General features: G+C 41.1%; 5 protein-coding genes across 15 annotated transcripts in view; 1 reads left to right on the plus strand and 4 right to left on the minus strand.

Moving 5' to 3' along the window:
* ZC3H13 (zinc finger CCCH-type containing 13) overlaps window positions 1-14,888 on the minus strand; it is a 90,919-nt gene extending 76,031 nt beyond the window's left edge. For 5 of the 7 annotated variants that reach the window (XM_035003358.1, XM_035003357.1, XM_035003356.1 and 2 more), the window contains exons 1-4: window positions 14,541-14,888; window positions 8,757-8,882; window positions 8,336-8,445; window positions 5,613-5,724 (exon numbers count right to left, since the gene is read on the minus strand). In XM_035003358.1, coding sequence (XP_034859249.1) covers window positions 5,613-5,724; window positions 8,336-8,445; window positions 8,757-8,873 — 339 coding nt within the window. In that variant the 5' untranslated portion in view covers window positions 8,874-8,882; window positions 14,541-14,888. The remainder of the gene's footprint in view (window positions 1-5,612; window positions 5,725-8,335; window positions 8,446-8,756; window positions 8,883-14,540) is intronic. The other 2 variants (XM_035003355.1, XM_035003362.1) reach the window with 2 other exon arrangements.
* An 875-nt stretch (window positions 14,889-15,763) lies between these two features.
* Window positions 15,764-65,733, minus strand: CPB2 (carboxypeptidase B2). The gene is made up of 11 exons (XM_035002961.1): window positions 65,614-65,733; window positions 49,119-49,194; window positions 46,661-46,785; window positions 44,818-44,926; window positions 42,961-43,062; window positions 40,630-40,734; window positions 33,053-33,163; window positions 29,936-30,029; window positions 23,859-24,061; window positions 19,848-19,935; window positions 15,764-16,058 (listed from the first exon to the last, which is right to left on the minus strand). Exons 1-11 carry the CDS (start codon window positions 65,685-65,687, stop codon window positions 15,874-15,876), a joined length of 1,272 nt encoding a protein of 423 aa, XP_034858852.1. The 5' UTR covers window positions 65,688-65,733; the 3' UTR covers window positions 15,764-15,873.
* A 14,788-nt stretch (window positions 65,734-80,521) lies between these two features.
* LCP1 (lymphocyte cytosolic protein 1) lies at window positions 80,522-164,320 on the minus strand. 2 transcript variants are annotated; one of them, XM_035003364.1, is made up of 17 exons: window positions 136,049-136,152; window positions 134,247-134,359; window positions 113,381-113,467; window positions 112,647-112,810; window positions 112,349-112,478; window positions 110,263-110,395; window positions 107,930-108,011; window positions 105,941-106,106; window positions 104,457-104,599; window positions 101,113-101,208; window positions 98,721-98,916; window positions 96,380-96,458; window positions 95,498-95,612; window positions 94,443-94,576; window positions 88,017-88,140; window positions 84,977-85,101; window positions 80,522-82,235 (listed from the first exon to the last, which is right to left on the minus strand). In XM_035003364.1, exons 3-17 carry the CDS (start codon window positions 113,442-113,444, stop codon window positions 82,103-82,105), a joined length of 1,884 nt encoding a protein of 627 aa, XP_034859255.1. In that variant the 5' UTR covers window positions 113,445-113,467; window positions 134,247-134,359; window positions 136,049-136,152; the 3' UTR covers window positions 80,522-82,102. The 2 variants fall into 2 exon arrangements, with proteins under 2 accessions (XP_034859255.1, XP_034859254.1); XM_035003363.1 differs by lacking the exons at window positions 134,247-134,359; window positions 136,049-136,152 and adding an exon at window positions 164,302-164,320.
* A 1,286-nt stretch (window positions 164,321-165,606) lies between these two features.
* Window positions 165,607-208,412, plus strand: LRRC63 (leucine rich repeat containing 63). Its single transcript, XM_035003805.1, has 9 exons — window positions 165,607-165,691; window positions 174,322-175,005; window positions 175,479-175,547; window positions 178,720-178,880; window positions 194,369-194,467; window positions 194,710-194,846; window positions 197,709-197,792; window positions 202,719-202,958; window positions 208,169-208,412. Exons 1-9 carry the CDS (start codon window positions 165,607-165,609, stop codon window positions 208,410-208,412), a joined length of 1,803 nt encoding a protein of 600 aa, XP_034859696.1.
* A 37,738-nt stretch (window positions 208,413-246,150) lies between these two features.
* Window positions 246,151-283,936, minus strand: RUBCNL (rubicon like autophagy enhancer). 4 transcript variants are annotated; one of them, XM_035003366.1, is made up of 15 exons: window positions 283,828-283,936; window positions 277,425-277,560; window positions 270,293-270,889; window positions 266,960-267,042; window positions 266,260-266,470; window positions 262,882-262,983; window positions 262,344-262,404; window positions 261,767-261,899; window positions 260,460-260,605; window positions 258,835-258,899; window positions 252,474-252,712; window positions 251,448-251,509; window positions 248,927-249,080; window positions 248,300-248,390; window positions 246,151-247,101 (listed from the first exon to the last, which is right to left on the minus strand). In XM_035003366.1, the coding sequence occupies exons 3-15, from the start codon at window positions 270,795-270,797 to the stop codon at window positions 246,989-246,991; spliced, it is 1,965 nt and encodes a 654-aa protein (XP_034859257.1). In that variant the 5' UTR covers window positions 270,798-270,889; window positions 277,425-277,560; window positions 283,828-283,936; the 3' UTR covers window positions 246,151-246,988. The 4 variants fall into 4 exon arrangements, with proteins under 4 accessions (XP_034859257.1, XP_034859258.1, XP_034859259.1 ...); XM_035003367.1 differs by lacking the exon at window positions 283,828-283,936 and adding an exon at window positions 280,798-281,199; XM_035003368.1 differs by lacking the exon at window positions 283,828-283,936 and having other exon boundaries at window positions 246,151-246,452; window positions 277,425-277,807.
* Between the last annotated feature and the right edge of the window lie 4,422 nt (window positions 283,937-288,358).

Genomic DNA, 288,358 nt, shown 5'->3' on the forward strand with positions numbered 1-288,358 from the left:
AACATTTAAGGAAGAAATTACAGCAATTCTCTGGTCTTTTTCAGAAAATAGAAGGAGAGAGAATACATCCTGACTCATTCTATGAAGCCAGCATAAATACCTAAATACCTAATACAAAAACAAGACAAAGACATTACAATTTTCTTGTAATGACACAGATGTCTCAAGAACATAGATGTAAAAATCCTGAAAATATTAGCAAATCAAGTCCATCAATATATAAAAGAATTGCACAACACAACCAAATGGGATTTATACCAAGTATGCAAAAGTTGGTTCAACATTTGAAGTCAATTAATGTAATCCATCACAGCAACAGACTAGTGAAGAAAAATCATATGATCATATCCATGGACATGGATATCCAGTAAAAGCATCTGACAAAATCCAACACCCATTAGTGATAAAAACTCTTAGCAAACTAGAAATAGAGGGGAATGTCCTCAACTAGATAAACTAAAACTTAGGAACTAAATATACTCATACCATACAATCCGACAGTGGCATTCCTTTGTATCTACCCAAATGAATTGAAAACTTGTGTCTACACAAAACCTGCACAAGGACGTTTATAGCAGATTCGTAACTGCCAAAACTTGGAAGCTACCAAGATGTCCAAAAATTAGTAAGAGTAGTTACCTATAGAGAACAGGGTAGAGCAATCAAGAGATAAAAGGTAGACTTTTCAGAATGTAACCTGTTTTGGAGATTTAACTTTGCAGCGATGTAAATGTTTTATGATTAAAAAACAAAGTGAAGGGGTGCCTGGGTGGCTCTCAGGGTCATGAGTTCAAGCCCCATGAAAAAAAAAAAAGGAAAGAAACCCTAAAACAAAAATCAAAATTAAATAAAACAACCCAACTATTGTAACAAATTTGATTTTATATCCCTAATAGATTTCACAGGTATCTCCCTAATGAGATATACCCTAAGAACTACAAAGAAACCTTAAACTGTTCTCTGTGATCTTATTATTAATGATATTATTGTTAACTGTTATTCTGGAACTGTTAAACATAAGATAAAGCAATTGAATGTCAACAGGGACTAATAAAATATTAGTGTGCATACAATTACTAAAAATAGTGCTAAAAATTAGTTGTCTATGATATGAGCCTACTATACAAAAGGGGCCACAATCCAACTCGTTCTCTTCCCCATCTTAATGTCATGGAAAGCTTAGTTAGGCTTAACATGTCCCCTCCACTCATTCTTTTGGTCATCAAATCCTATTGACTCTACCTCAAGATTCTGAGTTAAATTTAATTCCACTGTGTTAAATTTGGTTTGGATTGTCCAGAGCAGCCCTTTACAACACAAATATAACACATATGTAATTTGGGATGTTATTGTTTCTATATTAAAAGGAAAAAGAAACAGGGAAAATTAAAATTCTGGTAACATATTTTACCTAACCCAGTATATCCAAAATATTGCCATTTCCAACACATAACATAAAAATTATTAATGAGCTATTTGGCTTTTATTTTACATATTAAGTCTTTGAAATTCAGTATGTATTTTACACTTACAGTACATCTCAATTCAGACTAGCCACATTTCAATTGTTTAACAGCCTCACTGGAGCACAGACCCTAGGCCACCAGGGGTTCTCAATACTGGCTACACATCAGGATCACTTTTCATTTATTCAGTAAGTGAACTTACTAATTCCAGGGTCTGGAGGTGAATCTATGAACAAGAAGAGATTCCTGGCATACAAATCTCTTTTCTCTTGCCAAACCCTGACTGATACATTAAGACTATTCACAATGTGATCTACCTAATCTACCTCTTCAACCCTCACCTCAAATTCACATGCTGTAATTTCTATACGTTAGGCACAGAGAGTCACAGTTTCTCAAACACACTAGTCCTTTAAAACTCTTTACTGTTGCTGTGTTGGTTTTCTCCTCTTTCTAAACTTTCACTACCCTGTCTTTCCCCCCACCTACCCTTCCAACACTCAGTGCAAATGTCATTTCCCTCTGTAAAATGTTCTCTGGTTCCCCAGGCAGTTATTTATTCCTTTCACTGTGTGTTTTGCTCATCTCTCTCTGTCATGCTATCATACTCTACAGAATTACAATTTATCTATTTATGAATTTGTCTCCCGACAAGATCATGGGTTATCAACCTCAAAACTCAAACACACTGGAGCTGAATTCAGTGGCAGAGAAGGGGTAGAATTACAGTTAGTTTGTATCTTAACTTAGCTACGCTATGTTATTTAACCTGTAGCTGCCCCTACCTAAACTAAATCTGACTTTCCCACAGAAATTCATTACATAAAGATCAACAGATGTCTGTGTTGCAGTAGGAATGTTTCACAGAAATGATGAGCATTTGTTATCCTAGACCAGATAGATCACTCAAAATAATTAATACCCTGGTATCCTAGCTTATTAACAGTTTTCTCTAAGTTTGGATAGGGAATTTCCTAAAACCTGATCACTCTTCTCACTACTACCCTTAGGTATGCATGACACTCAGCACCTTTGAGGGCTTTCTCATCTAGGCAAAGTGAGAAACAGGCTTCAAATTTCTTGATGAAATGCCAGCTCTGCTGTCTACTAAATTCATATGCTGAACATATAAACCTTTATGATCAGCAACACACTTAGATTTAGATATCTGTTAACAACCTAAATCTCTAATGCTGATATTCATCTCCTACTAAGAGCCTAACACCAATTTATATTGAGAGGAAAGGCCAAGAGCTACTCTAATACCATACATACCATTTATTAAACAGTCATCATGGATTAGCCACTCACGTTACTTATTTTACATATATTTTCTTCACAGCAACACACTGATAGAGCTATGGCCTCCATTTAGATAAGGAAACTGACTGCAGAGTTAAAAAACAATTCCTAAAATAATGTCTTCAGAATATGAATTCTAGATGTTTGCCTTTTAAACTACAGTCCATTTAATGGTATGCTAGATAGAGCCAGTTCACACTGACTCACAAGAGCCGACTGTTAAATTTTTAGGAACTGTGCATGCCATTGTTAAACACAGCTATGATTAAAAATTAAATGCTATAAGCCAACAATTACAAATAAAAACAAAGGTAACTGTTACTCAAAACTCACTTCCTAAATATTTCAGTACATTTTACTCTTGAGGTTAATTGCATTTATTTTATGTGAGTGTGTGTACATATATGTGTGTATGTGTGAAAAATACTATATAATGGTGTGAAAATGAGTATCTCTTCCAACTCTGTATTCAGCAATACCACTTTGCTAGCTTGAAACTGACTAGGATGGGAGCATTTATGCCAAAGAAATTGGCAAATCCTACAAAGCATGGCTTTTTTTTCCCTGAGTGGTTGTTAAACATTACCAGTAAATCATGGAGTTCATTCCTTATTCTGAGTAATCGGTTATTTCAAAATACAATACACATGCTCAGCCCCTACCCAGAAATTCTAATTCAGTAGATCAGGGGTAGAGTATCAGCATGTACTTCGCAAAAGACTCTCTCTCCTCCAAAAGAATTCTGATATGTACATGCCTCTAGTTGAGAATTACTGAGACTTCTAAAGCAGTATTATGTATCATCAGACATTAGAAAAATTCATACTTAAAAGTGTATTACTTTAGGTTCCTGAATTTAAGTCTCTACAAACTATAATGTAAAACTGTAATGCAGCTTTTTTATCAAGGATCAGAAACAGTCATAAAGTAGCTTCTATGTAGCTTAAATTATCAGAAAGGTTTCTCTTTAAACAATTTGATAATTTTAATAAAAAGATTATAATATGAGACAACTAAGATATCCACATGAAATGAAAAAGAATAAGGCTGGACCATAAATAAAAATTAACTCAAAATGGATCAAAGCTAAAGCTAAAGCTCAAAGATTCTTTGAAGAAAACAAGGCATGTATCTTTGTGACCCTGAATTAGGCAATGGTTTCTTAGATAAGACACCTAAAACACAAACAACAACAAAAACAGATAAATCGGATTTCATCAAAATAAAAACATTTGTGCTTTAAAGGGCATCATCAAGAACATAAAATGATAACCTACAGAATGGGAAAATTTTTGCAAATCATAAGTAAGGATTTGTATCTGAAATATATAGAGAGTTGTTACAAATCAACAATAAAAAGACAACCCAAATTAAAAATTAGGAAAGATCTGAAAAGACACGTCTCTAGAGAAGATAAGCAGATGGCCAATAAGCACATCTTATTGTTCAATATCACTGATGTTCAATATCATTAGCCATCAGGGAAATGCAAAAACTATAATGAGATTACCACTTCACACCCATTAAGATGGCTCTAATCAAAGAGTTCAATAATAGCAAATGCTGACAAAGATGTAGAGAACTGAAATCTCACACACTGCTGGCAAGAATGTAAAATGGTATAGTTGCTTTGGAAAACAACATAGCAGTTTCTCAAAAAATAAACTCAGGTTAGTATATGACTCAGCAATTCTACTTTTAGATATAAACCCAAGAGAAATGAAAATATATGTCACTCAAAAAACTGTTTATGGATGTTTATACATAAAAGCCAAAAGGTGGAAACAACCCAGATGTTCATCAATTAATGAATGGATAAACAAAACATGATATATTAATACAATGGACTATTATTTGGCAAAAACAAGGAATAAAATATCGATACATCCTATAATCTTTCATGAACCTTGAAAACACTATAGTAGGTGAAAGACACAAGTCAAAATCAAAGCCACCTTTTACATGACTCCACTTAAATGAAACATCCAGAACAGTCAAATCTACAGTTACAGTAAGTGGTACAGTGGTTGCCTAGGACTGTTGGTCAGTTGGATGATACAGGTATTACCATTAAAAGGTATGCGGGGTTTTTTTCTTTCTTTTTTTTATGATAATGAGAATGCTCTAAAATTGATTGTGGTGATGGCTGCATGACTCTGGGAACATACAAAAAACCACCAAAGTGTACGCTTTAAATGGACGAATTGTATGGTACGTGGATTATATCCCAATAAATCTGTTACAAACACGTATACATAAATTTCTTTAAAAAAATTAGCTCAGGACAAGATTTCCATATCTGAAACACTGATGTTTTCTTTTATTCAATAAGCTACATCATAAAACATATTTCTCTTTTGGCTTCATTGCCAGGAAATTCACCATTAAATTTTGTAGTCACATGAGCTTTCCTTCACCTAAGTTCTCTAGTTCAGTTTGTCACCACATGCCTTGCTTTCATTGTTTTAATTTCTAAGTGTTCTACTGTAACCCACTTCAATCTTTCTTGGAAATAAGCAGGATATGATGGCTGGCTGAATTCTGAAAATTTAAGAATACTTTTAGAAAAAAAAAAAAAGGAATACTCTTAGATACTAATGATGCCCACCAAGATACAGAAATCTTATGTTCAGCTTGAGCTCTGCTAACCAATTCCCTTCATCTTAACTACCATCAAGAACTGATTCAGACAATTAATGAGTTTTCCCAGAGGACTTTTTTCTTTAAATTACATTATCCATATAAAACATTATAATGTGGTATTACACATCTACCATAGATTTAGCACATAAGATAATAAATCACTACTGAAATTTAACTTTGTTTCGGGAAATTCATTCCTACCCTAACAGGTGAGGATGACTCCTCTGTATTTCGTTTCTGGGACTCAGTGTCCACATCTTGGCGCTTGTTCTTCATTCTTTCTCTAAGATCCCCTGTAGGTCTTTCTGGTGACCTTGGAACCAAAAAACAAAAACAAAACAAAAAACAAAACAAAACAACAAAAATCTATATTTATATAACATATATAAGAATGTATTTACAGAAATACCTCACAAATCTCAATAAAATTTTTCTGTCCATGGCTCCTAATGTTCAGAAAAACAATCTGCTTCAGCTTAAATATTAATATATAAAAAATATGAGCATCACTTACAAGTTTTCTCCCCATGACAATCAGAAATGTATACAATAAAATTCCATGGGGTGGCAGGTACTGGTGACATGAATAAGAAACTGTATGTGAGCCAAGAAAAAGGAATTTATAATTAACAGCTTAATTTGTTTTTCTAAAAATCACATAAAGGTATTAGTTATATTTGAAAGTAAAAAGCAGGAAGATAAAGTTTTAAACCACAATGTTGTAAAATTAATCAAGAGGCAACAGTATTATCATGCATACATGTATGTGGCTGGATGCAACATCAACAACAGAATTACCCATCTTAAGAATCATGGGACACAGAGGAGTTTTGTGTTATTCTTGTATCTTTTCTTAAAATTTGAAATGATTTCAGAATAGAAAATAGTTAAAGGATTTAAAGCAAGATTTAGGCAGTGGATTTCTTTTTAATTAAGGAAAATCATACATATTTATATTCAACACTCTTAAGCATTCATAATTCATACTGAAAATGTGACAAATGGCTATCCAATTATTTTTACACCATATTAAGTGAGAAAACAAAGCAGACATGGAAAACACACTGCCTCTAAAGAATATTCCTAGAGGACCTTTTAAAAAGGGCAAAGAAGTTAAGGAGTGGTAGTTCCTCACTGGCCACCAAAAATACTGTACACAATATTTTTTTTAAGGATATAAACAAATCACATAAACATTTACATCTATTTCAAGTAATAGTTACCAATCAAATCAGTTCTTTTATCTATCAGTACAAGTCACATGATTAATGAAGAAATAATTTCAGTTAATTCACTTTAAAGGATCTCATTAATATCTGTATGTACATTTTATAGGACTATATTAAATGTTTTAATAGTTAAATCTAACCTTGAAAGTGGAACTTATTAAAAACCAGTACTTAAATGCTTTAAATTATAATTATGATGTAAATGTACATCTTATGTGCCCTGGTCTCCTTTATATAATAAAACAATTTATTAAGAACTTATTTCTACCCTAAGCAGTGCCTAACAGAGTGCTCTACATATAATGAATGCTCAATAAATGACTTAAATATTTTGTGACTAAGCATTTCTGAAATACACTGCTTTTCTTTCCATCTTTCAATCACATTATGAACTGTATTTTCTTCCCTATCAAAAAAGGAAAAAAAGACAAATCCAAAGGGGGTTATCAAATGGAAAAACATGCACAAAATAACAACAACAAAAAGCCTTTATTCTAAGTCTAGTAATGACACTATTTCTTCCCATTTTAGACAAATTTCTCTGCCCACTTTCCTCAAAATTACCTCTTATATAAAAATTTTGTGTCAGTTAACAATAAATTTCACAGATGAATTAAAACATTATTAAAAGTGTGGTAATAATATGAACAAAACATTAAAATTATTGAAACACTTTACCTAGGTATAAATTTATACAGATAATTAAACTTATGTTTAAGAACTGGTTTTCCTACATTAACAGAAGGCACAGGTGACAATCTAAATACAAATAAAACGGAGTATTCAGCATCACAAGTAAACTAAAATGTACGTCTAAGTGAACAGGAAGTCAGTTAAGGGTCTGAATTTTAAAGTCTATTAAGCTTCAAAATCTATACATACACACACACAAAATCACCCATTTAAAAAAAATCTACAAATGCTAATAACGTTCAGTTTCTATACTATTGCTGTAACCAAAGCAATCAGCACACCCAATTTTAGGGCTTGGTTAACTATTTGTTTACCAATCAAGTTTAAACTGTTTTTGTGACAACCTTTACATATGTTACATATTTAAATATCATAACATAATCATCATGAACTGAACTGAAAGAAAAATTAAAGGTCTTTATTAGGAAAGTTTCATTTAGCTTTGCCTTTATTAAAGGCAAAAAGATGTCCTAAATAGGTAGTAGTACCATTATCTACGTATAAGTACATGCTTTCATTTACATTAATACATTGTGATAAGGGATTTGGCAAATGCATTTAATGTACAGAGCTTGCAGTAGACTGTCTTATGTCATTAATATTTGAATTCAGAACATCTTAAAAAGCTAAAATTATATCCTTGTTAAATTTTAATTTTTTAAGAGTTAAAAAGTCTTTCCTTAGTGGAAGTAAATCCATGAAATTCTGCTATCATAAACCATTTTAGTACATAACTGGGGTTAGGGGAAGTCATACATATATTATTAAAAAAATCTACTGGCAAAAACAGTACATACTGCGCAAATAACTTTAAAGCATACGTTTTATTAATCTTGAAATTAACAACTAAAAAGATCTTGTTGATCTTTGACTATTGATAAGACCACCACCAAAAGAGAAAAATCTAATCAAATATATGCTTGCATTTCAGATTTTTATACTAGATAAATTACAAAAGCCATCTCCTAATAGTATATGAACAATTCAAAGTTCTTAATTTACCTTCTATAATTGCTGCTATAACCTTTACCACGGGGTGAAGGGCCATGTACGAATCTACATGTGTTTCCATAGAGGCAGTTGCCAGTCTTCAGCCAGTTACGGCACTGTGTCTAAGAGACAGATATTACTATGTAAATTTCATATTTATTTCTGGAAAAAAGATGCTAGTGGGACAAAATTAAAATAAATGCTACCAAAATTCCAGCTACCCTGAGATAAATTATTCATTCCCCAAACAATAAAAACATCAGGAAAAAAACCCATAAAAATTATTACTCTTTTCACTCTTTCATGAAACTCAGTTCTAAAAATTTACTGAACATTCCTATAACACAACAACCTGTTCACCTTTATGATACAAATCAGTATTCAAGAACAGGATTATAAGATAACCCCTGTGACTGAGCTAGTGACAACTCACCTCTGCTGTACTGCCAGTGCTGGGTCCAAGCCTCTCAAATACACTGGGTCTTCGGGATGTGCTATCAGATATGGTCTTGGTATTTTCCACTGTGACCTTCCTTCTAATTTTTGACATTTTGTACTACTTCAACCAAAAAAGAGAGAGGCAAAACTGTAAAATTCTTCAGTTGTAAATTAACTGAGCCCATAACTTACACGTAGATAAAGCTGTAGATAACACTGTAAAATTATGGGGAATTTTTCTCAGAAGAAAAAAGGCATAGGAGAGGTCACAGGTAAATAGAAGGTATCTTCTAAGGCACAGCACATTAATGAACTTACAACAATGCTGAAATCTGTTGGCTAGAATTTTTACTCTTCTGCAGAGTGAAGGAATAAAATTCTACTCGCACAATTTTCATAGTATGTTCATCCGCAGAAAACTACTATAAAATGTTTAGTTTCTAAGTTCCTTATAAAAATTTAAAAATTTAGTTACCTATCTTTTAAGGAAAAGCTGTGCTATCATTCTCCATAAGGTAGTTAACTGGAAAAGAAAGCCATGTCAAAGAGAATAGGAAAATAAAATCACGTGAGAATTTTATTGATAGTGGAAATTATGCTTTATACAGTTTGTGACATTAGGTATATTCTAAAAATCAGCTTGGGAGAAAAACGCAAACTATTTAAATATTTTCTCCAATTTAACAGAGCTTGAAAAAGAACAGTCTAATCAAGGACATTTATTTTCAATAATATAAAGAAAATTCAATGTTGATAAAATGACTTTCTTTCAAAATAGGACAGGCAACAGAACTAGAAGTCAAGATGTTTCTATAATTTATACTACACTGACATAAAAGTCAAAGATGCTAAAAGTGATGAACAGGCTACCTTACCATTATTAGAAACAAGAAAGACAAATTGTAAAAATATTTTACAAAAGTAACACTTAAACCATAACAAAACAAATCTAAGTAAATAATCAGGTGATTCAATTGGAAATGAAAACATCAGATAACAGTATTATGATATATGTTAGAAAAAACATTAAATTCTAGATCTAGAAAAAATTAGCACATCACTGTGGGAACTGGGTAGGAACTGCCTAAGGGGGGGGCGGAACTAAACCATATCACATTTCATATAATCCAATTAGTTGAAATCTTATCAATAGTCAAAAGTTACTAGAATGAATGATAGCTAAAGAAGTGAAAGGTCCATTTGGTATGGAACTGGTCTCCATAAAATTCACAAATTCAAGAGGCTCTTTAATGTGGTTTCAAAATAAAGACGTATCACTTGAAAGGAAATTAAGTCTTGACAGTACCAAATCAAAAGCTTAAAAATATTGTAAACAATATTTGGTTTAGTTAGATACTTCTATTCAGGTCGTATTTTTAAAAGAATCCTAAGAGTAAGGACAACATTTGACAAATGAACAAAGATAATGAACCAAAAGGAAAATAGGAAATGATACCATATGGTAGTTTTAAATTGGAAAAAAAAAAAAGTGTTCTTATTCTTTAATATAAAATACAACCATTTTAGTAATTAATTTTTAGTGATTCATAGAAGTTGGAAAGTAACTTTACAAATTTTTAAAGATTAGTGTAGAGCGGCACATTAATGAGTAAGAGTTTGTTGCAACATAAAACCACATATGTATCAACTGCTCTCCAAATAAGGAACTATACAGCCAACCCCACATACAACAGTTAGTATTATAAGATAATTTTTATTTCATTCTCAGCCCAAATAATGAATTTACAAAGTAAAATTTGGTAAAATTTCATGTCTATTTGATTTACTGAAAAGTTCTTTATAGAATGGAAGGCCAAGATAAATGGAACTGAGAAAAGATCTAGAAAATGTAGAGCTTTGTTTAACTGAGAAAACCACTATTTTACAATTTATGTCTGAGCAGGAGTCAATAAAAAGTGAGTATGTCACAAAAAAATAGGGAAAGTTTAGAACAAAAACAAATGCTCAAAGTCTCATGTTACTATATTAATATAGAGATGTACACTGTAATCTTCATTCACTAATTCAATATTTAAAATATTAATAAACTTAAAATTGAATGAGTTCTAAAAGTTCCTTAGTAGCTCTTATTAGTATTTAGAACTTGGAAAACAGGTACACCATCCGCCCATGCTGCCTCAAGAAGACTAACCCTAACCTTACATATTTCCCTCTGCTATCAACGGAAATATTTCTGCTCCTCAAACTCCTATATAGCCGCAGCATGCTGCCACTCCTAACACCCCTCCTCCAAAAAAATTAATGGTAGTGCTTTCCATAATTAGGGGAACAGCTATTTATTATTATACCTGAAACACTGGTCATCTAGCATCTCCTTTCTTGTTTTTCTGAGGGCTCCAGGTATTAACTGTTTCTCTTTCTGCTTTATAATCTGTTGCTTGAATCAGAACTCCACTACTCCCCTGACCTACCACTGAAAACCATGACTTCTCTCCAATCCTAGATCACTAACATAAACTTTGAAGATTTCAAAAGGTTTGGACTACTATGTCAAAGACAAACTAGTGAGGGCTTATGATGGAATCTTATACCCCTCCTTGTATGTATCCCTGCCACTAAAGCACCTTCCCACAGAGACAAAGTTGCTTGTACATGGGACATGAAGAACTACTCAAGATTCACCCACACAGTTATTATCACTGGAACTTTACTTTTAGCTACTGTCGAGTCTTCCAACTTAGGGGAAAAACAGCAAAGTAAAAGTCATATTCTCAGCATCCAACAGTGTCAGGCTTCCTCCTAAAACTGCACTGACTTTGAGTACCAGGTCTATGTTAGAGGGAGGTCATAGACAGGAAAAAAAATCTGAGGCAAAAGGGAAAAAGTAGTATTTGAAGTTTTCTAATTGAAAGGAAGAGGAATTCTTCTGATCATCTATCTAGGAACTTCTATCAGTAGTTAGCAATAAGTTTTCAAAATATTACTGAAATATTCACGATTGACATAGATAAAATATGCTTATAAAGAACACAAAATATAATATTTTAAATGCTATTTGCCTAAATATATACATATAATCTACAATACACCAAAAAGGCATTTACTCATATACATTAATTTATTAATTTAAAAGTATGTTACCAATTAAAATGACTTAATTAGAATTTTCTATCTAAAAATTTGGGTCCTCAAAGGCAAATAAATACTACAATCTAATAAAATATAGATTTGACTGAGAGGGGATAAAACCTTTTTCAATTAATATCTGAACAGGCTTCAATAAGCAAATGCTTCAAAGTATGTGAGAAGAGTTAGAAACCATAAAATAAAAATGTAAATATTAAAGTCTTCCCTATTTCAGAGACTTTAAATCTTTTCCCTCCAGTTTTGTTTTCAAATTAATCTTTGATTTCAAGTTGTCATTACACTTTTACCCACATCTTCATGTCTTTCCCAAACACCAACATTATCAAAGCCCAAGTGACACCAGTGAAAGTCTTTGGAATTATTTTCCTATTTCTCACCTCCATTTGCAGAGTAAATAAATATCAAGGTTTTTATGATATATTTTCAATTGAAAAACAGGGGATACAGAGTTTGAATCTATTAAAATACAACAAAAGAGGGTCTTAATAAATGGGAACAGTCCCTTCTCCCCCCAAAACTCACAAATATAATGCACTCAAAGCTCCACCCTATAAATATGGCTAAGACAGGGGAAACATACAAATGATCAATGATTCCTGAAGCCTAATTACTATAATCTTGTCAATAAAACATATATCAATTCTAGTATCCTCATTTAAAACCATAATTACATCTTTTTGAGGCCTCATCTTCCCCTAGGACAAATGAAAGCATTTATCATTTTAATCTGGATAAGTTGCAGCATAATATTAGGAAACTGTCAAGTAAACAATTAAAAATACATAAACGTACTAACTGGTAGAATAAATTCTTATCCACTTAAGTTCTAAAATTAAAAGGTTTATATTAAAAATAAGGTCTCTTCCTATTTATATTTCATATATTTGAAAGAAAAAAGTTTATTTGATGCATAGTCTGGGAGAATTTTAAAAAAAATAACTTTCTAAAACAATCTTGCACGTTGCTTACAGATAGACTAAAACAATTCCAGAGTTAATTCCAAACAATTAACAGAACTAAATTGACTATACCACTATGAGCAAGGCAATACTGTAGCACCGTGTAGAAAAAATAATTTGTTAAAAAGACTATGCACAGAAAATAGCCAATGCTAGCAACTACTATAAAGTGAAATAAACAGAACTGCAACATGCACACTACCAAAAAAGAATAAAGACACTTTAAATAGCAACACCAGTTAACTTTCAACTGTTACTAAGTATCTACAAAAAATAGCTCCAACTCTACATGAAATGGAGAATGGGGTTGGGGGAGGTGGGGAAGACTAACATCCACTAAAAAACAATTCCCCAAATAAATGTCAATTAAACAATTTTGCTTTCTATATTTAACTGCCAATGCATACTGTAATACCAATTAACACTGACAAGTTATTAAAATTCTAATAACTTGTACAGAAGTGAAAATAGCATCCACTTGATGAATTTTAGTATTAATTTACCGATATGAAAATTGGATTTGCATATCTTAAATATGCAATCAATATTCATTTTGAATCAGCAAAAATTAGGAAGTCAGTAAGAGGCATGCATTTGATAAAACTGGATCCTACCAGATCCACACAGTAAAAGTCTAATAAGTTTCACGGTGCAACTGTTTTAGAGACACAAATTGCTACATACCTGCATCAACATTCTTAGTAGTCTCTTGTTTAAACTGTCATTTTATAATCTATTTCATTAAGAAATTGGAAAGTATTTGAAAATCTACAGATTATGTCCACAAAACTCTTAAAAATATTGTCACTTAGGTACTAAAGCCAGTAATTTCAAATATCACAAAACTAGACTCCGCTAACTGGCATCATATATATACACATGCATGGATTGTACTCCATAAACATTTAGGTTAACTGCAACAGTATCATGGACTTTGAAAAGTTGAGCTGTGGAGATATTTTCCAAACTTTTAAAATTATTTCTCCAAAAAACCCCCAAAATCTGAAGGGATAGTATACGCCTATAATTTTCAGAGTAGTTCAAATTATCTGAAAACTTCACAATATAACCGAATAGCTTAAGACACTACGCTCCACAAACAAGATCCTACCAATATCGTTCAAGTAGTATCAACTCTGAATAATTTGCAGCCACATAAATTATTTTAACCTGTTCAGAAAGAGATAATGCCAAACAGCAGACCCTCTCCTTTCACTCCACCTTCCCCAGTTTCTGAGAGATAGTTGCCAAAAGTAACTACCCAGGGAACTTCCAGGACCCAAGTGGTTAAATTATCACTGCCGGGAAATAAGCAAAACCAAATACAACCAACAGCAAGATAATTTTTCCTACAGGTCTGGAATGCGTAAAGGGAGCCTCTAAATATAAGACCATATTCCTGCCCCCGTCCAGCGCATACAAATGCGAATACTGCGCCAGGGTTCCCAAGCCTTTTTGGTAGGGACCCAGCACAGTCTTTTGTCTGAATCCACCCGTCCTTTTAAACAAACTCGCCGGAATCAGGACAAGAGCTAGAAACGAAGCCTGAGCCCAGGGAGCTATTGCAGAGTTAAGGGTGGGATGCTCAAGGAGAGCTCAAAATCCTGGCGTGACCCAAAAAGGGATGGAGGACAACCCGGGGCCTTCCCATTCCGGGTCCGTCCAAAGCCTTTCCCCCGATACCCACACCAATGCACAGAATTCAAGCTTACCTCCTCCCCGAGCTCCTGTCGCAAGCTCAGTCAGGAGGCGCTACCGCCGCCACCGCTCCGAGGAGCGGGGGAGGCGACTCTCTGTCCCCGCGCCTGGCCCCGGGAAGACGACGACGAGAAGGAGGTGCGCGCGCGGCTCCCGGGAACCGGCCCTTCGCTAGCGAGAGGAGCCGGGGGCAGCTGAGAAGCAGAACCCGCCCGCCGCTTCGCCAGGGTCAAGTGAGACTGAGATGTAGGACGAAAATGAAGGAAGAGAGACTGGAGAGCAAGAAAGGCAACGAAAACACTAACAGGCCGATAGGAGGACCGACTCAAAATGCCGCCGGAAGTCAAGTGTTTGCCCTGATCCCGAGTGGACCGAAGCAGCTTCCGGCCGCCAGATTAGTCGTCAGCGCGCAGGCACCGCCCCTCCGGAGACACGCCCCTGGGCGTAACGTCGGCTCGTAGGAGTGCAGTGGAAGTCCTCAAATCGGTGCTTTGTTGAAGGGACCTTTGGAGTGGAATCTCTGAGCCAGGGAGAGCCAAAATTTCCAATAAAAAGTGAATTTAAGAGACAGAGTTTACGGGGCGCCTGGGTGGCTCAGCCCTTAAGTGTCTGCCTTCGGCTCAGGTCATGATCCCAGCGTCCTGGGATCGAGCCCCGCATCGGGCTCCCTGCTCCGCGAGAAGCCTTCTTCTCCCTCTCCCACTCCCCCTGCTCGTGTTCCCTCTCTCTTGTCAAATAAATAAAATCTTAAAAAAAAAAAAAAAAAAGAAAGAGTTTACTTCTTTTATTACATGATTTCTTACAATAAACAGCTGTTGTAAATGCCATATCTGTTGTTGAAAATAACTACAGCCGTTCATTCATTTGCTCAAAAATGTTTACTGAGCAGTGACAGGTGATACTTGTCCTGTTTTTGACTCCTCCGCTTTCTGGGCCATCGCTTATTACCGTGGAACAAAGCATACACGGCTGTGTTTTTAAAGGCGCAAGCAGTTCACTGAAAATTTGGAGCAGAAATCTTTAACGTACTTCTAACCACCTTTCCTTTTGTGGTCCAATGATCTGCAAGAAACTAGTTATTAAAATTGCTTGAGGTGGGTAGTCAAACACCCTGAATCAAAATCCGTATCTAGCCTCTTACAAATTTTTTTAAAAAGGAAAAAGAAATGTGAGCCTTTCTCTGCCTTAATTTTAAGGTAACATTTATTTTGTTCGTTGACAAAAGCAAGGAATAGGAAAACCTTTTCTCAAAACTACTGATCAAATTTTAGAAGAACGGGTACAATGATTTGGTCCTGTTGGAACCAGTAAACTAAATACGGGAGAAGAGTGAAAAAATTAACGGCATTAAACATTCTTGATGACATGCCCAACTATTTTAGAGAGAGCGGCGAAAGCTTCTGTACAAGTGGGCTTGATGTAACGCTCTGGCAGCAAGAATCCGTATCTGCCTTTATCTCGAAGTTCAATTGTAAACGAATATTTTACGCCCAAGTCATAGATCCAGTCATCTGAACCTCCAGGAGCTAGGTCTACAAGAAGAAAAAAGAAATTACTTTTTGAAATACAGATGTTTCAAGTTAACTAACAAAATGGATTTTCCCCCCTAAAAATAGCTCTGCTTTTTTCTGATTATTAAGTAATCTAAGTTGCTGGTAGAAAATGGAGATTGAAGAAAAACAGGTTAAGGAAGAAAATAAAAATTACCCATATCTCTGCCAAAGAGTAATAATCACCAGTAACATTTTAGTGTTATTTTTTTCCTCAGTGCATGCTTTAACATCCTTAAATTTTTCCTACAGAAATAAGATCATCGTATACATGCAGTTTTGTGATATTTCTAAACATAATCTATCTGACCAGCTTTATGTATCAATAACTTCAAATCTACGTTATCATTTTTCATGATCTCATAGCACTACATTGTAAAGCTGGATATAATTAAGTTCAATATTTACTTGGAGACATTTAGAATTGTTTTTCTAATTTCTAATCAATATAAGCAACTTGACAATGTCCTTTCTTGTTTTTACTAATTGCTTGTTTCTCTAGAATATTCTTCCCTAGAAGTAGATTCACTAGCCTAGGAGTATCTACTTTTTACAATTATGCTACATGTTCCCAAATAACCTTCAAAATAATTGAACCAATTCCCCCAAGTGGGAATTTGCCCACTTCCCCCTCCCATACAATGCACAGGAATTATGCATTTCTGGCAGTTTTATGGGTGAAAAATAATATTGAATCATCTTATTTTGTTTATTTGATTACCACTGAGCTGAACATTTTATTTGGTATATTTATTGTCCATCTTTATATTTTTTATCAGTTGTCTTTGCTCATTTTTCTACTCAATTGATTTTATAGATTGTTTATAACAGCAACATTAGTGTAAATTCGAATTTGCCTTGTGTAATATTTGCATTTTTTTCTTATTTGGTTATTTAGCTTTCAACTTGGTTTATGGCAGTGTTTATATTAAAATATTTTATCTATCTAGGATTTATTTTAGAGAAATATATGTTAGTAAATCAATTAATTTCTTTTTCTGAGTAAGTTGTCAGGTTTTCCAATCCTATTAATTGAATAGCTAACATTCCTAGAAATGCCTCCTTTATGAGAAATAAGATGCCCTTATATATTTAAGTGTCTTTCTGTTCTCACTATTCCGTCCTGTTAATCTGTCTTTTCCCAACTCAGCTCCACAATCTTAATTACTATATGTTTATAATGTACCTTAATACCTGGTTGGAGCAAATTCTCTCTTATTAGTCTCATTTTTCAGAATTTTACAAGCTCTTCTACCAAATCCATTCTTTCAAAAGAAATTCAAAGTCATTTAACTGTTCATTGGGATTGCATTAAATATACAGATTAATTTAGCACGACTGACACATTTTTGTTTTGCTTTCCTACTCAAAAACATGGTAGGTTCCTCCTTTTATTTATCTTCTTTTATGTATACCAGTAAAATTTTCTAGGTTTTTCATATAAATATATTGATTTGTATGTGTACCCACACACATACATTTAACAATGAATCCACATATATGTATCTGTATGTATATGTGTGTGCAATGTGTATATATGTACATATAGAGGGGCAGTAGGATCTTTTTTTCATTTTATTTTCTACCTGATTATTTTTGGTATATAAGAGAGCTTTAGATTTCTGTATATTTAGTTCATATTCAGCCACCTTCAACTTTTGATTGTTACTAATATTTTTGGTTGATTTCTACTGTTTTCCAGGTAGACAATCATATAATATGTGAAGTGATCATTTTTGCCTCTTTCTAATGCCTATACTTAAATGAACTACAAAGGTGTTTACCAAAGCATTGTTTATAATACTAAAAATATTCATCAGCAGTGGATTAATGAGTTATTCAGCAAATACTTCTGACAACCACTATCAATATTTGGCATTTCTTCTTCCAGCCATTTTCTCATGTTTATGAACACATTCTCATAGATGTATACTGACTGACTGAATGAATGTGTAGAGATGGACTAATTTCATCACACCAGAAAGTTGCTTTGTAAGCTCTCTAGCCCTGAGACACCTGTGGTTATGCTTTGGGGAGCAATGGTAGAGAAGAGGAGGAGAATCAAGAAAGCTCTGAATTGTGAAAGGAAGCTGTAGGGTCCCTCACTGACAGAGCGAGGACCTGGGTCAGCAAAGGCAGCAGTGGGCCAGTGATACCAAGAGACAGAGATACCATGTGGACCAATCTGGCTCCGCTTTGTTCTGAGACATTTTGGGGTTGTTGAGGTGGAAGAGGAAGATTCTGGACTTTCTACTAATAGGGCATCTGGTGCTCAAGCAATTTATTGAAAATAATATGAATGTGATTATTAAGATGAGTGTGTTTTTATATTCCTGTAGATCATACCCGTTAAAGAAAATTTTGGGGCTTTGAATATTGTCTCAGGGCCTTCTCACAGCCCATTTTCTCTTCCTGGTTTTCCTCGTATATCACTGTTTGGCAGACACTTATCAGGTAGGTCTCCCAGAAGTGTCACCTACAGAGAGAGACCCTCCTAGGCCACTCTAGCTAAGTAGCCTCTCTCTCCTGCAGTCATTCTCAAACCCTTAAGCCTCTTTTATTTTCTTCATTTCTCAATGGGATTATATTTGACTATTTCATTGTTTACATCAGAGATTTGCAAACTTTTTCTCCAAAGGACTAGGTAGTAAGTATTTTAGGCTTTGTGGGCCACAAAGTATGTCACAACTACTTGACTCTACTATCGTGAAAGCTATCATAAACAATACATAAATAAATGGGTGTGGCTGTGTTCAAATAAAACTTTATTTTTGAATACTGAAATTTGAATTTCATATAATTTTAACATGTCACAAAATCTTTTTTTTAAACCTTTTAAAAAATGGAAAAACTGGGGTGTCTGGGTGCCTCAGTCAGTTAAGTGCCAGACTTTTGATTGCTGCTTAGTCATGATCTAAAGGTTATGAGATCCAGCCCCTCATCGGGCTCCACGCTAGGCATGGTGACTACTTGGGATTCTCTCTCTCCCTCTGCCCCCCCCCCCACTTGCTCTCTCTGTCTCTCAAATAAACAAATAAAAAAATCTTTTAAAAATGGAAAAACTATTCTTATCTCACAGGCTATACAAAAACAAGCAGTGGGCTGAATTTGGCCTATGGGTCATAGTTTGCTGACACCTGGTTACATGTTTATTTTCTGTTCCTCTTTTTTCCATCTCCTCCTCCAACTTCAAAAGAAAAAAATCATTGTCTGATCCTAAAAAGAGTCCCTCGATAAATATCTGCCAGCAGAAATTAAATTTGAAAATATTTCTTAAGAGTTTGCCACATACAAGCTGTTATCAGTGTTATACAAACAAAAGACACTTAACTATATAGTGTGCTTTAGTGGGCACAGCCTGTTACTATAAAGCATTAATGTAAAAATGTTCCCTAGATTTGTATAGTGTTCAACCTGCACAACTTTTCATGGGAACCCTGGACATCTTATACATTCTTTTGGCCCTTTATGACCTTTCCTGCTTCACTCAACCAGTGTGATGCCAATTCTATAATCTCTGCTCTATAACAATGAACATGATTTCTTAAATATCATTTTGGCTTCTTTTGAGGGTATTCATTTATTAATATAACCTTGTTCGGTGCTCTCATAGCTATTATGCTTCCATTTCTAATTGTTGTAATCCAACTATTTTACATGTGACCTTGTTTAAAGATTCCATTTAGAAAAATTAAACCCATACAGAAAAACCAAACACACAGATTTCTTTAGTACCTCACAATTCTCCAGATCTTAAGAAGAAATACTTACATAAAGTTTCTGAGCCACTGCCATGAGTGTATCTGATATTTTCATTAATATTCTCAATAGCACGGGCTGCTTCACTGGCCACTAGGGACTGAAATCAATAGAATATGGAATTTCAGTTAATGTGCAGCTTTGAAGCTGGACAGGTAGAAGTTTCTTAATAAAACAATCATATGTTAATTGAATCAAACTGTGTATAGGAAGAAATAGAAAGTAGAATGGTGGTTGCCAGGGCCTTGGGGTGTGAATGCAATGCAGAGATGTTGGTCATGGGATATAAATTTCCAGTTATAAGATGAATAAGTTCTGGGGATCTAACACAGCATAGTGGCTATAATTAAGGACACTATTTTATATACATGAAAGTTGCTGAGAGAGTAGATTTTAAATGTTCTCACCACAAAAGAAATGGTTGCAATTATGTGATGGCTGTGTTAACTAACTTTATTGTGGTAATCATTTCACAATGTGTATCAATTCATCACATTGTACACCTTAAACTTATACAGTGTTATACATCAATTATAGCTCAATAGAGCTAGAAGAAAACTGTGCATATGAAAAATCTACACAGTAAGAATAAATAAACTTTAACAAATATTTTTTTGCTTTACGGAAATCACAATTGGGTGGCTTTAAACACAGACTCTTCCAATACATTGAAAATTTTATTTAACTTGAAGGAAAAATAATTCTCACATGCTTTTTGGTCTTCAGGAATTCACTTATCATGTAAAATGAAGTACAACTGTATTTCAAAAGCAAACAGCCTGGGGTTACCCTATTCCTACACAAAATTATCACCGAACTTTATTTTTTTAGAGAATTAAATTAAATTAAATTATTTATTGGGGGGGGGAAGGAGCAGAGGGAGAGGGAGAATCTTGGAGCAGACTCAGCGCTGAGCGCAGAGCCTGACAATGGGCTCAATATGACAACCCTGAGATCATGACCTGAGCCCAAATCAAGAGTTGGACACTTAACCGACTGAGCCACCCAGGCACCCCAAAATTATCACCAAACTTTAAATGTGACTTCTCAAAATACTACATATACCTAATGCGTAGATCATTTCCTTCTCACAGACTATTGTCTTCATGTGTAAAATGTCTAATAACTCCTAAAGACTCATCAGGTAAAAAGGATCATGTGCCAGTATGGGATAGGCTAATAAATAAAACCCTTATTCTACTACATTTGGTTCTAGCTTATCCAGATATTTTATGAGGTTGATGCTAGTACTCATTGACACTCTCTTAAATAACTTAGAGGAATATCAGCGCATATTATGTTGCGGCATTCCTTTGTTAAAAAAATTTTTAATGGAACTCCATTGTCTACAGAATGAAATACAAATTCATTCTGACATACAAACAAACTGACCACATCTACTTTCTGATGATGTCACCCGCCACTTTCACACCCCCACACCTGAACATACTTCCTGTGGGGAACACATTTCCTCAGCTTTCAATGTCCTCCCTTCCCTGTCTGTCTCTAGAATTCCTATATTTCAATTTCTGGCTGGAAATGGATCTGTTCTTTGATGTCAATAGCGCTTTATTATTATTATTTTTTTTTCTTTACAATATGTCACCACTTAATAGATGATAAATCCCTCAAGAACAAGGACTTTATCCCCTGGCTTTTCTAGCATTTCCTTCTGAATCAGTTAATGTGACCACCCCCTGCTATCCTAGTCAGAATTGAGTTCTACCATCTGTGCCACTTATTTAGTAGTTACTGCACTTAGGATACAGCTGTTTGTAACATTTGCTAATGACTGAGCTCCCTAACCATATCATGTTCTCTTAAAGGGCAGGGTCCCACCTAATGCTTCTTTTAATGTCCACCAAAAACAATATTTTACACAAAATAACTCAACAACTGCTGGTGATAACAGTAATCCAAAAATAAGGGAAATCAGACCAATTTTATTTCCAAATCAGGATAAATAGCCTCTCATTTCTTCAAGGATAACACCAATAAAGGAGCTTTCCTTAAAAGTTTTCTCTTGAGAAGAAGAAAGAATTGCAAGTATCAGATGTGTTTATGTTCTAAATGAGCTATTTTCAGAAAATGCAAATAACCTTATATTTGTCATCAGCAACTGCTAGCCCCTAATGTGGCTATAGTTTATTCTTGTAAGAGAACCAGGACATACACATCAACACCAAAACAACAAAAACAAAATCAAAACAAAACGCAAATCCACAAATAATCTAACTAAAAAATAGGCAGGGAACCTGAATAGACATTTTGCTAAAGAAGGCATACAGGCAGCGAACAGATACATGAAAAGATGCTCAACGTCACCAAACATTAGGGAAATGCAAATCAAAACCATAATGAGATATCTCCTTACACCTGTCAGAAAGGCTATTATCAAAAATACAAGAAATAACAAGTGTTGGTATGGATGTGGTCAAAATGAAACTCTTGTGCACTGTCTGGTAGGAATGTAAATTGGTGTGACTGCTATGGAAAACAGTAAGGGGGATTCCTCAAATAAATTAAAAATAAAAATATGTGATCCAGTAATTCCACCACTGGGTGTTTACCCAAAGCAAATGAAAACACTCATTTGAAAAGATATATGACTCCTCTGTTTATTGCAGCATTATTTACAATAGCCAAGTTATGGAAACAACTTAAGTATCTGTTGATAGACGAATGGATAAAGAAGATGTGGGGTGTACATATATGCAATGAAATATTATTCAGCCATATAATAGAATGAGAATAGAAATCTTGTCATTTTCAACAACATGGATGACCCATGGATGGGTCAGAGGGTATTAAGCTAAGTGAAATAAGTTAGAGAAAGACAAATACCATGTGATTTCACTTATATGTGGAATCTAAAAAACAAAGCAGATGAACAAACAAACAAAAGTACAGAAACAGAATCATAAATACAGAGAAGAAACTGGTGGCTGCCAGAGGAGGGGGGAGGCATTGGGAGGATGGATGAAATATGTGAAGGGAATTAAGAGGTGCAAACTTCCAGTTATAAAATAAATAAGTCATGGAATAAAAAGTACAGCATAGGGAATATAGTCATAATATTGTAATTATGCTGTATGGTGACAGATGGTAACTACACTTACTGTGATGAGCATAATGTATAGAACCGTGGAATCACTATGTTGTACACCTGAAACGAATGTAACATTGTATGCCAACTATACTTCAATAAGAAAAAACAAACAAATAAAAATTAAAATAAAAGGAGAGAGAAAGGAAAAAAAGACAACCAGAACAAAAGGAGTTAGTAAGAAACAAACCACTACATAAAGATCAGACCTTGGCCAAGAGTCAGACAGTCACTATAACCCTTCCATTGTCTGGAAAGCATCTGGGGTAAGAATGTGGCCCATCCTAGCTATAATACATGAGGAACTCTTACATTCTTTGTCATCAACCCAAACGTAGAACAACTGGGACCAAAAAGCAGTGAGGGGTTAGCAGGTTATATGAGTCCTCTTCGAACTTCCTGTATCTTCTACTACATTCCAAAATGTTGACACTGGAGGTGCTTTTAATAGGACCAAACCTCTGGGGGTTAGGGAGGTGAGTGTGTACACAATTCCCGATGTTGGTATTAGATTGATGAGTGTTGTACCAGGACTTGATCTATGTCAGGCTGTTGTAGAAAGCTAGTTACCACAAAGCAGACCCACAATTCCAGAGACTCTTGTCCTTGCTTTTATGGTTTTATATGTAGTTCGGCTCCATGTGGAATGGTTCAAACCTGACCTTCAAGCAATATGTCTGACATTTTCTTAGGGACCCATCTGCTGGACTAAAGTTCACGTCCACAGGGTAGGACCTGTTCTTTACATTCCCTCAGTGAACCCTGACTCAGGATGACTCCCAGCAGAGTGAGACCAAAATATAAACCATCTTTGCCTCTGTCCTCCAAAGGAGAAATTTTTTCCCACAGTTTTTTATTCTTGAGCTAGGTATTATTTTATTTCTGAAATGCCAATGAAAAAATTAAGTAGCACTTACCAGTTCCTCATGGTCTTTGCTTTTGCTTCGATTATAGGAATATGGAAACAGTATCTGCTGGGAGTATGAATGCATACTGATGTAAGCCTTAATGTGGTTGATGTTTTTTCTCAAGAAATTAGCCATTGCCTTCACTTCTGGTTCTGATTCAGGGTAAAGGCCACAGTAGGTTTCTGAGCATGAGAAACTTGATGCACCTTCCCCTGAAGTGAAATTGATAGAGTGGGATTAGAAGAGATGCATATGCTATTGTAATTTGTGATTTCCCTGACAGTGCCTTTTCTGAATATCTGTGGTGCAACATTTTTAGAGAAATGGATTAGACAGAACTCTGTAAAGAACATATTTATATTTCTTTTGAAGTAAATATTTTTTTAAAGATTTATTTATTTATTTATTTATTTATTTGAGAGAGCCAGAATGAGAGACTACGTGAGATGGGGGGAGGGTCAGAGGGAGAAGCAGACCCCCTGCTGAGCAGGGAGCCGGATGTGGGACTCGATTCCGGGACTCCAGGATCATGACCTGAGCCGAAGGCAGTCGCTTAACCAACTGAGCCACCCAGGCTCCCCTGAAGTAAGTATTTTTATGCCCTCATAGCAAACACCCCAACAGTTGCTGTCTGGGGGCAGCCATCTTGTACCCTTTGTGAAAGGAAATCTCAGAGACGTCAGCCAGTCCTGCCTCCAAACTTGTGGCTATATGAGAGAAAAAAACCACATTTTTTTAGAAACCCCATTTTCTTTAATCCTTTGTGAGTTTGGTTTTTCTGGTATTTGTAGTTTAAAAGTTACTAATCAATATAGCCCATAAAAGAAAAGTCTCATTTGGGAATTCAGAATATGGAAGTCTGCCTTCAGTGCTACTTCTAACTTGCTAAATAAATAAGTCCTTAAACAAAATAAAATGGTGATATTGGGTGCCAGCATAATATTTATTCATACTTTTGAGAGATTATAGTATACATCACTTCAGATGGTAGTTTTCTTCCTTAATGCGCCGGGGTGGAGCCCCAGGGAGCCATCTCTGACCCCAAACGTTATTCCCTCCTGGAAACAGTTGATTAATCCTGAGCTGGATCCTTAACTTGTGTTCTGTCAATCTGAATCCCTCCACTGATAACTTGAAATTGAGATGAAGATTCTGGTGTCAGTCTAGCTGCTCTCCAGGACAAAGAAGACAATACCAGTAACATCACCTGCTGACACGAATTCTAAGATTTACACGCAATATCTCACTTAATCCTCATGCAACCCTATGAAGGAAATACTGCTATTTCAGGAGATGCGAAGCGAACATTCTCAGTAGTAATGGCCCTTTATAGTAAGAGGCTAAGCAGCGTAGGCATATTATTAGTCGTCCAATCACTTGATTCTAATCCTGGCGCTGCCATTTAATAGATATGGCCTTAGATAAAATGTTGTAAACCTATCTATACCTTGATTTTTTTATCTGCTAAATGGGAAAATTATATATTTAATGAGGATTCAATGAGCTAATGCATATGAAGTGCTTCGCATGGTGCCTTGTCTAGACTAAGTGTTCAGTGACTACTGTTTCTCCCCTTTGTAGTCGTCGTCGTCGTCATCATCATCATCATCATCATCCGGGTTGGAATAAAAAAGAATCCAGTGTGCTTCACAGTGATGAATGGGGAGAGAAAGGAGTCACGGAGCCCACTGCAGTGCTGAGGCCCAGTTCCAGGCTGTTTCTGAGGCTCAGCTGCATCCTTGTCCTCAGGTCCCATGGGCTACTCCATTAACCTTCCAGGCTTGCCTGCCTTACTTAAGCTTGCTCTGCTTTCTTCCTTTTATTTACAATAGAAACAACCTTAATGTTTGTGAAACATTCTTTTCCCTACAAGAAAATGTTGTGCTAAACATCCAAGGCTTTTCCAAGTACTTCATTTGTATTAATTTTTAACCAATAATGTGATCAGATGACCCATTTTCATAGTTCTGTCCCCTTTGATTTCTCCTGCCCTTTTCCCTCTGATATATAGTTCTAGAGAACAGAGATTATATGTTAGGAGTAGAGACAGGGGAGGACATGAAAGAAATGAAGGAGGAGGTGGTGCCCTAACGTGAATCCTCAGACCAGAGCTCTTCCATAGATACATGAAGGAAGTCACAGGATTGATTTTTCAGTCAATCATTAAAAAAAAAAGAAAGAAAGAAACAGGTGAACCTATATTAATAATACACTTTATTTAACCCAATATGTACAAAGTACTACCCTTTCAAATGTAATCAATATAAAAATTATTCATGACCTGTTTTATGTTACTTTTCTTAGGCCAAGTCTTTGAAATCTGGTGTGTATTTTACCCTCACTGCACATCTCAATTCAGACAAGCCACATTTCAAGGGCTCAGCCACCACTCGTTACTACTGTAATAGACACAGCACAGTCGCAGAATTCTTGTTCTGTGACTGCCATTCTGGAGATTTCAAGTATTTTGGTAGGAAGACTCGTGGAGAGTCAGGAAACTCGAGTCTGAGATCTGCTTTGCCATGAAACAGGCATGTTCATCTGGACAAGCTACTTCATCTCTCTCAGCTGAAGGCACTCTTTTTGTACCAAGAGACACTTGGTCTACCGGGTCCCTTCAAGCTCAAGCATTCTCTGATCTATAGGCCTAGTATAAGAAAATTCATAAAGGCAGAAAGTAGAGTAGAAACTACCAGGGGCTGCAGGAGAGGGGGGAATGAGAAGACGTTGCTTAATGGTCACAGAGTTTCTGTTTGAGATGATGAGAAGTTTTGGAAATGGATATTAGTGATGGTTTCCCAGACTGTGAATGTACTTAATGCCTGAATGTACTGAACTGTACACTTAAAAATGGTTAAAATGACAAATTTTATGTTATATATATTTTAGCACCATAAAAATGATGAAAAGACACTATGGTCTCATAGGAAAAGAAATAAAGGATTTTCTACTGTACACTGATTATAAACACTTCGTAGTTTAACAGTTTAGAAAATAAGTGGATCTCTCTCGGGAAGTTTGAGACCAGACGTCCTCACAAAATGTTCCCTGTTATAGACTGAATTCTGCGCCCCGCCCCGCCAGTTCATATGTTTAAGCCCTAACGCACAATGTACTAGGTTTGGAGATAGGGCCTTTAAGGAGGTCATTAAGGTTTAAGGAAGTCATAAAGGTGGGACCCGATCTAATATGGCTGGTGTCTTTTTTTTTTTTTAAAGATTTTATTTATTTATTTGAGACAGAGAGAATGAGAGAGACAGAGAGCACATGAGAGGGGGGAGGGTCAGAGGGAGAAGCAGACTCCCCGCCAAGCAGGGAGCCCGATGCGGGACTCGATCCAGGGACTCCAGGATCATGACCTGAGCCGAAGGCAGTCGCTCAACCAACTGAGCCACCCAGGCGCCCTGGCTGGTGTCCTTTTAAGAAGAGAGAGAGAAACACCAGGGATGTGCACACAGGAAAAAGGCCATGTGAGAACACAGTGAAAAGGTGACCATCTGCAAGCCAAGGAGAGAGGCCTCCGGAAAAACCCACCCAACTGACACCTTCATCTTAGACTTCCAGCCTTCAGCTCTGCAAGAAATAAATTTCCCTTGTTGAAGCCACTCAGCCTGTGATATTTTGTTATGGCCGCCTGAGTGGTCCAAGGCAACCTCACCCCCATTCTCTGTCTCTAACCCCCCCCCACACACACACGCATATGCACATGCACACAATTTTAATACAGAGGAAGGGGAAAATGAACATGAAATAAACAGCCTTGATATGCCAATTCTTGTTAATAAGTAAGGTGCTCTTTTAGATTCTTAAAAAAGTATCATAAGGGCGCCTGGGTGGCTCAGTTGGTTAAGCGACTGCCTTCGGCTCAGGTCATGATCCTGGAGTCCCGGGATCGAGTCCCGCATCGGGCTCCCTGCTCGGCAGGGAGTCTGCTTCTCCCTCTGATCCTCCCCCTCTCATGCTCTCTGTCTCCCATTCTCTCTCTCAGATAAATAAATAAAATCTTAAAAAAAAAAAAAAAGTATCATAAAGGCATGTTCTAGGTGCAGGAACCAGGAGGAGATAAGATTTAATTCTTTCTCACTGGCTTGCTTACATAGTACAAGAGATACTGGGGCACTGGACAAAAAAAAGAATTCTTGCAATTACTTTTTATTTTATTTGGCACTCTCTTTTGTCTATATGCTTGCTGCTTCTGTTTCTGTTTTTAACTCTTGTGACAGGTAATAATATAGTGCCATGCCTCAGAGGGCCTACCATATGTCTTGAGGGCAAAAACAGAATATATTTGCCATCTTGATTATTCAAATTGGGTGGTACTGACTTCACCATAAAAAAATATTAAGTAAAACAGAGCACCGAAAGAGCATGAGGATAAAATAAGAAATTCCAGATGGGAACTTATAATAGAGGGGTGATTTTCCAAGAAGAATTGCAATAACTTTGGAGTCAGTCAGCCTGGCTTTGTATCCCAGCTCTGCCACTTCCTAGGTCTGTGCTCTTAAGCATGGGATTGACCTTTTACATCTGGAATTCTCCATCCAGGATACATAGATAATGAAACCTAGGGGGAGACATATATAAACAGCTCAGCACTTAGTAACCATCAGCTCTATTCAGACCTATTTCATATTTATTGCTTCTCCTCTGACTCCCTGCCCAGTTATCACTGCTGTGGCAGTCTTTGGGCTGCAGTGGACACTTTTATTGGACAATCTTAAGAATGGCTCTCACGGAGAAACCACTAAGTAATTCCCTTAGTCACAAAAGGAGTGAGCCCGAGGCAGGATTAACTGCCCTTTCCTCTGCTTGCTTATTACATCTGCAGCTCTCTTAGAACAACTCATTCATTCCTTTATGCATTTAATTAACTTCTGGGAACTCTGCATGTGCCAGGCATTGCACTAGATAATGGGTAATGGTCCCTTCCCTCACGGAGTTTCTAACCTAGAGAAGGAAGGAATTAAGGAAATAAGGTAAGTACTCTGTTGTGAGGTTTTCATGTGGATTCTGAGATAATGATGAAATGTTCAAAATCACAAAACTTCCCTTCTTGTTTTTAAAAGGGAATAGGTACAATCACGTACATAGCATTGTGTAAGGCAAAGGAGTGGTTAGAAGTGGGGTTTTGGGGCTTCAATCGCTTTCAATATCTTGTAGTCCCCACAAAGCCATGTGTACCCACTTCCAAAAATGAAGATGATTCAGGGCGCCTGGGTGGCTCAGTTGGTTAAGCGGCTGCCTTCGGCTCTGGTCGTGATCCTGGAGTCCCAGGGTCGAGTCCCGCATCGGGCTCCCTGCTCGGCGGGGAGCCTGCTTCTCCCTCTGGCCCTCCCCCCTCTCATGTACTCTCTCTCATTCTCGCTCTCTCAAATAAATAAATAAATAAATCTTTAAAAAAAAAATGAAGATGATTCAAGATCATTATTAGGTTTAGTTTTGTTTTGTAGCTCGTTCTTAAATGTAGCAACTATGAAATACGGTGGGGGAAAGGCAAACCACCACCTACCTCCCTGAAAGTAGACAATATTCTTGAATGCCTAAATCAATGTCCGCTGAGTACTTTAACTCATTCAAAACAATTAATGATAAGCTCCCACTATGCTAGACATAAGTTTATGACATTCATAAAAGAAAAAATCATGTTAAGTAAATAGTGAAACCCAAAGAAAATGTTTTTGAATGCTGTTCGAAGTGAATATTTTCTTATGCAATTAAGGAGAGGTACCCACCCCCAATCCTACTTTGAAACCCTAATGATGAATGTTATTTGTTCATTGAAGTAGGACTTTTAACAGTCACTTCCTTACTATTCTAGAAAAGTAGAATTTTAGAATTCTGAAACTAGAAGGACCTTAAGGAACTGGTCCAATTTCCTTTTTTTTTTTTTAAAGATGAAATGGCGGGGCAGAGAGATTAAGGTGAGCCGTGCACATTCACAGCATCACATTTAACTAAAACATTTATTAAATTATATCCTGATTCAGATAGGCCTCCTCTCTAATTACTTTGAATTGTGAGCCTTTTTTAATGAATATCCCTTTTTAAATGAATAAACATTGCTAGAAATGAAGCAAATAACCTACCACACCAGTGTTTGGAAGCAAAGTTCCTGTTCAGGTCTGTTCCGATGCAACGATTATTTTCATGAAAGGACCGGTTCTTTCTCCACATTCGATTCTAAATAAACAAAATACTGATAACTAGGATGGCCATGTTCCTAGTTCAAGCAGAGACACGACTTCTAAAGCCTAAGTGGTCAGGGTTGTGTGTCTCTCCCGAAAACCCATCACTCCACCTGTCATGATTTTTTTCTTTTAAAGATTTTATTTATGTGACAGAGAGAGACAGTGAGAGAGGGAACACAAGCAGGCGGAGTGGGAGAGGGAGAAGCAGGCTTCCTGCTGAGCAGGGAGCCCGATACTGGGTTGGATCCCAGGGTCCTGTGGGATCATGACCTGAGCCGAAGGCAGACACTTAATGACTGAGCCACCCAGGCGCCCCCACCTGTCACGATCTTCACAGCATTCCTTTCTCACAGCCCTTGTCTCCATCCAGGTCTCAATTACATTCCCTCAAAACTATTTCAGTCTGAACCAAATCAAATGGTAATATTTGATCAGTTTTGACCTATATCACAAATTTCATTTGGTTTGGTAGGCTGCTTATTGGTTTTCTTTAATCTTATTTGGTCTAATTTTAATTCCTTCTGAGAAAAGTAAAATAACTTTGTGTTTCAACTAAAATTAAAACTATGAGTCATGAGTTTCAGTGCTCCCTTTAGACTGAATTCAACTCTCTCATTTAAGAGCTTCAAGAGGTGGAGCTGTGAAGACACCTGTAGCCTGATGGTTCCTTTGATCATACCAATTCAATCCTCATTTGTAAACATAAAGCAAAATTCCCCCATTGGATTCTTGGGGCAAACTGAGAAATTTGACCATGTAAACAGTTGCACAGACATCATTTAAATCCTGGGGTTGGGATGATGTGGTAACTTTCTCCCTGCTCTCACCAACTCTCTGGAAAGCTTCCCAGTCTGCTTCCAACCCCTGGCCTGTGGTTTGGTAGCAAGAATTGCCCTGGAGAAATTAGGTTCTCAAACTGCAGGGACTAATTGGCAGTGTTAAGATACAAAGGACAGTGGGGGAGTAGCAAATATCTAAAGGGTGGCTGAATTCTACCATGATTCAGTGAAAGAATAAATTTATTGTAATACCAACAACCTGTGAATGTGATTGTTTATTTATTTATTTATTTATCTATCTATCTATTTATTTATTTATTTATTTATTTATTTATTTATTTATTTGAGAGGGAGGGGAGAGAGAGAGAATCTCAAGCAGATTCCCCACTGAGCATGGAGCTGGATATGGCGCTTGATTTCAGGACCCTGAGATCATGACCTGAGCCGAGATCATGACTTGAGCCGAAATCAAGAGTCCAAGGCTTAACCAACTGAACCAACCAGGTGCCCCAGTATGATCATTTACTGAACCCAGATTTATGTTAGGAACTATGCTAGGGATTTCTCATTTATTTAGCTCAGGATTTGCCCACTCCTCCCTACAAATTTATATTCACAGTATTCCTTTCACTTGGGATGACTTTTTCAGCCAATCTTCTTCACCATTCCCATTTCTTTTGCAAAAATTACCTCCTCCATAAAACAACTTTGTTTAATCCTGTATGTTTCCAATCACTCTGATTATTCTCCTCGGTGTTTACACGTGCTGCTCAAGGAGGCTTTTCTGAACTTATATATGCTCAATTATGTTTTATGTGCTCCTCATTACATTAGGAAGGACATCACTTACATTGCTTGAGTAATTTTCCTGAATCATGATGTTGATGGGTTAGAAATAACCATTGATAATGGTTTCCAGTATAGATTAGATTGACCAGGAAACTTACTCATATTTAGACGCTCATCACTAAATTAAAGGGTCCTAAGGCTTAAATTCACATATCAGTTAGAATGCAATTCTACCAGAATGCAAGTGCAGTTAGGATGCTTTTCTAAATCTTGCAATTTATGATTTTAAATCAAAATGCTATGCAAAGGATTCCTAGTAAGGATGGATGGATCCAGGCATTGTGTATTGATGGCAGCTAAAATCACAAAAGGAGATACAATCAGACATTATGCAGAATACGGAATCACAATGAAGTAGTCCTGCCAAAAACAGTCAAACCTGAATCTGGTTTATCCTCTACAATCCAAATTTCAAGTTTTAGAAAGCAGAGGACAGAGGAATGTAAAATTTAAACATGGCAATGCAATTAGCAAATCCAGACAATGGGAAACCTTTTCTTCAATGAATAAATTGCAAAGAAAAAACTGAGAGAGAGAGAATGAGAAGGATGGCAGGAGAATCTATGGATTAAAATAGAATTAAAAGATATCTAAACCAATCACAATATATTGGCTTTAACTGGATCCTGAATCAAAGAAAAAAAATTTTTTTAAGTTATGAAGCAATTACAAATGTAAATATCGAATGGACATTTTATGATATTAAGTATCGTTAATTCTTAGGTACAGTTGTACCATGTTGTTTTTTTTTTTTTTTAAGATCTCTTTCAGAGATGCATCCTGAAATACTTATTGATGAAATGATATGGTGTCTGAGATTTGCTTCAAAATAATATAATAAGATAGAATTGGTTTGGAGATATATGTGAGAAAACATTGGCCATGAGTTGATTATTTTATTTTTTTAAAGATTTATTTATTTATTTATTTATTTATTTATTTATTTATTTATTTTAGAGAGAGAGAGCACGCAACACAGGAGGAGGAGCAGAGGGAGAGTCTTAAGCAGACTCCATGCTGAGTGCAGAACCTGATACTTGGCTCGATCTCATGACCCTGAGATCGGAACCTGAGCCAAAACCAAGAGCTGACCCCTTAACCAACTACACCACCCAGGTGCCCCTGGCCATGAACTAATTACTGATGAAGTTGTGTGATGGGCACAAAGGAGTTTACTGTGCAAGGATTTCCATTCATATGTTTGAGCCTTTCCATAATAAGAATTTAATTATATGTATACATAATATAATAAAATAAAATTAAAAAATAATTATATGTATATTTAAACAAAACCATTGTGCCAAGATCCACCATTCTTTGAATAATTCAGCCTGTGCATCCTGTACCCCCAAATAGGGTATGCTTTGTTTTCTTCGCCTTCACCTACCTTTTTCCATGTGAAGTCATAACCATCCACATTAACTACTGGCATCACATAGAAATCCACATGCCTCAGAAGATTGGTGTATGGTGTTTCTTTCCCATATGATTGAGTTACCTACAAATTAAACCAAGTATGTTTAATAATATCTTTTAAGTCCTTCTAAACTTAGTCTGTTTCTTTTATGTGTTTTATTTTTTTAAGAAGTCATTTGGAATGTTTAGATTAGTGTATTTAACTTTCAGGAAGAGTATTAATTCCTTGAAAAGTCTGAATTGAGGGCACTATCCTGTCAAATGGTGGCCAATGCCTTGGACATGAGACAAATGGTCTTCTTATTTAATGAAGGCAGAAAATAGAACCATATATTTTCTAAAATTTTCTTCAAGAAACAAAAAAAATTCTTTACTAAAGCAATACAGCTCACGTCAGAGATTTAAAGAAACAAAACCTAGATACAATTCCACTCCTTTTTCAATAACACATACCGATCAGAGTTTAAACTAACCTTGTCTTATGCCCAGATATGACTAGGTAGTTTCTACATTGTCCTTATTACCCAGGGAACTAAATTTTTAATTTTAATTCTTTCAACAAATCTATGAAACATACATTCCAACCTTCACTCATCCCTTCTGTTTGGAGTCCTGCTTTTTGGATAAGAAATTCCAGAGCTAATGTGGATCATCTGTCAGAGCCCAACAAGAATTTTTTGTGGAGCCCAATGTGGGGCTTGAACTCACAACCTTGAGATCAAGACCTGAGCTGATATCAAGAGTCAGACACTTAACTGACTGAGTCACCCAGGTGCCCCTCTTTTCTTTAACAGCTTTATTAAGATACAATTAACATAAAAAGAAATTCACCATTTTGAAATGTATAACTCAGTGATTTTTTTTTAAAGTATATTCACAGAGTTGTGCAACCATCACCACTATCTGACTTCAAAACATCTTCATCAGCCCTCCCCCCACCAAAAAATCCTTACCCATTAGGAGTTATTCCCCTTCTACCTATCTCTACACTCACCCCTGACACTTACCAACTTTCTGTCTCTGTGGATTTACCCATTCTAGATATTTTATTTAAATGGAATCATAATATATGTGGCCTTTTATATCTGGCTTCTATCACTTAGCATAATGTTTGCAAGATTCATCCATTTTGTAGCATGAGTCAGTACTTCATTCCTTTTCATTGCTGAATGATATTCAATTATAAGGATATACCACATTATTCTGTCTACTCATAAATTGATGGGCATATTTTTTGACTATTATGAATAACGATGCCATGAACATTTGTAAACAAATGTGTCTACTTTTCTTGGGTGTATACCTAGTAGTGGAATTGCTGAATCATATGGTAATTCTATACTTAACCTTTCAAGGAATTGCCAAACTGTAAAATCGTGGCTGAATTATTTTACAATCCCAACAGCAATGGATGAGGGTTCCAATTTTTTCACATCTTTACCAACACTTGTTATTACCTTTTTAAATTTTAGCCACCCTAGTGGATCTGAAGTGGTATCTCATTGTGGTTTTGATTTGCAAATATTTCCCTAATGACTGATGATACTGAACATCTTTTGATGTGCTTATTGGTCATTTGTATATCTTCTCTGGAGACTTGTCTTTTCAGATATTTTGCCCAATTCAAAATTGGATTGTCATTTTATTGTTTATTTGTAGAAGTTCTTTATATATTTTGAATGAAAATCCCTTATCATATAAATTTCCCCCCACTCTGTGGGTTGTCTTTTCACTTTCCTGATGACATCCTTTGAAAAGCACTGAGACTGTTAATTTTGGTAAAGCTCTATTTATCTCTTTTTTCGTTTGTTGCTTGTGCTTTTGGTGTCATATCTAACAAATAATTACCTAAAGTCACAAAGATTTACTACTTCTAAATTTTCTTCTGAGAACTTTATAGTTTTAGCTTTTAAATTTAGGACTCTGACCCATTTTGAGTTAATATTTATACATGGTATGAGGTAGGGGTCCAAGTTCATTCTTTTGCATGTGGATATCTAGTTATTTCAGCAAAAGATGTCTTTCTTAATCCTTCACAAGGACACCATCTGGACTAGTGGTGGGCTTATTTGGGTGCATTTAAAGAAGATGAGGGCCCAGAATAAGTGGGAATTGGTGATCTGAAGAGAAATAACAGGATGAAACCAGGACCTCAGTGGTGAGGCTTAGAAAAAAGAAAGACAGGGGAAATTGCATATTAAGGGGACTTCTCAATGCCTATCTATAAGAGGAGACATGGACCCAAATGGGAGGGTGACCTGAATGGATCAGCTAGGTAATTTTATAGCATCCTCAGGACTTCGGGTATTTTCCTGATGGGCTAAGGGTAAGATTGGGTACTTGGTAACTGGGCAAACCTGTATTCTTTTCCAGGCATTGTGCTGATTAAGGGCAGAGATACATAGATACAGAGAAATGTAAGAAATGTTCTCAATTAACTTTGTGAATAATGTTATTACTCATTAAAACATTTTCAGATTTGATATTTATCCAGTAATTTGTATTTCAAAAGCATACAATCTAGATATATAATCATATCATTGAAGAAATACAACTTCTAAAATTCTATAAGCCTTATAATTCTGACTTGGTATATCACCTGTGTTTTAAAGACATGATTTTTTTAAATAACATTTTCAACCAAACTTGAACATGCTTATGAATCTAATAATTCTTTACCCATTAATTTGTGATTTGTGTATCATGGGGCTCTCCAAGCATGTGTTATCCACTGAGTTTTCATGGTAGTTTGTAAATATGTTTACAGTCATGGTTTTATATCACTCTTAATCAGGTAGGTAGCTGAAGAAATTATGCCTGACACACAAATGACAACAAATAAATATTTGTTGAAGGAATGATTTACCAACAAGTAACATCGTTGAAATCACTGTCCTAGTAATAAAAACAAGAGAAGAAAGATGAGAATAGAGGGAGGACTGCACAGGAGTGAGAGATTAGGGGGTGGGAAATAATGGTTTGTCTGATTCCTAGCAGCTCGGCCTGTGGCAGATGATTACTCACCAATCTTTTCCTGGGGTACACCAAAGCTTTGTCTTTGGCCCTAAACAATAACAACAATACCTACCAACAAATTAACCAGTAGCCATTTGACAGAATAAATTAGTACAAAAAGGCATATAAGATGCTATGAACAGAAGATTTTAAAATAAACCATTACTCCCGCTACCACTAGAAATACAGCAAAGAGCTGTAAGTCCCAGTTGTTCTACAATGGCAATAAAGCATTTGGCACAATGGTAGGTACTCTCTGGACCCCAGAGTTGTATTTGAGCCTAATTTGAGCATTAATTTAAATTTTAAATATAACGAGAGGATGTTGAATGCTGGTTCTATGAACCAAATAATATACTGAGTTATGGGTAACAACAACAAAAACTGACTTTAGAGATGGTCTTTGTCCCTAACAAACTGATAAAAGTGTCAAGTTGGAAAGGAAAGAACAACAATTCAATGTTACAAGTATGATAATAAAATCAGGAGATACAAGGTAGCTTAGAAGGAGGACAGTTAATTCTGTGGGGTGTTTGGGGTTAGAACTCCTGAAGAGCACATCACGGGGACAAGACATTCAGGATATGGGTGAATGGTTGATGAGCAGGTGTGAGGAAGGACAGAAGTAGAAAGAGGAAATTAAGTGGTCAGATTGTTAAGTGGTTCCTCCTATGGTTCCTGGTTACTCTCCTTGGCCATATTCTGGATCTAAAGGTCAGGGAGAGAATTATTTTTGAGATCCAGAGGACAGCCACGGGGGAAATACACTAAAATAGAGTTGAGGTTAGGTTTGGTGATGTAGAGTTCAAGTTGCTGAGATGATTCTGTAGATGGACCTCACATATGGGAATTGAATTCACTCAGAATAAGGGCAAGAAGAATTGGAGAGGAATAAAGAACCGTGAGCCAGGTTCCAGGGAATTATCTGGAGATCATTAGATGACAGTAAAAAGAAAAGACAAGGGTGGTTCAACCAGATCAGATCAGGAATTTGGAGAAACGGGCAAACAGCAGTACAGGTTTCCCGCGCTATCCGAAAGCAGAGCATGCCTATGAAAGATTTCCATAAGCCAAAATGGCATAAAGTGAAAAGTATCCCCACTTCCCAAACACTTTTACATTAGTACCTGTTTGGGCTAACTGAAAGAAATCTGAAGGACATTTTTTTTTTTTTTTTGCTTTAATAAAGAAAACCATTCCCATACGAATGTAGGTCTTTCATAAAAGTGAAGTGGCATCATGCCAACTTTTGGAAAGTAGGGGATACCTGTACTAGGACAGGAGAACATTGATCCACTACTCTGGTCCCTCAGCATGTGGAGATATGGAAGAGCAGCCCCTCTCCTTGATGGAGCTTCTATGAAGCAGTGTTCTTCACAAGTCACGTGTCAGCTAAGGTGAGGGGCAGCAGAAGGAATTCTGTGGAGGCCCTGAGGTTGCAGGGTACCAACTCTGTGTGCAGCTACATGAGAATTCTCTGGGTCAGAGGTTCAGAGGGAGGTTGGCACTGAGAAAAGCCAGTTGGCAGACAAAGTCCTGAGCTAGGTGTGATGCCCAATACATGTCCCTTGGGCTCCAGTGATGTGCCATACCCTGTGCTGAGTTTGGTCCTAGTGATGCAGTCATGCACAAGCCAGGCTCAGCCCCTGCCTTTGTACTAGTAGAAGGGATCTAAATTTGGCCTCTACCAGATGAATGAGAGGCATAGAAAGAAATGACTGGCCTCAGGGTCCCCAAAGTGTAGAGCAATGCGTTTCCTTAAGCTGAGACTGCACCATACTGAGTTGGAGAAGAGAGTGAGAATTGTGAGATAGAAATATGTATATATGTTGGTCTCTACCCCACAGCCCTTCTGGTTCCTGGAACAGACCTTGTAATTTCCTAAATGATAAGAGCAATAAGGACCATCTTTTGGTCTAGTATTTGGTCTTTGACCTAGGTTCCTGACACAGGGCTTTTAAATCCCTTGGAATCTCCTGGGTGATTGATGTGTCTTTTGTTCTCTCAGGTGACCCTTGGTGGGCTCCTGGAAGAATACTGCTCAACAGAAAGACCAAGCCAGGAACTTGGAACTCCTAGCCCAACCCTATCCTCCAGGAAGGGGAGAGGGGTTAGAAATTGAGTTAATGATCCATCATGCCTACATGATGAAGGCGCTTTAAAAATCCCAAAGGTATGGGGTTCAGGGAGCTTCTGGGTTAGTGAACATGTGGAGGTGCTGGGAGAGTGGCTCATCTGAAGAGGGTTTGGGGAGCTCCACGCCTCTTCCCACATACCTTGCCTTAGGCATCTTTTCCACTTGAATGTTCAACTCTATCATTTATCATATCCGTTTCATAATAAACTGGTAAATAGTAAGTGAACCATTTCTCTGAGTTCTGTGAGCTGCTCTAGCAAATTAATCAAACCTAAGGAGATGGTCCTGGTAACCTTTGATTTGTAGCTGCTTAGTCAGAAGCACAGATAACAGCCTGGACTTTCAACCAGCATCTGAAGCGTGAGGTGGGCAGTCTTGTGGGACTGAGCCCTCACCCAGGGGGATCTGACTCAATCTCCATGTAGATAGTGTCAGAATTGAGTTAAATTGTAGGACACACAACAGGTGTCACAGAATTGCGTGGGGTGGGGAAAGTGCCCATGTATCTGGTGTCAGAAGTGTTGTGTGTGTGGTTGTTGTTCAAGAGGAAAGGAGAAACACAGGGATGGTGTAGGTTTTCTTTACAGAGACTTAAAAGCTAAGACTTCAATTCATCTTTGGGTTCTTTACTTTTTATTTTTTTTAAAGATTTTATTTATTTATTTGAGAGAGAGAATGAGATAGAGAGAGAGAGCATGAGAGGGGGGAGGGTCAGAGGGAGAAGCAGACTCCCTGCTGAGCAGGGAGCCCGACGCAGGACTCATCCCGAGACTCCAGGATCATGACCTGAGCCGAAGGCAGTCGCTTAACCAACTGAGCCACCCAGACGCCCTGGGTTCTTTACTTTTTAAATATAAAATCTACCCACACAAAATTTTTAAAGCTAAATCTTTTATTTTTCCTTCTACAGTTGTTTGAATCATTATGAAAGATGATCTAAATTAGTTGTAGGCAGGCAAGGCTAGAGCTCCTGAAATGTGCATTAAAAAGAGTTTACTGACTGTGTTGCTTTGGGTTACAAAAATCAGATTCACGTTGTTGGGGCAAAATATTTGACAGTAAGGTTTTTGATCTGTATCTTGTTTCCCTTAGTATCTCCAGAGTCTGGAAACTCATAGGCAATTTATAAATATTTGTGGAATAAGTAATTGAAACTTGCAAAGATTCAGCAAGGGGGCAGGGTAGAGGTGAACATGTGTAATAGGAGAGAAGACGTGTCAGTGTGAGAAGGATAGCAAGTAAGGACAACTTCACCAATAGGAATTAGAGTCAATATGAATTAGAATTTCTTTCTGGCCCTTTCCAGGTTCAGTGTTGGAATGAAAAAAAAGTGTTCTTTCTTGCTTGCTTTGCACCTTTCTTTCTCCACTAACTGGTACTCCATTCATTACCTAAAATGAATAAAACTACCCAACTTCAGGAAGGATCCTTAAATGGCTGGGCTGTGTTAAGGATCTAGTCAGTTGAGAACTATCCTCATTTGGTCAAGGTAGTACTGATGGTGGGCTGGGAACTTTGCAGAAGGCTCAGGGGTGCTGCAGCTCCCATCGGGGGGGAAGAGCACACGGCAAGGCAGGAGAAGGTAGGTAGAAATGTTGTATTTGACAAGACCCAGCAAAGACAACAACGTTTTTACCTTTGATGTACTTGTTTTGTTAATCTATGTGATCAGATCAATCTAGGTGACTATCTTTTAATTTTTAAAAACAAATCTATTTTGTATAGTTGCATACCTGTGAATAGAGGGACAAGAACCATCAACAGAAGGACACATATTTTAAGTTACTCTTCCAGTGGTAAAGGCTCTTTGTATAAATCAATAGAGAGAACATTTATGCCCATTTTATAGGAACTGAAGCATAATTTTTTATGCTTTCATTTATGATAGAGGTTTATAGTCATTATAATTTTGATTTTTATGCCAGACTCTTGGTCTTATATATGGATATATGGATTTTTTGCTGCCAAGGCCTTCTTCAGGAACAAAAATCCCCCATTATAACATATGAGAAAATATGATCTGCTCTGTAATGTACTTCATGTGCAATTTCCATGGGCAGACCATGGCCCTTAGTAAACACAATACAACTGTAAAATATTTCTTGATTATTTTCCAGTGTTTAGCCTTAGCCAGAAATGTAGGAAGGAAAAGGTGGACAATCTTTAGGGTAATTTAAATGCTTGAAGTTATGGTTCTCAAACTTAATATGCACAAAATCACCCGGGTAGCTTGTGAAAATTGTAGATTACCAGACCTTACCACCAGAGAGTTTAAGTTGAGAATTCTAGAATGTGACCTGGGAAAATGCATTTAATAAACAGTCCAGTTGATTCTGCGCATGTTGTCTTAGGCCACGCACTGAGAAACTCCAGTTTAAGAGAATGTAAATACTTACACGGTCTATGAACCACAAGCAGAAAGCAGGAGAGATCCATTCTCTGGCATGAATGCCACAGTCGATCCATATGGCATTTTTGGCTGTTTGTTCTTTCCTAGAAACCTGTCCAAAGAAAACCCACAACAATAACAAGAAGCTTCAGGATAATCCTTCCATTTATGTAGTGCTTATATTTAATTCTTGCAACAAATCTGTGAAACACGCATTATTCTCTACATTCCTTTGAGGGTTTTCAAGGGACATTAAAAGCTGGTGAGATTAAAAGATACTAGTTAAAGTCACATAGCGGGTGAGAATCAGGATTGACATTTGCACTCAGGACCTTTGATTTAGAGCCCTCTTTGTTCTTCCACAATTGCTTAGTCATACCAGAGTTGCACGTGGAAGTGTAGAAATAAAGACCAGAGCACTAGTACTTCAGCTGTATCTTGACACCTTCTGTGAGGTAAATAGGTATGTGTGGCGTGGGCAGCTTTCTGTAGGAGACTGGAACAAAGCAAGTTTTGGGGAAGGGAAGCCAGTGGTGCTGAAGATCAACTTGGACTCCCTCACCGTTTTTCCCAGGGTGCATACTTTTTACGTATAGACTATTTCCTCATTGCCCACAGAAAAAAGCACACATTTAAGTTCACACAAACTTTTTGCCACCAGGTGTGGGGACAGAGGCCTTGTTTTGATTCATTGTATGGGGAGCTAGTGCAAGCTGCCAATTCTGGAATAAGAGCTCCTAATCTGTCCTCAGTGATAGACTTTGGTGCCTTCAGAAGTGTCCTCAAAAACACCTCCACACAAAATGAATCCTGGTTCATTTGCTTTTAAAAATTAGTTTCAACACAATTAGGGTATGGAAGGGAGGGAGAAGAGTATTATAAAATTAAACAAATATGTGGAGTTGAAATTCCAAAACAAGAAAAGGAGAGAGTTAGATTTTTATTGCCATTCACCAGCACTCAGGGAAGTTTGTTCTTAACCAACCTGGAGCTAGAGATAATCCAGTAAGAAAGCAAGGGAGAAAATCAAAGGGCATTGGCGTCAAAGAGTAAAATAGTACACAGAGGAGAACTATGTGGCTGATTTAATTTACTCAATTTAAAAGAAAATCTTGAGTTGTCTGGACTAGTTGCCTGACTCAATTTTCTGTCTAATGGTGCCAAGCAAACTCTCTTGGTACCGGTCCTGACACTGGGAAGATGAAGGAACCCCAGAGACTCCCATCGTGTGCATGTTCTTGGTCAAGTAAGACTGGAACTAAGGCACACAGGAAACATGATCTTCTAATGTGTAAATCTGGGTCCCAGAAACACAGGTTCTGAAGAGCACATACATTACGGCCAAAAGCAAACGGCATGGGTAGGTAGACCACAAATGCATGGATCCAATTTGATGGACCAACTCAGCTGTCAAGAAGACCTGATGTTTCATCTACCTTGAGTTTGCACTGCAGGTTCTTGTCAAAACAAATGAAAACCCAGGAACCCCGACTCGAAATCTTATCTTTGGCTGACTAAAGAGGCTCACCTCTCACAATTTAGATAGATAATGTTGGGAAACTATACGTAAATTAAATGTTATTAAGTCAAAGGTATTTTTCTGATGCTTACTTTTTTCCTAGAACTTCTTTCTAATTATTTGGGTGGGGGGCAGGGGGAACTGCTAAAAAAAAATGCAGAATTAGAAATTAACAGCAGGAATTAGTATGGTTTCATGGCTCCCAAAAATTCTTTCTTTGGCCGTATTCACAGACCTTTACTAAGGCAAATTTATTCAACTAAAAATAAATAACCAAATGGACAGGGATTGGAACAGAAGCTATCATATCAACCCTACTGCCAAGGCCCCCAACATTGCCCTGGTTCCTATCTTACCCTGGGTTTGACTGTTCAGCTCTTTCTTTGCTTCCAAAAATTACAGCAGTATCAGTGTTTGTCTAACAAAAGATTCCTCTTCATTCTCCTCCCTGCCAGGTAAGCCAGTCAGAGGTGGTGGTGGTGAGAGTAAATAAAGTACTTGAAAAATAATCCAGATGGCTCTGCTCCTTTTATGAAGGTAGCCACCAAAGCTTAGGAAGGTTAAATAGCTTATCTATGTCCCACAGACAGAGTAAATTCTAAAAATAGGGTTTTCACTGTTACACCAACACTGCATTAGTAAAGGAAAGAATGTAAGGGTAATAACCAATCCCCAAATAGCTGGATATTAAAATTGAGGAACACTTGTAATACAAATATTTCCATAGCTCAAAGAAAAAAATCCAAGTTATAATAACAGCAGTGGAGAATTAATACATTCTCTAAAGTTGAGAGATCAGTGACTCTCCCCACAACACACCTTTAAAACATAAAGTGGGTACTTCTCGTATGAGGATCCAATGTGGATTTTTTCAACCATTTCAGGATAGTTCTTAGTTATGGCTTCCATCCAAAAGTAGATCTATCAAAAGAGAAACCAGCAGTCAGTCACAGAGCAAGTTCAAAGCATTTCCCTGGCTAAAGAAAGTAGAAAATTTCTTCAGGGCAAGGCAATCCCTTTAAAACCTTTGTACAAAGAAAGAATAAGGAACCAAAGCAAGCTGGGGCTGGGTGTTTCTTCTGCTGTTTAGGAAAATCAGTAAAATTAAAGTTTTCAAAAGTATCAAGGTTTAGAGAAGGGGTAGAAGAGTACTAAGAAACTTACGACAAAGCAGGAAAAGTTAATCTTTAGAGTAGATCTCCTGAAAGTTATTTTTAAAAGCTCATCATATCGAATCCCTGCCTCCATGTATGAAATCCTCTTTACCATTCATTCCTGAGTTCACTTTTCTATGGGACTTTTTTTTTTTTTTTTTTAATATTCACTTTTCAAGAGTAACCTAAGGAAATCCTGGGCACTATCTTTGCACAGGATAAATAGCAGTGCCATTGTTTCCCACTAGAGACCTGTGTACTCACAACAAGATGTGTAAAATGAGAGGAGGCAAAGGGGAGGACAATCTGGAGGGAAAACATTTTCTCCGAGAAGTGTGATTCAGGACCATTCTCCTGGCTGGAAGTCTAGTGGTACTGGTGATTCTGTCAAGATTACAGTGGGAGGACAAAACAAAACCTCCTGGCCCTGACTTTAGGCTAGTGGCCACTTCAAAGCAGGGTTTGAATGTGGGAGGGAAGAGGTCTCGGCAGAATAGAGACAAGGGAAGAGAGATAAAGGAGGGGGGTGCAGTTTTAAGCTTCCCCATCAATCAGCCAAGCACATTGATTCTAGAAGGAGACTGAGTTCTGGTTTAACTGGAAAGGAACAGATGTTTTTGAAGATTAAATAGAAAATTGATTCTTATTTCTTAAGTCTTAGATGTCTTAAAAACATGGATATGGTCCTTAATAGTTTCTGGGCACCTAGCCAAAGATGATAAAAATACTTATATTAAGCAATAGAGCAGCATACTCCTATGAAAGGAAAAAAGGTATCGAGGGATTTTTATTACTTGGAGCGTACTACATAAAAAGAAAGTCCTCCAAAGAGTTTACCCTTTCAACTAACAAATATGGGGATATGGTTCTTAGAGTATTACATGAAAGCTCACACCAATCAACTGAGCCCCAGCATCTTTCTCAGGTTCCCTCTAGAAAAATTGGAACCTGTAAGAACTGATAGAAAAAAAATCAACTTTTTGATTAAAGTACAGGTGCTGAAAGAATAAAATACAGGTGGTGGTATTATTATTATTATTAGTTTAAATAAATTCCTCCTAAGGGGAATAAAATGCACTTGTTTACAGTGCACTAAATGTAAGTGTATAAATTCCTTTAATTCAGTGAGATAATGTTGCCATTATTCAGTAAGAGTACAATCAGGGTAATGGTCCAAAGAGACATGATTAATTGGATTGTTAATTTTTTTGTAGCAGTTTCAATAAAAAGGGCCCTATTTTTTATTTCTTGTTATTCCTTAGCATGCAGTATTACTGCTAACAGTTAGAGATACTCTTAGCTGTGGACAAACAGCCTGCTTAGAAGCAGTTTACTAAATATGATGCAATCTTCTCAGGGCAGATATCTACAAGAGGGTAAGTTACCACCATATAATCAACCTAATCATGATTTTTTTTTATCCTCTTCCGCTAATTATGTTTCTTTAATAATATCCCATGGTTGAAATGGCAATGCTAATTAAATGAAAATAGTAATTTTGGAGAGAAATGTAATGGCTTACTTCATTTAGTGGGTGATACCGTTCATAGTATGAGGAGGAAGTCCGGGGGGTGACCGTGTCATTGAGAGTTTGCTGTTGGATAAGATCTTTCACTTCTTCCACCAAGATTCTGGGGACAAAACAGAGGGAGAGCTGATTTCCAAACAGGACTCTTATTTTCCCATGGCCCATTGCAGGCACAACAACAGGTGAGCATGGGGAAAAATCATGGAGAAATCGAACAAGCAAAAGTTCATCAAGGTGCAAACAATAACCCAGAACATTGTAGTAAGCTGAAATTCACAAACCTTCTTGGGAGACCCCACATGGGTGCTGGAGAGAAAGTGGCTCCTACATGGTATGTTTTCAGGGCCTCCAAAAGCTCACCCTTTCCCCACCATTACCAACATTCCTTGATTGTGATTCATCAGTGTCTTTAATGTATAGATTAATGGACAACTTTCTTAAATCCAGAGTAACTTTGTATTATTCTGGTTTTAGTTAAGGACCAAGGAGAAGCGGAAAGCCTTTTCTTTTTGTTTTTCATTGTGACAACCGTTGATCTATACCAGATGTTCTGCATAGCCAAAGAAGATCAGATCTCTAGAGAAACAGAAGCACAGGGAAAGGGAAGGTACTGGAAAGTCATCTTGTTTAATTCTCTTCAGAAGTACCCCCTTGTTAACTAGGCAAACATTGTAACTGAATTAAGCTGTTCCTTCACTCGGGATGAACAGTTTGAAAGTTAGCTATCATTTTAATATCATTTTCCTTTTTCTTTAAGGCCAACAGATAAAAGCCAAGGCTTTGACATCAGAAGAGTCTGAGTTCAACTCTTAGCTCTGCTATGTTCTATGTGGTATGATCTTGCAAAATTCCTTTGTGAATATGAAACATTTTTCCATCTTTATAATGAGGATAGTATCTCTCTCACAGAGTTAAATTAAGAGTTAAATGAAGCAATGTATATAAAGGCTCAGCACAGTCCCTGGAAGGCAGTAAACACCTATAACATATTATTAATAATTATTACAGTGGGGGCGCCCGGGTGGCTCAGTTGGTTAAGCGACTGCCTTCGGCTCAGATCATGATCCCAGGGTCCTGGGATTGAGCCCCGCATCAGGCTCCCTGCTCCTAGGTAGGCCTGCTTCTCCCTCTCCCACTCCCCCTGCTTGTGTTCCCTCTCTCGCTGTCTTTCTCTGTCAATTAAATAAATAAATAAAATATTTTTACAAAATAATTATTATAGCACATTATCCAAAGGCTGCCCATTGATAACACAGAAGAGAGCATGGCCTCCAGGAAGTCCTAGGGTAGCTTATGGAAGACCCGCTCTTGGGCAGTGGATGCAGGAAGGAGACATTGGATAGGAGAATCCAAGAGGAAGGGACATGGAGTCTGAACAGAAATTGCCTCTGATACAGTGTTTCGTTTAGGGCCAGACATTCAAGAATGTTCACTGACCTTGTGAAGCAAGGAAGGAAGCCAAATCCCCTTTAGCGCTGTTTTTTCAAGAGATACCACAAAACCTACTAAGGTGAATGACAATTTTGCTCCCCAGGTCTAGGCACAGAGTAGAAAAACTACAAGAAGGAAGGAATAAGGAGAAACTCTAAGAGGCTCCTCAGATCGCTGAGTCTGAGGCATTTTCAGATAAGGGACCTAGATCTTGAGAGATTAAACCACTTGTCCAAGGTCACAGAGCTAGCCACTGGGGCCTCATCACCAGTCCACTTTAGAAATTTCCATGTTGCCATGTTCAACGTAAGTGTTCATTTTTCCGGGAAGCAATTATACCGTCTGCTAGCAAAATACATCATAGGTGTTTATAATGGCTACTCAATAAATATTGAATGATGCCTACCTGAATTGAATTGTGCTGTCATGTAAATGGGCTTTCACATTGTTTACATCAGACTCACTCACAAAAAAATGGACTTCCTTCTGCTTCTTAATAAATTCAGCTGTTACTGGCTGCCAGAGGACAATCTGCATTTTCAAGGGGCAAAAAATGAAAACAAAAATGGTTGTTTACGTCATTCTCATCTGTAGCGAAAGCCATAAGAATGTGTCCCTAGGAGAAATGAAAAAGACATTTCCTGGCCGCTGGTAACCAGTCACTATTCACACACGTGGCAGTGTAAACATTTATCTTGCAGGGGGCTTGTTTTATTCTTCTCTGTAACCCCAGTTGCTAGAGAGGGCCTGGGACATATAGGGCACTCAATAAATATTTGGTGAGACAAGAATAAATGAGTGAATGAATATATTTTTGACCCAACTATAAAGCTGGCTCTGTATGTCAGATGTGTAAAGGAGAAATGCGCTTCTGTCTAGAAAGTTATTTAAGTGTTGATTTTCTTTAAAAAAATTCCATGTCCTTGATATTATTATCCTTCAGTATTCCTTTTCTTTAATCTAATTATGGACTTTGGGCAATGCCTTTCAATAATACTTACACTTTTTTCTGTTTTACTGGGCTTTTTCCAAGCACTTTCACACCCATTTCCTTTGACCATTATAATTATACTTTGCTATGGGCTAGCAGGTGTTATTATTTCCATTGTTATTATTTCATTGGAAATAATGAAGAAATTAATGCTCATAGCCAACTTGTCTAAAATCATACATGTAGGAAGTGGCAGAACAAGAACTCTGATGCTTCCTCTGGTGGTATGTCCCCTGGCCGTGGTATGGTGGTCATGAAAACGCACCGCTCAGTTCTGTTGAGAGGAGCACAGTTGAGTGCCCTTCCCAGCCCCTGTACCTCTTGGTCCACTGGAGACTGAGGCCAAGCTGCCCTAGGGCTGCAGCCAGCCACTGATTGAGCACCGAGGGCATATTCTTGTAGGCCCATTTCTGCAAGATCTGGGTTTCCTCTTCCAGGTAGCTTTGGCCTAAGGATGCACCACTGGTCCAGCCAAACCTTCATCAGAACTACCCTAGAGAACCTCCATTTCTGCACAAGCGTCAGAGCTGCGTCATGGTCTGAAAGTGCCCCCCTACCATCTTTAGCTTCCTCCTCTTCATCCATCACAAGCATTCCCCTCCTAGTCCATCCCTGGCATCTTTGTTTTTTTTTAAGATCTTATTTATTTATTTATTTATCTGAGAAAGAGAGAGAGAGATGGTGAGAATAGGAACATAAGCAGAGGGAGTATGAGAGGGAGAAGCAGGCTTCCTGCTGGGCAGGGAGCCCGGTGCAGAGCTCGATTCCAGGACCCTGGGATCATGACTTGAGCTGAAGGCAGATGCTTAACGACTGAGCCACCCAGGCACCCCCTTCCCTGGCATCTTTAATCTGGTTTTGATGTCTGCTTCTTGGAGAACCTTAACTGACAAATAGGGAGACATCAATTTTCTACCATGACATTTTGTAACTCTTGTCAGCTTTCTACACATTAAGCATTCTGGGGAGATGGGTCCCAGGCATGAAGATTTTAATAAATGTTCCCTTGTGGTTTGATACTTATTCCTTTTACAAACCATTGTTTTATAAACAAAGTTCTATTGGACTTCTGTTATCACAACATCTTTGTAAGTACACACTTTAATTCCCAAAGTACAATTATTATGAAATTGGCTGAAAAGCCAATAGCACAAATGAAGAAGTTTTGATTTTAGCAACCAGCAAAATCATGTGATGATGGGAAGGGCGAAATGGCTATAAGAAGAGGGGTTTAAGGGCACCTGCATGGCTCAGTTGGCTAAGGTCTGACTCTTGACTTTGGCTCAGGTCATGATCTCAGGGTCGTGAGATCGAGCCTTGTGTCACGCTCCTGGCTGGGCATGGAGCCTGCTTAAGATTCTCTCTCTCTCTCTTTTTCTGCCCCTCCCCCCTGCTCGCTCTCTATTTCAAAAAAAAAAGGGGGGGTTATACCAACTATATGTAATTCAGACAACATATGAGAGAACATCGTACACAAAAGTCACACCTAGTGAGGCTAACATACAGTTGATCCTTGAAGAATGTGGGGGTTAGGAGTGCCGACTCCCATGCGGTTGAAAATCTGCATATAACTTTTGATTTCCCCAAAACTTAACTACTAACAGCCCACTGTTAACTGGATCCTTACTGATAACATAAACAGTTGATGAACATGTATTTCATGTGCTCTATGTATTATATACTGTATTCTTATAATTAAACTAGGGAAAAGAAAATGTTATTAAGAAAATCATAAGGAAAATACATTTACAGTACTATACTGTATTTCTCAGAAAAAACAAACAAACAAACAATCTGTGTGTAAGTGGATCCCCACAGTTCAAATCAGTGTTATTCAAGGGTCGCCTGTAAAGATAAATGAAGGAGAATTTACCTCGTATGTTGTAGTAAGATTCTGCAGAATCTGAACTTGCCTGGAGGTTCTAGGAAGAGCAGATAAAACCTGGCCACTGGGAAAAAATAACACAGAATTTTGATGTTAAATAAAAAAGTGAAAATGAGATAAATTATACTGGGAGGGGCTTCTAGGTAATTGTGAAAAGGAAACAAACTTTAAATGGTAAAAGAGGATCTTGCTACAGACTAAGTGTTAAAAAGAGAACATGCACTTTCTCGTTCTTTCTGCTCCTGAGCACCTGCCAAATCAATAACTCTGTTGAATGGGAGTACTTACTTCTTTCTTCTCCTTTGTGTGCGTGTGCATACCTGGGTGGTTTTAATTTTAAAAATTAAATATTTGATGCATAAGGGAATATTTATATTAACATTCACTGATTACATAATAAGATGAATGCCTGGGAACCCATTATGCCACTTAAGAAATCTGTTATTGGATGTCCTTGAAGCTCCTTGTGTCCTTGTCCCCACTCTGTCTCCCCGCCACATCCCAAAGGTATCCACTACCTTAAATTTTCATTTTGCTCATTCCCTTACTTTTCCTCAATAGTATGGATTCTTAAATACATGCTTGGATTCTTTAATGTGTAGATTCTTAAGATACCCTTAGATCTGCTTGATTTAACTCTATAAAAATGGTGTACTATATATATATCTTCCTGTATCTTATTTTTCTCACTCAACATTGTATTTTCAAGTTTATCATCTGTGTTGAAAAATGTAGCCATAGTCCCCATGTGTTGGAATTTGCCTACAAGTGGAATTGCTATTTCTTGGGGGTACACATATTTTAATTTCAAAGAATAGTACCAAATTATTTCTCAAACTTTTTACACCAGTCTATATTTTCACCAGTAGTGGAAATGATTTCCTATAGCTCCTCCTCCTTGGTAACCCTTTATGCTGCCTGACGTTTTAATTTTTCCAATTGAATGGTTGAATTGAAATGGAATCTTTAATGTAATTTTAATTTTAATTTTCTGACTTACTAATGAAGTGCAATTATTTCCATTCAATTATTTTTTGTGACAATCTACTAGTAGAATTTCTTTTTATAATCTAGATACTAACCCTTTGGCAGTTAAATGTATTGAAAATATCTTGTACCAGTTTGTTTCTCTTTTCGCTCTCTGTACAATGTATTTTTAGCCATCATTTCCTTCTAGGTTTGTGCTTTACTGTGTGTTAAGAACTCTTTCCCAATCCCTAGGTCTTAAAGATATTCTCTTATATTTCTTTTGCCTTTCTTCTTTTTCTAATTTGAATTCCAGTATAGTTAACATACAGTGTTGTATTAGTTTCAAGCATATAATATAATGATTCAACAATTCTATACATTACTTAGTGCTCATCATGATAAATGTACTCTTAATTCACTTCACCTCTTTCATCCATTCCCTCCCCCCACCTCTGCTCTGATAACCATCAGTTTATTCTCTATAGTTAAGAGTCTGATTCTTGTTTTTTTTCTCTCTCTTTTCTTCCTTTGTTCATTTGCTTGTTTAGTTTCTACATATGAGTGAAATCTATGGTATTTGTCTTTCTGTTTGACTTATTTCACTTAGCATTATACTCTTTAGATCCATCCATGTTGTTGCAGATGGCAAGATTGTATTCTTTTTTATGGCTAGATAATATTCCATTGTATATATATATATATACTACATATTCTTTATCCATTTATCTGTTGAGGGACACTTGGGCTGCTTCCATAATTTAGCTATTGTAAATAATGCTGCAATAAACATAAGGGTGGGTACATCTTTTCGAATTAGTGTTTTAGTATTCTTTGGGTAAATACATAGTGGAATTACTGGATCATATGATAATTTTATTTTTAACTTTTTGAGGAACCTCTATACTGTTTTCCACAGTGGCTGCACCAGTTTGCATTCTCACCAATAGCACATGAGGGTTCTTTTTTACCATATCCTCGCCAACACTTGTTGTTTTCTGTGTTTTTTGTTTTAACCACTGACAGGTGTGAGGTGGTATCTCACTGTGGTTTTGATTTGTATTTCCCTGATGATGAGTGATGTTGAGCATTTTTTCATGTGTCTGTTGGCCACCTGTATTCTTTGGAGAAATGTCTGTTCATGTCTTTATGCCCATTTTTAATTGGATTATTTGGGGGTTTCTTTGGGTTTCTATTTTTTTGATGTTGAGTTGTATAAGTTCTTTATATATTCTGATAGTAACCTTTTATCAGATATGTCATTTACAAATATCTTCTCCCATTCCCTAGGCTGTCTTTTAGTTTTGTCTTTTGTCTTTCTTATTTAAGTTTTTAAATCTATTTGAAAATTATTTGTTTGTGTGCGGTGTAAAGAAGGACTTGAGTTCCTTTTTTTCTTCTTAGCGTCATTTGTTAATCATTAATACTTTCCCCAGGGATCAGCTATGCCAATTCTGTCATGTATAAGTTTTCATACTCTTCGGCAGAGACAATGCTGGTTCATCACATCATTTTTTGTTTCTGGGGATACACAAAAAATGCATTTCCCAGCCTTCCCTGTGGTTGTATTGAGACCACGTGCTTGAGTTCTCAACAACGGAAATGTGGGAGGGAGGGGTGTGCCACAGTTAAGAGCAGGTGGGAGTCTTTATGTGCTATGTGGTCTCTTACCCTGGGGCTAGAAGCAAAGAACCCCAAGGAATTGTAATAGGGAAGCAGCCCAGATCTTCAAGTTGGAGGAAAGGACCAGGGAGAGCCGGATGGCTTCATTAATTGATGATATACGTGACAAAGAAACCTGTGTTGTGGCAAGTAAAGCTATTTCAGGGTGCATTAGTTATATAGCATAATCAAGGATTACCCTTACTGATGTGGTGTGGTCTATTTCTTGGATCTCTTTTAAGTTCCATGGATTTACTTGTCTATCTTTGGGCTGATACCATTCATCCATGTGATTGTAGCTTCATATTAAATCTTAACAACCTATAGGACAAGCTCCTGTTTCCCCTCTCCCTTGTCTAGTTCTTTTTAGAGATTTTCTTGGTTTGACATTTTGCTTTTCCAAATAAATTTTAAAAATCAGAGAGGAAAAATGAAACAAGACAAAACCAGAGAGGGAGACAAACCATAAGAGACTCTTAATCTTAGGAAACAAACTGAGGGTTGCTGGAGGGGAGGGGGGTGGGAAGATGGGGATGGGTGATGGACACTGGGGAGGCTAGGTGTTGTGGTGAGCGTTGGGTGTTATGTAAGACTGATGAATCACAGACCTGTACCTCTGAAACAAATAATACATTATATGTTAATTAATTGGATTTGAATTTTTAAAAAAATCAGCTTGTTGTGTTCCATGAAAAAAGTTTGGATTTTGATTAGTATTATTATAAATCAATAATTTGGGAGAATTGACATTCTCCTGATTCTGAGTCTCCTTATCATTAATACAATAGATTTGCCTACCAGTTTAGGCATTCTTTTTTTTTTTTTTTAAGATTTTATTTATTTATTTGAGAGAGAGAATGAGAGAGAGCACATGAGGGGGGAGGGTCAGAGGGAGAAGCAGACTCCCTGCCGAGCAGGGAGCCGGATGCAGGACTTGATCCAGGACTCCAAGATCATGACCTGAGTCGAAGGCAGTTGCTTAACCAACTGAGCCACCCAGGCGCCCAGTTTAGGCATTCTTTAATAACCGTCAAAAATATTTTATAATTTTATCCATAAAAATATTACATATGGGCATCGATGCCTGTGATCTCTAGGTTTACTAAAGGCTAGGTTTATTTGGGCAGTATTAGAAAAAAATACCAATTCGGGATACTCTCAAGAATTTTAATAGGGCCAAAACAAAGTTGGTGACCTAAAGGCTTGTTGGTGATGGGGAGTTTCTACATGAAGTTAGTGAAAAATGAGATTTGTCTTCTCTTAGGAAAACGGGCAGCTCTCTCCAGCCTAATGTGTATTGTTCGTGTTCGTCCTGACCGTTCACCAAACAGCTAGTCACGGAGAACGCGGGCAGGTCACGGCCCTCCAGAAACGGTTTCTGCATTGTGTATGGTTTGGTTTCTTTTACTCACCTGCTTGAACACTTGAATAAACCATTCTCCAGTTTAAAAAATATATATATATTGCATATTTTTATTATATTTATTCTAGCAAATTTTTTTCTTTCATAAATAGTGATTTTTAGTATTCCATCTCTTCATTCTTTCTTGTTGAGGCATAGAAATGAAATAAATTTTTAGATATTAATTTTCTATCCAGATCCCTTGGTAGTTTCAACCATTTTAATGTAGATATTTTGGGTTTTTTTCTTTGCGAGAAATCATTACAATTGTACATACTAAATTTTGCTTCTTTCATTTCAAAGCTTGTAGAATTTTTTTTTCTTGCCTGACTGTATTGACCAGGACCTGCAGTACAGTGTTGAATGGAAGTGGAAATAAAATGCATGATGCATAATTTTTAAGAAAATGTTATAATGTTTCACCATTAGAATGCTTGTGGCAGGGTTTTATAGGTGCCTTTTATCAGGGTAAAGAAGTTTCCTTCTACTCTCTGCTATGAGTTTTTATAAGGAATGGATGTGGATTTTATCCTATGTTTTTATGAGGTGAGCACAGTGTTTTCTAGTTTCATCTCTTAATGTGATGAATTACATCAATAGATTCTTAATTTTAAGTAGACACCTGGTTTAATTTGTTTTCTCACCTTTGCTTTGTAATATTTCTTTCTACCTTATAATGCTTGCTGGGGCCATAAGGGATGCTCAGCAATTCTTGCAAAGCCAAGATTTGGATTGACTTTATTTTTACATACCACCTAATCAGAAAGGAAAGAATTTCTTAAAAATTATTCTCATTCTTGCAGCTCTCTATCCATTTTGCAGGTAAGGGAGATTTGGATAAATAGAGAATGGAGGCAGTGAGGTGAGGAATTGCAGATATATGTGGAATCTGTTAACAACAATGGCATTCTCAAATTTCTAGTATGCCTCGAAGTAACGATTTTATTTACATTAACATTAAGCTATATTGGTGGCATTTGCCAGACGGGGCCCATTTTTTAACTTAAAGAAGTTTTTCTTTTATTTTTAGACAGATATTATCCTTGAAATGTGGGTTAAATATTTTTTTTGATCACAAAGAAAATGTTTTGCTCTTTTTTTTTTTTAAAGATTTTATTTATTTATTTGACAGAGAGAGACACAGCGAGAGAGGGAATACAAGCAGGGGGAGTGGAAGAGGGAGAAGCAGGCTTCCCGCTGAGCAGGGAGCCCGATGTGGGGCTCGATCCCAGGACCCTGGGATCATGACCTGAGCCGAAGGCAGACGCTCAACGACCGAGCCACCCAGGCGCCCCTGTTTTGCTCTTTCTTTATTTAAAACTAATCTTAGCAGGCGCCTGGGTGGCTCAGTTAGTTAAGTGTCTGCCTTGGGCTCAGGTCATGATCTTGGGGTCTTGGGACCGAGCCCCACATTGGGCTCCCTGCTCAGTGGGGAGTCTGCTTCTCCTTCTCCTACTGCCCCTCTCCTCTGCTCATGCTGTCTCTCTCTCTCTCAAATAAATAAATAAAATCATTTAAAAATTAAAAAAAATAAAACTAGTCTTAGACTTTGGGGTGCCTGGGTGGCTCAGTTGGTTGAGTGTCTGACTCTTGATTTCATCTCAGGTCATGATCTCAGGGTTGTGGGATCCATCCCCACATTGGGGTCTACACTGGTCATGGAGCCTGCTTGAGATTCTCTCTCTCCCTCTCTCAAAAACAAAACCAAAACCAAAACAAAACAAAACAAAACTAATCTTAGATTTTGCTCTTAGTCAAGATGGAGAAACAAGGACTAGGTTTACTCTCCTGCCAGAAATAAATAAAAAACTGGACTCTCTCTCTCTCTATATATATATATGTATATATATGCACTTAAAAATTGAATATCAGCAACATGATGACTAGATACAACATTGTATCCTAGATTAGATCCTGAAACAGAAAAAGAACATTAGTGGAAAAACTGATGAAATCCAAACAAAGTCTGGAGTTTAGATAATAGTCATAGTGTTAACAATGTTGGATTTTTAGTTTTGACAAATATAACATGGTAATGTAAGATGCTAACAGTAAGGGAAACTGAGGAACTCTCTGTAATATCTTGTAACTTTTCTGTAAATCTAAAATTATTCCAAATGAAATTTTTATTAAAAAAATGTAACAAGAGCTCTGGAAGTGCAAAAGAGGCTATGACAACTTATGCTTGTCATTATTAGCAAAGGCATTATGGAAGAGATGATTGGGTAAGTTAGAGTGTGGAAAGACCCTGTGGCAGGAGACAAAAAGGCACTGTTGGGGAAATAGCAAGCTGTTCCTTGTTGCCAAGTGTAGGATGGGATAGTAGCTAGACAGAAATTAATTGGAAAACTTATTTTGATCCTCCTCTAGAGAAGGCTTTGAATGCACATTGAGAAATCTGGTCTTTATCTTGTAGGCAATTAGGAGTTAAGAAAAGGACATCACTTGTGATTTATAAGAATAACTTTGACAGCAGAATGGAGGGTGGTTTTATTTTAGAAATCCTAATTAAAAGATTTAGATTCTGGAAATAAGTCTACGGAGACTTGATTTTCAGAAGAGGGAAAGACCAGCTCACAGAAAAAAGAGACTAGGAAATTTTATGTCAATCCCTGGTACAGTGTTAGTGTACATTATTCAACCAGTGCTTGAAGAAATATATTAAAGGGTAGGTACTGCGATCATTCATAGTAACCTGGAAACCACATGAATGCTTCTCAGTAACAGAATTGTTGAATGATGGTGATGTCTGCACATTCTGGAATGTTTTGTAGTCCTAAAGAATGAGTTAGATTTATAACAGTTAACATGACATTCTAAGAGAAAGAAACAAGATATGGAGAAGTCTATAAAATATCCCATTTTTGTGAAAAAAAATACATTAGAAAGAAAAAGGAAAATTACATGTGTTAAAAGCAGGAGAAAAGTGATGAATGAATAAGCAGCACATAGTTAACATTGATTTGGATAGTGGGGGATGGCCATTGAAAGACTGGGTAGGTGAGAGAAGTGGGGGGAGGTGATAAGATTGTTTTTTAAAAGAAAGGACTCTACAGTTCCAATAGAAGATCTGATATTTGACAAATATAAAATTATACAAGGGTGTATATAAATGTATAGAGAAACACAGGAAAGAATGATCACCAAAATGTTAATGATGTTTTCTCAGGGTGATGAAATCTCGGTGTTTTTTCTCCCCAATTTTATGCCTTTCCGTATAACTAATTAACCAAAAAAAGCTCTTATTTTATTTAATCGGGGGGGAAACTATTAAAATGTTACTCTAACTGTGAAAAAAACCACTGCCAAGCTTCTTATACTGCTGATGACCCTTTTGCTAGAACATTCCTTGTTGTTTTTAAATGTTCTCTGAGCCCATCAGGGGAGTATAGTGGGTTTTCTAGTCTTTCATAGTATTTTCATTCTAGCATGTCCTGTTCTAAAAATTTTTTTTATTTTTTCTTTCACCATCTGCCATAATAGCTCTGGCATTTCTAGTTCACTAAATGTAGGCCACTGTTTTCTCCAAGCTTCCAAAAAAAAAAAAAAAAAAAATCCTAGCAGCAATTAGCACCACCTCCCAAGGATCTAACTAGAATGTCAAATCCTGTATCTTGGGTGAGTGTACCTCTTTGGAGATATAATCCCTCTCCTTTATTAACATACTCAGCACTTGTGCCACCAGATTATGTCATGACTTAACCCTAGCTACCAGTTACGAGGGTAGGAGGAGAGGTGGGAGTAGATTCTGAGGGCTGAAAGTAAGAGATGACATTACAGAACTGAGCTCTCCCATAGCAATGGGGGTGGCGAAATCGTTATACAATAGAAGCCAGGTGGCAGTGTTTAACCATCCTTGACAAGTTGGGCCCAGAAGAACATGATCCACAGAAAGCTATAGAGTTAGTTAAAAGAACATAGAGTTCTCAGGGGCAAGATAAATGGCAGCCAACAAAAGCATTGTTCAATCTTTACAATCGAAATAAATCAAGGATGAATATGAGAGAAGCTAAGGCCAGCTATCCCAATTAAGAGTCACAATCCATTGCCCAGTTTCCAGATGTAGGTTCTTAGACCCAGAATTTCTTTCCTGAAGTGGGGAGGCGAGGCCCCCAAGGAAAGACCCTGCAACAGTATAGAAAGGGTATACGATCATTACTTCCTCTGTCCCTTCCCAAAGCAACCTATGAAAATGTACTCAGGAACTCTGCACACTGGAGAAAGGGGAATACTCGATCATTCTGAGGTCTTTTGGATGCAGGGTCCAAGCTGACACTGACACCTGGAGATCTGGAGTGCTAGTCTAGGTCCAGCTCTTGGTGGAGGCACTGGGTCTATGGACCCACCAATGATCATATCCCTGGTCCCCAAATGTAAAACTGAGATGGACATACTTGGTAATTGGTAGAACCCCCACATCAGTTCCTTGCCTGTAAAGTAAGAGCTATCATAGTGGGAAAAGCCAAAAGATGAAGCCCTCACCCTCAGCCAGGAGAAGGAAAAAAGTCCCAAACAAACCAAGAAGCATTCTGGGGGAAATGGCAGATATTAGTGCCACCCTTAAAGACCTAAAGATGCAAGGGTGGTGGTTTCTACAAATCCACTTTAAATTCATTAGTCTGGCTTTCACAAAAACCAGATGGGTCCATAGTGGACAGCTAATAATGAGCAAGGTGGGGATACCAAGGCAGGCTCATTACTGAAAGATGGTGGGGAGGGGCTCTTCGGATGGATGACATTAGCTCAAGAACCGTCTTATCAACTTTGCAAAAACTTTCTTAGAACTGCACTACAATCTAAGACCTTCTGTGTTCCATCTTCCTTCCTTCCTTTTTTCCTCCACAGGGATTAAATCAGCATTGCAGTTTTATGTCTCTCCCAAGAGCCTCTTCTTGTCCCCTCCTCATTTCTTCCTCTCAAGCATTTTTCTCAATACATCTCTTGTATGTCTAATTCTAACTTGGTGTCTGCTTCTTGGAGGACTAGGGAAGTGGGAAGAAAGTGTGGAGATCTTTGTATCACATTGTAACCCCTAACAGAGAGCACCCACCAAACAACAGGCACTAGCTAACTATATAAACAAAATGATTAGGCAGTTGATGTGAGCCAGCCTCTGTCAACAGTCACCCCAATGCTGGCACAAAGGGCGCGTGAACAGAATAGCCATGATGGCGAGGATGGGAAGTTTTGCATGGCCCAACAGGATGGGTTCTTACTCACCAAGATTGATAGAGCAACTGTTGCTGCCAAATGTCCAACTTGACAGCAATAGAAACCGAAACCAAGCCCTTTAATCAGCACCATTCCACGAAGAGACCAAGCAACCACTTGGGGAGAAGTTGCCTACTTTGGTCCCCTTCCACTCCGGGTCTGGATTTGCCTCTTTGACCTGCAGGGTCTCAACTAATGTTACCATAGCAGGACTTATATAATGTTTGATCCACACAGGATCCCACCTAACACTGTATCCGATTAAGGAATCCACTTTACAACAATGGAGGTGCAGAATGGGCACCTCCATGGGATCCACTGGACATATCACATACCACATCACCCAGAAGCAGCTAGCCACATATAGCAATTAGAATGGATTATCTGAGGTGCTAGCTTGGAAAGGGGCAACGTCTTCCAGGATGCAGTTTTAAACCAATAATCATTATATGGTGTGGTGTCTCCACAAGTTAGAATACAGGGTTCCCGGAACCAAGCTGAAGTGGCTTTATTCACCACCATTCCAGGTGAATTAGGGGAATTTGTACTTGCAATCTACAAATACGGCTCTATAAATTTAAAAGTTCTGGTTCCCAGAAGAGGAACAACTCCCACAGGGGTCATGGCAAGAGTCTTATTAAGCTGACTGCTGTTGCAGTTACCCAGTCATTTCAGTCTCCTTGTCCCAAAAGATTATCAGGAAGGAGAGGAGTTATGCTGGAAGGGGTAAGTGACCTTGATCATCAGAAGGATATTGAGGGCTGCATTCACATACAGTTACGCTGGCAGGGAAGAACACATTTGGTACGTAGATGATAAACTTAGGCATCTGTAATACTCCCTCGTCCAATTTTGATGTATATGGACAAATGCAACAGTCATGGCCCAAAAGGACATGGTGATTGGAGGCTCTGACCCTTGAAGGTCGAGGGGCTGGGTCATCTCACCAGGTAAGTCACCTAGACCACGGTAAGCCCTGGTGAGAGGGAAGCAGAATGGATTGTAGAAAAGAAAAAAGATGAGTATTGGTTATTGTCTCAAGACGAGGTATAGCTGTGGTGGGCTGCAGTTAATCCCACTAATGTTCCTCTTGTGTGTTTCCTCCAGCAAAAGAGAGCAACCAGAATCCAGAGGAGCTGCTCCCAAAGCTTATTTTGGAAGCAGATTGATCTGAGTGGCACAAGGGCTGGACTATAGGAGACGCCATGTTGTGCTGTGCAGGTCCCCACGCAGGAAGGAACTCTCGTTTCCCCAGCTTCTGCAGGTGTTGGCTGCGGTCACTCGAGTCCGTTTCTAGGACTTTTCCTTGACTGAAGAAGGACATGTTGCCAAGGTCATGCCCCCTCCCAGGTATAGTCCACCTCCACTGACTAATAAGTATGGGTTATATACTATATATATATATATATATATATATATATATATATATATATATGCCCTTGCCCCAGCGTGGGACAACTTTGCACGGACAACTCAGCTTTAGGGATCCCAGGGCTTCATGTGACTGTGTCATTTTTCAGTTTCTCCTCATCCAGTTCTCTTTCCTTCATTCCTGCAGAAATGTTTGTCCCAAGATCGCTACATACAAATCTCTATCTCAGAGCCTGCTTCCTGGGGAAACTAACCCACAACAGATACAGGGGTCTACTATGTGGGATAAAACATGTGAAGTGCACTATGAGTTTGTATTCTCTAAGAATACAAAGTCAGAAGTTATTGGGGGCTGAGGTCATCAGAGAATGGAGACACTTTGAGCTGGACTTCTGAGATGGGCAAGATATGGTAAATATAGGGATATTAGACTGAGATAGGTAGAAGTTTGGCAGATGAATTAGAGAAGAAATGGCATAAGTACTGTACATAAGTGGAAAAGCGAAAGCAGAGCTGAAGGAATGGCAAGTGATCCGCATGGGCAGGAATATAGGGCTTCTGTTGGGATGTACCAGGAAATAAAAGCAGGATGAATGGGCAGGATGGGATCTGACCACTGAGAGTCTTAAAAGCTGGGGTCAGGATTGTGGCCCTTATTTATAAGGTCGTTGGGCCCCATTTGGGGTATTTGAGCCAAAGAGTGAAAAACTCAAAGCTCTCTTTTGATGTGAAGTATAAAGAAGTGGAGACTCATATAAGTAAATCATAATTTGAGAGTGAACTCTGTTCACTCTTAAGCTAACTGTGTTAGCTTAAGCTAACAATGAAATGGGATGCCTTTTACCCAGCAATGCGCTCTCCATTATTCCAACAGGCTACATTTCAATCCCACGTAAGGGAAGTGTTGTGTTGACTAGAAGGTAAGGGCATTTTTCTAATGTATTTGACAAAAGTTAGTCAACAGAAAAGAGAAAAAAAGAAAAAGTAAAGGTAAAAAATGTGTTATCCCAATGGGCCTCTTTCTTAAGGAGAAAAAAATTTAAGGAACTATAGAAAAATAAATCAGGAAGTGTGGAGGACTAAAATGATGAGGGTAAAACTGCACCATAAAATATATTAATGTGTCCAGGTTCCAACTGTGGTGAGCCAGACTCTTCCTGTCTCCACCCGTTTGGCCCAAGCGCCAACACAATAGAATTAGGAAATGGGATGAGGGTCAGTCAGGTCACCTTATGTAGAGCTTACATAGTTTCTGAAAATCAGTTTCCTGACTCAGCGCCCCCTTACTTCATCAGAAAGAGGCTCTGAAGGCTGGTCAGAGTGGAGAAAGGGAGAAGATTTGTGACAATATTTCTTTGCAGGAAGTTGTTGCAGTCTTGTCAGTACCCTTTCTCCCAAAGAGGATGAAGTTTGGAGGTGTTACTTCCCTCATCTCCAGCTAGTAGGGGGCACTTTCAAGGGGTAATGGGAAAGTCTGAACATGTTTCCTCAAGTTTAGGGACACGGGGACTGGTGCCTGGCTTGCTCCCAAGCCAGCTAAACATGCATGTGGCTGGTCTCCAGTTGGTTGGACAGTGATTAAAATCAAAAGAAGAAATACTTCATGGGCAAGTAGTTATAACTCAGATGCCGCCTACAGGGGCAAGAACGTGGGGGTGAAGGCAAGATTCCTAGGGGTGAAACATGGAGTCACAAATGGCCACCTAGTGAGAGAAGCATCTATCCCTGGTCTGGAGAATTCCTCAGCAAAGGAATCTGAAAAATTCCTAAGAAGTTAAAACCCAAGAAAAGGGCAAATGAGAAAAAGAGTCAGGGGTGTGTATGGAGAGGGGGTGAGGAGTTGTTTTCCTATAGAAACTGACATTTGAATAATACCTTGAATGGACCCAATATTCTAGTTTCTACATCGAGATTGTTTGCATGTTAACACGACCCCAAAATTATCAGTTACTTAAGAGTGGACTAAAAAGGGTGCCTGGGTGGCTCAGTCGTTAAGCGTCTGCCTTCGGCTCAGGTCATGATCCCAGTGTCCTGGGATCGAGTCCCACATCAGGCTCCCTGCTTGGCAGGAAGCCTGCTTCTCCCTCTCCCACTCCCCCTGCTTGTGTTCCTGCTCTAGCTATCTCTCTCTCTGTCAGTAAATAAATAAAAATCTTTAAAATAATAAAAAAAAAAGAGTGGACTAAAAAGTCAGTATTTGCACACTTTCCATGTAGGGGCAAAGAAAGATTACTCCACCACATGGAACATAATAGGGCAAAGGGAGATGAGAAAATAAAGAAATGTTTTGATTGCATCTCTGAAGTGATACAGTTAGAGGATTTAACCGATAGCCAATTGAAGATTTAAAAAAAAAATAGTCTTGCACCAAATATCGAGTGAAAAGTGTAAGCACAGTGAAATAACAGGTCATGTTACACAAAAAATAAACTGAATTTCCAAGAGGACAAGTAAATTGTCCAAGGCTGCATAACTAGTAAGTCACAGCTCTGGGGCTATCTCCAGATCCCAACATTTTAATACTTGACAGCATTTCCTCTGTTGCTTCCCCTCTAAGAATATGATTATTCTCATCAAGCTCTGTCCCCTGCTATGGTTTACAGAAGAAGGTTCACATTTGCCGTAGTTCTGAAAGATTATTTTTGAATTTGAAAAGCTGGTGAGATGCCTCTGAACAATGGAACAGCGCTCGAGGCTGCAATTTTGTTTTATGCATTACAGTGTTTTAAGGCCGCCAGTCCCCTGTTCTTTAAGATGAAAATAATATATCAGGGGGAGCTAAGGGAAAGAGAATAAACTGGTCTCCAGGTGGCAGATCGTGTATGAAGTTGACAGAAGGAACAAGTCCTGTGGTCTATTAATAATTCAGAAGCCCTCGCTCCTCAACCATTCTCCACTCTCCCAATTCTTTTTCCTTCTTCCCTTTGTACTCCCCCCCGCCCCCCCCCCCCCCCCCCACCCCCCCCACCCCCACCTTCCCTGTTTCAAATAAATCGCCTCCGCTGACAGGCTGCTCCTAGGTCATCAGAGCACAATACATTTAATGTCTCTGTTTACAAGGTTCTTGCTAGGATTTTATTTTTGCCCTTTACGGTGTTTGGCCTTTAACAGCACGTGACCTCGGAGACATGCTTTGGTTTTTGTTTGTTTGTTTGGCTGCTTTTCTCTTTGGCATATGGTATTAATGCCTTTAAAACTTTTCTCGTTCTCGTTCTGGGGCATTTCGCTGATGAGATGTATCAAAATGCACCTACAAATCAGCCAGTAAGAGATTGCCTGAATACAAAGTGTTATTAGGAAAATGATCATGACAAGAAAACAATAACAGAGAACAGCTTTAGGGAAAAGCCAGACTGTAAGCTCTTTTTAGAAGGGGTTGTATTCTTGCCCCCAGAAATAATTCATCAAAGTCTCTCGCCCTGAATGAAATTAGATTTCCGTTTTAGCTTCAGTAATAGGCTCTTCCTGGAAAAGCAGAGCTCAGAAACAGTTGGGAAAAATATATATATATATTTTTTTACTCACAGAAAGAAGAGTTTGGAATGTTCTTTCTGGTGGAGGGATGGGAGAGAGGAATCAGATATGTATCTGCCCACAAAGCTGCAGCTCGCCCTTCCTCAATACACACAGACAATATTTTCAATACCATGTGATTGGTTAAAATATAGTCATATTCTTATTCCTCTCTTCAAGCATAGATATCGATCAGACTCCAAAGTATATGCTGAAGCAAGAAATAGTAAGAAAAGCCGTGCCTGAAGGAATATCTTCATTCATTTCTTTGCTATTTTTTTGCCTAAGTCCTTTATTTGTGTAATATTTAGTTCCACTAAACTGTTATATGCTTTCTCATTTTGAAGCGACATGGTAAAGCTTTGGAAGTACCTTACTAATGATTGTCTTATCTAGGGGTTCAGTTCATGATATGATCCAGGCGGTGGCACGTGCGTGAGCCGCCATGCTCTGCGGCCGCCGGCTGCCAAGGGGCAGGCCCCACGCCACCAAAGACCCACTGCAGGTGAGGACCCTGACGCTGAACTTCCAGCCCATCCCTTTCCCAGGCTGCATTCTGGACCACCTGTCTTCTCTGCAGGCTCACTGTTTCTAAATCTGACCTCCATCAGATTAGCTTTCGTCCTAATTTCTAGATTTTTAGTGGCAATGCTATTCAGTGAAATGAGTTGAAATGAGGCGAACATGGGTTCGAATCCAAACTCTACACTTATTTTGATTTGGGTCAAATGATTTATCCTTCCTAGGGCTCAGTTTCCTTCTCTGTAAGGTGTCGCCATCAAGATTCCTAGGGTGTGGGATTGCAGGCATTTAATGAGATAACATTTCTAAGCGCCGGGCCCAGTGCATGAGACAACACTGGTACTATACAGCCATGTGTCCCTTCCTTTTCCCCTCCCGGTGGATGATAACTGCCGCTGTCTACAGTACCCACCTGACATGCTCATACCAGTTTTCCTCTTTCCCTCTCCCCCACCTTTAATTAAAGCCAATCACCAAGTTATGGGATATTAGAACTGGCAAGGACCTTAGAAATTATAGTCATCTTATTTATTGATAACGCATAGAGATATAAGTCACCAATTATTCCAGCAATTTGACTGCCATGTCGAATCAGTAACAATCATTATTTGGTGATGGACTTTGTTGCATGACACTTGACAATCATATTGAACAAAAAAGAATCAGTGATGATGTATAAACACAGCGTCAGGCTCTCAAATCAAGCTCTGTTTTCTTAAATGCTGTCCCATGGTTCTTTCTGACTCAGAATAATATTTTTTTTTACTGATTTTATTTATTTATTTGAGAGAGAGAGCACAAAGAGGGGAGGGGAGGCAGGAGCAGAGGGAGACGAAGAAGCTGGCTCCCCGCTGAGCAGGAACCTCCACACAGGGCACCGTTCCCAGGACCCCAGGATCATGACCTGAGCCGAAGGCAGACTCTTAACAGACTGAGCCACCCAGGTGCCCCAAGGTAAGTATTTTTGACAGAATTTTCCTGTCCCTGGTACGTTTTTTCTCTCTTTACTATTTACTAAATGGGGAGAGGCATTTGTCTTGAGACAAATTGAGATAATGGGAGAAGAGAAGAGAAGAATCACAGAAGCAAAACACAGGGGAAAAAAAAAGATAATTCCAAAGGAAATAATATCAATTTTAAAAGTCTACGAGTTCACTACTTAATACATTACAATTTACATGTAGCCTGGGACTATTTGCCATATATTATATGTGTTAGAACACAAGTTCATTTGTACTCTTCTAAGTGGTTTATAGTAGAAAATCTCCAGGGAATCATTCAACTAAGCAAAGTAAGAATTAAACACGTTCATATATGCGTTCTTCCTGTCATATCCCTTGTGAATACCCATGCCCAACCTAAACCTCCTGTTTCATACCTTTACCTTCCTCTCCTTCCTGTGTTCCATGTACAAGAGGAAAATATTCATAGTTACCCATAGTTACATTATTCATGGTTAATACAAATTACCTAGTTAATATATTTTGTGTGTGAAGACAAAAAAAAGTAAGTCATGTGATGTGTTAGAGTGTAAATAATTATTTTTATAAAAGCTTCTATTTTCTTAATCTCCCTAGCCACTGGATATACATATCATCCAGGTTTCTCTCAGTAATAAAAGTAGAGCCAGAAAAGACAAAAAAAGACCCTAGATCTAGTGAGATCCTTATTACACTAAAATGTACTGTTTGTCAGGGCAACATGGAAAGTTTCTGAAAGAGCTGACCTTCAAACTTCTAACATTTTGCCCCCCAGGTTAGTGCACTGACTAGATTCCATGTGGGGCAAACAAGTGAGGAAAACGGCCCCCCACCATTTAAGATTCTATTGGGTTACCTCTGAAAAGCGAAGACATGCTGCTCACACAAGAGGAAGATGGCTACAAGAACTCCAAAGCTATAAAGCTTCATCCCAACAGCAATTTGCTGAAAAACAAAGAGAAGGACCCAGATGGCTGGTTACATAAGAGCCTTCTTTACACACTGGTTAAAATATAACGGCATGTTCCCTCTCATTTCTGTGATCAATTGACTTAGCTTCTATTTCCACCTTTAAAAGATAAAGTATGATGAGAGTCATTCTTACTTTCTACTATCTAGGAAATATTTAACTGCTCAGGGAAGATGAGGCCAAGACTAAAAGTATAGTGAAGTTGCAGAAATGTGTCTTTTTTTTTTTTTTTTAAGAAAAATAGCCCTAGAGTATTGACTAATGGCTCGTAACCCATGCTGAGGGAGGTCTCCAGTGGAGTACTAAAGAGATCTTCCCTTGTCTCTGTCTTTTTCAACATTTTCAACTTAGATGAAGACATAGAAGGTGAGTTTCTCAACTTTGTGGCTCTTACAAGGCTGAGAAGGAGAGCTTGTATAGAGGATTATAGATTCTCCATTTAAATAAATTTTTCCTTGGTCATATGGAGTGATGGGCCCACCTGTAAGAGAATAGGAATGTTATATCCTAGAGAGTTCTCTGAGCAATAAAAAATCAGGTTGCTTTGAATCATGTTTATTTAGGAAAGGTCACCATAAGGCCGTTATCTCAATCAAAGCTCATTACATGTCATTCTGAAGGTAGCATCTTACTTATAATATTTTGTCTGGCATGAGGCTACATCTTACCTCTGTAAGTGGTTGAAGCCCAGGTATTATCCTCAAATTCCCACTGGTCAATGCATTAGAATGTTCTTGAGGTCAGGGCAGGCAAATTTGAAAAATAAAACAACCTTCCCACAATGGACTTCTGAGAAGGAAAGGATTGAGATTTCAAACTTCTCTCTCTGAGATTCAAAGCTATTGAGACATATTTAATGGATTAAGGTGACTTCACTGGAACTACCTCTTGTATAAGAAGAAAGGAGAAAAAGAATATACATGTATATCTGATCACTTTTAGAGAAAGATGTATAGGAAGAATAGACCAGAAATCCATCTGACTGTGGTTACCTACAGCAGGTGGGTAGAAAGCTGATTGGAAAAGATGCAGGAATAAGAACAGTGTAGAAGAGATGGGAGGAGGGACGCTTTTTTGAGTAAACATCTTTGAATACTTCAGAATTAGAAAATACTACAGAATTTTAGAACTACGTCATTTTTTCACTTACTCAAAACAAACAAGTAAATAAACTGAATACAAGGAAAAACACATGAACTGAAATGTGTTTGTAATGAGTGACATAACTACACTGAAAGGGAGAGAGGAAAACCTAACCCAAGGACTTTCACCTTGTTTTTTTAAAACACAAAAAGTAACTTTAAAATACAGTCAGTGGGGGCATCTGGGTGGTTCAGTCATTAAGCGTCTGCCTTCGGCTCAGGTCATGATCCCAGGGTCCTGGGATCGAGTCCCACATCGGGCTCCCTTCTCTGCAGGAAGCCTGCTTCTCCCTCTCCCATTCCCCCTGCTTGTGTTCCCTCTCTAGCTGTCTCTCTCTCTCTCTGTCAATTAAATAAATGAAATCTTTAAAAAAATAAAAATGAAAATAAAATACAGTCAATGGTGGACGTTTACTGACAAATTTTATCAATTTTTGTCCTCCCTATTGAGTTGTATCCTATGTCTCCACTCCGGGTTTACACTTCTTCTTGCTGAAGCAATCTTTGAAAAGTTGCTTTAGTGAAGATCTATTGGTGGTAGATTCTATTGTGCTCTGTCTGACGAGAACTTCATCCTGCCCTCGCTTTCAAAGACCAGTTTAGCCAAATGTCACATTCTAGTGTGACAGTTTTTCCATTGTCCTTTGGCATCTACTGTGGTAAGGTAGGAATCTGCTGTCAGGTCTTGTTTCCCTGCAAAATAATCCCTGCAAAAAATCCCTTCACACACAAAGCTGTTCTTTCTAATGATGACTTTTAAGGGATTAGGGATTATCTTTATCTTTAATACTCTTCAGATCCATTACTCTTGTCTAGATGTGAAATTATTTTTTGTTATCTAGCTTGGTACACGGAATGTCATTTTGATCTGAGGATTTTAGATATTTCTTCAACTTGGGAAAACCATTTTATTATTTCTCCAGCTACTATCTGCTAGTGCTTTTTAGGGGCTCCCTTTGGAGTTCCTTGATCTACCCTCCATGTCTTGTCTTTTCATGTTTTTAAAAATCATGGTCTGTGTCTCCGTATGCTGAATTGTGGGCGAGAGTTTCTCAGTACCACCTTCAAATTCACAAATTCATTCCTTGTGTCTAGTTTAGACTACATAGTCAACTGACCTGTGTTTTTTTAAAATTTCAATAACTTTATGAATCTTTTCCAACTTTTACAATTGCTTTTTTTCACATTTATCCATTTTGCTTTTATTTTTTTAAAGATTTTATTTATTTCTTAGAGAGAGAGAGAGAGATCATAAGTGGGGGGAGAATCAGAGGGAGAGGGAGAAGGAGAGGAAGACTCCCTGCTGAGTGCAGAGCCTGTGGTGAAACTCAATCCCAGGACCCTGAGATCATGACCTGAGCCGAAGTCAGCTGCTTAATCGACTGAGCCATCCAGGTGCCCCCATTCTGCTTTTATAAATATAATTTTAAAGCATTTTGTTGTTTACTTTTTAATAGATATGTTCCTTCAGAGCTCTTGCTGAGAATCCTTAGAATACCTATTTTAATGTCTGTGTTAGATTTGCTCTAAAGGATTAATTGTATTTGAGATGAATTCATACTCTGAGTATTGATTTTGTTGACTGCCTCTCTTAGCATTTGATTTCTTCTGTGATTTGGAACCTTAGTTTGCAGGCTCATTTTGAAGTCCTTTGTTTTCCTTTCCTGCTTTTCTCCTTCTATGGTTACTCTTCTCCATTCTGCACATGCATCCAAGCAGCCCCTGGGTTTCCAGTCCAGAACACCGTCTTAAACTGGTTTTTGGAGTTTCTACATCATGATAATATCATGGTTTTCAAAGATCTAGTCACCAGTCAGGAAGACTTAACTTAGGTATTGGCTTAGTCACTCCTGGCTTAGTTACTCCTCTGTCTCCTACAAACCAGCAGATACTTATAAACCAGGCCTAGGCAGCAGTGGGCACTATCTTTTAAAAATTGAGATACATACATTGAAATGCACAGATTTAAGTGTTTAAGGAGATTAGTCTTGAAAAATACATATACTTGAGTAACCCACACCTCTATCAAGTATAGAAAATTTCCATCATTCCAGAAAGTTCTTTCATATCCCTCCCAATCAATTTCCCCTCTATTCTAGCAGCCTCTGTTCTGATTTTATCACCATAGATTAATTTTGCTTGTTTTAGAACTACATGGAATCATATATCGTCCTAGTCAGTTCAGGGTGTTGCTGCCAGAATACCATAGACTGAATGGCTTAAACAGCAAACATTTGTGTCTTACAGTTCTGGGTTTGGGCTTTGCTGTTATTTTCATTAGATTTTATTTACCACAGTCTCAAATTACTTAAAAACAGGAGCAATTCCTTCTCTTTAGCAGGGATTGGGGTCTGATTGCCTCAGGATTTGCCCTCAACTCTCCTCTCTGCCCTCAGCCTTCAGCAGCATAGGAGAGAGCTCTCAGATCTCCTGCCTCTCGCCCAGTAGCAGGTAGCCACTCTGCACTTTTTATAATGTTTACACCTAAAGTAAAACGATTTATAAAAGCTAAAAATAGGAGGTATGTAGAATGAGACATCAACAAAACAGAAACAAAAGCTAGTGTGGAGCAATAAAAAGTAATGAGCTATCAAGCCACAGAAAGACATGGAGGAAATTTAAAAGCATGTTGCTAAGTGGAAGAAGCCAATCTGAAAAGGCTACATACTATATGACATTCTGGAAAAGGCAAAGCTGGAGACAGTAAGATCAGTGGTTGTACCGGGCTGAGGGGAGGAAAGGAGGATACATAAGGGAAACACAGAGGGTTTTTAGGGCAGTGAAACTCTTCTGTATGTTACTATAATGATGGACACATGTCATCATGTTTGTTAAAATGCATAGAATGTACAACACAAAGAGTGAACCCTAATGTAAACTGTAGATTTTAGTTAATAATACTGTATCAATATTGATTCATTAATTGTAACAAATCGAACTCCACTAAGATGGCAATAATAAGGGCAACTGTGTGGTGAGGGAGGGATATGTGGGAACGCTGTATTTTCTGATGAACTTTCTGTAAACCTAAAACTGCTCTAAAAAATAGTTTATTAATTTTTTAAAGGTGGTAGTGTTGAAATCAGACAAAGCAAGTTTAATCAACACAAAAGCATTAAAGAGGACAAAGATCAATTGGGATCAATAACAGGTATAATTAATATACAACAGTCATTAAACTTTATGAGTTGAAAAATACCATTAAAATATAAAAGCAAAATGTGATAGAAATACCAAGCACAGGTGCATAAAAACATAGGGAAGATTTTAGCATACTACCATTTTTCTACGGTAGTTTACACAAAAGGCGATACAGAGAATATATAGCCTGTGATCCAGTGGGGAACAGATGTTTCTACATGAAAATGTGACTGTCACTTATCTTTCTCACTCTGTTCCCCTAAGAACTTGAGGAAGGTAACATGTCAACTAAGTTTAAGGTAATATTGTTTATGGTAGAAATAACCCCTGCTGGGTAAATTGTATCTGAGTTAGGAGACACCATAAATGAGCTGATTGGGACATCATAGCCTTAGGCTTCTGTGAATGTGATGACTTTTGTATCTGGGCATGTCTCTACAGGGACCCAGGAATCCAGACCTGTGAAATTGTTACAAAAGGTTGGCTACTGGGGGCATGGGGCTTCTAAGTCAGGGTGATTCTTACACCTGCCAGCTATAAATCTCATTCCTTCACATCTGAAATGTCATTTGGGGAGCCTGGGAAGCTGTGTAGAGCATTTCAGGGACTGCTCCAAGACCTACTCAAATGCAACAGGAATTACTGATATCATCTTGTGTCAGGCTTTGGTTTCTATCTTATACATCTCTGAGTGTATGGTGCTGAAGGAGGCTGGTGAAGGTTTTGTGAGTCAGAATGTTTTGTGGAACCTAAGAAGACTTCCTGGTGAATATTGCAAGATGGTACACTCAATTTGGTTGATTTGTGGAGAGTTTAATAAAAGTATTGTTTACACTGATGTGGGCGGGATATAGGGAAATTACAAAAGATCACTGAGTACACCAAGACGAATAGTAGCAAGGCACTGAAAAGATAAGAACCTGGAAATAGAGCCATATGCAGAGGGCTGACAGACAGGAACTGTGACTTCTCATTGAGAGACTCAACCAGTTTTTCCTAATCTTGCAGGGAAGGAGAAAAATAATTTTTATAGAAAGAAAAATAATTCTGACCTCCCTTTCCTCCTTTCCTTTGTTTTCCTATGGGGGCTTCTTATGCTGAACCCAAAGAACTTGGGTCAGGCAAAGATTTTTTTAGATAGAGCATAAAAAAACACAAATCACAAAAGAAAAATTTGAAAAACTGGACTTCATCAAAATTAAGAGCACTTGTTTTTCAAAAGACACTTTTAACAAAATGAAAGGACAAGCTATGAACTGAAAGAAAATATTTTCAAAACATATTGGGTAAGGCACTTGTATCAAACATATATAAAGAACACTTATAAATCAAGAATAAGACAAAAACAATTTTTTTAATGAGCAGATTATACACTTTCCCAAATATACAAATGGCCAGTAATCACACACTCAACATCATTAATTATTGAGGAAATGCAAATTAAAACCACAATGATATGTCACTCCTCACCTCTGGAGTGCCCCACTGGATCACAGGCTATATATTCTCTCGAGTTCGCTAAATGAAAAAAGGCGAACAATAGGAAGTAATAGTGAGGATGTGGAACACCTTGAACTCTCATACATTGCTTGTGGGAATGCAAAATGGTATAGCCATTTTGAAAAAGTTTGGTAATTTCTTATAAAGTTAAACATACTTACTATATATGTCCCCGAAATTCAATTCCTGGGTATTTACCCAAGTGAAAGGAAAACAATGTCTATGCCAAGACCTGAATGTTCATAGCAGCTGTGTATTCAAAAAGTTGAGTGTTTCATAATTGTTTTATTCATAATTGAAAGAAAGAAGAAAGAAAGAAAAGAAAGAAAAAGAAAGGAAGAAGAAAGAAAGAAGAAAGAAAGAAAGAAAGAAAGAAAGAAAGAAAGAAAGAAAGAAAGAAAGAAAGAAAGAAAGGAAAAGAAAACTTGAAACAATCCAAAGTCCATCAACTGGGGAATGAATAAACAAATTGTGGTACATCCATACAAAGAAATGCTCCTCAGCAGTATAAAGGAAGAGCCTACTGATCATGCAACAAGATGGATAAATCTCAAAAGCCTCATGTCAAGTAAAACTGGCAGATAGTACAAGATTGATAGTGTATGATCCTGTGTGTATGACACACAGGATAGGCAAAACTATAGAGACAGAAAATAGGGTAGTTGTTGTTAGGGGCTGGGGCTGGAGAGGAAGGGATCAACTTGCAGAGAGGTACAGGATAATTTTTTTGGAGTGGTGGAAAGATTCTGTATTTTGATAGTTGTGGTGATTACACGATTGTTTACAGCCAAAATGCCTCAAACTTGACACTTAAGAGTTGGATTTATTTTGTAAGGAAAAAGATGAAAGGAAGGAAGGAAGGAAGGAAGGAAGGAAGGAAGGAAGGAAGGAAGGGAGGGAGGGAGGGAGGGAGGGAGGAAGGAAGGAGAGAAGGGAGGAGGGATGGAGGGAGGGAATGAGGGAGGGAGGAAAGAAAAAAAAATGGAGACAAGTTCTTTTTCCTCGTTCTGCATCTCTATTTGAGATTTCTGATCTTGGCACCTCTTGTGAAGAATGAAAAGAACACAAAGTTTGGACAGATGGACTCCACCCTTTGCTCACAGGCAAATCTCTCTCTCTTTTTTTTATTTTTATTTATTCATGAGAGAGAGAGAGAGAGAGAGAGGCAGAGGGAGAAGCAGGCTCCCAAGGAGCAGGGAGCCCGATGCGGGACTCGATCCCAGGACCCTGGGATCATGACCTGAGCCGAAGGCAGACGCTTAACCATCTGAACCACCCAGGCACCCGGCAAATCTCTTATAAGGCCTCTCAGAGGTGCAGTTTCCTCTTCTGAAAAATGAGATTAATAATAACCTACATCAAAGGGCTGTTGTAAGGATTCAGTAGGATAACATGTGAAAGTAACTGGCAGAAACAGGTGCTCAAAATGTCCCACATATATTAAAAAGATAAACCAGGAAGGGAGCTGGTGGGGGCCAACATGTTCTCTTCCCGGAGCTTTATCTAGCTTATCGTGACCTTGGGTACAGCTCTTCCTCTTCCTTGGATGCTCCCAGAGAGTTAGGTGATGAGTTACCTCACCAGAAGGCAATCTAGTTCTGCGGGATCAATTTATTTGAATCATGTCCCCTGGGACCCATCTAATTTATACATTTGTTCTCCAGCCATTTCGGAACATTAGCTGGCAAAAATAATAATGACAAGTGCTTCTTCAAGAGCCCTAACCCTCAGCCTTTGTTAAGACTGTGTAAGAAGATAATTTCCCCTGTGAGGACTGGTCTGCTTCGCCTTTCTCTCATCTGGAGCAGCCTGAGGATCAGGGTAAATGCCACAGAGATCTCGGCTGGCCTCACTCGGATATACAGCTCAGGCTTATTGTTAGGTAAGCGCTAAGAGAGTCAATTAATTTAATGGCTTTTTATTATGAGCTCAGGTGCACTTCAATTTACAAGTTTTCCTTTCAAAATCATTCAGCCATTAACGCCGCATAATCTTGGGAGGTTTTGAAGACACTTAATTGATAAATGTTTTTTCTCTCCATACATTATCTCTCATGTTTATTCATGAAGAGTGAAGCAGTTTTATAATTTGCACAAAGGTTTGGCATATCTGGCCAAACCTTTCTAAAGGGGAGAAAGGATGATGCCATCTCCAAAGTCATTGAAGAGGGGGATTTGAGGTGTGAAGACAGAGAACTCTATCTCAGGTTCCTATTCCCTTGCTTTGGCTAGCAAGAGCCTGTGAGTGACCTGGGCCACCGAGGGGCTTACTTGGCACCCAGACAGGCAAATGCACGTTGGCTGGGTGGTTAAATTGTGAACAGAGCAAGGTTTGTCTTTGGAAGTTTCCATCCCTTTATTCCCCCCTTTCTAAATCATCATCCCTTGGGGTACCTGGGTGGCTCAGTTGGTTAAGCGTCTGCCTTCAGCTCAGGTCATGATCTCAGGGTCCTGGGATCTCCTGGGATAGAGCACCGCATTGGGCTCCCTGCTCAGTGGGGAGCCTGCTTCTCCCTCTCCCCCTCCTCCTGAGCTCTCTCTCTCTCTCAAATAAATAAAATCTTAAAAAAATAAATCATCATCCCTTGTATTGGTCTCCCCACTTTCTAACATGCTTCACCCAGCCCTGCCCTTTGAAGAGTACACCAGGCTATAGACCTGTGTTTCTCAAACTTGACCCCATATTGGAGTCATTTGGAGATCTTTTAAATATCTGGCTGCCCAGGCTGCACCATCACGTCAATTATATCAGAATCTTGGAGGGAGGGGCATAAGCATCAGCATTTTTTAAAAGCCCCCAAGATAATTTCAATGTGCAGCCAGGGTTGAAAACAGCTGCTCTGGACCAGTGCTTCTCCAAGTGTGGTCTGTGAGTCATGGACTCTCCTAGGGTATTTGTGGAAAATGCAGATTCCCAGGCCCACCACCTCTATAGGTACTGAATCTTGTGGTGGGATCTGGGAGATCTGTGTTTTAACAAGCTCCCCAGGGGTTTCTTAAGTGCCCCAAATATCTGAGGCTCATACTAAACTTTTGCTAGACCATTGGTTTCTTTTTTTTTTTTTTAAGATTTTATTTATTTATTTGAGACAGAGAGAATGAGAGACAGAGAGCATGAGAGGGGGGAGGGTCAGAGGGAGAAGCAGGCTCCCTGCTGAGCAGGGAGCCTGATGTGGGACTCGATCCAGGGACTCCAGGATCATGACCTGAGCCGAAGGCAGTTGCTTAACCAACTGAGCCACCCAGGCGCCCTAGACCATTGGTTTCTTGTGGTATGGTGGGTCTCCCCATCAGCCATACTAGTCTTTCAGTTCCTCAAGGATAATAGGCTCCTCCTCCCACTGGACCTTTGCACATTGTAGTTGCTCACTTGGAAGGTACTTTCCTCTCTCTTTGCCACTAGAAAATTGGCAAAGATAACAATGATGAAGCTATATCCCCAGAAAGTCATTTCAAAGTGCATTTCAAAGTTTTGGGGGAGAAAAGAGTAGGCTCTGGAGGGCCGTGATCCCTCCCCTTGGGACAGTTTGGTTTCGTACGTTACTTGCTGTTACTGGAAACCACAGAGAGATTGCTTCAGAGAGAAAAGCCAGTAGGCTTGATGTAGATAGTGAAGGAACAGGAGGGAAGACCAGTGATATGGCACTGGGTCAGATGCATTAAAATGGCAGCCGTAGGCATTCAGTGAGAGAAGGCTGTGCCCAGAGGCACATTAAAGGTACCCAGGAGGACCAGGAGATAAAGCTTGGGTCTGTGCCTGGGAGTGGGTGCCACAGGGAAAAGAGGGGTCAATGGAGAGAGGGACAGCAAAGGGCAAGTCTATGTGGTGGGGAATACACCCCAATAAAGGGCAAAGCCACTCTGGCTACCTCAAAAAATGATTGATAATGGAAAAATGTTATTGGAAAGTTATTTTAATCTCTCGAGTCTGCTGTAAGTGGGAAAGTATAATTTAATTTGAAGCTGGTTCAATTAACTACCTATCAACTGTAGGTCTTTTAAGAAGGCTTCTATTCTTTTAGGACAGTGTTTCTCAAGCTTTAATGTGCACATGAATTAACTGGGAATCTTATTAAAATACAGATTCTGATTTTTTTTTAAAGATTTTATTTATTTATTTGACAGAGAGAGAGGCAGCGAGAGAGGGAACACAAGCAAGGGGAGTGTGAGAGGGAGAAGCAGGCTTCCCGCAGAACAGGGAGCCCGATGCGGGGCTCGATCCCAAGACCCTGGGATCATGACCTGAGCCGAAGGCAGACGCTTAATGACTGAGCCACTCAGGCGCCCCCAGATTCTGATTTAATAGTGTTTGTGGCAAGGGCTAAGCAGTGTCCAGGTGCCCGTGGCGGGAACACTACCCTTAGAGCAAGGAAGTTGGAACATTTGGGACTCATCATTGGGCCCTTGGGATAGCCAAGTCCAGGAATGCCTACCAAATTATCAACTTTTACATTACATTACACATAGCTTTATTATTTTTTATTTAAATTCAATTAGCCAACATATAGTACATCTTTAGTTTCAGATGTAGAGTTCAGTAATCCAACAGTTGCACATAACACCCAGTGCTCATCACATCACGAGCCCTCCTTAATGCCCATCACCCAATTCCCCCAACCCCCCACCCCCTCCCCTCCAGCAACCCTCATTTTGTTTCCTAGCGCTAAGAGTCTCTCATGGTTTGTCTCCCTCTCTGATGACTTCCCATTCAGTTTTCCCTCCTTTCCCTTATGATCCTCTGCATTGGTTCTTATATTCTACATATGAGCAAAACCATATAATTGTCTTTCTCTGATTGACTTATTTTGTTCAGCATAATACCCAGTAGTTCCATCCCATTGATGTAATGATAAGTATTCATCCATTCTGATGGCTGCATAATATTCCATTGTGTGTGTGTATGTGTGTGTGTGTATATATATATATATATATATATATATATATATGGAGAGATGTGTGTGTGTGAGATGATATATGTGTGTGTGTGTATATATATATATACCACATCTTCTTTATCCATTCATCTGTAGATGGACATCTTGGCTCTTCCCATAGTTTGGCTATTGTGGACATTGCTGCTGTAAACATTGGGGTGCAGGTGCCCCTTCAGATCACTACATTTGTATCTTTGGGGTAAATACCTAGTAGTGCAATTGCTGGGTCATAGGGTAGCTCTATTTTTAACTTCTTGAGGAACCTCCATGCTGTTTTCCAGAGTAGCTGCACCAGCTTGCATTCCCATCAACAGTGTAGGAGGGTTCCCCTTTCTCCACATCCCCACCAACATCTGTTGTTTTCTGACTTGTTAATTTTAGCCATTCTGACTGGTGTGAGGTGGTATCTCATTGAGGTTTTGATTTGGATTTCCCTGATGCCGAGTGATGTGGAGCATTTTTTCATGTGTCTGTTAGCCATTTGGATATCTTCTTTGGAGAAATGTCTGTACATGTCTTCTGCCTATTTCTTGACTGGATTATTTGTTTTTTGGGTGTTGAGTTTGATAAGTTCTTTATAGATCTCGGATACTAGCCCTTTATCTGATAAGACATTTGCAAATATCTTCTCTCATTCTGTCGGTTGCCTTTTGGTTTTGTTGACTGTTTCCTTTGTTGTGCAAAAGCTTTTTATTTTGATGAAGTCCCAATAGTTCATTTTTGCCCTTGCTTCCCTTGCCTTTGGAGACATGTCTAGCAAGAAGTTGCTGCAGCTGAGGTCAAAGAGGTTGCTGCCTGTGTTCTCCTCTAGGGTTTTGATGGATTCCTGTTTCACATTTAGGTCTTTCATCCATTTTGAGTTTATCTTTGAGCATTACACATAGCTTCAAAATTAAATATTTGTATGTATTCTAATCCTCTAAAAGCTCCTATTCCAAAGATGATATGATAGCTCTCTTTACCAAAATACCTATTTAAATGGAAATCCCCAATTTTGACATACCAGATCACAAAAATTATTGCTGTTTTATCAAGCCCAAGTTGTTAAGGTTGAGATAGTGGGTATTGACTAGATTATCTGTTTTTGTGTTTGACAAAGGTGGATATTAAATATATGCAGACTTTAGACATGAGAAAACATTTACACAATTTTCTTTCCTTTTGATTTTTTTGGGTGGTCACTCATGTACAAACTCAGATGGTAAACTCTGTCTTTCAGAAATAGGGAGACAGGACACTGAGTAAAGTGTAGTCTTTGGCAGCTGCTTTTATTACTGGAATTTTATTAGGAAACTGTCAAAGTAACTAGATTTCACAAGAGGATCAGTCAATGCTAACTTGTCCTGAGCATCAGCTCTGGTTTCCGGATCATGAGGCTTGCAGGGACGTGCTGGGCAAGACATCAAGTTCACAGAGAATGCTGCCAGCATTTAATCCAAGTGTATTGGGTCACTGGGGTAGACAGAGAACAAAAGTCCATAATATCTCAGCAGCTGCTATGTGACAACAGAAAAGTCCATAATATCTCAGCAGCTGCTATGTGACAACAGGCACAGTAGCTGTAAAGAAGGTTGGAATGGGAGCCATCCAGGGAAATGTCTATCCTGTATCAAGCATCTCTCTGAGCCGGGCTGTGTACAACAGGCTGAGTCTATGTAGTTTTTACAATCAAGACCACAGTTCTGCTTCCAGAGACAGACTAGATTGTGTCTGTGTAGGTGGATAAAATCACTCAGTTGGCTGAGACTTTAAAAGCTCATCTAGTCCAACACATTGCATCAGACAGACTCGAATGTCGTAATTTCCAGACACACAGGAATCCCTTCCGTTCTAAAATCTCGGTAGGTAAGTCTGTTTCACCACATTTCCCCACCTCTCTCTGTTTGGCATCTCTCCTGGTCAGGAAACATTTATGTTTAAAACGAATCCATTTTAAAAACATTTATTATGTTTAATAATATTTAAAATGTTATTAAGAATCTAGAAAAGCACTTGGCATTGTGTGTAAAGCATGGTTCCTGCCTTCACGTTTGTTGGACTTCATTTCTTCTGCCAACTTTGGTAACCCTTCATTCAGAATGAATTTTCCCCTGAGCTCCCATACTTTATGAATTTGTTTTGTGTGTGCATGTGTGCGCCCGTTATCTCCAGCCCGTTGCTGGATCAGTAGGCTTCTAAAGGCATAAAATGGAGAAGCCTGTTGCTGGATCAGTAGGCTTCTAAAGGCATAAAATGGAGAAGTTGGGATCAGCTCGAGGGTCTGTTTTGTCACATAATCTGAAGGAACTTCAGGATCTATGTTTTACTATCTGATGTTAATACCTTTGATAGAGCAGAAACTTGATAAATATCTGTCAAGTTAAAATGAACATTTTGTGTGTAAGAAGTGGAGATAGTATTGTTAAGTGGCCTTATTGCTGAGGCAAACAGCCTAAAATATCTATTTATAAGCCCCTGGTTAAATGCAGTTTGGGATATTATATAATAAAATACTATACCCCACTGAAAGGATGGAGGCCTGTCTATACATACCAACATGGAACAGTGACCAAGATATGGTGTTAAGTGAAAAAAGTGAGATGCAGAATGATGGGTATGGAACGCTAGCATTTGTAATAAAAAAAGTCTGTGTATGTATGCATTATGTGCATAAAATATTTCTAGGATACAGAAAGAATTAGTAACAGTGGCTGCTGATCAGGAGGACAACTGGGGGATGGGGAAGGGGGAGTGGTAGGTTGATAAACCAACTCTCTGGGGATAAGGAAAAAACCCTATGTGTAGAGTTTGATCACAGCTGTGATGTAAATACCTCCATTGTGGCCAATTGCAAGCTCACAATGATTCAACAATAGGCTCACAAAGTTGGCTCCAGTGAGGTGATAGGAGGTGGCTTCGAAGCGTATCTCCAGACACAGAGGTGGGAAGGTGGCCTATTCACTGTAGCCCCTTTGGTACAATTTGAATTTCTGATGCCATACTTGGATTGACTATTAAAAAAAAAAAAAGTTTGTTAACATTTTAAAGATTTTATTTATTTGACAGAGAGAGAGCGCGAGAGAGGGAACACAAGCAGGGGGAGTGGGAGAAGGAGAAGCAGGCTTCCTGCCGAGCAGGGAGCCCGATGTGGGACTCCATCCCAGGACCCTGGGATCATGACCTGAGCCAAAGGCAGACGCTTAACGACTGAGCCACCCAGGCGCCCCAACAAACTTTTAAATTTAGAAAAATTTTCCATTAGCCTTCTCTTCTCCAAGAGCCTTGTTTTCTTTCCTTGAGAGTACCTGTTTCTGCTCACCTGTACCTGGTCAGTCTTTCTGTTAGTGATGTATCAAGGCAATCTTGTACAAAAAAGGAACACTGAAGATTTGTAGCCTCTTGATCAGTAGAGAAGGCAGCTACCTCCTAAGTGTGGAAGTTGCAGGAATGTTCAGGCTAGGAAAGAGCCACTTCCAGAAAGAAGCTGCTGGTGAAGTTGGGACTCACGGTGTAAGCAACTCATGGTGTAAGCACAAAAACCCAGCTTCCTAGCAGCCGTGTGGGTGTGTGGATCCTCTGCTGGTCAGGATGTAACCAAATGGATGCTTCTCCATCACAGTGGCCCACCTGAAAGGATACTGGCAGGTGCGAAATTCCTCAGCGTTCTCCCCATGCTCCTCCCCCATGGTGCCTGCCGCCCCGAGTGAGGACTAGAGAGCGGACATCAGTTACTGCCAGCCAAAAAGATTCCTTCCCCAATCTCTCTAGAAGTTATCTTGCACCAATCCCCACATCTGGTTTTTGTTCATGACTGGGGTCAATGTGTCTAATATCAGCTTACTCTTCCGTTTTTAGCTAAAATATTTCTCCTTAGACTGTTATAAGCTCACCCTGCCCTTATCTATCACTTATCACACCTGACAGTTTATTGAACCTGATCAGCTGAGCACAATGCCTGTCTTATTTAGAGGCATATTTCTAAAACCTTGCACAATGCCTACCACATATTAGGCACTCAACGCGTGTTGGCTGAATGAAGTAATTAGTAAGTTATACTACATTCTAACGGAACTTTCAAAAGCAAACATCCAGAGACATCTCATAAAGGGAACATTTTATTTGGAGAGATCTTGAGCATTACTTTATCTTCATTTTCCGTTAAGGCAATAACAGTCTTCCTGGAGGCAGGTGGGGGAGAATCATCTGAGGCTACATTAAGTTCAGTCTAAGATGAAGCCAACCACTTTGTATTCAGATACAGAAGAAATACAAATTATGGGCTAGGAGAGGCCACAGACTGGCTTCTCGAACGTGCTGTGGAGAAAAAGAGCCAGGGCGAGGCATCTCAATTGCTTTGAAAAATGGCTAAGTTCCATTAATGCCGTCCCTGAAGAGGACACCTCGTTGATGAGCCCTGTTTCCGTGACGGAGGGAGTCTAGTGTTGGTTCACAAGGCTCTGTTGCTTCGTATCATCTATTACAGCTGCTCAAATTCATGCTCCTCTGGTTTTGTTTCAGAATTCTTTAAATGTCATATGTATATGACTCTGTGTGGGGGGGTGTCAGGGGGTGTGGTGGGGGCGCTGTTCATTGGCACATGTGGCCCCCTGAGCTTGGGGGTGGCAAAAAGCTTCTACACTACCAAAAAAGTAAACATTGATAATATGGCCTTGCAGCAATCAGATGTACTAAGATCTAAGAGCAAATGAAAGCCGAGCCGAATTGCTTCCAGTCACCAGTTACATAGCCATACCACAAGGAGATCTAACATGCAGGGCTAAACTTAGCGTGGAGAGGCAGGACCTGGAAGGATAGAGGCTTTGTTGTGGCTCCACACTGCCCCCTAGTGGTATGATACTCAATTACACCCTCCTTGGATGTAACCTGCCTAGTTAAAAAAGAATCTCTCTGAAGGCACAGTATTCAAGATGTTAGACCTGGTCTGAGCCCAAATCGTAGAGTTAAAAAACAGAAGCTTCCTATTGGCTGATAAAACCAAAACTTACGACATTTGGGACACAAGTTCTGAGGAGAGGCTCTTACTTCTGCAAGTCACCACTGACTCTTGGGACCCCAACAGCCTGACTGATCTGTCAGATACTCAGGCATGAGGATGGGCAGCAGAGGTGGGCCACAGAGAAGGCATAGTTCTGACCGAGTGTAAAGCAAAGCCACGGGAGACAGACTGTAGGAGAAGGGGGACAGAAGGAGAGGCTTGTAACAGATCAAATGCTGGCCTCCAGAAACAGGCTTTAGGACTGGTTGGATGATTCCCCCCTCCTGGCTCTCACCTTGAACAAAAAAGGCAGCCAAATTAAACTGGTTTGAAATATTGTTAAAATTAGTAACACTGCAGCTTCTATATTTGACTAATGGCAAAAGCAGGAAGGGTGCCTGGAAGATAAGTTTTTTTTTTTCTTTTTCCTCTAGATTTTCAAGAAGCAATAAATTCAACAATAAGAAAGATTTGTAAGAGGGTTTTGTTTGTTTGTTTGCAAAGAATGAAGCATTTTTGTTAAATACAGGAGAGGCTAACTGGCTTAATAAACATACACTTTTTGGAATCCTGTATAATGTCACCAAGTTGAAAACTTTGGAACGGCTTCAATCATCCCCATGCTTCCTGTAGGCATCCCACGCTGAGCAATCAGGAATGTGCGTGTCACCTCCCCACTGGGATTTACACCCTCTTCATTCCTTTCCCCATGAGGCAAGCAAACACTGTCATGACCATTTTGGGGTTCACTTCGACCAGGTCTTCTGGAAGGGCGTACACTCTGGCACCAATTTTTCGGGCCATAGAAATGGCATACCTAAAAGGGAGAAAAGAGGAAGAATGAGGAGAGCCTGAGCAACAAAGTGTGAATGGGGATCCCTCAGGATCATAGTTATTGCCGTTCCACATACCACATACCATGTACCACACACCACATACCCCATCGTAGATACTCTGCAGAACTCATTCTTGCAATAGCTGGAGTCAGTCATGGCATCCTCCCACTTTTGTGGGCAAATCTTGGCCCAACAAAGCTCCTGACTCTATCAGACTTGCTGTCTAGACTCATGATAATTACCAAATTTATTATTTGTCTGTAGAGACCCCCTTAGCTCTTGCCACTTTTGATGCCTTCACCATGAGTGTTCTCTTGGGCTGTAGAACAGCAGAAAAAGTCATAGAACTGAATCAGAATGTGCGCGGGGAAAAGTTGGCAGACTCCATTTCCACCACAGGAACATTTTTACAAGGAAGAAAAGAGGGGAGATGCATCTGTCATACTTCGACCTCACACATCAGCTTTATTCTTTGTTCCATTCCAGTCCTTGCCCACATAGGCATGTATTTATTTATGTTACTATAATATTAGTATAGCCAGAGTTTTATACTACACATTTTCCACATAAGATTATTATGGCTCCATTGGAACATTTTGCTCGCTTTTTAATTATATGAAGATAATTTTTATGAGTTGTAATCTATTTTCAAATGAGCCCACACTACTACCTGGCAATTCTTTTATTCACTTTCATTTATTATCTAGTAACCTCTTACAATGACTACTCGAGAGATCCTCCATTCTACCCAAAGCCCCATTACTCCCTCTGCTCTGTAAACTAACTTTATTCTTCCTCTGTCGATCATAGTAAATGAAAAGCATCAGGCAGGCATAGTCCCCATTCTTTCTCCTTGCCCATTTCTCAATCACTTCTTCTATGTTAATTATTAATGAACTAAAAATGTACTTTTCTATTATAATATAGGAGGGAAGTTGATGAAAAATTAGAAAAAAGAGCTTCAAAAAATCATGCAAACCTTGCCACCAAAACATAACCATTTTTAGCATCTTGTATAATCCCTTTTACCCATTTTTCTAAGGAATTTTGCATCATGCCCATAGAGACTAGTGCTTGGGAGGCTGGGCTCTGATGTCAGACTTTGAACCTCAGCTGAACCACTTAGCAATATTAAGACCTTGGGCTCTGTAAACTAATTTAAGGAACTTTAAGTTCTTTAAACCTAATCACATTCCCCTTGAACAACTAGGCCCATTTTTGTTCTGTTTTGTTTTGTTTTAAATTTCTGGGTCTTCATTACGTATTCTTCCCTCTACCTGGAGTATTCTTTCTGCCTCCTTCACCTGTCTACCTCTACCCTCCTCCTACTTGTCCCTTCAATTCATCTCACCTTAGATGTTATTTGCTTTGTAGAGCTTTGTTTCCCTTCCTGTCTCTTCCATAGCACCCTGTATCCCCCCTCTATCCCATCCATCTGTTGTAGTTACCATTTATAATTCCAGCATACAAGGAACACAGGCCCTCGACTTTCCCAAATTAGGAACAGAAAGAAGAATACTGTTGAGTTTATATATATACAGGGCTGCTGGGCACTATTCAACTTGTTAATTCTGGAACTTTCTGATGGATTGAATTGCATCTCCCCCCAAAAAAGATATATGGAAGCCCTATCCCCCAGTAACTCTGATTATGACCTTCTTTGGAAAGAAAGTTGTTTCATAGTTAAGATGAGGCCATGCTGGAGTAGGGTGAGGCCCTAATCCAATATGACTGGTGCCCATAAAAGAAGAGAAGAGACCCAGACACACACACAGAAGGAAGACAGCCATGTAAAGTCACAGGCACATAGGGGAGGTCATGTGAAGATGGAGGCAGAGACTGGAGTGATGCATCTATAAGCCAAGGACTCTGGCCGTCACCAGAACCTAGGAGAGAGGCAAGGGACAGATTCTCCCTCACAACCTCAGAAGGAACCAACCCTGCCAACGTCTCAGTCTTGTGCTTATAGCCTCCACAACTATGAGAGAATACATTTCTGTTGTTTTAAGCTGCCCTGTTTGTGGTACTTGGTTAGGACAACTCTAGCAAATAATACAACCTGCTCCGAGAAAGGCACCACTCCAGCATATCGGTCAGCAAGCTTTCCATAAAAAAACAGGTAGTAAATATTTTAGGCTTTGTGGGCTTTGTCACAACTACTCAATGCTGCCCTTCTAGCAGGGAAGCAGCTAGAGAAAATATATAAATGAACAGGCATGGCTATCCCAGTAAAACTTTATAAAAGCAGACAACCATCCAAATTTGGCTCACAGACTGCAGTATGCTGATCGTCACTCTATATGGTAAGGCTGTCCTCAAGCAGCTGCTCCCAAGCTCATACAGACTGGTCTTGAACCCAAGGCCTGCCCAGTCACATCCATGGGTAATCACAAATGGGGTGTTTATATTTGGGCCTGGCATGGACTTTATTTAGGAAGTCTCTGATAGATTACAATTAGGAAATGGGTTTTATGAAACTATAGGCTTGCTTATCAACTGGAAGAATATTCTTGTTCTCTGTCTTGCTCCCATTCTAACACGAGGAGTCTTAAACTGCTATTGTACAATATCTAAAGTAATGATGATGGGACACATTAAGTAATGAGAAGAAAAAGCAAATAGTGCAATAAACTATTTGCACAAAGACACAAGCAACAGACTTTACAGCTATCCAGTTGCCAGTTGGGTCCTCCTCTCCCTGGCCTCCGGTTTATTTACGTACTTTGCATTGTTGAGTTTCTCGTCATCATTCAGGTTTTCTGTCTTCAGAAGGTCATAGTTGATGGAACCTGGTTGAATGGCATCAATGAGATCCAGAACAGGCAGACTTGTGCTAATCTTTGGGTCCTGCAGAGAGAGAAAGAGTTAGTTTCATCAGTATGTCCCCCAGTTACTTCTGTTCAGCTCAAAGGAAGTAGGCGGTTCTCCCCTCTTAAACATGAAAGATATATAGCCTGGTCTGGGAAATGCCACAGCGTTCCACGTGGGGTTTCAAGTCAGCTGTAGTTTCTGTAGGCAGGGGTGTCACCAAGTTCCTAGGGGCTCTGTAAGTGGAGGAAACCCATTGTCTGCCAACAGGCAGGGAGTGGTTCTCACGGAGTGAATGGAAGGAAGTTTGTAGGACATCCCGGAGCTGACTGGCAGGGATCGTGATGAGGACCCAGCTGGGCAGGAGCTTCATGAAGCACATGCTCCTTTCTTGGAGACCTCAGGGAAAGAATAGCGTCTGTAGGTCCAAGGAGGTGGTTACGGCAGTGTGATTAATATGCAATGACACTAACTAGTACCGGTCAGTGCCTCATGGTTTGCCCAGAACTTCTCGTAGGTTACCTCATGTGTCACCACCAGCCTCAGGTCTAGGCATCTCCTCTTAACGGACAGTGTGTAAAGGGAGTTTCTGAGGTTCGGTGACTTACTGGTAAGTGGTTGGGCTGGCATTTGAACCTAGGAAGTCCGACTTAAGAGCGTGAGCTCTTTCTTTGGCATTGAAAACATTTTCATGTTCACGCCTAGAGCTGCGAGTGCTCCCGTCTGCTGTCCCCTCTCCTGGGCACCTGAGCGCATGCATGGAGAGGCGACTGCGTGTGACCCTCTGAGCACAGTCAAATCCAAACACTGCACAACTTGAGGGTTCAAATCAGAATGCATTCTTAGCAAGAACAAGCTACAGGACCCCTGCGAGATGCTAGGTCTCTAGCATCGGTCCTCTGGAGGAGAGGAATGATATTTTAAAAAATATAATGGGTCCGGGCGCCTGGGTGGCTCAGATGGTTGAGCGTCTGCCTTTGGCTCAGGTCATGATCCCAGGGTCCTGGGATCGAGTCCTGCATCGGGCTCCCCGCTCCGCAGGAAGCCTGCTTCTCCCTCTGCCTCTCTCTCTCTCTCTCTGTCTCTCATGAATAAATAAATAAATAAAATCTTAAAAAATATATATATAATGGGTCCATTTTTATTTACTCCTCGGTAATGTGAGGACTATTACAAAATTAAAATCACTATGTAACCGTAATCTAATTTCCAACATTAGCCTGAGCTTCTATCTCCACAGAATCTTTTGAAGAGCCACGAGGGAAGCAAAATGGAGGGATCTGAGTTTGGCCTCCTCCCCTGCTTTCTGCCCACAGTCTTGTCAAAGCGCTGACAGGCAGAGCTCACTAGCATAGATTGGGGGGCGGGGGGGACCAGGACTAGTTCCAAAATGGTTAATCAAGAGTGAACTGTGTTGGTTTTTTTTTTTTTTTTTAAGGGTTTCACTTAAAAGGAATGTGGGGCTAATTGGACATTTTCCTTTTGTGTTTTATTTATTTTTTTTACTTAATCAATTCTGTAATGACTTTATGAGAAGACAGGAGAAAATTAGCCCAGAGCGACACAAGAAGTAAAAGAGCTGTCAAACATTCTCAAGAGGGAGTCCCCACGAGAACAGCCTGGAAGCCACAGGGCGCCCTAATGGGCGGCAGTGGCCGCTGTTGTATGGAGCGATTGCACCCCCGGGCTACCAACCCGAGCGCTGCAGGTAAGGCTTCAGTGACCCTGGCTACACGCTGCTCTGTAACCTGCCCTCGCAGGTAAAGGCGCTTTCTGCTCACTGATGGATCATCTCCTGCAATTACTAGCTGTAACCTCAATCACTTGAGCTCGTTTCCTTACCTATAAAATGAGGTAGCCAGTAAAGCTGCCTTCACGATGTTGGTGAGCTGACACGAGGCATTACAAACAAGGAGCCCCTGGTGCTCAGGGCACAGTCCCTATTGAGAGTGCTCCCAGATTTGGCATGTTGTCTGCTTTTATAAATAAAGTTTTATTGGAACACAGCCATGCCCATTCATTTATATACTTTCTATAGCTGCTTCCTTGCTGCAAGGGCAGAGTCCAGACAAAGTCTGCCCTTCCAAATCTTTTTTTTTTTTTTTTGGAAGAACTTGCTCACGCCTCTCACCAGCCTCTCTGCTCCTACCTCTGCTCAGCTCTTCAGACTGAAGGGTAAGCTAGAGGAGAGACAAAGGCGGTCATTATCTGTGATGAGCTCACAGGGAGTGGACGCTCCTGGCAGAGCACAACTCAGAAATACTGTCTGCTCTTTTTGGTGGGTGAAATTTTAATTTTTTTTTTCTTGACTTTGAAGCAGAAGACTGAATCATGACAAACTGCCTCACCAATCATGTTAATACAAACTCTGAAGGGATCCCTCCCCCTAATTCCTGACCTTTAAAACAAAACAAAAAAACCATAGTTAAGATGGCACAGACATGATGACATGAATCAAGTGCGCAAGTCCCTAGAGGAAGGATCCAGCTAATGTATGAAACATGAGTTAAGAAATTTAATAAAGTGTAATGCAGTTTTTAATAAAAATGGGATTTGGATACAAGTACACAACTGCTTTTCCCCAAAAAACACCACGTGGGAGATCTTTTAGCATTTTATATTCCACCATCATTAAGATCATAATCTGAATCATGAAGCTGTGTGCATTTAAAAAATATTATCGTATTTTATGTTACTTTGGAAGAAAAATGCCTAAAATAATGGGTTTAAAATGATGAGTTTTTAAAATTAGTTATTACAGGAGAAAGTGATAAGAAATTTGTCAATGAAATGGCCCGTGAACACCAAAACAGTAATGGGTCATTCAAGCAAAATCAAAATTGGAGGGGGAGCCTCAGACACCTCACACTCAAGGTCACTTTAAAACAGAGTGAAAACAATAAAGATAAGCATAGAGCTCAGGTGGCCGTGAGCAGTAGACTAAGACTTTTTACCTTGAAACTAGAGATGGATGAACTTTTGGCTGCTTCCTTCAATGTTTCATTCACCCAGTTGACAATAATGTCATCATTGACCTTCTGCCCGCCTCCAATTTCTTCAAGAATATTCAACGTGTACCTGAACAAAATCAAGAATGATTTCTGGAAAAAAGTTGCTAAGGAATTCGGTAAACACAGAAAGTAGCCAGGGTACAAATGTTCCTTTCTTTCTAGGTATGCCTCAGAAGATAGCCTGGACACCATTACATTTGCAAGGAAAAAATAAAATAAAAGCAACATTATTTCCTTTTAGAATATAATTTAAAATGTAGCTTTGTGGTTATTATCGTGAGATGCAGAGCAAATGCCTCCTTCTAAGCACTGTCATTGCTCTGAGTAGGAAGGGAAAGCAGAAGAGAGGGAAAGCAAAGCAAAGATTCAAACCCGTGACACTTTTCTTAAAGGAACCACAAAAATGGAGGGACAAGTCAATGTTAGAAAAACCCAAGGGGCCAACATAATAAAGGAAAAAGAGAAAAGAGTTCCCTTCTTATACCATAAAAGTAGAAATATCAGGAATACACAGACCAGAGTTAATCTTTAGTCTGAGCCTAAGAATCACCTTAGATGCATACTGTTATGAGAATTGGGTTTTTTGGGGAAAAGATTAAAAAGATGCTTCAAGGGGGGCCTGGGTGACTCAGTAGTCGGGCATCTGCCTTCGGCTCAGGTCATGATCCCAGGGTCCTGGGATCGAGACCCGCATCGGGCTCCCTGCTGTGGGGGGAGCCTGCTTCTCCCTCTCCCACTCCCCCTGCTTGTGTTCCCTTCCCTCTCTCACTGTGTCTCTATCAAATAAATAAAATCTTAAAAAAAAAGAAGATGCTTCAAGCTCTAGTAAATCAAAGAGTAGAGTGGTAGGTGCAATAACTAGTATAACTTTCTCCCAGGGAAAGCAAGGAGAAAGTCAAGGTGAGAAATACTTAGTTTGGGCCCAGAGATGGGACCAAAGCCTAAGGAATTAATGGGTATGAATGGGATAAGGCTCAGGTAGATTTTCAAAATAATCCTATCCTGGAAAAAGGCCCCAGTTTTGATCAGTTCTTGAGATAATGTTTTATGGCATCACTGGCTTCTTGTTTCCTGATAGGAAGCATGGGTATTGAGTTATGAGCCTTTACCGTTAACAGTGAAGCATTTCCGCCTGGTGAACGTGGTAAGAAAAGGCAGGTGAGTGCACACTTCATCGGTCATGTCTATGTACTGCCTCATGGGACAAATGGAGTCTGATCTGCTAGAGGCTCCACTCGTCTCGGGGTGAATTCTTACTTCCCTTTGTCAGGATGTCCATACTGCTTTGTTGACAGTGTAGGGGCCAAGGGCATGAAGATTATTTTGACTTAAAAGCAATCAAAACCCAGCAGATTCAGGAAAAGCTCTTTACCTCCCTCCAGACCTGCCGAAAAGAATTTAGATAGAGGACCTACTCCAGGAAGAGAGCTATCAACATAGATAATTGCATTATACCATGAATGACGTATGGTAGACAGGGGGGAACCTAGCAAGGCCTGTTTGATCAAAGTTCTCTATGTCCCATGTTTCTGAGTGGCCCCACCAAACATCCGTTTACCAAACATTTACTCTCTTCATCTTCCTGTGAATTACATTCCTTTCCTTTGAAGTCCCAGACCCCTACCCCTTCTCCTTAGTCCAGAATGATGTACAACTTCATTTCGCCTGACCATCTTTGGAATTTCCACGTCTGTGTGGTTTCCTGTTCATACAAAATTAAATTTGCTTTTCTCCTATTAATCTGTCTCATGTCAGTTTGATTCCTATGCTGGCTAGAAGGACCCTGAAAGGCAGAGTAAATTCTTCCTCCCTGACAACACTCTCAAGTGGACAGAAGCTAGGGAAGAAACCGGTATACACAGGCTCACCTCAATACAAAAATCAATCTGTGCAAACACAAAAAGCCACCGAGGACCAGGGAAACTGAGAGACATACAGAAAAGCATGGAGGCAGCTGGCTGCATTAGGGGTCTGAGTACGGTCCCTCATGGTGGCACAGGGTTCTGGTGAGTACAAAATTGCCCTTCGCCCACCTCAAGGGAGGTGTGGCGGTTTAAATGGAATCGTATACCCACCTGTAAGTACAACGGTAAAAACAAAGGGAAGAAAGGACAGAATTAGGTTGGAGTCTCCACTCTGGACATCCACTAAAAGCACTAGCTATAGATTCAAAATGTAAAACAGAAATCAATGTGGCCCAGGTCTACCTAGGATTTTCCTTGTGAGATAATCACTCCATACCATCAAACATGTTTTGGGGCAACAGTGCTTTTATTAACTGGAACCTCCAGACAGGATCCCCAGTATCACTGGTGCTTGCACACTGCCCTGTGCTGAGAAATCATTGGTCACCGTGAAAGGGTGTCGCGAGCCTTAGCTTCAGCCAGTGCCCGATTCAACAGAAGAGGATGGATGAGGTGTGCATGCACAGCGCCAGAGGGGCTGCGATTATTACTTGCTTGCCTTCCTGCCTTCCAATGCTTGTTTGATTTATTTAACATTTGACCCAGAGGGACCAACCATGGTGTTTTGTTTTGCAAGGACCTAACCCAAATTCACGGTCCACAGCCTGTTTGATCTGGAGTGAATTTCTCATTTGCCTGCCTCTTTGTTCATTTGCTGGAGTCTGACACCGCTGTCTGCTGGCAGCTTCCTTCTTTCTAGCTTCTGTCTCCAAATTTATACATACACCGTTTGCCAGCTTTCTAACCTGAGAACGATTTCCAGGCTCCTGAAGGGGAGACGGAGGCTTAAGCACACATCTCTCATTTGTTCTTAGGGGGAAAATATGACACACCATTTATTGTCCAGATAAATGGCCAAATTAGCACATCTGTGCAATCCAATGAAATAAATTCCAGCTAGAACTAGCTCTAAATTTAATAGATCTGTTAATGTGTGGCACAGAGAGGAAAAAGATCCCCTCTGGTGGCATTTACATAATTATCAGTCATTCCATCACCTTCAACAGTAATGTATTTCTCTGTCCACTTTCTTATATGCACCATTTTTGAGTAAACACTCATGAGAAATGTGAATGATTAGCCAGGTAGGGACAGCAGGCTGCAGTCTAGACCTTATCGTATATAAACCAGCTATCAAGTACAACATCGGGCCACATTTCTATAAGATTACAGAACAAAGATGATATTACAAGGTGATTTTCAGGTATTATGAAATTCAAAATGGCTTAGAGTTGGCCTGAGGGTTTTTTTTTTTTTATCATTAAAAGAGAAAATATCAAAGATTATCTCATATCCAAACCCAAAAGTCAACTTAACCATTGCAACTAGAAAGATCTGTTTTGTTTTTTAAAGCAATCAGTAGCCCAAGTCAGTCTATTAAGAATTAAAAACACACATGAAAGACAATAGAGGCTAGGTCACACGTTTCTGAAAATACACTGGTGCGGCAGCCCTTAGGGGCTTTCAGTAACATCCTAGAAGTATGCAGCAAGATAGAAGATGGGGCTCAAGTTCCTTTAGCTCTGGAGTTTTCTGTCCCAGAAAAGCCTTATGACATCTGCCTTTAAACTTCAAGGAGACCCCAGTTTAGAGATGAGTAGTAGAGCGCTATACTTGGTAAAGCAAGTGTGAATCAGGTAGCAAACTCCATCATGATCACTTCTGATTATACCACATCACCTGGAAACACTGACATACTTAGAGGACCATTATGAGTATCAGGACCTAGAGACAGCGGCTTGGGAATAAAGCTGAAGTGCCTAGAGACACTACACACCTTGTCTTTGCCATTCACTTGTGAGACATCATGTAATGTGACATGTGGTTTCTGGAACTTCCTTCCAGGTAGAAAATGAATTAAGTCACAGTGACATAGGCTCTAATAAAGGGATGTAAGATTTCTGCCTGGTCAAGGCCACCAGGATAGGGGGAAAGAGTGAAGCATTTAAAAGCAAACTATTTTACACTTAAAGATTTGCTATCTTAAATTCCTCCCAAGCTCATGCTTTTGCACCAAAAATCATTTACTTTTCTTGTTTTTTCTATTTATATATTACATTCTACCTTGTCAAAGGCTCTCACATTAATTCAACTCTAAAAGGTATCTAAAATAGTCTTGTGACGAACTAGCAGGAAATTCTGTTTCTGGCCATGGTGTGGTAACGGGGACCGGCCTTACCCTTCTGCCTTACTGGACAAAGTAAGCACAAAACAGTGGTCCCTGAAAGAAGGAAAGCAAACCTGGTGAGCCCTAAGACTGTGCAGAGAGAGAGAGAGAACCTGAGCAGAGCATAGCAGTCCCCCTGAGTTGAGAGGACAGGATTGAGAACTCAAGGAAACCAAGGTGCCTGAAATTTGTGGGGCAGAATACCAGAGAGGAGAGAGCTGCCTGGAGAGGAAAGAGTAATCTAGAAAGAAAGCTCCAGACATCTTCAGAGGGTTTGTCGTAAGTCTTTAGCTGAGTATTACTCAATGCATGTGTGTGAGCAAACTACCAGAGACTGGGACAAGAACTGTCAGAAATGAATGAGCAGAATGATTCTCAGAACAAACACAGCACTGGAAATAATTTGGTTCCCACCAGTCAGAGTAGAAACACCTCACGATACCTGGAGCATCAAGTTCAATACTTAGAGGAGATTATCTCAGTACTGAGAGACAAAATTAGCTCAAGACTATTTAAACTTTAAATAAGCCTCAAAAGGGTCAGACTGTGTTTAAGTAACTGCATCCCAGGACAAAATTCAAGACTATTTAAAGGAATACAGAAATACCAGCACACAGCAAGGTGAAATTCACAATGCCTCACATACAATAAAAAATCAGTAGGCATGCAAAGAAACAGTAAAATATGACCCAAAATGAGGATAAAAATCAATTAATAGAATCAGACCCAGAAATAACAGCTACTATAATTATGTTCTATATGTTCAAGAAGGTGGAAGAAAGAGACATGGGGGACACTGAAAAGACCCCAAATTTTTATACATGAAAACTGTAACGTCTGAGATAAAAAAAATATATACACCGGATGGGATTGATACAAGATTAGACATTACAGAAGAAGAGATTAGTGAATTTGAAGACCAAGCAATAGAAATTATCCCAAATGAAACAGAGAGAGGAAAAATCAAACAGAGGGGAAAAATGAATAGAGTATCAATGAACCTTGGGACAACTTCAAATGACCAAATAGGTATGTACCCAGAGTCCCCCCAGAACAAATTGGGGTGAGTTGTACAGGAAATATATTTCAGGAAATAAAGACCAAAAGTTTTCCATATTTGATGAACATTACAAACCCTCAGATTCAAGAAGTTCAACAAACCTCAAGCATGCGAAAGACCAAAGCCCATTATAATCCACTTGCTTAAAAACAGTGGTAAAGAGAAAATCTGAAAGCTAGAGAAAAAAGACATTATATACCAAGGAATCAAGATAAGAATGACAACAGAGGGCACCTGGGTGGCTCAGTTGGTTAAGCGACTGTCTTTGGCTCAGGTCATGATCTGGAATCCCAGGATCGAGTCCCGCATCGGGCTCCCTGCTCAGCAGGGAGTCTGCTTCTCTCTCTGACCCTCCCCCCCTCATGCGCTCTCTCTCTCTCATTCTCTCTCTCAAATAGATAAATAAAATCTTAAAAAAAAAAAAAGAATGACAACAGATTTATCATCGGAAACAATGCAAGCCAGAAGGCAAAGAACACTATCTTTAAAGAACTGTAAGAAAAAAACTATCGATCTAGAATTCCACAGAGAAAATATCTTTCAAAAATGAAAAATGAAATAAAGACTTTTTAGACATCTAGAAGCTAGAATGCTTCCTCCCCAGCAGATCTACACTGTTAGAAATATTTCAGAGAGAAGGCAAATGATATCATGGAAATCTGTATCTACACCATGGAAAAGCACTGGAAATGGCAAATGGGTAAGTATAGTACATATAGCACATTTCCCTCATATTTGGAAAGCCTCTTTAAAAGATAATTGACTATTTACACAAATCTAAAAATAAAAGGTTGGAAAAAGACATGTATGCTAAAATTAATCAAGAGAAAGTTGGAGTGGCTACATTAACATTAGAAAAAGTAGATTTCAAAGAAAATATTACCAGGAATAAAGAGGGTCACACCATAATGAAAATGGGGTGATTCATTAAGAGGACAAAACCATCTAAAATGTTTAGGAATCTAATAAAAAAGCTTCAAACTACCTGAAAGAAAACTTAAACGACCTGAAAAGAAACAAAACAAAACAGAACAGGAAAATAACAAAACACTCCTTTGGTTTTAAGTTTAGCTTAAAATATCATTTTGCTGGTTCAAACCACATTCTTGAACATTTGCTAGTATGTTTCCAGGTCAATAATATACTCAATAAAAAGTCATTTCCCTGAGTTACGTTACCTTCTCATTAACTGCCAAATCAAGGCTAACGTTAGAGTGCGGTTTCCTTCATTGAGATCTTGTCCCCCGATGCCAACCAGGGAGAACTTAGCTTGATTCTTCCCCAACTCCACTGCATAGTTACAATTTTCAAGCTGTTAATGAGCAAGAAGGAAAACATTCTAATGTCATCATCTCTATGATGAGAAATACAAGATACTAAAAATAAAGACACAAAATGAAATAAATGTTGTCAGGCTGAATGATCTCTCAATGATCTCTCAAGTCTTGCCTGGTTCTGCAATGCTAGGGTTCTAAACTAGTCCAAGAATTTCCCATCTTTTTTTTTTTTTTTTTTTTTTTAAATAGAACCCCTCACTTCTACCAAAACATAGTCATAGTGTAATCTAAGTGCAAAACCAAAATGAATTATTATGAACACTGTCATGGCTATATCACACTCCAGAAATAGAGGGCCATGCTCAGTTACCTGTTCATGGTATTCCTGAAACAGCTGAATGCATGGAGATTGTCATGGAAAATCTGGATTCTCCATCCTACATGCACATAATGGGCTGACATGTGGGACAGGGAGGTATTCCCGTGGCTACGCTTGGATCATTAAGAGCCAAAAAGACAAGGAATGGTGAGAAATATGTGTGCCAACCCCATTGCTGCTTTTACAAAACAGTATGTTCCCACTGTGTTGACATTAGACAAACTATTTGTACAAGTCAAACTGTCAGTACAAAGCTCTAATTCTTTAGGAAATTAGAATAAGGATCCTGCTGGTGGAAAAGCAACCCTGTGGCTCTGCTTGCACTAATTATCTTAATTAGAATTTTTACATCATAATGTTTAAAGACATCCAACATGGAATTATAAATAAGTAATCAACTGAAATAATGGACTCACTTTAATGAAACCATTCAGGCTTCTGATTGCTGTGCTGTAATTTAATCCCTGGATAAACATTACTTATCTAAGTTTGGCCTCCTAATAAAGTATTCACAGGGTGCCCTTGCAGGCTTATGACTTCACCTGCCTGTTGGAACATCTGAAGAGTCATTGTTTACCTTCTTCATGTTGCCCCCCAGTTTGGGGTATGGTGGTTTGTTTACTCTGTTCCAATCAACAGGGACTTTAATCTTTTCATAGAGCTGGAAGATGACCAGGGCATCTGATAAGTCACTGGACAAAAACAAACACAAAAGAATTCTCAGATAGCCACCATTTATTAAGGGCCTACGGTGGGCAGGCACTTCCTTATGTATCAGCACAAGGAACGTTTGCAACAACCCGACAGAAATTGGTATTCGTAGCTTCAACTTTAGACCTGAAGAAACTCTGACTTAGAGAAATTGAAGAAACTTACTCGAGGTCTCTCCCAGCTGTGGCTATCTATGCCCCTGGAGCTGGAGCATGCTGCCTCCAGGAAAAGAAATATGACTCCAACAAATGGCACAGGAGACACGTCACCATAAACTTAGTATTTTTTTGTTTTGCCTGCTTAGGAGCAGATCACAGGCTTACAACGTGTAGTAAATCTGTCCTTTTGCTGGGTTATGATTTTGTACTGAAGTGAGTTTCTCAGCTAAAGAGCCAACACCTGCAGCTCAATTTGGCACTAGCCCCTTTCTCATCAAAGTGCACACATTTGTGAAGAGAACTGCACACTACAGAGATATTTGAAATCATGGGGATCTTCCAAGGTCTCGGTGTCTCCCATTAAAGATGAGTCCCGGGGCACCTGGGTGGCTCAGTCGTTAAGCATCTGCCTTCAGCTCAGGTCATGATCTCAGGATCCTGGGATTGAGCCCCGCATCGGGCTCCCTGCTCGGCGGAAAGCCTGCTTCTCCCTCTCCCACTCCCCCTGCTTGTGTTCCCTCTCTTGCTGTCTCTCTCTGTCAAATAAATAAATAAAATCTTAAAAAAAAAAAGTCCCCACATTCTCTTACCTGTACAAGTGATTGACTCGAGGGTTAACGCCCAAGGAATTCATCCAGTTCCTAAATGTCCGCTCTTCCCTTGTCTCACCTAAATTAATGAAGACCTGTTATCTTTCGGGCCCCTAGAAAATATGCCTTTTTTATGATCAAAGTTTAACTAAAGAGGCTATAATAAAAATTGAATCTAGAATGAAAAAACCTCATTCAATAAACCTTAATGGATTTGGATGAGGACCGTTATTCTGTGTTCGTTTTTTCTTTCCTAGTCCAACTCAGCGAGTGTTTCTATAGCATGTTAGTAGGGCATAAGTTCCTGTGTGGAGAAGCAGTTCACAGTCGGCCCCCAAAAGCTTACATTCTTTCAGGAGAAACAAGACTTTTAGGCAACAAAGCGAGATCATGCAAGCCCCAGGGCCAACACATGAGGTGAACATATTTGCTCCTTGAGTTGAAATAGGAGAGAGAACAGTTTGGAATGGAGTGGAGTTTGAGCTTCACCTTATAGGGCTAGTAAAACCCGGACCGGAAGGAGGAAAGAGGAGAGGATTTGAGGCATCAGGAAGTAGTGGGAAGAGAAGACAGCATACATAGGAGCATGAAGGGAGTGACAGACGAGGTCTGTATAAAAACCATCAGGAAGTCATTTTTCAGAATCTGTGTGATTCGCGGAGAGAAGGCTGCTTGGTGGCTGCAACCAGAATTGGGGCTCTCTGAACGCCAACCACCAGATTTGGGTTGATATATTAGACAATGCCAGTCATCATAGGCTCTTTTTGTTATTACGACAATAAGTTCTTGAGCAAGGCAGAGATATAATGAAGGCGGAAGTGTGATGTGCCTGGCAGCAGGGTGCAAAATTACTGAAGGGCAATATGCATTTAAAGATTTTATTTATTTATTTGACAGAGAGAGAGAGAGAGAGTGAGAGCAGGAACACAAGCAGGGGAGTGGGAGAGGGAGAAGCAGGCTTCCCACCAAGCAGGGAGCCTGACATGGGGCTCGATCCCAGGACCCTGGGATCATGACCTGAGCCGAAGGCAGACGCTTAACGACTGAGCCACCCAGGCGCCCCTGCATTTAAATTAAATACGCAGAGGGGATGGTGTGTCCACCCGCACATGGGCACATTCAAATGCTTGATAAATGGAGGAACAGGCCCCTAAGACCTATTGAAATGGTTGGTGTATGATTTAGTAAGAGTCCAGAAAGCAGTAAGGAAAAATAACAATCTAAAAGCCCTTCTGCAGGAAGAATTGTTAGTATTTACTAATTCAGTAGATTTAGGGGTGAAGAAGAGGAAAATATCAAAGTGGGACCCAGGGTTTTGGAGATTGAAGAAAAAAAAAGTGGTATGATTAATGAAAATGGAGAGTTTCTACAGGAGATGGGTGGGAGGCGGGGAGGGCAGAAGTGCGCCACAGGGAGGAGAAATGATCATTTCCGTTTTGTATATGCTGAATTTCAAGTGATAGCAAAGGAACCAAATGGGGATGTTCCAGAGGCGGCTGGAAGTAGGTGATTAGAGGGCTTGATTTATATACTTGGTAGTCAACAAAATGCCTGGACCCCTGACCACAATTTATCAAATGATACAAATGCAGCACTGTTGCAATACGGATTGAATTTTGCACTTCCAGCTCGGGTAAAGCATTGCAGGAAAAAAAAAAAAATCAATCAATACTTTAAATCTGGATTTCCTTTCTTTGGCAATATTCATTTAGTATTAATTTTGTCTTTTTTTTTTTTTTGTCTCAACATTGAGACTAATTCATGATGGAAAAAAAGAACCTGACGATAGCTACACGCTTTTCATCCAATCTTAGGGCGCTAACCCCCAAAATACAACTGTCAGGGGTTCTGCCTCAAAACTTTACTCTGCCCCACCGCACCTCCCAAATCCAAATCCAAGAAACGAAACAGAAACAAACACCTCACTAAGCACCTCTCAGCATTAAGTTAAAATATTTTTAGATGATGAGCGGCTGCAATCTCTTGTGTGAGGAATTAACACTCAGGCCATTAAGTACATAAATTAGGTTTTTGGAACTCGGGATTTATTTCACCTGATAATTAAATGCATTGTCTTCCCTAAAACGTTTAATTCTGATAATGGATGAAGCTTATGTATAATGGATGTGATATAATGGTATTTGATTATTCCTGCTTGGCTGTAATTGACTTGATTAATCTATTTATTCTCTTTGTTATATACCAGAGAATTGATGACCTGTTTGCAAATCTTCCCCAGCACGTAAGGGGTTTATATCTGCTTAGCAGGTAATTTCGAACTGCCCTTGAATTAGAGTGGTGAATGCTTTTCCGAACCTCTAAGCAACAGGCTTCCAGTTACCTTCGAGAGCCCCCCAGTCGATGTCCTGGTTCTCTGGTTTGTGCAGGGCAGGGTATCTGTTAAAGAGGTTGGCAATGAAAGCCAAGTTCAACTTGGGGTTCCCTCGGACAACATCGGTGGCCGTGACAAACTGCCGGCACCCCAGCCTCTCTGCCTGCTGCAACATGCATTCCGCCCTCTGGATGTCATCCTTCTCCTGTAAGGAAGAAGGGCACGTCAAGGTTGGGTCAAGGCTGTCCACGCAGAAAGGAGGCAGGGGTAACATGAACAAGACATGGGCATCTTACTGACCCCCTCGGTGTTTAACCTCAGATCGACACTTAATCACAGCATACGATTACTTGTATTTGCCTGAACCGAAATCAGCAAGTAAGAGGTATCTCAGAAATTGAGAAATTGAGTCTCTCGTCTCTGTACAGAACCATGTCAGATGAATGCTTGGTTGTCCTGTTCTTCAAGAGATTCGGTAGATTCTATAAGCTTATCATTTAAGTTGATCTTAATTATTTTCAATGATGAAGCTTCCTTTTTATTATTTCCTTATACAGACTCTGTGAGAATTCGTCTACCAAAAGTGTGTGTTTATTGTCATAAATAATACTTTATTGTCCGTTCATCGAAGACATTTACACCTGTCAGTAAGAACTTCTGATTCATATAGCCACCTTTCCCACACGGAGCTGGTGTGCGTGCGACTCAAACACAATAAATGTGATCAGTTAGTCGAGCTACATATTGTCATTCATGAATCTACAGCAGCAATTTGGCTTTTGCAGACTTCAGATTGAGGGCTTGATATGTTAAAAGTCTATTCAAATAGTTCTAGACAATCTCCAGTCATTTGTAAGTAGACTCTTATGAGAACATAAAGTTTTGTTGAAATGTGGTCCACCATTCTTAAAACTCTTAAAGAGTTTATGAAACCACCAATTTTCAGAAAACAGAATTTTAAATTGTTTATTAACATAATGCTTTACTAGATGACACTGCACATTACACATTTCATGAACTTGTCATTCGGGAATGAGTTGACTTTAATATTAATTCATTGGATTTAATTCTAATGATAACAAAGGAGGCCCAAGAATGAATGAGGCAACCTCTCGAGGTGAGTATTAAAGTGGTGGCAAAACCAGTTTTAACATTCAGATCCATGCTGTGCTGTTTTTAAGAACCCTCAAACCAGACACTTCTAAGAACTCACACAATTCCACCCAGTCCTTTTCTCTGATTACCTCCCCAGTGATGTAGTGAGGTAGGAGTGTGGCTGCGTGAATGTTGGAGCCGTCCTGGGTTTAAATTCTTTCTATGTCAGGTACTGGCTCCGTGGCCTCTCTGACCTTCAGCTTTCTCAACCAGCAAATAGTTATTAACACTTAGCTTAGTGGTATTTGCGAGGGTCAGAGGCCATGTATGCAATGTGCCTAACATGGTACCTGGCACCTAGTACCAGCAGGTGGCGGTGTTGTCTCCTTATTACTACCAGAGGAAAAGGACCCCAGCCTTGGATCAAATAACTTCCAGTAATCTGTCATATTAATTAATCCATCTGAGACTCAGTTTTTTCATTGATAAAGTGAAAATTTATTTATTTGCATAAATATCCCACCGATTGGGCGCCCGGGTGGCTCAGTTGGTTAAGCGACTGCCTCCGGCTCAGGTCATGATCCTGGAGTCCGGGATCGAGTCCTGCATCGGGCTCCCTCTTCTCCCTCTGACCCTCCCCCCTCTCATGTGCTCTCTCTCTCTCATTCTCTCTGTCTCAAATAAATAAATAAAATCTTTAAAAAAAACCCAAACAAACACACACCAATCTTATGAGAGTCTTCTTGAAAAAAGGAGTTAAAAGAACTCGTAGAGGGCGCCTGGGTGGCTCAGTTGGTTATGCGACTGCCTTCGGCTCAGGTCGTGATCCTGGAGTCCCGGGATCGAGTCCCGCATCGGGCTCCCTGCTCAGCGGGGAGTCTGCTTCTCCCTCTGACCCTCCCCCCTCTCATGCTCTATCTCATTCTCTCTCTCAAATAAATAAATAAAATCTTAAAAAAAAAAATATCCCACCGATTTCCAGAAATAATACTCAGGCACCTAAAAATAAACATAATAATACCTCTTGGTCCTTGAGTCTCTTAAATGATGAGACACACAGACGTGCCGAGCATGGTGTGTGGCATTTGAGTGGTATTAGCTTCTTTCCTTCCTTCCTGTCTATTTTCAGATGCAATTTCCCACAATTATCATCCGAAGCCATTAACGGTCGTTAATAGTTTTAACAGGGCTTTAAGCAGACACATGCACTCATGGAAGCGCAGAGTCAAGGTCACGCGGGGCCAGGGAACTGCCAACACAAAGGCGGCATCATGTTCTCTCAACACAGCTTGGGACGTGGCCTTACCCTTAGTCCTGACATGTCAATCACAACAGCAGGGATACCTTCTTCATCTCCTTTTGGAGCCACCTGCTCAAGCAGGTGGTAATAAGCTTTTGAGTCCTGCGAGAAATGAAGAAATTACAATTTCAGGGGCGCCTGCGTGGCTCAGTCGTTACGCGTCTGCCTTCGGCTCAGGTCATGATCCCGGGGTCCTGGGATCGAGTCCCACATTGGGCTCCCTGCTCGGCAGGAAGCCTGCTCCTCCCTCTCCCACTCCCCCTGCTTGTGTTCTCTCTCTTGCTGTGTGTCTCTCTGTCAAATAAATAAAATCTTTAAAAAAAAAATAAAAACTCTTATAACTCAATAAAAAAAGACAACTCAATTAAAACATGGACAAAGTCTGTGTATAGACATTTCTCCAAACAAGACTTAAAATAGTTAACAAGCACATAAAAAGAAGCTGAGCATCATTAATCATTAGGGAAATGCAGATAAAAAGCATAGTGAGGGGCGCCTGGGTGGCTCAGTCGTTACGCGTCTGCCTTCGGCTCAGGTCATGGTCCCAGGGTCCTGGGATCGAGCCCCGCATCGGGCTCCCTGCTCCGTGGGAAGCCTGCTTCTCCCTCTCCCCCTCCCCCTGCTTGTGTTCCCTCTCTCGCTGTGTCTCTCTGTCAAATAAGTAAAATATTAAAAAAAAAAAAAAAAAGAAATTACAATTTCAAACCAGCACAGCTAATCACATACTCAGCACGCCAATAATTTCCCAAAAGCAAACATATTATATTTCTTATTTGACTGTCATTCAAGAATGCAACTTCATTAACAAAGCTGGAAGCATTCACTAATCTGAATTTTCTCTCTCTGTTTACATATCGTTATCGGACCTTCTCTTTTAAAGGCGTATAACAAACATAGGATATATACAAAAGGCAACCCAAAGAAGCAAATGCTATTTTGTTGTTCTTAGGGGAGGAAAATAATTCATTTGTACGTATTAAATTGTATACAGGAAAATATATATACCTTTATATTGCTGCAGAAGTCAGTCAGCTAAGGTTTAATTAAAAAAAAAAAGGGACGGAGAAAGGAAGCAGAAGTTTAAGGCAGAGTTTAAAAATACATTTAAATGGACAGTCAGCAAAAGAAAAATAAGGACTTCAAAGACAGAAGGTTGAAGCATTAACAAGCAATCTTTATGTAAAAGGAGATATTAAGATGACAAGCACACTTAATGTTTATCAAGAAGTTGGAAAAAAAATGGTTAAATTTAGTGATAGCAGCTTGGATACAGATATTGAATTCTCATGTTTTCCTAGATTTACAAATATGCTTATTGATGAAAAGAATTCACAGAATCCTAGTCTTAAAATGGTAATTTATGCTCATTCAATAAAAGCATACAGATAATCAGGTAATTTATTTAATAATTTAAAAGCATCTTAATTTCTCTTAAAGACTGAAAAATCAGCAGTTCTCTTTTTGTTTTTAAACCTGCATGGGGCCTGCGGACAGCAGAGGTAGGCTCCCCACTTGTGACATTAGAGACGTTAGAACCAGAGAAAGCCTGCCACTGACGCTGCACCTGGGGAATTCTCTTTTCATCTCTCCCTTCCACCCTCTCCTTCTCTTACTTTTTAACGTAGCTATTTTGAAGTCAGTGAAAGTTCCATGCAGGTGTCGGGCACAAATCAAATCTGCCTACCACGTATTACATCTGCTTAGCTTTGCTAAGTCTCCTCTCATTTTATCTGACCCTAATAAACCCTTCTCACTCGCTCCCCATGTTTGCAGACTTTGTGTGATTTAAGGGCACCTCCCAAAGCTGCCAGATGCTCAGACATACGTCACAGCGCTGACCTTGGGCAGGATGCAGCTGTCTGCCCCGTGGTGACAGGCACCGCCCCTGTCTATGCTCAGCTTGCCAGCTCCTATGGTTATTATTCTAAAGAACACAGCTTTTTAGTGATGAGAAATCAGATAAATTTATGGCTCAGACGAAGCAGCCTAATTTTCGCTGAAAAGCTTGAAAATTTTGGCTGAAACAGGTGCAGAGCTTAACTGGTGAGCACCAAGGAAGATAACGCTGCTATCCAGCTCCTGTTAAATCCCCACTTGGTTGGTGGTGCCAGGCCATCAATAACCAGTGAAAGTGGTGTAGTTAGAAAAATGCATTTGGCATTATTAGCTTAGGTGCTAAGGAATGGGGGACTTTCCATCTAGAAGCTTCCGTCTAACCAGCACCATGCCTGGCAGCCATTGCGTCCATGGCAGGGGGAAGCTGTCACTCAAAGGAATATAAGCCCAGGTGACTCTTGGTGAGTCTTGTGACCTTTCCTCTGACTCATTCTCTTTGGAGAAGATTTCTTTTTAACTTTTGAGAAAGTGGAGACTGAAAAGGTTTCCTCATGCTGCATCCCAGCATCTCACACCACTCCTTAAGCTCCTTCTGTCTTGGCCCATCTGTCCTTAGTGCCAACAGCTGTCTTTCACCCTGACACGGAACTTTTCACCAACTGGAAAACCACAGGGCATGCTTCCCTCAGCCTTTCCCCCTTTGGATCTCTGCTGTAGGACTGCCTGCCCTTCTACCTGCCCTGGGGGGCATTCTCATTGCAGACGGTTTCCAGAATCATTATCTTTTAAAAACCACTCTGGTTTCTACAAATGAATACCTTTCCAGAAATTCACCGGTTGTTTTAGAGAGGCAGTATGTATGGTACTCAAGGACGGGGACCTTGGAGGCTGACTGCTGGGTTTGAATTCTGACCCCGTTCCCCAGCTATGTGAACCTGAACAAATTAAATTCCCCTTCTACCTCAGTTTCCTTATCTGTAAAATGAGAAAGTAGTAACCTTTACCGCAAAGGTTTATCGTGAGGATTAAATGAGCCAATACACATAGAAAGCAGGTAGAACAGTGTCTGGTATACAGCAGACACCGTGCTTGGTGTTCTTAGTGTCCTCAGAAGAGGAATCCTCATTGAATTTTTTTAAAGGATTCCCATCTGATGCTCCCAACAGATGCTCCCTGATTTTTGATAAAATCAGAAGGACATCACCAGTCCTACACATACTCTTCCTTGAAAAGCAGTCTGACCTCTTGCCCTTCCTCCCTCTACTTGCTGACGCTCTCACTCCAGGGGAGGCCCATCTCCCTTTGATTCTGTGGCCTCGCTAGGACTTTGGACAGATCTACACCGGGGCCCTTGAGAGGAGCGAGCAGCTCCCACGGCACCAGCCGCACCCCCCCCCCCGCCAACGAACTCTAGAGCCTCTGAAGTGATGGAGCCGAGTCTGTCTTTTCTCCACAAATGCCCCAATTCCCCCTCTCTGCTGCAGTTCGTCCTGTTCAGAGCACACTCCTCCTACCTTGATGTCAGTACTGAAGTTGCTGAGCCTGTTGCAGCCTGCGTTCTCCAGGTGGTAGTTAGCCCACCTCAGCAGGAGCTCCTCAGGGGAGAGTTTCATCAAGTCCTCCAGACTCTCCCCTTCTCTCAAAAGAGCAATCAGAGCTGAAGAAGGACAAAAGCCGAAGAAAAATAAATACAGGGGATATCTGAAGGGATTAGTTAGAACTTCAGTGAGCTCTGCTGGAAAGCTGACAGAGCAATGTTGTTTCTCTGGGGTAAGGGGACCTACAGCCTCTCCCATGGACTAAACACTTTATTATCATTCCCTAAAAAGGAAGGTAAGGTTTTGAGAGCTTATCTATTATCCTCATTTTTCAGGTGGGGAAGACATGTCACCAGTGAATCTCAGTGCTATGCCTAAGAAGAAGACCATGGCCATGGAAGAGCCACAGAAATAACCAAGACTATCAGGCTCAGAAGGCTCCACCGGGTCTGTCAGACCACATTTTACGATACGACAACAGTTCTGTTTTCAAGAGATCAATTTTGTAATAATGACAATTGTCTTCTTGTCTACTCCCAGAGGTGTTTTATATTTCAAATGCTTACTTGCATAATTACAGCATCTCAAAAACTGTAATCAACTCTTTCCTCTATTTTTCCCAGCTGAATAAATATATTTTGCTCAGCTAGAAGGTTTAAATTTAGTTGCAGTCATAATTTGTAAATCAATATTCTTTCTCATGGGTTCTAAGTTTCCTATTTGCTTTTTCTCCTCTATATTATGTTTAATATATATTTGGTTTAAAATTGGCAACCCAGGGTTTTTTGCTGGTTATTGTGATTTGGAGATATAAATTAAAAAGTATGTATAACTAAAGATTAGAATTTGGCTACAGATTTCATAGGGCTCTGTCCTGGAAAGCTAAAAGGTAACCCTGTTTTTTTATGATTCTTACCACGATCTACTTCTTTTATCTAAACAACAGGGCTGTAATTGTTTAAATGCAGATAGAATGGGGAGAGCAGACGGAGTAAGATTGACAGCTACAATATTTAGTTGCGAACTTTGAAACCCTACATGTAATCTTCCATAGTCTTGGTAAGAAATAGATCAACTTTCTCCTAATCTGGTGCTATCACTTTGGTATATGAATGTGAACCGCTTCATCAAATACAAGTTAAAAAGGAGTCTATTTGTTACAAAGTATCTAGAAGCAAAGTGAACCCAGAAAAGCCCTTGAGGTTGCATCCCAGACAGCCAGGACTGAGCTCTAGGTTCTAAGTTATGATTAGTCTGTGGTCTTAAAAAGGTTTTGTTCTGTCATTTTAAAAAGTCTGGTCAGTGTGGATACCATTAATGCAATGGATTCGATGTAACTATAGTTTTCAAAAGTTAAGGATTCTGAGCTTGACTATTCTGACATCTTCCCCCTACAGCCCCCAACACATGCATTAATAAAAAGCCAGGCCACTAATAACAACTTGTGGCTTTGCTCATACCTTCATTTCTACTGAGTTCGATGTCAGCAAACAATCCAATCTTGATGACTTGCCACAAAAGTCCCAGGACCAGGTAAGGCTTCCCCTCCTTTAAGTCCTCAGCCCCAATGTTAACCACATGGCATCCAATGGCTGAGGCAGAATTCAGAGCCAGGTTCAAATTCTCCTGAGGTAGAAAAAGTGTACAAATGTTGTTTTTAACTTTGCAGATGTCAAACAATGATTCCTGGATGACAACAATGCTTTGCTTCTGGAAAGTTCACAGGTCTAGAGGCATGGTCTTCACTAAATTTTAACACTGAGAGAAAGCAGTGAGCAACAACTGAAAGAAAAACATCTGGTCACCCAGATACTGGGCTTATGCCTGTTCACTCAAACTGGCACCTTGAGTCGATAGTCCATCCTGGCCTGGTTCAAACTAACGAGTCTTACAGTTTTCCACTGTGCCCTGTGATGGAGCCGACACACTCAACATCCCCACTGGCCAGACATAAAGGGGCACCTTTGAGGGTAGTCATTGTCTTGCCATTGGCAATCGTTAACAGCACAACTGTTGATATAAATCAAGGTCATAAAAAAAGAGTAACAAAATAGCTTTTTGACTTTCAGACTGGGTATTAAGAGAATGAAAAATACACAGATCAAATTCCTAGAAAAGATAGAGTGGTTTTTACTGAGACAATTTATTGAGTATCCAGAATATCTAGGGGCCTTAAGTATATACACACCTACACACACATACACACACGCACATACATACATGTGCTTATCACTAATAACAATGTATATAATGTGTATACACCTCATACACAGTTGGAATAGAAACAATGCCATTTTCAGTCTAGAATCTATATACTGTTCTTGGGTCCACAAAGGAGAAGATACTAGAGGCAGCGACGTATAGAAGTTGTGTTTACGACAAATTAAAAACAAAAGACAGGGGGCACCTGGGTGGCTCAGTCGTTAAGCGTCTGCCTTCGGCTCAGGTCAGGATCCCAGGGTCCTGGGATCGAGCCCCACATCGGGCTCCCTGCTCGGTGGGAAGCCTGCTTCTCCCTCTCCCACTCCCCCTGCTTGTGTTCCTGCTCTCGCTATGTCTCTCTCTGTCAAATAAATAAGTAAAATCTTTAAAAAACAAAACAAAACAAAAAAAAAAAAAAAAAAAAAAAGACAGGCCACCAGTGAATTGGAAAGAGGACTATCAGACAGCTGGGTTTCTGCCCGAGTGTAGAGCTCAAATGATGAGCAAAAAATACCGTTTCTATTCATGGCTGATATTAAAATTCAACATCAAGATTAAATTTACCATTAAGTGCATTCATACAGGTTTAATCACTGTTCTCACATTGGTTCCTGCTTCCGTTTTAAAAGTACACAGCACTGCTTACAATCAAACAGCATAACATACTGTTCATGACTTAAGGAGTAGGACATGCTTTCTGAGCAAGAGAATTGCAATAGTGTTGAAACACTGGAACGTAACACAGAAATACGGCTTACTTACTACTGGTTACTGTTCCCGTTAATCAACAAATTGAAGGCATAAGACCAAGTTATATTTGGTGGCTGCAGCCAATACCACTGTTAGGCTGCCGGAGGACTTCCCCTTTGTTGCCCCCTCACTTCTTTGAAAGGCTTATCTTTTCAGTTAACATGCTGTGGATTTGGCGTCAGCTCAAAGATAAATTGCTAGGGAAAGTGGAGTTAAAAACTTAGCCCATGTGAATTTTATTCCTAAGGGGCCAAAACAAAGAATGCCCCCCAACTACTAACACCCCACCAACATTCCCCCCTCCCAGGTTCCCTGTTATATTATTAAAGAAAAAACAAAACTGTCTCCCTCTGTCCCCACGAGTCGTGACAAACCACCGGCCGCAGAGCTGGGTTTGGGAATAGCGCCCGAGTACCTGGAAAAGGCTGGCTCTGCATTTCCAGGGCTCATTCATTCCAAGCACAATCGTACAGTTTGGCAACAGAGAGAAGACATACCTGAATGGTGAAGGGGGTGAGTTTCTTTTTGTTGATTGTCCTTTCATCAATTGTGTCTGGCACTGATAGGTTGATCATTTTACTGAAAAAAGAAACAATTACATTAAAGAAAGCTGGCTTCTGAATAACAGAGTCCAGTGACATGGAATTTAAATTCTAGCAATACCATCTGCAAAGACGACAGCAATATAATCTGTGTGATCCAGTGTTTAGATATAAAATCAGTTATGCAATTTTGATTAGATTAAAACTCTCTACGGGAAAGGTCAAGGTTCCTGAAATCATACTAATATACTGAGGCACGAAATAAAGACCCCACTTTTTTCATGCACCTAAGAAGCTGCAAAATCATCCTGGTGTTCTCAGCATATTAGGAAATTCTGGGTAGAAAGCCAAGGCAAATCCTCCATAAGTACTTTACTTTCTCAGCTGTGAAAATTGTATATAAATGACTATATATACACTATGTAAATGACCACCTGTATGCTTCTGAGCTTGTATAATGTCTAAATTTCTGACACCTGGTAGAACACTATACTTTTAACTAAGTGGATGATAAAATGTTTTATATCCTGCTGTAGTCACTGTTGTATCAGTACTTGAGAAATTTCACCCACTTAAGTGTCTCTAATACATTGATCAGATATCTAAGGTAAGCAATTATTATTTGTAAAAAAACTGCTTTTATTCACTTAGCACTGGTTTAACCTCCAAAGGGGCATAGAAAATAAATCTCCTTAGGTCACCTCCATCTTATTTAAAGAAAGGAAGTTGAAAAAGCAAATCCAAAGAAACAACAACAAATTCAAAGAATAGTAAACTTGACTGTGGCTATTTGTTTTTCATGAGAAATCGGCATTAACATTTTTTCCTAACAATTTTTAAGCAACTACCTTTTCTGTGGTGTTCTTTAAAGATGTATTTCTATAACTTTGTCGTGTGTGTGTATGTGTATGTGTGTGTGTGTGTGTTTAATATATATTTAAATGAAAGGCGCTTTATTGCAATTCAGGCAAAACAAACTCTTAAGTCATTATTTGAAAAATAATGAAACTGTTGGTGAACTAGAAGCTGTGGGAGCTGGTAGGAGGGAGGGGTGACTTTAGAAAGCAGAAGGTAACCTTGCTCTTGAAAAGCTTATGGTGCAATTATAGACACAAAATATATGGATATGAAAAGTTACCTAATGGTCCAAAAAAAGAGCATTATAATGGCTCCCAAAGTACTACAAATATGTGCTTTGAGAATCCAGTGCAGGGAGAGACCCCTGGGGAACTGGAATAGACCAGAAACTGTTAGGGTAAATGATTTCTATAGGAGAGGATGTGGAAGAGTATTCTTAAAAAGAAGAAGAGAAGGCAAAGCCACAGTTGCAGTTATGAGCAGGACGTGTGTGGGGAAGAATAAATGTGGTTGCTGATGCATTCAGTTATTCACGCAGCCATTCACTCAGTAGCCTGGGCTGGGTACCTGAGTCATGGGGCTCCTGGGAGGTAAAACTAGAAGGAGACTGAGGGAAGATGATGGAGTGCGTTGGATGCCAACCTAAGGAACTTGATCCCAAGGCTACATTTTTTATGTCTTTTTTTTTTTCAGTTGACAGTTTTTAAAATGAACTCTCAAGGTGAACTCTAATAAATAAAATACCAAAAGCAGAATTGTTCTGCTCAGAGCAGGGAAGAAGGGGTTCTACGTCTTATCTACCCATCCTTCCCTCCAACTCCTGTGCCCACCTGAGAGCGAGCATTTCAAGCCTCTTCACTAATACCATGTCTGACAGTGGTCTCAGAAGCTGCTAAAAGCAAGAGCTACAGAAGCATTTCAAAGACACCATCATGACTAGTGTGTGTTGAGGTCTTCTGCAGACCAAAAATCTTCCTCTTTTTCCAGGTGTCCTCAGCATCTGAAGTGCATGTTTGTATGTACCACTCAAAAGGCCCTTTGCTGAAGGTCTTGCATTGGGTTTCTTCAATTATCATGCTGCTATCATCAATCTATTTTCACGGTAGGTCATGTTCAGATGAAGCCAAGTGGCATATATTCCAAAAAGAATTGCTTTGGGCCTTGTATTATTGCATCTTTATCTGTATTTATTTGTCTCTATGCTGCACATCCCTCTCCTCCAACCAAGGAATAACAGTTTTACTTTTCTCATTAGAAGTTGCTTTTGAAATTAGTTTGCTTTCCAAGGACCTGCCAAGTAAAAGTCCAGAAAGCAGTTCGGGTCCAGCTGAGCACCAAAGGAAGTTGGCCTAGGATAAACACAATGAATTGTTGGTATTCCCGAAAATCCCAGGAAAACCTCTGGAAACCAAGAAGGAAGTGTTATTTACCAAAGGACAATGCCATCCCCAACAGCACTGAAGAGATCATTTGTGTTTGGATTCATTGGAATAACATGTCGACAGTCTGGGTCATTCTCCAGGGCTTTGTTTATCCAGTTGACAAAGGCATACTTCTCTTCCTCTGCAAGTAAATGATAAAAATGACTTACTTGCAAAGTGAAAATCTGACATAAACAAAATTATACACATGGATCTCAGACTGTCATGTCTAGGGGTGACATTGAGATATTATCTGGTCCCTTATCCTATCATCTCACATTTTTTGACATTAAAAAAAAAAACCCTCAGATGACTTCAGGAATAGGCACAGAATCTCTGTTCACTCCAAGTCATAAAATATATGGCAGGCAGATTTAGAAATTATATATATAATATGTAACTATCATATATAACTATATATATATAAATAATAGATACATTTTATTTATATTTAGATACAATTTAAATATGAATGTGATCTCATGCTTATAGGATAAAACTCAGGCTGTCTTTAGCCCAGCCAATTTATTTATTTTTTATTTTTTATTTTTAAAGATTTTATTTATTTATTTGACAGAGAAGGAGAGAGAGAGCACACAAGCAGAGGCAGAGGGAGAGGGAGAAGCAGACTCCCCACCGAGCAGGAAGCCCAGTGCGGGACTCGATCCCAGGACCCTGGGATCATGATCTGAGCCGAAGGCAGACGCTTAACAACTGAGCCACCCAGGTGCCCCAAGCCCAGCCAATTTAAATGTGAGATGATCACAGATAATCCCTGTAATATCTTTGAGCTTCTTCATACAATCATAATGAAATTGCTATGAAATAAAATCTTTTGTGATATAATCTTTCTTTCCTATCAGTAAAGCTGCCAGAAGTTGATTTTGGAAGTTTTAATAAAACCTCAAGTTATGCCTTACAGCCCAGCACCGTGTTTCCCAAATTGTGTGTCACTGAAAACAATAGGGTCCCTCAGAAGAATCCTGAGTCACAAAAGTTTGAGAAGCACCGCAGTAGCACATCACTGTCTTGAAGATTCATCATACATATTTAAATAATTTCTGTCTTTACTTTAAAAGTAAAAGGTTAGGGCGCCTGGGTAGCTCAGTCGTTAAGTGTCTGCCTTTGGCTCAGGTCATGGTCCCAGGGTCCTGGGATCGAGTCCCGCATCGGGCTCTCTGCTCCTTGGGAGCCTCCTTCTCCCTCTGCCTCTCTCTCTCTGTCTCTCATGAATAAATAAATAAAAATCTTAAAAAAAATAAAATAAAATAAAATAAAAGTAAAAGGTTAGGGCGCCTGGGTGGCTCAGTCATTAAGCGTCTGCCTTCGGCTCAGGTCATGGTCCCAGGGTCCTGGGATCGAGCCCCACATCAGGCTCCCTGCTCAGCGGGAAGCCTGCTTCTGCCTCTCCCACTCCCCCTGCTTGTGTTCCTGCTCTCGCTATGTCTCTCTCTGTCAAATAAATAAAAAATAAAATCTTAAAAAAAAAAAAAAAGTAAAAGGTTAAACAGTGTCTCCACAATCACAGACTGTACTTAATCATGAATTTACCTTTAAGATCAGTTAATGTTTTGAAGAACTCAGCTTGGGATTTGTTGGATTACCATCCTGTTTGAACTTTTAGTTTCCGTTAAGGCTGTTGGATGCCAGCCTTCCGAAGAAATATACAACTTCTTTCCAAATCAGTGAAAACACAGTTTTTTTGTTTTCTTTTTTGACCAATTAGCAGGCATTGAGAATTATTACAAAGTTTAGAGGAGACAGAAGCCTGAGTAGTTCATTTTATCCATAAGATTTAACAAAGGAGTTCTGGCAGCCTTGGTGTATTTTTTAAATGCTATTGAGATTATTTGGTATTGGACTCTACCTAGGATTAGGATTGCTCCTCCTACCTTATGTCCTTGGAACTGACCCACCAACCACAGGACAACAGGCAGTAGTCAATAAACTTGTGTTGGATTATTTAGGTTTAGACTCTGTAATGCCAGGAAGGCACAGATCCTTTCCATATGGCCCCCTTTCCCACTACCCTGCCAGTCTCCCCTCATGCCAGCCCCCACCCCACTTCCACCACGCACCCACTGGGACATCCTACCTGAATAGGAGTGCTGGGTGCCGACACTAGACTGCTCCGAAGTACCACCAATTGCACAGATCCCTTCCTTCTTGTTGATTGCCTTTCTAAAGGTCTTGGCAACATCTGTGCTTTTTAGGCCATGAAAAACCTGCCAAAATGTAATGTACCTTTAGAAACCCAATCTGTGATCAAGAAAACCACAAAGGGAAGAATATGTAATGTTGAAGCAAGGAGGGTGGGAATGTATTTCTGGATATTTTTCAAATTAAAGCCCCAGGTTTCAAATGCATCTCCTTGTATTCTGCATCATACTCACCTTGATAAACTCATCAAAGCTGATCCTCCCATCCTGGTCTAGATCGCCTGTAGCCATCAGGTTTTCTGTGATTTCTCTCACTCTGTACCCAGGCAGAGGCAAGCAAGCAGCCTTGAACAAGTCATTCAACTCATTGCAGCTGATGTACCCATTGCCGTCGGTATCTGCAAAGCAAGCAGCCACCTGAAGTTTCAGGGCAATTCGGGTAACAGGATGAAGAGGTGAGGGAAGGTGAGTGTGCTGGAGAGGCAATCATTTAGGGTCCATAGCCTGACCCCATGCGAGAGCCAGAGTCTCACGAGGGGCCTGTTTCTATGAGAGATGGACATTAGTGTCACTTCCAACATCCACGAGTCATCATGTCACAACAGAGGTTCTGGAAGCAGGAGCTGAAGAGACTTATAGGAACAGATGGGAAAATAAATCACAAGCTTAGAGATATAAAGAAAAACTACGGAATTGTAGAAAAACAACGGAAACCAAAGAAAACAGACAAGATAAAAATAGGAGAAAAGCTGCAGGTGTGAAAGTGTTCATTCCATGTTTTGATAGAGAAAGAAGTAATTTTCCTAAAGTGAACCTTTCAAAATTAAGTTCCCCCAGCTCCTCTGGCCAATACCACTGTATTCCTTTCACTTGTACCATTTTGCTTATATTACCATTTCATCGAATCTGTCCTGAAGCTACTCAGTAAAGAGGAGAATTATGTGACTTGAGCTGCCTGGTCTACTCACCAACTTTGGCAAAAGCTTCTCTGAGCTCCATCATTTCTTCATCGGACACTGATCCTCTCGCCATTTTTATTGCTTTAGGCAACAGATCTGCAGAAGGAAAAGAACAGAAGGAATGACTTCTGTGCATCTTAATTCTTAAAGTACCACATTAAGCAGCAGTCTCCATTTATTAAATGAAGAAATATCCCTCTGCATCCCTCATGATTTATAACTATCTTTCCAATATGTAAGAAATCGCCTTATGCTTAACGCTCCATGTGGTGGTCTCCAATTGGCTCTCACCACTTTCTCCTCTCCCTGTGTGTATAGAATGCTCCTCACATCAGGAGGTGGAGCTGATTTCTCTCCCCCTTGAATCTGGGCTGATCCTGCATCTGCTTTGAATACTGAGAAGGCAGTAGAAGCCATGTCTGGGACTGGAATCTTCTGGCGCCTTCCTTTTGGAATGCCCGTTCTTAGGATGTTCCCTCTTGGAAACCAAGTGCCATGCTGTGAGTAGTCCAAGCCACATGAAGAAGCCGATGACTGGGCACTTTGGTTAACAGTCCCTGCTGGGCTCCCAGCTGACAGTCAGCATCGACTGCCATGCACTGCAGTAGGGCCATTGGAGATGTTCCCACTGATTTGAGACCCTCGATGTCCACAGTCCCAGTCAAATCACACGGAGCAGAAAAATCACCCAGATGTGCCCAGTCAACAGAATCAAGAGACATGATAAAATGATTGTTGCTTTAAAGCACCAAGTCTTGGAGTGGTGTGTTACATGGTAATATACAACCATAACACTTAACTTTTACATAAATGTCTTTTTTAGAGATGATGTCATGTCACATCACATCTGTTGGCCAAGCCAACAGATAACTTTTATAACTTCAAAGGGAGTTTTCAAAGTTCTCTAAATATTTAGAGAAGGAGGAAGGGAACCTGACCCTCTAATAATTCATATATGGGAATCTGAGGGACCTTTGAAGTGTTCTTTTTTCAGAAAGGCTCGTCTTGCTGAGAAACCTAAGGCTAGCGCTGGAGTTATTCATTCTCCTTTCCCTGAGCTTTATTGCTGCCCTCTAGTGGGTAGAAAGACAATGAAACAGAAAACATATTCTCCATGCCCCTAGCTAATTTCACACCGGAATATTTCAAATTGGAGTTCCACTAAAGCTTGCTGGATTTCCTGGTGGGGAAGGAATGAGTGAGTGGGGTGGGAGTGTGGATGATGGGGTATTTTTACATGGAATTATAATTTGAGCATTTTAGTGAAGTTACTGATTTTTTAAAAATATCTTATATTTGTTGCAGGATATTGTTTTAAATGAATTTCCTTTTCTATACATTCACAGCATTCTCTAGTGCTGTGCTTGTTCTCAGTGGCAACCAAAAGCCACAGAAAAACAACAGTTTTAACACTTCCACCCATAGGCCAAAAATGCCTTATGTTCAATTCTGCAAAGCCACATCTATTAGCCACCAACTATTTTGTCATGTACATAGAGCAATGGCTTCAAACTTTTGTTTCCCTCCAAATCCTTTGTTACCAGAAGCTTTACATGTAGATAAAAGCGAACAAATAAAAAGAACAACGCTGAGAGGCTTTGGTTGAAAAATCCCAAATGTCCCCCTGCCACCACTAGCCCACTTCCTGTCACCTTAGGTACCTGGAGGAACTCAAGGGAGCATGATTTGAAAGTCACAGAATCAGATTGTTGCTATTTCAATTCCTCTGCAAATATGTTTTATTATCCATAAAAATTTTATTATTTACCTTATGTATCTAAGAAGTTTCACTGGTTCTCTGAAGGAAGGTAAAACTGTGTAGAACTTAACCATACAAGCAAACATGAGTTACACAGCACAGTGACCCTCGGGGACAGGCAATGGCTAGCTGACTTTCTTGCCATCTTCGTTCCCTTTCCTTTTTTTGTCTGCCTTTCTCTGTCTCCTTCCTCCCTTTTTTCTTTTTTTCATCCTTTCCTTCCATCCATCCTTCCTTCCTCCCCAACCCCCACCAAGCCTTGTCCCCAAAACAATTTGAGCCAGGTTACAAAATTACATCCAAACCTAAGAATTAAACGAATAAAATCACACAATTGTTTTTTTGTTTTTTAATATAACTTTTTTTTTTAAAGATTTTATTTATTTATTTGAGAGAGAGAGTGAGAGAGAGAAAGAGCACAAGAGGGGGGAGCAGGAGAGGAGAAGCAGACTCCCTGCTGAGCAGGGAGCCCGATGCGGGACTCGATCCCGGGACTCCAGGATCATGACCTGAGCCGAAGCAGTCGCTTAACCAACTGAGCCACCCAGGCACCCTAATATAACTTTTTAAAAAAGATTTTATTTATTTGAGAGAGTGAAAGAGACAGAGAAAGAGAGAAAGCATGAGCAGGGGGGAGGGGTAGAGGGAGAAGCAGGTTCCCCACTGAGCAGGGAGCTCCCGATGCTGGGCTCGATGCTGGGATCATGACCTGAGCCGAAGGCAGATGCTTAACTGACTGACCCATCCAGGTGCCCCCAAATCATGCAATTGTTAAGGAGAAATAAACATGGGCAAAATAAGATAATGGCAGGGAGGAGCTTTATGCCTCCAAATCCAGAGTTAAGACTGCACATTTTGCTAGAAGGAGGCTGAAAATCTAGCTCCAAGTTCTCTAGAAGCTAATGCAAAAAGGAAAATGTCATCAGTTACATAATTCACTCTATCTATATAAGCCAAAGAAACCAATTTTTTTAGGGCTACAGAACCGAGGTCTGATGGCAATCCCTTCACCCAGGCCTCAAGGAGAGGACACTTGTGGGATGCAGTAAACACAAGCTTTGTGTTTATTATAATGTCTCTCAATGAAATCTGATGGCATAAATATATGTATTCCCATTTTGTATAACAGGAAACAGAAGCTCAGAGAAGTTAGGACACATATCTCAGATCACACAGCCAGGGAGAAGAGCAGCCAGGATTCCAATTCTCAAATCTTTTCTCTTCACTCACGCTATCTATTCAGGTTCAATGCCTTTACACTTGTGTTAGATATTCATTTTGTCCACTCATTCGCTCACTTAGCAATTATTCATTAGTCGTCTAATATGTATACTCCATGGGAGATTTAAAAAACTGTAACAGAGAGCCTACCTAGGTGTTCTAGCTTAGGAATATCATGCTTTCACGTGTTAGGAAAGCAAGTCTTGGGTTAAGAAATTAGTACATTAACTTTGTACCCTTTACTAGATCCTTGTGACTAATTTGGCCAGGCTCTCCCTTATGCCTTTACAAATATTCCCTATAGACATGAAGAGAAGGCTCTCCTCCATCCTACTTTAGCAAGACCTTTGATAAAGTCTGGTCTAAAGCCACTTAACACTTCTTTGTTCATGGATGTTCATGGGATTATGAGAGAAATTCATTCATTTACAAATATTTTCTGAATGTCTACTATAAGCCAGGTACTGCCCCTCATTTCAGGCAAGGGACATCTACATTGACCTAGTTACCCTGAAAGCATGAAGCAATGTTAAAGGTAAGGAGAATGAATGGGATCTCTGAGCCTTCTGAGCCTAAACTTAGCCCTATCCTTTGACATAGAGTTTTAGGTTGTAGAGCATGGTAAGAGACCGGTGAAAAACACAAGTAAAGGTAAAAAAGGAGATGACATTTTAAGGGTCAAGAGCGGGACCAAAGAAGAAACAAAAGAGTTATAATATGAGGTGAGAAAGAAAATCTAAAGATCATGGTACAATGAAAAAGTAGAGAAATCTTTTAGCATAGAAATTGCATGGCCCATTCAAATTAAAGACCTAGAAAGGGGTAAAAAAGCATTATTTTAAAACCATGTGATTTTTAAACCATGGCAAGTAGGTCAAGATGATAAACATGAGCATCCGGAGAACTGTATTTTTCTAAGAGATTTATAAATGGGGAAGATCAACTTGGAGAAGCCATATAGTCAGACAGTCGTCACATTTTAAAAATCCAAAATCCTTCAGTGGTTAAAAGCTAAAGGAAAATTTATTTGAAAAGGTGAATTGGACGGGGCGCCTGAGTGGCTCAGTTAAGCATCCAACTCTTGGTTTCACCTCAGGTCATGATCTCAGGGGTCGTGTGAGATGGAGCCCTGCATTGAGCCCCATGCACTGGGCCTCCACGCTTAGTGGGGAGTCTGATTGACCTTCTTTCCCTCCCTCTGCCCTCCTTGCACCTTTAAATAGATTCATACATATATACAAACTTTAAAAAGGTGAATTGGAGAAGGAATAGTCAACAGCCCAAGTTACTGTGCTACTGTGTTGTTTTGGGGTGCAAGCATGAATATCTGGAGGGGGTCTCATTTACTATCAGAATGAGCAGTAAGTCCTGGAAACACAAACCAACTTTTAGAGGCAGAAGGAACTTAAAGAAATAATTGATTACAACTCCTTCATTTTATAGATAAGAAAACGAAAGTTTTCATGAGATGAAATGCTTTGTCTATGTACATGTTCTCGAAGCAAGGCTGGAGTTTTAAATGTAGTTGCTGGTGAGCAGAGCAGGAAGAGGGTGGAGGTACCCTTAATAGGGCCATTAAGGTCCATAACTGAGAAGAGACCCTTTAACTAATTGAACCAAACACGCAAATGGCAGCATGTTCACAAAACAGAGAAGCGGGAAGAGGAGGGAATTAAAAACATGCAGATCAGACCGTTTCTAAGAAGGGTATTGCTGGGGTTAGAATCAACTATTAGGTACTTTACACAGTCTATTAATGTGTTTTTCTGGAAAAAACATACCCACTTCATGCCCGTTCGAAGGTACGGGTTATAGTAATGGGAGTCAAATTCATAAGGATAGTAAGTTAGGGTTTCAGTTTGCAAATTACTGGTACCACGTTGGTGGCAGTCTCTAGAGAGCTTGCTGCAGTAATGGGATGTGCTGAGCCGTTTGGAGCCTGAAAGAAGTGGCTGAGGAAGGCATGTTCCTTCCTGGTTCCACTCTACTGCTCCTGCGTTAACTGCGGCCCCCTTTTGTTTTTTCCAGTTTTACTGAGAAATCATTGACATGGATCACTGTGTAAGTTTAAGGTGTACAGCATGATAGTTTGATTTACGTATGATCAGAAGAGGTTCGGCTAACATCCATCTTCTCCTACAGATACAATAAAAAGAGAAAAAGAAGAAAAGAATAAAGGGACTATTTTTTCTTCTTGTGATGACAACTCTTAGGATTTGCTCTCAGCAGTTCTCCTATATACCACACAGTGGTGCCAGCCATGTGCATCGCATCCCTAGGACCTGTTTATCTTATAATTGGAAGTTTGTACCTTTTGACCGCCTTCCTCCAATCTTCCCTCCCCTACCACCTACTTTTAGTAACCACAAGTCAGATTTCTTCTTCCGTAAGTTTAGCTCTAGTTGTTTTGTTTTTATTTTTATGTTTTTTTTTTAGATCCCACATATAAGCAAGATCAGACAGTATTTGTCTTTCTGTCTGACTTATCTCATTTAGATAATGCCTTCAAGGTCCATTCATGTTGTCGCAAATGGTAGAATTTCCTCCTTTTTTATGGCTGAATAATACTCCATTGTATATTCTTTATCCCTTATTAATGCCCTCCTAGAAACCATTTTAAGGTCTCTTGCAAGTCAGTGGTGAATTTTGGAACCGTGTTTCTGAATCACTGCCCAAATCATAAATCTAAGAAGACAGACTCAAACCATTCATCTAAGTCACATTTGGCTGCTAGTTTTCCTGCAAGCACTTAGATTTATTAAATCAATAGCTATAAAATCCTAAGACATTTGGCCAAAGAAAGTACTGGCTGTTCACTTTCATAAGATTATTTCTAAAGTCCTAAGAAAACAAAATAACTCCCTAAATTGCAAAAGCCACAAAACCTGCTCATTTCTTTTTTTTTACTATGTTATGTTAATCACCATACATTACATCGTTAGTTTTTGATGTAGTGTTCCATGATTCATTGTTTGCGTATAACACCCAGTGCTCCATTCAATATGTGCCCTCTTTAATACCCATCAAAGGGCTAACCCATCCCCCCATCCCCCCACCCCCCACCCCTGAAACCCTCAGTTTGCTTCTCAGAGTCCATAGTCTCTCATGGTTCGTCTCCCCCTCCGGAAACCTGCTCATTTCTTTAGGTCAGTGAGTTTTGAGTCTCAGCTTAGAGGAGGCTGGTATTTTCCAGATCAGTAGTGAAAGAGAATTTCTGATAATGACTATTTAGATTAAAGGAACCTGACTCAACTTCCCTAAAGCTGGAATACAGAAGCAAGGGTATAGGTAGGAGGTTACTATAGAACAGTGCTGTGGAATTTACAGAAGGAAATACATTCTCTAAAAATAAATGCAAAAATGTAAGCTGAATTTTCTCTGAGGAGTTTCCCGACTGATAATGAAAGGCTGCAGAAAAGGATGGGAAAAGGTGATCAGCCCAGAGTGAGATGCTCAAGGGCTAGATTCCTTTCTGAGAGGGGGTAGTGGTGGGCTGGTCAGTATTTTGGTTTGCTATATTGATGCCCAGTTATATAACTGCCAGGATCAGGGAGGCATCTGTAACCTGGCATCACATTGCCTAGGGACTCTTTTGAATGTGTCCTACTTTTCCTGCAACTTGACACACTGGGTAAAGTAAAACTGGAAACTCAGGACCCAGATTCCTAGCTCTACCTCAATAATTTCAATACGTAGGCAGGAGAAAACTATACAACTTCCAAACATTCAGTTAATAATCCAAAACAACATGTAATCGAGAACATCATTAATACTGCAATCTTTAGTGCTAGACTATGCTGCCTGAAGTGAGGAACATAAAATACATAGGAGTCCGAAGCAAAATACCCCTAGGTTTTTAAGAAGCCATCATGATAAACTTCTATGAGACAAGGAAGCAGCTTTGCTTCAGGTAATTCAGTCCCCTTCATGTTACAAAGTAGCCCACTGCAGGGGATCTAACCACCACCAGTAATTTACTGTATCTTCTTGGGATACCATTCCTCTGTGGAAGAGATATTCCAAAGTTTTACATAAAGGATGATTCTGAAAATGTTTTCTAAAAATGACTTTGTTTTTAAGAAGCCAAATAATGATAAATAGCCTCAAATACAGATGCCCATTTAAAGGAGCTCTTACGAGTTCTTTTGTCAAGTCAAAATCTCCTTTGGATCGTCTTTTTTCTCCCTGCAGATACACTGATTTGCCCAAGGGCTGCTCCAGAGCACAGAACTCGTATCTCTGTGGCCTTGGGGATAAAGGTACAGAAGGAGTGAGGTGGGGGCACGGACTCAGTGGCTCTCTTCTCTAGCTATCTCGGGCCCTGTAAACCCTCACGGGAAGCCTGCAGGTGAGATTACTCTAAACCTAGTGAACATGTTGTTCTGGGAGCCTCTGTGGTCTGATCACGGTTGAGGGGCTTTGGAAGCTGTATAAAGCATAGCACATAGAGCTCGGTTCAGTCACCCACCACGGACTGCCCATCTCCCCGCCTCCCCTCCCCCAGCACACCCCGATGCCACCTGTTTTCTACCGAGTTGCTCAGAGCCATTACGGATGTGACACAGAGCAAACCTCTTGCAAGCCGAGGGGATACTCGAGGCTTGGGGTTGCGGAGGCCCTCGATGCCTTGTCATCTCTCTCCTTTCCTAGGGTATAGACACTGATGCTCCTGGTGTTAACGTCTTGAAAATCTGCAGCTACCCTTCATTCTACATTCTACCACAAGGACTTCAAGATCCAGACGCTTCCCTACTGAAACTTCAGGGTATCCTTGGATGGTTTCAAAAAGCTGAATATTATTACGGACTAGCAGATTATCTACTATTCAATTATCTCAATATCAGACACCATCCGTTCATTCACTGTTTGTTTAATCATTCATTCTTTCTCATCCTCTATGAGTATATGTGCAAAGCACTGCTCTGGTAGCTGGACGATGAGCATGGGGGTCACAAAGCCTCGGGCTGCAGGAAGCCCACAGTTAAGGGTCAGGTTTCAAATGTGATGCAGAAATTATAGCTCACTTATTGCAAGATGGTTAATAAACACAAAAAGTTTTGAAGATGGAAAATGAGTAAGTGAAACAGGGCTGTGAGGGGAAAAAAAAAAAAGGCTAGCTAAGAGTAAGAAATTAACATAGAAACTTACCAAAAAATAAAAAGAGCAAACATCTGAATCAGCCATGCAAAAAGGTATCCAGATAATTTATACTCTTGTACACCTCCAAGGAAACCATAACCAAAATAACCAGCAGGGAGTGGGACAAAGTGCCCAGTATGGGGGCCTGGGAGACCTAGGGTATCTGTGGGATATCGGGCTCCGATTTGCCTCCTTGGGCCTTTTGTTTCATCTATAAATTGTGAGATGAAATTCCTTCCATGTTAAAAGTTCCCAAAGTCGGGGGCGCCTGGGGGGCTCAGTCGGTTAAGCAGCTGCCTTACGCTGGGGTCATGGTCCCGGGGTGCTGGGATCGAGCCCCACATCAGGGTCCCTGCTCAGTGGGAGCCTGCTTCTCCCTCTCTCTCTGCTGCTCCCCCTGCTTGTGCTCTCTCTCTCTCTGTCAAATAAATAAATAAAATCTTTTAAAAAAATAAAAATAAAAAGTTCAAAAAATCTATTCACTAGCTGGTAAGTGCACAAGTTAGAGCCCAGAGAAGGTGTATTTCAAATGGCCCCAGAAATAGGGGGAGGGGTCATCAGGAGCTGTGGCAGACGCCCTGATGGGCCTTCTCTGGGAGGCGTCGCCTCTGAAAAGGACCCAGCATCTCCCAGCCCCTCCTGGCTCCTGCTCTTACCTCAGCAGCAGGTAAATCTCTGTCCTCGTGCATTCTGCTCACTGACCAAGGCGGATGCCCACTACTTGGCTGCTCAGCACAGAGCAGGGAAGTTACCAAAGCAGCATGTGGGGACCTGCTTTCTGAGATGTCACTGTGAACAGCTTAAGACCTGCTGATCCAGTTCACTCCCAGTTTCTAGGCAAAACTGTATGCTAACTGTCCCAGAAAGAGAGCCATCTACTATTTTCTTAAAAATATCCAAATAAGGAAACCCTATAACCTCTCTGGTGTCTCATATCCCTACCTGTAACCTAAATCTTTTCTGATACGATTAAAGCTTTCTCTCTCTTGGGCTATTCTCAGAGGGAATTATAGAAGCTGTTCAATTCATAAAAATTCTGTCACATGCCTTAGTGCTCACCACCAAGCCTTTTAAAAAAATTCTTTTAACCTGTTTTTGGGGGGCTTATCTTCAAACCTTTAACAGTTTTCTTTGCTATATTCTGCCAACTTCCTTAAATGATGACATAAGAAGAACAGAGTCATAGAATGTAGAGGTGAAGGGACCATAGAGATTATCTGGCCACTCTCTTCCGGCCACAGAGGAGTGAAATGACACCCCAGTTAAAGGATGCTGTCACCAGGCTCACTGGGACTGGAGTCCAGGCCTCCTTATTTTTCCTCCTTGTAAGTTTTCAAACTTAAGAGGTAATGCTGTCCTTTAAGGAAGACCTGCTCAATATACAGTAAGAGTAATTCCTCCCATGATTTCAAATATTTAATAAATATAATTTCCTGTGGTTCCTGTACATGAAGAAGAACTTAGTCTAGGTATTGAGAAGGCATTGTCAGGCTACAAAGGTCCTAGGTCCTCGGCTACAAACAACAGGTGCCGAATCCTATATACAGGTACTATTGGCACCTTCTAGGTTATAATGACCAAGGCTAGGCAAACAAATTCTTCTGGGTGTTTTTTCTTGACTTTGCATTGAGGCCCTCTGATTTTCCCTCGCAACCAAAATAGCAAACCACATTAAAACAACTCACCCCGAGGCACAATGTTCAAAAGATAAAATGCCCAAATCACAAATACTAAAATGACACCTTCAGGCTTCTAAAAACAATCTGCATGGCTTCAGACATTCTGTTCTGGCTGTTGGGTGGGGATCAGTGAGCTCTTCCACCTCTGAGCTCTGGTCCTGACCTGGGCACGTGGCTTCTGCTTCCACACCCATCTCTTCCAGCAGATTATGAGATCACAAGCTGGAAGTCTGGACCAGAAGTCATCTCATGGAGCTGCCACATGGCAGGTAATCAGGTGAATGAACAAAACCACTAACTGATGGCATACAGGGCCTTGAGAAGTCTACTCTCACCTCCTTTGAGGAGTTTTCCGATAATATTCTTGTGCACATGCTAAAAATATCCGTCCGGGGGAAAGGGGCAAATGCCTACAGCAAGCAAGCGAGTGCTTTGAATTTCGTGAAACCATTTTGCTGGAAGAATGACTTTGCGGAGTTGATCTGGGGACTGAAGAGAGGCTAATGTCCCTAGGCAGTCTTCGACCTGGCCATGGAATGCTCCCTGGACCCGCTCCGCCAGCCGCCAGCCGTGGGTTTCTGCCTGCGGCAGCAGAGCCTGGCACTAGGCCTCTTCAAGCTGTTTCTATAAACCCTGCTGGCTGCCTGTGATGCTTGGCAGTGGGTCTCTAAGTACAGTGTCTGACTTTGAGCAGAGTCCTGCTGAGATGAGAGGAAAGGAACTGTGGAGACACATCAGTGACCAAAAGGAGAGTGAAACCAGCCGGGATGCTCCCAGAACCAGGAGCACCTAGGAAGTAGTGAGGAATGGGTGCTAGAGTTCCCCTGGACATAACTTGCATAGCACTATATGGACTATGAAATTCATCCTCTGGTAATTCTAAACATCTGCTACGAAACAAATGCATGTATCTGTACATTTCTTCTTTCAATAATTATCTGCCAGATACCTACTCTGTGCAGGTCCTGGGTTAGATGCTGGCAACACAAAGGTTAGATGTGGCCCCGGTCTGTTTAGTACAGGGGAGAGTGGATTCTAGTCACTAGAATACAGAGGGAAATTTAGATCCACAGGAAGGGGGAAAAGAGCTCTCCCCTGTAGAGCCAAGCATGGCCCCCATAAGAAGTGACATTTGACCTGGATTTCCACAGATGAGGAGCTGCTTAAAGATCAGTCTTTTTTCTTATTCATGCAGGATGATTAATCCTTATTCTCTCCATAGAATGTTCTCTCCATCTATGTTGGAGTCAGAGAAAACAATAGCCAGAGGACAAATGGGAAGGCCAGCTAATGTTTACTGAATGGTTATTCAATGCTAAGTGTTTTATATGCATTATCACATTTAACTTTAGCCACAATCCTATGGAGCATTATTATGATTTCCTCTTTATAGATGAGGGAACTGAGATTTTAATAACAGGTCCAGGGTTACCTTGCTATGAACTAGGGAAGCCTTACGCTTACACCAGAGCCTGGGGGTAGGGGAGAGCACCCTACACTACCCCCATGCTGTAGGCCAACACAATGTAGGTCTTACTGGAGGCAACCTTTCCTTGTGCCTGTGACCACTGGGTTTCTGTATCTTAAAGTTCTCTGCTCTCCTTTGGGGTTACTCAGCTCTGACCTCATGTTAACGAGGGACACACACCCTTTGCAAGATTTTACCTATGACTAGGGCTCTTCCTGGGCTCTTTTGAGAAGTTCTAAATGTTTCTTCTCTTCAATTCCTCACCATCTTGAGCAAAGAGTTAAGAACGAGAACACCACCAGGGGGTCTTGCCCGTTCCTGCCCATGCCTCCTGCCTTTGGTGCACAAGGGATCCTCTTCGCTAGGAACTCCACACCTGTAATCCAATCACATTTCATAAAGCACTGGCCTTCTTCTAGGTGCTGGAGATGCAAAGATGAATAGATGAATCCTTGCTCTTACAGGACACCCAGTCCCATGAAGGAATATGCCTATGCAACTCAGAGGCCACCCTGACCTTCACACTCGAAAGGGGTTATTATCATGGTGCTGTGGGAGCACAGACAGGAAAGCACTTAACTCTGCCCCAGAAGGAAGGGAAAGCTACCCAAAGAAGGTGATGCTAACCTTCATTGAGCTACATCTTAAAGAACCAGCTGGAGTTTTCCAAAAAGAAAAAAATGGAAAAGGGCCCTCCACTTCTCCCCACATTAGTGCCTCCCTTATCCATGGGGTATACGTTCCAAGACCCCCAGTGGATGCCTGAGACCACAGATAGTACCAAACCCTATAAATACTATGTTTTCCTTTATATATACACAACTATGATAAAGTTTAATTTATAAATTAGGCACAGTAAGAGACTAGCAATAGTAACTATTAGAACAATTCTAACAATATTCTGCAATAAAATTTATGTGAATGTGGTCTCTCTCTCAAAATACCTTATTGTACTGTACTCACTCTTCTTGTGAAGATGGGTGATGATAAAACGCCTACGTGATGTTCAGATGAAGTGAGGGGAATGATGTAAGGCAGCCGTAGGCTACTGTTGACCATTGACCTTCTGAAAATGTCAGGAGGAGGATATTCTGCTTTCAGGACCGCAGTTGACTGTAACTGAAACTGTGGAATGTGAACCACGGATAAGGGGGGCTACTGTATAAGAGAAAAGAGCCCTGCAAAGTGAGGAGACAAGCAGGAGAAGATCACCAAGGAAGCTGTTGTGGGTTTGGCATGACTGGCCCAGGAGGCAGCTCCTAGAAGAATTTGGGCGAGAGCCAGCATAGTTGCCTTCCTCACTAGCTCGTTTCCAGAAGAAAATCCTTGGTGGTCTAGGCTCTCCTTGCTATCTTCAGTCACAATGCTTATGGCATCCCCTCTAGGTAATACATTCTCCAACCTCCTCAAGCAACAAAAACACCTAGAAGTCATTTTGGTTTGTTTGTATGGACATAGCTTCCTCCTCATATCACCATCTCCCATCTAGAAAATACAGCCATGCAGAGTGAGGAGGGAACTGGATATGTTACAAAATGGAAAATGGGGACCCGGAAAAGTGAAGTTGCTCCCCAAAGTCTCAGAGTGAGTCAGTGATTGGTCTGAAAAGAGAAGTAGAGCCTGGAGAATGCTAGTTTGGTCGAGTCAAGATATGGGAAAAACAGAAGTCCATTAACATTTAAACTAACTAACAGATTAAAAACAAACAAACAAACAAACCCGTGAGATGCAAAGTCCATGAAATGTGCTTTATATCTTAGGTATGTAGATGGAGAGGAAAACATGGGAGGGGGTTCTTCTCCCACACCTTTCAAGATGGCCTAGGCTCCATAATCTACAACTTCTCCTATTGCTACCACAGGAGCTGCCTTTTTCCCAGTCCAAGCCAGCAAAAAGGCATGTCAGGCATCCCACAAACCTCATCCAAATGCTAATGATCTTATCTTCCTTTGGGAAATTATATGTATAATTGTATACCTACAGTAAACTAAAAAGCAACATGGTATGGTGAAAAAATGTTGTTTCTACGCAACTGCTTCTTGCTATGTATTTCTGCATTCCTTAAGTTTTCTGAGCCTCAGTTTCTTCATATGCTCATATGTTAAAAAAAAAGGATATTAGCAATGCAATTTACAGTGCTCACTCCATAGGGTTGGGTTAGAATTCAATGAGACAAAGGGTTTAAACTGTATATAACAGTGTTTGGTGAAGGAAGGAAGGATGGAAGGAGTTAAGAAATGAAGGGGAAAATTAAAAAAAAAAAGAACTTTCACAAAATTATCCTGGGGAACAAACTCAATTTCCACTATAAATTGTATCAAATATTATGTAGAGTCACCACCTAAAATCCACACTTAACTGTATGTATGTTGTGTGTGTGTGTGTGTAAATCTAGATTTTACATCTATGTTCTATCTTCAAATGTACTGAGCTTGGCTTGTTTGGGCTTTTACCACATTTCTCACCCAGAGTCCTTGAAGGCAGTTTCAAAAGGTATTACAGAAGTGATGGATGCCACAGACGAGAAGCGGACAGCATTGGTACTGGCTGATCTCAGTGGTCAAGGGGCTCTGGGCTTAGCCTCGCCTGAAATACTGACGGTGGAAAGTACCTACTAACAGTTGAGGAAGTGTGGACAGAGGAGGAAAATGCACAGCAATCTTAAAAGGCTGACCACACCCACCATGAGTCACAAAAAGCAAGGAGACCTATGGGTATGTGTGAGAAGGACCATAGGCCAATGCCTCCTCAGTCTCAGAGGTGCACCAGTACCCGGGGACTGATTCTGTCAGCCCCAACTCTACTTCTATCCGCTCCCTCATTCTCCAGGCATTTTCTCTATTACCGCTAGAGCTGGAAAAATACCGAGACAATGTGCAGCCCGCATTTGTATATTAGCAATGACAACAGAGGCTTCTATTTATTCTTAATAATAGAACCTACCTCCTTTCCTGTAGGCTCCTTGCAGTAGTTGTTCTAGAATCTCTAACGACAAGCTCATTCTCACAAAAAACAAAATGAGGACTAACAGATACATGGGGGCAGGAAATTTGTATTAATTTGATGGGCTATACTTCTCTTTGCTCTGTTGGAAGCCACGGTTTGGTTGGCAAATATTTACCAATACCAGGTGACAACGGAATTTGTGATAACATTTCTTTTGTCAAAATTTTAAAACACCTTTAAGAACCTGTGACTATAAAATGGGAAAGAGGCAGGGTGTAAAATCTTGGTTCTGGCACTTCCTGGCTCTGGGACCTTGGGTGTCACCTTCCCCAAACCTCAGTTTGGTCATCTAAGAATAGGACCACATCAACCTTATCCAGCTTTTGTGTGAAAATGTTAAGAATAAATATATGTCAAGGGTTTAGCACGACACCTACTAAATAGTAAATAGCAAGGGCCCGTCAGTCCACAGTGATGTGTGTAGTAGAGTGAAGTGTGAGCAATGGCTGATGGCAAGGAGAAGTGAAGAGGAAAATGAGCCCACGAACAGACCGAGGAAACAGATAGTACTTTCCCCCATTTTACAGATGAAGAAACTGAGACTTGCTCAGGCTCCACACTTAGTACAAGGCTAGAAAATGCATCCAAATTTGCTCTCCCTCTGTATACCAATACCACGTTTCACGCACAGAAAGGACAGTCCAACTCACAAAGTTTAAAAAACTAACATTATATACAATGTTAAATACAGTATATATTATATACATTCTATATGATCACCAGACAGATGAAGTATTGCAATTGCCTTTCTCTGAGGTCGTTGGAAAGAAACAAAGAATCAAGGATATTTTGATGAAAAAAGTCTTAATTTGAAAGACAACGGGAAAGGGAAAAATCTGAAAAATGTCTCAAAGGTGACTATTGTGTTCTATCTTTCCAAAGGGAGAATTTTCTTAATGTTTATAAAGCACTGGAAACACCAGGGAAAGTTCGTTTCACATTTTTAAGATGAAGAAGGCGGGCTCAGTAATGCCTAACAGCATAGATGTCGCTCATTGTGTTCGTACTTTCACTTTGCACATATTACCCAGATTTCTCCTTAGGGGCCCTCCTGGTGAAAATAACCTGAGCTGATGATGTCAAGGAGGTGTAGAGGACCCATGTCCTAAAATGTTACACCAGAGGTTAACAAAGATGCAATCTGAATTCTAAATTTTACCTGAAAAATGACAAAAGGAAGATGTAAATTTTATACAGATACATCTGTGTGCCTCTTAACTTCGTATATTCGGATACACGCTTGCATAAATCTGGGTGCTGACTGCCCAACTGAGGGATCAAAATGCAGGCTCTTGTTTAAATGCAAAGTAATTATTCCATTAATTCACTTCCCTCTTCAAAGTACAACCAGAGAAGAAAGGAAAACAAATCATCCAGGAGATTGCAATTCACATGCATAATTAATTGGCCTACAGAATTTGGTGTCTTGGCTTTTCTGCCTGTGGAGAACATAATCTCTTCTCCACTTTAGCTCAGCCACTCAGGAAGAGAGAGAGAGAGAGAGTGTGTGTGTGTGTGTGTGTGAGAGAGAGAGAGAGAGAATATGACAGAGACAGAGACAGAGAACCTCCATCCGTCATACAACTGGTGCTGGACTGAAACAAGAATCAAGGCTGCAACCACAGGACTGTGGCTTTACTAGATGCTCAATTTAACATTTTAGCTTGTCTTTCCCCCAGACAAAAACTAATGACCATATTTGAGAAACAAGCCTCCTTTTAACTTATAAATGGGGCTGACGCACATGTGTGGCTCTGAAGTCGACCAAAACTTATTTTAACTTTAAAAGTGGGTCACTTTTTCCCTCTATTTTTCAACTCACAATTAAAACACTCTCATTCTTTCACTTGTAGGACACCTGTATTTGGCCATTACTGTATAATTATGGGTCTATGTGCTTTGGTGTAAATACTAAATTATTTATTTATGTCAGTCAGTCACAGAAATCAGAAAATGTGAATACCACTTGACTGAAAGTATTCCAACCTTCTAAGACTGAGAACTTTTCCAAGCTTTTGAGGATAGAAGTCATGTTTTGTGACCAACGCAGAGATCTATAACTTGGTAGAAACTAAATACTCAGTCAAGTGCATAGAGGTGCTGGGTAAATACTGATGAGGATGATCGACGAAGAAGTAGTCTGTTTGATAAAAGCAATTAAAATATAGATGCACTTATTTGGGATAAATTATGATTATTTGAGCTCAACTCAAGAGCTGAGCTACAAATAAGCACCATGGTCTGCTGCCTGTTTATTCCGGGAGAATATTATTTCTCCTGGAATTCAGCAGTTATACAAAATTGATTCAGCTGTGGAAAATTAAAGTAATAAGATATTTGAATGCATTAACTTGTCTTCAAATATGAAGATAACACCCGTAACCGCTTCACAAGATTGTAGCGATGACTACATGCATCAGTATGGTTAAAAACACTTAGGAAAATACTCAATCCAAAGTGACTAGTACGTTAAGTGTTAGCTATTATTATTAGGGTGAGAAATTGAAATTCTTCCATTCCCCCCTCTGCTGCTTGCTGTGTCTTATAAGATGGAGAGATGATGAAATTATGGGGAAGACTGATGTAATCACTGAAACTGGCAAACCAAAACAATGGGGACAGTCTGACAGTTTAAGGAAGTTGATTGAGGAGGGAACTGAGGAAAGCCACAGGAGACGCCATCTGGGTAGCCCCTTGTTTGCCGCAGCTGGGGGGAGACGCCCTAGAATGTGGATATCTAATCTGGTGGCAACTCCTCAGAACTTCAAAATGGAAACAGTGTGAAACATACTTTTTTTTTAAACTTAAAGTTTCAAAGTTTTGTTTTTGTTTTTTTGTTTTTTTTTTTAACATTTAGTTGTTTATTTTAGAGAAAGAGTGAGTGCGGAGGGGGAGAGGGAGAGAGAGAATCCCAAGCAGACTTTCCACTGAGTGGGGAGCCCGGTGGGGCTCGATCCCACGACCTGGAGATCACAACCTCAGCCGAAATCAAGAGTTGGACGCTTAACCCACTGAGCCACCCAGGTGGCCCGAAACAAGAACACTTTTGATTTAAGCACATTGCCATCTGGCAAAATAGGGAAACTTGAAACTCTTGGAATCTGTTGACAATGGTTAGTTCTGTATTTTGATGGGGCTCTAATTCTAATTTTTATGCCCGCAGGGTTCAATATGCAGATGGCATAGCCTTTTTTCAGTTGATGATTTCTGGGGGTTGGGAAACTAGCTGACAAAAAACCCTAAAGAGACAATTAGACTAATATAAATAATGTCATTCTGCTATAAAATCTTCTATTAGTCATAAAATCCAGAGCCTTCACACTCTTACTTTCTAAATTGTGACTCTTCATTAATATAATCTCATGAGCAAGTTTCTTAATTTTATTTCATCTAAGCTGATATAAAAATCTGTTTGCCCTTTCTCCTGTATACATTAAGGGCCTTTATTTTGTAAGTAACAAGGAGAAGTTGACTTGAGAACTTTCTAGAATAATCCAAAGTAATTAAGCAAAAGTTAATGGTATCTGTTCCCGTGTTTTCTGTCATCAAAGAAGCCCATTATCGGTGCAATAATTTCGGTAAGGGTAGTTAAGTTTTAGCTCAAAGAATGTTTTTAGATTAAAATAATGAGATTATAATTTTGTCTGTTTGCTGTAGTCATTGGACAATTTCTTAAATACCTTGAACTCAAGGTCCATTTAGTGCTTTGAGGCTAAAATGAAGAATAGTGTTTTGGCAAAGAGGAAGCATGGTCGAATGCAAAATATTATATGATTACTGTAGCTTCTTTCATGGCAGTCACTGCGGGAACTCAGTAAATATTAAGTTAATAAGTGAAGTCAAAGAAAAGACTTCTGTGCATATCTCAGGAGCTGAGAGAAAATACTAGTGACAACTTTTCAATTCAGTCAATGTCATTAGCACCTCCCATGTGCTAGGAGAGCTAGAGAAGGGGCTCAGGCTGTCAGCAAAAAGGACTTGGCGCTAAAACAGTGTGATTACTGCTATACTTACTCTAAGATCAAAGCACTAAGCAGGCATGCACAGAAGAAACCGTTAGTGGGGGCAAGGAAGATGGGGGAAGGGTCCAGTAAGGAAGATCTCAAAAAGGACACGTTTCTTGATGTGAGCCTTGAAAACGGACCGTAAGTTTTACAAATAAAAGAAAGCAGTCAGAGCAACAGTTGGAGCAAAAAGAAGTGAAAGAGCATGGAACTTTCTGGTGGCTTGTGGTCTTGTGTACCCAGAACGTGGCCAAGAGAGGATGGGGGAGAGCCAGAGAAGAAGGAAGTGACAAGAAATAAGGTTGGGGAAGTGGTTGAGGCAAGCTGGTGAAGGCACACAATTCTTTAGTAAAATTATACATTAATTAAAAGAGAATATTTCTTTATTATTATATGAAACCCACAATGATATAGCTTACTTATAAAAATAAAAATGCTTCTGGGTTTACTGTGAATTTTTTTCTTTCTTTCCCTCTCTCTCTCTCTCTTTCTTTCTCCCCCTCCCTCCCTTAAAATTAATGAGCGCCAAGATCTCTTCAGTCAGCTTCAGAAATAAAAGCCTCTAATGATCTACGTCTAGGAAAAAGATGCTGGTGTGGAAGAGGGGATCTAAAATAAACAGCTGCTTATAAAGAAGCAATATGGAGCTGAACATCCTGGCTATCTACCATTCCTCGACCCTCCAAATGCCCAATGACCTTTGGCCAGTTCCTTCCATGGTGAGTCCACGCCTCAGGTCTAAGGGCGGTTAAGAGAATTACGTGAGATAATGCATAAAGACTGGCTGCATATATTAAGTACATATAAATATTATAATAATATTATCACTTGTCTTCTTTAAGTAGGTAATATTTGAATGAGACTTGTCCACCTCCTCCCCTTCTTCAAAGGGATTGGAAAAAGAATTATAAATGAGATTAAAATACTGAAATTGTTTGCTAAGTTACCGATTGTTTCGAGGCATACTCCCCTTTATAAGCTAAAGGAGACAAAATTTAAAATGTGACAAAGAAAAGCATCCCTGGGATAGCTAATGAAAAGTCCCACCATAGCAGTGCTTGTTCAAAGGACAAGACCCAGAAGATTTTTCCCTGATGTTACTGGGGGTGAGCTGGGATGAAGAGAAATGGATATTTTGTAACACTTGAACAGTCTAAACTTGATTTAAATCAAGAGAGTTTTTTTCTTATTTTGAATTAACTTTTTCACATTCCATTTTATTTCCTCCCGAAGTAAGGAAAATACTGACATACCTTCACATTTTAATTTATTTTGTTCTCATTAACATTTTTACTGGAAATAAGACCGAGCATTTTTTTAATTTGTTCTCTTCTGGGATTCAGGTCCTCCTCTCCCAATTCCACATTCTTGCTAGTTTGAAACCATTCAGGAAAGATGTGTAAAACAATATGGACAGCCACATTTTGCAACTTTCAGAAATTCGCATTTATAGGCAAACGACTAATTCCATTCAAATTTGCCTGTGCAGATGTTCTTTGAAAATTTTTATTTAATAGAGACCAGTTTATGATCAATTTATGTAAATTTAAAATTAAGACATGGCGAATAAACCACCCTTGTCAACTGAGTTTTTTTTTTTTAAGTTGTCCTGAGGAAATAACTTTAGAACACAATTTGCTCTATTGAATAAGAAAAATTGGGTTTTGATAAGCATCCTGATAAATTAATCCATTTCCACCCCAAATGGCTTTTTCTGTTTATCATCTGTCGACGGTTCTTAATACCGTTGAATAAGGATAATTAAACGAAGGTTGATGCTACAAGATCCAAAGTCTATGTTTCAACAGAGCTTCTGGAGTAAATAGCCCATATCAACTCTATCAGAATTTCTGTTGTAGACAGAAGCCTTTCATCCAGACCTTAACAGTCATTTGGTCATAGGCCTAACCAATAGTTGAGACAATTCTGCAAAAACAGTACAGTTAAGCAAGGCAAATTACTTTTATTTCTACAGAATAAAGAAAGAAGAGGCACCTCGGATGCCTTGTGGTTATTAAACACACCCATTAAAAACCGTTGGCGCCAAAATCACACAAATACCGAGTAACACACTCAGTAATGTATGACTCAAGATGTTAATATAACCACTCAAGTACTGTAAAGAAACTTTTAGAAAAACAGAACCACAGGAGCTAAAATTAAACTACTCCCACTAGGCCAACGAGCAGCACAATCTAAGTGATCAATATGCACTTTCCTGAAAACATTTTAAGGTAGATAAAATCACAGTGAATAGCCTCCCTGAAATGGAGCAAGAGAAATAAATCAAAACATGGTTTGGTTTGAAAGGGGGGAAAAAGAAGAATCATTGTTTTGGGGGGTGATAGCTGTGGGTAACTAGAGAAGCAGCCCTCCCCCTGCCAGAGAACTGAGGGGTCCCACTCTGGGCAGCCACACGAGGTGGCTGCAGCTTGGTGGGGCAGTTAACCCGTGGCATGTCTCACACAGGGCTCGGGTGACAGGTGCTAGGGTCTCAGGCCCCTGAAGGCAGAACCCACAATCCACAGAAACAGAGCCGCCCAACGAGCAAAACATCGTAAGCGCTTAGAAACGACAAAAAGACATGAAGAAAGTTTACCTTGTAGAAGAACTGTCCTTAGTGGTACCGGCGTGTGACCAGAAACCCCCTTCTTTCTGATCTGCAGAACAACTTTGTCAAACCCGGGTGTGCAGTCACAAGGCAGGAAGTGACTAGAATGACAAATCATCAGCCAGGAAAGAAATAGATTTTGTCTTTATAAGGACATTTTACCTAACTTTTTTTTTTTTCTTTCATGTCTCCTCCCCCACAGGAATCACCTGACAGAACAGGTCACACTGAAATTCAGAAGTTTCTTACCACTTCCTCTTTATAAAGTATTTCTCTCTCCTTCCCTTTCTTTCTTCTCTAGCTGTCTCTTAGGCTCTGGGCTGCTTAAACCTGTCTGATTTCAGATAACAAGGCAAGGTCAGCCTGCTACCTTTACTAGTTGCTCTGACCCCCGGCTGCAAATGCAAAGCCCAAGTGCCTGGCTACTTAGAGCAAAGACAAACGATTAGTGGAGTAGCCAGGGGGAAAAGGCGGCAGGTACACCTGAAGCAAACTAAAAAGGATTTCCTTGGGAAAGCCCCGCCCCAGCCAAAACCTAACCTTGCTTAAGTGTCCCTGAACAATGATCTTATTCGAGCAAACAAAACAAAATGGTCTCTTTAAGGGGAAGGACCTACAAAAGAGAGGCCGCTATATTATTTACGCATTCTTTTATTTATAGAACATCTATGTGCTAGGGATCTCTTTAACCCAATTAAAGATTTCAATTATTTAGACGCTTCCTATAAAGAGCACTGGTGGATCACACAGGCAGCTGCTAGAGTTCAATGGGTAGCTAGATTCCTTCCTACAGACCAGATTTATTTTTTGAATGCACATTTTATAAAATGAGCAAGAGAATTAAAAAAAAAAATAAAAAGCTCTATTCTATGTCTAAACCCTGGATGCGGGTCTTGAGGGCAAATTTCCATTTTCAAAAGTTAAGTGCTCAAGTATCCATGGCCTCATGGAGGCTGTGAAGGTCGTGTTAGTGCCCGGAGTCGTGTTAACTAAACATGAAGCATCATCTCCAGATTGTCCCCAAACTGTGTGTGGTTCCAACGGTCAGCTGTTGAGGAATGAGGATTATGGCTGCGCTTCAATCTGATGACAGTGCTTGATCATTCTATATGCTTCTGTAGTTGCTGGGGGCCTGGGACGCAACCAGCGGGTACTCTGGTTGGGGAGCTGCCCTTATACTTCTTTTGCTTCTTTGATTTCTTCTCTAGAAAGTTCCTGCTTCTGACCTCAAATGTTAAGCCAAGATATTTCTGATTTATCTACTTCATTAGCCCCTGGTGTGGCAACTTCTTGGTCAGAACCACACAGGCCATCTTGAAGAAGAGGGTAGACAGAGTAATGGAAGAGATGTTGGAGATTCGGTCCAATCTGAAAGTGGTTCACCTCCAGAGAACTATCAGCCCTCTTGTGACTCCCAAGGAAGACTGAGAGGGTGAATCAGACCCTGTTTTCTCCATTGCATAATTACTCCCAACTTATAGAATGCAGAGGGGTCTCAAGAAGCACCTAAATTCTTTCGGGACACCAAAGAAACACCCATGCATCATTGTGACCATACTGGTCCCACTACAAAGCAGCCAAATGCTAGTGGTTTCTACTCTGGTGGAAACAATCACCATTCTGGGCCCTGCATTCAGACTCTCCAGATAATGTCCTGATGGTTTGAGGATGAAAACATGTGAAACGTGGAGCTCCCTAATCTGGTTCTACATCCCAGGTTGGAATGATGAACGGAATGAAGACCCAGGAGTAACACATCATAAAGGGGAACAGAGACTCATTGCATTTACCTGGGAGAAGGAGAGCAGCTGCATCCTGATTCTACTGGTGCCTGGTCATTGGAGAACTGAGGAATTTGTGAAGAAGAGCCCAATATAGTTGTGCATTGGTTCAACAAGCATTCAAGTGCCTGTTTGTAGGCACTGGTGCTTCAGAGATGAATATGGTACAATCACTGCTCTCAAGGAGCACATAGTCTAGTAGAGAAGAAGACCATGTATGTAAATGAATGCCACCTTTAGGAAAAGGGGTGCAAAGGGCCGCGGAATGCTGTGGCAGGTGCAGATGGGAGCAGAGCTGATACGGGAAGAAGGTGAAACATGTGTGGTGATGACGAGCCATCAGAGGAAGGATTCAGGATTCCAGACAACATCTAGTTTCTGGAAGATGAAAGCCACTGAGTTGTGCCACTTTACCACCCATTTGAGGGAGGCTTCTACTCAAGCACCAACTCAGCTTCGGCTCCACTCGGCCACCCACCAGCACCTCACCCACATCCTGGACTACTCCCTCTATCTGAATCACTTTATCTGCCTCCCAGCAGCATATGCCTACCCAGATACCGGCAATTATTTAGGTCTCAGATCAAGGCTTTTTCAGAGGGCCAGATTTTATCACTGTCGGTGTTTAGAACAGTTTGTACATCATGATAATAAGCAGAAAACTGACTTTGGTTTTACTATTATTTTTCTGTTCTCTACAGACCATGCACCTTTAATGGCAGACACCCAAAGAGGACCTCCCTCACCCTCCATCAGCCTCTACTGCCACCTCTGCCATTTCTTCACTGGCCTGTCCTTTGCTTTCCCTCTACCCCTGCTGCCCTCCCCTACTCCCCCACCTCTGGGCTGCTCAGAAGCCCATGGCCTCAGTCCCTAATTCCACACCTAATTCCTCATCAGCACTGGATGCTGCTGAAGCAAGTCACAGAAATACCGACTTAGAGTTCAATCTGCTTGCCTTCAAATTACTGCTCAGAAATACTTTTATTCAATGTCATTAGTTCCTGAGAGCAAGCATTACCAACCAGGTGTCTCTTGACTTCTAAAGTTATATGCCTAATTTTGTGTGTATGTTCTTCTTCCTGGGTTCATCATATTACTTATCGTAATATTAAAGAGATCACAGACCCCAAAAGTTACATATTTGTTCCAAACTCTCTCTTGCCTCAACCTCCCACTCCACCCTCCTGCATCCTTTCCCGCCCCTTATTTACTGAGATGATCCAAGTCATCTAGCCCGAGAGTCCTCATCTAGCCTCCTCTGCTCTCACAAGATCTATCTTTCCCTCCTCTTTCCATCTGTAAAGGAAGAGGTGTTCTTGTGTCTTCTCAAAGTCAATAGTTCCTCATTTTAATCCTAATCTTGTATCTTCCGTTTACTTAAGTACCTTGCTCTGTCAATGACTGCATATTTTTCTGGCATCTTTAATCTCTTATACTCCCTTCACTTCCCCTTCATGCATTGTGGAATGGGTACAAAGGGAGGAACACCTCTGCTTCACTCCGTTGTCACCTCTTCCCTCCCCCACATCTCTGATGGGTAGAGAATGAAAGTAAATAAGATGGGCACAATCCCCGCCCTTCTAGAATGTCCCCTGTAGTCAAGGACACGTGAAAAAGCAAGAAGTACTCAGAACCATGAGATGAAAAGCAAAGTGCCTGTGGGAACACACAGCACTAAATCTAGACTTGGGGTCAGGGAGGCACACAGAGAGCAGAGTGGCATGGTTAAGAGGAAAGATGGTGGGCTACTTGTCTGGCGTCAAACCCCAGCTCTACAGCTGTACTTGTCATGTAACCTTGGGCAATCACTTCATTTCGCTGGCCTCAGTTCCCTTATCTAGAAAATGGGGATAAGAACAACATCTATTTTACACAATTGTTGTGAGGGTTAGATTAAATTGTTAGATGTAGTGAACACAGCAGAGTGCCTGGCACATAATAAATGATATATTAAGTATTAACTAGTCTTTTAATATTTACACCAGTCTCTGGACTAGACTCTGCCCCTACATTATTTCATTTATTCCTCACAATGGCCCTTTCAATTACATTATTTTTGTGTTTCCTTCTTTTTTTCTTTTTTTAGTATAGTTTCCAATTCTTCAGTACCTCTTTGCTATGGAATTCTACCCTGACATCTTTGCTGTGAGACTTTTCAGGACCTCCTACTAGAGAAGGTAGAGTAAGTAGGGTAAACCCACCCAGGCTTACTTCATGTAACTTGCTGGGAACAGAGCATTAATTAGAATGTTATCAGACGAGACACAAACAGGGGTCTTGAATATGCTTACATGATCTGACATGGTCTCTTGCACGTCTGACATTTACTATGAAGAAAACACACCCTTGTTTAAGTGGAATGAGGAGATGCTTGAGGCCAACCCGAACCCAACCCACAGCCCAGGGCAAATCTAGCTGACATTCTGAAGCAGAGCCATCCTGGCTGACCCATAAACCTAGGTTTGTTGTTGTGAAAAAGGTGAGATTCAGGAGTGGTTTCCTATGCAAGCTTGTTCCAGAACACATGACTAGTACTGCCCCCCCCCCCACCACCAACTATTTACAACTCTGCTGCTCCTGGCATTGCCAATCATCCTTACTCTGCTCTGTTTTCTACAGAGTTAACACCATCTAGCATGCAATATTTTAACATAAAGTTTATTGTCTTCTCCAAAACATAAGCTCAACTTTGGGCAGATGTTTGTTTGTTTGTTTGTTTATTTATTTATTTATTTAAAGATTTTATTTTATTTACTTGAGAGAGAGAGAGAGAGCATGAGGGGGGTAGGGTCAGAGGGAGAAGCAGACTCCCCGCCAAGCAGGGAGCCTGATGCGGGACTCGATCCCGGGACTCCAGGATCATGACCTGAGCCGAAGGCAGTCGCTTAACAGACTGAGCCACCCAGGTGCCCCTGGGCAGATGCTTATCGGTTTTCTTCCTGGCTCTTGGAGCAATGCCGAGGCTCAGATAGGGAATGGGATTAATGAGTGAAAGCTTACTGTCCCTTTGCTTGAGAGCAAAAATACAAGAGAAGCACCAGAGTGAATATATAAATTGTGGTTCAGTATAGTATCTAACAGTTATAACAAGTGAACTACATGGCCTAAGCAAGAATAAATCTTAGAAATATAAACTTGGGGGAAAAACAAACATTGCAGAATAATACTAATATTTGTATGCATTTTAAACAACTATCATAGTGTGGTTTATAGATGTGTGTGTAGATGTGTGTGTGTTTGTGTGTGTGTTTATAATAAAAATATGTCTAAGGGATTATAATTGCCAATTTAAGAACATAGTTACCTCTGGCAAGTTAGGGAGGGAGTGGGATCAAGGAGGGTAGATAGGTGAATTCAACTATATCAATAGCAAAATGTTCAGATTTGGGGGAAAAAAAAGTGTTGGTTGTGATAATTCTCTTTTATCATATTTTAAATATTCTTCATTTAAATTTTTTAAAATTTACTTTCATGATTAATAATATATTCACATATGGCTTAAAATTTAAAGATGCACTAAGTTATAAGGTAAAAATTTTGTCTTCCAACTCTGTTCCCTGGTAATTCATTCCCTCTTCAATTTTTAAATAAATAATGGCTTTGTTGAGATATGACTGACCATAAAATTCACCTTTTAAAACTGAAATTCAGTGGGTTTTAGTATTCTAACAGAGTTGGGCAACTATCACACTACATAATTCTAGAACATTTCATTATCCCAGAAAGAAACGCTACATGTACCCATCAGCAGTTACTCCCCATTTATCCTCACCTCTCAAGCCCCCAGCCACTTATTTATTTATTTAGTCTCTAGATTTGCCTGTTCCAGACATTTCATATAAGTGAAATCGTATGATATGTGGTCTCTAGTGACTATTTTCTTTTACTTAGCAGAATATTGTCAAGGCTCATCTATGTTATAACATGTATCAGTACTTCATTCCTTTCTATAGAAGAATAATATCGGCATATGGATATACCACATTTTATTTATCCACTCATTAGTTGATAGACAATTGACAGTTGTTTCCACTTTCCAGATATATGAATAATGTTGCTATGAATGTTTGTGTACATGTTTTTGTGTGGACATATGTTTTCTTTAATATTTTAATCAAAGCAATATTTGAACACCATGGGGTTAGGAGGGCTGACCCCACACACAGTTGAAAATCCATGTGTAACTTTTGATTCCCCCAAAACTTAACTATTAATAGCTTACTGTTGACTGGCTGTTAAGCCTTACTGATAACAGAAACAGCTAATGAACACATATTTTGTATGTTATATGTATTGTATACTGAATTCTTACAATGAAATAAACTAGAGAAAATAAAATGTTATTAAGAAAATCATAAGGCAGAGAAAATGCACTTACAGTCCTGTACTATATTTATTTTTAAAAACCCATGTACGAGTAGACCCGTGCAGTTCAAATCCATGTTGCTCAAGGGTCAACCATATATGGTTTTAGAAGTCAAATATCACATTGGGGCTTATGAGGAAACACCAGTCTCCTGACATGCATCTTCTTTACCTCCAATTCCCGTTCCCCAGAAACAATTATTTTCAACAGTTTGAGCTATTTCTTCTGCTACTCCAGATTTTGAAGATGCTATGCGTATGCTGTGTCTGGATTGTTCAGATTCAGATTTTGTGTGTGTGTGTGTGTGTCTTACTAGGGAGTTGAAGATTTGACCCCTCACTCCCCCAGTGTGTACACACAAGCTCTCCCACCATCTAAAACAGGTTATAACACCTCTTTAGTGAAATCATTCCATCTTGACAATGACTGCATAAATATTCATAGCTGAGTTATGTAGAGCACAATGTTTATATTTCCCTTTTGTATCTTTTTCTTCATTTGTTAGGTTTCTATGTGCGTATTACTAATTCTTTACCAACCTCTCCAACAGAGCTCAAATATGACTTAAAAAAATCAGGAGATGAGGGCGCCTGGGTGGCTCAGTTGGTTAAGCGACTGCCTTCGGCTCAGGTCATGATCCTGGAGTCCCTGGATCGAGTCCTGCATCAGGCTCCCAGCTCGGCAGGGAGCCTGCTTCTGCCTCTGACCCTCCCCCCTCTCATGTGCTCTCTCTCTCTCATTCTCTCTGTCTCAAATAAATAAATAAAATCTTTCAAAAAAAAAAAAATCAGGAGATGAATCTGTTTCTCTTTTTTTCCTTCTTGGAGATGTGCTTCCTAGGGTCCTTTGTCCTCTTGTCTGGTCCTGCTGCCCAGCTGCCGTCCAGAAGCTTCCCTCTGTCATCATCCTGGGAATTCCCTTATATCCCTCTGGGTCCGATCTCCTGTTTCTGTACCACACACCTTCCATCTTCTTGATCTACTTCCTTGTTTTAAAAAGTAATTCTCTGTGGATTCCTGAGAAAGATTACATGGGACATAAATTTCTTGAGACATTTTATAGCTGAAAACATGTATGGTCTAGTCTCATTCTTGGAAGTCCACACTGGAAATCATTCTCTCTCAAAATTCTGAAGGAATTGTTCCAGTGTCTGATATCATCCTCCTTGTATGAACTGTCTACCAATCCTCCTGTTTTCCAGCTCCATCTCGCACAGTGACCTTCAAAGGTATGTGATGCTTCAGGGTTTGGAGCTTTGCGGAGTCCATGGTGTGATTTGAATTGCTTCTTGTTGGAGGCTTTCATTACAGGTGTAGGGTCCAGCTCTGTTGCGTGTGCTTAAGCACTTTCCACAATCCATCTATTTTATGGCCTCCAACATTGGGCTCACATCTCTTATCGACTATTACCTCATTTGATACTGGGCTCTCCTACTAGACTGGGAAGCCCATAAGTCCAATGGCTGTGCCTGTTTTAGTAGCTTCTAAACATTCTATATGCCATTTCAAAATGTTTGTTTAATAAAATGAAGAGGACTCAGCTGACTGGAAGGAGGAGATGGAAGGAAAAGGCAGAAATTCCTTTGTGGAATGCCCTGTGCTAAAGACCACAGAAGCGAGAAAGCAAGCTCCATCTAGAACCTGAGAGGGGCTGAGTACGGGTGCTGTGTGAAGAGTGCAAGGGGGTAGGGATGGGGGCGGGGTGCAAAAAAAGAGAAAAGGCTGGAGAATCCAGCAAAGACCAGATCATGGTGCGTCTTTTAAGCTGTGTTAGGAAGTCTGGTCTTTACCCTGAAAGGAATGGGGAGTTATTTTAAAGCCTCTACTAGTTTCCTAGGGCAGCTGGAACAGAGTACAAACCACACACTGGGTGATTTACAATAATAGATATTTATCGTCTCATGGTTCTGGAGACTAAAGTCTTTAGTGAAATCATTCCATCTTGACAATGACTGCATAAATATTCATAGCTGAGTTACATAGAGCACAATGTTTATATTTCCCTTTTGTATCTTTTTCTTCATTTGCTAAAAGTCTAAAGACTTTCACAATCTGGAAGGTTACTAAACATCCTAACAATTATAATGCCGTGCGCTAAACAGTGAGAGTCTGTGAGAGAGAGTCTGAAATCAAGGTGCCAGTAGGGTTGGTTCCTTCTTAGAGCTGTGAGAGACAACTGTCCCATGTCTCTCCTACTTTCTGGGGGTTTGTTGGCAGTCCTTTCTTGTAAAGGCATCACCCAGCTCTTTGTGATGCCGAATTTCCCCTTTTTATAAGGAGACAGTCATATTGGATTAGGGCCAACCCTTCCGACCTCATCTTAATGTCATAATCTACAAATAGCCAGTATCTAAAAAAGGTCACATTCATAAGCACTGGGGTTTAGGACTTCCAGATCTTTTGGGGAGGACACAATGCTTAGCAGTGTCCTAACAGAAAGTGACATAATCAGATAATCAGATCCATATTTTAGGAAAACCTCCCCACCTCCCAGGAGAAGGAGTAGGGGTGGAGAAGATAAAGGTCAGACCACACTCCAGAGGCCCCTGCCTTCAGCTCCTGTGAAGGGTGAGGATAAGCAGTGGTGGGACAGAGAGAGGTGGGCAGATTCCAGGGATGAGGCTTGGTAACCTGGTAAGCACAAAGGACAAGAAGGAGCTGACTGAATACAGAGGAAGAAAGAGGCTGAATAGAGAGGAGAAAAAGCAGTTAAGGATGATCCCATTTCTTAACTCCCACCTGTCTTTACTGGGCTGCTCATCTCATCTCTGTTCTAAAACTGTGGCCTAACAGACTTTATTTAGTGTTTCTGTCTTGCCTGTAGGCAACATTTGACTTTGATGCTGTTAACCATCCTTTCCATTTTTGAACTCTCTTCTCCATGAACAATTATTTATACATAATTGTAAAATAAGTCATTCTATATAGAAATCCCACTAGCATTCAATTATCTAAAACTGAACTCATTCTTCCTCTGACAAATAAGCTACTGGACACCCTATCCCTTACTTCCTTAGTTCAGCCAGGAGTGCATCACTGACCCAGGACAGTCCGGAGTCCTTTTTGACTCCTACTTTTTCCTCCTTCTTACATGTGGCCAAAGTTGCATCTATTTTTCCCTGATAGTCGTTGCCAATTTTGTGCTTTCTGTGCCTCTTCTACCTTATTTAAGACCTTACCACCACACCCCTGCACTTCGGGTCAGCTTCCCGATTCACTACTTCCTACTTCACTGCTCCTTTTTTTTTTTTTTTTTAGAGAGAGAGAGAGAGCACATGAGAGTGGGGGGAGGGGCAGAGGCAGAGGGAGAGAATCTTAAGCAGACCCCATGCTGAGCGTAGAGCCTGACGCGGGGCCCGATCTCATGACCCTGAGATCATGACCTGAGCTGAAACCAAGAGTTGGATGCCTAACCGACTGAGACACCCAGGTGCCCCCTCACTGCTCCTTAATACATCCTGCACATCCCCACCATATACTCCTCTTCATCAAGCTACACCTTCCTCCCCTCATTCTCCTGCTCTTTAGTCATCTGAGATTACCCATCACTTCTAGCTTAATGTCCAAATGCTGCCTCGACCCGTCTTTCAAGCCTCATACTACCAGCATAAACCCCCTGGTGCTCTCGAGCTGGTCTGTTAACTGTGGAACTTGCCTGGCACATTTCTCATATGCCCATCAGATTCCTGTGCTCTCTCTCCCTGCCTGCTCACCCACTCCCCATTTCTATAAATCTGAATCATCTCTGAGAACCAAGAGCAAGACCAGCTTCATAACTTGTAGGTCCCAGTGCAAAATGAAAATGTGGGGCTCTATGTTCAAAAATGATTAAGAATTTTTAGATGCTGACAACAGAACATTAAGCCAAATGTCGAGCCCTTCTGAGCAGAAGGGCCCTTTGTGGCATGGGTCACATGTCCACAAAGCAGGCCCTGCTCAAGAATCCTTCCTTGACCACCAATTTATTTTTTATTCTCCTCCTAACACCTGTAGTAGGTCTACAAGCCATTCTCAACATTTGTTGCATGCTACCTTTCTTCGTCCATTAATCTCTATGTCTCTATGTGTTGGTAGCATCTTTATTCATTCATCAAGCTCTTATGAGGACCATACTATGTGCCAGGCCCTTAGAAAACAACACCAAAAGACTCCTCTCATATGCTCAAGGATTTCACAATCTGGAAGGTTACTAAACATCCTAACAATTATAATGCTGTGCACTAAACACTGTGAGAGATGCCCAGGGTGCCAGTGACGTGGGGTGGGGCTACAGGCAGGAAGGCATCTTAGAAGATGTGTAGCTGGGTCTCCGAAAGTGTGTAGAAGCTGGCCAGGCCAAGCAGGGGAAAGAGAGCGGTGAAGGACATTTCAGACAGAGGGACCAGCATATACAAACCGTGAGGGAATGTTCCGTGCCTCACCCAACTGAAATGTCAGCTTTTGGAGTACAGGAACTGCATCCTCTCCTAGCACTTCATACAATCCATTGCTCATAGTACAAATCCAATAAATATTTGATTAGTTGAGGAGGCAAACTGATTCCGTACACAATGTGGGATTTAAAAGTTAAACCAAAGAACAAAAGTAATTAGAAATTTTAAATATATATCTAAAATTCACTAAGCATGAGGGGTCTTCCAGAGAATTTATATATGCTGCTGCCATATAAAGACTGATTTTACATCTGTTTAATGCTAATTTTACTACCTTTTTCTGATCACAGCACAGCAAAAGCTAATTATAGCTCTTACTGCCAGGTAGAGTATAAGAGGAAGCGGGCTGTTCCTAGCAGCGATTTTGATTTTCATAAAACGTCAAGTACATAAAAATGTTATCCCTGCAATATTTTTAAGTATCAAAAAATTTTAAAAGTTGAATCTAGCCAACAATGCAGGCTATGATCATTTCAAAAGTAGGGAATTTGCATAACTTTAGTTTATAACAACGCCGTTAACTATTCCCCCGGCATTTTACATCCCCTTTGTACTAACAGAGTCATTGAAACAGATGCAGGCTGAAAGCAATGTATGCCACTTACCTTTGGCTTCCCATGCTGGAAAGATATTTCCTCAACTTTTGTAAACAGATATGCTGTGGCTGCTGAGACAGTGTTTGAGGTGTTTCCAGCCACCAAGACCACAAATACAAGGACAAAGATTTTAAAATAAGCATGTAGAAAATAATAAAAGAAAAAGTGTGTGAATCAAGTACTGGAATGGAAAGTCATGAGCCTTTTAACAATGCAAAGCTAAAAATAAAAATGAAAAAGCTAATAAGAAAAATATTTAAGGAGCGCGGTGCACAGGAAAAGCAAAAGACCTGAAATTCGAAATCTTAGAGACAAATCCTGATCCCCGCGCAAGTAACAGACCTGTGCCAGGCGCTTCCCCTTTACTCGGCTGAACTTGTGTGTCAATGGAGACAACACCACCTACGTCACAGGACTACCTTGAAGAATAAATGAGAGAAGGTATGCTAACACGGCTAACACAGTGGTCCTAGCCAGGGCCAAATTTCAGTTGAATCCGAGTTTGCAAGTTGTGATGTATAGAAAATACCTAAACAGGGACGCCCGGGTGGCTCAGTCGGTTAAGCGTCTGCCTTCGGCTCAGGTCATGATCCCAGGGTCCTGGGATCGAGCCCCACATCGGGCTCCCTGCTCCGCAGGGAGCCTGCTTCTCCCTTTGCCTCTGTCTCTCATGAATAAATAAATAAAATCTTAAAAAAAAAAAAAAGAAAATACCTAAATATGTCATATGTCAAGTCAGGTTCATTCATTCAAACAATCTTTTTTTTTTATTACAATTCAACTGGAATTTCTTTTGCATCCGCCAGTGCCCAGTGCTGGAGGCCTTCACACATCACATGTAAATGCTTTCAGCAACCCCACGATTAAAGCGGCATTTCTTCCATTTTAAGGTAAGGAAACTGAGGCCTAGAGGAAAAGTTGTTGTTTTTACTGTGTATCTGCAGCTGCAATATGAAAATATTTCTGGTCAAGTTCTCCATTCCTTAAATAGAAATATGAATCAGCTGCTAATTCTCTGCATAGTCGGCCAAAACACAGAGTAGCTTCAGTGAATTCATATGACACCGTTTCCTTATTTCAGTCACTCCTTTACGAGGCAAGTATTTACTGTGTTTAATGAAGAATGTATTGTGTATAAGATGCAAAACAAAGGTACACAGAATCCCAGGAAACGTATGTGCTAGAGAATAAGAGAGTGAAATAGGCTATATTAGATCAGTCTGGTGGCAGACAGATGGAATGGGCTGGGCAGTGACTGGAAAGAAGGAGAAGGGTTAGGAGGCCATGGCGACCAAGGGAGGAGGCTGGTGGCAACGGGCAGCCGAAGCAAGAGACACACACAAGACTCTTTCTGAGGGGCACCTGGGTGGCTCAGTCGTTAAGCATCTGCCTTTGGCTCAGGTCATGATCCCAGGGTCCTGAGATCGAGCCCCGCATCGGGCTCCCTGCTCAGCTGGGAGTCTGCTTCTCCCTCTCCCTCTCCCCCTGCTTGTGTTCCCTCTTTCACTGTGTCTCTCTCTGTCAAATAAATAAATAAAATTAAAAAAAAAAAAAGACTCTTTCTGAGGCTGTGTGTAGAGGACAAATGAGAAAAATGAGTCAAGGATGACTCTGAGGTCAAGCAGCTAAGGAATTCAGGGAAGAGGGATGTCCTGGGTCAAAGTGTGACATTTTAGGAAGACGTGGAGGAAATCCACTGGATCCAATGGCATTAAGGCACACTGCAAATGCTCAGGATTGCTCACCTGTGCGAAATGCAATCTACGTAACTGGAGTGTGGGGCTAAGTCAAGGCAAAAGACACAGATCTGAGCCTCATCAGCATGGAGAGAATTAAAACTATGAGACAGGGTCAACTCTCCAGCAGGAAGCACTTAGAAGCAAAGGAGCAGAAGTTCAAGGACTGACCTCCAACATCAAGAGGAGGGGAAAGAAGAAAGGCCAATTTGATTAATTTTTTGGCATGTAAAGGAATATACTTAGGTAATATGAGATTAGATTTCAGATTATTTTAGATTGTATTAGATAATAAAGGACCATATTTTATTCTTGTTTTTCTGTCCCAGTAAAGGTTAAGTATCAATAAAGGAGAAGGCATGTGCAATTTAAATTCTGTCCATTTTGAGAAAAGTCCTATTCAGGGGAAGGAAATGGCTCAAAATGAAGTCTCTTGGACCAAACAAGAATATTAATAATCCATTTCCATTTACAATAATGTGTAAGATCTGCTTCCATCGGCGAGACCCTGGAAGTGCCCAGAAAAATCTCAAAACTTGTTTCTGCCTGCAAAAATCACAACATCCAAATTCATTCGCTATTTTTCTCATTCATCCTACTTTTTACAAGACATTGAGACAACAGCAGTGGATAAAACAGACGCATTCTCTGTCCCGACAGAGTTCATAGCCTAACTCCTGATAATCTGCATCCTGCCTTTTTGCTTCCAATCCAAAGTAAACAGGATTGAACCTCAGTGACATTTAATTGACTCATTTTTCTCGTTGTCCTTCGGCTACGAACTTTTTACAGAAGAAGGCTGAGTGCTTGCTAACAAGCAAATGGAGGTCTTCTTTTAAATAAATTAGATAGTAGCCAGAAAATGCAACAAAATATGCCCAAGTGGTCACACATTTTAACCTGAGTAGTTGAGTGGTTCCTGTACCTCTCCAGTGGGTTGTGTCAGCCATCTACACCATGAGGGTTTCAGCCTTTAAAGGCCTCCTAGTCTTTGACAAACTCCAGTCGGAGGAATGAGAACATGGGTAGGAGAAGGATCCTTTGTCATCCCATCTCCTTTCCCATTGTCCTTTCCTGTTTAAATCAAGGGAAATGAAAGGTAAATGAAAGATAAGCAAAAAATATATTTTTAAATTAAGAATAATAATTAAAAAAAAAAAGTCACAGAATGAATGAAGCATGAATTCTCCAAAATTGCTATTGGTTGTAGATTCACTGAAGCTACTGAATTTATAAACTTTCATTTTGTAAGTGTTCAGGAAAACAAGGCTTCAGAGTAAGTGTGCCAACTTAGGCTACCCTAGCAGGTGGCATTAATGGGCACACAGGGTTGTTTTCATCTCTAAGTCATTCTCCTGCCTGTGGTTTGAGTCAATCCCAAACACCTCCGGGGGCCAGGCAGGTACTTAACTGGAGTGACGTGGGCTGGGTATAAGTGGCAGAAACTGACATCTGCTGGAAAAATAGAAGCCTTGTCCACAGGTAGCAGCAGAAGGAATGCCAATCTGATTGCTTAAGAGAAACCAGAAATCTGGGTTTTTATGTGAAATCATCTGATTTTTAAAATATTGTCCATGAATTAAAAAAAAGTTAAATGTCATGTCCCTAACTTACAGCCTCTGGGCTATGGCAGTTTTGCTGTGTTTGTACAGAAACAAGGAAGCCATGGCAGAGTCATAAACATGATTGACGTTCTCATGTGTAACCGGTGCAAAGGACTCAAGAATGTTGAGATCACCTGACAGAGGAGGCATACCATTATAATGGAAGCAAAAAGAGAGACAACTGAAAGACTTAATAATGGTGAGAAAATAATGCCTATTACTGTACATATGGGATGAGTGGTTTGACGGTAAAAATGATACTGAAAGGTTGGTAACAAATCATGCAAGGTATTGAAATGAGCTTGACCTACGTTATCATCATTGTTGGCATCATCATTAGCTGGAGATGAGGGGAAAATCTTTGGTGTGGTAAATACTGGATGCCTAGCGTTAATCCAAAGAAGGCAGGGAATCTGAGGAATACCATGGCAAATTACTGCTGAAGGTTGTCACAAGGCATGGAACATTCCATTGGTTCAAAGCCTGTTGCACCAAAATTTGAGGGTCCGGTGCAGATTCATGCATCCATTTATTCATTTTTTTCAAAAATATTTATTGAGCACTTACTATGTGCCAGGTACTATCAGAGGCACTGGATATACAGTCGTGCATGAATCAGACAAAAGTTCCTGACCTGTTATAGTTTACATCCTCACTGGGAGATGCAGACAATATACAAGATAACAAAGTATACAATACACTAAACAGTGATAAATCTTAGGAAGAAAAAATGAAATCAGGGAAGGGGAATAGAAGTATGTGTGTGAGTGTGTGTGTGTGTGGTATGTGTGTGCCCTTTAGGCACAGAAGGGTGATAGGGAATTGAAATTCTAGAGAAGGTTACCAGGCAAGGTCTTACTGAGAAAGCAACATTTGAGTTGGAACAGGAGAGAAATGGGTGCTGACGGTGAGGAGTGGAAGTGGAGTAAGCCCTGCGGATTCTGGGGTAAGAAAATTCCAGACAGGAGGAATAAGTGCAAAAGTCCTGAGGGAAAGGTGCACCTGCTGTTTGCAAGGCCAGTGTGATGAGGCAAAGATGGAGAGGTAGAGGAGTGGCAGATGCGGTCAGAGGGGCCTGATCGCACAGGGTGTTGGCTTTTATCATAAGTGGTGTAAGAAGTCATTGCAGGGAAGGAAGTCTCCTGATTAAAGCAAAGGCGAGAAAGCTGGGTGCAGTAAGATCAGTGGGAGGCTGTTGCAAGAATCTGTGAGAGACAGGGGTGGCTTGGACTAAGGTCATAGCAGTGGAGACGGCAAGAAGTCACCCGATGATGTGTATATTTTGACAGTAGAGCTGAAAGAATTTACTGAGAGATTCTTCGCAGCATATAAGAAAGTGAAGAGTCAAGGATGAATTCAAGGCCTTTAGCTGAGCCACTGGGAGGATGAAGTCTGCATTAACCGATGTGGAAAGACTAGATGAGAGTAGGCTTGAGGGTGGAGAATAGCACGAGCTCAGTTTTAGACTGGTTGTGCCTATTAGGGACCCAGTTAGGAGATTTGAGTAGGCAGTGGCCTATAGTATCTGGAGGCCGACTCTGTAGGGTTAAATTTGAAGTCATCAATGGTATTTAAAGCTGTACAATTGGATGAGATCACCTAGAGAATGAATACAGATAAGGAAGAGAAGAGGTCCAAGCTCTGAGCTTTGAGGCACTCTAATGTAAAAGGTTAGGAAAATGAAGAGGGACCAGCAGAGTGTACTAAGAAGGAACTCTCGGAGAGATAGGAAATAGACCAGGTGCCTGTGATGACTTAGAGGCCTTGTAGAGATAGATCTCAAGTTGGGAAGAGGGACCAAACTGAAAAGCTGCTGCTGGTCACAGAAGATAAGGCTAGAGAACTGCCCACTGAAACATGGAGGTCATCAGTAATCACATAAGGACAGTTTGGTAGAGACGTGGGGCCAACGTCCCATTGGACTCTTTTCCCAAAAGAATGGGAGGGAAGACAATGGAAACAGAAACTATAAATAAATTTCAAAAGATTTGTTTAAAGGGAAGAAAAGAAATTTTGTGGAAGCTGGTTCAAGGGGGAAGTGGGCTCAAGTGTCTTTTTTTTTTTTTTAAGATTTTATTTATTTATGAGAGAGAGAGAGCACAGAGAGAGAGGGACAAGCAGACTCATGATGAGTGAGGAACATGATGTGGGGCCTATCTCAGGACCCTGAGCTCATGACCTGAGCTGAAACCAAGAGTCAGACACTTAACCGACTGAGCCACCCAGGTGCCCCTCAAGTGTCTTTTTTTATTTTTTTAAGATTTTATTTATTTATTTGACAGAGAGAGACACAGTGAGAGAGGGAACACAAGCAGGGGAAGTGGGAGAAGGAGAAGCAGGCTTCCCACCGAGCAGGGAGCCCGATGCGGGGCTCGATCCCAGGACCCTGGGATCATAACCTGAGCCGAAGGCAGACCCTAACGACTGAGCCACCCAGGCATCCCTCAAGTGTCTTTTTTAAGATGGGAGAAATAACAGTAAGTTTCTATGATTCTGGGAATTACCCATCAGAGAGAGAGAGAGAGAGAGAGAGAAAAAATCATGCAAGAGAGAGAGGGAAGATTTGCTGGAGCAAATGTCTTAAATAGGTAAGAAAGAATGAGCTCTAGTAAACAAGTGGGGGGGGACTTGTCCTGGTCAAGGAACAGAGACAGCTCATCCACAAAGACAGGAGACAAAGCAGAGTAGATGGTCACAGGTGCTGGAAGGTGGGCCTGTGCAAGTTCTTCTGACTGCCTCTATTTCCAAAATGAATGAGTTTGGGGAAGAAGCTATGGAAGGGCTGTAAAGAAAGGAGAGTGTATGAAATAGCTGGCTAGGGATTTGGAAGAGAGGCTGCTTGAGGGGCATTTGGTATGATGCCTGAGCAACATTAATGGCTAGTGATTACACTTTAGGAAAATCTTTTTCTTTTAATTTTTTAACGTTGCACTTTGAAATCATTTCAGAATTACAAAAAAGGTGCAAAAATAGTTCAAAGAATTCCCATATGCCCTTCGCCCAACCTCCTTAAATGCTAACATCTTAAATAACCACAGTACAACCAGCAATATCAGGAAATTAGCATTGATACACCACTACTAACTAAACTACAGACCTTTTTCAAATTTAGCACACTGTCTTATTAATGTTCTTTTTCTGGAGTAGGACCCAGTCCATGATCCCAGAGTCCATTTAGTTGTGATGTCTCATTCGTCCTCTATAACCCGGGCTATTTCCCCAGTCTGTCTTTCAACACCTGGACCCTTTAGAAAAAGCTAGTCATAGAATGTCCCTCAGTTTGGGCTTGTCTGTCTCCTCACAATTAAATCAGGTATGCATTTTTGGCAGTAACGCCACGTAAGTGATGTGTCCTTTTTAGTGCATCGTATCATGGAGCACCTGATGTCTGTTTAGGTATAACCTAAAACAGCTGCCTGTATCATTAAAGAGAAAGGTTAACTGCTTCGATAGATTTTCAGTGTAGATCAAGACAAGCAATTATAGAAGAGGATGTTTGATGACTTCCAAAGGAGAATAACAGCCCTGATTCTAAAGTTTTGTGGCACTGATTAATTTATACCTAGCTTTTGTGGAATTATTTGCGCATACTTCTGGGAAATACTTCTTAAATCAATTTTTGTCCCTCTAGACTTATATACAAGTGTACAAGTACCAACAAATACTTAGGGGGCCAATATCTGGTCCAAAACCTGAACCCCTGGTGTTGCTACAGGTTATAGGGAAAATAAAAGATGTGTCAAATATCTAATTAAAACATTCTAGCGACTCCACGAAAAGTCCAAGGTTTTCTCACGTGAAATTCAAAATATGACTAAATATTCTGAACTTCCGATATAGTAGATGTCCCTAATGAAACATTTTTCTTACAGTGGGATCTTGAACTACACTGTGGTCTCAGCTATCTATTTTCAAAGACATGGAGGCCTGAGCTGAGGTAGAAAATATGCAACACAAATTAGGGGATCAGGTATTTAAATTTGCCCGAGTTTCAACTTGTGTGGCCAGATCAAGCCACTGGAGCAAAAAAGTTAGGAGCACATGCTCTGGAGTTACCAAGGCTTGGATTCCAAACCTGGTTCCTGGGTTTATGATCTTTGTAAGTTTGGATGAGCTTCTTAATTCCTGTAAGCCTGTTTCTTCATCAAAATAAGTAAACAGCACGCACATCCTAGCATAGTTCCAAGACATACGTGAGAAGATGCATGGGGAGCGCTTAGCATAATGACCAATACACAGCATCCGCACCAAAAGCGCCAGTATTCATACTTAACAAAATGATTTTTATTATAGTTACTGTTATTATTAATCACCTTTCTGTGCTTCATTTTACATTTTAACTGTAACTGTGAAATGAGGGGAGTCAACTAGACCAGAATTTCTCTAACATGAATGAATATCTGGGAAAATGATCCCAGACTTCCAGAGTTGTCTTTAACTATTTCCGTTACAATAAGCAAGCATAAAACTTGGTATAAACTGCTAATGCACTCAGATCCTACCTATAAATAAAAAAATTAGCTTAAAAATTAAATTCAAAACAAAAACGACAATATTGTGGTACGTCTTTGAATGAGAAGAGCGGTGATTTTCTGGAATTAAATCACCCGCTGCCCTGTGAGTGGGGCGTCGATTCCCGCGGGCGCAGGTTATTCTGTTCACTGCCAGTGCTACCTACTGTGTTCTCCAGGAGATCAATTCTTCACTTCTCTTGCTTTTGAACTACTGCAGCCCACAGTGGCATCATTTGGCCTTCATGTTGCACAAACTCATGATTTATTTGGAGCTGGTTCTTTTCTCACTAGCCCTTGGAAATTAAGGGAGTGACTTGCCGTCAATTCCAGATTCATCTCTTAATGCAGATCCGGGAGATGCCCAGCTCCAAATCTTTCAGGGGCTCTCTACTGCTTCCGAATCCTGAGATCTGGCATTGGTAGCCTTCCCTAACCAGCTTCTTCTCTAGTCAAACTAGGACACCTGCTGCCACAGCCTGAATGTCTATGTGCCCTCAGATTTTGTATGTACAAACCTAATCCCCAGAGTGATGATACTGGGAGATGGGGCCCTTGGGAGGTGATTAGGTCATGAGGGTGGAGCCCCCATGAAAGAGACTGGTGCTTTTAAAAGAGGTCCCAGAGAGCTCCCTTGCCCCCCTACTTTCCCGGCCAGGGTGCGGATTTTCTAGTTTCAGAGACAGGATCTCGGTTTTGAGGCTCTCAACACTATGCAGCGTATTTTATTTCAGTTCTCTGCCCGCTGCAGACCAGAGAGTTCTTCCCCACTTCTCATGTAGGTGGTACAATCCCCGTGCCTGGCCCCCTAAAAGCCCACGTCCAAATGGGACATCTCTGTGGATTGCCATGGCTTCATTCTGACCAGACTTCACTGCCATTGAGTTCTTTTTCTTTCCAACACGAGGATTTATTTCCCTTTCTGTTTATCTCCGCTACATTTTTTTTTAAAGATTTTATTTATTTATTTGAGAGAGAGAGAGAGAGAGCACAAGTCGGGGTAGAAGGAGAAGCAGGCTCCCTGCCGAGCAGAGAGCCCGATGCGGGACTTGATCCCAGGACTTTGGGATCCTGAGTCGAAGACAGACACATAACGGACTGAGCCACCCAGGCGCCCCTCAGCTACATATTTTATCTGACATTTCTATGTATTTGGGATGGGTAGGAGGCTGTCCACCTCAGCGCTGGCAGCCACATAAAAACTGTAATTCCTAGCATCGATTTCTAACCAATTAAACAAACTACACATGCTCAAGTATAAAACAACTTTATGGGGCGCCTGAGTGGCTCAGTTGGTTAAGCGACTGCCTTCGGCTCAGGTCATGATCCTGGAGTCCCGGGATCGAGTCCCGCATCGGGCTCCCTGCTCGGCAGGGAGTCTGCTTCTCCCTCTGACCCTCTTCCCTCTCATGCTCTCTGTCTCTCATTCTCTCTGTCTCAAATAAATAAATAAAATCTTTAAAAAAAAAAAAGAAAATATTAAAAAAATAACTTTATGACTTCATATAATGTACATATATACACATACACATATATACATGTATAAATAAATATGTATGTATTTTATAACTTTATGGCTGTTCATATGATACATGTATAGATATATAAATACCTATATATGTATGTATTTTTTAAGAGCACAAGTTCCATTTTAGTATAATTTAGCAACAAAGTCACTGTTACATACAATTACAATAATAATGGTCATGGTGTGACATTCGATTTCTACTATTAGGTTCTGAATTGTCATTGAGAAAAATAAAAACTTGACGTTACTGAGCATTTTTAATACTCCAGGCACCATGTTAAAGCACTTCAAGGACATTCGCACTGAATTTTCACAGCTCTTTATGGGATAGGTGCCGTTATTGTCCCAATTTTACAGATGTAGATATTAAAGCTTAGAGGGTTGAGTAACTTGACCAAAGTCATTCATCTAGTAAATGGTGAGGCCAGCACTCAAATCGTGTCTGTTTGGCTTTAGGGCCCAAATACGTAACCACTTTACCTCTCATCTTAAATAGCCAAGGTAGGCAAACTGGGTATCTTAGTTATCCATAATATACAAAGATACCTTAAAAATCATTAGGAGGGAATAATAAACACTACAATGTAAAAATAGGCAAGAGACTAGGATAAATCATTTACAATAAATTATAAAGAGAGGAATAAGATGTTTAAGCTCATTAATGATCAAACACAAATTAAAATAATTTATTTTCTACCTGTCAGAATAAGATTAAAAAATGATTAATTCCCAGGATGAGTTAGCTCCCATGAAGGGAAATACACACACACAGTTGGTGGGAACTTAAATCAGGATTTCTAGAAGATGAACAGGGGATTATTTTATCAAAAAGCTTTAAGATGCTTATGTCAGGGGTGCCTGGGTGGCTCAGTTGGGCGAGTATCTGACTTTGGCTCAGGTCATGATCTCAGCGTCCTGGGGTCCCCATGTCTGGCTCTGTACTCAGCGGGGGAATCTGCTTATCGCTCTCCTTCTCCCTCTGCCCTCTCCACCCCCCAGCTTGTGATCTCTCATCTCAAATAAATAAAATCTTTTTAAAAAACCTAAAATAAAATAAAATAAAATGCTCATGCCACATGGAAAAAAATTCTTACATTTTTGAAAGAAACAATAAGGTTATAAAATAGCAATGAAACAATATTTTTAAATTAAAATATATATGTGAGTACATATATATGTGTATGTATATAAAATGCTTTTAGTTTTATATATTATATCAAAATGTTAACAATAGTTATCCCTATATGAAAAGGACTAGAGGAAATTTTTCTTTTTTTATTTATTTGTATAATTGATTTTCCTACAATAAACACGTACTAGTTTCATGACTTCTAGTTCAGTATTTCTTAACAATACCTGGGCAGATTGAAAAAGCAGGGTTCTGAGCCTGTACAATCAAAGGCTGGATTGGAAAGAGTAAAATGGGTCTATAAATATGGTCCCATAGGATGTCTAAGATAAAATAAAATAAATGAAAAAAACTGAGCCACCAAATAATATAGACACTGTAATCTCTAATTAAAAATTATATATAATTATATATTTTAAATTATTAATATATATGAAATTATATATATTGGTTATATATTATATATTAATTGTATATTAGTTATATTATATAATAAATATAATGGTTTGGGGAGAAGACATTTAGTTTCTACACTTTTCTATTATTTTTTCCCAATAAGCATTAATTACCTTGATATTGAAACACTCAATTAAAAATATGAAAGTTGAAGGAGGAGCTGATCAAAATTCATAAAGCACACACGTTTTGGTTCATTAAATTGAGGAAATACTAAACTCAGTGTTAACATCCACCAAGCTTAACAGATAATAATTATTTAATAGCAAATAAAATCACCCAGTCGAGTACTTGAAAATCAAATAGACTTAAAGACATTCTTACTCCAAGACTGGTCTATGTGGGAAATGTCAGGATATTCAATATTTGGCTACATTTATGATTATTGATCAACAATTGCTCCTGAATAGAAATTAGTAACAGGATCATAGAGCAGGAGTATGGAAAGAGCATTAAAGGTGAGGAAATTGAGCTTCACAGAAGTTAGCCACCTGAGGTGACATAGTCCTCTGAGTCCCAGTTCAGTTTGAGAAACTTCCTAGATTGAAAACACAGACAATCCCAACAACTCTCTCGGATCTTCCATTGGAGATTCAGACTAGAGCTGTCCTGAAGTGACTCAGTAATGATACTTCTTATAGAGACTTCATGATCACACACTCAGGAAACACACCCATTGTTTAAAAACAAACAGTATAAAACTGCTATAAAGGGCATATAAGGTGTCAGGAGACAGGATCTTGATCTTCTCTCTCTCATTAGGGCTATGTGATCTCTCTGGTACCAACTTCCTCTGCTGCACCCTGACCCCATCCAAAGTCTGTCGCTTGTACTTCAGACAGGTGCCTGTCATCCTGATATGGTGCCTGTCAGCTCTCCTGGGGGGCCTCAGCCCAGGCCCCCGACAGACAGACGGGGAATGGGACCATCCTTCTCCTCCCTGCCCCGGGGACTCCTGCCCCCATCCCCCCTGTCCCTCCTGCCCTCTGCCCCTCAGCAGCAGCTTTGCTGGGCCTGGGTCCTCTGACACAGTGGACTCTCCTGGCCTCTTGGCTTTGTGTCCCCAGTGGCTCTCCCCATGGCGGGGGGCGAACCACCGCCTGGCTCCTCCAGCGTTGGGGCCTAAGCGCGCTGCATCTGGACCTCTTGGCACCCCTGGAGCACTCCAGGTCGTCCCTCACTTACCATTCCCAGCCACCACCCTGCGGTCGGCGCTGCTGGTGGAGCGTCAGAGGTGTCTTGCTGGGGAGACATATGCCTCCCCTTTTGGGGTTGGGTGCCTCCTCGTCCCACTGTACCAGGTGGACTTACTTGGCAGGGCCAGGCATTACCTTTGCAGGGTTGCAGGCCGGGGACTCAGCGATGGTGGAGGACTGAGCCAGCCACATGGTGCTTGGCCATCTGAGGGCTACCATTTTGCCCATATGCGTGTGCTTTGGTTCCCTTACTTGTTCTTACTAGAATGGTGCCTGTTTGTCTTTGTGAGGATGTTTCAAAAGGACAGAGGTCATTTGGGAGAGGTCTGGAGGTCAAGCAGGAGGTGAAGTCCTTCCTTCCATCTGAGCCAGAGCCCTTCCCTTATGTGACTCCTTTATCCTCCAGCCAGCTCATGTCAATAACTCATGGAAAATTCTGGGCTCTTAAAATCCACACCTCCACTACTGTAGGACATCCTTGCAGCATTTGAAGCTCTCAGCTTCTACACCTTATGGAAAACACTTCATTTTCGAAATGACTTTTTCTCCTTGAAAATAAGGGTCAATAAGTGAGATATATGTATTAAGAAACACTCTGGGCCAAGTCTAGTCGTCAAGTGTGGGTCTAAAAAGCACAATGCTCTAATTCATCACAGCTTGTTTTATAGGAGATTAGCAAAACCGGCCCTTCCGGTTCCTAACTAAATAATCTCTACTAAGAAAATGGTGGCAAGCCAGAACTGTTATATTAATGGATCCACTTTCAATCACTGTGGTCAATCACTTTAGCTCCTCACTGACCCCATTAGTGCCATCTCCCTTTTACCTTCACTGGGGACACCAAGGGTCTCACAACTATGTACTGAGAATAACCAGAGTAAGTGTGCAGGATGAGATGCTTTTTTCTCCTCCCAAGTAGGATCACTTGGGTAAAGTGATACACCAAGTTGGACAAATCCACTGGAAGCAATCCCTTTTAATGCCATGAGTCTGGGCTTGGGAAAAGGGGCAAGGAAGGAGGGAACATTCTGGTTTCTTTAGCTCCTGCTGAAAGGAGTGACGACTAGAGGTATCTCCTTATGGGTCTGATTCCGGGTAGGTTGGTAAGTGAACGGGTGTGTGGGGTTCCTGAGCATAAGGAAGGGACCCCCATCAGCAATGGCATGCAAAATTCCCATGGCTCAGAGCAAGGTGCCATCCAGTGAGAAGCAGGACCATAGACTAAGTCTCATCTTGTTTGGTGGTATGCATGCAAATCTCTTGTAGTTACAGAACTTTTTCTTTAAAGCAAGTCTTCCAACCAAGTACTAACCAGGCAGCAGAGCCACATTAATATATCAAACAGATAAAAGTGTAGGTGTTCTGCTGGAATTGCAGTGGGGGGAAGAGTAAAGAATCACAATCTGTCTTCCCCATGGCTCCTGACTGGAGCTGGACACCACATCTCCTTCCCTGGGAGGATATTGCTTCCCTAGCATAACTGGTGGAGGAAATGAAGCCACTTTCTCCATGCCACCAAAGCAGGTCACTCCTGGGACAGGGGGAGGAGAGAGGCAATGTCCAGGAACTCCTTCATTTCAACCCTGATAAAGTCTCTGACATCAGAACATAAGGGTGGGGGATTGAGACTGTTGTAAATCCTGAAGGGCTGTCAAGAGCATGCTAGATTCACTATGATGCTGAGATGGCAGGCCCGCGTTCTACTCGTCCAGCTGTGGTCTAAGAAATGCAAGTTCCTCATCAACACAGAGAATATGATGCACCCATCACATGTCCAGGCAATCTGTGCTCTTCCCTACCCTGGTCCCCACATACCATTTTAGCCTCCTTACACTTAAGAATAAAATACACATATGCGTAGTCAGGGTTGTGAGCATAAAGCAGAATGATGGTTTGAAGAGCAAAGCCATTGTGTTTACTGATTAAGGTCATAAATCGCTATGTGTCTTAGAATGAAGAGTGTCATCACACTGTTTAAGGTCATAAATTGCTATGTGTCTTAGAATGAAGAGTGTCATCACAAAGCATTTCCGCTCACCTCTGATTCTAAAAATGCTACATGTCTTTTTTTGAGGACTAAACAGAGGGCAGGCAGCTCATACACCTTATGGGGATGGGACACATTCCTTATGAATTTAGGACTAAATCCCTGCTGGTTCCAAGGACTCAGTAGATGAACGTGCACATGAGAAAACACCTGGGAAGGATTCTGTGCTTTTGGAACACCTTTCCCTCTAGCCATTCGAAGGAGGGTCACATTGCAGCCCCTTTGCCTTTTCCACCTCTGTTAGGCTCACCAGCTAGCTGGCCCTGAGGATGTTGACAACAAGGCGGCTTTCATCCTTGGGTCACTGGTTGAGATTCACTATGGATCATTGCTGACAGCAGTTTGCAGACTCAACTCACATGGAGGACGAAACAAGGTCTCCTTACTTACATCACTGACTTGGACACTTTCAGGTACAAGCTGTCCCACACACAGGTCCTCTGCAGCCCACAGGGGCTGTGACAGAACGGAAGAACCTGCCTACAGCATGCATTTGTTTTACAATCCGAGAGCCGCAGGTGAGGTTCTCTGCCATGCCCGAGACGGTAGCAAACAAGGTGTGATATTTTATGGGTTCATGCCCAGGATTCACCTATCATCAACTATTATCACATAAAGCAGGGACAATGCAGACAGGACACCTGGGCCATTTGTTTTCTAACAATTAGCATCTAAGGAGGACTCACTGTATGCAGCACAAAACTGAGTCCTTGACACAGATTATTGCTTTAAATCCTGACGATACCCTGCGTTAGGTACCATCTTACCCCAAGTTCAAAGGTGAGGAAACCAAAGGGGCTTAAAGAGGTTCAGCAGCTCGTCCAAGCGCAGAGAGCTAAGAAAGGGCAGCCAGGGATTTGAACTCTGCTGAGCTGAGTGAGCTATGTTATGCAGCCTTTGATTGAAATTTGATGCAGATACTAGAATGTTCAATTAGCATGATAATTGTGGAGTAAGATAAAACAAAATCAAAGCTAAGAATAGTGCCTTCCACAGAGTAAGTAATCAACGTTGACATTTCATCATTCACAGCACCAAAGGCAAGGTTGCTTAGTCAACCTAACATTAAGGAAACAAATATTTTTTACCTTTTTTTTGGTGAAGGACACAAGTCACACAATATACATAGATATCTAATATCTGCTGGGTGCAGACCAACAGTCTAAAACCATCACTAAAGCAAAGGAAATACACAACTGTTTCCAAGTACTTGGGGTAGTGTAAATAAATAATGTTATCCTACCCAAACAACATAATAAAAGTTAAAAAATTTTAAAAACCTCAAGTAGTTAGGGGCACCTGGGTGGCTCAGTTGGTTAGGCGACTGCCTTCAGCTCAGTTCATGATCCTGGAGTCCCAGGATCGAGTCCCGCATAGGGCTCCCTGCTTGGCGGGGAGTCTGCTTCTCCCTCTGACCCTCCCCCCTCTCATGTGCTCTCTCTCAAATAAATAAATAAATAAATAAATAAATAAATCTAAAAAAAAAAAACAAAACCCTCAAGTAGTTATAGATAAGTAATGCCTCTGAAAATGATTTAAAAATTCATTTCAATGTCTAAAATTATAAATTCTCAAACAAATCATTATAAGTTATCTTAATAAAGCTTGAAGTTTAGCACCTACAAAGTATCTTATGCATAGTAGGTTTCCAATAAATCATTCTGGAATGAATGAGTGAATTCATGAATATGCTTTTAAAAACAGACACTGTCATTATGTTTAGGATATTTTTTTTTAAGATCTTTTTTTTAATTCTATGATGCAGGTTGCATGATATTTTCTTATTAACAATTTTTAAATCATTTCCTTAGTAATGATTTTTTTTCTTTAAAGGAATCTCAGGATCAATCTCTACTTCAAAGGAAAGGAAATAACTATCATCCTGAAAAACAAAAAGAAATAACTAAATAACTGGCCAGAAATAATTAAAATAATTAAGAACAGAAATGAAGTTTTCAGATATGAGAGCGGTAAAAAGAAAAGCAGCTTCAAAATATCTTTATTACCATTTAAGAAAATATAAACCTGTTCTCTATGTAGCATAATGAAAACACACGAAATGTATAAATTTAAGCCACTGTGACTGGTGAAGAGTGAAGACATTTCCCAGTACTGTATACATAATTGAATAGATAAATTCAGACCAAGATAATACTTCTTTCTCAAAAGCATTGTGGTGCCCTGGGTTATTGTGGGGACTCAACAGTTTAACCAATGTGCACTCAAAAATAACTCTTCATTTTTAAAAAGAACTTCTAAAAGACTAATATGAGCATAAAAATACAAATTACTGCAGTTATCTCTTTACAGTAAAATGTTAGATTAAATCTACACTGACGAAACTGTTCAGTAAACCTATTATGTTTAAAAGGAAAGAGGAGAGAGGTATATGGAAAATAGTAAAGATTTCTAGCGACAATTTCTATACCTTTCCTTCAGAGCTGTGCCCTTTCACCAACAGGCAAATCTGAGATTCCCCAAGTATTCCCCAGGCATTAGGAAAATCAATAGCATTACCTTTGGGTGCCTAAGGTTGCTTTTGAATAAGCTTTTATCTCATTTTAGCAACAGTTTTTTTAAAAAGCACAAAAACACAGGATGTATATAACCTTGGCTCACCATTACTCTGCCTTCCTTAATACAATCTGCTAAAAGAGCCAAAGTGTTGTGGTTCAATTTCACAAGCTTCATCACATGGTTCTGCCAAACTGCAAAGCTAATGGGACAAATTAATAGGCTGACTATACTGTACAACAGGTAAAATAGACCCTTAAAATCAAAGACAGAGCTACAGTCCTTAAGGAGACACGCTTTTTTTTTAAAGGAAAAAAAAATGAGGTAGTAACATTTTCAAAAATAGTAAAAAAAAATTTAAATAAGTAATATAAAATAGTAAAATAATCCAAATTGAATGTGATTTGTGCTTTCTAAATCCAGCCTGCATTTGTACATCATTTCCATATTAAACAGCCCGAGGTTCTGCCTGGTACTCGCTAGAAGAAATCTGCAGGGAATGAAGCCTGGTGCCTGATTCCACATGTGACAAAGCATTTTTAAAAAAATTACTGATAAGCACATTGCCTGGATTGTGACCATGCGACACTAAGCACAAATTTTAAAGCCAAGCACTGGTCAGTAAAACTGTATCTCAGTAGTTCTCATGGTTCCAACAACTTTTAAGAACATAGGAACCTGGGCTGGGTGGCTCAGTCGTTAAGCGTCTGCCTTCGGCTCAGGTCATGGTCCCAGGGTCCTGGGATCGAGTCCCACATCGGGCTCCCTGCTCGGCAGGAGGCCTGCTTCTCCCTCTTCCACTCCCCCTGCTTGTGTTTCTGCTCTCGCTATATCTCTCTCTGTCAAATAAATAAATAAAATCTTTAAAAAAAAAAAAAAAAAAAAAGAACATAGGAACCTGACTCAATTTAAATACTGGAACACAGATTAAGTATGTGAAATACACATTTTTATGCCTAAAAACAAACATTTTTCACACTTAGAAAAGATGCACAACAAATATTATTTGAGACAAAACCTAGCAATCAGATCTGCCAATTGCTGTCAACTTTCTTGTCTTTCTGAGAGGCTAATCAATCTATGGAGTAGACATAGGCAAAAGAGGAATAAATCCATGGCAGCCGCCACAGTCTCATTGGGACCCGGGAATCCTACAAGGAAAAAGAAGCCACGTGCTAATAATACTCTAAAGAAAAACAAGCTGCATATTTCTCAGAGTCTGATGAATTACTTCTTTTACTTTTCTACTTTTTTCATTGACTGTTTTAAAATACAAGCTTGGGGGCGCCTGGGTGGCGCCTTAAGCGTCTGCCTTCGGCTCAGGTCATGGGATCGAGCCCCGCATCAGGCTCCCTGCTCCCCGGGGGGAAGCCTGCTTCTCCCTCTCCCACTCCCCCTGCTTGTGTTCCTTCTCTCGCTGTGTCTCTTTCTGGCAAATAAATAAAATCTTTAAAAAGTAAAATAAAATATATGCTTGCTCCTAAGGAGAAAAAAGGAAGACTTGGGTAGGGAGTAAATCTTAAAAGATCCCCAAAGCTAGGCAGGTTTATACAGAAGTCTTTCCTCTTCCAACACCTGTTAACTAAAGTTCCTACACTTGTACTTAAGGAAAAAAAAAAATGAGACTGGGAGGAAGCTCCATCTGCTTTACTTTCTGAGTTGGGATTTACACACCTACTGATGAGTTCTCTCTCGCACTCTTTCCCCCTCAAATCTTCAGAGAAAACATGCACATACACGCAAACACAGACGATGTACTGACCACTGTACATACAGGTTCAACACCATGACAGAGGAGACAAGCCATACTACAATAATCAAAACAAATCACTGTTAACAGTGAGAAATGGGTTTCTTTTAAAGCCAGCTTGGACTCTTCATGTCCCTATTCCTACTCAGTTTCTCTTCATCCAGGAACTTGAAAGGAACAGAAAGACAAACAGTTTGCATTAAAGGAAGAGAAAGAAAACAGCATGATCGCTTTTCCGGGGTACTACAAAATCAGCAACGGGACCTGGCTGCGCCCAAGTGCAGCATTAAAGACTGCCAGCCCAGACCCTCAGATACGTCGTGTAATCAAGAAGAGTAAATAAATAATAGTGGTCATTGTCATTAAGAATGAAAATAGTAATAACGATTGTCACCACGGGGTTCCGTTCAGCAGCAGCACATGGAGCGGACTTCTCCTGCAGCCCCCACCGCGCGCAGCCTCCCCGCAGCAGGATGCCGCGGCGGAGAAAGGCCCGTGGGCTCCGCGCGCGCCGAGCCGTGGGGCGGGGCCGGCTCCGCGGGGTTCCTCGGGCACGCGCCCCGCCCGGCCCCGCCCTCCCCTCCAGCGCCTGCGAGGCCAGGGGGCTGGGCGGCAGTATCGGCTTCCGGTTGCTAGGGCCAGTCTCCGTGGCCTCTGGCCGCGCCTTGCCAGGGGACCAGGGTAACCTAGGTGCCTCTAGACCCACCACCTCCCTTGACCATTACCTCGCTGCCTAAATTCCGAGGCTAAGGGGAAAAGCCAGTTATTTTGAGAAGCAGCTGGTTGCCTTTGAGGGTAGTATAGGAGTCCAACCGATCTTCTCTGATAACGTGGAAGGAAAATTACCAGCATCGAGTGGACGTACTAACAGGGATCATACCTTGAGCGCTAGTGTGCAAAGTTATCTTTGGGGGACAAAACGGCCCATGTATGCAGCTCCAAAGCATCCCCTTCTGGACTGTCAACGGAATAGTGATGTGTCAGGCACTTTGATGTTGCCCTGAGAACTAAGCGCATGTTTAGGGGGTCCATCTTCTGGCATCATTTCTAAATAGTACTAATTGGAATAGAGATCCTGGAAAATCTAATTAGATTGAAGACAATCTTATTTTTTGATTAAATAGTATAACCCAACTAGTAGTGGTTGCAATTTATAACAAGTCACTGTTACAGAAAGAAAACAACTTACTTGTGAATACTTAGATATGGTGGGTCTTAAGAGGCTATCATGGAGGGATTTCCTTATCTTTTTGACCAAATCTTTTTCCAAATATGTAAAGTGATAACATTTTGAGGTAGAGAAAAAAAAAATGAGTGTTATTTCTACTGTTCTGGAAAATCAGTATTTACTAGATGATCTAACATTGGCAGACTGAACATTTTTGCTAACATGGGAAATTTTAGAATGATCCTGATTGGTAATAGTATATGTATTTTAAAATTCTGTGTTAATTATAAACCTAGATTTTATCTAGATTCTTTCTAGAAGTTTTAAAGAATTTTCTTTCTTATCCTCTCTTTTATAGGAATTCTGCTTGGACTCAGTACAATAAGTACAGTATTAGCACAGAATGATTTTCACTAAGATGTAATCTAGATTCTAACGAATGATTTTTCAGCAACAATTCAAACATATTCAAAACGTTTTCAATTCTCACTTAACCAATAGCTATGAAAAACGTGCTTATTGTTAATTAAAATGGAAAACCACCCACAACTACTTCGAAGACCTTTACCTCCAAAATTCCCTAAGCTGCCTTTAAGTAAGAAGAAAGTCCATACAGGTATGTGTGTTAATCAGATATGTTATTAAGTTTATTTATTTTTCATAGAAATTTCTCAACCTGCACAGTTCAGAATCACAATAGTGAAAAAGACACTCACTAATAATCAGTAACTTACAAATGTTTGTTGAGATGATAACATCCAATTCAATTCTACAATTACAGTTGATCCTCATTGTTTGTGGATTCTATAGTGCAAATTTACCTAACTGCTAAAATTATTTCTAACCCCCAAGGCAGTACCCTGTGCTGTACTTTGTCTTTTTAACTCAATGATATATCATGAAGAACACTTCAGAGCCACAGAGAGAACTCTTTCTCCTGTTGTAATAGGTGACACTGTATGCAGGAGAGTGGCATATACGGTGACTCTTGGTCATTAGTGGATGAGTATGAGCAGGGCAGTGAAAACACGCGTTCGCAGCTGACGTCCAGCAAGGGATATGCTCTGCCTTCTTGTTTCAGCTCTCATACTGTAAACAACGGCCCCTTACTCAGTTTGTTTTCAGTCTTTTCTCAGTGCCATGTTTTTAATTTTTTTGTGCTTTTTGTTGGTGATTTTGCTGTCTAAAATAGCCCCCAGGCATAGTGTTCCAGTGCTGCCTTGTGTTCCTAAGCACGAAAAGGCTGTGATGTGCCTCACAGAGAAAAACATATGTATTGGCTAAGCTTCCTTCAAGTATGAGTTGCAGTGTTGTTGGCTGTTTGTTCAATATTAATGAATCAACAATATATATTAAAGTGTCTCTAAATAGAAACACGTAAACTACAAGATTGTGTATTGATTGTTTGCTGATAATGTTGAGACCAGAGGCCTAGAGGAACCTAACCCTGTATTTTTCCTAGAAGCAACGACTCAGTGTTGGATAATTCAGTGTTCACTGAGATTTTTATAGAACAGAACTGTCAGGAATAACAAGAATCAACCATACTTCTGAGCACAGTGCTAGGAATTGGGGGTGCAATAGTGAGCAAAAGAGACCTTGTCCATCCTCTTCACTGGTTACCCTCTGGTTGGATAAAATAATCATATAAGTAAATGTAAAATTATCCTGTGATAAGTGCTATGAAGTGAAGATGAGCCTCTTGAATAACTATCACTTTATATAATACCCTTAATCCTCTATTTCCGTATGTGGTATCTATTGACTCCTCACTTGTAGCAATGATAAAATTAGCATATTTCCACTTCTTTCCCCTTTTCAGGGGAAAAATCTAAAATCAAATGGTTGAGTTGATTGTTTTCACTGTAATTTTAGTTGATATATTATTTTATAATGTATTTCCTTATTTTAGTGTCAACATTTATACTATGAAAATATGTGTAGTCTGTAACTTGATTTACAATGTTAAATTATTACCTTTGATTCACGGCTATTAAAGATATATAAATCAACATGCCATACAACCTCCAATTTCCTATCCTACTTTCCCTTTCAACTTTTGTTATATCCTTTCTACATTTCTTTTGTGTTCTGTATTTCTACATTTACAATCTGTTCTAGAACAATAATGCTGACACAGTTATGTGGATTTACTGCTCACTACCAGTTCTTTTGTTGTAGTTTTTTCATTCATCTTTTAGTTGAAGTTTATCTGCGAGTACAGGACTGATTAATTCTTTTTTTGTCAGGGAGGTGGGGGGGGGCTCTCCTGCTTTTTGGCACCTCAGAAGTTCTATGACCTTGACTGTTATCAATCCCATGTTTCCAAAGGCTCTTGGTAAAGTACTTTGCATTTAGTAGGTGTTCAAAATATTTGTTGAATGAATTCCTTAATACTTAAAACGACTCAAGTACAGTTTATAAAAATGAATATTCAAACACTGAAATAAAACCCTGAAATAAATACCTATAATTTGCCTACGATTCTAGATACTATAGGGAATTAATAACCTGAATGAGCTGGTGCTTGCCTTTCAGGACATTTTAAGACCTTTAATCAAGTTTTAAAGATGAGTTACACATAAAATCAGAACCTTAAATAACGCATAATATAAATAACGTTCTACAGATGAGTTACACATAAAATCAGAACCTTAAATAATGCATAAAATATAAGGCAGCATAGAATTTATGTCCAATTAATGGTACAGACAGTAGTTCATAGATATGAGAGAGCACTGGGGCTGGAATGGGGCTTGAACTAGGACTTGAGGAATTGGTAAAAGTGGAATGAAATCTGTTTTATAGAGGAGACCTGTGTCGTTTCTGATGACAGAGGAGAGTCTTTTGGAAAAGTAGAAATTTAATATATTGGAAAAAAAAATAAAAAGAAAAGAAATCCTGGGGAAACATATCAAAAACTAGGGAAGTATAGACTTGAAAAGATGATAGCATCTTCACTGAGAGGATTTCCCTAAGCACCTCTTCGCCCTCCACCCAGAGTACCTTCCTTTAAGCTCCGTTAGTATACCACGGTTACCCCTACCAAGCACTTATCATTCTCTGGTGTAATTGTTTTTGTTTTGTTTTGTTTTGTTTTTTTTGGTTTTTTTAGATTTTATTTGAGAGAGAGCACACACAAGCAGGGGGAGGGGCGGAGGGAGAGGGAAAAGCAGGCTGGGAGCCCCATGTGGGACTCCATCCCAGGACTCTGGGATGATGACCTGAGCCAAAGGCAGACGCTTAACCCACTGAGCCACCCAGGTGCCCCCCTCTGGTGTGACTGTTTACCTGCCTAGTTTCTATACTAAATTGTGAACTCTTGGCTGTTAGTAAGGTGTGTGCTGTGTGATTGTACCCACCACACTGTGTACATCTGGTACACGGTATGTGTCAAACGTTTATGGAATTAATGAGAACAGTAAGTGTGGGCTATATTAATAAAGAAAGATGGATTGAATAAGGTTTAAGGTAGACTTTGGAAAGAAGAAAATGATCTCCGTTTTTTCGTAAGAGAAGGTATTCCACGCAGTGTGATCAACCTAAGAAATGAAATCACACATAAGCAGTATGGGCTTTGTGTTCATCAGTAATAATTAGAGTATCTGAAGGTTTCCATTGGAAATTAATGAGTCATTACCCAGCAAGTTTAGGTGAAGTGGATCCAAGTCACATAGATTTTTACTCACCAAACTAAGGAATCTGAGTTATCACTGATAAGATTCAGATAATGTGATGGAAATGTTATCAGACTGTGTCAGAAAATCAAGGGTGAAGTTAGATCAACGTCAACTAGGATGATGGCAGTGACAATTAGAAGGGAAAATCTGGGTTTTTTTTTAAATATCACTTAACTGCAATAGAAAAAGTTTGAAATGCAAGAGACTGTGTGAAGGCACTTCATAAACTATAAGATCATTGCGTAGTTGTGAGATGTTACACTCCTTGTAATACTTCTTGCTTGGCCTGCAATTGTTTACTGACTTGCAGCAACCTGGAAAGTTCAAAAGGTCCTAGAGTGGGAGTCCAGGGATCTGAATGCTGGTCTTAGCTCCAACACTGATATGATGCATGGCTTTAGGAAGTCAGTCAGTCGGTGGGTCTTATCTTTCTATTCTGAAACAGCAGAACTTAATTAGGTCACTGATTTTCAGTCCTTTTCTCCACTATAAACCAAATGAAGATGGGACATGAATCCATCAGAACAATAGCTCACTTCTTCATTGATTCTCATGGTAGAAAAGGAAAGGAGAGTGGAGTGGGGAAGGAAAAGAAGTAGGGAATTAGAAGCTTTGGAGCTGACATATATAATTTGAGTATAGCCTGGAGGTGATTAATTGGATATGTTAAATGTGAGGACTGAGGAATTGGAAGTATGGTAGACTGAAAAATAACCCCATAAAAAGATATCAACATCCTAATCTCTAGAACCTATGAATGTTATCTTATATGGCAAAAAAAAAAAAAAATGTTATATGGGGTTACAGATAGAATCAAGTTAAGGATCTTGTGATGAAAGATTATTTTGGATTATCCAGGTGGGCCCAAAATACAATCACATGTATCTTTATAAGAGAGAGGCAGAGGGAGATTACACACACAGAGGAGATGATATGAAGATGGAGCAAAGAGAGATTTGAAGATGCTGGCCTTGAAGATAAGAGTGATGTGGCCACAAGCCATGGAGTGCTGGCAGCCACCAGAAGCTGGAAGAGGCAAGGAATGGATTCTCTACAAGAGAGTCCAGAGAGAACATGGCCCAGCTGACACCTTGATTTTTGGCTCAGTGATATAATTTTGGCTTCTGGCCTCCAGAAGTGTGAGAGAATAAATTTCTGTTGCTTTAAGACACCAAGTATGTGGTAATTTGTTACAGCAGCTAGAGGAAGCTAATACAAGAGAAATCCAGGATTCTAGTATGTGTATGTGTATGTGTGTGTGTGTGTGCACGCACATATGTATGACAAGATAACAGATGTATCTCTATGAGATAAAGGAGAACAGAAACTGCTGATGAGTTTGGTGTAGACATGATAAGTTTGAGGTGCTTAGGGTTTCCAGACCCAGACTTAGAATTATTGTATATGGAAAATTAGTTAAAAGTGAGAGGAGGGATAATGATAGAACCTTTGGGAATACTAAATGGTAAATTGAGAAAGAAAGATTTGTCTAGAGAAAGATGAATGGCCAGGTGGCATTAATGGAGAAATGATGGTGTTCTCATGAGAGCCAAGGAGAGAATGAATTTCATGAAGAGAGTGGATTAAAGTATCAAATGCTAAAAAGAGGTCAAATAAAGTTAGTAATAATGTGTCTCCATTAGGTTTAGCAACCAGATATCAATAACTTTGTGATAACAGCTTTGGTAGTAGAGGTGGAAAGTTCTAGGTCATAATGGTTTGAAAAGTAAATGGGAGGAGACTTTGAAAGGACAATGAAAGAAATTTTTATTATAAATTAAATATCCTTTCTAACTGCAGCACATCAAACGTAAGCTGTCTTGTTTTTTTTGATTATCAAGATAGCTGGAATTCAAAGTATTAATACCAATCAATAAAGTATATACCAATTCAAAATAAAAGAAAGTAGACTTAGATGAATTATAAATGTATATCGCAAACTTCAGGGAAACCACTTAAAATTTTTTTAAAAGAAGTATAATTGATATGCTAAGAGAGAAACTGAGAAACTGAAGGAGAGAAACTGAATCATAAAATGCTCAATTGAAACCAGAAAAAGAAGAAAAGGAAGGGAAGATTTAAAAAAGAAGAAGACGAAGTAGCAAAACAATAGCAATGAATAGAAAACTTTATAAATGTGGCAGATATTAAGCCAATAACACCCATAATTCATTAAAAGTGAATGGTCTAAGTATACCGATTAAAAGACAAACTGTTACAGCAGATAAAAAAACAAGACCCAACTCTATGTTGTCTACAAGAAACTTAAATATAAAAACACAGGTTAAAAGTAAAGGTGCAGAGAAAGACATACCATACTAACACTAAACAAAAAAAAGCTGAAGTAGCTATATTAATTTCAGACAGAGCAGATTCAGAACAAGAAAAATTATTAAGGATAAATAGGGGCAATACTTAATTATAAAGGGGTCAATTCTTTAAGAAGACATAATAATCTTTGACATGTACCCCAAAGAGGGAATCAAAATATCTGAGGCAAGAACTGCTAGAATTGTTAGGAGAAATAGATAACTCCATTATTATAGTTTAAGAGTTCCACACCCCTTATCAGTAATTAATAGATCCACAGGTGGAAAATTAGTAAGGAACCAAATAGTACCATCAACAGGATCCAATTGTCCTCACCTAACAACAGCAGAAAACATTCTTCCCAAACTCCTATAAGACTCTCATCAAGCTAGACCACATTCTGGGCCACAAAACACACTTTTAAAAGAACAGATATTATACAGTGTTTGCTCTCAGAACACAATGGAGTTAAACTAAAAATCAATAATAGAAGGATATGTGGGAATCCCAAAATATCTGGAGATTAAACAACACACTTAGATAGGACATGGGTCAAAGTAGTCACAGAGATATTTTTAAATGTTTTGAACTAAATGAAAATAAAAATACAACCTATCAAAATGTGTGGTATACAGCAAAAGTAGGGCTTAGAGGGTTTGTATAGCCTTGAATGCATATATTAGGAAAAGAAGATTAATCTAAAACAAATACTCTAAGTTTTTACCTTAGGAAACCAGAAAAGGAGAAGAATAGGTATCCTAGTCAATCATTCAGAAGGTAATCTAGATGAACCCTAGAAGCAGAATGCCAATGCTGATGAATGCCTTCACGGGCACATTTCTGTGAATGATACAAATTCATTAAAAGATGAATAACTACAATGAAATCATACCACCCTCAACATGAATTTTCAGAAGTATCCAAAAGGCAAAACAATAGCACAATAAAAAAAAAATCAGTGGTTGCCAGAAATTTGTTCAGGGAGAGGAGAAGTGTTGAATAGGTGAAGCACAGGGGAATTTTAAGGTGGTGAAATTTTTTATGATATTTTATTTTATTTTATTTTATTTTTTTAAAGATTTTATTTATTTATTTGAGAGAGCAAGAATGAGAGAGTACATGAGAGGGGGGAGGGTCAGAGGGAGAAGCAGGCTCCTCGCTGAGCAGGGAGCCCGATGCGGGACTCGATCCCGGGACTCCAGGATCACGACCTGAGCCGAAGGCAGTCGCTTAACCAACTGAGCCACCCAGGCGCCCTTTTATGATATTTTAATAGTGGATGCATGACATTGCACATTTGTCAAAATCTATGGAACTGTACAACACAGAGAATGAACCCTAATGTAAACTATGGACTCTAATTGTATGTCAACATTGGTTCATCAGTTGTAATAAATGTCCTACACTAATGCAAGATGTTACTAATAGATAAAACTGTGTGCAGGGAAGGGGAATGTATGTCTTCTTGCTCAAGTTTTGTTTTGTTTTTGTATCTAAAACTGTTCTAAAAACAAAGTCCATTAATTTAATTGAAAGTTAGATTAAATAAAGTGAAACAACAAACAGAACAGAGAGGAGAAGAAAAGACATCAAACTGAGTGTAAATTATTTCAGTTTGCCATTGAAGGGAAGGATAAATATGGTGAGATGGTGGTGGTTGGAAGGAGTTCTGGAGTTTGTTGAGGATTTTGCTTGTGTTACTATGTTTGTTTTAATATGGGAGAGAGAAAAAAAAGGTGAAGATAGTGGTGTAACCATTTCATTGAATGAGTTACTTTTTATTAGTTCCACATAAAGAGGAAGCAAACATTCTTCTCCTCCTACGGCCCTTCAAACTCACATGGCACACATCTCTCTTACCAGGCTTTTCTCATCACTTTCAGCTATGAGCCTTGTTTCATTTTCAGATATTAAACGAATATTTCAATCTAAATCATTACTTTTAACTAGCATGAAATCAAACCTTGCTCTTTCTCCCAGCTCAGACTAGGTCTGCTAATTTTTAGATAAGTCAAAGGAAACAGGGGCATGATAAGTCCTTCCACCTTGTTCTTTACTTCTTTTCCAAAACTTATAGTTTCTGCTCCTCCATAGGTGGGGCTAGGGGTGGGGAAGAGTTAAGGAATGAAGGTAAGAATCAGGCATCAGTCTCTGTACCCCCTGAAATGTCAGGAGATACAGATCAAGTAGTTTCAAGGATCCTCTTGCCTTGCTCCAACTGGAACACAGCACTGGATGGGCTAATACTTTTTTGCTACTCTGTATTAGTGGGGGATGTGAGGAGGGAAGTGGTAAGATGTTTTATTCTCCTTGTGGCATACACTCCTCTTCTCTATAAATGGTTCTCTGAGAATTCCCCTTACATGGTTTGAGGTGGGAGGAAAATCATCCTCTTCCACCCACCACGGGGAGGGGAAGGTAGGGAAAACACGTACCACCCCAATAGCTCTATTCAGAACAATTCCTCTCTCTGAACTCAGGTCAGTCTCTAGCCATCTCTTATACATAGATAACAGATGGGTGAGAGTTGGATTTGTTTTGGCCATCTCTTTGCGAGCCTTGCTTTAATGAGTCTGTTATCTCTTCCTTAGAAGGTAGAGGTCCTCATCATTTATTGTACTCAACTGAGACAATGGAAGAAAAGTCATTTAACATTCAGTCACATAGGAAAAAGAAAGTATATTTGGTGTAGTGAGGTATTGAAGAATGCAGGCCTAGTGCATTTTCTGGACCTGAGAGAAAAGAACATTTACCATTATAACATAACTGAACAGTACCTTGTAGCCAATATCAGGATGTTATTGTGTTCAGACATTGGTCTGCCATTTGGCATTGAAAAGAAATGTCTTTGCTCGAAGAAGTTTCAAATGAAGAAGAGATAATGATAAGTGATAAATAACAAAACTTCATCAAAATCATTTTGCCCATCCATATTTCCAGTTTTAGTAGTAACTGCTCAAAAAAAAACTCCCTTTATGTCCTACTCTTCTATCAATTCTGTTCTTCCAAGAGTTGCTTCCTACCCTTTCTAAACCAAATACAATTTAGTCTTTCCCTTTCTCCAATTGATCAAACTTTACCCCAGTCAGCTAAACAAAAGTCCTGAGAGCTGAGCAAGCATATACAGAAATATTTAGAAGGTGAAAGAGGGGTGAGTAAATAAAGAAAAGCTATGAATGCTAACACATTAATAGTTTTGTCCCTGATACCTTGATAAATATAAACTAATTGTGTTTTTTTTTTCCCTCTGGTTTAGCCAAGACTGGTAAAACTGAGCCAAAACATGTGAAGTTCATTCAAGATGAAACCACTTCAATTGAAAGAAAGAAAACTAGTTTTCCTGATGTTGTTTCAAGAAATCAACCACAAACACTTGTCAAAATCCAAAATCTTTTTCTTGATCATTATATACAAGAAAGAGTGACTACCATTTCAATACCCAGAAAAACTTTTAAGACTGTCTATTGGCACATTCCAGAGACTGCTACTGGTTCCATATTTTTCCCAACCTGTCATTCAGCCTCAAGTCGAGTTTTTGGGAAAGAAACAAGACAAATGAAAAGGTCAAGAAAATCAAAAGAAAAAGCATCAAAAATAATAAATTTTTATTTTGGTGACCTGTTCAAAGACATTCTGTTTCTCTCCTCAAAGTTCTCCAGGCTTCCAAATACCACTTCCCCAGCTATTCCTCCCAAACCCGAGGAAGTTCACTCTGAGTATCTACCTTTACCTACCTGTACTTTCAGGCAATCTCTGATAGGGCCACGCGCAAGAGTGCCAAGCCCTGTTCCAGGATTTAGGCGTGCTAAAGCAGGAAGACCATGGGCTAAACATTTAAAACCAAATACTGCCATGGTACTAAGTATTACTCATTTTCCAGGCCTCTTGTCCATACCAACACCAATTTTGCCAAGAAAACCTCGAAGACAGTCTTTGTTAGGTAAATCCATTCTGAATATGGTTTGTAATAATGGGATCAAGTAGATCAAAGGGGAGAGAAGGCATGCAAAGGGTAGTTATCCCTTGGGTTTGCAGCTTTGGATGATGGGATCACTTTTTGCCTATACATTCAATATATGAGCCAGAATGCAATAACAGAGGTACTGACCTTGAAGGTCTTCCAAGGTGAAACTGGGTGCTCTACCCAAATGGTGGTAGTGGGCACCAGATGAGGGAGTTCAAAGGATCAGAAAAGTCAACATAAAAGAGCAGTGAGAATGAACAATCATTCAGAAGGTAATCTAGATGAACTTTAGAAGCAGAATGCCAATGCTGATGGATGCCTTCATGGACACATTTCCATGAATAATACAAATTCATTAAAAGATGAATAATTATAATGAAATCATAACACCCTTAACATGAATTTTCACAAGAATCCAAAAGTTGGTTCACTTTTTTTCTTTTTTCTAGAAACTCATATAACAGAATCTGAAAATGTAGAAAGTACTCCAAGGCACAGCATGCCAAACCTGCCTGAAGGTAAATGCTATATCATTCTTTAAAAAACTGTATATAAGTTTATCTCTCTATAAAAGCATTCATGATTTTGTGTGTTGGTGTATGTGTGTGTGATTCACATGCATGTCTCACCTCATTTTCAGCTCTTTAGGCCATTTAGTCAGTAACTACTTTTTTTAAATATTGACTATAAACCAAACTTTGTACTGATGTTGGGAACATAAAAGCTCAAGTATCCTTAATCTGGGTGGGGAAGATAAACATGAAATAATAAAAAGTAACTACTTTCCAAGCACCAGGCACTATTCTAAGTGCTTTGACTTTAGCTACCAAGCAGAAACAAATGAAAAATTATCTTTAAAGAAAATGACATCATCCTAGACTCACATTATTTCTACAAATAATTTCACACAGTGAGTAGTAAACAATTCATAATTGTGAGGCACACGAAGAAAGAGACAAAATGAATGAGAACTATCAAAAAAGTAAGCAGTAAAAACATGCCCACAGGAGATCCAGGTGTTAGAATTATCAGATACAGATTTTTAAATAACTTGAAGACTTTTGGTCTGTCTACAATTGAGTAGCTTGTATTGGACAAACCCTCCCACCAAAATCAACTATTAAAGCTGCCCCAAATATATAAAATAGCTACTGAAGGTATTGGAGAGTAACCATTATAGGCCTGACATGAGTGGCTACAATCTTTGAAATAAGGGAAGCTTGTAAATCAGCTCTACATTTACCTTGGCTTTTGCCTGAGGTCATTTGTGGTGTTAAAGAACAGAGCACAAGTAGGAAGGGGTAGTACTGAGTTGAGGAGATAGCCATCAGACTTCAGAGCTGTCAATATAGCTGGGGCTTGAGATGCAAAATCTCAAGAGAGAAGAAAAGTGAGTCCAAATATCTGCACACATATCTGCTGATTTCTAATCTGTGCATATGCAGAATAAAACTGGTGTATATCAGCTGATATTTTCTGCTAAGAAACACAGCAGAAAATATCAGCTGAGATGCTAAAGAATGAACATATATTTTCATAGTGGCATGGAAGACAGTTATTGGAATTAAAGTTCTGCCAAAATGTAGGGGCCTTGTAAATACACTGGGCTTTTAGTTGAAGATCCAGAGGACCCATGCATTAGAAATAAGGATGATGTTTTAGAAAAAGGCACAAAACTAAAATAGATTATACCTAACAAACTCAAAACCAATCTTTAATGAATCAAAGTGATACTCTTTGCCCAATCAAAGAAAATTTAACACTTGCTGGAGAGACATAGCGTTATCCTGATCCTTTAAAATTCTCATCCACAATGTCCAGCATTAAATTTAAAAAATCACAAGGCATCCTAAAAACAGGATAAAATGTCTGAAAATCAGTAGAAAGAAACAGAGCCATAGAATCAGATACTGAAGTTTTCAAATTAGGGTTTTAAAATAATTGTGACTACTATGTTTAAGAAAATAAAGAATAAATTGGAGAATTTTACTAGAGAACTAGAATTTTTGTTTTTAAAAACAAGAGTTAAATAAAATTCTAGAACAGAAAAGATTATATAACAAATTAATGATTCAATTAATGATTAAACATAGAACACTCCAACTATAGAACTTTCTCTTTTTTCTAGTTTACTTATTGTGAAATGATTACCACAATAAATTAATATCTATCACTCCACATTTTTCTTGTTATGAGAATTTTTAAGATTTCAAATATATAGGACAGTATTGTTAACTATAGCAACCATTGGACTCTCTGAGCCCACTATCCTTCCCAGTAGTTCTGTACCATTATCTGTGACATAAATTAACTTCTCAGTCTCTTCCGCATCATAAGCTGAAACAAGTCATGCTGCTACTTCTGATTTATTCAGTTTGTCCCACTCTGGTGGTTCCCTCTTTGAAAAATTTCAGGTGAGTTTAAGGGTCTTCAGATCCTTCAGAGATCTATCAGGGAATTTGTACTTACCTCTCCACCTCCATCTCCTTCATTTCCACTCAAAACCAACTGCTTGGGCTTAGTCCATGAAGATAGGTGAGCTGGGAGCAGGCCACAGACTTAGGTCTTAACTCACTCTCCTTTCCTTCTTGCTCCACTCTCCCAAGACAAGGACTCTCTCTATCATATCACACATCTTTCTGCTGCAGTTAACTTTTACATCTATTGATCTGAAATGGGTACACAGGGCCTATTTTAGAAACTAGAAACTGAACATTGTTTTCTCTGGTCTAGGATGCATTATATCCTTTCATTGAAGCAATGGCATAAGAATTACTGAGATTATAAAATATGATGCTGCAAATAATGCAGCAAGAATGGCTGTGAATATAAAATTTATGTTACAAAATTTCAATATATTTTCCTGCTGCACTTGGGTGTATACTTGGATAGGACATTTTTGATGGAAGGTGAAACCCACAAGGGTCATGAAAAGTAAATTTAGATGATCTCTGGTTAACTTCTGAGTTGTTTGGATTTTTTTCTCTTCTTGTGTGGGGTCTTCAAACTGAGGGAAGGAAGCTGAATTACATAAGGCACTTGAAATATGCATCAAGATGGTATTAGGAGAAAAAGCAAGGTTGCTCCTTGGGAGGTGATCTCTATCTGCCTTATGATTATATGATGTCCTTTATTAGTTTTATGAAGCAAGAAGTTGCTTATGTAAATTAATAAAATTTTTAAAAATATTTTTACATATAACAAAAAGACTGAGATTGATGGAATTTAACTTATCTAGATAGAAATCTATAAGCATGTGGTTTTCTTTTTGAAAGACAATTGTACTAATATTTGAAAAAACACACACAACACCCTGCTTAGCAACCAGCTGAGATTGGGTGGGTGAAGGTTATGAGGAATCTCTTCCAGAGGATTTACACAGCTAATCTATTTATTATGATTCACTGTTATCATAACATAAATACTTTTTTTTTTAAGATTTTTTTTTTTTTATCTCAGAGAGAATGGGAGACAGAGCATGAGAGGGGAAGGATCAGAGGGAGAAGCAGGCTCCCTGCCGAGCAGGGAGCCCGATGCGGGACTCGATCCCGGGACTCCAGGGTCACGACCCGAGCCGAAGGCAGTTGCTCAACCAACTGAGCCACCCAGGCGCCCCTAACATAAATACTTTTTAACTTGCATTCTAAGTGCTAACACAGTTAAGTCTCATGTTTTCTTTTGTTTACTTAGGTATCATGAAATCTAGAAAACCAGAGGAATCACAGGCATGTCTCATTCGTGGTGGAGGTCTTAAGACTATTAATGCAACACAATATGAAACAATAATAGCCATGACCAACCTCGCCATAGTAAACTGTCAAATATATGGAAGAAATGCACTTAATCTTAAGGTATGCTAGATCTTTTTAATGGCAACTTCTTTTTGTATTATCAATTATTTTTGCTTTAGGTTTCTTAATTTAGGTTAGTTTCCATGTTATTGAAGGGATCTTTCCTGTTGCAATAGAGATTTTCCAGGAAAACATTAAGATTTATCTCTAAACCTATGTCCTAGTTTGCCTTCATTCTAGTTTCTTAAAATGTTAAGATCCAAAGCAATTGGATGTTTTTCATTATAGTGTTTTTTCATTATTTAGCATGATAAGAACATACCTCTAATAGTATTCTGAACCCAGTTCCACCATGGTGGGGGGAGTAATTTCCCCACACCACCAAGCAATTCTCAGACACCAGTTGGGTGTCCTACAATTCAACTCAATTCTGCCACTACCTAGTGCTAACACCAGATTCCATAGGTAAAATGCTCAGTCCCTCAAGAATGCCTTCCAGCTCAGAATGCCAATCACAAGCCCAGGTTGTTACTTGCACTTCTGACCACTGCTTATAAATTAGAGGTTCCCATGACCCTCTCCCTGGGTTCAATTAACTGGCTAGGGTAGCTCTGAGAACTCAGGAATCCCATTTAATTACTAGATAACTGGTTTATTACAAAAGATATTAAAGGAATTAAAGGATATGAGTCAACAGTCAGATATAGAGATACATAGGACAAGGTATGGAAAAAGGATATGGAGCTTCCATGCCCTCTTCAGGCACAACTCTCCCCAAATCTCCATGTATTTACCAACCTGGACACTTTCCAAACCCTGTCCTCTTGGTTTTTATGAAGGCTTTATTACATAGGCATAATTGGTTAAGCCCTTGGACTTTGGTGATTGAACTCAATATCCAACCCCTCTCCCCTCCCTGGAGGAGGGGGGAGTTGGTGAGGCAGAAAGTGCCAACCCTCTAATCACATAGTTGGTTTCCTGGAAACCAGCTTCCATCCTTCAGTGCTTTCCAAAAGTCACCTCATTAACATAAACACAGTTGTAGTGGAAAGGGACTTGTTATGCATTTCACCTTAATGGCTCTGAAGTGCTTTCAGGAACTGAGGACAAGGGATCAAATATAACAAAAGATGATCCCCTTGCTCTTATGTCTCCAGAAATTTCAAGAATTTGGGGAACTGTGAGCCAGGACCTTCGAATGAAGACCAAATATATATGAGAGATATATTTTGGTCATCTGAGTGACCAAATACAGATTCTTTTGAATTAGAACATCACAATCTCTAACACATTCTATGCTGTCAATATAACCTAGATGCCAAAGGAACAAAAGACACCAAAGAAAACCACAGACCAACACCCCTTATGAAAATAGATAAAAATCCTTAGCAAAATACTAGCAAACTAAATCAAAAAAATTAGAAGGATTATATATAATAACAAAGTGACATTTATTCTTGAAATAAAAGGATGATTCAACATAAGAAAATCAATCAATATACATTAATGCATAAAGGTAGAAAACATAATCATCTTAATTGATGTAGAAGAGGAATTTGACCAAGACTTAGTTCTTTAAAAGGATTAATAAAATTTCTAAATCCATAATATGATTGGTGAAGGAAAAAAGGAAGAAAACTCTAAATACCAAATTCAAAATAAAAAAAGGGGAAATCACCATGTCTCACAGACATTAAAATAGAAGATAACAAAACACTTAGAATAACCTTTTCCCAGTAAGTGCCACGGCTGTGATGAAATGGAAAAATTCCTTGGAAAACACAACTTTCTGAAACAGGCACAACAAGAAATAGACACCAATACAGTTTTGTGCCTGTAACAAAATCTAATTAAAATTTTTAATTAAGAGCCCCTTCACACAAAGAAAGTTCTAGGCACATAGGAATTTCCTGGTGAGTCTATCAAACATTTAAGGAAAATAACACCAGTTTACATGAACTCATTTTATGATGCCTATTAAACTCCCACACAAAAGCCAGACAAGGATATTATAAGAAAGGAAAATTATAGACCACAATTTTTCATAAATTAAGTGCAAAAATTCTCAACAAAATATTAGCAAATCAAATTCAGCAATATCAAAAATTAAAAATGAAGGATAATGTATCATGACTAAATGAGGTTTTCACAAGAAATTAAAAGTTGTTTTAATATTTGGAAACCAGTGTTATTCTCAACAATATCATCTCAATAAATTAAAAAAACTTGACAACATTCAACACCCATTTATGATGGAAGAAAGCGGCGCCCAGGTGGCTCAGTCCCTTAAGCATCTGCCTTCGACTAGGGTCATGATCCTGGGGTCCTGGGATGGAGCTTCCTGTCAGGGCTCCCAGCTCAGCGAGGAGCCTGCTTCTCCTTCTCCCTTTGCCCCTCACCCCAGCTTGTGCTTTTTCTCTCTCTCTCTCAAATAAATAAATAAAATCTTTTTTAAAAAGATGAAAGAAAAGAAATATACCTCTAAGTAAACTAGGGTTAAAGGAAACCTTTCATAATTAAATAAAGGGTATCTATGAAAACTCTGCAACCAGCATCATACATAATCAGTTAAGGATTGAATACTTTCTCCCTAAGATTAGGGGCAAGGCAAGAAAATTTTTTACTTCACTTTTATTCTACATTGTAATGATGATTCTAGCCACTTACATTAGATAAGGTATACTGAAAAGGAAGAAGTAAAACTATCTTCATTGGCATACAACATGATTGCTTATGTAGAAAATCTTAAGGAATCTCAAAAAAATCCTACTAATTAAGTAAATTCAGCATGGTTGCTAGATTTACGCCATAATGTTCTTTATTACAGAGGGATCTAATCCAGGGTCACATGTTGAATACAGTTGTTTCAGTTTCTTTCAAGCTGGTTGTGTTTCCAACTTTCTTTGACTTTCATGACTTTGAAGCTTAAAAATCACAGGCAAGTTATTTTGAAAAATGTGCATTATTGTGGGTTTGTCTTAGATTTTCCAATGATTAGGGCACCTGGGTGGCTCAGTTGGTTAAGTGACTGCCTTCGGCTCAGGTCATGATCCTGGAGTCCCAGGATCGAGTCCCGCATCGGGCTCCCTGCTCAGCAGGGAGTCTGCTTCTCCCTCTGACCCTCCCCCCTCTCATGCTCTGTCTCTCTCATTCTCTCTCTCTCAAATAAATAAATAAAAAATCTTAAAAAAAAAAAAGATTTTCCAATGATTAGATATAGGTCATTCACCTTTGGCATTAATATGTCAAAAGCTTTTTTTAATTCTATCATATCACATGGTGCATGATTTCAATTTATCCCATTACTAACAGGGTTTACTTAGATTACTTGTTTAAAGTGGTATCCTCAGAGCTTCTCCACTGTTACTCTTTTCCCCTTTGTACTTAATATGTAAAAACTATGCAAATAATCTTATTTCTCATCAAATGTTCAATTATTTATTAATTTACATCATTGTTTCATGTGGTGAGTATAACCTGTTAAACCGTTATTTATTTTTATTCTGAAGTTGTCCCAGATTTCATTAGTAAAAGCCCATTCAAGTTGGTTTCTGTGTCCTTTCGACATTTCCTGTCATGTGCTATGGCTGGTGTGGGCTGGGGATCCCAGAGCGCTCTGAGCTGGGGCTACCCTGGTGGGATGGCTGGAGCTGAAGTGGGCATGGGCTGAGGTGGTCCTAGGATTCTTTGTGCAGAGGGTCCTCTGACAGGACAGCTGAAACTGAAGTGGGTGCAAGCCAAGTGGTCCTATCATGCTCAGCACAGGGTCACTCTGGTAGGGTGGCTGGAATTGAGATGGGGCACAGACCAGGGTGTACTGGGGTGCTCTGTGCAGGGGGTGCTAGTGGGGTGGCTGGAGCTGAGGAAGGGGGCTGGCTGGGGGTTCCTTGGGATGTTTTGCACAGGGAATACCCTGGTGGGGCTGCTGGGGCCATAGCAGGCATGAGCCAGGAAGTCCCAGAGCACTCTTCACTAGGGGTGCCCTGACAAGCCATCTGGAGCTAAAGTGGTGCAGGCCTAGAGTGTTCTGGGGTGTTCTGCACCTGTGTCACCTTGCCTTGATGGTTGGAGCTGTAGTGAGCACTGACTAGGAGTGTCCCAGTGTGTACCATCTTGGGGCTACCTTAGTGGGGTGGTTAGGGCTGGTGTGGGCTAGGGGCTCAGGGCTCCCTGAGACAAGCAGACTCACTATGGTGCCCAGACCCTGCTCCTGTCTGCTCTATCAAGGTGGAGAGGAAATATTAAACGTGGTGTTCACCAGCCCCTCTGACACAGAAAGAGTTCCAGCAGTTCTCCCACCATCTGGCAGAGTTCTAGGGCTGTCTTTTATATTCTAGTTGCTCTTTTAAACCATGGCTTTTTCTCTGTGCCTCGGGGTAGATTAATCTGCTCCTGGTCCCTCAGTACTATCCCTCCCCACTGCAGTTCCAGAGGCAGCGTGGGGGGTGGGGTTCCCTGCCTTACCGTGTTTCCATCTCTTTTGATGTTCTCTGCATGGTCTCTCTATCTTCTGTTGTGCAGAAGCCATTCAGTCAGCCCTCAGTTTTTCTTCAGGAGGAATTGCTCTATAAATAGGTGTAGATGGGGTGAGTGAATGGAGAAGGTGAGTTCAGGATCTTTCTATGTCACTGTCTTGGACCAGAAGCCTCAAAAGTGCTTTATTTTAACCCAAGCTTCAATCTTTATAGAGCTTTCCGGTTAACTTTTTCTCCTAGGGCTGTGGCCTTTCAGCCCTTTCATACCAAGTCTGAGGCCTCTTGTCCTTGGTAAGCCATGAATTCCAGTTCTTATCTCTGTAGCCCTATTAGACTGGCTATCATTCTTCTCAACTTCTTGTCCACAGCTTTTGATTAGGCAAATGACTTAGGGAGAAAATTAGTGTTCTGTCTACCACCCTGAGAGTCTCTTCTTTCTAGAAGTTTGGCTTAGTAAGTCCTAGCTACCTTGGTAATTCACCAAGCATTTATTGTGCTGTGTTTGTTTACCTTTTTGGTTTTAGTGAGGTTGGTTTGAAATACGGTTGTTAACCATTAGGAGAAGGGAATAATCAGATTATCTGGTTTTGAAGTGAAATACTTTATTTTTTTTTAAAAGATTTTATTTTTAAGTAATCTCTACACACAACGTGGGTCTCAAACTTACAACTCCGAGACCAAGAGTCACATACTCGGGCACCTGGGTGGCTCAGTTGGTTAAGTGACTGCCTTCGGCTCAGGTCATGATCCTGGAGTCCCGGGATCGAGTCCCACATCGGGCTCCCTGCTCGGCAGGGAGTCTGCTTCTCCCTCTGACCCTCCTCCCTCTCATGTTCTCTGTCTCTCATTCTCTCTCTCGCAAATAAATAAAATCTTAAATAAATAAATAAATAAATAAATAAATAAATAAATAAATAAATAAAAAGAAGAGTCACATACTCTATTGACTGAGCCAGCCAGGTGCCCTTTGAAGTGAATTACTTTATTCATTCATTCGTTCGTTCGTTCGTTCATTACATGGGACTTGAACTCACAATGCTGAGATCAAGACCTGAGCTGAGATCAAGAGTAGGATGCTTAACCAATTGAGTCATCCAGATGCACCAGGAATGAATTACTTTAAATCAGAGGTTGGTGAGTTTTTCTGTAGACGGCTGGATAGTAAAACCTTAGTCTTTGAGGGTTGCATGGTCTCTGTCACTACTCAACTCTGTTCTGTAGTGCAAAAGCAGCTATATATAATACTTAAAACTTATGAGCATGGCTATGTTCCATTAAAACTTTATTTAGAAAAACAGGTGGCAGAGTGTAGTTTGCTAATTCTTGCTTTAAATGGAGAAAGAATGTAGCTTATAAAGAGTTGGGTGGAGCTAGTGAAGAAAAACTTTATTTCCACAGCCATTAATATTATTTTAAAAAATATTTGACTCCAGGGTGCCTGGGTGGCTCAGATGGTTAAGCGTCTGCCTTTGGCTCAGGTCATGATCCCAGGGTCCTGGGATCGAGTCCCACATCGGGCTCCCGGCTCAGCGGGGAGCCTGCTTCTCCCTCTGACCCTCTCCCCTCTCATGCTGTTTCTCTCTCGCTCGCTCTCTAAAAAATAAATAAAATCTTAAAAAAAAAAAAAAAATTTGACTCCAGAGTAGAATCCTGAGCTTTGTGGAGTGTGATATAAAAGAATTAAATGTCATAATTCCTGATCTAGTTCAGGGCCTTATTAAAAGAAGCAGACTTTATATGAACAAAAACTTACACAAAGCAAGTATACCAATTAATCTAATACAGACCCAAGATATAAGTACTTAAGGGTGCTAGAGCAGTTCAAGAGATTGGGAAGGGGGCGCCTGGGTGGCTCAGATGGTTAAGTGTCTGCCTTTGGCTCGGGTCATGATCCCAGGGTCCTGGGATCGAGTCCCACATCTGGCTCCTGGTTCAGCAGGGAGCCTGCTTCTCCCTCTGCCTCTCCCCCTGCTCGTGCTGTCTCTCTCTATCTCTGTGTCTTGAATGAATAAATAAAATCTTTAAAAAAAATAAAGGAGATTGGGAAGGACTCCATATTCTTAGCAATTAGTTCTTTTTTTTCTTTTCTTTTTAAATTTAATTCAATTTTATGTTACTTTATTTTTTATTATTAACAAATAATGTATTATTTGTTTCAGGGGTATGGGTCTATGATTCATCAGTCTTACACAATTCACAGTGCTCACCATAGCACATACCTTCCCCAATGTCTATCACCCAGCCACCCCATCCCTCCCACCCCACTCCACTCCAGCAACCCTCAGTTTGTTTTCTGAGATTAAGAGTCTCTTATGGTTTGCCTCCCTCTCTGGTTTTGTCTTGTTTCATTTTTTAATCTGTTCCCCTATGATCCTCTGCCTTATTTCTCAAATTCCACATATCAATGAGATCATCTGATAATTGTTTCTCTGATTGACTTATTTTGCTTAGCATAATACCCTCTAGTTCCATCCATGTCGTTGCAAATGGCAAGATTTCATTTTTTTGATGGCTGCATAATATTCCATTGTATATATATACACCACATCTTCTTTATCCATTCATCTGTTGATGGACATCTGGGCTCTTTCCATAGTTTGGCTATTGTGGACATTGCTGCTATAAACATTGGGGTGCAGGTGCGCCTTCAGATCACTACGTTTGTATCTTTGGGGGTAAATACCTGGTAGTGCAATTGTTGGGCCATATGGTAGCTCTATTTTCAACTTTTTGAGGAACCTCCATACTGTTTTCCAGAGTGGCTGCACCAGCTTGCATTCCCACCAACAGTGTAGGAGGGTTCCCCTTTCTCCGCATCCTCGCCAACATCTGTCGTTCCCTAACTTGTTAATTTTAGCCATTCTGACTGTTGTGAGGTGATATCTCATTGTGGTTTTGATTTGTATTTCCCTGATGCTGAGTGATGTGGAGCATTTTTTCATGTGTCTATTGGCCATTTGGACCTCTTCTTTGGAGAAATGTCTGTTCATGTCTTTTGCCCATTTCTTGACTGGATTATTTGTTCCTTGGGTGTTGAGTTTGATAAGTTTTTTATAGATTTTGGATCCTAGCCCTTTATCTGATATGTCATTTGCAAATATCATCTCCCATTCTGTTGGTTGTCTTTTGGTTTTGTTGACTGTCCTTTGCTGTGCAGAAGCTTTCTATCTTGATGAAGTCCCAATAGTTCATTTTTGCCCTTGCTTCCCTCCCTTTGGCGATGTGTCTAGGAAGAAGTTGCTGAAGCTGAGGTCGAAGAGGTTGCTGCCTGTGTTCTCCTCAAGGATTTTGATGGATTCCTGTCTCACATTTAGGTCTTTCATCCATTTTGAGTCTATTTTTGTGTATGGTGTAAGGAAATGGTCCAGTTTCATTCTTCTGCATGTGACTGTCCAATTTTCCCAACACTGTTTGTTGAAGAGACTGTCTTTTTTCCATTGGATATTCTTTCCTGCTTTGTCAAAAATTAGTTGACCATAGAGTTGAGGGTCAATTTCTAAGTTCTCTATTCTATTCCATTGATCTATATGTCTATTTCTGTGCCAATACCATACTATCTTGATGATTACAGCTTTGTAATAAAGCTTGAAGTCCGGAATTGTGATGCCACCAGCTTTGCTTTTCTTTTTCAACATTCTTCTGGCTATTCAGGGTCTTTTCTGGTTCCATATAAATTTTAGGATTATTTGTTCCGTTTCTGTGAAAAAAGTTGATGGTATGTTGATAGGGATTGCATTAAATGTGTAGATTGCTCTAGGTAGCATAGACATTTTAACAATATTTGTTCTTCCAATCCATGGGCATGGAAACTTTTTCCATTTCTTTATGTCTTCCTCAATTTCTTTCATGAGTATTCTAGTTTTCTGAGTACAGATTCTTTGCCTCTTTGCTTAGATTTATTCCTAAGTATCTTATGGTTTTGGTTGCTGTTGTAAATGGGATCAACTCCTTAATTTCTCTTTCTTCTGTCTTGTTGTTGGTATATAGGAATGCCACTGATTTCTTTGCACTGATTTTATATCCTGCCACTTTACTGAATTCCTGTATGAGTTCTAGCAGTTTTGGGGTGGAGTCTTTTGGGTTTTCTACATAAAGTATCATATCATCTGCAAAGAGTGAGGGTTTGACTTCTTCTTTGCCAATTCAGATGCCTTTTATTTCTTTTTGTTGTCTGATTGCTGTGGCTAGGACTTGTGATACTATGTTGAATAGCAGTGGTGATAGTGGACATCCCTGCCATTTTCCTGACCTTAAGGGAAAAGCTCTCAGTTTTTCCCCATTAAGAATGATATTCGCTGTGGGTTTTTCATAGATGGCTTTTATGATATCTAGGTATGTACCCTCTATCCCTCCTCTGTGAAGAGTTTTAATCAAGAAAGGATGTTGTATTTTGTCAAATGCTTTTTCTGCATCTGCTGAGTGGATCATATGGTTCTTATCCTTTCTTTTATTAATGTAGTGTATCATATTGGTTGATTTGTGGATGTTGAACTGAACTTGCAGCCCAGGAATAAATCCCACTTGGTCGTGGTGAACAATCCTTTTAATGTACTGTTGGATCCTATTGGCTGGTATTTTGGTGAGAATTTTTCATCAGGGATATTGGTCTGTAATTCTCCTTTTTGGTGGGGTCTTTGTCTGGTTTTGGGATCAAGGTAATGCTGGCCTCATAAAATGAGCTTGGAAGTTTGCCTTCCATTTCTATTTTTTAGAACGGTTTCAGAAGAATAGGTATTAATTCTTCTTTAAATGTCTGGTAGAATTCCCCTGGGAAGCCATCTGGCCTGGGCTCTGGTTTGTTGGGAGATTTTTGATTATTGCTTCAATTTCCTTGCTGGTTATGGGTCTGTTCAGGTTTTCTGTTTCTTCCTGGTTCAGTTTTGGTAGTTTATATGTCTCTAGGAATGCATCAATTTCTTCCACATTGTCTAATTTGTTGGCATATAATTGCTCATAATATGTTCTTATAATTGTTTGTATTTATTTGGTGTTGGTTGTGATCTCTCCTCTTTCATTCATCATTTTATTTATTTGGGTCCTTTCTCTTTTCTTTTTGATAAGTCTGGCCAGGGGCTTATCAATCTTATTAATTCTTTCAAAGAACCAGCTCCTAGTTTCATTGATCTGTTCTGGTTTTTTTTGGTTTCTATTTCATTGATTTCTGCTCTGATCTTTATTATTTCTCTTCTCCAGCTGGATTTAGGCTTTATTTGCTGTTCTTTCTCCAGCTCCTTTAGGTGTAGGGTTAGGTTGTGTATTTGAGACCTTGTTTCTTGAGAAAGGCTTCTATTGCTGTATACTTCCCTTTTAGGACTGCCTTTGCTGAATCCCAAAGATTTTGAACAGTTGTGTTTTCATTTTCATTTGTTTCCATGAATTTTTTTTTTTTAATTCTTCTTTAATTTCCTAGTTGACCCATTCATTCTTTAGTAGGATGCTCTTTAGCCTCCATGTATTTGAGTTCTTTCCAACTTTCCTCTTGTGACTGAGTTTGAGTGTCAAAGCACTGTGGTCTGAAAATATGCAGGGAATGATCCCAATATTGTGGTTGAGACCTGATTTGTGACCCAGGATGTGATCTATCCTGGAGAATGTTCCATGTGCACTAGAGAAGGATGTGTATTCTGTAGTTTTGGGATGGAATGTTCTGAATATATCTGTGAAGTCCATCTGGTCCAATGTATCATTTAAAGCCCTTATTTCCTTGTTGATCTTTTGCTTAAATGATCTGTCAATTTCAGTGAGGGGGGTGTTAAAGTCCCCTACTGTTACTGTATTATTGTCGACGTGTTTGGTTTTGTTATTAATTGACTTATATAATTGGCTGCTCCCATGTTAGGGTCATAAATATTTAAAATTTTTAGATCTTCTTGTTGGATAGACCCTTTAAGTATGATACAGTGTCCTTCCTGATCTCTTATCATTGTCTTTGGTTTAAAATCTAATTTGTCTGATATAAGGATTGCCACCCCAGCTTTCTTTTGATGTCCATTCACATGGTAAATGGTTTTCCACCCCCTCACTTTAAGTCTGGAGGTGTCTTTGGGTCTAAAATGAGTCTCTTGCAGACAGCATATAGATGCGTCCTGCTTTTTTATCCAATCTGATACCCTGTGTCTTTTGATTGGGGCATTTAGCCCATTTACATTCAGGATAACTATTGAAAGATATGAATTTAGTGTCATTGTATTGCCTGTAAGGTGACTGTTACCGTATATTGTCTCTGTTCCTTTCTGTTCTGTTACTTTTGGGCTCTCTCTTTGCTTAGAGGACCCCTTTCAATATTTCTTGTAGGGCTGGTTTGGTGATTGCAAATTCTTTTAGTTTCTGTTTTCCTGGAAGCTTTTTATCTGTTTTCAATGAGAGCCTAGCTGGATAAAGTATTCTTGGCTGCATATTTTTTTCATTTAGTACCTGAATATATCATGCCAGTCCTTTCTGGCCTGCCAGGTCTCTGTGGATAGGTCTGCTGCCAATCTAATGTTTCTACCATTGTAGGTTACAGACGTCTTGTCCTTAGCTGCTTTCAGGATTTTCTCTGTCTCTGAGATTTGTGAGTTTTACTAGTAGATGTCGGGGTGTTGACCTATTTTTATTGATTTTGAGGGGGGCTCTCTGTGCCTTCTGGATTTTGATGCCTGTTTCCTTCCCCAATTAGGGAAGTTCTCTGCTATGATTTGCTCAAATATACCTTCTGCCCCTCTCTCTCTTCTTCTTCTGGGATCCCAATTATTCTAATATTGTTTTGCTTTATGGTATCACTTATCTCTTGAATTTTCCCCTCATGATCCAGTAGTTGTTTATCTCTTTTTCAGCTTCTTTATTCTCTATCATTTGGTCTTCTCTAGCACTAATTCTCTCTTTTGCCTCATTTATCCTAGTAGTTAGAGCCTCCTTTTTTTTTTTTAGATTTTATTTATTTATTTTTAAGATTTTATTCATTTAACACAGAGAGACACAGTGGGAGAGGGAGTGTACATACAAGCAGGGGAAGGAGCAGGCAGAAGGAGAGGGAGAAGCAGGCTTCCACTGAGCAGGGAGCCTGATGTGGGGCTCGATCCCAGGACTGGGAGATCATGACCTGAGCTGAAGGCAGACGCTTAACCATCTGAGCCACCCAGGCGCCCCTAGAGCCTCCATTTTTGATTGCACCTCATTAATAGTCTTTTCGATTTTGACTTGGTTAGATTTTATTTCTCCAGAAAGGGATTCTCTAGTATCTTCTATGGTTTTTTTCAAGCCGAGCTAGTATCTTTTAATCATTATTCTGAACTCTAGTTCAGACATCTTACTAATCTCCATATTGACTAGGTCACTGGAAGTTTATACTGCCTCTTATTCTTTTTTTCTTTGAGGTGAGTTTTCCATTTTGTCATTTTGTCCAGAGAAGAACAGATGAACAAGAACAAAATGCTAAAATGGTAACAACAACCCCAGAGAAATATACACTAAATAATCAGAAGAGACCCAAAACCAGGGGGAAAAGAAAAAAAAATATATGATCAAGCTGGTGAATAGAGCAGAGCCACACACTAGATTTGGGGTGTATTTTGGTCTGTTAGAAGAAACTGCATCCCAAAATTTTAAAGAAAGAAAAACTTATAATATATATATATGTACATATATATACACACACACAAAATAACATTAAATACAATGAAGGGATAGAATATGACTAAAAATGAAAATTAAAAAAGATTTTGAAAAAGGAATTGATAAGATAAGCAGTTGGTTTAAAAAGGAAAGAAGAAAAATTCAAGAAGAAAAAGAAAAAATAAAGAAAATTTTAAAAATTAAAGTTGAAAGAATAAAGAAACAAGAAAGCTGGGGTGCCTAGGTGGCTCAATCCGTGAAGTGTCTGTCTGCCTTTGGCTCAGGTCCTGATCTCAGGGTCCTGGGATTCAGCCCCACATCGGGCTCCCTGCTCAGTGGAGAGTCTGCTTCTTCCCCTCTCTCTCCCTCCCCCAACCCCTTCTCTCAAATAAATAAAAGTCTTTTAAAAAAAAAATAATTAAAAAAAAAAAGAATCATGGGGGAAAAAAGCCATGAATTCTATGTGCAGTATTCCCCTAGTGCTGGAGTTGTGCCGTTCTCATTGATGGGTAAACTTGGTCTTGGCTGGCTGTTCTCGCTGATCTTCTGGGGAGGGGCCTGTTGCCGTGGTTTCCAAATGTCTCTGCCGGAGGCGGAATTGCCCCGCCCTTGTCCCCTCCCGGCTAAGTAATCTGCTCGGGTTTGCTCTCCGGGGCTTTTGTTCCCTGCGAGCTTTCCGTACAGCTTTGGAGGCGGAGAGTGAAAATGGCGGCCTCCCAATCTCCGCCCCGGAGGAGCCAAGAACTCCGGCCCCGCTCCTCAGTGAGCCCCCAGAGAAAAGCCGTCAATCACTCCCGTCTCCCCGCTCTCCAGCCACACTCCGTGCTCGCCCGGCCTGTGACCGCGCATTTCTATCTCTGGCACCCGACCCCGGGTGGAGTCTCCAAACCCAGCAGATCCCTGCGGTGCGCTCCCGCGCGGCTCCTCCCGGGGGAGGAAGGTGAGTCTCCCCGGATCTGCCGCTTGTTGGGTCCCTGCTGGAGGAGCAGGGGCCCGACTGGGCCGCGGATCACGGTTTATGGCCACCCCGAGCTGAGAGCCCGCGCCTGGGCTCTGCCTCTGCAGCCGGCTTCCCTGCTCCGTTACCTGGGAGCTCGGCCGCACTCAGGCACCCCCGGTCTTTCTGTGACCCCGAGGGTCCTGAGACCACACTGTCCCGGAGGGTTCCACCCCCCGCTTAGCCACCAGAGTGACATCCCTCAGCGGAGCCAACTTCTAAAAGTTCCGATTTTGTGCTCCGGGGCTCTATCACTTGCCAGAAGCGGCCGACGGAGGCCCCGCCCCCGCCGTCTATCCTCCTGAATATCGCCTCAGATTCACTTCTCCGCACATCCTACCTTCCAGAAAGTGGTCGCTTTTCTGTTCAGAGAGTCGCTGCTCTTCTTTTCTTCGATCTCCTGTTGAGTTCGTAGGTGTTCAGAGTGGTTTGATCCCTATCCAGCTGAATTCCTGGGACCAGACGAGATCCAGGTCTCCTACTCCTCCGCCATCTTGGACCACACTCCTCTTAGTGCTTAGTTCTACACAGCCTTTACATGATAACTACAGCAAACAGGTTTTATGATGGGATGGTAAAAGAGAGATCCAGGGTACATGTGGTGGGCCAGCCTCCTAGTGAAGGTCCCTAGGATTACAAGAGGCAACATCAAGGTTCTGGATATTCACTCATTCAGCCAATATTTAAGAACCCACCATGTGCCAATGGTAAACTATGTATCTTACTATATATCAGTGTGCAAAATGGAAGAGAATACCTATTTTATGGAGCTTATTATACCTTAGTGGGGTGAGACCATACATATATTTGTACATAGTCTATCCTGTAATTATAAGAACTATGAAGAAAAATAAAGCAAGTGACAGGGACAGGCAATCATCACTGGAGCGCTGGTTTGAGAGGTTGCTATTTGTCATACGTTGGTTAGGAAAGGCCTCTCTGGTCTGATGATGTATGAGCAGACAGCTGACTCTCTGCAGGCCACTGATGAGGTGAGACTATAGAGTTCATGGGACGAGATGAGGAAAGAACTTTCCAGGCAGAAGGAAATGTAAAGGTGCTAGCTGTCTGAGTGCACTAAGTGGAAAGAATAGACACATTTCTGCTATGTAAGTGCAGCACTAGTTCTGCAGACAAGTGTTTATGATAGGAAAAAAGAATACCTACTTTTGTCTATTTACACATTTAGAAATAGTAATACTTTAATAAAAGGTCAGTCTTGAAACTAGTACTATCAACGTCAAGGTTCTTTAGCCATGAGCCTTTCATTCTTTTTTTTTTTTATTATTAAAGATTTTTATTTATTTATTTATTTGAGAGAGAGAGAGAAACAGCATGAGAGGGGAGAGGGTCAGAGGGAGAAGCAGGCTCCCCGCTGAGCCGGGAGCCCGATGTGGGACTCGATCCCAGGACTCCGGGACCATGACTTGAGCCGAAGGCAGTCGCTTAACCAACTGAGCCACCCAGGCGCCCGAGCCTTTCATTCTTATATGGTAGGCGGCATAGCCTAATGCACCTGCAACTGTGTCCCCCTTCTCCCCAAGCTGAGGTCTGTCTGATCCTCCAACAGTGGAGGGCCTTGGTCCATTCACTTGACCACTACTGATCCCATGACCCTTAAGAAACAAATGTTTCAATTTTCCTGGAATATTAAAGATACTGGGGGCACCAGACAGGTCTTAATCAGTCCTGACTGCTATGACAAAATACCATTAATTTCTCACAGTTCTGGCAGCCCGGGAGTCCAACACTGAGATGGGTGTCAGCTGATTTGTTTCCTGGTTAGAGGTCTCTTGCTCACACCTACTTTCTTCCTGTATCTTCTCCTGGTGGAAAGAAAGAGCTCTGGTCCCCTCCTCTTCTTATAAGGGCACTAATCCCATTATAAGGGCTCCACCCTTAAGACTTCATCTAACCCTAATCACTTCACAAAGGCCTCACCTCTAGATGCCATCACATTGGGGTTTGGGGCTTTTAACATAACAGTTTGCAGGCAGTGCAAACATTTAGTTCATATCAGGGCATAGTTCTCCTCAATCAGAATTGGCATACTTAAGCAAGAAGTTTTAGATAGACATTAGATTAATATAAAGATAACAGAAATAGAAGGAGAAACAGGAAAAAAATAAGATAAAAGAGATAATTAAATATAAAATATATTTACTTACATTTCAGCATGCAACGGACACTCCATAAATGTTTGCTTGTGGTTAATCAAAATAATTCCTGTCACACATCTAACACTAAACTTATTATATACATGAATACTTAGCAGTGTTTCTATTTTGTTTCTATCCTTTCCATATTTAAGGAATTATTATTATGGCAGACTAACAAATGAATGGAAGGTGAATGTAGGTTTGCTAGTGTATTGTGTCAAGCACTGTCACTCAGTTATGTGCTCATTTTGTTTTTTTACTTTTGTATAAAATATTTTGTGCATTGTTAATTAACCTCTTTTATCTCTTGTCACTTTCTTTTAGGGCTTTTTTATCATGAAATGTCCAGACTTAACGATTTTGGCTTCCCAGTTGATATATCTTAACTTATCCTTTAACGATATCAGTTACTTTCCCACAGAAGTGAGTCCATTTTTATCATTGTGAATATCACACTAATTTCTTATTAATAATAATTATAATAAAAAATAGACATTTATGATACCCTGGAAAAGAGTAAAAAAAGAGACAGATGATATAGCCAATCAATGTTCCTTTGCTGATTCTACTACATTAGTTCAAAGGGTTTATATAAAATGTACCAAATAGAGATCTGTGATACTTTATCATTCTACTCATGTTTGTTTCTCCCTTCTGTTCCTCAGATACTTTGTCTTAAAAATTTACAAATACTATTACTGAGAAATAATCCTATCAAAGAAATCTCTTCTGAAATTCAACAACTTAAGCTCCTTAGAATTTTCAGCATTGCCTTTAATTTGATTACTACTCTTCCACCTGGGTAAGGTCGATAGCCTGAGATTATGAGCACAGAAAATAAAGAGCTTATAATTTAGAAAGAGATCAATTTCCCTTTTGAAAATGGCTAGCAACTTTTTTAGCCATTGAATGATTCCCATTCTCTTCCAATTAGCTGATTTGCTTCTTATCATTGTGTTAAAGGTAATCCTAGCAGCTACATAAATGGCAACTAATGCGGGGCTAGTGAATGCTCATCTAGAGATTCATTATTTGAGTATAGATTAAATGAACACAAATCATAGAAGGAGGCTCAAGTGAGAAACTTGCACTGATCTCTTGACAGCCTTTGTGCATATGGAAAGGACACTGCATATGGAATTAGGAAATCTAGACTTTTAACTTCAAAATTGATAATGATCTGTTTTATCTGGAGAGTCACTTAACCTTCTTGCTCTCAATTTCCTAATCTATAAATCAAGAAATTAGCCAGTATGATACGTAACATCCTTTAATGGGAATGTTGATATTTGGGTATAAAAGGGATGGAATTTTTCCAGACATATGGACTGGTAATTATTTAATTCCTAAACCAAAACCTTAGCCAAATGCAAAACAAGATACATCTTTCAGGTTAGAGTTTAACAAATTGAATGTGGCTTAAGGGCAAAGGGACAGGGACTCTTAAATAGTTGAACAACATTTTATAAAGAAGATTCTCATAGTAATTAAGGAAATGCATCAAAATTCATTTATAAAGTTGTTCACCCAGCATTGTTCATATTTATCAATCCAACAAATTCTACATTCATAAACTGTAAAACTATTCAATCATTTAAAAGAACAAAAAAGCATGTAAAAGTTATACCATGTCTGTATAAATAAATATATATATATATGCATTTCACATCACATATAATATATATAAGAAATCAACACTAAAAGTAAGAATATTGCATAAATATATATATATATGCATTTCACATCACATATAATATATATAAGAAATCAACACTAAAAGTAAGAATATTGCATTGTGTGTATTTTATTTCTGTTTAAATCATCTATATTTTTCAACAGTAATGTAAATTGTATTTTCCCTGCCTTGATACTAGAAGCAGCTATTTCTCTAAGCAAACCCTGCTTCCTTTTTATTGGAAGATGGTATTTAAAACTGAGATCTGGGTACTAGATGTTCCAATGCTATTGGGACGACATTGCTTCTAGACACTCCCTGGGAACAGAGCTAAGTAATATATGTATGTATACTAATCTGTGTGTACACTCATGTCTATAATTATTTCTGTGTGTGTGTATATATATATATTTGTGTATATATATACACACACATAACCCTGCATGTATATATACACATATATGCACACACAACTACATATATATGTGCATATAGAGACACTTATATATATGTATATGTGCATATATGTATATGTGCATCTAAATAAAATTTATATTTAATAATCTATAAAATTGTAATTATAAACTTTAATAACCGTAACTGTCATTTAAACAAAATGTAAAAATTCCTAAAGCAACTACAACTTGTTCATAACTACAGGGTCAACATTGTTCACTATTTAGAGATTAAGCAAATTAGTTTGAACTATTGGTTAACTATTGGTTATATTCAAAAAGTTTTAAGGAGCTATTTCTCAAAAATATTAGTGTTTCTAAAATAAAGCAGTATATATATATATATATATATATATATATTTAAAGATTTTATTTATTTACTTGACAGAGAGAGAGAGAGCACAGACGGGGGAGTGGCAGAGGGAGAGGGAGAAGCAGGCTCCCCGTCGAGCAGGGACCCCGATGCGGGGCTCAATCCCAGGACCCCAGGATCATGATCTGAGCTGAAGGCAGATGCTCAACCATCTGAGCCACCCAGGCACCCCTAAAGCAGTATATTTTTTTATTAAATAACATAGGTTATGTATGCATATCAAGGGGAGACAGACAGCACAGATTCACCAAGGCCTAAATTTTTGTTGCTACTATTTTTGCTTTGACCTGCTTGGGGCATAGAGTATAAAGCAAATGCAGATAGGAAAGCCCGGATTCCTTAGGCACAAAGACCTGGGTTCTCATCCTAGCTATGCCCCTTACACGTAGGCCCTCTACAGTTACAGTTATGCCCTTGATTATACTATGGAAATGTATAATCCACTCTCTCAGATTAAATGAAGTTTTGTAACCATGAAAAGGTCTGTGATTTGCCTATTTAGTTTTCTTGTAAAATAAATAGATCATTTCAAAAATCCAAAAGGTTTCTTCTTTTTCCCAAAGCTTTGAGATAGCATTTGTTCATGAAATATGTGGGATATTTTGTTCATTTAAGGGGTAATGACATCACCAGAATGTGTCTCTCTCCTATCCTTGTTTTGTTTTGTTTTCCCCTTTCTTTTGTTTCTTGTCTTTTTCCATCCTAAAGCCTAACTGGAGGGCCCTCACAGCCTCCAGAAAGAACCCACTCCACTGACACCTTGACTTCGGACTTCCGGCCTCCAGAACTGTGAGAGATTGTGTCCGTTGCTCTGAGCCACCTGGCTTTGTGGTTATTTGTTAGGTCAGCCCTAGGAAACTAATACAGCAACCAAGAAAAGATTATCTCTAAATGTGTTAGAAATTTCTCAGGTGGCTTTTTCTGTATGGGGCTTTATCCACTCCAAACATTTCAAAGCAGTCTTAAAGGATAAATGAATCCTTTTAGGAACTTTGGTTGTCATTAAACTACCTATAATGAAAAGAAGTCCATAAATTTCAAGATCGTAGAAAAATGTAGTTTCTCTATACTTCTATTTGCTCAAGTATTTAATTCTTTATTCATACCTCGTAATGACAAACATGTAATCATTTTTAATTTCATTTTCTCTTTCTATCTAAGGTTATTTTTTTTGTCCCATCTTGAGGAACTTGATATTTCTTACAATAGTATTGTTTCCATTCCAAATGAAATCCAGAAACTCAGGTATTTTGGAAGTCGTAAGTACACAAAGTCGTATGCCCTGTAAGGATATATTTGGTGATGACTGTGTTGGAGAAAATTGAGTTCTTTCATATATTTAATAGCCACAAAACATAATATATGAAAACATCACATTTACAAAAACATAATTTGAATGATTGGTATTTTTAAGACGCAATATTTTCAGTAATTATTTAAAAGCTGTACCAATGGCTCCTTAATAGAATGACACGCATCATTTTGTCCGTTTTTCTGTGTGTACACCTCTAGTTCTTATCAGTTTTATTTATTTGGGGTAAGGAAATACATATATACAGTGTAAGCCTAATACCAAGCTCTGATTCTTTCTCACATTGATTTTTAAAAAGTCTCTGAAGTTCATCTATGTCCTCCTAGGTCAGTACCATACTATTTTGATTATGACTTTGGAATAATTTTTAATAATTAGTAGGGAGATTATTTTTCAATAATAGTCTTTTAACTATTCTCTTTAGATCATGAGCTTTAAGATCATTTAATATAATTCGAAGCTCCTCCACCCCAAAAAAATATAAACACAAAACTGAGGTTTTGATTGGAATTGTCCTGAGTTTATATATAAATTTTGAAGAATTTACATTTCTGATGTTAATAAATCTTTTCATCCTAAAACATAGCATATTTTTTTCATTTGTTCGGCTCTTGTTTTATGTCCTTCATAAGAATTTATGAATTGGGGTACCTGGGTGGCTCCATTGGCTGAGGGGCCAACTCTTGGTTTCGGCTCAGGTCATGATTTCAGGGTTGTGAGATCGAGCCCCACCTCCAGACCCACATCAGGCTCTGCACAGAGCCTGCTTGAGATTCTTTCCCTCTCCCTCTCCCTTCCTCTCTCCTCCCCATACTCTCTCTCTCTAAAATAAACAAATAAAATCTTTTTTAAAATTTATGACTCATTTCACATAAGTCCTTTATCTTTATTACTAACCTTCTCTAAGTATTCTATAATTGTGTTGCTACCATGAATGTAACATTTTCTCTAATTTTTATTTCTAGCTATTGCCAGTACAGAATAGAGAAAAGCTATGTCCTTCCTTACGTGAATTTAAAATCAAGCTATATAACCAAAATTATCTTCATTCTGGTTCACTTTTACTAGATTTTCTTTGGTTTTCTAGGAGCATAGTCTTATCTTCAGTAAAGCAAGATATTTTTCTCTCTGCTTTTCTAATATTTGTACCAGTTATTTAATTATCCGTGCAAAAATCTTTATATTTTAATAGGAGAATTCAACCTGCTCACGTTTGTTATGGCTGGTAGCTGATATATTCCATTTTTTTCCTTCCATTTTACTGTGTATTTATTGTTTATTTATATTTTTCTTTTCCTATTTGCCTTCTGTGTGTGTGTGTGTGTGTGTGATTTTTTTCAGGATGCTATTTGTTCTCTTTTTTTCCTCCCACATTAATTTTGGAACTCTACTGTACTTTCCCAGGCTATTAATGGCTATCTTTTTTCCCCCCAAAACACAAAAACACATTTTTCTTTAATATTTTATAAAACCAAGATAAAAGCTACTTCCCCCTCTATGGTGGTCCATCCCCCTCTGCTGCCTTCCACCAACAGTTGAGACCTTGAGAATTCTTTTATCTTCCTGCTTTTCCTCCAAATTCACTTACCCCTTATTTGATTCTAGGTGTTGCTGAGATGGTTTAGAAACTTCAGTTTCATGTTCTCATTAGTATTTTTCTCTTCATTACATCTCTTTTTATTTAAAGAATATTTATTTAGTGCTGAGGTCTCATAAGCATTTGCAGTCATTCTCCATTTATATTTGACTCTATGTATTTCAAGACCCATAGCTTACTGCCCTTCTTTCGTCTCATCCAGAACCTGGAGATACCTCCTTTGATTCATTGTCTAGAGTTTTCTCTTATTTACGTTCCTCAGTTAGAGTTTGTGGGCCATTTTTTCCTCTGAATCTTTAATCCTAACAGATAACTGGTGGCTCCAGTAGGTGGGTGGTCGTGCATTGCAGCCCCTTCCATAAGAGGTCCTCAGCAACCCAGCCTCCCCCAGATTCCAGTGCCTGATGCTGGTTTGATTTCTTCTTCCTTTTAAGTGGTTCTTACTTTTATCTGGAAAGACTATGATTTTCTCATAATCCTGAGTCTTCAGGAATTTTATCAGATTATGCTTAAGAGTGTGTCTTTTTTTTTTTTTTTTTAACCTGTTAAAACTGTTCTGTACCTAATTCTACCATGGCTAGGGGAAACTGATGTTCCCCACACCAATAAGCAATTCTAGGACATGTGCTGGGTGTCCTACAATTCAACTCAATTCTGACACTATCCACCTGGAGATGGCATCAGATTTTACTGGTTGAGGGCTCAGTTCCATAAGGCAGCCCATCCCCACCCCCCCCCACCCCCGCCCCTTCAGCTACAGGTGGAGACCTGTGCTTCTTACCAACCAGCTACAGGTTGGAGGTTCCCATGACTCCCTCTTCGGGTTCTGTTAATTTGCTAGACTGGCTCACAGAAGTCAGGAAATCTGTTGACACTCTGGGTTACCTGTTTATTATAAAGGATATATATTAGAGGATACAAATCAATAGCCAGATGAAGAGATACATCAGGCAAAATCCCAAATAAAGGAGCTTCTGTCCTCATGAAGTTTAGGACCTGGCCCACTGGCATATTGAAGTGTTCTGATTCACCAACCTGGGAAGTCTCTGACCCGTCTCTCTCTCTCTTTTTTTTATGTGGAGGTTTCATTACATAGGCATGATTAATTAAACCAGTGGCCATTGGCAATTGATTTAACCTCTGGACCCTCTACCCTCCCTGGAAGTCATGGCCATTTATGGTTGGAACGGTTCCCTAAAAACCAGCCCCATCTTTAGGTGCTTTCCCCAAGTCACCTCATTAACAGAAACCCAGTTGTGGTGGAAAGGAGCTTGTTAATGAAAAATAAGACACCCATTTCACCTTTATGGCTCTGAAGTGAATTCAAGAAGTGAGAACAAGAGACAAAATATAACAAAAGATGTTCCCCTTGCTCTTACTGCTCAGGAAATGTCAAGGGTTTTGGGAGCTGTGATCCGGGAACTGTGGACGAAGACGAAATATATATTTCTTGTAAGTCACAAAATCACATCTGTCTTTCAGGGAATTCAAGGAACTCTTTTAATCACCAGCTTAAACTTTTTTGTTTTTAGTCAAGGAAATATGTTTAACCATCACCACTTCTCCATCTGTTTCATTTTCTCTTCCGGAAACACCTATTATTTATATGTTAGGGCTCTTGGACCTGTCATCCATGGCATCTATATAGTTTTTTCTTGTGCTTTTTCTTTATATTTTTGCTCTGAGTTATTTCTTCTACTTTGTCTTTACCTCTAATCTGTATGAAGACCATGTTCTTCTTCAGCTCATCCACTTAATTCTTTAGTTTTACAAATCATGTATTTGGGTTCAAGAAAGTCTGTGTGTGTGTGTGTGTGTGTGTGTTATTAAGTGAATTTTATTAAGTGTTTCTCCTGCTCCCCACCCCAACGTCTCTGCCTCCACAGAGTGTAATTGCCCCAGGAGCACTGTTCTGTGTGTTTGTCAGTTTTTCTCTTCTGGCTGATCTGTCTTCTGCTCAGGACCAAAGGCAGTCTTCGAGCACCATTCAGAGAGTGTCAGTGGTGTGACAGGAGAAAGTTTCTCTGCCCCCTAGGATGCTCAGCTGCTAAGGCTGTCTCAACGTGGAGCTCTTCCAGCTTTAAAGATTGTTTAGCCTATCAAACTCCGCAGAACTCATCGAGAGGAAAGATGAGCCCAGACTGCTGAAACCTCTAAGATAAAGCAACTCTGGCGGGGGCAGCCTCCCCCAGGGCATTTGAGGACCCTCACTGGCATTTCCCTAGAGTCCATGACACTTATTCTGGTTTTCCATTGGGCTCTCTGCTGCTGGCCCTTAGGCTTGTGTTTGGTGTTGAGGGAGCAAAGTGACAATGCCATCTCTCTCCTTTGGGACCAAAGTAAAGCCTGAGATCTTGCTCACCTTTTCCAATCTGTGACAAGTGCAGTAGTCAGACTGTGGCTGAGGGATGAAGACAGCTGAGGTGCCATCTTCCTAGCCTCATTGTTTCAAATCCCTCCTTGACCATGTTTTAATATTGTCAGCAGGAGTCAGAACCAAAGAATTTAAATTGTGTGAGGAAGAAACTACACTGCACATGAGAATCTAGAGTTCCCAGCAACTTATGACCTACAGTCCTCATGTCATCCACTTCACTCCTAGCACCTTTGACAAGTTGGACTAGCCTTTGATTTGTATTTATGTGTCCCTCATAAACAGATACTTTTCTGCCTGTCCTCAGCACGAAGTAGAAAGGGGATGAGTGACTGTAAAACAAACAAACAAACAAAAAAACACCATTGAGACAAGTAGTATAAAATGAGAAAATCAGTAATGGTGGTTCTCTTTGAACAAAGGAATCACTATTATCAGAAGCAACTGACACAGTAAAAACTAAGGGGATTCAGGTGATGAAAAATCAAAGTTGCAACATAGCACATGATACATTTTGATAGTGTTAATTTCACTGTTTTGATTAGGCTTGAAGGAAAAAAATATGTACTGGTGTTCAATTTGTCTATGAAAATAGATTCTTTCTTTGTATCATTATACTATACTATATTTTTTCTTTTTTCCTAATGACATGTTGCAAAGACCCAGAGTACATGCTGTAACTCTACTAGTCACACAAATGCACTCATCTGTATAATAACAAACTGTTTCATTTGCTTTATAATTCTCTGATTCTAAGCAAATACTTAAACACTTGTATTTTACTGCTACTACGTTTGATGCCAATTTGCAGAAACACTGGGAAAAAATTTTACTTCAGTATTATAAATTGCATAAATACCTTTTAAATTTAGTTTCCTTTATTTGCAGATCACTTGAAAAACTGAATGTTGATGGGAATGAACTGACGACTTTTCCATCTGCAATTTTGAAGCTTAACCTGAAAAAAATCCTGTTTGAGAATACTTTCACACATCCTGCTTTTTGGAAAGAGAATTCTTTGAATAGCCCACCGTCTCTTACTCAGATTACTTCTTTTTTCTTTTTAAAAAATAATCTACATGAATATTATGATGTGATCCCAGTGGAAATTCAAAAGCTACTAAAATGGTGAGCAAATTCCAAAGCCCTTTTAATGAAAATACACTTTTAAGCATTTAAAATGTTATTCATTAGAGGGCAGGTGACAGTTTTAACACACCCACACCACAGCCTCGAACATACATAGAATTCTTTAAATTTCTCCTTCTGGCTCTTCAAACATAATAATATCGTCTAAATGCAGCCCATTTACCAATATTCTCAAGTTACTACTTAATTCCAGTGTGAGTTACAAATTGCTGAGGTGTACCTGGCAACATCTATAGCATTGTGATATTCATCTTTTCTATGAATTACTAAGGACATAGAAGTGGTTTCTTCCAAAAAAGGGTTCTTTAGTCCCAGGCACACTATGCAGGGAAACACTTTATATTCTAACTTCCTAGAGACCAGGAAGAGAACAGCCTTATTTAGAGCAATTTCTCCTCCTCAGGGATTAATGGCCAGCATGAGAATCATTGCCTAATCTCAGGACCAGGGTTTTTAAGCCCCATGCATTAGGAGTCCACTCAGCTTATCTCATATTTCCTTCAGATGGTATAAAACTATTTTTACACTCATCAGTGCTTATATTACTAATTTGACAAATATTTGTTGTATGCCTAAGTAATTTCCCAGGAGTATATAAATTACCAATATTGACTCCATAAAAGGCAGGAAGCCTAAACAGACTAGTAATCATCAAAGAAATTGAAAAAGGTGATTAATAATCTACCAACAAAGAAGGGACCAGGACCCGAAGTTTTCAATTTTAATGCATTGAGATGTTAGTGCGCATGAGATTTGAATGTACATGAAAAACTAAGAAAAATCTCGAAGGCCAAAAAGTTTTATAAAGAAGTAAAACCTAACTAGTGAGTGGTAAACAGATATGGGACAAGATTTGAATTCACATAAAGTAGGGAAAGCTGAACCTGACAGTCCTCAACTCTGTACCCAAGAATGGGCTAAGTGTCCTCAAGCAGTGCCTTTTTTCCAGTTAAACAAATGTTTTCAAAAGAAACATCCTCAGTTTAGACTTTGGAGATTCCAGGAAATTAAGTTCAAGTTCAATTTAAAGAAATTTCCAAATACATGAGGAAATAAGCCACCAAGAGTAAAAGTCAGCAAAACCAATCAACAGGTACACGTCTCCAAGGATCTAAGATATTAGAATTTTACAGAACATGAAATACCTACTTTACGTGTTTAAAGTAATAAAATATAATTTTATTTTTTTATTTTTTATTTTTTTTAAGATTTTATTTTTATTTATTTGACAGAGAGAGACACAGCGAGAGAGGGAACACAAGCAGGGGGAGTGGGAGAGGGAGAAGCAGGCTCCCCGCTGAGCAGGGAGCCCGATGCGGGACTCGATCCCAGGACGCTGGGATCATGACCTGAGCGGAAGGCAGACACTTAACCATCTGAGCCTAAAATATAATTTTAACTTTAAAAGTGGTTAAGGGCACCTGGGTGGCTCAGTTGGTTGAGCGGCTGCCTTTGGCTCAGGTCATGATCCCGGAGTCCCGGGATAGAGTCCCACATCGGGCTCCCTGCTCGCCGGGGGGTCTGCTTCCCCCTCTGCCCTCTTCCCTCTCGTGCTCTCTGTCTCATTCTCTCTCTCTCAAATAAATAAATAAAATCTTGAAAAAAAAAGTGGTTAAGAAATAAAAGACTATCAAATATGACCCGGCAAATATGAACAAGAAATTTTAAATGAAATTCAATTCAAGAAAGTAAGTGTTAACAGTTGAAATTAACTTGGTGCATGGATTAAACAGACAACTATACACACATGCAGAGGGAACTGAAGACAGTCTTGCATCTATGCAGACAGGAGGTAAACAGATACATACTCTAACATAGACGTATAATCCCTGAGAATTCTGTAAATTCTCAGAAGTAATGAAAGATGCGAATTCAGATGCTGAAAGCTCTACACAAGCTAAGTTATTTACCACCTTGTGGTAAAACTGAAGGACACCACAGACAAGGACAAAGACTTAAAATCATGTAGGGACAAAAAAGCCACTTAAAAGAATAACAAGTCCGCTGCCAGCAACAGTGGGACGGTAACTGAAGACATGTGATTTTGCCCAGCACAACTAACCTGCAAGAACAAGGGAGAAAGAATGTCGTTTCAGAAAAAAGAAAGCAGATAATTCACTTGCCCTAGATTTTCACTAAAGGAACTTGTAAAGGTGGTGCATCAGGACTCCAGGAGCAGGTCCTGGGATGTAAGAAGGAATGGAAGGAAAATATATTAGAAATATGTGGATAAACAAACATGATCTCTATGATCTATGAAATAGTAGTAACAACAATGCCTATGGTGTGGTGTTAAAAAGAAGGTCTAACTAAAACCAGACATCAAAAAATTAGAGATATGGGGCTCCTGCGTGGCTCAGTTGGTTAAGTGTCTGACTCCTGGTTTTGGCTCAGGTCATGATCTCAGGATTGTGAGACCCAGCCCCACATTGGGCTCTGTGCTCAGCAGGGAGTCTGCTTAAGATTCTCTCTCTTGGGGCGCCTGGGTGGCTCAGTCGGTTAAGCGACTGCCTTTGGGTCAGGTCATGATCCCAGAGTCCTGGGATAGAGCCCCGCATTGGGCTCCCTGCTCAGCAGAGAGCCTGCTTCTCCCTTTTCCTTGGCCTGTCTCTCTGCCTACCTGTGCTCTCTGTCTCTCCGTCAAATAAATAAATAAAAAATATCTTAAAAAAAAAAAAAGATTCTCTCTCTTCCTCTCCCTCTGCCTCTCCCCCGCATGCTCGTATATGTGCACACACTCTCTAAAAAAAAAAAAAAAAAGAGAGATGTGATATTTAAATGATACTTTTTATAATAGCAGAAAGAAATATACTCTGTATTTATGGAGAGAAAACTTAAAGCTTGACAAAAAGGTAAAGAAGTTTGAATTAAATGAGAAAGATACATATTCAGGTATAATAAGATTCAATGCCAAAATATATCAGTTCTCCCTAAAAAGAGCTGTATATTCAATGTAGTTCTGGTCAAAACCTCAACAGAGTCTTCTGAAAAACTTGGTAAGCTGGTTATAAAATGTATGGAAAAGCAGAGACTCCAAAATGGCCAAGATAAGCCTGAGAAAGAAGCCTAATATGAAGGGACTTGCTGACCAGATATAAAGACTTATTATCAAGTTAGAGAAAGTAATACAGGTGGTATTAAATGCAAGGAAAGACAAATTAACCAGTGGAAGAGAACTCATAGTCTAGTTACATTCTCATGCATATGTGAAAACTTGGTATCCGACAAAATAGCACTGTGGATCAGTACGGAAAGTGGAGACTTTTCAATAAATGATACTGAGATCTTCGGTCACCTACAGGGGAAAAATGTACAGTTAGATTCCTGCTGTTTGTCACTATCACATATAAAATCATTTCCAGTTGGATTAATGATTTAAATATGAAAAGCAAAACTTTAAAGCCTTTACAAGCAAGTATAGGAGACTAATCTGTATGACTTCATGACAGGGAAAGATACTTTAAGCAAAACAAAAAATATAAACAGTAGAGGCTCCTGGGTGGTTCAGTCAGTTAAGCGTCTGCCTTCAGCTCAGGTCATGATTCCAGGGACCTGGGTTCGAGCCCTGAATCGGGATCCCTGCTCAGCAGGGAGCCTGCTTCTCCTTCTCCCTCTGCTGCTCCCCCTGCTTGTGCTCTCTCTCTCTCTCTGTCAAATAAATAAATAAATAAATAAAATAAAATCTTTAAAATATATATATAAACAGTAGAGCCAAGTTTCATAAATTTGACAAAAGTAGAATCATTCCATGTAATATGACACTGTCAATGAAATTAAGAGACAAGCCATTAAGAAGATATTGCAATGGGTATAGCTGTTGACATATATATGTATGTCTCCTTCAAATCAAAGAAAAGATATAACCAATAAAAAGTGTATAAATGTTAGGAATATGCAATTCACGGATGAGGACACAGAGATCGCTGATAAACATGAAGTGTGTTAAATCTGACTAATAATCAAGGAACTGTGATATCAAACAGCAACAGATTTTTTGTTTACCTGCTTTATTAAGATTAAAAAGATTGACATTAAATGCTGTCATTGGATACCCCAAAACTGGATTATCATATACTATATGATAATAGTAGTAGTTGCTATAAATTGGTGAAAGCTTTGTGGAAGGCAATTGGACAGTATCCTATTTACCCCTTCAAATAGAAATGTAAATCTTCAGAATCTGTCTCATGGAAATAGTTACAAGTGAACACAAAGTTAGGTATAGGGATGATAACTGCAGCCTCAATGTGCATCAATTAAAAAGTGGTAAAATATATTATGGTGTATCCATATTGTGGAATATTATGATGCTATTAATATGAAGCGAAACAAAATGTATTGCAATAGAAAGGTGTCCAAGACATTTTGCTAAATCTCTCTTTTGAGATTTTATACATAGAATTGAACATGTATACATTTTTTACATTACATTTTTATTTTTTAAATCTAAAACTGGTAAATTATACCAATTTTTACACCACCATGAAAGTATGAGTTTCCCTGGTGGTTCTCATCCTCACCAAACTTCTTACTGTCAGACTTTTCCATTTTGCCCATTGATGATTATGAGGTATCTGGCTTCTCTGATTACTAATAAGATTGAGAAGCTCCACTTCTCAATGTTTTCTAGACATTCAAGTTTCTTCTTCTCTGAATAGTCTGTTCATGTGCTAATGTCAATGGACTAAGGGGTTGATGTCTTTTTTTTTTTTAACTGATTTGGGAGCATTTAAAAATATATACAGACACTAATCCTCTACGAGGCTACAATATAGTCCCTTTATTTTTAAAAATAATATATTTATTTTGAATTATAAAAATAATGCATATTTATTATAGAAAATTTGGAAAATACAGAAAAAGATTATAAAGGTATATAAAATTTCTTGTGATCACATTGACCAAGAATAATTACTATTTTCTACTTGGAATCTATCCTTAGAGTGTTTCTTGCTATGCATTTATACTTTTTTGTTTTTGAAAACTAGAATTGCTGTACATACATTTATCTACTTTATTTTTTAGCATTTATTTTTTACTTGTGTATGTTTTAGCTCAATTAGATGGTAAGATCAATAATGACAAAGGCCGTATTTTATACTACTGTGAGTCTCACATAGCATCAAGCACAATGTCTTTTCTTCGGTAGAGATTTCCTAAATATTGACTTGATGTGTCTTGCATTGCAGCGCATCTAGATGCGAATGGTGTCAAGGTCCCAAGTTTGGTGAAGGTTTTCGAGTCATCCAGTCCTGTGACATTTTTGGAACAACACACCTTCCTGTTTTGTTTCTTGTCTGTTCTTCTTCCTGCTATAGAAAAGTAAAGGAAAGCAGTTTTATTTCAGAGAGTATTCCTAGTAGAAGAGTAACTCTAAATTCTGACTTGATAAGTCATGCAATGATTTTGGAGTCCCACTTTAAAAGCCATTAGGGTTTATGTCTATAGTAATTCATTTCTTCGAGAGTACAGCTTCTTTCTTCTGTGACTCCTCTTTGTAATCCCAGCTCCTTATGAAAGTTTGTGACTGTTAGGGAATTGTTGCAGAGTGATTACTTCAGAAGGATTAGTAAAGGTCTTTGGATTTCAGCTAAAATCTAGAAAATTTCTTTTAGAGCATGTTTGCTGTAAAATGAGAAATGATGGAAAATTTTGCAAAAAAGGATTTATCTTAAAACTTGCATTTTGGTGCATCCATTCCAAGTGATGTGATAGCATTTCAAAGTCATCAGTGGGCTTTGTGTCTCAGATGGGCTCAGATGGGTTCAAAGTCAAGTTTTCTTTGCGAATTTCTATGGAAATCCATCCAGTGCCAATCGTCTCAATTGCGGATTGTTTTAGGGAATAAAAGATTCATTCCAGTCCTATATTTAGTTGTTTGAATTCACTACCCAGGCTCTTAGAAAACTGGTACAATCTCTCAGTTATCCTGACCTTCATCTTACAAAGCCTGATTCCATAGACTGGTGCCAGCATTCAACGAGCCTTCAGTGAGAGCCTGGCAAGAAAATAAAGTAAAACTTACAAAATTACATTGCAAAGCAACATACAAATACAGTAGGACTTGAGGCTTTAAGAATTCGTGTTTGGTAAGAGAAAGGTAAAAGCATTTTGATATACAAACAATGAAATTTTAGAGTGGCATAGAATTGTTTCATATTTGGCATATTTTTTATGTGCACTTAAATCCAGAATGTCATTGCGAATGACAAAACTTGATAAAAACAAATGATTGAAATTTATACAGGTATCTTATCTTTAGAGAGTATCAGAAAATACACATTATGTCAGGTGTGTGTGTGTTTCATTTAGTAATATTTAAATCAAAGATAAAATAAACCAGGCAAATATTTTTTCTGACTACTGATTTCAATAAATTAGAATACTTGTATTCTTCTCTTTGAGACTCAGTTCGATTTTAAGCAGAAATAAGAAAACATTGCTTGAGAGGTATACACCATATTCACCAGCAAAAGAATGAAATTATTTATACAGAAGTAACTACCATATCACACATGTAATCCAGAAGGGGATATTTATAGCATAATAACAAATACATGTATTAAAATGTAATATATCCATACTATAAAACAAGATAAAAAATAAGATTAAATCCAAGTGGCATATAGCCTATTAATACTCACCTTTGTCCCTGAAATGATTCTTGGAGGAAAAGGTACATTTGTTTTTTAATTTAAAAAATGTTGATTTTTGCTTTGAGTAACAAGGTGATGTCATATTGAGATAGGGAATAAAATAAATTGAGAGAGGGAAGAAAGAACGGGTTTCAAAGGAAATTACAATATCTTAGAGATGCTGCAGAAAAATGAATATACCTAGACATTTGAACAAATGCAAAATACATTTAGAGCCCAATCTCATTATTTCCTCATGGTTAGTGTAAACCTTGAATCTAAGTGATCTAAGACATACTTATTACACAGAAAATAGAACTAAACCTAAGAAGAAAACAAAGTTCCCCTTGTAATGCCACTCAGTGAAAACCAGAGATAACCATCTTGACATTCGGTTACATGTCTGCCTTTGGCTCAGGTCATGATCCCAGGGTCTTGGGATGGAGTCCCGCATCACGCTCCTTGCTCAGTGGGGGAGCCTGCTTCTCCCTCTGCCTCTGCTTCTCACCCTACCTCGTGTGCAAGCACGCTCTCTCTCTCGCTCTTTCTCTGATATATAAATAAAATCTTAAAAAAAAATAGCAAAAAGATGAACTAAATCTTTAAATAGTTGTAACAAAATTAAATATATATATATATTTACATCATCATTATTATAAGAATTTATTGCTGAAGAATACTTGCATTTGTGTACAAAAATATATCCAAGGATATTTATAATAGTGAAAAATTGGAAACATTCTACGTTTCCATTAGTAGAGAGTTGGTTAAATATGGTAAATCCAACAAGTAATATCATTCAGCCATTTAAAAAATTAGATAGTTCTGTTTTCCCTGATGTGGAAAAATATTTCCAAGTATTTTTAGCAAAATATTTATTAGATAATATAATCACATAATTCAAAATTCAAAAGGTACAGAAGAGTAGACCTTAAAAATTCTTTAACCCCAATGCTCTGCCATCTATTTCCCATCTCAAAGGCAATCAGTGATATCAAGTCTTTTGTATTCTTCCAGGATATTTTATATATCTGTAAGCTAATAAGTAAATATATTTCTTTCCTACTATTTATACAATATTAACAAATAGATATACTCCTTTCTAGACCTTTCCATTTAATATGATGTCACAGAGGTAGTTCCACATCAGTCCATTATTACCCTATAATATTTTTTATGATTGCATATTATTCCATCAAGAAACATATATACTTTATTTTACCAGTTCAGTACAAATGAACTTTCAGCTTTTCATAACCTCTTGCTATGAAAAAAAAATGTTGCATGAATAACCTTGTCATTTGCACATGTTTAAATATATTTGTGGGATAAATCCTTAAAGGTGAAGTTGCTGGATCAAAAGGCATGTGCATTTATATTTAAGTGGGGGGTTGGGGGGAATATATATTTACTGTATTCAGTTTTGATTAGGTAATACTAACATATCATACCCAGTTCAAATAAGATTTCGGTCAGAGTGAAAATTAAGTCTATTTCATATTAATTTCCTCCAGATGCCAGTTCTTCTCAGAGGCAAACATTGCTGCCAGCTTCTTGTGTTTGCCTCCAGGGAAATTCTAAGCACATAGAAGCACAGACCTGTATACAGAAGAAACTTCCTTACTCTAGTATGTTTTTAAAAGAAATGTTTTGCATCATTTTCTATAGCAGCAATATTAACTTCATTTGTAAGCTTCTTAGAAATGCAGAATCTCAGATCCACCCCAAACGTACTAGGATCAGAATCTCTGGGGATGGTATCCAGGAATCTTCACAATCACTCTCTCCAGATGATTCTGCCGCTCACTAACATTCAGATTCTCTGGTCTCCAGAGGTCAGAAGACTCACACCAAGATGTCGGAGAAAGAAAAGGTGTGGGTTTTGGTGTAATGCACTTTATTGTCTTCTCATTTAGTCTCAGCCATAAACTGTCATCCTTGAGATCTCATCCTATAAAAATAATCCAGGAATGTTATCCCAGGATGAGCTTAACATTCAAAAATTGATCAGTGTAAGCCACTGGACATCCAGAACTCCATGAGTACCAGAGGCAGGAGAACAGAGACAGGTGAATGTTTCTCTCTCTAGTGTTCATTATCCTTGTCCAAAACACCTCAATAAGCAGGTCCTGGTCCCTCTGCTTTCCTTCACTTGCCTTGCCTTCCATTTCTTCTTCCACTCCCCTTTCCTCCCTCCTTTCATTGTTTTCTCTGGGCCTCTGTTTTTCCCTGTTTTCATTCCCGATGTAGAGAGTGCTTAATTCAATTGACACATGAAGGAGGACCAGGGATCACTGAAGTAGTTTGCCTGTAAATACTCAAGATAATCCTAAATCATCCTATAACAGCAAGTGCGTGTGTGAGCATGTATCCATGCATACATAGAAGAGGGCTGGAGAAGCGGTACGGATGATAAACAATGGGTTTCTGGTTACCTCTGGGAATTGGAATCTGGGGGCTGGGAATAAGATCCTGTACTTTCTACTCTGTGACTGTTTCCACTTCAGTTTGTTTGAATTGCAGTTTAAGTATGCATTATTCTAACAAACATAAAAATATTTTCATTTTTAATGGGATCATGTAATGGTGACATTTTCTTTCTTTCTTCCCTCGATCATATATTGAAAACATTTTTTGAGGTTATTTATATCCAATATTGTTAAGTCGTCATGGGAGTGCCTTAACTTGATTATCTAAACTTCTCTTGTTCAATAAACTATCTTCAGTGTTTATCTATTGTAAACAACAACAGGATTTAACAAATATAATAAAAACTAAAGCTAAATCTTTGCCAAAATCTAGATTTGTTTTGGGTTTGATTTTAATAAAAATTTCTGACACTAAGATTGCTAGACGGACTTTGTGCAGAGGTTTAAGCTTTTTATTCTTAGGATGAAATTGTTACCCTCATATCAGTTTAGCTTTTCCCCAGCAGTGTGTGAGATGCCCTTTTACCCAAACCCACAACGTCATTGATTTTAGTTAACTAATTAACTATATTCATTGCCAATTAGATAGACAGAAAACATATACGATTAATCTACTTTCTTTTATTACTAATAAAGTTGATTTGAGTTCCACGCTAAATAGTCATGAGTCTATCATCTTTTGTGATTTTTTTCTTTATATCTTTTTCTGACGTTTCTATTGATATGTTCATCTTGTTGGTTTGTAATGCTTTATATATGTTGAGAATATTAACCTTCTGTCATGTATGGTGAAAGTTTTTTTTTCTCCATTTACTACCGGCCTTTAATTTTTATTCAAAGTGGGGAGTTTTTTGACATGAAGATTTTAAATTTTAGGTTGTAAAATCATGGATGAGCCTGGAGGATGTTATGCTAAGTGAAATAAGCCAGACACCGAATGAAAAATACTGTCTGATCTCTCATATATGCAGGGTCTAAAAAAGTCGAAGTCACAGAAGTAGGGAGTAGAATAGTGGTTACCGGGGGCTGGGGTTTAGGGAAAATGGGCAGATGTTGGTCAAAATCAATCTATTCCCTTATGTTTTTGTCTTATATTGTTAAGCTTAGCAAGTCTGTCTCTCATAAACTGCCCTTCCAACAACACACCGTGACAATTTGAAGGATTCCACAGTGTCACTGTCTGCCAGAGATACCAGAGGTGGAAATGGGGGAGCACCGGTCCTCAACCAAGGCAGCCCAGAGCATTCTCCAGCCCAGGCTGGTGCAGCTGCAGTGAGCCTTCCAGGTGGTACCACTTGGGACCTGCACCTCCTGCAGGCTCTGGGGTCAAGGGCCTGAGGCCCCAGAGTTGATTGCTCAGGAAGCTTGAGAGTCCTGTTTCAAAGTGGTGACTGGGCCCTTTATAGGCCAACCACTCTTTGGTAATGCTCCATCCCTACCAAACTCCCAAACTCAGGGTCCTTACTTCCAATAAGGTCAAGGAAAGCAGAGATGGAGTGACGTGGCTGAGGCTCCTCGGTGCATTACAGGACTGGCTAACGAGGTACCTAGTGCAGGCCTTGGCCCAGAGCAGGTGCTCTGAAAAGGGTATCTCATATCTTTAATGTCAGAATGTGTATTTTCCCAGACTCAACCCAATTCTCCCTTCTCCTATACCATGATGGCTGCCTTCAAGGGTGTTATGGTTTGTCTTTTTATATAGATTTTAAACACAGATTTCTCCAATTTCTTCTATTTTTAAATTATCAGCAGAAGGACATTTCCAATGGATTGAATGTCAATTGAAGATCTCTGAATTTTTTTTTTATTTGTTGTTTGCATTGCATTTAAGGGAGGGGGAGGATGTAGAGATTAATGGCAAAAATTGATTCTTTTTTTCTATTTTCCCCAAGTTGTGCTTAGTTAAGCACTTCTAATCTTTAAATAGCATTCCTTTGGCTAGCAAACAACGCAACTGTTCCAAAGACAACTAATCTCAGAAATCCATAACTGCACAAATCAAGAATGCCAACCCATTTGACGATCTAGCCACTCTTTTCTAACACATCAGGAATTCCTGTTTTTCACCAATAAGAAATGATATATGTTTGATCAGAAAATGGTAGTTGGAGGACATATGTGTGGGAGGCCAAAGGGCCCTTCTGCTGCATACCTCTGGGGAGACCTGAAGATGCTTTGTTTTGTAGTGGAAGAAAGAAAAATAATAATCACATTAGCATTATTTGAATAAAACGTTCAAACTAGTGTTCCCTGGAGATCTTTTTTTTTTTTTTTTAATTGAGTTCTATTCACCAGTGATTTATTGAGCACCTACTAGATGCCAGGAGCCATGAAATATAGGCTCTTTGGATAAGGTATCCTGTGGAATGTTCTTTGATAGAGGTGTACCCAGCATGGTGGGAGCACAGTGAAGTATCACAGAGTCAGTTATAGAGATTCAAGGAAGATTTCCTAAGGGGATATCTGTCAAGCCAAGCGAACAGGGTTAATGTTGTAAAGTTTACAGCAGAGAATTTTGGGAGACGAGGCTTAAGGCTAGAGAAATGAACAGGGTGGGTCATGAGGCTCTCACGCGACGTGCTAAGAAGTGTCATTAGCTGCTAAGGAGTCATTGAAGATTTTAACAGAAGAATAACATGATGAAATGTGTATTTTAAATAGACTGGAAAATTCAGAGAAGGTGCTGGGGTTTTCCACCAGGCATGACAGTACTAGTAGGGAGGAAAAATTTTCCAGAAATATTTAGAATGTAAAATTGGCAGAAAGGATGTTGGGAATGAAGGAGAAGGGGAGCCCCTGGAATGATTCCCTTGATTTCTGTTTCATGGGAGGAAGAAGTTTGAAAAAAATCTTAACTCCACTCAGTTCACCAAGCCTATAACTGTCATACAAAAAAGCCCAAAAAACAAAAAGAAAAACCAATTTTATAGAACCGATATGATATTTCAAAACTGCATATTGGTTTTAATTCATGTTCTGTTCTCTTCTGGACACTAAAGTGGAATTGAGGCTAATTTAGGCAAATGTCACTTCTGTCCAACAAAACAAGGGTGATTATTCTCTTTGTAAAAGGATTCTTTGTTTCGTAAAATAAATCTTTATATGACACCTTTAAATCATCAGCTCTAGGGGCTCCTGGGTGGCTCAGTTGGTTAAGCGTCTGCCTTCGGCTCAGGTCATGATCTCAGGGTCCTGGGGATGGAGCCCAGAGTTGGGCTCCCTGCTCGGCGGGAAGGCTGCTTCTCCCTCTGCCTCCCCCCACCCCGCCCCATGCCACCCCGTGCCTCCACTTGTGCTCTCCCTCTCTCTCTCAAATAAATAAAATCTTTAAAAATAAATAGTCTGCTCTAAGTATAATTTAATATTCTGCTCCTCAGAAATATACCTCTTTTATAAAAACAGACATATACATACTTTTGAGTTGATTTGTGGGTTTTTTTTCCAACACTGTTTTTTGTTTGTTTGTTTGTTTTAGAGTAAGTGGCAGGTCAATATTTTCTCAGATGAATTTATTCATTTATTTGTTGATTTATTTATTCATTCATTCAGTTCACAAATATTTTTTGAGTTCTTATTGTATGCCAGATACTGTCCTAGACACTCCAACGGTAGCAGTGAATGAAACAGACAAAAGTTCCTGTCCTCATGGAATTTGCATTCTAATAAATTGTCCCTTTTTTTCTTTTTAAAAAATAGGGTATGTTATTTTCCCTTTTGCGGTTTTTAAGGTATTTTCTGGCACAGTGCCTGGCACATGGCAGTGGCTTTCTATATATTTATTCAATTGAAAAAATTCTCCACAAAACAGAAAGTGACTCTCATAATATCTTGCATAAATGACTTCACAATTTTAAATATTCTGATCTATTGTCAGACTCAGATGAGATGCCAGACTATATATTCTCATTTAAAAAACAATTCAGATATTTGCTCACAGTCTTTAAGTTATTTATCAGGAGAAAAAGACACTAAGATTTGAATACTCCAAATTTGCTCACTTAATCTCTCATCAAATAGTGAAATGTCTTGGCATCACTTCAGACTCTTACATACTATTCATTGTAAAGCAGATTACATTGTCTAAATATTTTATAATTTGCCAAGCACTTTCATATACCAAAGGAAAGAAGGGATTTTTAAAGCCATCATGTTTTTAGTTATTACCTGTGTGTCATGGAAGATGGATTACCCGCCACATTTCCTTTTTCCTTTTCCTCTTTTGGAATAGAATCCTGCTTTTTTAACTAGACACAGCTGCCTCCCAGTATAAAAATACTATGTTTCCCAGGCTCCCTTGAAGCTAGATCCAGTCACTAACTTAGGGCAATGCAGTGTCAGTGAAAGCAATGGTAGGATACCAGGAAGGCTGGTTAAAGGGAACAGGTTGATTTGATCTCTCCCCGTTCCTCCAGCCTAGAATGCAGACAGGATAGCTGGAGTTCCAGTAGCCATTTTGGGCCATAAGGTGACCTTGAAAATAGAAAGTAGGAGCCTAGGTCCTTCATGACATCATAAGCCTCAATATCAGACCTGTATGCCCACCTTGTACGTGAAAAGAACCCAATTTCTATCTTGTTTTAGTCACCAACCACCAATATTTTGGGCTTTTCTCCTATCTCCAGCCAAACTTAATCTAACAAATACAGCTTGTAATACACTCCCATCAACTGCTTCAGGAAAGAGTCATATAGTCCCTCTACTAGAGTAATGTGTTTTTAGCTCATTTCTTTTTCCTTTCAAGTTGCTCTTAGCTACTCTTTTTTTTTTTAGATTTCTTTCTTTATTTTAGAGGGGGGAGGGGCAGAGGGAGAAGGAGGGAGAGTCTTAAGCAGACTCCTGATGGAGTGAGGAGCCCAATGTGGGCTTCATCTCAGGACCCTAAGATCACGACCAAAACCAAGAATTAGAAGCTCAACCTCGTCAGACACTGGTCTATATGCCCTATGGGCAAGGAAGAAATCAACTACTTCTGGTCAAATTATTTTCCTTTTTGTACTCTGTATACCTCTGAAAAGGGGGGGGGGGGGAAGTCTTCTAAACCAACAAACCAAGAAAACCTAGGAACAGCATGTAAGCATGTAAGGTCTGCTCTGTTCTGAGTGTCCAACATCTACTAGAATAAAAATGCCTAGCCCCACCTCATCATAGTCCCTGCTCACTGCAGACTTTACTAAGCAAAACCCTTATGTTCTCACCCTTTTCTGCCTCTGAATTCTTGTTAAAATAATTTGCCAGACAGCTTCTCTTTGTTGACATGTTAGCACCTTATGCATGTATTTGATATCACCTCTTCTTAGGTTGCTAAGCTCTTGTTTGGTGCTGGTTAGTAACTGTAATAGGATGCTAATATGGGACTCTTGCTGTTTCCATTTTTAAATGCTCAAAATAAAATGATAAGTTTCCAAATTGAGGTATCATACAGAACATTCCAAATCAAAGAGCTAGGAAAGAAGGTGGACAAAACTAATTTTGGGGCGCCTGCGTGGCTCAGTGGTTGAGCATCTGCCTTGGGCTCAGGTGGTGATCTCGGGGTCCTGGGATCATAACCTACATCAGGCTTCCTGTTGAGCGGGGAGTCTGCTTCTCTGCTTTTCCCGCTCCCTCTGCCTCCCTGCTGCTTGTGCTCTCTCTCTCTCTCTCTCTGTCAAATAAATAAGCAAAATCTTTAAAAACAAATCAAAACCAGATTTGTGACAGCTAGTTCCAGCTGCAGTGGCAGATCCCTACTGAGTGGGGGACTCTCCAAGAAAGCCACAAAACTGCCCCAGACAGAGTCAGCTTTGAGCATCCACCAAGGCCAGAAGGCACAATGCCTGATCACGACAGTGCCAGTGACAAAGAGTGTGTCCTCTTCTCCCGATCCCTTTTGGAAAGGGTCAGAAATTGCCACTAAGCGATGGGGGAGTATGCTGGAGGAGGGCAGCCAGGGGGTGACCTGCCCAGTTGACCGGAACCTTCCCCCACTGTGGGTTTCAGGCCTGAGCCAATGCTATTCTCACTTGCTTAAGAGCTTCCTGTGTGATTGTCACACTGGACTGGGTGCTTTGCTGTGACAAAGCTCTTCTGACCCAAAAGGGCAGGAAGGACTTCCAGCATCTACCAGAGATTTCATGCAGAGGCAGGAAAGAACCAGTCCTTAGAAGAGGTTATAAAGGGCCCGGGAAAGAAAGGGCCAAGTTACTCCATGCTGCCCCCAGCTGCCTCCACCCTTCACCGGGTCTCCTTGCTCAGAAAAGCAGCCACACCAGCTTCACCATCCGGCCCCTCGGCCCCTCGTGGCCACAGGCAATGCTCGCGTCCAGGGCACTGGAACTACCTGTCCCTTTGGAGGGAATTTCTATCCTAGCTGCTCCTGAAAATTGGAATGGATGTTTCCTGACACCTGGAGCATGAGAAGAAGAGGGGTCAGCGTCCTCAAAGTGTCACATCAAGTTTGAAATGTCTGACCCTCCTCAACATTTCCACAGCAACTTGCTGGATATGTTCCATCACTGGGAAAATCTGAACCAGTTAACATTTTCAGTATGTTTCAAATTCTGCAGAAGCCATGGATATGTGCAAAATAGGATTATGACTAGATTTCTCTTAAGTTGATTTTTTATGGGAGAAATGGGCATATTCCTCAGGAACTCAGCCAGGCACTTATCATAATTTTTTAAAGTTTGGTGAGAACAATGGGCTTACTTAGAACTGTAGAAATAACAGCTTGATGTTCTTCCTTTATTTTTCTCTAGCTCAGTTTCACATAGCTTAGGGGTTGTATACATTTTTGTACTAAAAAGAGATGCACATTAATTGCATTTTTTGATCCCTGAGTCACTCTTGCCTCTGTCATACCCTTTCAATTTGAAAAGTGAGGCACTAAAAAGTAAGGATTACCCAAGTCATTTATAGTAATGCAAAATTTGGCTCAACAACCAGATCAATAGTCTCCATAAAGCCTAGGACAGATATAGAGACAGTTTACAAGAAGTCATTATCTAATTGGGAAATATCTGCTCAGACACCAGATTTCCAATTGACCTTAACCGAGGATTCTCTTGGCCCAGAAAGCATAATAGACAGTCCTTAAAACACGGGCATTTCTTTGTAACATCATACATCATAGAAAGAATTGCCTTAACTGGAACTTTCCAATTTCATTTCCCCTTCTATTTGGCAATATGCCAAAATGATCTACTGTATTCCTTTTGGTGAAGCTCAAGGAGCCCTCAAATGTCCCTGTATTTGGATTCCAACTGCACTCATTCCATTAGGATAATAGAGGGTGTTTGTTATCATGACTATTAGATCTAGCTCCTTGCCTGACCAACCACCCCCCCGGCCTTTGACTGAGCAAGTAGAATTACAGCTGTTAGTAGTTCTCAGTGGACACTGAGTGTATAGTATTTCCTGTGTAAAGACAAACAAGCTTAAAAGAAGTAGGAAAATAATATTATTTTATAAAGGTAACAGGGATGCCATTAAGCACTATCTCAGCCTGAGGGTCTAGATCTTGCTCAGTCTGGCAGGACACCTGCCCAAGCACAGGATAGAGAGCTCCCCTGATGCTCCTTTTGGGTTTCCAGGTATCCTGGGAAGTTGTGGGGAGGTGTCTGCACAGGGACAGAAGCAAGCCTGTGTCACTGCTAGGGGTCGCCCCTGTTAATCCGGCAGCTGGCAAGGCACAGGGGCAGGGGCAGCCAGCTTTCTCCTGCATGCAGCTTGGAGATGGAGGGGATAGTGGTCTCCATACGGGTGAAGGCTGGGTGGTCAGGGATGAAGATACCATTCAAGGTGGCTTCTGGGTACATGCGAGGGCCCTAGCACAGGCCTACCAGTCTACACCTCTGGACCTTCCTCTCACCCCCCTGACAGTCTCTCCTCCCCATTCTGACCACTCTCTCTTGCTCAGGGCCCAAGTCCCTGGGTCTCCATCCCATAACCACTAGAGCTCTCTCTTCTCTATTCTCTGTGAGTTCCTGGGGCACACCATCTTTACTGCCTTCCCAAACAGCTGTATTCTCCTTTTCCTTCATAAGAGAACGTGATTTCCATATCTAAACAACAGCCCACAAATCCCAGCCAAAGCCAATCTGGATTCCCTTTCCTTGCGGGCCCAGAAAGTTCCGTCTTCAAAGCTCTTTGAAAGCCTTCAAATAGACCCATATCCTAGCTCTATAGCAGTGTCTGCTGAGAAAGGTTGGTAAGCCCATGCTAAACGCGTAATTCCAGGAACAGGGAGCTCACCAGAATGTTCCCTCAAGAGAACACTAAGTTGGTGCAGAAGTATCCCATAAAAATAATATGTGCAGTTTTCTTATGTCAAAGAAGTCCTTACCCTTTTTTATGACAGTATGTCTGAATTAAATCAAGATCTCTAATTTACATAACTTTGAGACATCTTAAGTGATCTGTTTCAAGAGCTGAATGGGAAGTGGGTGAACCAAAGCTTTAACTTTGCTCAAGCACACAGCTCGATCAATGCCTGAAATTACTATGCCGCGATGTTGCAGTAATTTTTATCTGGAAACAGTCTTATTTTTCATCACTTATGATGCCTAATGATTGTCACGTACACATTGTGTGCCAGTTCTCCATTATTTTGTTTCTCACATCACTCCATAGTTTCTATTAATAGCTTGATTTTACAGGTGAGGAAGCTGAAAGCCTGAGTTTTAAAGTGATGGATTCTGAACCGTATCATTTCAGGCTTACAAACATAAACATGTTTAGGGCTCCAGATACAGGAAGCCAATTTGCTTTCTGGAAAATCTGTACCTCCCACCTATATACACACCACACGCTCACCAACACAGGGAGGATTGTCTTTTGAAGTAGTTAATCAGTCGACAGAGGAAAACCGTACCCTATTGTGGTTATTTCAATGGTCTTTATTTGAAATTCCCTATTTTCTAATAGTTTAATTTTGTAATCCTTCTGAATTCTGTGGAGAGCCAACATGACAGAAATCCTCAACAAAAATGATGAAATGCTTCCCTCTTCTACCAGGAGCCAGCCTTAACCAGCCTTAGCCATTTTATTTTTTAAAGGAAAGGAACAATTTAGAAAAAGGAGAAGCTAAAAGCAACCCACGTTTCCACAGCTCGTTCCAGAAGTAGGAACAGCTTGTTCACGCTGAGGAACCAGGAGGAAGTTTGCTCTGCCCCCCTTCTCCAGAGCCCACGTCAGCGCCCGCATCAGCACCAGCAGCGCTGGAGATGGAGAAGCTGAGCGCGCTGACCCACGTGACCAGAAGCCTGTGGGCCCGGAGGGACCTACGGAAAGAGGCGGAGCCTCACTCCGCTTCTTCTCCTCATAGAAACTCCTCACTGGCAGTGGTCATGTCGTGGTGTCTCCGCATGCTGAGAATTGTATGGATCTTAATGAACACGTGCTCGTCAAACCTGCAAATCCCAATAGTTGTACTTGGCTATAGGGGAAGTGGGTCAAACGGAGGCGCTCACTCCTGCTGCAGTGGCTTTCACGCTGCATCAAAGGGTTGTGTCAAACAGGATGATGGGTGTTGCAAGGGGCAGAGACCACAAACCGTCTGCCACCACCACCAGTCACCACGGAAGCTCACTGTTGCTTCTCTCTCAACCCTTTCCTGGTAAATAACATCTGACGCATTGCAAGAGGGCAGCACTTTCTGGAAAGACTGCAGCTCTAACTAGAATGTATGATCAGGCACGAGAAAAAAATACCAGATTGCCAGCTATGTTTGAGGACATTTGCATTCCTGAGTGTGATGGGTCCCAAATGCAAATCATTGCTTTTGGTTCAGCTCTACCCCAACTAGCTAAAAGGCATTGAGAAGCAGCAAGAGAGAGGCTACACCGTCCAAAGGAGCAGCCTTTCTGTTTTGGTTGGCTTGTGTTGAGAACATTCTGCCAAAGAATACCACTATGAGGCGTGTCCTCCAAAAAGCTGCATCTTCCTAAAAATGATGATGTAGAGACCACTCAGGGGGAGCAGGAACAACGTTCAGATGAAAGGTCTATTCATTTCCTATAGCAGCTGTAACATTATCACAGATCAGTAGCTTAAAACAACACACTTGTATTATCTTAGTGTTCTGGGGCTCTGAAGTCTAAAATGGGTTTTACTGGGTTGATGTCAAGGTGTCAGCAAAGGTATGTTCCTTCTGGAGGCTCTAGGGATAAGTCCATTTTCTTGCCTTTTCCAGCTTCTAGAGGCTGCCTACATTCCTTGGCTCATGGCCCCATCTGCCGTCTTCAAAGCCAGCAGTGGCAGGCTCAGTAATCCTCACACTGCCGTCTCTCTGATTCTTCCTCTTCTATGTCCTTCTTCTAAGGACCCTTGTGATTACACTGGGCCACCCAGATAATGCAGGATAATCTCCTCAAGATCAGCTGATTAGCAACCTTAATTCCCTCTGAAACCTTAATTGCCCCATTGCCAGGTAACATCACGTAGTCACCGGTTCCAGGAATTTGAATGGTGACATCTTTGGGGCGGGGGCATTATTCTGCCTACCACAAGAGAGAACACCAGAGAGCTCAGTCATATGTCTCTAATCCTCATAGCAACCTTCAAGGTAGAATGTTTACCAAGAAACTTTGAGAATTTAAGCACTTTGTACTTTTTCCAAATGTATTCCACTAGTAAGAGACAGAGCAGGAACATGACCCAGATCTGTTCTGAAAGCCCATGCTCATCCTCCATGCTATGTTCCTCCCCAGGAGGCAGCCTGGCCCCTCTACCGAATCCCTACACCACATGGAGCCTAAAGATTCCTCAGCAGGAACCTCAGAGAAAATTCATCTTCATGGAATTCATCTTCAAGGAATACTAGCCATGACAAAGAGTCGGGACAATTTGCCTCTACTTCATATGGCATTGCAACCACTGCAGAACTGGGCAATGTGCTAAAACTTGCAGGTTCTTGGGATCCTCAACTGTTAAATGAAAGATTTGGACTGTATGATGTCCAAGACACCTTCCAGCTCTAAAATTCCAAGACTGAGTAATGGTACAGGTGAAACCACTATGCTGCAGAACAGGTCCACTAAATGCATGTCTAAGTGTTCCAAATGCCCCTTATTATTGTCATGGGCTCATCAGTAACATTTTCCAGGCACTCAAACCTATCAGCTAATTTTAGTGTTTTTCCCTGGAGCCCTGTTCTCCTGCTCCAAGTTGGCCTGTCTCCTGCTCATGCTTGGGGCACATGTCTTATCCCGCCATTTTTGTCCACTGCCATGTCAGGACTTTCTGTTTGCCATTCTCCTGTGTTCGATCTTCTCTTTTCTGGACCAACATCCTCCTCTTTCTTGGTTTATTCCTTTGTTTTGCTGGACCACAGACTCTGGTAGTTTCCTAGGAAAGTATAAAAGGAAGACAGTTCTTTTGAGGGCTTTGAGAATGCCTTTGTTCTAACTTCAATGTGTGTAGTTTATAGAATTCAGGGTAGAAGAGCACCATCCCTCAACATGGCTCCTTGCCTTGTCTACTACCTCTGGTGTGGCTGTCCAGTGTCTGATGCTGGTCTAACTCATGAGCCTTTGCAGATGGTTGTTGTTGCCTTTTTTTTTTTTTCTCTCTCTCTCTCCAGAAGCTTTTAGAATCTTTATCTCTTGCGTTGTGGAACTACATAATGATGAGCTTTGGTATGAGTCTTTCTTCAGTTGTTGTGCTGGGCAGTCTGTGAACTCTGTCACCTGGAGCCCAGTCCTTCGGTTCCAAGAGCTTATCTCATTGTGTTGCTTTATCTCATTTCACTACTTCCTCCTCCTGTTCTGTCTATTCTCTTGTATGAAAGTCATATTGGACATTCTAGACAGATCTATTTCCCTTATGTTTCTCCCATATTTTCCACTACTGTAACTTCACTTTTATTTTATGTGAGATTTCTTCAATATTATATTGCAGCTCTTTAATTTTTTGGAAAAGTACCATTTTTAACCTCAAAGAAATGTTTCTTCCTTTGCTTACTTTTATAGTATCTCGTTCTTGTTTTGGATGCAGTATCTTCTCTTAACTCATTGGGGATATTAGTTTTTTAACTTTTTGTTTTGAAATAATTCTAGAATTGGCAGGAAGTTGCAAAGATAATACACGGAGGTCCCAAGCACCCGTTTCCCCTTTGCCTAGTTCTCCCAATGGTTACATCTTACATACCTGTAATATAATACCAAAACCAAGGAAATGACATTGGTGCAAGGTGTGTACATAATTCTCTGTCATTTTATCACATAAAATGCATTGCCACTAAGATCCCCCTTGTGCTACCCCTTTTTAGCCTTATCTTTCCTCTTTCACCATAGAATATTGATTTTTTAAAGTTATTTTTTCCTATTTTCAGCATAATATGTTTCCTCAGTGTTCTCTCTCTCTCTCTCATCTCTTTCGTTTTGGAAGCTACTTACAAATGTCTGGCAATATTGCCTATTCATTCATAGTTGAGCATGAAGCCCAGCTGTGGGTATCTGGGGGCCTCACCACAGTGAGATCATTGGCAAGTCTGCTTTTTCATTGGAGGATCCTCCAGTGTCAGTGCCTGGCATCTTTCCTCTAGGTTCATTAGGAAGCTCCAGTGCAGAATCCTCTGATCTTCTCCCCAGGGATGGGGAGGACTGGAAGCCTGGCTGCCAACTTCCTGAAAGCAGAGTGTGGGAGGGAGTGGAGAGCCTACTATTCCATGGACAGATGTTCACTTAATGCCCTTGTCTTCAGCTTGCATCCCATCTCTCCCCACCCCCTTCACTGTGAATTCTCCCAAGTTTCTTAAGTTCAATTTCTTTAGACAATAAGCCTCCAGTCAATGAGAACAAGCTTCCAGTCTCCCAATCCAGTGAGAAGGCAGTTGCCTAACTTCACGAGGATAGGGGAGGGTGTCTAACTGCTCCCGACAGATTTCCAGGTAATTCCTTGTTCTCAGCCCTTTGCCTCATGGCACCTCACACCTGTGCAGAGCCTTTCTGAGGGTCTAAAAAGGAACCCCTGACTTCCCATCATGTTCCCTCTCAGTAGCCACCAACATTAGTTACAAATCCTCCAGCACCCAAAATTTTGTTGAAGTCTCTTTCATCTCATGCTGTTTCGTATCCAATTCACTTTGTCCTCTTGGACTTATGTATTTTCTTACTTCCTTTACAGTCATTTTTTTTTTTTAAAGATTTTACTTATTTGTTTGACAGAGAGAGAGACACAGCGAGAGAGGGAACACAAGCAGGGGGAGTGGGAGAGGGAGAAGCAGGCTCCCCTCAGAGCAGGGAGCCCGATGCGGGGCTCGATCCCAGGACCCTGGGATCATGACCTGAGCCGAAGGCAGACGCTTAACGACTGAGCCACCCAGGCGCCCCTCCTTTACAGTCATTTTAATAGGATTCTGGGAGGGAAGGGGAAAGGAGTATGTTGTTAATCTGCCATGCTTATGCAGCATTCAGTAATTGTTTTTTAGAACCACATTTGAAATACATGATGAAAGCTGAATTTGTGTCCTAGTGAATTTTAAATATAGAAGTACATGGTTGTATATTTCAGAAAAGTATCACACACAAAAAATTGAGATTACCTCTACTACTCAGAGTAATTTTTTTCACCTCACTTGTCTTTAAAACTTTGTTGGGTGATATATGGCTTTATCTTCCAGGTACATTAATCCTCATTTCCTGCTGTTGCAATACCAATGTTGTGAAATTTGACAGCATATATGAGAGAAGGCTAAAGTCAAAATGAGTTCCAGACAGCATGTAACTTTTGCCTCTGGAGTTAATCACGTCTAATAAAAGACATGGACCCACAGAGCTCCTTCTCTGGGTTCTTTGCAGATGACTTGAAGTGACTCTTATTTTCTTTGTCTTCTAGAATCCAAACTGCTTCTGACTGACCATTGCCCAAGTGGATGCCAAATAAGGTGGGAGGGAGCTGGGTACAGATCAGACTTATGTATTTTGAAAGATGTGAGTAAGGTCTCCTGAAGGTTGAAAACCCGCAACAAGTGTGGAAGCAAGAGAGAGACCTGGCCAAGAAGAAAGAATTTAGCAACAGGGAGAACAAAGAGAAAAGTAGACAGTAATGGAGAGAAAGACAGTGGAGAAGGTATGAGAGGAGATTGAAAGCAATATGAAAGAGAGACATGAACCCAACGCAAAGAAAGCCAGCACCATTAACCAGCAAATATTGGTCTGAACAGAATTGAAATTAGCCCATTCATTCACTTAACAAATATTCAATAAATCTATTCAGCAGCTACAATGTACAAGCCCTGGGGCAAAAGAAGTAAAAAGGACCAAAAAACATATTTTTTAAAAAGAGGGAAAAGAAAATATCAGATAGTAAGAATTAAAATAAGATGTAGCTGAGTGACAAAGATGGCTCGAGGTGGTGGTTGTTTAAGCTCATATTTGAGCGACAAGAGGGAACCAGCCTGCAGAGATCAGGGCAAGTAATCAGCAAAAGGTAAGTTAAAAGCATAATGAGATGTCACTTTACACCTGTCAGATTGGCAAAAATTTAGAAGTTAGGTGATACCAGATATTGGCAAGGATATAGAGCAACAGGAATTCTTATTCATTGCTGAAGACAGTACAAATTGGTACAACCACTTTGAAAACAACATTGTGTTACCTAGAAAATGTTGACATACTTATATCCTAGAAACTACTAGTCCATACCTGAGTATATACTGTAGAGAAAGTTTTACATGTGTATTAGGAGATATGTCTGAGGAAGCTTGTAGTTTTGTTGTAATAGCAAAAAGTGGGATAGGCTCCAATGTCCACCAATGGTAGGATATAAAAATCGATAATTGCATCTTGATATTTTAATGTAATAAAATGCTATATAGCAGCAAAAAGGAATGCATTACAGCCTCATTCAACATCATGATGAACCTCAGGAACATAGAGCAGAGTGAAAAAAAAACAAATGGCAGAAGTAGTATGATTTCGTTAACATGCAATCTAAGCACTGTATTGTTTAGAGATACAAGCAAACAAACCATAAAGAAAAGCAAGAGCATGCTCCATACAAAATTCAGGCTAGAGTTTATCTCAGAGTGAGGAGAAGAAGGCCTGGGATCAATGAGGATCTCACAGAGTTGACAGTAAATGACTGATGATGAATATAAGGTATGTTGTTTTTCTTTAAACATGATATGTATTGTATCCATCAAAAATTGCTTTTAGTTAAAAACAAAAAGCAGGGAGATATTGTAGACAGAGGAAACAACAAGCACAAAGGCTTTAAAATGGGAAAAGCTAGATGTTTTCCAGGATATGAGAAACAAGTGTGGCTGAAGCACAGCCCTTGGGGACATGGGAGAGAAAGATGAGGTCAGAGGACTAAAATATGTGGGGTGATTGATGATGAGAAAGTATTAGGGCCAAGATAGTGAGGGACTCAATAATGTTGAAGAATTGCTGGAGTGAGGATAGAGATGTATTAGTCAACATTCTCCAGAGAAACAGAGACAATAGGATATAAAAGGAATTTATCATGAGGAAGTGGTTCACATGAAATAACACACTTGGACTAGCCCGGAATTGGGCCCCTATCATTGTTGAACTGATCCCAGGAGCCCAACCTCAGAGGCAAAGGCAATACCCCCTTCCGCAAGAACCTAAGATCAGCATCCAAGAACATCTGACCAAACTCAAAGAAGCAGGTATTCTAGTCAAGTGCCAGTTGGCCTGGAATACCCCACCCCTGCCAGTCAAGAAGCCAGGTGGGAGATACAGACCAGTTCAAGACCTATGGGCCATCAACAAGGTGACCATCTCCCTGCACCCAGTGGTCCCAAATCCATACACCCTCCTCGGCCAAATCCCAGGGTCGGCCAGATGGTTCACGTGCCTAGATTTGAAGGATGCCTTCTTCTGCCTCTGCTTAGCTCCCCAGAGCCAGCCACTATTTGCCTTTGAATGGACTGAACCTGATACAGGGCGCCAGATGCAACTGATTTGGACGCGCCTCCCACAGGGGTTTAAAAACTCACCAACTCTCTTTGGGGAAGTGCTGGCTGTGGACCTCGCCAGCTTCCCAAGAGAGGCCACATGATGCACCCTGCTCCAGTATGTGGATGACCTCCTCCTCGCCAGTGACACACAAGAAGACTGCACAAAAGGCACAAAGGCCCTCCTACAGCTCCTGTCAGACTCGGGATACTGAGCGTCATGGAAGAAGGCACAAATCTGGCAACAACAGGTCTGATATCTTGGGTTCCTCCTCACCCAAGGGAAAAGAGAACTAGGGCCAGAGAGGAAAAGGGTCATCATCTCCCTGACACAGCCCCAGACAAAAAGGGGCCTATGACAATTCCTGGGGGCTGCAGGATTCTGCCACATCTGGATGCCTGGGTTCTCGGCAATAGCAAGACCACTTTATGATCTCTTAGGGAGACCAAATCGAGGCCCCTGCCTGGACTGAGGAAGCAGAAGCCACTTTCACAGAGATAAAGACCGCCCTAGGGCGGGCTCCAGCCCTGGGCCTACCAGATGTAGAAAAACCGTTCAATCTCTTTGTGCATGAAAAGGAAAAAATAGCACTTGGGGTACTCACCCAGACTGTTGGACCCTGGCAACGGCCAGTTGCTTACCTGTCAAAGAAGCTGGACCCTGTGGCAGCAGGATGGCCACCATACCTCAGGGCGCTGGCAGCCACAATCCTACTCATCAAGGAGGCAGACAGACTTACCCTGGGGCAAGAACTTAACGTCAAGGTCGCTCACACAGTTGTGTCCCTCGTGAACACACAGGGACACCGCTTCCTTTCCAGCTCTCAGCTAGCACAATACCAAGGGCTCCTCTGCGAAAACCCACAGGTCACCCTTGAAACAGTAAGGACATTAAATTCAGCAAATTTGCTCCCCATGGAAGAGGGGGAACCAGACCATGACTGCTCTGAGGTGACTGATGAAGTCTATGCCAGCCATCCAGATTTGTGGAATCAAGCCATAAAGAATCCAGAGCTCACGCTGTTCAGCGATGGCAGCAGTTACCTACAGGAGGGTGCCCAGAAAGCAGGTTATGCAGTAACCACAACCACTGAAATCCTAGAAGCTAAGGCATTACCAGCTGGATGGTCAGCTCAATGGGCTGAATTATATGCCTTAGTCCGAGCCCTCACACTCGGTGAAGGTAAGCGAGTCAACATCTATACCGACTCTCAGTACGTCTTCACTACTGTACATATACATGGAGACATCTACAAGGAAAGGGGTCTCCTAACAGCAGCAGGAAAAGCTATCAAGAACAAAGAGAAGATACTGAGACTCCTCAAAGCCGTCTGGCTTCCAAAGGAAGTAGCAATCCTGCACTGTAAGGGACACCAGAAAGGAGATGACCCCATAGCACGGGGAAGTCATCTGGCAGATGAGGCAGCCAAGACTGCAGCCAGTGAGGACATGGACAGAGCCCCTTCCCCTCATCATGGCTCTAACAGCCCCAGAAGAAGTCCCTCTGCCCAGTTACACTAAAAAGGAAAAGGAATGGGCCATGGCTGAGGGAGCCACCCTGACTGAAAAGGGATGATAGATGATGCCACATGGGTGCATCTTTGTTCCAACAGCAACTGAAGGGCATCTAGTCAAGGAATACCATCGACTCACTCAGCTGGGAAAAACTGCATGAGAGCCCTTCTCAAGAAGCACTACATCAGTCAGCTGCCAGCACTATGCCGAGCAACGAGTCAACGATGCATAACATGTGCTACAAATAATGCTCAGTCTGCACCACGGCCCCCGCCAGGTGTCCAGAGGATGAGAGCAACCCCCTTTGAAGATCTAGAGGTAGACTTCACAGATGTGCAGCCGAGCAGGGGGTTCAGATATCTCCTAGTAATAGTATGCACATACTCTGGGTGGGTTGAAGCCTTCCTGACCAGGACGGAGCAAAGCCAGGAAGTAGCTAAAGTCCTCTTGCAGGAGATCATGCCCCGTTTCAGCCTGCCATTAACAATCCATAGTGACAGTGGACCCGCATTTGTGGCAGACATTGTACAGGTCTTGACCAAATCTCTCAGCATCACCTGGAGACTCCACACCGCTTACCAGCCCCAAAGTTCAGGGAAAGTAGAGCGAATGACTCACACCCTCAAGGGAACCTTAGCAAAGTTTTGCCTGGAGACTAACCTCCCATGGCCAGATCTGCTACCCCCTAGCTCTCCTGTGTGCTCGCTGCACACCCGGGACATCAGGTTTCTCCCCATTCGAATTAATATATGGATGGCCTCCCCCATGCTTGGGAAGCCTTCCAGGAAACTTGCATCAGGTTGGAGATCAAAGGATAAAGGAGCAGCTTCAGGCCCTGGGGGCCACCTTAAATAAATTACAAAAGTACACCATTGAGAGGGTCTCAATCTCCTTAGGGTCTCATGTACACTCCTTTCAGACAGGGGACTCAGTTTGGGTCAAAGATTGGAAGAAAGGCCCCCTCAAACTGCAGTGGACAGGGCCCCACACTGTTATTCTAACCACCACTACTGCCCTCAAGGTCTCAGGTGTCACCCCGTGGGGCCACCACTCGAGAGTGAAGAAAGCTCATCATTTGGATGAGGAGCCACACCAGTGGAGAGTCCAGCCAGACCTCATGAACCTGCTCCAGCTTCACCTTCGACGACACCCCACCAACTGATGGATACCTGCTCACTGCGGTCCCTGGCTCTCATCGGCGTGGTTTCCCTCATCTTGGGAGTCAGACATTACACTGTTGCCCCTCCTGACTGGACTTTCCCCCAGAGGCTTATTATTGTCATTGCTTATTGGGTGACCCTAGGGTGTATTACTACACTTACTTGTCCACAGGTTTCATTTGCTGTCAGGTTAGCTATGATGGCTCCCTCTAACTAAGGTCGTAGACCCCACTTTCACTGGCCCTCTGCTGTCTACTCCTGAGCACATTTTACCACGGTTTTTCTGGCCCCAGTCAGTCCCAGTCTTCTGTTCCCTGGTGTGCTGTTCCTCCGTACTGCCTCTAGCTTGCCTGGCCAGGGAAGGGGGGCAAACTCTCGTATCACCATTACTGGCAAATGGACTTACCAGCTTATCCTCCTCAATCCTGCACCAGCGCCCCCACTGACTTCTTCCACCTGGGATGGGCACACACCGAAGGTTAACTTCCATTTTGATGGATGCCAGCTTCTTGATTCCTTCTGGGAACCTCATAGACGGTGTTCCTACCATGGCCCTCACTCAGGTTACCAGCTGGTAGATATCTACATCTGTGGGGGCCCTACGCCTCAACGGCCAAACACCTGCCCTCAGTTCTGCTTGCAAGCCTGGGGATGTGAGTCTTGGGTGGCGACTTGGCCGGGAATGGAACGATGGTCCACCTGGTGGCGCCTCAAACAGTGCAGTGACATCCAGATTTCCTTGTCTTGCAATACCTCCCCATCCTCCTGCCCTAACAGTCACTGTATACCGCTCACCCTCTCAGTCTTAGAACCCAATGCCACATCATGGGCTACAGGAATCATTCTCCTGTTGGGCCAATATCACCCTAGGGGGACCGACCCCATGGCCAAATTTATGATTAAGTCCATGTTCACTCCAAGCCTTACAGTCAACCCCCAGAGTCAGACAGGAAATAACTCACCCTGGTGCATCCCTGGGTCCCCCATCCACACGCAGCAAGCATCTATAGCACAACTGTTAGGTATGATTAATGCCTCCCACCAAGCGCTTAACCCCTTGAATCCACCCCTAGCGTCTGACTGCTGGATCTGCATAAAGCCCGGTCCTGTCCAATACCTAGGTGTCATCCTCAACCAATCTACCATGTCACCTCCCACCTCAGCACCAGGGGCCTCAGATTATCCCTTTCTGGCTCCGGTACCACTGTATGGCAACTCTTCCTCTCCCATCACTGGCCACAGTTGGGTCTGTGCACCAAACAACACTTTTCTGGCTTGTGATCAAGGTGTATACATCTGCCTCAGCCCGCGCAATCAATCATGCACGCTTGTCCGTCTCTTACCTGATCTTTCAGTCCTCTGGGAGCGACGCCCCACTCATATGGGGACCTCCTAGCTACCTTCGATGCTCCCCTGCGGCCATCCCTCCTATTGTGAGGCTGCTGGCCGCATCAGGTGTTGCCCTCGGCACCAGTGGTGTCAGGATGTCTCAGGTTCAGTACCGGGGGCTAACTCAACAACTCACGGCGGATTTTTCGGCCCTCACTCAGCCGGCCCTGGTCCTGCAGCACCAACTCGATTCACTGGCCTCAGTGGTCCTCCAAAACAGGCGCAGGCTCGACTTGCTCACGGCCACGCAAGGGGGCCTCTGCCTCTCCTTGCAGGAGGAATGTTGTTTCCATGCTAATGAGTCGGGGGTGGTCCAAGAAACTCTGGCCCAATTACAGGAACGAGTACATCGCCAGTGGGAAACACTCCAGCGGACAGTTTGGTGGGATTCCCTCTCACAACGGTTCCCTTGGTTCGCCTCCCTCGTCGGCCCCCTCCTATTGCTTCTCCTCATAGTGTCATTTGGTCCTTGTATTCTTAATGCCCTTACTAGGTTTATCACTGCTCAAATTGCTAAAATCAGACCCCAGTTACTCCTTACTCACTATATCACCCCTTAGAAGATGAAGATGGTGCCCTCTAAAGTAGGTATTTGGAGGGGCATCAAAGGGGGGGGGAATGATAAGGGAAATCTGTATCCCAAGATGGCCAACCGAGCCGGCGAGAGAGTCCCAGTCCTGGCCCCGGGGCTCTTCCGGGTTCTCCTCCCTGCTCTGCTTCCCGCGCCAATCCGGGGTCTTCTCCCTGCCCCGCTTCGCGCACGCGCCAGAAGTGCCGAGTGTGCGGAAGTAGAAGTGTATAAATTTCCCCCTTTGTGCTCGGGGCTCAGACTTTTGGAGACCATGCTCCTTTGAGCCCACCGGCATTAAATAAACCTCCTGTCCTCCAAGATCTCCGGGTGCCGCTTGGTTCTTCCGTCGGTCGATCCAGCCCAGGTTCCATAACATACTGAGTCAACCAATTCAAATGCTAATCTTATCTGGAAACACCCTCACAGACACCCTCCAAAATAATGTTTAACCAGATAGCTGGGCATCTCTTGATCTAGTCACACATAAAATTAAGCATTACAGTGGAGTAAGTGGTCTGGGGGTCAAAAGATGGTGCTCAGACAACAGGAGGCTTGAAGTTAAGATCTCAGAGGTGAGAACAGCCTGGGTGGCCCAGTCGTTTTGGCGTTCAACTCTTGGTTTTGGCTCAGGTCATGATTTCAGGTCGTGAGATCGAGTGCTGGAATGGGCTCTGCACTCAGTTTGGAGTCTGCTTGGGATTCTCTCTCCCTCTGCCCCCTCCTCCCCCCACACATGCACACACTCCCTCTCTCTCTCAAATAAGTAAATCTTTAAAAAAATATTTCGGAGGTGACACTATTACTAGTGATGACAGTGTCATAGGATTTTAAGAGTGGGTAGTCAAGGGCGCCTGGGTGGCTCAGTTAAGCAACTGCCTTCGGCTCAGGTCATGATCCTGAGTCCCTGGATCGAGTCCCGCATCGGGCTCCCTGCTCGGCAGGGAGTTTGCTTCTCCCTCTGACCCTCCTCCCTCTCATGCTCTCTGTCTCTCATTCTCTCTCTCTCTCAAATAAATAAATAAAATCTTTAAAAAAAAAAAAAAGAGTGGGTAGTCAAGAGGGTTGACAAAGTAAAGGGCAGGGTGGGTCATCTGCTGGGACACAGGGCCTGGACGAATCTTACAAGCTGCTTGCCTGGCAGCCATGTGGGCCACGATGGGGCCACCTGTCCTGCCATCTCCAAATCAGCCACCTTGAGATCCAACTTTTCCTCCTAATCTTCTGTGGGAAGGTGGAAGTTTGGCTAGACGACTAAGCCAAAGTGGCAGCATGCCTGGGCTTTGGGAGCAGGCAGAGTTCAAGGGGGCTGGCTCACTGGCCCCAAGAGGGCAGAAGGCCGGTCCTTGGGCCACATGGCATCTCCCCACAGCCCCTCAAATCTGCAGTGACCTTACTAAGCTCAAAAGTGGTGAGTATGCTGAATTCCTGATTGAAAATGGTGAAGGAGCTGAGCCGCATGGCTGGATTTAACACAAGGCCAAATGGCAGCACACACAGGTGTGGAAATTTACAAGAAGGGAAAAGCAGGAGAACCAAGGCCCAGCAACTTTCAGAAATCACCAGAAGGACTTGCCCAGCTGTCGATCCTGGAAGTGAGGAGCGAGTCTGGAGTAGCCACGCCTGTGACGGCTACAACCTCTCGTTTGTCCAAGGAGGGACCTGGGTCTCAGAGAGGTTAAATATTTGCCCAAGATTATTCACTTGCTAAAATGATAGAGGCAGGATTTGAACCCAGGCCCACTGGACTCTAAACCTATGCTCTTTACCACTCTCTGGCAGCCAGAGAAGGGACATACTGGGTTCTGAAGGCTGAGTGGGAATTTTCCAGGGAAGAGGTGGGGAAGTGGTAGCAGGCAGAGGAGAGCACAGGTGAGCAGAGCCCAGAGGTGAGAGACCATGCTGTGTGCAGGTCTCTTCTTTTTCTTTTTTTTAATCTTTCAAGAAATATTTATTGAGCAGCCGTATCTGCCAGGTCCTGGGATTGACACCGTCCCTGCCCTCATGGGCTTAGGTCCTTGCAGAGGCCCAGTGGAAAGCTTTGGGGTGGTAGAACATTGGGGGAGCCCCAGAAGGAAGCAGCCAAGGGAGCTCACCGCTCCTCGAGCCTGGCAACGGTGGCATTGGCCAGCCTCCCTCTGGAGGTGACAGGGACTCTCCTGGGCATCAGCCGGATGGCTGGGAGGCCCTGTGGTGGCAGGGGTGGTGGCCTGGACCGCAGGAAGAGGGTAGAGCCCAGAGGTGAGAGATGGTGCTGTGTGCAGGCTTCTGCAGAGGCCACACAAGATGACCAGCAGCTCCCCAACGCAATACACTTTCTCACCCCCAAGCAAGTGAGCTGTTTCCTCCCTCCAGAATTACTTCCCCTCAGTCTTTATCTCAAAGCTTTTTCTTATTCTTCAAAACTTATTTCAAGGGCCAATTCTTCCAGGAAACCCAGCTTTTTCCAGAGCGCCAGGCACTCGGCTGGAAAGTGCGAGGCTGCATTTTCCCTGCAGCTGAGAAAGGAGAGTGTGCGTCTCCCTGACTGAGCAGGACACACCCTCACTTCTGTGATTTTCCCGCCGCAAACAGAGAACACGATGGGGGTTGAGAGAAAACAAACCCAGATGGAAGAACATTCTACAGAATAAGTAGACTGTCAAGGTCAACGGAGGAACTGACCCAGGTTAAAGGAGATGAAGGGGTGTGACAAATAAATGCAGTTCATGACTCTGGAGTAGAATACCAGTGGCAAATTTTGAATAGGGTTTATAGGTTTTTGAGCAGAGAACACCATTATATCAATATTCATTTTCTGATTTTCATCACTGACCTCTGATTATGTAAGAGAATGTCTTTATTTTTTTTGAAACTATCCACTTCAATGCTTGGAGGTAAAAGGGCATCATTTCGGCAGTTCTTCACAAGCGTCTCTGAGAAGTGTTGGTAAAATTCCAACATTTGGGGAAGCTAGGCAAAGGAGAATGGGAATTCTTTATACCGTCTCTGCAACTTCTGTAATTCTTGAAACTATTGCAAAATAAAAAGGGTTTTACTGTTAGAGCTAAGAAGAAGGAAGAGAAAGCGAAGAAAGAGAAAGAGGAAAAGGAGGGGGGAGGGGTGGGAGAAGAGGGTGAAGAGGAGGAGGGGAAGGGGAAGGAGGAGGAGGTGGGAGAGAAGGTGGAGCAGCTCCTGCTCTGTTCCCTCTCAACACTTACACACCCCTGCAGGCTCACTTACAATGAGCTCCCACTCCTTAAACACACACCTTGAATGTTGCCTTTGTCACGAGGTCTCCAATCTGATAGGGCCTTCAAAACTTTCTGTTGTCTTCATTAAGCAACTTAGTTGCAGAAAACTATAGAGACCCAAACTGCTTCAAAAAGAGAAGAAAAGAAGGAGAAGAAGGAGAAGAAAGAAGGAGGAGAAGGAGGAGGAGGAGGAGGCGGAGGAGAAGGAGGAGGAGGAGAAGGAGGAGAAGGAGAAGGAGGAGAAGGAGAAGAAGGAGAAGGAGAAGGAGAAGAAGGAGAAGAAGAAGAAGAAGAAGAAGGAGGAGGAGAAGAAGGAGAAGGAGAAGGAGAAGAGGAAGAAGAAGAAGAAGAAGAAGAAGAAGGAGGAGGAGGAGGAGGAGGAGGAGGAGAAGGAGAAGGAGAAGAGGAAGAAGAAGAAGAAAGAAGAAGAAGAAGAAGAAGAAGAAGAAGAAGAAGAAGAAGAAGAAGAAGAAGAAGAAGGAGGAGAAGAAGAAGAAGGTGGAGGAGTTATGCACCAGCAGCCCTGCATTTCCCTCAGGTGGTCCAAGGGCACATGGTCCCCTCTCCGCCTGAGGCCACACCAGTGGCTTCCCTTCCCTTCAGCCTGGCATTGCTGTTAACCCATTTGATGTCTTCCTTGCTTCCAGAAAAACAGAGTTTCTGTCCTACCATCCAACTCCACAGAGAACATACCTGAAGTTGTATTTCCCGGGACTACGTTGGTTTCCTAAGTCACACCCACCAGGCTCCACCTTTAACCTCCTGTGGCTTAAATTTGCAAAATCTGATAATTGGATTATATCATCTGCAGGGTCTCTTCCAGCTCTGCAATCTGTGGTTCCGCAGCTCTTGGGAGATCAGACTGAGGAGACCCCAAAGCTGCCTGGCCTTCCAAGATTTGAAAACATTTTCAGTCAAGGCTGTGTTGGCAGCGCCCTTTTGTGGGAAGATCTGACACCTAACATAGCCAGGAAATTGAGTCTTTAGGAAATTACAAAATAAAAATAACAACAAAACCCTTAAATAATAATGATTGACATTGGATGGAGGGCGTGGATGCTGACCAGCAAACTGCACGAGTATGACCTCCCACCACCCTTCCAGCACCCCCATGCAGTGAGTGGTGCTACTTCTGCCATTTTAGAAGTCACTTGTCCAAAGTCACCCAGCTCCCAGAACTCAAGCAGCGGGATTCCAAGCTTTATCCAGAACCCAACATATGCTGCCAGATCAGAGGAAAATGTCTTTTTTTTTTTTTTTTAAGATTTTATTCATTTATTTAAGAGAGAGAGAGCGAGCGAAAGGTGAGACAGATCACGGCGGGGCGGTGGTGGGCGGAGGGAGAAGCAGACTCGGGGCTGAGCAAGGACCCCGATGTGGGGCTGCATCCCAGGACCCTGACACATGACTCCAGCCAAAGGCAGATGCTTAAACTACTGAGCCACCCAGGCGCCCTGGAAAATGTCTTTAAATGGTTTCTACAATGGAAAACAACTTTAGGGATCGTCTAGCCACATTTCCCCAAATGGCCCACTATCTAGAGACAGTTTCACAGGCTGTGGTAATGTTGTGGGTGTATGTTGGTGGGGGTGAAGAGACAGAATGTTCCAAGATCAAACAAGTTGGACAAATACCGGGTTAAAGAAAATTTATGGTGATACATCTCCCTGCCTTCATTATGCTAATGTGGAAGAAAGAATGAGATAGAATAATGAGAAAGAAAGTGATAGAACTCCACATATATCCCCAGCTCATTATTTTCTCATTAGTTCCTCCACCTCAGAACACTTCGGGTCAGGTAGTTCATTGCTGTGGGAACGTTCCTGTGCATTGCAAGATGTTTAGCGGCATCCCTGGTCTCCGCCCACTAGATGCCTGTAGCACACCTCCCTTCCCCCCACATCGTGATAACCCAAAATGGCTCCAGACATTGCCAAATGTCACATGAGTGGCAAAAATGCACCTGGTGAATCGCCTGTTTAGGCCATAGAATTCTTTTCTTCATGGAGGAACTCAAAGGACTCAGGTTGCAGGAAACTCACTTCTGGAAACACCACTTTAGTTCACTTATGCTCACCTTGTAGCGGAGGAAATGAAGACCCAGGGAGGTGAGGTTACTTGCTCACATCAGTTATATAACTTGAGTGATGCACGTAAGAGCTATGTTTCCATAGGGGCTTCATCCCTATCCTAGCACCTCTTGGGTGACTCTGACCATGGGGGCTGGGGGGTGGAATATGGAGGCAGGCCTCACTCAGCTCAGCAAAGCCCTATCTTGGTCACTGTTCCGCAGATATTCAAATTCTCTAGCCCTGTTTTTTTCCTTTTTTGATGCAGCTCATGGACCCAGGGCACTTAGACACTCATCAAAAGAAAGACCAGCTCATGGCTGACCCTGCGGTCAAGATCATACTGTAATGAATTTCTGTTTTCCAACCAAAAGCACTGGGAGGCTAAGTTCAGAGAGGATCCCTTTTCCTTAATCAATTTCCCTGAAGTCCCCTTTCCTTAAGGATTTCCCAACAATGGTAGTGTTGGGGGCCAAAGTTGACCTCTTGTGTCTCTTCTCCCTGAAGAACCTTTGGAATGGGGGCAGATTTCCACTTATTGAGGCTGATGTGATGTGGAATTAGGATCAGGGGTGTAAATGGTAGAGGGTCAGATGGAGTCTTAGAGAGCAAATGCTGTGCTTTCTAGAGTGTTCAAGCAGAGGCCAAATCCTAAGGTCAGGAGGACCCACAGGAGGGGAAGTTGGACTAGGTACAAATTTAGTACCCACCCTGCCTCTGCATGGGCTGGCCTATGGATCATTCTAGAAGCAGGGACACACCTTAGGCCTTTCTCAGTCCACTGCAGCCTTGGGTTTCAACCACCTCGATGTTAACTTTGGAAGACTAAAGAGATAGTCCGGGGCCAGTTGGCTTCCAGTCTGGGGCGATGCCCACTCGGTGCTCTGCAAAGCTGTTCTCACCCACCAAGTACACACACGGTGTTGACAATGTTAGGTGTCACCCCTACTGGGCTTGCCATGGGGCTGGCACTGCCCAGCAGGCTTTACACTTATAACTCGTTTCATCTCTACAACCTCCGGTGGCAGGCTCTGTTATTGTGCCCATTTACAGACGAGGAAACGGAGACACAAGAGTTCAGTAAGTTGCACAAGGTCACAGAACTAGTAAGTATCAGAGCCAGCTTTGAAATCCAGGTGGTCTGGATCCAGAGGCTCTCAAACTCTGCGCTACCCAGCCCCCCGACATGCCTGAAAGCACAGCTCTGAGAGCCCTGCCATTAAGGTGATAAAGACACTGTGGACTGGTCAGGAAACCTCCCAGGGCACGGTCTGTGATTGGTAACGACTGGAAAGACAGGAAAAACCAACTCTTCCTTTTAAAAAGGCCTTATGGGAAAATGACACGGTTAAAGCAGAATCTGATCAGCCACCTTCCTAAAGGGTGGTATTCTAGAGTGATAAAGACTGATCAGCGGCTTCTCTTCCCTTGCGGACGGACACCAAGGTGAGGGGGACAAGTAGGGGTTTGGTAGCCGGACCAGGCATCCGTCTTTGTTTGAGGCGCGTGGTGTGTGGAACGCAAAGCAATGCTGCCACCTGCTGGAGAAATGGATGATTTCCCTCGTCTTTCCTGAAAATTTAACAGCTGTGGAAATAAAGGAGAGAGATTTCAATCTCAACCCATCTCCGCATGTGTTGAGTTGGTGCCCACTTGTGATCATGGCCAAAGACATAATTTTGGTTCACCTCACATTAGAGCGTAAATATTTCTCCAGGTCTGTTGACGCTTGAAGAACAGACTTCCCTCAACCTCCACCGCCACCACTGACACTCCAGACATCATTCTCTCTCCCCTGGACTTCGAGCCACCTCCAGCTGATCACCTGCTACCATCGCCTACACACGTCCTTCTCCTTTCGACGGAGGGCAGAGCTCATGCTCGCCTTCATGTAATCCCCCGGTGGGTTCCTGTCGCGCACAGAGAAAAATGCGGACTCTTACCATGGCCTGGGCAGCCCTACACGATCTAGCTCCTGCCCGCTCTCTGATCGCTCCCTCGGTTCCTGCAGCCATGACCCTCTGTCTGTTTTTTGCACATGGAAGGCTCCTTTGCATCTGGGATCTTTTGTATTTGCCATTCTTTCTGCCAAAAGGATGCTCTGGACCCAAATTTGCAGTCTGTCAACTCTGTGTTACTTAAAACTTAGTATCAGTGTCACTTCCCCAGGGACATTTTTCTGGCCATTTATTTTAAAACATAAAACCTCAGTCTCTGCTGCATAATAGATATGTGATAAATATTAATTTCCTTCTTTTTACCAGACAGCACAGGCTCGGATGCCGTCGACACAAACAGAGCCATGAGCATAAAGAATTACTGTTTGCAGTCCTCACCTGCCCCCAGCTCTGAAGTTAGTACAGGACTGGGAGAGCACATCATCGGTTAGCAAAAGTTCACTGAGCTGGGAAGACCGAGGAAATCGTTACACGTGGGCGAGTTTGGCTTGTGTCCACCCCCCCCCGCCCCAACACACACACACCGACACACACGTTCATCCTTCCAGTTACCCACACCCTGGTCTGTTCATTAATAAGCCATTTCCTGTTGGAAACTGATAGAGAAGCTGTCCCCCAGAGCTTTCCACCTTCGGTGGTAAGGCAACGTGTTCTTGTTTGACCCTTGTGGACTCCGTAAGAAGCAGAGTACACGGGAAAGACTTCAGATCTATAGTCAAGCCCTTCGCCAAAGGCATCTCTATGTGTCTGGCAATGGTATTTGCTCCATAAATGACCTACTGAATGGCTTCGTTATTTTGTCTTTAATGTTGCAATTTGCTAAAGTGAATGGGATTGAGGATGAGATCAATGTAATACGGGTAGGGAGGTTGCAGAAGGGGACACTCCTCAAATGAGCAACTAGAAGCTTCTCTACCCCTGCCTGGGGTGGTGGCAGAAGTCTGTGAGTGGCAAGCTAGTGTGCAAGGGCACTCTGGACACCAGGTCTGGTGATCTAATGCCTCCACTCAGCGCCTCCCTACACCCCGGGTTCCTCTTCTTGCTGAAAGAACCTTGCAGACATGTCCGGGAGGAACTGGGGCCTCAGGCCTGCCACCAGGTCTCAGTTGGTTTAACAACAGCCAAACACGGCATAGAGAAACCCTCAGTCACGAGCCTTCTGGGCTCATCTCCAAAAGGGGATGAAGTTGAGAATGACAGTGTCTCATCTGTCAACATCCTTTATAAGCACGCTTCCTGAAACCGAACACTGAAGGATCTCTATCTTTAAATAAACCATTTCCCCAACTGGTGTGAAAGGAGAAATGGCCTTTTTCACTCCACCAGAAACTAAAATAGTGCTTTTGTGAGGGACGTCGCCGCAGGTAGACTGAAAACATAATTGGGAAACCTCAGTGTAAAACAGAAAAACCACCTCTTCCGCTTCCACACTTAGGGGCAGTTCTTAGTCAAGAGGACTAAGAATCCAAGGAATTAGCCATAGAGCTTAGATCCATTCTGCACTTTCCTCTGCACTTTCCAGGCCTCTGCCTGAGTCTCCAGGCTTCTCGGTCCCAGGGCTGCCCCTACCACCCTTATCTTGCTGTGTTCCTGCCTCCCAGCTGCTGCTGACTGCCTGAGCACCCCCTGCCTGTGGTCACTGTGTGCCCTGCCCTGTGCCTTCCTCTGGCTCTGTCCCTCCCCACAGGTGATGGAACAAAGCCTCTGCCCCTCCCCTTTCAGACGGTGCTCGGGGCACCCCCAAATTGCATGCCCTGTGGCCCCAGACCACTTACAGAGGACAGTCAGGACCTTGCCCATGGTCCAGTCTCTTGAAGGCGAACTGTGTTGTCCCCACCAGACCAGGGAGCAGCAACCTGTGGGATGGAGCCAGAGAGGGCAAGGGAAAGAGGCCAGGCCTCAGCACCAAGGAGTGGGACGTTCTGAATTCGAACCTGCCTTCCCCGGGTCCTGATGAAGAGCAATTCATCACGGTAGGAGGATAAAAGAAATCTTGTGTGATTTTTACATATTTAACTATCTGGTGTATGGGCCTGCATTTGCTTTTTGGTATGGGCTCTGCAAAGTTCGTGGGGGCCTTTCCCCTCCTACCTCCCACCCAACTGCCTCGATTTTCAACATATTGCCCGTGGCCACAGTGTCTCCTGCGTGCCCCCCATTCCTACCCTGGCTGGGGCTCGGGGCAGCCGCATGAGGCCGAGGTGAGCCAGCGCCCCATAGGATCCTCTCTGTATTTGAAATGTTGATATTTTGTTCATCATGAGTTTTTTGACATTAATTTTTAAAAAATATTGCACAAAACATGATTTCTCTTGACTCTTGAGTTTTCAGGCTCCCCCGAAGTTTATGCCTGAGAACGAGTGCCTCGTTCCCCTCCCGCCAGTTCTTCCCCGCCTTTTCAAGCATCTTTCCCTTCTCATTTCTTCCATGGCAGCCCTGGCTCAGAGCCTCATCTCATCAGCTGGGCAGCCTACAGTTCCCGGCTCCCATCCATCCTCAACCTGGACCCAGCATTATCTTCCTGTGTAGAGGTTGAGTTGTGAGCCTCTCTCTCCCCAAATCCTTCAAAGCTTCCTGCCTCCTTCCTGCCTCACTAGGCTCCACGTTCTAGGTCCTGCTAACCTTTCTGGCTTCCTCCCCGACCAAATCCCTCAGTTCTATGCTCGTCTACGCGCCCTTCCCCAGAGAAGCCTGCGGTCTGCCTCACTGCCTCTGGGCTGCCCTTCCTCACTTGGGGCCTCTTCCCTCCCTTGCCTTCACTGTGGAGTCTGGCTGAGCCTTCAAGGATCAGTTTCCATGAGCTCTCATGGTGGTGTCCCAAGTGGATCCTGCCACTCCTTCAGTGTTTCAACTAAACCTGCCTCTCCGACTTCTATTTACTTTACTTGCCACCCTGCCCCTGCCCGCCTCCCTAGGGGTGACTGTGGGCACCTTGTCCCGTGAGTCTGAGCCTTGTTCCCCATGCCCGGGGCTGGGTGGCGGCACTGAGGACACTTTGGCCTGCCCTCAACCTCCGGCTCCAGTTTATACTTTGACCCATATTCTGCTTATTCCTTCAGGGCCTTTGTAATGGGTCTTTCTCCACAGCAACATGGATCTTCTCCTCTGCCTGATGGGTGTCCAGTGATGCCTCAGACTTGATCTGAAGTTGGAGCCTTAGGCTGACACTCTGAGCACCTGGAGCAAAGGTCTACGAGAGTAACCTCCTTTGTCCACAACCAAAGTTATTCCATAGGACACCACAACACCTTCTATTTGGCAGTCTCTCTCCCCCTCTGAGGTCCTCCACAGGGACCTGGGATGGGGCAGGGCTGCTAGAATCTGTCCCTGTTACACGCAGACGCCCATGAATGTGGCCAGCAGCGAGCACCCTGTGTAGGCAACGAGGGAAAGGAGGGGCCTTTTTAATGCTCACAATCAACGCCCCCCTCGAGATTGGTCTGAAGGTATACTCCAATTTCTGTGAAATCTGAACATCAAGATGGATTCATTTGCTTTTTAATGTGAAGTAATAGCCACTTCCCCAGCCACCCCCACAATGATTCAAAGCAGCACCTTCCAAGCTCATGGCTACCCCCACTCCCCGAGGGGGGCGGCTCTCCCCGCTGCTCGAGGACGGGAGTAGGAGAGGCAGCGGTAGCCTCAGTCGCCATTGCTCTGTGTGTGGGGATCTCTACCCGTACAGACGCCCACAGATCGAGAGATGGAATAGTTTCCGTGCCGTTGTTACCGTTCAGAGTCCATTCTCTGTGTCTTGATGCCTGAAGGTAAGAGATCGAGAACATGGAGGATGCCAGGAACCGTGCCACTCACTCACCATTTAGCCCTCCTGACGACCCCGAATATTGGTGCATTGGTCTTCCAGGCCTGTGGCAACAGATGACCGCAAACCGAGGGGGTTAAAACAACGGACATTTTTTCTCTCACCATTCTGGAAGTTAGAAGTCCAAAGCCAAGGTGTCCACAGGGTTGGTTCCTTCTTGAGGCCGCGAGGGAGACTGCTCCACGCCTCCCTTCTAACATCTGCTGCTTGCCTGCAGTACCCCGTGTTCCTTGGCTTTTGGACACATGGCCCCAGGGTCTGTCTCCTTCACATGGCATTCTCCCTGTGATTTCTGTGTCTGTGTCTCTGTCCGAATTTCCCTTTCCTTATAAGAACACCAGTCATTATATCAGGATCCATCCCAACCCAGTATGACCTCATCGTAATTACATCGTCAAAGACCTATTTCCAAATAAGGTCACATTCACAGGTACCTAGAGTGAGAACTTCAACATTTTTTTTTTTGGCAGAGGGATACAATTCAACCCACAATAGTAGGTATTGTTCTAATCTGCATACTAAACAGAGACACAGAGTAACTTACTCAGAGATACACAGAAAATAGGTGGTACGACTCAGTTTTTAATTTGTCTAGACCTAAGTATTACCACTTGATAATTGCTTGTACCAGGCCCTCTGCTGGGTGCTTCATTTTCATGTCTAATCTTCATTTCAACTGCATATATTTATTATCCCCCATTTTATAAAGAGAGGCATGGAGCGTTTAAGTAGCTTGCCCAGAGTCACACGAATACGAAGTGGCAGATCTGGGAATGCATCCAATAATTCTCTCCCAGGTCAACCCACCAGCACATCTCCGAGAGGCCTCACCCGTCCTCGCTCCACGTCCCCCGGTATAACTCCCTACTGCAGCTGAGAATCGTGACTGCAAGGGACATGTTGCTGGAATGTCCCAAGTGAACAGTGTAAAGGCAAAACTGATCATTGGGACCACAGCACTGCAGCTTGATACCTCACAGCGGGTACGAGTCTGATGGGAAAGACCAAGTCCCGATCTTCCTTCTGGCAGCCAGGGATGAGCTGCCCGGAAAAACCAGGAGAGTGAGTGAGTCCCGTTAAAGAGCAATATATGTCATAACCAATCACTTCCCCACAGGGCGCTGCACATATGCTGGGGCCGCTTCTGGGTTCTAAGGGGCACCTCACTGGGAAGAAGCGTCCATGACCACAGCGTGGAGGGACCACGTCTCAGCCAAACCCATTGAGTGGCTGTTTATATTGACTCATTCTTCCTCAAAATAAAAAATCAAAAGCATCACCTTCTTCACCTCCTCCCGGCGGTGGTGCTCTCTTCCCTCCTCAACACCAGCGAGGAGGCTCACACGTGCACGTCCCAGTGCCTCGCAAACACGGCAGCCTGCACACGGCAGAAGCCGCAGAAACTTCTTCAAAGCAGCACGAGAGAATGAGTGAGAAAGCCCTCAGCCCAATGCTGCTAGCTAAGGTCTGACCAGCACTTACAAGCCAGGATTGGTTTTGCTTGTATTATCTCAAAAAGATAGCACATGGGTAGGGGCGAGGAACATGGGCTTTGGAGGCAGGCGGACTCAGATGCCCACGCCAGCTCTCCTGGGCACGACCTGTGGGAACTTAGGTAATTTCTCTTCTCTCAGCCTGTTGTCTTACTTGTGAAATGAAGATGTTGACATAAATTCATAGAGATGTTATAAGGAATATTAACATACCACTCTGACTCTTGATTCCTAAGAAGGACTATAAGCTACAGGTAAGAATAAAACACTCCTTTAAATTTGATCTTATTTATCGTATCCCATGTACCTAAATTTCTATTTAAAAGAGACCTGGCTTAGGGGCACCTGGGTAGCTCAGTTGGTGAAGCATCTGCCTTCGGCTCAGGTCATGATCCCGGGGTCCTGGGACCGAGCCCCGCATCGGGCTCCCTGCTTGGTGGAGAGCCTGCTTCTCCCTCTCCCTCTGCCGCTCCCCCTGCTTGTGGTCTCTCTTTCACTCTCAAATAAATAAAATCTTAAAAAAGAGAGAGAGAGAGAGACCTGGCTTAAACAGTGAATGGGAGCACAGCTCTGGATGCATCCAGGATGTGAAAACAAGTAACAGGATGAGAAGATACCAGATTGGTAGGAGACACTCATTTCTTTCATGTGCTCAATATTATCCCACTGAATAACACAGACACACACACACACACACACACACACAACTGGACGGGGTTAGGGGAGAACGAGTACCACTCTATTGCCTACCCCTACTGTTTGAGAAGTTCATTTGGAATAGGATTAGTTAGGGCATGTGAGTCCCGGGGGATATGACCCCCAAGCTCCAGACTGAAGATGTGCCAGGAAGGGACCCGGGCCCAGGACCCTTCTCAAGTAGGAGACACTATATAGGAGGTAGGAGAAAATAAACCAGACTCACATGTCTCAAGAAAGCATATAAATAAAAGAAATCTTAGGAAAAATAAATTCATAACGGTTTAGTGATTTACCTTACCTTTTTAATCGATGTCTATGATTTTATTGTTATTACTAAAATCACATTGTTCATTAACAGTAGTTTCTCACAATTTAAGTCTGTAAATACCTTATATTCAGTTTTATATCAATGAGACGAAATCCTAAAGGGCAGGGATGACGTTCTACTCAGCGGTGCCTCCCTTGACTTAGTGTGCGGAAGAGAGATGGCAAATGCAGGGTGGATTTGTGCACCTCGAAGAGAGCTACAGAGAGTCAACAGCTTCAACCAGCAGCTCCAGGCACCGCTAAGCAACTCAAGCTCCTCTTGAAATCGATGCACCTGCAGAAGTAATGTGTACTCTCTATACCAACCCTGGAATAAGGAAAATCCGTAATACAGACACAATTACAAAATGGCATTTAAGTCGGAAAAAAACCGGGAGTAAACGGATCAATGGTTGCATTTTTGTTCATTGAAAGTACCAATCCGTTTCACAAAAACAAGCTTTATAGAAAGACGAACGGAGTAATTTGTCTTGTCAGTTACAATTCATACAAAAATAGGTTCCAATATTAGCTACATACAACCACTCAAATACGATTTAAGAAGTATCAAAAAAAAAAAAACTCTTTAAAAAAATACAGTAGCAGCAAAAACACTGAACATCTGTAAACAAAACCACCAGTAACAAACCTATGCTTAATAACAAAAAAACGTGCATTCTTTTTAAAACATTAAATATCTATAATAAAAAACGATATTGGCCATTTTTTCTTAACATACAATACTCAGCATCTGAAACAATATGATCAATAATAGACACGAATCGGTGTTATAAGGCATGTTGAACAGTCTTTTCCACGACACTCAGGGCATCATGTTGCTGCAGAAGGTAAACTCTGCAAAAGTCTTCTCCTAGCTGTGATCCGCGCACACCGGGGGCACTCGGAGGACCGGAAACACTGCTTGTGAAAGCAAGCTCTGCACCCTACGAGTAGGAGGACAGCCATCAGCGAGCGGCCTATCTCGTCTTCTCACATATGTACAGATGCTCATCCCCACCCGGGGGAGAGAGGTGGTCTGAATCCAGAAACCAGTCGTACAACAGGAAATGAGGAAGGTTGTGGAAACCGCGGGATTCTGAAGTCCCCGGTATGTCCGAACACGAGGCCGAGAGAGTCTGATGCGGTGGATGCTGCCGTACCCGCCCCCCCCATCCCACTCTCAGGAGGCGGCCCTAACTGGAAATGGCCCTAACTGGAGAGACCTGCCTCCCACCCTCCCTCCCTCAAGGTCATCTCCCTTTGCTGGCACTGGCCTACATCCGGTGACTGATCAACGTGGGGCTTAAAGGTCTGGCTGGCCCCCGTCCCCAGTACGTGACAACGCAAAAGGCCATCCTGCTTCGGAGTGCCCTGTGGGATGTGCTGAGCCTTTGCTGCCTGCTACCACATCACGGTTCCCCCTCTCCCTCTGCCAAGTCCTGCTGACTTCACACCCCCCACAGGTGTGGAGCCTGCGAACACGCCCCAGGAGCTTTCTGCATGCACATCCGTGCCCCGGAGCCTCTCCTGCGATCCTGCCTAAGGACCCTGCCTAAGTGCTGGTGTGGTCTAAGGGGAAGAATGGCTCTTCTCAAGGGTAAAGGCAGAAATGCACGGTCAGATCTCTCCCACGAAACCGTTTAGAGATCACGGGATTTCCTCGAGCATGAATACACACAGTCAGACAAGGTCTGAAAATCTCTGCTGTGAAGAGCCGCATAGTAAATGTGTTAGGTCTTTCGGGGTACATGGTTTCCGTGACAACGACTCAAACTGCCCTTGGAGTGCAACAGGTGCCAGAGACAGCACCTCGGCCTTAGGCATGACCATGGTCCTATTCTAAAACTGGGGCGGTGGCTGTGGCCTGTCCTGGTGGGAAAGAACGGGGGCACAGGCAAAAGGGGGACCACTCTTGCCTCCAAACACTATATGGGGAGACGTCGCCCTTCATCCACGCCCCACCCAAATACTCCTCCCCATGCACCCAAAACTCCACGAGCTCCTACCCAACATGCAAGCACGCACCAGCATCATTATACTTTAAACAACGTTGCGCTTAAATGATTAAGTTGCCATTAAGCTAATTTTGTGCTTCAGTTACTAAGCTATTATCAAGCTGACGTTACGAAGTTGTTAAGATACCTGCACATCTTCTACATGTCTCGGTCTGAAAGGGGAAGATAACGGCTGTACTCCGGCAGAATTCACAAATGAAGCCCTTCCCTCGACACAGCTGCAAGAGAAGGGCCCAAAAAGTTGAAATCCTCCTTGGCAACGTTTCTTTGGATGGAGAAGCCAAGTCACTACTTTTACAGAACTTTATAAACATCTGTTTTTAAGTGTCCAGAACCCCAGCCTCTAGAAGGAACGGGATGCTATATCACGCTATAGTAGGGTAAACGAATGAGAACAGTGTGTGTGCATCTGCTTTGCCTGGAGAGATTTCACAGCCCTGGATCCCAAGTCCACACGGCTGTCCTTGGCACGTCAGGGCAGATGGGAGTCAGGCAAGGCCCCGAGCAGGGCTTGGCACCGACCTTAAGAAGTCACTTGGCCCAGGCTTGCTTCCCGGCCCTGCCACTTGCCAGCACGACGATCTTGGCGGTTACCGAATAGCTCTGAACCTCATTTCTTTCATCTGGAAATAGTGTTCCCCGCACTTCCCTCCCGGTTGGTGGGGGTTAAATGAGGTCAAGTGCAGAACACTCATCCCAGGTCCTGATGGGTAAGGGACAGCTCAGGGACACACCGATCCCGGGTGCACCTTACCTCACAGCTGGCCACATGTGCGATGGAAGCTTTTAGAATGTCCTTGAGCAAGGGCACCAGCAGCCTTTTCTTGACCCTGACCAGATCCTCCAGGGAGAACAGGTGGAGCTCATCAGTCAAGTGCCTCGGCACCTGCTCAAACTCCTTTAGCTCGCTGCCAGGGAGGAAACAAAGAGCAATTCAGACAGCCACCCACGCAGAGGCCATGACACAAGAAGGCTGAGCAGCCAGTGGTTTTCTCTGGCGCTCACACTTAATTTTTTTTGAACTCAAAAAAAAAAAAAACCCCAAGAGCAAGTTGACTTGACTCACCGTCTGACATTTTGCAAGTCTGTTTGGAAGCCAGGAACTTAAAATTCCATAAAAGCGGATTTCAAAAAGCTGAACCAGCAGAAAAACCTATCTCTTGCAGTCTGCCCATGTAGATACTGAGCAAAAGACAACTGCACATTGATTTTTCAAGTCTTGGAAACATGTACTGAGATTTAAAAAAAAAAAAAAAAAGACTACCTTATTCATTCCAGCTCAATTTCAAGTCCATCTGCATGCTGACTATTGTCCAGCCAACAGGAGAAGCACTGCTTGTAGGCAGGTGCGTGACTCCCCCATCCAGGAGTCCAGCACTGAGCACAAGACCCAAGCATCCAACTGTGAGCTGATCGTAGCCACCTGTGTGTCCCAAGGACATTCACACACTGATTGTAACTGTCTCCAACCCCTACTCATCTCCCCCTGAATTCCCTAAATCAGTTAGTGGCATCACCATGCACGCATGCCCAAGCCAGCCACTGCCTACACTGGACTTGACATTCCAGTCATGCCAAACTGGGCTGAATTCTCCATCTGGCCTGAGATGCTCATTCACACTGCATCTTCTGCTGGGGGATCCCTGACACTTCTTCTTCAGTCCGACTAGCTCTTCAAGCTCAGCCTTTTTCTCCAAGAAGCTCTGTGACCCACAGAGGGGCCCCGCCCAGCCCTTAGGACCTAAATGTTGCCTCTTCTGTGTCCTCAGGGCCCCGTGCATCTATGTCTAACACACAGTCCGGCAGTGATGGGTGTGTGCTTTCCCCCTGGACGTAACATGAGTCCTGTGGATTGTTTATCTGAAGCACAGAATGGATACTCAAGAAATTTTTGTAGACAGTAATTGTGGGGAATGTTATATGCTACAGACAAGAAAACTGACAGCCTGAGAAGTAATTAACCTGTCACACCACCGCCATGAGGTAGAGCTTAAGGCCAGATAACTACAGGAGACATGCTCCTCCCCAAGAAATTTAATTCAAAAGCAGTATATTATCATTAAATAAAGATCAGAAACTGAAAGAAGCTTTAAAACAAAACAATTTTTTAAAAACTATGATCCTACTGTAACAGATAATCTTAAGCCCTTGAGTAACCTCTTTTTTCACTTAAAAAATTCTATTTCTGTCATTGAATTCATGCCTATATCTTTAGGCCATGGTTTCCCGAAATTCCACCTCTAGAAGTTTACCTGAAGGACATATTATGGATGTGCCCAGAGACTCACCTAAAGCCTAGTTTTTTAAATAACAAATGGTATTAAAAATCTAAGTATCTATTAGATATTAAAATCTATTAGGTTTAATATCTATAGAGATATTAAAATCTATTTTAATATAAAGACATTAAAAATCTACCAGTAAGAGAACAATACTGACATTAACACCACATCATATTGTAGAATACTATACAGCCATGACAGCTGGACACACCTCTCTATCAGGGATTTTGATACATTGATACACTCGTGCTCATAGCAGCACTATTCACAACAGCTAAAAGGTGAAAGCAACCCAAGATGGCTGAATGGGTAGACGAAATGTGGTAGATACATACAATGGAATATTTTTCAGTCCCGAAAAAGGAAGGAAATTCTGACACATGCCACAACATGGGTGAACCTCCAGGACATTATGTTGAGTGCAATGAGCCAGTCACAAAAGGACAGACACTATATGACTGCGCTTATATGAGGTACCTAGAGGAGTCAGTTCGTAGAGACAGTAAGGAGAATGGTGGTTGCGGGGGAAGAGGGAGTTACTGCTAAATGGATATAGAATTCCAGTTTTGCAAGATAAAGAAGTTCTGTGGATGGATGGTGGTGACAGGTTGCACACGAATTTGAATGTACTTAATGTGACTGAATTGTGCACTTCAAATGGTTGAGATGGTATATTTTGTTATGTGTATTTTATCACAATTTAAAATAACAACAACAACAGTAATAATAATGGCCACTGGCTAGAGGTATTTCATCCTTGTTTTGGCCGATTCTTCTAACACGTTAAGTTCTCTGCTTGTGAGCCAGGAGGTTTAGTAACCTTAACGACAGGGTCTGCATCACCAAGGAGAGGCCTGAGGGAGTTGCTGTGCTAAGGGGCCCTGTGGACTGGAGGAGGTGGGACCAGGTGGCACCCAGGGGACTGGCAGATGTGTGGAGGCTCCCAGCCCTCCCCGCCCCTCAGGCCGGGCCTGGCCCAGCCAACCCCAGTACCTTTCAGCAAACCTGCAGGTCTTCAACATCTTCTTGATATGAAAAAGCTGCTCCCGGGTTTCCTAATGTGAGAAACCAAACGGGGGAAAAGTTAATGCGATCGACGGCACAGAAAATGTATAAATCAAATTTAAATGTTATTTCTAACTTTGAAATGCTACAACTCTGTAAGACAAGCCTTTGAAGTAAACAGTCTATATAGCAGGGGTTCCTGACTGAGTCCAGGAGGGACCCAAGTTGAGTGGAGCCTGAAGCTTACACAACCACTGGGGGCCTTCTTTGAGGAAAACACAAAACTATGTATAAAAGATGGAGATCCTGCCCTTTGTGGCAACATGGATGAAACTGGAGGGCATTGTGCCGAGCGAAACAAGACAGACACAGAAAGAAAAAAGCTGCCTGGTCTCCCTTACACGTGGAATCCTAAAAAAGTCAAATACACAGAAGCAAAGAGTTGAACAGAGCTCTCCAGGGATGCGGAGGTGGGGCAAATGGGGAGATGCTGGTCAAAGGGAACAAAGGTGCAGTTATGTAGGATGAGTAAGTCTAGAGATCTAATATATGGTATGATGACTATAGTTAATAATACTGTATTGAGGACTGGAAATTTGCTAAGAGAGTACATTTCAGGTGCTCCCACCACCCACCCACACACACACACACACACACACCCCGTAACTGCGAGGAGCTGGATATGTTAATTATCTTGACCAGTAATTATTTCACTTGCATTTGAATATCAAATTACCATGCTGCACACCTTAAACATAAACAAGTTTATTTTAAAACTACTAATAAATAAATTTCAAAAGCTAGGTATAAATGCCAAACTATGCGTAAATAGGAAATTTGGTACGCGGCCTCGGAAGGGGGGCCCTGAAGCTAAAGCTCCAGCGGCTGGCGGTAAACCCGCCCCGCGGAGGGTCCGCCTGGGTGCCCCCGGAGACCCAGAAGGCGCGAGGCGCATTGGCGGCCAGGGCCCTCGGCGCCACCGGCCGCGCCTCCCCCGCGGAGGCAGCTGCTCACCCTCGCTCTGTCCAGTTCCTTGGCCTTGGCGTACAGGCCGGGGCCAACGCTCAGCAAATTGAAAACGGGCTGGTGCCACAGGCTGTCCAGCAGCCGTCTGGAGAAATGGCTGACGTAGTATTTCCTGAAGTCCCACGTGGTCAGGATCCGGGCAGGGATGCAGGTCTCCTCGTACGTGTGGCAGCAGTCACAGAAATACTTCCCCAGGTAGGCGCAGTACCGCAGGCGCTTCACAAACTCTGCAAGAGCACAAGGGCGGGGGGGGGGGGGGGGGGGGGGGGAGCACAGCTCACCTCGGCTGGCAGCCCTCCGCCCCCCGCCCCCCGCTTCCCATTCCCACCGGGGTTCAAGCCTCCGACTGCTGGGCTTGCGCTGGACCCGCCGCAGCTGCGAAGGCTGGGGCGGGGACTGGAGGCCGTCTGTTATGGCCACTCCCGAGTGTTGCTGTCCCAAAACAGGAGTCAGAAAAAAGAGACACCGCCCCCCCCCCCCAGCACCAGTACTCCTGAATTTGGAAGACGGGCATTGTAAACTGCGCTGTAGCCAAAAGAACATGAGATTTAGAGTCTAGCAATCGGGTGGGCGCCACCCTCTGCCTCCGGCTGGGCTGGCAGGCAGCCTGAGCGCTGGTGGGAATCTCCTCAGGCCAAGTAGCCTGAGGCCATAAAAAGCAGCTCAGAACTAGATTCTGGGATATCACACGGACCGAAAGTGCTTGGTAAATTGTCAAGCACGCCAGGTACGCTCTTAGGGAGTAGCACCCCAAAGACTTCCTGGATAAATCCATGGGAAACACATTACAGAAATGCACCAAGGATGGGAATAGGCGAGACGTGGAAACATGGAATGCCGATGACCAGGAATGATGTGAAAAACCATCTCGACAACAAAGACGTGCGTGTTGAAAGAGTGAACTCCTTGGTTTTGCATCAAACTCTCACAAAGGTAGAGGACCGAGAGCAGGCGAGGTGCAGAGGGGCGGACACTCACTCTCAGGGCTGACAGGAGGGGACTTTCTCGGAGGACATTTCCATGATATACTTTAACTCTTCAGTGTGTAGTGGGAATCCTACTTCTGTGACACCAGACAGAAATGCTAACATGCACACACGGAGATACAGAGAGGTGTTCATACAGCACATTTATAGTGGGAGCGGGGGACAGCAATCTAAAGATACATCAAGAAGCAACTGGCTAGACAAGTATGGTGTACTCAACAATGAAATGACAGAGAACCGATGAATTTCATGGATGAGTGTGGGCAGTGGACATCCAGTTCCAGATAGGTATACTGCGATCTTGATTTTGCTTTTAAAAATACACATACACCGTCCAAGAGATCCTCACTAAAAAGCCAGTAGTGAATACTTCTAAAGCGCGGGAGAAAGGATTTTCGTTCTTTTGCATTTTTTAATTTGCTAAAATGAGCATGCATTGCTTTCAGAAATATATCTAACAAAATATATTGACAAGCAAAAGGTATAGGGACAAAGGCAACAAATCCCTGGGTACCCACCACCAAGTTTAAGAAAAAGACAGCAATTCAGTTAAGTCTCCCCTGTGTCCCTCCCTCAACATCTGAGTCTAAGACGAGCGAGGATGATATTTATCATTCACCCTTTGACTCACGGGTTTCTTTGTAATGAAAATACCATAAGGTATAATACAAATATTAGACGATACATGCTGCAAAGATGAAATGAATTGCTGGGTGGGAAAGCAGCTACCAAAGTACCTGGGACACTGCAGATTCTAAATCTAGTTTCCTCATACCAGCTTCCAGAATAAACAAGGCCACTTATATCTTAATGAAAGGAGATGTTACTTGAATAACGTGAGCTTTCAATGAGTTAAGTACATTGCTAGTCCTATATGCTTCTGCACATATGTTTACCAAAAAAATAAAATAAAATAAAACCAATCAATCAATCAATCAATCAATCAACAGGGCCTGAGTGACTGCAAGAGCAATCCTTTACTGAGCACTTACTTTGTGTCATGCTCTGGTTAAAAGTCTCACCTACGCTGTGTCATTCTCTGGGGCTATTACTTCCCTTATTTCACTGATGAGAGCAGAGACAGGGAATAATAATCGGCTTATGCCAGAGACACACAGGGAGCAGGCCAGTGGGATTCCCACCCACGTCTGGCCTGAAGCTCCAGCTTGTGGCCATCATAGCCCCCTCATCCTCTGCCGCATTCGACGGAGGGCAAGGGCGAGGAGCTAATGCCTTTGCGCTTGCCCAAATTATCCCTCAGACCCCGGTAGCACCCATTGATTCTTATTATTTACAATAGTTTATGCTCTATAAAGTTGTCATGAACACCAAATTCGTGAAGACTGAAGTATGCTCCTGAGGGAAATACAGGTTTAGGCTTCTGTGAGCCTGTGGTAACAACATTTTCACCAACTGGTCAGTATATAACCTTGTTTCATGTGTGTTTTCTGCTTAAAGACACTGTATTTAATATATTTTGTTATAATTTATTTTTAACAACCTTATATATATTACTAATAATATACCAACAATAATAATCTTATATATACATTACCAACAATATATTATTTTGTTATATTTAGTTATATCATTGAATTCAGGGCCGACAGAACTATCTATAACTCATGCCTGAATGAAGCTTATCTAATGCATGTATATTTTCCATAAAGCAAATCATAACCTTCTCGTGCTTAGGAGCACTTCAGTACTACATGTGGGGGATATTTTAAACAGCTAAATCGCCAACAAAAAATGCAAAACTGTAAAAAAAAAAAAAGGCATTCAATAAACCATGAGAAGGCCTTATTTAAAGTGTGAGAAATAAAACAAGGCAGAGCATTGCCTTCTGCTGGAAACGTGTGCATCAGGCAACTCAAATTTCAGGCAACTCAAATTTTTGGTGCTTTGTGCATATTTGGGCATGACTATGAAAACACCATGAGTAATGATTTTGTGGTCACCAATAAATTTTATCGAATAGATGAATCTGCAAATATGGAATCATAAATAACCAGGTTCAACTATAAGTACACACAACTAGGGTTGACGAATTATTGTTAAGAACTTGTTAAGTGCTTAATGTCTGAGTTCTTAAATTTCAGATCTTGAGAAGTCAGTTGTATGTGTCTATTTCCCACCCCGGATTAAGATTTCTGATTTGGCAGATAATGAGTATTTTTTTGCTTGTGACAGGGCCTTGATACATTTTCTATAAAATGGGCCCAAAGGAAGGTATGCTCTGGCCCTTGCACTCTACATTTCTGATCAAACTTAGCAAGATGGGAAGAGAAAGGGGGACAGACGGGGCCAATAAATTTTCCTGATGTAATTCATCTTTCCCTAAAATCTACAATCTTAACATTTCAATATCCAGTCACTCATTCATCAAATTTCATTGACTATCTACTAAATACTACACTATTAATACAGAATAAATTATGTCTCTTTCTTTCGGTTTCTTGAGTCCTTTAATTAAAACAGAGCCAAACGACGCATCCTAAACCAGCTGTTCTAGACCAGGGGTGATTTTTTTTTTCTCTCTAAGAATATTTGGAAATATCTGGAGATATTTCCAGTTGTCGTAATTGGGGAGCCACCAGGGGCATCTGATGATGCTACTGAGTGTCCTAGAATGTACAGGACAGCCGTACAACAAAGTCAAGTAGTACTGAAATTGAGAAGCCCTGCTCTAAAACCACAGCTGTTTCTCACTGGAGGAGAAGTCAATGTCACAGAAAAAAAAAAAATAGGAAGGACAAATTCTAGAACGGTGCTGTCCAACAGAACTTTCTGGGAGGATGGAAATGTTCTAAGCCCGTACCATCCAATGTGGTAGCTACGAGCCCCATGTGGCTACTGAGCACTTGAAATGTCGCTAGTGTGCCTGAGGAACTGGATTTTTAACTTTAGTTAATTTAAATTAAATCTTAAATAGCCGCATGAGCTAGTGGCTACCATGTTGGATTGTGCAGGTATAGAATAAAGATGGCTAAAGAGAAATAATAACTAAATGCAGTGTATGAAACTTGGTTAGAACCTGGGTGGAAAAATTAGCTATAAACGACATCATGAGAAAAACAAACGAATATGGACTAGTATGAGAGAATATTTAGAGAATTGTTATTAATTTCCTTTGGTGTGCTAACTGTTCATCATCCTTATTTTTAGAACATGCTGAAGTATTAAAGGGTAAACTGTCATGTTGTCTGCTTACTTTTCAAATGGTTCAACATGTGTGAGACTGGAGGGAACAAAGGAGACCTGACAACTACGTGCCATGTGCAATTCTGGATTGGACCCGGGAGCAGATCAAGGTCATGCGTGAAATCTGAATAAGTCTGTGGCTGAGTGAATAGGATTGTACCAATGCAAAGTTCTCGGTTGTAGTAATTATACTCTGATGATTATAAGACGTTAACAGGAGGGAAAGCTGGATGAAGGGAATACAGAATATCTCTGTACCATTTTTGCAACTCCTCTGTAAGTCCAAAAATACCTTAAAATAAAAAGTCAAGGGGCACCTGGGTGGCTCAGTCGGTTAAGCGTCTGCCTTCAGCTCATGTCATGATCTCAGGGTTCTGAGATCGAGCCCCAAGTCAGGCTCCCTGCTCGGCAGGGAGTCTGCTTCTCCCTCTCCCTCTCCTTCTCCCTCTGCCCCTCACCCTGCTTGTGCTTGCTCTCTCTCTCTCAAATAAAATCTTTTTTAAAAAATTAAAGAAATAAAAAGTCAAAATATATCCTAAGAACTATATAGGAAGTTCATAGGAAAAGTCCAAAATTATCTCCGTGGCTGATAACGCATCTACCATCTGTGCCCTGGGCAACTGTGAGCATGCTTTCTTCTCTCCTTATTACTCTCTGGTCACACAGGACTTCTCTGCAATCGCTGCAGGCCCTTTGCTCAGGGTGACCCCTACCCCCGCAAAACACACGCACATGCTTCTGGGGATAATCACTTCCCTACAGAACTTCTCCCTCCCAGCCCCCCAAGCCCAGATTCAGTTCCCATGCGGTAAATCCCACAGCACTCTTGACTTTCTCTTTCATGGCAAGTATCATCCCTGCTGTTCACTTGGCTGATGACTCTGCCTTCCTGTAAGCAAGCTCCATGAGGGAAGGATCATGTTTATGCCACCAGGGAAGGCATACATCTCCGTAGTTGAACAGACTTAAGGAGATCGTTTAAAAGTTGGTGGAATCACAGTCACGTGTTCATAGTTTCTGACTCATGCACTCAATCATGCACTCGATACTGAGGAACCAGGATACAGTGGTTAACCAAACAGACATGGTCCCCACCGGACTAGCTGGGAGGATGAGTCCTGTAACTGAAACCAGTTACAACTATGATGAATGGCGGGCACTGTCATTCAATATGATAGAAGGAATCCCAGACAGATTGCTGTTTTCTGTATTTCTTTCCTGAGGTGGAGGTCCTCAAAGTCTTTTTCCTTCCAAGACTTCCTATCAAAGGCCAAGAGAACCCTTTCCAGCAAAGCTCCTCTTCCCAGCCTTCTATAGGTCAGACCTGTGGATGCCCTCATAAGCAGAACAAGTGATTCAGAGTCTTCAGTGGGCAATTTGCATTTCTGACTGGAAGAAGTCTGATTTTCTAGTCCCCAGCTGGCCCAGGAATGATTCCTCTAGGCCACCTCCTCAAACCCTCTCAGAGGAGTTTGGCTAGCTCCTTGATAAGCCATTCAAGCATGGAACAAGTCTCTTTAGAGGAAACCGTGCACCAGGTGCTCTTGAAAGAGCAGGGGATAGAGCAATGAATAAAACAGACAACATGTCTGTCCTGACGGAACTTTGAATCTAGACAGGGACGCAGACCAATGATAAGAAAAATTAGTAGAATCTAAAAGAGTATTTTAGGAAGATAAGTACTAGAATGAAAAATAAGGAAGGGTAAAGTGTACACGTGTATGTTTGTGGCCAGGAGTGTGGCAAGGTGGACATTTTCAATAGGGCAGCCAGGGAAAACCTTGTAAATTCTGAGTGAAGATGTGCAGGAAGTAAGGGAACCAGCCATAGGGATGTCATTCTAGGGCGAGAAAAGCAGAAATGCAAATCCCTAAGTCAGGAGTGAGCCTGCCTCCTTCAAGGACCAGAAGGGAGGCCATGTGGCTGGAGCTGAGTGCCCAATGGGGAGAGAACTAGGAGATGGTCCAAGAGGTAACAGGCCAGCCATGTAGCCTTATATATAGGTCACGATGGCCTCTTCATGAAAGAGAGGGCAGTATTGTGAAGTTCTTGTAACAACTTCATCAAAGGCATCGTTCACAAAAACAGTGCACTCTCCAACTTTGCTATTCTTCCCCCGTCACAGCATACTCAACAGGTAATCCACTGCTCATACTTACTAGGTTCTATTGGAGTTCCACAACCAGCACACAAAAAATTCTGGGCTGCTACCACGAGTTCCCTCCTGAGTACAGAAAATGATCACAGTTACAGTTCAGAAGTAGCCAATGGAGCATTTTTCACTGACTGGAAAAGAAACCGACATCATGGTGCTTTTCTTGGCTCGGGGCCTTAATTTTGTCATTTTTCATTTGGGAAAAAAAATAACATTCTTCAACAGAGTTTTTTAGTTGAGATTTCTGGATCTTTTATTTTATTATTTATTTTTATTTATTTATTTGTTTGTTTGTTTATTTTGAGATCTCTGGGCCTTTTAAAAACCCCTGCTATCACCAAAACCGAAGTCAGTATCATGAATAACTATTCCACCATGGGATCTTTAGAGACTGCTCACTGTGCATGCACAGGACCCCCACCAGAGAAAACTGGAAACACACAACGCATGCGAGAAAGTTCAGGGAGATGAAACACCAAGAGGTGATGTGCCCGGGAAGTTCACAAATGGATCCAAAGAAACTTGGATGAGTAAGAGGTCATGTAAGACCTAAGTATCAAACATATTTGGAGAGCGATAGTCTACTGAAGTGTCTTCTATTGAACTGTTGACACCACAACTTCATATGTGATTTGGAAATACAAAGGAAATTGCAAAATTTTATTACAACTTAGGGTCAGCAAAAATGACCAACGTAAAACTGTGTGGACCCCTACCTGTCTCCCTTAGAGAGGATATAGGGAAATTCTCGAGAAAAGATAGCCTTGGCTAAGGAGAGTGACCCCACCCCAAGTCTGGAGAAGGAGCTCTTCTGCCCAAGCACCGCAGAGACCTTCTTGTCATTCTCTCAAAAGAAAAACACAAGACAGAGCCTATAGGACACTTACATGGGGCAAAGGCAAGAACCTTTGCCAGTCCCTTCTTTATGCTGCAGTTTGGGAACACACTAAATATAAGCCAAGAGGAATGGAGAAATTGTAGTTGGTTAAAATGTCCCCTTGTAATGTCATATACTCTCAGAAACAAATTAAACTTCTACCTTAAATTATTATATATTTTATTTATACATATACATTTATAAAAATGAGTTTATTTCTTTTTTTCTTTTGCATCCTCTTTTGTTGTTTTGTCTTTCAGGATTTTGTTACTTCTTAGAGAACAAAGGTATTTTTATTTGCATCCTGTTGCATTTTTTAACTATTAGGAGCCCTCCTCAGGATTAGAGTTTCCCTTTTAAAAAAAATTATCCATTGATTTTTCTTTCACATTGTACTGGTGAATAGAGTGGTCTTTTAAAATTATTGTATATGATTTTTAAGGTTCAATATTAGCCACTTAAAAAAAATCCCCTTTAAACCTACTTAATTTTCAATTGCTATGTAATGTACGTAATTAAGGAAATAGTTAAATTCTCAACTTGTCAAACTTACAGAGCCCCCCAAAACCCATGATAAACAGGGAGCTAAGAAGCTAACTCAGAAAAATATGCCCAACTTTCCTTATTCCTAAAACAAATTTTCCTTCATCCCTCGGTGTGTAATTTTCTTCCCTCACCTACTTCCACAAAGAGGTGGGACCCAACACACCTTGTTACCTGGACTGGAGGCCCACACAACAACCCAGACTTACTTGAGTGGTGGATGAACATTAAGTATGATTTGAAATCTGGGGGGCTCCCAGTCTTCAGCCCCTCTGATCTTCGACTTAAGGGTAATTTCCTGAATGACATCCACACTGGATTCAAAGTCTTTTTGGACCCACTCTTCATTCACTACCTGCATAACACAGAAGAGGATTGCAGAGCAACCTAAACAAGCATATTTCAGGAACTGAAAGAAAAAGAACATTCAAGTGTGTTTCCAGCATGAAAATTTGCCATGAAAAATTAAAACTGCTTTCGACTGAACGAAAGGAGCCCTCCCTGTATCTAAAGCCATCTGCAGAAGACTTGCTTGAAACACCATCCAGCTGAAATCACTTTTCTTAGTATTTTGGGGAGTTCATTTGTTTCCAGACTTCAGATTACTGTAAGTAGTAGGTCATTGTGACCAGAATGCTTTTATTCACAGCAGAAGCCTTACTGCTCTTAGTCCATAGGCTGCCAGATGCTGCCCACCAGAACCCCCAGCTGTTGTCAGACTTCCCCCGAAACTGCTCTTTTAAGATCATTCCCCTGCTTAAAAATGTCCAGTGGCTTCCTTCTGACCCATTCAACTTTCCTGTTCGCATTTAACATGCAAACTCCTCAAAGTAGCATTCTATGTCCTCCACAATGTGACCACATCCTTCAAACCTAATTTCCCAGGAAGCTCAACACGGATACACAAAAACACACGCTATCAACCACAGCAAGCCACCCTGCTCAATAAACATACCACACGCCACCACCACCACCCCGCCCCCATCACTTTTACTCCTGCTGCCCTTTGCCAAGCTCCCCTTCCATGTGTTTCTACCTGCTACCGTTTTCAAGTCCTGAGATCTCCAATTGGCCTTCTCAAGTCCCCTGATAAAATTAAACGCTCCTTCTCTGCACTTGCAGAGTGCTTTATTCCTACCCCTAGGTTAGCTTTGCCGCGAAGTTCTCTCCCCGCAGTGGGATGTGCGCTGTCAGAAGGCGGTGTGTCTACAAGGGACCAGGATGGGCATGACTCCTGCTCTTCCACTGACCAGCCCTGCCGAGAGGCTGGAACTAACACTTTAAAGTAAACATAACGACAGCATCCACTTAAGAGGATACTGATGATGAAAATGTGAAATGCTGGATTCCCTGGCGCATAATCAACACTCAATAAATGTCAGATTCATCCTTCATTTCATGTCTCCCCCAACACCCAGTGACCATACAAAGAAATGCATAAATGTCTGAAGTGAACAGCAGGAAAGATGAGAGTTTAGGAACTTTCAATTCAAGGCCAACTCATTTTGATACTTACTTTCGAGCCAGCAGCATTTAGAGAATCTGCCAGTTGATGATTAACATCTGACAACATCCAGCGCTTCTGGAATACTCCGTACAACTCTTTGGCTATTAGCTCAGCAGAACTGAAGTCTGGCTCATAAATGACACTGAAAGGTAAGAGATGCAAAAAGTGGAAAACTACATTCGTGAGGAGTATGTTGTGAGTCTTCATGTTTTCAATCATCCTTCCCACTCCAAAAACTCAGAAGAGGTGTCACATGAGGGAGCATGCACCACCCACCCACTGGCTGTCTTACTCAACACAGCCCCTTTTATTTATGGAGGGTACCAAGACTGGGAAATGTGGTAAAAAGAGCACTGGATTTGGAGCCCGAAGACCTGAGTTCAAGTCCTATCTCTGCTCATTTACCAGCATTATGTCCTGAGGCACATTTAGTCTGAGCCTCAGTTTCCACATTTATAAAAATGGGGTTAAAAACCACCCAGCCTGATTAAATTAGAATGTATACAAAGGCCTTTAAACACTATATATATATATCGGAGGTGATGGCCCAGGGGTCTAGGGGCAGGTGGACACGGAGGAGAGATACCTCTTAGAGGAGCTGCAGGAACATCCACAGGTTTCTGTGATACTGCTAAACTCACCAAGTTCTGCAAGTAAATCAAAGAAAAGGTATTCAAGTATTTCAGTCTGTTTTGCTAACTCACACTCAATTCTATAAGAACACAAAAATAAATCCCTGCATCTCAGAAAGAACTAGTTCTTCAGCATCTCCATACTTCAGGTTCTTTGGGTTTCTATTACAAGACTACAGCTAATGACCAAAGATGGGATTTCAAAATACACTCACCTGAAATTCCACCAAAATTTAATTGAGAGGCCAAACAGATCTCAGACTATAATGAGTATCTGCTTTTGCATTCAATTCTACAAGTGAGATGAGAGATTGATTATGAAGACCTATGGAATAAGAACATCTTTTTTTTTTTTTTTTAATCTGACATAATCTGATCTTGGGAGAAGTTTCTTTGAAAGCCATTATAACGTGGTACCGCATGGGATGCGTGTCCATATGTGTGTGGGGGAGGGGAAGTACGAGCCGTCGCTGGTGAGTTTCCAAATCTTACCTATGATAACAAAGTCATCGAAGTCACATTTACAGGCTTCTTTCAGCACATCACAGTAAGTGGGTGTCCCAGCCACGGGACTGCCCTGTAGCACCGCACAACCTAGAAAAGGAAATGAAGGGGGTTTCACCAACAAGAAGAAAAAAGAAAACCTGTCACAGCCAACTAATTAGAAACCGGGAAATAAAATGGGCCAAGAGTTTACATCCAAAGAGTTTAAAAATCCAGCTTGAAGAATTAAAAAATGCAGGGAGCTATTTTTGTGTTGTTCTTCCATTCACTGTGATTAAATGAAACAGACGGATGAGGATCTATGATGATGAGGGGGTTCATAAGAGTAAGCTGCCTACTTTTATGTGTGTTCGAAATTTTCCATAATACAAAGTTTTAAAAAAATGAAAGAGGGTGAAAATCAGCTTCACAGTGAGTCAAAGAGTAGAGGTAACATAAACATTGTACTGGGTTAAAGGTGTCCCCCCAAAATTCATATCCACCCAGAACCTGTGAATGTGACCTTATTTGGAATTAGGGTCTTGAGGAATTAGATATGATCGTTAAGCTTAGATTATACAGGTTCAGGGTGAGCCCTAAATCCAATATGACTAGTTATATTATAAAGAGGGAAATTTGGACACAGACACTGACATCCAGAGAAGGCCATGTGAAGACAGAGGCAGAGACAGGAGTGATGCGTCTACAAGCCAAGAAACACCAGGGACCGGCGGTAACCACCAGAAGCCATGGAACAGGTTCTCCCGCAGAGCCTCCAGAAAGAACCAACCCTTCCAACAACTTCATTGTTGACTTCTGGCCTCCACAACTGAGAGAAAATACATTTTCTGTTGTTTTCAGCCACCCAGTTTGTGGTGTTTTGTTACAGCAACCTAAGGAAACTACTACAAATATATCCATGTTTTTCTATCCTGAAAGCTAGCCTGGGGAATTATCCTAAGAATGTCATTAAAAAGAAAAAAAAAAAAAAGGTGAAAAACGCAGGCTTTGATCAGAAGGAGCTAGCTGCAGTCCATTTAAAATATTAAAATACTGAAAGCTACCTACATGCCAAATAATAGTAAATTGATATTGCAAATCATGTTATTAACTCCAGAAATACCATCACGGAAAAATGTGAAAACTGTAGCAACTTGACAAACTGGATATGAAATACTGTTAATATAATGTAATCATATTATTAATTAATTAATACGAGTATGTAATCACAATGAAACTGTACTCAAGGTCATGCAGAGGTTACATGAAATCGCTTCACAGGGAACTGGCCAGGATTTAAAACTGCACTGCCTGGGTGGTGCAGTCAGTTAGGCATCTGACTCGACCCTTGGTTTCAGCTCAGGTCATGATCTCAGGTCCTGGGATCAAGCCCTGCATCCAGCTCCGGTGCTCAGTGCGGGGTCTGCTTGGGATTCTCTCTCCCTCTCCTTCTGCCCCTCCTGCTCATCCACAAGTGCTCTCTCTCTCTCTAAGATAAATAAATAAATCTTAAAAAAAAAAATTTAAAAAACCCCAACAACACTGCCCCATCCTAGCTGGGTGACTGTGGACAATCAACTTCTCAGCTTTGGTTTCCTCCTGGGTATGATAGGGCAACCTCACCCACCTCTGTATTTCCCCGCCCTCTTTTGACCACGATCCACAATAACATACATTTGCATTGCAACTCAGTACAAACACAAAAATATATTTCACTGATTCAAAAAAAAAAGTTCCAGGAAGCACGGCTCCCTCTAAGTGAGTTGAATGCTGATACTTTCTATTCTTTTTGTTTGTTTGTTTTTAAAAGCTCTCAAGACCAGCCTGTAACTTAAAGTATGCTGACCTACCTCAAAGGAGTAATATCCACCATGAGAAATGTCACAAGAGAGATATGTGATTAAAAAATGCATATTTTTATTGGGGTGGTAGAAATATTTTAAAATTTCATTTAACATATTTATATTCATATTAAAAATATTCAGGGGCACCTGGGTGGCTCAGTCAGTTAAGCATCTGCCTTCAGCTCAGGTCATGATCCTGGGGTCCTGGGGTGGAGTCCTGCATGTCACCAGGCTCCCTGCTCAGCGGGGAGTCTGCTTCTCCTTCTGCCATGCTCCCCCTGCTCATGCTCACTCTCTCTCTCTCAAATAAAATCTTTAAAAAAAATTTCCGCTAGACATGAGCTTCCACTCAGCCATTCAACAAATATCTCTAAAATACTATTTCTGGCAAGGCTTATGCTGAAGGCAAATTCAAATGAGACAAATGCTTATCCATCAAAGAGTTTAAAACCTCGTAAGGGAGCTGAGACACAGACACACATAACCATGAGAAGACACAACTGCATGCCATGGGCCTTAAGAAGGCAAGCCCCCATGCTGCACAACTCCAGGAGGGAGTGACGCATGCACGCAGACAATCATAGAGCATTCTGGAGCACAACTTAGGCTTCATTCCACATGAATGGTGCCCTGGCCCTGTGATGCAACCTGGGAGCATGTCACAGTGCTGGTGGAGGGGGACTGCTTGCAAAGAATGAGAAGAATCAAGGAACTGATGTGAAGTTCCTGGGGACCCAGCATTCCAGGGAGCCTAGCCAAAGCAAAGGGTGGGAGGCAGAGGCTTGGGAGAAATGTCTGTGGGCAAGTTTACCAGGCTCGTGTAACTAAAGCCCACGGTACAACATAGATCAGGAGATGCCTGTTGGGAAGCTGTATCCCACAAGGCTAAAAATCCCAGAATCAAATATGGAGCAATCTCAGCAGGCCATTTTAGAGGAGTAGAAGTTGTTCTAGGAAGACAGATGTGTGTGGGATCGATGAGGGGAAGAGGCTGCAAGTAAAGAGAAAATTAAAGCAGCACATGTGTCTTGAGGACCTAAAGGCACTTCTTACAGAATGACTGGCCGGAGGCTAGTGTGATGGTCCAGGTCAAAGGTGGATAGGGAACGGATGGAGGGGATGTGTCATTATTACTCAGAAGTCAGGGATGACTTGTTCACTAGGAATGGGGCCAAAAAACAGACACACAAAAAAGAAAGACTCAAAGATAAAGCACAGAAATGGGATACTGAAATAGGAATCATTTCTTTTCTCCCCACCGGTGGCCTCAGGGGGATGATGATCCAATCACATTCCCTCGCTCCCCTGGCCATGGCTGGCTGACCAGTTGGGGACACCCAATCAAAGCAGGCCCCCTCATGCGCTCTTCCCTGGGAAAGTGGACCCGGGGTCCTGCAAGACGGGGTTGAGCTGTGCAGCAGGTTATTCAGGAAGTTTTAGAAAGTTTTAGACAAAGGATTTGAAGATCTACTTTGGGATGTGACAGGAAAAGAGATGTAAGTGGAGAACACAGCATAAAGTTTCTCTGATTTGCCCCACTTGCCTTCATAGCCACTGTCAGAAGAATTGGAAGACCCAGATTCTTGCTTTACATTTGTATAAAAGGTGACTTCAGAGTCAGCGTGGTCATTCCCGAGCGCCCCACTGGCTTCTTCCACACCCCAGTGCTCTGTGTGCTGTTGACTCAGGATGGTGCACTTAATTTTCTCCATTGCTGCTATAATCATATCTGCAACATAGAAGTGGGCATTTTCCTGCAGGAAAAAAAAAGTACCTGTTAAAATACTCACAAGCATAGTCGACTGTTTTTCATTGAGGGTGTACTGGATTGAAAAATCAAGAAGCTGTATTTAAGTGGAGTTAATCCATAGAAATATAAATGTTCACTTAACTGAGTGCTCACAGGTCATTATATGAAGTATAGCCCATATCTCCCAGACACATAAAATTTACTCGACTGTGACCAACAGACACCCCAAGTTGAATTTTTCATGATATGAGACCCCGGGTTGGTGGTGGCCCAGGGGTAGACATCAGGCATCAGTCATGGAAAACTTCCCAGCCGCGCACAGGCACTGACTCAGAGCCCTTCTTAGCTCAGTGCTCCTGCCAGAGGCTGAAATGCAACCACCTATCCGCCAGGCCTCATCAAGTGAAGTTTCCAGATTTAAATCACAACAGCACCATCCAAGGAATCAACATTCTCTGTGGTTTTAAAAAAAGAAAAAAGAAGCTGTGTTCACCTTTTCGACATCGACTGGGAGTAGAAATACCTCTGGAGAGAAGGAATTCGAAAAAGTGGTTCTTCCACTGACTTGAACAGCACCTGCCAATGCAGCAAGTTATTAAAAACGGAGAAAAAAAAGTTCAAAGATTCCCTAAGAAAACAAAACAATGCTAGGAAGTGGCTTTTAAATATTGTAGGGTGTTTGTTTGTTTTTGAATTAGCACAATTCTAGAATAAATTAGGATGCCAGAAGAAGACAGATCCTTCTGGTGTTAGGCTTTGCAGACATTGCCTTAATGGGGGTCATTTCTACAAAAACCTATTGGAGCAACTTGGGAGGAATCCTCAGAGAAGGGATGGGAAAGCCAATGGAATGGAGGAGACCGATGAGGTGAAGAGGGTAGAAGGAGAAGAGGATCATGGAAACTACCTAAAGGAGATGGAGAAGCATGAGAAAGAATAGTCTAGAAGCAGGGCCATAAGAATTATGGGATCTCTTCTCCCATGCACTGCAACCGACCCAAAACTTCTTCTTTTTAAAAATTTTTAAAAAGACTTTTTTTTTTATTTGAGAGAAAGAATGAGAGAGAGAGAGAGCATGGGGGGGGAGGGTCAGAGGGAGAAGCAGACTCCCCACTGAGCAAGGAGCCCGATGAGGGACTCTATCCCAGGACCCCAGGATCATGACCTGAGCCGAAGGCAGATGCTTAACCAACTGAGCCACCCAGGCGCCCCCCAAAACTTCTTGTTTACAGAACTAAACCTGTCTGAAAAAGGCCAGCATTGCTTCTCTAAAATGGTCTTCCTGCCGACAAAAACTAGAAGAAACTACAGAGGGTAGATTCAGCTGACTCATCCATGCTGCCCCCCCACCCCAAAACCACTCCATTACTGGCAGTGAACACCATCAAAACAAAACGACTCTGGTCATGTGATTTCTTCTTGCAGCATTTAAGGCAAAACATTTCCGTGAGAGCCCCAAGAGTTGAGTTGTTCAAATTAGACCAAAATGCTACAGATGGTTTCAGGATCATACAGCTCTCAGGGTGACGAAGAGCGATGCAAGCAGGATCGCCCAATCCCTTGCCTCTTCTTCAAGAAAGTGACTGTTCCATGAAGAACCTTGAATCTCTGAGCTTCAGAAGCCATCAGGGGTGGGCAAACTTTTTCTGAAAAGGACTGGGAAGTAAATATTGTAGGATCTGAGGGGCCGTCTGTTGCAACGACGCAGTTCTGCCACTGGGGTGAGGGAGGTGCTGTGAGCAACATGCACAGCGTTGTATTTGTAACATCAGGAGGCCAGCCGGAGTTGGCCCACAGGTCATAGTTTTTGGACCCCGAGTATAGACGAAAAGGGACAGAGAAGAGTCAAACTGTGGATTCCAGTTCTAGCTCTCTCTACACCAGCTGGCTGGGCCTCTGCATTGAAATGTCCTCATCCTTCACACTGGGATAGGGAGCTATTAGGAGATTGAAGGAGACCAGGAATGTGAGTGTGCTCTATAAATGAGTAAGTCCTCTGCAAGCAAAAGGATCTGTGGATTTGTTTCTTGGGGCCTCAGGAAATGTTTCTAGGCTGGGGGAGTGGGTGGGTGGCTCTTCCTCTACCATATTATCTAGAAAAGGAATACCATGCTGCTGTCATTGGGACGAAGCAGTCACAGGAAAAATCCCTTGTCTTAGAGGCAAATGCCTATTCTCTGCAATGCTGTCCCACAGCAAAGAAAGACCAGATCGCTGGGGACCTCTTTTTTTAATCCCATGGGCTACATCCTCCTACCAAGTTTAAGATGGAGTAGTTTTTAAAGGAGGAACTTAGAGAAATTGCTGGGGGTTATTGGCTTAGGACAAAAGGGCCTGGGGTACCTGTTTTCTTTCTGGGAGAAAGACAAAGCTACAGGATAATTTTAAATTGCAGAACCACTTGCTGTAGAGTGTGTCATTTTGCTCAAATTTGGTTCTTATTTCAAAACTAGCCCATTTTAAGATTGTCCAAAATCTGCTATTCTTTTTTTTTTTTTTTTTTAAGATTTTTACTTATTTATTTGACACAGAGAGATACACAGCGAGAGAGGGAACACAAGCAGGGGGAGTGGGAGAGGGAGAAGCAGGCTTCCCGCAGAGCAGGGAGCCCGATGTGGGGCTCGATCCCAGGACCCTGGGATCATGACCTGAGCCGAAGGCAGACGCTTAACGACTGAGCCACCCAGCCGCCCCTGGTGAACTGTTTTTTTTTTTAAGATTTTATTTCTTCGTTAGAGAGAGAGAGCACAAGCAGGGCGAGAGGCAGAGGGAGAGGGAGCTGAGCTGGGAGCCCGATGTGGGGCTCGATTCCAGGACCCTGGGATCATGACCTGAGCCAAAGGCAGACACTTAACCACTGAGCCACCCAGGAGCCCCCCAAATCTGCTATTCTTAAGCTATGAATAATATGTTAAAGATTGTCATCATCTTTGACTTTTCAAAAGTTTTTCCAATAGAACAAATAAACCCCATAATTTAGGGAAGAGGGAGGACTGGTTGTTGCTAGTAAGAAATAAATAAATACCTACATACAGACACACACACAGGCACGCAGGCAGCTTTCAAACTGTTTTGAAAGAAAAGAACTTCATTGATTGTCTGAACTAGGGCTCTAAGAGAAATATAAATTAACGCAGTGAATATAACATAATGAATATTTTTTAAAAAATTAGAATGTCACAAATTGTAACAGTAACAGATAGCTTACTGACTCTTGAGCGGCATTTTGCATGCATTATCTTATTTTAGGAATTCCAGGTTTTTAAGAATATGTGCATTACTTCATAGCAATGGGAGCCCTGGCTTTAATAAAAAAAAAAAAAAAGGTTTTGTATAGTCTTTGGGGGAATTGTGATTACTATTTTTAAATCTTACTATTTTCTAGTCACACGCCGTTCAGGGAGAGGTGAGGTGAGTTTATCTCCTAGGAAAGTACTTGTGTAAAATGGAGCCCACTCTGTCTGGAAACACTTTTCTCCCACCACACTGAATTGAGAGCGCCCCCAATCCTCTCTCTTGCAGGCAACTTCATGAGCTGGAAGCTCCTGAAGGCACACACCAGCTCAAAGATGGCACTGATTATCAGCTGAGCCGAGCAAAGATGGCACCTCCTTGCAATCGAAGAACGGAAATACCTGATTTTACCCAGTGTGACCATCCGGGTAGCTGGGCCGGGGACAATAATAGTAAATGAGCTAATGCACTGGCCTCTGATCAAAGTGGAAAGCCGTGACTTTTTTCTCATGAGGAAGCCAGTAAGACAGGCTGTAGACCAAGGCCAGCATGGGAACAGACGGGAATGAGGTAAATTCCCGACGGGAGTTACCTTCATCGGTGGAAGCTGTCAGCTGGGAAGGCTGCAGCAAAGCATGGTCAGCTTCAGGACCAGGAAAGGAGCTTGTGAACAGAGACATCTGAGGAGAGTGTCCTAGGAGCACCGCCTGCTCTCCTGTGGAGGTAAAAGAGAGGGCGCCGCTCTTGTCACCTGAGCCCTGGGCAGAGTCTGCAGGATCCTTCGACAGTGATGTCTCCACCGTGGAGTCCCCAAGAGACAATGGTGAGGGGCCGAGGGGAGAGGCGGTGTTCCCTCCAAAGTGGCTCCCACTGTACCCCCTTGTCGGCCCCCGAGGGGGCAAATCCTGCAGCTGTTGCTGCTCACACTGGGGGTTAATCCAGGAAGCTTTGTGCCTCATGAACCTGACGTCTGAGTGGCAAGGGGACTGGTCAGTGTCCAGGAGGCTGGGAGAACCATCAATGTCGCCAGGGTCATTGCCGTCCCTTTCCCACGCGTCCACGGGAGAATCCTGCCGGCCTGTAGACTGTGACACCATCTTCCCAGGCTCAGGGTGGTGTGAGTTCCACTGTGCTACTGGATTAGGGCCTTGAACTCACCAGGAGGCCAGCCGGGGGCCAGACAGCTTATCTGCAATGAGCAAAAATCATTCAAGATAAATAAGAACGCAGTCATATTTTTTTTTTAAAGATTTTATTCATTTATTTGACAGAGAGACACAGCGAAAGAGGGAACACGAGCAGGGGGAGTGGGAGAGGGAGAAGCAGGCTTCCCACCGAGCAGGGAGCCCAATGCGGGGCTCGATCCCAGGACCCTGGGATCATGACCTGAGCCGAAGGCAGACGCTTAACGACTGAGCCATCCAGGGGCCCCAGTCATATTTTTAACTCCAAAATCTTTTGAGGAGAAGAAACAAAAAATAAATAAGTTTGTACTTCACCCTGTACAATACAGTAAATTCCACTTGGATTTACAAGAAATAACTAAACAAACAGATCAATCAATCATCAATCAATCAATCAGCAATACAACTGGCAGCAGACACAGGAGGCATGACTTTGGGACAGGAAAGGGTTTTCAAGGCATAAAGATAACTGAAGATTGCTTTTTTTAAGGATAAAGTCATATATGCATACTGTTGATAAAACAGATTAAAGTGTAAGGCAGCGGTGCATTATTCCAATAAAACTAAATGTCAAACCCCAAATGGGAATACCATTGGGAAGTAAAGACACATTTTCGCAGTTTCTTAGTTTCTTGTTCCTATTTAGTCCGTGTTTGTATTTCAGCAAAGTAGACAAGTGGTATGTGAAATTGAGGACAACCACTAGCACTAAAAACTTTGTTTCATGTAATTTAGATTATAATACTGAATTATAATAGGTATAGAAATCTGTGATTAGCTTATAATATCTAAAGAACACACTGTGAATCTAGGGTTTATTTTTTCTTTTCTTTTTCTTTTTTTTTTTTTAGACAGAAAGAGAGAAGGAGAGGGGACACAGGGAGAGAGAGAATCTTAAACAGACTCCATTCCCAGCATGGAGCCCGATACAGGGCTTGATCTCACAACCCTGAAATCATGACCTGAGCCGAAATCAAGAGTCGGCTGCCTAATCGACTGAGCCACCCAGGCGTCTGTCCCAGTTTGCTCACATTTAAGCTCAGTGTTTGGCTCTAGTAAATAAGTCATGATTAAAGTGTTGAGAGCTACTCCAAAGAGAAGCACTCTGGTCACCATAATCACAGGCCCAGCGTGTGTCCTACTGTTCCCACTGTCCTTCACCCTGTGAGGCTCAAGGCAACCTTCAACAGCAAAAGTGAGGTCAGCAAGGGGAAGGCCTAGAGATGGAAGCAGTCGGCTTAGGTGAGCTTAGCTTAAAGAAATGGTGGAGAACAGAGGTACCAGGTGGTGAGCTGAGACTCTGGAGTCAGTTTCAGTGTTTTAAATACTAGTGTTATGTATACAGATGGCTCCCACCTGGATCCCTGCTCCTGACCTCCCCTGGGACCACAGACTAGCATATCTTACTGCCTTTCTGACCTTCATCCAAGGGACACCGCAAACTAACACATCCAGACAGACCCTAATTTCCCTCAAATCTGCTCCTCCCTGGTTTTCCCATCCCAGGAAACATACCTCCCAGTTGCTGAAACCCAAAATCTAGAAGTGATCTCTGATCCTATCTTTCTGTAGCTCTCTATCTTTAATCCATTAGCAAGTTCATATCCATAGCTACCACCCTCATCTAAATTGCCATCTTCTCCCATCCATCTTCTCCTTCCATCTGCCCAGTGGGTCTCCCTGCTTCTACTCTTGACAACTTATAATCAAGAGGTACGCAAAGATCTTTTATAAGCCTACATCAGATGTCAGTCCCCTAATCACCCACCCACCCCCATCCCATCGAATCTGGAATAAAATCCAAAATCCTTACCTTGTCCTTAAGGCATGACATGAGAGTGCAGACCACGCTCATTTATCTCTGTCCACCCCCGATAAGTCCCGATCACACAGCAAACTCTTACGTCCCACGGGCTCTTGCTCACCCTAATGGTGCTCCGCTTGGACCGCTCTTCCCCCAACTGATTGTACGTCTGGTTCCGTTCTGCCTTGTTGCATGCTTTGGTTTATAAATTACTTCCTCAAAGAAGTCTTTCCTAACTACCTCTCTTAAAGTAGTTCCCCAGTTACTCACTATCACATCACCTTGCTTAATTTTCATTATAGTCGCCTCACTTCCTGATATATTTTTACCTCTTCACTGTCATTCCCCTCCACCCCCTCCCTATAAGTCCATGAGAGCAGGGACCTTGTCTGTTCTCAGCCAGATGCAGAGCCACCTATGGGGGCTCAACAAACTTATGGACTGAATGAGCAAATCCAACAAAATGGAAATAGTGTCATGAGCTAGAGAGAAGATTTCTGTGATAGATACACCTGTTCTGTTACTCTGGCAGAATTATTCATACAGGGATAGAAGTGAATCCATGTTTCCTAAAGATAGGACATTTTTCTCACCCAACACTTTCAAATAGACCAAAGGAAGGTACATGGGAAAACTGTACCACAATTCCTTGGGTTTTCTTGATTTGGGGGCCTTTCTTTCTAGGTCAAACCTTTTGAAGTGACACATACACATAGATAAGATACACATAATACTGCACAGTACTGCATAAGCTCCAAATCACTGCCCACCAAGTATCACGGGCTATGGTGGCGACTGCCAGAATTCATCTGAAGTGCTTCGTCTTCCTTCTCCAAACCTCACATCCACCTGGTGCCCCGATTTCTCGTCGCCCATCTTCTCCTCTCCAATAATTTTGGGTATCATCATTACAGATGGGAACCACGACTGTGTTTTTATGGAATGCCCCAAACACAGAAGCCTAGAGTGAGTGAAGCACACACATGGGCCCAAACCCGCCAATCCCACCTCATGCCCAGAAAGGACACTGGTAACCACTTTATCCCTTCTAACCTCTTCCTATGAGTTAACATACATATGTCAGATCAGAAGAGGGGACCCATACACATGGGCTCATACTGGACAGAATCTATAATGAACCTTCTTTTTCTCTCAACAAGGTCTTGAGGGTGCTTATCACTCTTCACTATCTTACCATTTTCTATAGTATAAATGTATCAAAATTTACTTAGCCAGACTCCTATTGACGGAAATTTATTTTCAGTTTTTCACTATTATAAAACATACAGCAATGAACATCTTTGTGTTGCTTTTTGTTGATTTTCTCCCACTAGATCTCTTCTCTTACAAGTTCCAATTTTAGTTCTGAGTCCATAGTTCCTGATAACGTCAGTATTTCTTTTCTTTTTTTTTTTTTTTAAAGATTTTATTTATTTGACAGCGAGAGAGGGAACACAAGCAGCGGGAGTGGGAGAGGGAGAAGCAGGCTTCCCGCGGAGCAGGGAGCCCGATGCGGGGCTCGATCCCAGGACCCTGGGATCATGACCTGAGCTGAAGGCAGACGCTTAACGACTGAGCCACCCAGGCGCCCCGATAATGTCAGTATTTCTAAGAGAATGAAGCTATGAGTCATGTTTTACGCTCAATTCCCTACATGTCATAGCTGTTCTTGTGTGGGGGAGATAAGTACAGATGTGAAATCACATAAAAATGCACAGCCTCTAACCAATGGTAAGTAGCAGTGATCCCTGTGTTTTTTAGTTCAAAAAGAATGATGTTGTTTATGAGCCTTCCACATATGGAATTGACTTAACTGCACTGAACAAAACAGACTTTCTTCTCAAAAGTAATTTCAGAAGCAGGTGCTTGCTCCATTTCCTTCTAGAAAGATGTTCTTGTTTCACACAAATAAACAGCAGGCGTTGGCTTTTCTGGGTTATACAATGAGAACATGTTAGAGCTGGAATAGGCCCGTAGAGATTCAAAGCCATGTCTAAGGACGCAGCTGAGTAGTGGCAGAGAGAGGATGATGAGGAGGGTTGGACAGTCATTAAGGAGCATGAGTTTCTCTGAGAGGGGAGGCTCTCAGGGGAAAGTAATGATTCAAAACAAAGTCCAGGCCCTGGTCCCCAAGGTCAACATCTCCATTGCTTGATCTTTGGGGCAACAGATAATTCATGCGATACCATCATATCATTGCATTGCTCATTGTCACCTTGCTTGTAGTTTGTTAATTATTCGACTAAACAAATATTTACTGAGCATCTACTACTTGACTGGCATGGTTTTTGTTCTGGAAGCACCGGAGTAAAATAAGCTCCATGATTCCTCCAGTAGTTTATGTTCTGGTAGAGGGGACATGGTGACTAACCTTACACATTCATACATTTCAGTGCTGATAAGCAGGAGGTAATATGGGCCTAAGTGATGGCTGGCGTCTTCCCAAAATGTTCCCGACTATCATAAATGGGGAATCAGAGAGGCTTAGATACAAAGATAAAATCAATTTCCAAAAACATTTTAAAGGAAGAGAAATCAAATTGCAAAGCTTACCGTCATTTCTATTGAGATTTTCCTATTGAGGGTGAGCACGGGCCAGATTACTGGTTAACATATATGCAGGAGCAACGGTCCTAGACAAAAGAGAGACTCCTGGACCACCCCCCCAACCAAGTCATTCTGGATGGGTCTCTGGCCCTCAAAGTCAGTGGTTCTGTCAAGAAGGACTGCATTACGAGGGCAACCTCAGAGCCAGAGTATTGTGGACAACTCAGTTGGGCATGAGCCACCATGACCTCTATAGTGACCTCACAAAAGTCTTTCAGATCATAACCGGCCAGCACTTTGATGGCAGAAGAGCAGCTTTTAGCTGCTAAGACCCCTAACAATCTTATGAATAAGCACAAGCAGGTCAGATTTAGGGTTTTAGATTTTCTCTGCCCCAGCATGAACTACTGACAGAATACATTACTGGGAGCATTAAAGACTCATCTTAAATGTTACCTTCTCAGCAATGGCTCCATGGTCCCCCCATATAAGTCATGGCAACTGCCTCAGCCAGGAATTCCTCTCCCCCACCCACCTCTAGTTTTCTTCTTACTCCTTAGCACGAATCCCCATCTTATTTAATCTCAAAGATTAACATCCTCTAGAATGTAAAATCTCTTGAGGGTAACTTCTTAAAAAAATTCTACCTGGACACGATTTTGTTCCCAGAACGTAGAACAGGGGCACATAATAGGTGCTCAGCAAATACATCCTTCAAGTGTGAATAAAATGAATGAAAGAATGAACGAACAAACAGTACCTAAGTATGGCTCTGTTGGTTATTTCTGTTTCCCAAGAAAGAAAGTCTAGAATAGATGTCACCCTTTAGAAGAAACTGGAGATCACGACCTAAAATTTCTGTCAACCACTTCCTTAGAATAAAGGAAGTTAGAGAATAGAAATCACAAATAAGAGTTGAAGTGAAAGATAAAATTCATTTATGCCGATTTTCGGGTGGCTTCCTGCGCGTGCTCAATAATAAACAAATGCAAGTGAACAGACAGAGTGTCAGCTATTTGGGGTTAACGCAGTTTCCCAGTCCTCTTCCCATCTTTCCGTATCTACTTCCCTTCAAGCTTTGACTTTAAACAGACTCACATCCCCAAAGGATGGCAACAGACTCACACGATAATTTGTCAAAGAGAAACCATTAAGATGCCCAATCAAGTGACTCCACAGCTTCCGCAAAGTGTCCAGGAATCAGAGTAAACCGTCATTTTCATACAGCTGCAATTTCACCACAACACATGCTGAACTCTGTGTTCTGGCACGAGAAGCACCAGGAAGGAAACAATGCATCGCGCGGACTCCTCTTCAACCAACTTGATCTTTGAAATGACCCCTAATTTTGAAGGTCTGCTGTCAAAAGAACCCAGAGGAAGGACAGAAAGCAATTATGACAAATGGGTGTGGTGAGAAGGGGAAGACCCAACAAAGGCAAAGACCAAGGAACATAGATATTTTGCCTAAGAAAATTGCAAGGTTGCCCAAGATACACAGATGACTAACTTCCTGTGGTCACTGCGTATGTCACACTTACCACTCTCATTCTACATGATGATAACATGAAATATTTCAGGTTTTAGTATGCTGATCTGGGAACTGAAATAAAGAATGTTACGGGACTTGTCCAAAGCCTCAGCATGAATAACTACCGGAAGTAGAACAAAAAACAAGTCTGACACCTGATCCAAAGCTCCTTCCACTGATATTTATGTGTGCCATAAATATTAGGATAATTGCAATTTCATTGGCAAAGTAATTTTAAGAATTTTCCCATGAGATCTGTCACAAAACAAAGGATTAAAAGCCACACCACTATATTTGATTCCATGTTTTTAGAACACCATGCCCGGAATTTTATGATTATACCTATTTATAAAAAAACAAACAAAATCATTGTACATACATCTCCAGTATGGGACTATTTATTTATAAACCTTATATGTGCACAGCTATTCTAATATATTGTGTAACTTAAAAATTCATAAAAATAGCACTCTGTTCTTCCTTTCCAATAAATCATCTTGTATCCTAAAGTTATATGCCACCACTCAAATAAGTAAAACCTTCTCCATATAAAAACAATAATGAATAAAAAATTATGTATCCATGAATATTAGACAACTGAATAGGACTTACAAAAATATTAATACAAACATTTACGCAAAGTAAGGGTAGGTACCTACCCTTGAATGATGGCGAGGTTCCCATGTTTGAGTAAAATAAAATGGGGATCCATGTCAGAAAACAGTCTGGCAGTTCCTCAAATGGTTCAACATACAGTTATCATTTGACCTGGCAATTCCACTCCCGGGTATATACCTGAGAGAATGAAAGCAGATGTTCACACAAGCACATGTGCACAAATGTAAATGGCAGCATTATTCACAATAGCCAAAAAGTGGAAACCACCCAAATGTCCATCAACTGATGGATGGGTAAGCAAAGTGTGTGACCACCAGAGAATGCAGTATTATTTGGCCACAATTAGAAGTGATGTATTAAGACATGCTGCAGTGTGGGTGAGCCCTGAAAACATTATACTAAGTGAAACAACCAGTCACAAAAGATATTTCATATTGATAGGTGTTTTTTTATGAAATGTCCAGAATAGGGAAATCCATAGAGACAGAACATAGATTAGTGGTATTTCGGGGGAAGGAGAGAGAATGAGAACATAAAGAGTGATAACTAAAGGGTACAGGGTACCTTTTTGAGGATCTAAATGTTCTAAAATCAACTGTGGAAAGGATGACACATATCTGTAAATATACTAAAACCACTGAACTGTACACTTTAAAAGTGCATTTTTTTTAAAGATTTATTTATTTGAGCGGGAGGAGGGAGGGGCAGAGGCAGAGGGACAGAGAATCCCAAGCAGACCCCAAGCTGAGCGTGGAGCCTGAGGTGGGGCTCGATCCCACGACCCTGAGATCACAACCTGAGCTGAAACCAAGAGTCGGAGTCTTCACCAACTTAGCCATCCAGGTGCCACTGAACTGTACGCTTTAAATGGCTGGATTGCATGTTATGTGAATTCTATCTCTATCTCAATAATGCAGTCCAAAAAAATGAAATGGGAAGAAGTTCCCATCTCCCTTCAAAAAGGCGTAGGAAGCCTAGAGAGTGCTTGAATCGCACAGGCTCCGGGGTCGGGGGTTCAGAAGAGCTCCGGCTGTAAGTCAGGCTGCAAACACAGGTGCTGAAAGCTAAGGGGGAAATGGAGCGTAGATAAAGGGAATACAGAATATAGGTGCCTAAAGTCGGTACGGAGAAGAGAGGGGAAGTGGAAGTGAAATTGCCACAACTGAATTATCTGGAAAAAGAAAAGAGAAAAAAACAAAAACCAAGGGCTGGTTGTCTGTTGACAACAACAAAGATGTTGTCTTTACAACATCATGAACATGATGGCAACCAGCACCTGGGCACCAGTTGCCGGACCCTACAGGGCAGTCCAGGCATCCACCCTCATTCATCTTCAGGCCAGGGCTGTAAGGGAGGTTCTGCTGGTCCCAATTTATAGATGGGAAACAAAGTCAACACAGTTAAGTATTGTGCTTCTGTGTGATTAAGAGCCTATCTTTGAGAAATATATACAGACGTATGTAGAAATCATTGATGGAATTTCTGACATCTGCTTTAAAATAATCCAGTAGGAAGTGCCAGCCGGGGATATGGATGAAAGCCAATTGGTCATGTTGATAATTTGATAATTGTTGAAAATGGGAGGAGGGTACATGTACTATTCCCTCTACTTTTTTTTTTTTTTTCAAGATTTTTTATTTATTTTTTAATGGCGAGAGAGACAGCGAGAGAGGGAACACAAGCAGGGAGAGTGGGAGATAGTCCCTCTACTTTTAAGTTTGAAATTTTCCATAAGCAAACTCCCTAGGTAAAAGTAAAAAAACAAAAAACAAAAAATAAAAACAAAAGTAGGGGCGCCTGGGTGCTCAGTCAGTTAAGCATCTAACTTTTGATTTTGGCTGAAGTCGTGATCTCAGGGTTGTGAGATGGAGCCCAGGGTCGTGAGATTGAGCCCCAGGCCAGGCTCCACACTGGGCCTGGAGTCTGTTTGAAATTCTCTCTCTCCCTCTGCCCGTCCCCCAACCCCTACCTTGCATACATGTGTGCCCTCTCTCTCTCTCTCAAAAAAAAAGTTGAAAAAAACAAATTAAAAAAAAAGAAAAATTCCATTGACAGATAAATGGATAAAGATGTGATACACACACACACACACACACACACAGGAATATTATGCAGCCATCAAAAAAAATGAAATCTTGCCATTTGCAACAATGTGGATGGAACTAGAGGGTATTATGCTAAGCGAAATAAGTCAATCTGAGAAAGACAATTATCATATGATCTCACTGACATGTGGAATTTAAGAAACAAAACAGAGGATCATAGGGGAAGAGAGGAAAAAATAAAACAAGATTAAACCACAGAGGGAGACAAACCATAAGAGACTCTTAATCATAGGAAACAAACTGAGGGTTGCTGGAGGGGATGGGGGTGGGGGGATGAGGTAACTGGGTGATGGACATTAAGGAGGGCATGGGATCTAATGAGCACTGGGTATTATATAAGACTGATGAATCACTGAACTCTACCTCTGGAACAAATAATACATTATATGTTAATTAACTGAATTTAAATTAAAAAAATAATAAAATGAAATAAAAATTTTTTAAATCAAAAAAAAAGAAAAAATGTCGACACTGCTATATCTGTCCATGTATCCCTGAGTTACCTCTCTGACCTTCTCTACTACCTCTCCATCCCTACACCTCTATACCCTTCTGCACCCCTACACCCCTCTATACTCTTCTACTTGCACTCCCTTCTTTATTCAAATTTCCCTTTGGAATGAGACTTTCCTCATCACCCTTTTTAAAACTGCATCCCTAAGGTGTACGCTATCCTCATTTACTGCCCTATTTTTTTTTCCCAGAGCACTCTTCTTCTATTATCTTAGCCATCGTTATCAGTTCATAACTAACACATGGCATTTACTATGTGTCTGACACTGTTCTAGATTTTCTACACTCACACGCACTTGATCCTTCTAACAATCTATGAAGTAGATATAACAACACTAGAACCCGAGGCACCACTTGTAACTGGAGTGTTTTACATCCAGGCAGTCTTGCTCCCAAGTTCACATTCTTACCTGTGACAGCACAGGGATAAAGGAAAGACCTTTAAATTTCACAGATCCAAACATCTCTCCAGAATATCAAAACTGATCAAGTACGAAGGGGCTGCCGGCAATATTAGTGACATGCTTATGCTTACCTCCCTGGGGCCAAATCTCCACAGGGACCAAGAGTTTAAACTAAGAATGAGACCAAAACCAACAAACAAAAACACATTTTATATATGTCATAGGACAGTTCAAATGATCCGACGACAGCCATATTGCTTAAAATACCCTTAAAATGTGCATAAACAAAAGTTCAACTCTCCTGACCTACCATATTTAAAATAGCCATCCCTTGAGCTGGCTTCTAAGAAAAATCTCCAAATAAAGAAGGAGAGAATAGGGAAGTACGTTACATGTATTTCCTGGACAGTTGTTTTCTGACCCACTACAGATTGCTGAAATAAAAGAATGTGGAAGAGTTTAAGGCCACCTCGCCCTCCAGTCTTCAGCTCCTGAAATCAAGAAGACAAAAGCATCTGCTGGTCCTGAGTGCTTTACAACCTGACCTGCCCCCCCAAAACTTTGAGGTCTAATTTACATTTATCTCTTTTAATAAGTGTAAAACTAAGGATCCAAGAACAGAACTAAAGTATTTTCTTAAAGTAATTTCCAAACATTAATTGTTGGGCAGATCACATTTAAGTGTGTAGATTATTTCGGCTTTTTCTCCTTTGTCATTTTCCAGCCTACATTGAGGATGACAAAAACACTTCCTTTTACATAATGGAAGTGTTTCTCTTTCACAGTTCACGCTTCATGTTCCAGTGAGAAATAAAACATTCATTCAATATAGGATTATTATGACTATTTTATGGATGAGAAAACTGAGGCCCAGGAAAAGGAAGTAAAGTGAAGACCACACAGCAACTCAACAGCAAGCTCAGCACTGGGACATGGAACCTTGCTCCAGAACCCCAATCTCATCATCATGCTGCCTGTATGTATGGGATAAAACACAGTGCAGAAGTTAAGAAAAAAACACCAGGGTCCCAATCAAATATAATTTTTATGTCAATCTGAGAAATACCTCACTTACTAGCTGTGTGACCTTGGGTAAGGCACTTAACCTCTCTGTGCTTCAGTTTCTTTACAGACTGTTGTGAGAACTAAATGAATTCTCAGTCTGGCACACAATATTCAATAAAAGTTAGCTTTATCATCACCATCAGTGTTATTTAATAAAAACTTACAGCTCAGTATACAACAGCACAACTAAGGAGAGCTAGTTTTATTTCCCAACTTCATAAATGAGTCACCTCTCAACTCCTTTTAATTAAAATGAAAAACCAATCAGAGAGTTTGGTGACATTGACATGCTTACCTTATTTATCTTTTTATTTTATTTATTTATTTTTTATTTTTTTAAGATTTTATTTATTTATTCATGAGAGACAGAGAGAGAGACAGAGGCAGAGGGAGAAGCAGGCTCCCCACGGAGCAGAGAGCCTGATGCGGGACTCGATCCCAGGACCCTGGGATCATGACCCGAGCCGAAGGCAGACGCTTAACCGACTGAGCCACCCAGGCGTCCCACCTTATTTATCTTTTTAGAAAAGATATATACAATATAACATACAGGCATTAGGATTGCTCATGTTTATAATGGCTGGAAGGTTGGACATGCTTATTTAAAAAGAACTGCTTAAATTGTAACAGTAACACCACCCAACCTTGTGACTCTTTCCTTTCCATATTAGAAACATGAATCTAAATTTAGTAACAAGGGAAACTATTTAAATTTGGCAATGCTATTATTTGTGTGCCCTCAGACAGGTGGGGAAAACCTGTTAGCAAGCAATGGTACTCTTTCTTTAGCTCTTTACTATCTTCCTCTAAAGATCATTCGAATGAAAAATGCTTATTCTTGCATATTTATCCTTGGCTCTGACAGAGTCTTCCCCAATCAGAAAACAAGAACTCCAACTTCAGAAAGCCAACAATGTTTTCAGAGCTAAATGGTCTCATGAAGAGCATGTCAAATAATGAAACCCGCCCCCACCCCCCCACGCCACTGGCCACTACCAATTTTCCTCAACTTTCTTAGCATCTCCCTCAGGCCCTAAAGAAGATGGGGAAGGCAAAGTTCCTGTCCCCTGACCCCCTGATGGCACATTGTGATGCGCCGTGTCAGGTAGTAGCGCTGGGAAGAGGAACTGCAACAACACACCGAGAAACAGACACATTGCGACATTTTGGACAGGGAAGCAGGAAAATGCCCACACTACCCGGATGGTGCTGCCTTAATTCTGCTCCAAAGGAGGTTCTGCTGGTGGCCAGGAGGGAGGTGTGAGCAGCAGTGTGGGGATAATCTTAATTTATAGAAACCACACTTCATACTTTTCAAAACACCCTCCCTCCTTCCAAACCATCCAGTGGGAGGTGGGCCAGGGATTATCCCCCCACTTCTCACACAGGCATACTGAGGTTCAACGAGGTTTCTTGACTTGCCCAAACCTCACTGCTATTCGGCCTTAGGACAGAGTCTACGAAACCCAAATTTGCCGACCCTCAGCCCTTCGAGCTTTCCCACCACATCTTCAATTCAAAGATCCTTCCAAGTTCCACTGCAATCATACCGTAAGCACCGTTATGGAACATACCCCTTCCCGTTAGTCTTAATTCCCACTTAGGGCTGAATAACCCCTCTTCCGAAGGTTTTCCACATTCTCCAAGCTGACAGCATCAGTAGTCGCAGGAGGGGGGGTGGCAAACCTCACCGCGCGGCGACAGGCAGGCTGGAGGGGGTGGGGGTGAAATGCAGCAATTACGCTTTCCCCGCTGCAATCTCGGCAGGTGGACTTCACCACGGGCGCTCGACCACCCGATATGCCGCGCTCTCACGCTCTAGCCTAGCTCGGTGAAGTACCAAAAAGTTTGGCTTTTGTCACCAGATATCCAAGGTTCGGTGTTGGGGAGGAGATCCTCCGCGGGCCTTCGCCATCTGTGGGCGCGCTTTTGGGGAACCGAGAAAAGCCATCGCGTCCGGAGCACAGCACCTGGGTCCACGCAGGGCGCGGGCTCTGTGCTCCCTGAGAGTCGCCAAGCGATAAAGTGCCCGGAGGTCCCGCTCCTGAGCCTTCCGCATCCAAGCGGAGCACAGGGGCCCTCCCTCTTGCAAGTTCCATAAAAATCCTCCACCCCCGCAGAGGAGCCCCTTCCTACGTTCACCCAGGGGCCTCCGCACTGCCCAGCCCCCGCACGGCCCCGGGCTCGCGCCAGCCTCCCCGGCGCCCCTCGCACCACCTCACCTCTCCAGCAGCCTCGCCCCGCCGGCGAGCCCCTGCCTCGGGCACCCCTCGCACCCCCGCCGCTCCGACAGCCTCCCCCTGCCGGCGTGCCCCCACCTCGGGCTCCCGTCGCGCCCCCAGCCCCGGCCGCCTCACCTCGGCTCGCCAGGTGAGCGCACCGCGTCGGCTCCCGGCTCGCGTGGGTCCGCGCGGCTCGCGGCGGCGGTGCCAGGTCAGCGCGCGCCACCGCGGCGGAAAGGGGGAGCGCGGAGGGGGAAGCGGCGCCCTGACGCTGCCACGCCACCACCACCTCCCCCCCTCCCCGCCCCGTCGGAATCCCGGGCTACCGCCGCAATCCGAGAAGGCCCCCGGGGAAGCGAAGCGCAGCCCCCGAGCCGGCTGCCTGCTGCGAGATGCGGAGGACGCGAGCCGGCACGAGCTTGGGCGCCCGCGCTCCTCCACCCTAGGCGGCCGTGCCCCAGGCCCCCACCTCCGAGGCCTGGGTGACGTGGGCTGGGACAGCCGGGAGCAGCCGTGCTCAGCTCTCCCCGGGTTCCTTCCCGAAATCACCCCCTGCCCTCGCTGGGGGCCCAGACGCAAGCGCGCTGTCAGGGGTTGAAACCCGGAGAAAAACGCAGACCTGGAGGACAACGAATTCCCGGCCCCAGACGCCCCAAGCGGCGGGATTTGCATCCATGCAACTGCCTGAAATGGGGAACGGTCCTCCTGAGTAATTGGGATTAGTCTGCATAGAACTCTGCACGCCCAGCGGGGACCTAAAACTTATCCGGAGCGTGACCTCAGCTGGCTGCTCCACGCGGAGCCCGGCTCCGAGGACTTCCCTGGATTCCGTCTCATGTAATCGTCACCTTGTACTCTAGAAGCGAGGGTTTGCAGTTCAGTCACAGCTATGCTACAGGTGGCATCCAGATCTAGGTGGATGCTGGGGAGAAGCTGCCAACCAAAACAACGTTTTCATAACTAGAAACCTAAGCCCTGACTTAGTTTACTAGGGCAGAGTGCATGATGTCCCTTCGCCCCTAGGGAGCTTCAACGCACTCCAGCAGCGGAGTGGGGAAAGAATCTCAGAGTTACCTGTCCCCATAACAACAGGCAGGTGAGCCTGTCTGGGATTACTTAAAAGAATCCCTTCTGCAGGGTAAAACCAACCTCATCGCCCCCCCCCCCCCCCGTGGCTCCTTGGCTTTGTCTTGTGTCACTTCCAGGTTGTGGAACCAGGTCACAGGTATGTTGGCCTTTATGTGCTGGATGTCTCTCTGGAACACCCCCTCCGAACACCCTCTCCCTGGCACAGCCTAGAGTGGAGTGGCTAAGGGGCGGCTCCAGATAGTCGCTGCTCCCTCAGAAGACGGTGGGATCCAGTATCAAAGCCGGTTGTTATACTAGCTGTCAATCACCCCACTTTTGTTGAACACAGTCTGTGTGGAGCCTAGAGCCGCTTAGACCTGAAAGGACTCTGGACTTCTGGGGTTCTGTCTCGGGAATTCAGATAGGCTGAAGGCAGACTGGGAAGGGCTTACCTTAAACAGAAAGGAAGGAAGGGAGGGAGGGAGGGAGGGGAAGGTTGTAAATATGTGCTGCTCTCCTGTGTACCAGGTACTTTCCCACATTATTTTGGGCTATCCATCAACATTCCTGAGAATAACAAATCATCTGCTTCCATTTCACAAGGGAGAAATCTGTGTCTTAAAGAGGTTAAGTTACTTGCCCAAGGTCACAGAGCTAGTAAAGTACAGTCAGGCTTTAAAGACCAGTGTCTCTAACACCAAACCTTATGTCCATTTTCCACCATGCTACTAGCAAGACACAGAAAAATAATGAACTTGAGGGGCAAAGCAAGAGCCTTTCCCAGGAATATTTAAAAGAGAAGAATCAAGAGGAAGTAGAGAGAAAGAATATCATGCAAAGTAAATCAGTCAGTCTGCCAGTCAAAAAAACCCTCAAAATACAAAAACAAACTGTACTAGGTGGTAGCCTGGACAAGTCCAAGATAAGAAAAGCCTTCTTGTTAAGGCACTAGGAGGTTTTAGACCAAGATGGTAAGATTTGGTCGGTTCCCTTTGAAGTCACTTTGAAATCATCTTTACCAATAGGTAAATAGGCCGGCCTATGCCCTGTTATGGGGACATCCTATAAACTTGAACATACACATTCACCAATCACAGATAAAGGAGGCCCACATTCTGGAAGAGTATCTCTACCACTCAGAAAGAAAGTTCAAGGACAGATTTTTTTCAAATAAGAAATATTCACTGGAAACCTACTGTCACCTCTGGGATTAGAATTCTGGAAATAGAATTCCCCAAGTACTCAATGCTGAGGATGGGTTTTCTAAGACTGCCTAAGCAATTGTTCAATTCTGAGAAAGTCACTAATAATTACCAGCCAAAAACCACTTGGGGAAAAGCAGAGGCTGCTTTTCTTTTTCACAGGGAAGGTCATCTTCCAGGTCACAGTACCCTCCATGCCCCAGGGCCCAAGGGCAGTGAGAGCATCAGGAACTCACCACTTCAGCTGGTCAGGCTCGCGCCCAGCACCCACTGGTCACACACAGGCTCCCCTGTGGCCAAGACAGCCTCATAGGAGACTAGAGGCCTGGCAGCTGCCTGCCCCAACCCAGCCAGACTTCACAAGAAGTGATTTGTGCCATAAGCAGGGATCCGACCCTGTTTTTGAGCTCAGCAAATGAAGTCAGCAAAGGAGAACTCAGTCTCTGTGCAAAACAGGAAGGAAATGAGATGAACGGCATAATCAGCTACGAAAAGGAGCCTATTGACATCATGATGGACATTCAGGGAAGGAGGGATGATCCTGATCCTGCAATGGCAGAGAAGTCAACACATGCGACAGGGAGTGAAAGAAACCAGGGAAGCTGCATTTGGCTTGTTTCTCGTTCTTTTCCTCTTTTCTGTCTGCTGGAAACATCCGTTATCCACAAGACGACAAATTTGTATGTTCCTCACTTACATGAGGAACCTAAATAGGCAAATTCATTGAGATCGAAAATAGAATAGAGGTTACTAGGGCCTAGAGGAGGAGAAATGGGGAATTTGTGTTTTATGGGTAGAGTGTCTGTTTGGGATGAGAAGAAAGTTCTGGAGATGGATAGTTGTGATGGTTGCACATTATTGTAAATGTACTTAATGGCACTGAATTGTATACCTACAAATAGTTGAAATAATAAATTTTATGCTATGTGTATTTTACCATAATGAAGTATATATGTATGTGCATCTGTATATACATGCATGTAAATATATATTGAAAATATATGTATTATAATGTTACATATGTAATATATTATATAAGTTAAATATAATATGTGCTATATTATAAATACATATTATAATAAGTATATATATTACATATATGTATTTAAGATCTGTTATCATGATGTAATACTTCTTTGGAGTAAAAGCCCAAGTGAAAGCAATATGCTTAGAGATGGCTTCTGCCCCTGGAAACTCTTCTCTTGAATTTTGTCTTGCCTCATTTTGCTTTCCTTTAGGGGTGACAGGGCCTAGCTTTGGGGTTGTTGCACTCGTCATTCAGAAGGAAGAGTAATCCTGCCATTTTACTACTTGCTTTTGCCTGTGAAAGGTAGCTTGGGGGCATATTCAGAAATGCCATGTCCTGCAAGAGGCTCTTAACCTTTCAGAGAGAAAGGAAGCTAAAACAGATGAAAAAAACAAACAAATAAAATTTAACTGAGTGCATTTAAAGATCAAATTGACTTGATTCAATGATTCATGGATCAGGCAGCAGCCCCTCCTGCTAACAGAAGGGAGCTCTGAGGTTTTTAAAGGCAGAACAGGGGTGGGACAAGGAAGTCAAAAACAAAGGAAAGATTATTTCCAGCAAGATCACTTTCCTCTGGGCGGAAGGCGGGGACTTACTTCTCATGCAGACTAACCTCACTAGCACTGATCAGTTCCTTCCAGATTGACTGGTTGAAGGACACATGGGGGGGGGGAGTAGGGGGGGCGCTGCGTAATGAAGTCTTGGTTTCCTCTTGTGGGGGCAAGCAACTCCCTTTCAGGCCCGTTGTTCCTTTTGTAACAAGCAAAAGGCCTGTGGACTCTGGTGACAATGTTGTTTGCTTCTAGTCAACCAGGAGTACCAGACATACAACCTCGCGCCTCAGGCACACCCTGACCCCCAGGGTCAGCCTGTTCCAGTGGAGATGACAAGATGAAGGGCATGTGCCTTCAGTCTGACAGATAATCAGTAAACCTTGTCCCTAGTCTCCCTCCTCCTCTCCTCAGTACACAGTTCCCACTTTTCCTCTTTGAAGATGCCCTTAGCTGGGCAAGTAGAACCTCTCTCTTCTTGATTCATTTCACCAGCCATTAGGCCATTCAGCTTGACTTGATGCTCTAAGTTCATGCTCTCCATGCTGGCTTCTATGTAAAAGTAGATTTTCTGTATCAATTCGCCTCCAGGGAAGGAAGGTGCTGACCAGCCACCAAGGGTATTCCCACCTACTCTACTCCCCCAAAGTTATATTTTTCATAGTAAATAGTAAGAAATTATCATTCCTCCTTACATAGTAATCTCCAGTGAGTTTGGTCAAATTAAATTAAATCAACTCCAGGGAGTTGTAAAAGGGAGAGTAATGGTCCTCCAAAGACATCCATATCCTAATCCCCAGAACCTGTAATTATGT

The sequence above is a fragment of the Mirounga leonina genome, unplaced genomic scaffold, assembly GCF_011800145.1.
Source record: "Mirounga leonina isolate KUSES-001 unplaced genomic scaffold, KU_Mleo_1.0 Mir_127, whole genome shotgun sequence".
In the NCBI taxonomy this organism is placed as follows: domain Eukaryota; kingdom Metazoa; phylum Chordata; class Mammalia; order Carnivora; family Phocidae; genus Mirounga; species Mirounga leonina.

Excerpts from the sequence above, each read along its gene's own strand:
- CPB2 (XM_035002961.1), bottom strand. The coding sequence starts at position 65,687 with ATGAAGCTTTATAGCTTTGGAGTTCTTGTAGCCATCTTCCTCTTGTGT. Across the intron at positions 40,735-42,960 it reads ACCCACTTTATGTTTTAAAG|GTTTCTAGGAAAGAACAAAC; the intron begins GTGTGTTGTGGG and ends TTCTTTGGACAG. Across the intron at positions 19,936-23,858 it reads GCAAAGACCATGAGGAACTG|TCCCTAGTGGCCAGTGAAGC; the intron begins GTAAGTGCTACT and ends TATTGATTTCAG.
- LCP1 (XM_035003363.1), bottom strand. The coding sequence starts at position 113,444 with ATGGCGAGAGGATCAGTGTCCGATGAAGAAATGATGGAGCTCAGAGAA. Across the intron at positions 110,396-112,348 it reads CACCCAGCACTCCTATTCAG|AGGAAGAGAAGTATGCCTTT; the intron begins GTAGGATGTCCC and ends ATTTACTTGCAG. Across the intron at positions 85,102-88,016 it reads CATCCATCTCTAGTTTCAAG|GACCCAAAGATTAGCACAAG; the intron begins GTAAAAAGTCTT and ends CTCTCTCTGCAG.
- LRRC63 (XM_035003805.1), top strand. The coding sequence starts at position 165,607 with ATGGAAAACCACCCACAACTACTTCGAAGACCTTTACCTCCAAAATTC. Across the intron at positions 165,692-174,321 it reads TAAGAAGAAAGTCCATACAG|CCAAGACTGGTAAAACTGAG; the intron begins GTATGTGTGTTA and ends CCTCTGGTTTAG. Across the intron at positions 194,847-197,708 it reads ATTACTACTCTTCCACCTGG|GTTATTTTTTTTGTCCCATC; the intron begins GTAAGGTCGATA and ends TTTCTATCTAAG.
- RUBCNL (XM_035003366.1), bottom strand. The coding sequence starts at position 270,797 with ATGGTGTCACAGTCTACAGGCCGGCAGGATTCTCCCGTGGACGCGTGG. Across the intron at positions 261,900-262,343 it reads TCCTGCAGCTCCTCTAAGAG|TGTCATTTATGAGCCAGACT; the intron begins GTATCTCTCCTC and ends CTTACCTTTCAG. Across the intron at positions 258,900-260,459 it reads AATGTTCATCCACCACTCAA|GAGGGAACTCGTGGTAGCAG; the intron begins GTAAGTCTGGGT and ends TTCTGTACTCAG.